The sequence below is a fragment of the Mixophyes fleayi genome, chromosome 7 (assembly GCF_038048845.1).
Source record: "Mixophyes fleayi isolate aMixFle1 chromosome 7, aMixFle1.hap1, whole genome shotgun sequence".
NCBI lineage: Eukaryota > Metazoa > Chordata > Amphibia > Anura > Limnodynastidae > Mixophyes > Mixophyes fleayi.
Window position 1 is genome coordinate 116,340,222 of NC_134408.1, and position 288,358 is coordinate 116,628,579.

Genomic DNA, 288,358 nt, shown 5'->3' on the forward strand with positions numbered 1-288,358 from the left:
TTTAGCTGTCATCTCGCCAAACTCGCGGGAGTTGAAGAAACCGGAGTATCATACATTTACCCCTAGGTCTTTTCAACTATATTGTTTAGAAACTTAAAAAGGTTTGAAGGTAAGTTTAATTGCACAAGGTTTTTATGTCTCTACTTATTATTTTTGCCTCTCAGCAAAAAAGCTATACTCCCAGTGTTGATAATACCACTGTTATATTTATGTTACCTAGGATATGAAATGGAACTGGATCTCTTAAAAATTATATAATTGACAAATAAATACAATTTGACTGTCAATAGTCTTTAATGCACTCTATTAAACTGATGCCGGGTTGTCAGCTCCTGTGTCTGGTCACTGGGGACTTCACTAGGTTACTTTGACCAAGAACGCCCTGTGGCTTTTTTGATGTCTTTGTTATCTCTGACCGAGTGATAAACCAAGCAGTTGCAACACGTGCTGGGTGGCGTTCGACTGGCTCAGACACTGTAAACAGCCAGATCCTGGCACTGTAAGGGATTTTACTAGAGATGCTTGAAATCTATTGGAACTGATTCTCAAACCTGTTTGTCAAATCAGATGTAGAGATTGAAATTCAAAATACATTTTTAGACTTTAAATTCATAAAAGAAAAAAAGAAACTCAGTGGCGCACGTAGGGGGGGTTTCTGAGTCTCTAGAAACCCCCCCTGCGCTAACTAAGTGGCCACTGTCCTATACAGCAGCCGCGGCGCTGTCAAAGAAGCGTCCGCGGCGGTGCTGTATTGTATACAGCACCGCCGCAGACGCTTCTTAGACAGCGCCGCGGCTGCTGTATAGGACAGCGCTGGCGAAACGGCAGCTCTCTCTCTGTTTTTTTTTTTTTTTGGGTCCACGGGGGGAAACCCCCCCCCCCCCCCCGACAATCCTCTGTGCGTCGCTGAAACTAAATTCAAGCAAGGTGAGGTTTCCACAATGTTCGGGTTGGTTTGACCATATTTGAGATGGTTCGACCACGGGCGAACCGGTTCACAATGGCTGAGCTGCATTTGGCTCATTTTTACTGTTTTACAATGTGAACCTTGAATTTGAATGGCGTAATTCGAACACAAATGGCAAGATTTGAGATTCTACCACATAGTAATATTTGCTGTTTGCACACACAAAATTGAAATACTTCTATTGCATTTAAAAATATGGTTTAGATAGTATTTTAAAAGAAAAAATATTCAAAATAACTTGAATACGAATAGTGAGTCAAGAATGTGAGCAGTGAAAAGAGACGCACATTTTAAACTGCTAAATCGAATTGGCATATAATGCACCTGAAACATGTTTGTGAACCTAGAAATTCAAATGAAATTGGAAAAATTTTGACATTTTCATTCATCTCTAGTTTTTAGTCACTGGTGCTTTTAGATTTGCCTGTCTTACATTTCTTTCACTGGAAAATAAATTATATAAAATTAATGTTCAATTGAGCATTTACTTTGACAAAGCCTGGATGTCACCGAGGACAGAAGAGTGGAAAAATTATAGAACATTGCTTGTGGCTGCTAACAGATGAAGACATAAAGACTGAGGGCCTGATTGATTAAGGAAAGTAAAGCAAAAAAATTGAGTAACTTTGCACCTTGGCAAAACCATGTTGTTTTGGAGGGGCAGGTAATTTTAAAATGTGAGGACACATTTATAATTGGGGTAGAGCATGTCCTAGATCAACTTTAAATTTCAGTGTACAAATAAGCTATCAAGTATTTGTGTGCTACATGAAAAAACAGACAGTATTTATCTCATGTGCAAAATAATAAACCAATTTGCACCCCTTGCATTGCAACATGGTTTTGTCCGGGAGAAAGCTTACTCATTTTTTTGTCTTACTTTTCTTAATGAATCAGACCCTGAGACTATAATCAGTAGAGATGTTCACTGACCGCCGTGTTTTGGCTTTGGTTTTGGCTCTGGATCTGGATTAACTTTGTGTTTTGGTTTTGGTTTTGACAAAACTGCCCTTGCGTGTTTTTTGGTTTTGGATCTGTATTTTTTAGAAAAAATAGGTAAAATATGCTAAAATCCCATAATTTTGCTCATTTTTTTGTTCCTACATTATTATTAACCTCAAAAACACTAATTTTTAGTCATTTCCAGCCAATAATGAACACCTCACAAAATTATTTTCATCCGCTTTTGGACAAAGACTGCAGCGACCTTGCTGGATGCTAAGAGAAAGAGCAACAACACAAACACACGTCAGTTCATAGCACATCAAGGAAACATCACCACACAGCAGTGGCAGAAAAGAAAAGTGGTGCAAGATGGAATTATCCTTGGGTCCTCCCACCCACCCTTATGTAAGATATTGAAAAGGACATGTACAGTTTAACAAATCAAGTGCTCCAACGACAAGGAGTGCAACTTTTATGGCTGAAGTGCTTGGTTTGTTAGGGCCCTAACAAAGCACGCTAACAATGGGCTTAAGGCACCTAAACAAACAGTGCTGTTAATGAACTCTACTGTGGCAAATCATGCACCAGTGGAAGCAGTTCTTGCCAGTGATAAGAAGAAAGCCAATGTCATGCCTGGGCATAAGACCAAAAAATCTACCTCTTATGTGTGGAATTATTTTTACACAAATCCTGACAACAGTTGTCTAGCCATTTGTAGCATTGTAAAGCCACAGTCTGTAGAGGTAGGAACCTTATCCATCTATGAACCTCATCCAGATCTAATACTAGTATTAGATCTGCGTCCAATATCCACCATTAATGTAGCAGGAATAAGACAGCTAATTCAGGTCCTGTGTCCCTGTTACCAAATTCCATCTCAACACCATTTTACCAGACAAGCAATTCCTCACCTGTACCAGGAGGTTACAAAAAATAAAATTATTGGGCTACAAAATGCAATTCTACCCACTGTACACTTAACCACAGATATGGGGACAAGCGGAACTGAGAAAACTAAAGATTATATGACTGCAACAGCCCACTGGGTTGGTAAATCGCCTTCAGCTACAGGAACAGCAGCAGCATCTAACAAACAACGCCAGATCTTTCAGAGGCAGACTACTCTGTGTATAACCTGCTTCATTAAGAGGCATACCACTGACAACCTGTTTGAAAAACAAAGGGATGTCATTGCAACATAGCTTATCCTGCTTGGAATGTGATTTCTGATAACGCCACCAATATAGTTAGAGCATTACAGCGGAGGGAATTCCATCATATTTCCTGTTTTGCTCACACAATCAACTTGGTGGTAAAGAACTTTTTTAAAAAATAAACAGTGACATGCAGGAGATGCTGTCTGTGTCCCAAAATATTTAGGGTCATTTTTGGCATTCTGCAACAACATGTAGGAGAATGCAACAGGTGCAAAAAGAATAGAATTTAGGCGGAATGTACTTTGGTCCAGCGCAGTGGAGAATACTTTCCGTGTTGTGCAATGTTCTGAAACCACTCAAAGTAGTCACCTGTGAGGAGAGTGCAGACACTGTTAGCTTGAGTCAAGTGATTCCCCTAATTAGACTTTTTGAAAAGCAGCTAGAGAAATTGAAGGAGGAAATGAAACAAAGCAATTCTACTAAATATGTTAGACTTGTAGATATACATTATTCGCTTCTCCAGGATCCAAGAGTTATCAACATCTTGAAGTTGGATCATTACATTTTGGCAACTGTGCTTGATCCTAGGTTAAAGAGCTATGTCCTCTCTTTCTTTCCAATTGACCCAGATCTTAAGAGATGCAATGAGCTCTTGGTCAGCAAGCTGACAGCTCAAGTTTTATATGACACAATGACGTCTCCTCCTTCAGTATCTGGAAATTGCTGCTAGGAAAAAACTTAGCTTTCCCAAAATACCCAGTGGTGATGCAGATGAGTCAGAACAACATTTTGACATTTGGTCTGGTCTAAAAAAATTGTCCGAAAATCGTGAGAGCTCTGCTCTAAAATGAACCACAAATTCCATGCAGAAGACCATTACCGGCAATTACATCAAAGTACACAGACTTCTGTGATGGTGGATTCCAGCAGGGATGAATTAGCATTGTTTGAGGATGATGTACAGACTGATGAGAGCGAATATGATGACAGTGTAGATTGCAGGTGCTGAGATCTAGCTGAGGGAAGGGAGCTAGCTGATGCTGGTATGCTTGGTAATATTTTGGGTAGAATGGAATGTTGGCAATTTTATGTTTTACTACAGTAAACTTTCACCTTTATTAGAGAGGTGTTTTTTTCTTTAAAAAGGTACAAGCTTTTCATTTACATTTTTGTTTCCCTGACTTAAAACCACTATTCACTTGAACATAGGCTTTGGCACATGAGGTAGAGGGATTAGTATCATCATGACTGAGACTGAAGAGTGACAAGAACAATGTGACTGAAGACTAGAGAGTGACAAGGACACTGCCACCCCTCCTATTTCTGTATGAGTTATGGCACAGTAGAATGTCACTGGAGACTTTTAAGAACACTGCCAGCCCTATTATTTGAATTTCTGTTTCAGCACTAAACACTGCCACCTCTCCTATTTTGGGTGAGCTATGGCACAGTACAATGTGACTGCAGATTTAGAACAAGACTGCCAGCCCTATTATTTCTATTTCATCAATGACAATTAGCAATGGAGCTCTTCTCTTTGTGTGTTAGCTATATAACACAGTACAATGTGACTGCAGATCAGGGCCGGTGCTAGGGTCCATGGCGCCCTAGGCACTTTCTCAAAATCGGCGCCCCCCCCAAAAAAAAATCTGCGCCCCCCCCGCGCCGCAGGAACACTTTGACAATCAAATAAAAATAAATTAATTAAAAAAAAATAATAATATTCTATTTACTTACTTTTTTTATCTCTTGTCAGCAGATGCAGGGGGCTCTTCACACTACTTCTGTTCTCTCCACTGGCTGCCAAAAACGCTCCTTGGCTTCCAAAAACACAGAGGAGGGGGGTGGAGCGGAGCGGTGCATGCTGGGAGGGGAGGGGACTCTGAGAAATAACTTTATTCACACTGTCTGTCAGTGACAGACAGTGTGAGAACACGGGGGGTGGGGACTGATGTCAGTGGTCATGTGTGAGTGCTGCGCAGACGGGGGCATCCATAAAAAAACCCCCGGAAACAGCAGGCGCAATTCCGCCGCTGTACTATGTCCCAAACACCGCTGACTAGATTACAAAATCTAGTCAGCGGCGCCCTGCAGGTCCCGGCGCCCTAGGCAACTGCCTAAGGTTGCCTAATGGGAGCGCCGGGCCTGCTGCAGATTTAGAACAAGACTGCCAGCCCTATTATTTCTATTTCAGCAATGACAATTAGCAATGGAGCTCTCCTGTTTGTGTGTTTGCTATATAACACAGTACAATGTGGCTGCAGATTTAGAACAAGACTGCCAGCCCTATTATATTAGCAATGACAATTAGCAATGGAGCTTTCCTGTTTCTGTGTGAGCTGTAACTCAGTAGAGTGTAGCTGGAGACTTTGAAGAACACTGCTACCCCTCCTCTTTCTTTTCTAGTTATGATGCTGCCCAACTGCACTAGAAACTGCCAAGAACAGTGCTGCCCCTTCTGTGTCTCTGTGAAATGACACTGGATCGCTGTGGAGGGTGGTACTTATAGAATCCAAAACTCGCCAGATCCGACGATGTAACAATGACGTTTTACCTCGTTTTCAATTCCAAGGGTGCGCAAAAGGGATCTGCTAAGTTCAGGTGGGCTTGGATCTCCGAGAAGGAAGGTGAGGGGTGAGAGCTTTGTTAAAAGTGAATATTTGGGGGAAGTCAACAATGTGTTGCCTTAAGTGCCATAAATGTTAGGAATGCCCCTGAAGCTGCTAATAAAACTTATATTAATCAAAACAAATATGCAAAAGTTTATCAAAGATTTATATATATTATATTTATATAGCCCTGTACTATGCAGTGTTCCTAGACCTTACAATCTAACTAATCCTCATACTGCTTCTCTTACCTATCTTGCTGCTCAGATGGGAGCTGTGAGATGCTCATACTATTCCAAAACTAAATCTGAAAATTAACATTTCATTAAAATATACTATATTATAAATTTAATTTATCTGGTACCTAACATTAACCCAGAGCTGCAGGCATTGCACTCTTTTTTGAAAAGTATGATATCTAGCATTTTTCCTTTTCCCCTGTTACTAACGAATGTCCTTTGACATTTTCCCAGCCTTGTTAAGAGATCAGAATGGGAAGACACTGCTGCTGGCTATGTGTAGGGCACATTCCTGCCACAAGGTGGTGCTTCTAAGCAGTGTAGGCAGGTACAAATTATTCCTTGGCTATACTGTGAGTATTCCTTATCATATTACTGTGTATATGGTGTAAGATTCTTATATATAGCATATGTGACATATTTATATACACGTTTATTTATTGCTGGGACCTTCTGTCACTGGCAATAAATGCTTAGTAAGCCTGTAATTTATATTTGGGTATTTGTTTGTTCAGTCTGATTTTAAAAAATAAACATTTGAAATCTTCATTATCTGTTAAACCATTATCTGTGTTATTATCAACCACTGATATTCAACATTTACTTATTGCAGTCTATATTTTGACCTGCTATTTAATGGGCAGCAAGGTGGCACAGTGGTTAGCACCTGACAGTGCTGGGGTTTCCGACCACACTTAAAAAAAAATGCTAGTAGGATAATTGACTGCTAAAATGAACCCTAGTCTCTCTCTCTGTGTGTTAGGGAATTTAGACTGTAATCTCCAATGGGGCAGGGACTGATGTGAGTGACATGATATTCTTTGTACAGCGCTGTGGAATTGGTGGCGACATATTAATAAATTATGATTTAAATACCTTTTACTTGAAATAGAAAAACACGTACAATTTAAACAAATGTGTAAAACAGTGAGTGCTGCTACTCCTGGGGGGTACACAACTTTTAAGAATCCAACATGGTACAAAAAATTAAGAATAGGAGAGCACAGATTGTGTAGCATGTTTTCAAATACTTGGCAATTATAACAAATGTATATACTATGGAGCTTTTTTATTAAACTGCAGCGATAAAGCTGGTTATCCCAGATACAGCATCAATTATCAATAACATTGCAATTTATTAATACAAGACTAATTATAAATAAGGTACAGGCCAGGAATGCTAAGGCTTGCCTTGCTGCTTTGCTGAGATAGTCTCCAGGCATGTGCACATCCGTGACCCTGCTATCTGATTCACACGTCTGGACATGGGCTTTCAGTTCCACTTGTTGCAAAAATAAAAAATATTAAAAAATGTAAATTGATTTAAATATAACTCCCAAGTGAAGGATTGTGGTGGTGCGTGTAGTGCCAAGATCCTTGTTAAATAGACTTCCCCATGCTTTGCGGATCTTTTCTTTGGCGGGACTTCTGCAGGCGATTGTACTGTTATTGACCCGTAGATAGGGAGAAGCCCTATCTCCTGCGCAAAGAACCATTTTCTCCAAATATAGGGCTTTTCTTTGTTTGATAAATAGAGCTATATATTAAAAGTGTATAGCTTATCTGGATATTGTTTACCTACCAGTGTACAATCACTTGGCGCTCCAGTGAGGCATACACAAATGTGGGAAATTACCTATAGTTTGCAAAGACTCAAAAGCACTCTAATGATGTATTTTAAAACACTGGGCTTACTATAAATAACTTACATTTTTATATGCGAACCTTATCTTAAGAGGCTGGAGGCTGTCATAAAAGAGACTTGACTAGGTGAAAAGCAAGACTAGCTCAGTAGGTCCACGAGGTGGAGTTTTTTGCTAATGTCTGATGTCACTTCTGGCAAGAAGTTCAAAACAGCATGGAGAATAACTATATGGGAAGCCATAACTATGCGTTTAGTATGTCTCTATTCTTCATCAGGGCTATATGTGTAATATTTAACATACATCCAAAGTATGTGATTTGTCACTTATGAGTTGGGAGTGTCTTGGGGGCGTGGCCACACTACACGTGTCATTAGACCCCTCCCTCTGCTCTACAATACCAATTTTGGCCTATTATAGCAGAGGGAGTGGCCAGGCTGACACTATTAGCCCCGCTCCCACCCATTTCACTAGTGAAGTGGGCAGGATTCGTAAGTCTCCCAGACATTCTGGAAGAGTAGGCAACTATGCTTATAAATGTCCCCAAGTTAAATAGCAGATGGGACATACGTACTACAATTTTCTCATAAGTTTACAATATCATCATCCTCATTATTTATTTATATAGCACCAGCAACTCTGCATTGCTGTACAGAGTATTTTTCGCTCACATCGGTTCCTGCCCCATTGAAGCTTACAGTCTAAATTCCCTAGCACACCAACAGTCACACACACAGGCTAGGGTTCATTTTGTCAGCAGCCAAGTAACATACTAGTGTGTTTTTGGAGTGTAGGAGGAAACTGGGTGATCTGGAGGAAGCCCATGAAAGTAAAGGGAGAAAATACAAACTCCCCACAGATAAGGACCTGGTTAGGAATCGAACTCATGACCCCAGTGCTGTGAGGCAGAAATGATAACCTATGATAACCTTTTGTGATCTGTATTGTGATAATTCATTACATTTGAAGGTGCTTTCTTTTAAATGGCAATATAATATTGATAACATAGTTATTTTTCTGATAACAGTAGAATCCTCATCAATAGTTTCTCAAACACATGGGAGTTCTTGTCATAAACCTCTGCATTCAGCAGGATGTGAAAACATGCATAGTCTGGTTTTGGTTGAGTCAGAAGAGAAAACTATTAGTTACAAATAATATAAAAGGCAACTCTTGGAACCCACTTCAAATCCTTGTTTGGACCTTGTATGTCTTCTATGTGATTGTATAATTTTGTTTAGTGGTATATCTCCTTCCTCCGCAGCACCAACTAATCTGCTACATTTGTTTTTCAATCCTTTATGTCATGCAATTGTTGTATTACATTCTGACAATATTCAACCCAAACTATATAGTCATAATATCCGCAAGCTGACAGCAATCCCATACTAAACCAGGGTGAAATATACCACCTCCCAGGCGCGGGCTGGCAGATTTCAGCCCGGGGGGCGCACAGGCGGCCGCATCACATGACACGTGATGTGGCCATGTCCAATGACGCGGCCGTCTGTGCATTGTTCCGGCCGCATCCCGTGGCATCCCGCATCCCTGTTAGGGGCGGCCTTCCCGTGGCATCCCGCATCCCTGTTAGCGGTGAGACTGAGCGGCCCGGGGGATCGATGCCCCCCTGCCCCCCGGCCCAGCCCGCCCCTGTGCACCTCCTGACACTGGTATAAACCAGCAGACCCCAATATAACAGTGAAAACCCTTCTCTTCCATTCCAATATCCCAAACAAGAAATAGTACTGTATATTGTTTCCTCCCAATGTTCCAACAAGCTAGTATTCAAGTTGCTGAACTGGTGAGTACCATTATATTTTTTCCAATACCTAAACAAATCTTAATGTCTACACTGGAAACAAAATTGTACACTATACAGCAAATATTATCCTTGTTTCATTTGTTCTTTCCTTGGGCTGCCATCTTCTAAACCACCACATGAGGGCAGCAACGCTTCGCTCTTGGATTGTTCATACTTCCATAAACCGAAATTTTTTCATGCAATTGCTCTCCCTATTTCTTCAATATCATAGTGTGGAATAGAATGCCTTAATCTTCATGGAAATTGACAAATATCTAGAAAATAACAACAAAGACATAAATGTGGTTGTTGTCTCGCGAAAGGAAAGCTACAAATCAAACAGGAACAAGCTATCAGCCCACTCTCATCTGTGGAAGAAAATTCTGCAGATGTGTATACAGATGCAAGTGAAGATTGTACACAAGCTGTCAAACAGGCTCAGAAATTCTATCACCACTGCTTGATAAAAGAACTATTGAGACTGAAAGAATCTATTGATTTGACTATATTGCAACGATAAAATGCTCAAAGCATTGCCGACCCAGAGCGTTGAAGATACGCTAGCTAGAGCACAAGCCATTTTTCACACAATTGACACTGAGACAACTGGAAATTTTAGAAAACATAAACAGTTGAAACAATTTAATCATCACTGGTCTTATGTAATCAAATAAAACAAAAGAACTTATGAGCTTTGTCTCAAATTGGCTTTCTGAAGAATTAGGCTTCGACTTTGACACAGAACCAATAATTATTGAAAGCGTTTACTTATTAGGCCCGGAAAAGCTTGACGGCAGCAAAAAGTTCTTCCTTGTTTACCTGCTATGGTCCTGTCACATTCTGTTTGCCCTGCTTGAGTTCCGGCATTCCTTGTGAAATACCAAAGCCCGGGGGCATCTAAGCACCTGAGGGCAGATCCCAGGGAACGGTGGCTTCTATAGGTACAAGCACATGCTGTGATCAGGAACTTGGTTCTCCAGTAGCAATTTGGGTGACAGGTCCTTCCTCATACTTGTGTCCATCCTATTGCTGTCTTATTTGTTGTGTCTGTGTCCTGTTTACGTGTCCATGTGAGACTTCTGGTATTGATCCCAGTCTGTCTGGCTACCTGTTTAGTTTAATCTTCAGTAATATCTTTGACTGCTTGGCTCCTATACCCTGGCTTGATGGACTATACTCTGGTTTACTTCATTAATTTAATTCTATTTGTTTGACAAGGTCTATTGGTGAGGTAATCCTACACTCTCCATGCTGCTTCTACCAGGTCATTCCTCCTGAGCCATCTCTCCCCTACTCTTCCTTTGAGGTCCACACTATTTTTCTCTTCCATCCAATCCACAATGGGGGACATGATATCCAAATTCCTGATAATTTTGCTGCTTGGCTCCCTCTCTTCCTATTCTCTTACCTACCCTCTCTCAGCCTAGTTGATCTCAATATTCCTACTGATAACCCTGCTGACCCTTCTCTCCCTCTTACTTTGACCCTTCAAGTAGACATCTACCATCCCACCCCCCACTCCCAACGTAAATGTCACTCCCTGGATCTAATTTTTTCCCTGCTGTTCATTCACCATTTTTTCCAATTCACACTTCCCCTTCCTGCTCTCCAACCAAAACCACCTTTCCTTCATGACTGGTTCCATTCAAAATATAGTAGATTTAACCATGTATATTCAGCCATATGAAATGTAAATGTTGCATGGCTTCATTTCAATTAGTTCTCATTCATGTTTGCATAGTAAGGGCAGTGTCCAAAGTGAACCAGAAAGCATGGTTCTCTCAAGTGATTGTACTCTTCCTCAGTATAACATGAAATAAATAAGCATAAATAAACTTCTCATTTTTTACATTTAAAATCTTTTCTTTAGCTTAGTCTTTGAAAGTTTTCTTTCCTGTAAGAATCCTTTCCAAAAGTCATGTTGCAGATGTCTCAGACAAGACAGAGGTCTACTCATCTATGAAGTTCTGAGTGAGTGATATAATCCACCTGGTGCTCTCTGGCTCTAGAACTTGGAAAATGAATATTACAAATAATATGGTAAAACCCTGTTGAGTGAAGCGGAACATTGGATTAATGATGACTTATATCTGCAGTGTAATAAAAAGGTATGAGAACACTTACTGCACACAAGTGGTGATATGTGTTACATGATCAAGGTGATCTTAAGGGGCATATTCAATTCCGATCCGATCCGCGGTAACGCGCGTTACCGTGGAAAATGCGCACTACTGCCGGTAATACGGTATCGCAATAACGCAGATTTTCGTCCGCAGCCCTATGGGCTGCGAAGGAAAATCCACGTTATTGCGGTACCGCGGATTACGTTCGTGGCCGTTCCGGCGCGATCCCGTGAATCGGGATCGGAATTGAATATGCCCCTAAGTGTCAAATTGGAAAAAAGTTAATCTCAACATCAATATGCTGGACCTAGTGCTTAACTCTATAAAAAAAAACAACCTGCATTCCAACCTTTAATCCTAGCTTTAACTTTGGCCAATTAGCCAGATCTAATTTAAATATTAACAGTAAACTGAGTTCAAACTCAAACATGATCTAAGCTTAAAAGATTTCTGAACTCACCACCTAAATAGTAGACACCCTTCACGCAGCCCTCATAATCTGTACTAGTGAAAAGTTAAAAGATATTTTACTTTGCCGTCTTACTACTGCAAAATATTAACAGCTTTTTGAGGATTTTCTATTTTTAAGTTTGTTGCCATCGACTTGTATTCTCCTGATGTAGGAACCTTTTCTCAAAAGGCATCGAACTCTTTATCTTTACTTGTTATTGTTTGTAACACATTGTACCTTGTATGCAGCAGCATTTATCATTAAAATCCACTCTTATATTTAACGCCTCAAGCACAAGCTTATTAGTTGCAATATAATTCCAGTTTTTAATGATGTTACATAGGAGCCGATGCTCCAGGCCTCTCACGTTCTATGTTGTCCTCTGCATTGTCTATCCCAACTGCAAAAAGAGAATTTTATCTTGTGTGATGTGATATATACGAATGAACTTCAATGGAAGGAAATTGGTTAGGATGGAGATTGGATGGTTGCAAAAAGGCTCTTATTCCAAGCAGGCTAACACAGGACTGTTGGAGAACACTTGACTTCTCCTTGTGAAACGTTGATTCAAAATAATCAGCCTGGGTGTCACGAATAACTCCCTCTGGCTACTCCCTGATTTGATATCCTATCATATATTCACACAGTCAAACAACACATCACCTCTAATTTGTCAGGGAACCTCTCCTGTTCTCACACTTGTGACTTGGAAGCTTACTGTAAGGGAACACATAGGATGTCAGCCTAAACCTCACTCTCTCCTATCTCTTTTAGGCTGCAGATTTAGCTGGTCCCTTTCGCAACACAGACACGCGCTTCACACCTCTCAGCAACTGCCACCAGCTATGTATAAGGGCCGTAGCAAACCTATGACTTAATTATCCAATTGTGCACACTATGTGCTCTGGTAGCTAAACAGTTAACCCTTCACACACTGGTGTCTACAGAGTTAACCCATTCAAGCAATCTCTCTCTTCTATACAGGCGATGATTTCGTTTAGAGAAATAAGAACATAAACTATTACATTTTTAGATTTAATATACAAAAAGTACAATGCTTATTATAAACAACTAAGATGACATGATATATATTACAAGCAAAACAGTTTCAAATAAAGGGATTAAATTAAGAGTATAACTTACAGATAAGTGGTATATTATGTTCCCAGGGAAATTGGCTTGAAGATGGACAGCTTATCAATAATGATTGATTTCCCAAAAGACTAACAATGTCTTGTAACTGGTCTCAGCTTTTTAAAGACACCTTTACACCGTACCCCACCTCCAGGGTTGTGGTCTGTGACACTTTTTACAATCACCATTTGCGTGTTGCTTTATTTACTACCCAATTCTACTATGTGACCTAACTTTTCTGTGGAGTGTCACACAGACCCAATTTTATTATTAATAGATCCCCTATGAATTTACCAATCTATTGATACCAAATAGGCCTAGGTATAGTAGATTAGTTGAGCTTATACTCATTTTCTCAATTTCTCTGTGTGGCACAATTCTTAATTTGACATATGAGCTGCCCTTCATCTTGCTATGGAAGAATATGTGGTTGATCACTATTTTTATTAATTTTAAGTGGCATATTTGAAAACTGAATTATTTTGTCTATATAAAATATAGCCAGTCATCACATGGTCTCCTTGTGCCAGGCACCATGCTGAGCGATTCCTGAAAGTCTATTCAGGTGTCAAAACTCAATCCTAGACCAAGATATAGCTCACCCCATGAGGTCTTTAAAGCTGACACAGGTGACACTGCTATCTTCTGACACTGCTATCTTCTAACACTGGGATGTGCAGAGCCACTGAATACATACACAACACACCCTCTGACTTCATATTTTACACTTTAGTAGCTCAATTTGTCAATGGACTCATTTGATATACCATATTTGCACTGCAGTTATGATTAGGCTTTATTCCCCCCAGTTATGTTATATGTTAATCCTTATAACTGCAGTTCCTCTATGATCACTACACTTGGTCAGGGCCGGATTTCCCACTAGGCAACCTAGGCAAGTGCCTAGGGCGCAGCGGTACCCAGGGGGCCCTACAGGACCGGCAGTGAGCGGGCTAAGTAAGGCGGGAGGGGTGCCAAGCCTGAGAAGCGCTCCCTTCCGCCTGCTATCCCCCGCTGCCGGTTATCGAGGGGAAAAAATGCGGGCAGGAAAAAAAAAAAAAAAATCACGTGACTCAGTGACTCAATGCGACGGCGCCCAAAATCTCCAGAAGAGGAAGGAGCAGTGTCGTTTTTGACTTCAGGTAGTTTGTTTGAGTGTGTGCTATGTGAAGGGTTTGAACTTTGGGATTTTAGTTACGATTAAGGTAAGGCTTTAAAAGCAGGAATCTTGCACTTCAAACCACCAGTTGCCGGGTAAGGTTTTATATATATATATATATATATATATATATATATATATATATATATATATATATATAGTTTTTTTTGAGAGGTTGGGATGTCCACAGAAGGTAAATGCTCTATGTGAACTTGTGCCTCAGTGGCTGCTGTGATGTTGAATTGCCAGACTGGATTGCCATGAGCATTGATTGGTCCAGCCCACAAAGATAGCTTCCTCCGCTATGTGAACGGTAAAGGTACACTTTGAAAAGGAGTGGAGATCACTGCATGGCGCAGGCTATATCAGGATATAGATTTGCAGTACAGACCCATGTTCTATTCTCAGCGCACTGAAACAAATGACAGCCTAGTGCTCTGCAAGCCTCCCCTCCTCACAGAACCTGCCACCTTACTGACAGCTCGGCTGTAGGCAGACATGCCCATTATTCACAATGTCAAACCACCAGTTGCCGGGGAAGGTTATATATATATATATATATATATATATATATATATATATATATATATATATATATATATATATATATCCATTTGATGCCTGTTTAGACCCATATCTGCGTTTTCCCCTCAAAGCTGCGGGCTCCAGTTTATTAAGGAGTATTGAGCTGTATTGCAGATATTAAATGTATTTTCTGATCCTCCAGGGAGCAGTTTCTGTGGGCCTATAATGGAGCAGGTTTGTGTCTGTCATTGAAGGTGCACTATCCTGGAATCTGTCAGACACTGTTTCATGTTACTCATCTTTAGTTTGGTTCAAGTACTATGAGGGTGAAGGCACAGTGAAACGTTCATCTGCACTATGCAAGGGATTATTAGTTTTGCAACCTTACTGTACACTTTCATCTGTTTATCATGGCGTCCAGCAGGTAATGTGTAACACATTGTCAACATGACATTGGAAACAAAGGCATCTATTGATTAGATTCATACATGACGCATCAATGCAGGGTTTTTTCTGTAGGAGGGCGGCCTACCTCTTTTCACCTGCTAGGCATGCTTTCAACGATGCAAGCCACGCCCCAATTATATGGCCACGCCCCTTCTTTCTCAACTGCTCGACTATAGGGGTATATCATCTTCATCATCATCTATTTATTCATATAGCACATGTAATTCCGCTGCGCTGTACAGAGAACTCACTCACATCAGTCCCTGACCTATTGGAGCTTACAATCTAAATCCCCTAACACACACACACACACACACACACATACACACAGACAGAGAGAGACTAAGGGCAATTTCATAGCAGGCAATTAACCTACCATTATGTATTTGGAGAATGTTAAAAAAAAATATAGTGCTGTGAATTGTTTTGGGCAGGGGGGGGGGGCCCTGAAACCAGTATCCTGCCCAGGGCCCCATGAGGTCTAAATCCGGCTCTGCACTTGGTAATAATACTAATAGTGATACAGGGTTGGTCCTGCTCAGCTTTTTGGGTTGAGTTTATATGTGTAACCGCCACCATTTTTGCTTCACTTTTTGGTTTTCAAGACCAATATATACACATATTTCAATATAAATGGCCTCTTTGTCACTTCTTTTAGTGGGAGGGGGGGAGGTAATTATCTGAAGAACAGGGCCACAGCTATGTCTTATGATTGCAAAGATAAAGTTTAGTTTATCTTCATCCCGGAAACTCATTTTAATCAAACCTCATTTTGTAAAGGGTTGGGTATTAATTTCCGATGGTGAAAATACCGATGGAAATAATACTGACACGAAAATCCAGGCACTGAGAAAATACCTCAATGTCACATTTCAATGCAAAAATTACAGCTAAGGAGTCCAGAATAAGGTGAAATACACAATATTTATTGCAGATACGTTTCCAGAAAATGCAGTAAGGTACAAACCGGATGGTGTAGATATAGCACATGGATTGCAAGGAGATGCTGAAGGCAGGTAACAGAAACACGGCTGATGCAGTTGAACAGGTAATTAGTATAATCCCTGAGAACAGGTGCACCAGGAGCACTACAAGGAACATGTAGCAACAACAATGACCAGCATGGTACAAGAGAAGGAACAGACATAAATACTGACAGACACAAGTGTTTCACTAACGAAGAGCAGAGATTAACTCCTACTAGTGAGTAACAATGTCCATAGTGAAAGAGCAACACCTCTGGCGGCATGGAGGTACTACATCCAGGAACCCAGCCATCAGTGAGAAGCATGGGGAACACTCTAGCTTATAAATAGACCTTGTGTCTTTCAATATTTCATTCTGCAGCGCATGTTCTCCATAGAGGAATTATGTTCTCATTGTGTACATGGTTTCTTATGTTGCCAAGCCATTTCCAGAGGAATATTTTGAGTTCTTCAAGAATTGAGATTGGAAGATATTTTGAGAACTACCTTTGGAATATTTTTTTTTTTTAATGAACAACTACAGGTCCTAGGATGTTATTTTTCTTTAGGATAGCTACAGGACCTTGGAATGATTTGTTTTCTATTATGGACTCAAGCCTTAAGTATTAAAAGCTTACAAGACTGGATCCCTTCCAGAATTTGGTAAGTATATATGGGGTTTTATTATTTTTAATAAAATTATGTGATGTAAAAGAGGTGTGTATTTTATTTAAATTTTAGATTGTGGTACTTCATGACTCAGCTGGCCCTGAGTGTCATGCTGGCACTCATGGTTCTCCAAGTGCAAGCATACCCTGGCTGCCATGGGCATGCTGGTGCTTGTAGTTCTGCAAGCACCAACATGCCTATACTGTTAATGGCAGCATGGGCTGGCTGGGACTTGTAGTTCCACAAACTTAAATAATGTTTAACTTTTTTTACATTTTCATTACCCCACACTCATAGCTCGTGAGAAGAGCCCTAGTGCGTCCAGCACAGGGCTGGGTATCCATAGAGGGGGGGCCCACACCTTTTTTTTGTGGACCCCACTCTCTATGGTATCCAGCCCTGTGCTGACCAGCCTGGGGCTGTGTGTGACTATGGCAGGAGTGGCCCCATGCTACGGGTTCCCTGCTATAGTGCCACCAGGCCCAGCTGGCTTGCCTAGTGCTGGTTATCGCAAAATCAGGGAGGACGGGTGGATGCACACCCATACATGCAGCTAAGTGGGGGCATAATGTTATGTATTTATATTTATTTAATTGTTTATGTCTGTTTTTATTTGTTTATTTATTGGTTATAACCCTGTGGTGGAGACTACCTGTGCCCCTGATAACAGGAAATTTGGGAACTGAGGGGAAGTCAGAGGGGTGAGGATAGTTGGCCACACTGCCTAAGGGATTAAAAAACAGGGGGTGGATGAGCTTGGAGAGAGCCTGTGTGGCACAGGCATAGGGCAGGTACACTGCCTGCACCACAGATTTACTGAGCAAGCCCATGGCACAGGAAGTATGTGTGGGTGGGGAAATATGGTAGCAGAGGGAGACGCAGCGAGGGGTAAAGCTGGTGAAGGGGATATGGACACAGGTGGGAGAGAAAATGGTAACGGCGCTGAGGAGAAAGGAGACGGAAGAAAGAGAGGGGTGGAGTATATAATCATGGTGTGAATAAAAGGGAGAAAGTTGGAGAAGAAGAGAAAGGGCAAGGAGCTAAGAAGGCTGAAGACTAAAGGAATGTAAAAGGAGACAGGTAAAAAAAGATAAGAAAAATCAACCAGGTAAGAAATGAAATGAGTGGCTGATACTGAGCCTCTGGATTTTGTGCAGCAAAAGAGGCAAAAGAACCACATTAGGGAAAATTTATAGTAAATCCAAGGACCTCCCCTATGGATTCTATTGGCTGATGCCCAGGAGCTTACGAAAATGTTAACCCTTCATAGGTAAGTGCCATGTAAACATGCACAAACATATGGGGCCTGATTCATTAAGGAACGTAAAGGAAAACAAAGGAGTAACTTTGCACCTTGGCAAAACCATGTTGCATTGTAGGGAGATGTAAATTTAAAATTCAAGGACAGATTTATATTTGGGATAGTGCATGTCGTAGATCAACTTTAAATTTTAGTGTAAAAATAAAGCTAGGAAGTATTTGAGTTCTACATGAAAAATCAGTCAGTAGTTAACTTTTGTGCAAAATAATTAACTAATTTGCACCCCTTGCATTGTAACATGGTTTGTCTGGGAGAAAATATACTCCTTTTTTTACTTTACTATCCTTAATGAATCAGGCCCATTGAGATTAAGTATGTTCATCTTTAGGGCCTCTCTTGTTAAAATGCTTCAATCTGTAAGCAATTATGTGAGAGGCAGCTTCAGTATCATCTCAAGTATTTAGTGGACCAAACATAGGGTGCTCTTTGACTCTGAGCAGCACACCCCAAACTAACAGATTGTTTGCTTCTAAAATCCCAAGTGTTTCAATCTGAAAGCAATAGTGTGAGGGGCAGTATCAGTGAAAATCTTCAGTAAGTGGCCAAAAAAACATAGAGTTCTTTGACTCTGTGTAGTATATCCCTTCAAAAAAACAAATATATTTCTTGCTTTCTTGCTTTTAAAAACCCCAGTGTTTCAATGTGAATGCTATTCGGTGAAGGGCAGTATCAGTGACACATGTAAAATGCCCCCTCTCCAAAACGCTAATTTAATATGTGTCTGCTGCATGATGATCCCCTTAACGCTCATAGCCTACTCTGGTATTGACAATTTCAGGGTAAAGAACAGAGTGTGCTCTCCCTGAAAAAGTTTCTACCAGTACTAGGCTAAGACATGTTGGACTGGTGACACCATAGCACGTTAAACCCACAGCATGGAGTCCTCATGCTATAATGTCAACAAGCCTTAGCCTGTTCAGCATGGGGCTGAAGTCCCTAGGGTAAGGGTCTGCCAAAAGTGCTAGTGCTGAAGTACCAGCATACTCATGGCTGCCAGAGAATACTGGAGGAGTAGTGTGGCCTTTTACAAAGATCATTAATGTTTAGTAGACTGCATGCAGCTCTTGCGTATCCTCCTCTTGTGTTCTCCTTTCCCATCTTTTTAAATTACATAGATATTTATGGTTATATTTATGGGTATATCATTTCACGTACTGTATCAGCTACTATAATTAAAGGAGAACTTCACCTAAAACATAACTTTAGTATTAAGTGGCATTTCATTAATTAAAGCAAAAAATTGAGATTTACATAGGGGTGTAGTGTAATCATCTCCTGAGATCTCTGATGCTGTCAGATGTCCACCACCACTCTGCTCTATACTCCTACTGCTCAGCCTGCGTATCATTGCTCCACTACTGCGCGCTTGCAGGGTATAGAACAGAGACATGTGGCACCATTGAAGGCACAGGGGGACCCAGTGAATCCTGGAAACTGCATTCCATTAAGATTTTAGTTTTTGGGTGGGGATTGATTTAATAAGAGAGCTCATCTTCTTGTGGTGTGTTTCCACCGCAGGCAGCAAAGAATGGAAAAGTCAGACAATTTGTTGATTTCCTTTTGAAATTCTGTACAAGTTTATACACACATGGCTATTCTGGCTCCCTACCTACACAAGTGTATTTAATGTCAGAGGAAATGAGTGTTAGTGCCACTCAAGCAGGATTTGTTTTTGTCGGTTTATTTATTTTTTTGACACCATGGTTTAATATACTAATGGCTGCCATGTTGGTTTATGAGTTAATCTAAAACATGGAATAATTTATAGTCTCTATGAATATTATACCAAAACACCTAATCATGAAGAGCCTGTAGTGTAGTTCAGATGACCAACTTCTATAAAATGCTTCATAGGCCATTCAAAGATTAATCAAGAAATTACAATACAAAACACTGTTTCTCATATATATACATATATTTAATTCATTAAAAGAACAAAAGCAGATTTATGTTAATACTGTTTTGTGGCTCTGAAAAGCTTTTGAAAACAATGACAGGAAATGCGGCTATTCGGGATCCTCCGTGCTCCTGTGGCAAAATGGCATATCTCGTCCTATCTTGCGGAGCCTTTGGAACAGTTGGTGAATACTTCCATTCTGTTGTTTGGACCCTGACTCGACTATATCGGCTATGCTTTCATCATAGGTATTACTACAGGTGGAGATAAATAGTGAGGAAATTGTTATATATAATAGCATAAATGAACAGCTTATATCATACTTTATACAGAAACCTGACTCTGCCTGTCCTTCAAAATAGCATTGTAGTCTGAGAAATTTAGTTGTGTGTCATAAACTACGTTTCAGCCATTTATGAATGGATGCTGCACTGCAAAATAGTGTGTCTAGTGTCCAATGTTTCCACTAAGTGCAGTTAGGGTCATTGTACAAAGTACAATAGAATCTTTCCTTCTATTCAGAAGTTTTTCTGTGATCATTTCACTGTAGTAACTGTCAGCCTGTTGTTTGTACTTCATGTTGGGCCTTTACTGAGCTGGTCCATAACTGAGAAAAGTAAACGGTCTGTCTTTAGATATTGTCACGTGAAATGCATTGATTTGTTTGTTCTGACTGGTGATCTTGCGATCACATGATAAGATAGAAGTACAAAGCAAAAGCAATCTAGTACTTCCATATGTAAAGTGGTAATAAAATAAATATCTTTTACAGTGCAAAATCCCTGCACTTCCGTGCATCGTAGAAAACTGCTTTATGTTTGTACTATCTCAGCCCTTTGTTGCTATCTATAATATATTGTGTGCATAATAATCATCTAGTTTTTGTGATTTCAGCACTCAGACTGGCAGATTTATGTGATGATTCCTTTTTGCATATGAAACGTTCCAACGTGCTCATCATTCAGAGCAAATTGTTGCCCATGTGACTGCTAGAACTCTAGCCCTGCAAATCCATGTACAGTGGAGGGAATCCCAGTAAAAAGGTATCATGTGACATCAGCAGAGTGGGCAATGCCTTTAGTACTCAATCTATTTTACTCTCTGCTTGTTAATGAACCCTTTATCTTCATCTGCAGAGCAATGCATCCATGGTTTCAGGGTGTTTGATAGATATATTACATGTGTTATAAGTAATACTATAGTTACCATAGAGGGTTAAATTCCATGTTGTTGAAAAGGATATTTAAACTTAACTAGCAGGGCTCAGACTTCACGCGTATGAAGGCATTCTGGATTCAATGTATTATCTCAGAGCTATCTCAGGTATCTAGAATGTTTGAAATATAGGCCGTCTCAATGTCCCCTCATATGTGTGCAGTCATATGTAACATAAATGACAATCACACAAGCATTATATTTGGAGAAAGATGGACAGGTTATGTGACAGTGCAGACATTCTTAGTGGTGGCTTTTTACTTTGTGGAAGTGATGCGCTCAGAACTGTGAACTACTTTTATCTAGTTATTGGTTATAATACATATGTAATCATTAATTATAAAGAAAGTAATTAGTTATTGATACGTTAGAGGTAGAAATGATATAAATATATATGGCTTTTGATTGGCTGCAGCCCAGACCTTCTCACTGCAGTTCCTGACAAACATTTCACAACAATCAGCCCTCTGAGGTCTCTTCATATAGCCAAGGTAGCTAAAATATTTCGCAACTGGGCCTGCTCAGCATTTTTATTCATAAATCTAAGTATACCTTACAACTGTCCCAATTTGGTGGGATAGTCCCACCCTCTGACATGTTAGTCACATGTTGGGAGGTTTCTTCCATTCACTACTGCTCTGCATACTAATGAACGGGTGCAGCACACCTGTTACTGGTAGGTGCTGCAGTGTTTGGAAGGGAGGGGAGAGTTCTAAGGGGCAGCCTAGTGCTTACAGCGCTAGGTAGCCCTTTGGGAGAGTGGCCATGCCCCCATCATGATGTCGCCATGCCCCTTTGTGTCGTGACCATTCCCCCTGTCCTGATGCCATGTAATGAAATGTTGGGAGGTTTGCTCTAGGTATGATGATATGTTAATGACATATTTATCTCAGGTAACACACATGTAGGAAAGCACATTTTATATTAGGCAGTATGATTCTTTTACTTTGTTAACATTTATTTTAATATACTAATCTGTTCTGCCTTGTTGCTCTGGTACCTCTATACATATAGAATTGTGATCTCTATAAAAACTGTGCAGTATTATGATATTGGTGTTACTCACTCATGTGGAGAGATGGTAGCAGAATGTTTCCTGAAGAATCTCCTAAGTTGTGTTATTGTCTTGTGGATTCCTGAGACATGGCCATTAAGAGCTTTTCCTTCTTCCTCCTTTTCTTTAATTATCTCCTCTTCTTCATCTTCTTCTTCAATATCCCTTTCTTTGTCCAATAGAGGTGCTTCCTTCTCTTCACTAATAAACAGTTCCTCCTCTTTCTTATTTCCTTTGTCATTTTCCCGATCACTAGACAGTTTTCCATCTTCCTCATTTTCTTTCATTACTTCTTCCTCTTCTCCAGCATATTTTTGTATTACCATAGGTAGTATATCTACCTTCTGGCTATCAAATGAATTTTCCTCTTGCTCATTTGCATTTATTAGCTCCTCCTTTTCTCCAATATCGTTTGCTTTCCAAACAGGAGTTGTGTCAGTTTCCCGAACACTAGACAGTTGTTCATCTTCCTTGTTGTCTGTCATTACCTCTTCCGGTTCTCCAGCATCCGTCTGTATTGCCATAGGTAGTGTATCCACCTTCTGGACATCAAATGCATTTTCCTCTACCTCCATTGCTTTTATTAGCTTCTCCTCCTCTCCAATATCTTTTTCATTCCCAACAGGACTTATGTCATTTTCCCGATCACTAGACAGTTTTCCATCTTCCTCATTGTCTTTCATTACTTCTTCCTCTTCTCCAGCATATTTTTGTATTACCATAGGTAGTGTATCCACCTTCTGGCCATAAAATGCATTTTTCTCTTCCTCATTTGCATTCATTTTCTCCTCCTCTTCTCCAATATCATTTTCTTTCCCAACAGAAGTTGTAGGTAGTGTATTTACCTTCTGACCATCAACAACTTGTACATCTTCCTCATTTTCTGTATTACTCTTATTCTCATTTTCTCCAACATACTCTGTTTTATCCACAGACTGTTGATTGCTTAAAAAAATAGATCACACAGTAGATTTGTCAAAATATATTCTGTATTATTATTCTGTATATTCTGTATTGTATTTGTATTTTGTATTTATTAAATAATACTGCAATTTGTGTCATAAACAAAATTCTATTAAAGAAAACTGAAATAATTCATTAACTTACATCTCATCTGTAAAAGCTCCTGTAAAGAGAAAAACAAAAATGTAGTATATACATATGTAATCCATAGAAAGAGTTTTCACATATGTGCACACACACATTGTGCCCTCTTTTAACACACACACACACACACACACACACACACACACACACACACACACACACACACACACACACACACACACACACACACACACACACATACACTAAGCCCTCTTTATAACACCACTCTTCTTTAACACCTAGAGGTAAATGTATCATTTTACGGCTTTGTTGTTTTAAATAATGACAACCAACCGGGAATTGATACATTTACCCCCAAGTGCATGCTCTGTCCTAAAGTAGATCACATTGTATACATTCCATCTTGTGCTACATTTCTTCTACTTCACCTCTAGCTACAATGACAGTTTGATGTGCATATTTAGTATACAAAAACGAGTGTGACTTAATGGCTTTTAAAAATTATACATTTCATAGAAATATGTATATATGCATTATGGATAACCTTTAGTTTCTGAGACTGAAGAAATGTAATGGGTGGACAATGTTTCTCCTCTTTATAACATATTGAAGCTTTCTTCACCCTGAGCAACCATCCTTTCTCCAGGCCAACTATGGTCATGGGACACTTTCCTGCTTATGGTCAATGTCTAGTTACCCATTTCTATTCTTCCTTCACCAGGAAACCTGTGATATTGGGCTGATTATATCACACTACAAGCCATAACCAGACTCCTAACCTGTGTAGAACCACATTTTTGACATGTAACTAATTTTAGCCAATACATTATAAATTCATGTTTACTAGGTATCTAAGTGAACTATGTGGCTACCGTGGCATAAAGTTTGTTGAATAAATGGAAGATGTTCTTGATGTCTTTTTCCTGCTTGAAAAACCTATGCTATGAATTATGTTAATTTACTTGCATTAGAAGTCTAAATACTAGAAGAATAAAGTGTTCAGAATACAGATTTCCAGTGATAAAATCTAGGTCTCCAGTCATTACTGAGACAAAGTGGAGCTCTATGGGGGGGAGAAACAAAACAATCAAATATAAACCTGTTTCCATTATTAGCTCGACCGCCTGGATCTAGGAGAAAATGAAAGTAAATAAGATCACTTTTAGGTTAAATCATTTCTTATAGCACAACCAAAGTTACAAACAGATTTACACATTGTTGTACATATAGAAAGCTATTAACAAATGTTCCCCTCTGCACAACAAGTTGTGGTCCAGGGTAGAGTGTAAGGTTGATCTCCCTGTTGTACAGATGTAAAATTGTTGTGAGCAATGTTTGGTGAGGATATGGCGTTATATAGAGGCAATTTCAGAGAACTATAGGTGAATGCTGCCCTTATGTCCAATATACAGTGCAGATCCCACTTTTTATCTACTATACAGTGCAGAACATCCCTCTGATGTTTGGCACAGTTCATGGCCCCCACCAGATGTCACTTTTTATGTCAGCAAAAAGTGCAGAGTCCTCCTCTCATATCTAGCGTACAATGGAGCCCGGGCGTTACATATTTTAAATTATTTAACCACCTTCCAAGAAAAAAACAGACACACACATATATATTTACTGAATAATAAATTCAGGTTCGGTGCTGTCCACTCCTTCTTAATCATTCCTGACCCATATTATTAATGTTTGTTTATGTAGCACCACCATACTACAGAAACGGATATAGTTAGTATACTGTCTTTTCTTAAATTGTGATGCCTTAGGTGGAAAGTAGTGTACAGGGTGGTTGGTGAGAAGGAATAGAGAAAGTGTGAAGATAACAGAGAGCTAGAGATGAAGAATGTAAAAGAGAGAGTGAATAGTACTATGAATGTAAATAATACTAGACAGGTATAAGATAAGGTGGTAAAGCCTACCTCTTACTGACTCACTCAGCGCCGAATAATAGAAATAAAATGAAGCCAAGTCTTATCTGCTATCACCGTAGCTCACTCTGACCTTCCCTCAACACTGACTCTAGTCAGGGTTCCTGACACACCCACTTGTTCTAGAATGGTGACATCATAGACACCAACAATGACATCACCAACTGTAGCTAAGCAAACATGGTTTCCGATCATTTATATATTGAAATAGAAAGTGAGTTTATTTATATATATATATATATATATATATATATATATATATATATATATATATCTATATATTATAAATAGTTACCGGATCACTATGAAACAGATGGATCAGTGGTACTATGGTATAGAATGGGAAGCAGTGAGTATGAGGACAAGTAGTTTGAATGCTCTTATGTAGAGCAAAAGACCCAAAATATAATAGTAGAAAACAAATGCACTTAAAGGGATTCTAATTAGAGATGGGCGGGCTTGGTTCCCTGAAAACCGAACCCACCCGAACTTCGGCAATTCGAGTACCGAGCCGAGTTGGCTCGGTACCTTCCCGCCAAATCGGATTCCAAATCAAGGCGAATGACGTAGTCAGATCTCGGATCTCGCGAGTTTTGTTCAAATAGGGAGATTGTCTTTTCAAGGATCTAAATACAAATGATGGATTATCACTACAGCAAACCAGTGAAAATAGTGCTGACATACCAACTCTCAATAAGCCACCGGTGTCTTCTACACAAAAGAAAGAAACAGGGTAAGATTATTATCTTATAAATAATGTATTTACATGAGCTTAGTGGTCGCTATAGTGAACGCATCACAGTAATTGATGCCAATAATGTTTTCCATAAAGTATACACCTTATAAGAACCAATGGTGGAGTCTTTGTAAATGAGTAAAGGGGGATATTACTTTAACTGTGCCTGTGTCTGATTATGCTCTCACAGGCATAGCAGATATGCTGGAGCCAGGAAAACAATATCTCCTTTAATGCCTCATATTTTAGTTGTCAATTGTATGTTTAGTGATATATTTGGCTTTATGATGATTCATACATTAGTGTTATTATAGCATTGTGTATGGATTCCTAATATTTACTATGTGTCCAAAAACAAAACTGTTGTAATGCAGTGATTTTCATTCTTTATATAGTACTAAGGGGCATATTCAATTAGTCATGTTACTCGAAAAAGTAATGCGGCGTTAAAAGTATTACCGGTATTACTGTAATTCTAACCTGGATTTCAGCTCACAGCTCCTTGATCTGCGAGCAGAAAGCCGGCGTTAAAGGTACCGTAATAACGGTAATTACGCGCACCATTACCGTAATAACTATAATAGTGTGCAAGCCACGTTACTTTTGACAGTAACGCGGCCAATTGAATATGCCCCTAAAAGTCTATTGAGTCGCCTTACCACCATTTGTATACAAATGACGCTAACATTAATCAAGAAATGTCAGAATTAAGAAAAGTGGCAGGGTTACACTTATCAGCAACCAGCATAAATCAAACACACACTCACATTTCTTGAATGATAAATAGCCCAATATATGAGATGCTTTGTTGAAATACAGATTTCTAGGAAAACATGTATTTTTCTTGTACAATTCCGCCATATGATGTAGGATTGCCAAACTTCAAAAATATTATTTTCTAAAAATGTTATTAAAAAAAAAAAGTGTGTTTTTACTGTCGCAGTATCATGCTATGATATCATGAGGATGTTGATGACAATGATGTTGTTTGTGTAAGTCCTGTACCGGTGAGTTTGTGACACTGGTGTGTGGCAATGTTTTCTAGATGTGATATAAACTGCATGGTCTTTGTGTGGTTGCTCTGTTGCTTAACATCCAGCCAGCTCGCTGCAGTATTTGGCTGAAAGTATATGAAAATAATATTGTGACCTGTGGGGTGGTCAAAATTGAATAGAAATGACTGCAAATTAGTGTTAGTGAGGTAAATAATAATGTATGTACAAAATAATACCTAAATTATGTTATTTTAGCCCAAAAAAATATTTTTTTTTAACAAATTGCAAAACAAAACCAAACAAAACCAAAACCAAAACCAAAACATGCAAGGGCGGTTTTGCCAAAACCAAAACCAAAACCAAAACACGAAGGTAATCTAGATCCAAAACCAAAACCAGAACACGGGGGTCAGTGACCATCTCTAATTCTAACGCTATGGGGGGTATTGTTAGCGAGACCCCGTGAAAAACGAGCGCTCGAAAAATATTAGCGTTAATACGGTAATATGCGCGTAGATACCGTTAATATGGTAGTTTACTCGCTGAATTTCATGCGAGATGAAATTATGCGAGTAATTACCGTATTAACGGTAATATTTTTCGAGCGCTCGTTTTCCGGGGATCTCGCTAACAATTGAATACCCCCCTAAGTGTCTAGTTTTATGTCTACAATATATTTATTATGGGTTAAATGAGTGTTCTAGAGATATACAGTATTTATAATTTTGTAGAAAAGGGGTGATATTGCAGTCTTTATAGAAACCTCTTGGAGATAATGGGCCATGTGTAATATAGGGCGCATTTTTGGCGAATAAAACAAATTTGCCCATAAAGTATCCGCAGTTTATATAGCATGAAATGCTTAAGAAATGTGTGACTCAGCGTTCCATGTAAAATTCAGCTGCTGCATGAAGATCCCATTAGTGCTCGTAGCATAGACTGGTAGCAGTAATTTTGGAGGAATTAACAGAGTAGGGTCTCTCCGAATATCTGCTAAAGGCACTAGGCTAAGACAAGCTGGACTGGTGACACTGTAGCAGTGTAAACCTGCAGCACGGGTTCCCCTGCCATAATGTCATCCAGTCCTAGTGTGTTCAGCTCAGGGCTAAATTCCCTGGAGTAACTGGCCCCACAAAAAAGGACTAGTGCTGAAGCACAAGCGTATCCATGGCTTGAAGAACATACACAGATATGGCCCTGGTCAGAATCTAACACATGGCCCCAGTGTTGTAAACAAGCAATGCTAACCACTGTGCCGTTGTGCAAGGAGCAAATATCACCCCCACTACGTGGTCAATCCTATTACTTGTATTGGAGAGCTGCAACGTGCTCTCAGTGCTGGAGGAGTAGAGTGGTTCAGTGAAATGGGTCCTATTGGTAGCAATTGGGGAGAAAGACTGTCATTTTTCTCTTGATTTATTCAGTGCTGCATACTATAGGAACTGATATAATTAGTATACTGTCTTTTCTTAAACTTTGATGCTCTAGTTGGACAATAGTTTATAAGGTGTTGGTAACTGAGAAAGAAAATAGAGAAAGTGTGAAGATAACAGAGAGTTAGAGATGAATAATGTAAAAGAGGGTGTATTAATAATACTATCAGTGCCATAACTAGAAATTTTAGTGGCCAGCACCACAAATCAATTTATTATGTCAGCAAAACGTGCAGCGTCCTCCACTCACATCTAGCGTACAACAGAGCCCGGGCTATACATATTTTAATTTATGTACCTCCCTCCCCCTGACCCCCCAAAACACACACACATATATTTACTACATGAATAAATTCAGGCTCGGTGCTGTCCACTCCTTCTTAATGATTCCTACCCCATATTATTAATGTTTATTTATGTATTGCCACCATACTACACCATGAATGTCATCTTTCGCTTCATTAATTCAGTACTGCTTACTACAGCAACTGATATACTATACAGAGAGCTAGAGATGACTAATGTAAAAGAGAGAGTGTGATTAGTACTATGAATGTAAATAATACTAGACAGGTATAAGATATGTTGGTAAAGCCTACCTCTTACTGACTCACTCAGCGCCGAATAATAGAAATAAAATGAAGCCAAGTCTTATCTGCTATCACCGTAGCTTACTCTGACCTTCCCTCAACACTGACTCTAATTGATCAGGGTTCCTGACACACCCACTTGTTCTAGAATGGTGACATCATAGACACCAACAATGACATCACCAACTGTAGCTAAGTAAACATGGTTTCCAATCATTTATATATTGAAATATAAACCAATTTAATATATTTAGGCATATACGACACATAGATACACGAGCATTCAGAAAGAGATGGATCATTAATACCGTGATAAATAATGGGAAACTGAGGAGAAGTAGATTAAATGCTCTTATGTAGAGCAAAAGGCTGCAAAAAATATTTGTAGAAATTAGAGATGAGCTTTTCGGTTTCGGAGAAGTCTTTTAGATCCAAATTTTGGGGATCCGGGTTGAACCGAGCCAGTGTCACTGACGACAGCATCAGGGATACTTTTTCCCATGACATCAGATTCGCAGCTGGCAGGCCTATAAATAGACCTACCGGCTGTTAGAATGTCTTCCTGCGCAGGGTTGCTTCTGTAGTCAGAAGCTGTTGCAGCGTCTCGTAACACTTTTTTTTATGATTTTCCAAGCATGTTTTGACTGGATTATTTTGGAGATTAAGCTGCCAAATGGAAGATTTATTTTTTTCCATCACTTGGAAAAAATGTTTGTCTTCTTTTTTTTTGTATTTTCTGTTGTGATTTCCTAAGTGCCAGGATGTCCTGGCAGCCATGGGAATGCTGGTGTTTGTAGTGCTACAAGCACCAGCATGCCCAACTGTTAATGGCAGCCTGGCTTGCTGAAACCTGTAGTTCACCAATGCAAAATAGTGTTTAATTAATTTATTATATTTTTTGTTACACTTTCATTACCCCCACACCTGCCACCCAGGACCGTGGGAAGAGCCCTGGGGTTGTCAGCATTTTGTTTGCAGACCTCAACTGCCTAGGGAATCCTGCACTGTGCTGATCAGCCTTGGGCTGGTTGTCATCATGGAAGGGGGACCCCCTGCTGTGAGTTCCCCTTCTATGGTGCCACCAGCCCTGGCTGGCTAAGCATAGGGCTGGTTGAAAGAGAATCAGGGGACCCCAGACTGTTTATCCCCTCTGACTTTCCTCCAGCCAGCCCTAGGCTTACCTTGGAGGGGAGGGTCCTTTTTTTTTACATATATTTTTATTTATTTTTCACTCTTTACTGCTGGCGGGTTTTCCAGCATTGCCGTTTAATGCCTGCAGTATGTCTGTCGGCATTTACACTGTTGGTATGGTATCCGTTTAAGTTAGGGTGATTCCAAAAAATCTTTGTTTGAAAATGACAACCACGAACCCACCAAAATGTGCCATTATGTGAAAAAACATGACAGTAATTTTTATATTGAAATCATATTATATTCAGAACTTGCACAACTCAACCAAAGTTTATAATATGACGATTACATTGCGATAATACAGAACAGTAATTTGTTTCATGATATATTAAATATTAATGTTTTTTTCATCAAATATTTTAAACAATCACCAAGTTTACGTTAGTCACTTTGGTAATGATCTCTTGATGGCAACAGTTTTTGTTGGCGTGCAGAACTTACTGCTGTTCTCCTCCACGACCTGCAAAAGGAACTGCTTCTGTTCCTTGTTTCGTGTTATTGAAGCATTGAATGCTTGGATTAGCGCCACACCTCTCAGCAAGATCATTTACTACCTTCACTTAGTCTGCAATCTTCTGACTATTTTGGTATGATTCAAGGTTTTGCCATTCTGCCGGGTCATACTCCAAGAATTCCTCAAACAGACCAAGAATTTTGAACAAACTCAGCGTTGATCTTGTGACAAAGTTATGTAAACCCTTTGTTGTTGGCTGAAGAACTGGTGGAATACGTTTCAGATGATTGTCAGATCCATCTGAGTGCTTGATAGCAGCAGCCATAAGTTTTATTTTTTTTCTGTCGACACTTCATCATCAAGGAAAGTGAAACCGACCAGTTTTTCTGAAAGATACCATTAATGTTTGTTAAATGCCTTTTTGGCTACCGTTGCAACTTCTTTGTTTGACAGTGCATGTAACAAGGCAAGGTCATTCCTTGAAGCTGCAGTTGGTGATAAGCTCTGGAACCAGTAGCTAACATAAATGGCAGTAATGAACAGACAAACTTCCAGCAGATGAAGCCATACTTTGTCACAGTACGATATCCCCCGAGTCTTACATGACTCCCTGAACCCTGGCTGCTGTGGATTGTACTGTTGCAGAACAACCACATATTGATGGAGTAAATGGCTCGGGACGTCCAGCGAGCCCGATGGACATCTCCAGGAAATATGAAATGTACTGCACGTGGAGGAATGCCTCCCAAGAAAATTATGGTGATTTCCAATAGCTCACGGAAATCATCTCTCCATTGGAATTTCTCCAAATGAGCAACTGTAAACTTAATGATGTCATCTTTCCAGGGAGCAACCACAGCTGATGTCTTTTCATCTTCAATTGCTGTGCTGAATGAAGCTTGATCGATTATAGGCCAAAAGTCTCGGAAGTGGACGAAAAGCTCTATGTTTGGATATTTAGAAACATCATGGATACTGAAGCCCTTTTCCAGCATTATTACAGAGATGTGATGTTGACAAGTCAAAATTAGTAGTGGTGGTCCAATCTCAGACTCCAGCAGCACACATACTCCACCTTTCACTCCAATGTTAGATGCTGTGGTATCAAAACATAGCCCTTGGATGTGGTCCCGCAATTCCCACTCATCTATGTTTCCATCATTGCTTTAGCCATAGTTTATGTGGTTCCAACCTGAAGTTTCGAAACTGAGAGTAGCTTTATTACATTCTGTCCTGAAACCAGAATAGGGAGCCTGCCAACCCGTTTCGGAGAAACACGGTAATAACACTGAATATCTCCCATATTATCACTCATTAACATAAATGCAGTACATTAGGTTATTATTGTTCACTTCTATTTGTTCCTGCAGTTATACAGCATTAATAGAAATATGTATAATGCATATTCTTAACATAAATTGTGTATTGGCAAAGTCACTACGTCTGATATTGTGGAAAATCGTATAACATCAAACTTTGACCATTTTGTGCAAGTTGGAAATATGCACTGAATACAAAAATATTTATGATTCAATGTCAGTATACCAAGTGGAACCGAATGATGGGTTGGAGAAGTATGAAAAAAAAATTGGCTATTGGAGATGGAATCACCCTAGTGTAGGTATTTTCTACATGTAGGTATTTAGACTGTCGGGATTTTCTCCATGTCTGTATTTTCACTGTCGGGATTTTGGTGTCCGTATTATTTCCGTCTGTATTTTCACCGTCTGAAATATGAATACCACCATTTTGTAAATATTTAGATAAACATACAGAGATCCATCTAACTTCTTCCCATGTGAAGAATAGAGGTGTTGACATACGATTTTTCTATTTACTTTTCAAAATTCATGACCCTATTAGTGTCTCTTGTTTCTAATAAACACAATAAGTGTTAATATGGGATTTATATGTACATAAGGATTGGTCTCGGCACTGGTTATTATTTGCCATCTGTTCTCAATACAGATGTTTATTGCTTGAAGTAATGCTTTAATGAATCTTGTGTAAGTTTGCATATTCAGATTGATCCACAGTAATTAATGCGGAATGATGTTATCTTTAATGTCTGCATATTAAAGTATATGGATTTTATTGATTCACAGGTTTCTATTTTTCTAGTTATATATTTTTTTATTTAATTTATTTAGAAGTTAATATTATTTTTTACACACTGAGTGCTGTTTTTGTGTGTTTTATCTATATATTGTATCTGGAGTACTGCAGTCACCCAACATTCCTTAATAAAATGTTTCCATTATCATACCTGTTTACAAACTGCATTTTCATTTTAAACAGAGGCTTTAACACAATAAACCAAACAGCGGACAAAATTTGGAAATACTTATTTAAATGGAAGAAGAAATTAGTTCTCATTGATTGCTGGAAAGCATTATATCCTATTAGAACGGACAACCCATTTGTATCCCTGGTACATTTAACCTATTCTAGGATTGATTTTAAACCTTTTCTCTTGACCCTGTTCCCTTCCAATATATCTCTGCTTGCCTGCACCTAGTTAGCCTCTTCAACCTGTCAATCTTCACTTGTACTGTCCCTTCTGTTTTCCAACATGAGCACATCTCCCCTATTGTCGAGAAACTATCGAGAAACTATCTTTGCAACCCTACTTCTCTCTTCAACTACTGCACCATTTATTTAATCTTCTTTGCTTATAAACTACTTAAGTAGTTTGTTTACAACCTAATTTCCTTTGAGTTGCTCCCCTCTAAAACTTTTGCAGACAGATTTCTTCCCATCTACATTGCACTGAGACTACCCTCACTAAAATGACCAACAATCTTTTCACTTCTTCCTACTCACCATTCAGACCTCTCAGACTTTTTTTCTTTACTCCTGGATACCCTTCAGTCCCTTGGACTTTGCAACACTTTTCTCTTCTGGTTCACCGCCTACCTCTCTAAATACCTCTTCAGTGTCTCTACTTCTGAATGAAAAAGAGAATGGACCAATCCGCTCCAAGGTCCGGACAAACCTCAATTAGATATGTTTAATTATAATATATAATCCGAGGGGGTGCTCTCATAACTAGAATTATCTAGGAAATAACAAATACAGATGACATTAGATGTCAACTGAACAAAGTAGTATGTGAGGCACTCCTGTCCGAGAGGGTATATCAATATAAAATCAACTTTATTGATGATTACTTAAAAATGCGACATAGACAAATAGCTAAATCCCACCTGGATCAGTGAATTTAAAATATACAAGTGAATAGAATTGAAATATAGTGTAAAGAGAATTAAAAAATGACCCAAAAAGGGGAGCCGGTCAATGTTATCAAATTGAGAGCTCGTATAGTGCAGTGGTTGTTAGTGGTAACTAGGGTCTGGTCCTCTAATTATATAATTATAGTATGACAATTCATAGGACCATTAAGACCTATTGTAAAGTGTCTCTCCAGAAAGAGCCTTTAGGCATAGGCAATTCACTCTATAGCTAACATAGAATAATATAAATCTCACACGGATTGAGACATATATTTGTATATAAAGTGCTTCCATATAATATTTATGTATCTCTCGTCATGTGTAGAAAAAGGGGGGGCAATACCAGATACATTATAAAAAATATATATGATATTAGTAGCAAGCAGTTCCGTATTTGATTAGTACACCATCAAAAAGAACATTACATATAATGAGGTACCTATAAGTGTAGATGGTTACTTCACATATGTACCCAGTCTAAATGTAAATAACCGGACAATTTGATTTATGTCCTATGTTAATACACGTGCCACAGTATAATACACCTTTATTGTGAAGATAAATTCGATCTAATCTATTATACCATTATTGTTAGATTGCATTATGGGGTCATTATCTGCCAGAATACTAACGATATATTAGTTCTCAAATATACTCCTTCATGCATTAGTATTGCAAAGTGTGTATCCAATATTGGAAAATTCCAAATAGTTCTTACTAAATTGCATTACAGGGTGATTCTTAATCTGAGTGCTATCGATGTATCCTCAGATATGTCCCTTTGTGTAATAGTATTACCAAATGTATGGCTGGGTTGTAATAACTTCCCTACAAACTAACAACAACAAACAAAGGTTTGTGGTATAGAAGATATAAAATGCAGTGCACTTTCTGAGCATGTGTAAATATACAGGGATATGTGTGAGCTGCTTGTTAAAGGTCCCACTCGTGATGTGTACCTCCTAATGAGACAGCCTGCGCTACCAGTTGTAATTGATGGTGATGCCCGATAAAACTGGTGTTACCCCTAGTATGAAACCTAAAGTTAGTCTTCTATAGAGGTATTGCCTACTATTAAGCAATGAAATATTGATCTGGATTTGCGAGACACAATCGCGGGAGGTCCCGCTGATCGGCTCCCTATTTCCGGGTTTGTGACGTCATACGTCATGTGCCCGACGTACGTTTCACCAATTAGGCTTAGTCATGTCTCTACTTCTGGCAGATCTTAATTTCCACTCCCCTGTCTGTTCTGTTCTTTGCCCTCTACTTTTCTCTCATCATACTTCTTCTCTCTGGGAACTAATATGTTCCCTTTCCCTGCAATACCACTTCTATGCAGATGACACCGAAGTCTTACACTCCTAACCTGACCTATCTCCTTCTACTTTATAGTTGGCCCTCAAAGTAGGTGAGCAGCTGATGCCCAAGTGACACCAGTGGTACTAGTCAATGGGGATTATCTGCTGACAACTAATTAACCACCAGGAAATGTGGTAGATGAGTGGGTGGCAGAGAACGCTTAGCCAGACCTTAGAAAAGCAACATTTCCTGTCAGGGCAGAAGATGATATTTCAACTCAGCCTTATCCTGTCTCTAGCGAAAAGCAAACTTCAGAGGTAAGGAATAATGTGCACATACATTACAGCCATGACGGCTCAGGAATGAGCATAGATCTAACAGCCATGAGCCCTCATTGAGTAACTCCACCCTGACAGGGCCCCCACCCTGTAGAATATCCTGACATAGCAATGAGTGAGGGCAACTTTAATATACTAGTAGCAATAATACAATAAGCCTCTCTTTATATAAAGGAAAAAGAAAAGTTTATTAGTATCATCTTTTGATATCTTATCTATGATCAAGGAGAATATCTAGAAATGACTGGGACCCATAGCAGTATTTTGTTGTGGCCCATGTCCGTTAAAGTGAATTTCGCTCCATCACTATATTCACATCAATTTCCTGAACCATATAAACCAAGGGTTGGTTACATGATATTTTATATTTAACTTTGTGGAAAATCATCAAATCACATTATGAGATCAGAGCAGCAGTGTGTTTGTTGGCACAGCCCAAGCAGTATTCTCACCTGTGCTTGACTAGTTAGGCCAGTGAGAAATCATTGCCACCCAATAACAGAATAATCTGCATTTGCTCAATGAATCAAGAGTGTTACTGTCATAGCAGCCAGGGTCGCCAAGAGGAATTGGGGCCCCGGTACAGCAACTTTCTGGGCCCCCCTCCACACATAGGAGGAAAAGGGATGTGTGTCATTGTGCAGCAGCGGTGCAGCCGAAGGGGACGTGATCACATAATGATGGGAGAGGGGCCAACATGGCTGTGGTAGCGCCTCTTTACACAGGACATTATGGAGGGATTTCAATTAGCCACAAAATGTCTCTGTGAGACACTTTGTGGGGGAAATTTTGTCAGAAATTTCTACCACAATTGCTGGCATTGTGTGCGGTGCGATCTCCACGCGCCACATCACTGGCAATTGAATTCCCCCCATTATGTATTAAAATGGTGTTGCTCTCACCTACCTGTTATTGCAGCTTTCACAACCTGGTACTGGATTCTTGTATAGATCCTGGAATGATGGGACATGTTTGGAAAATGTATAGTTACATGAATCTGGAAAATAATTAGTGAACACAGTATACCATCCAGATCATGATTATGTAACAAGCAAACTATGTGTGATAAAAGTAATCACAGATATCTATATGTTTGGAAATGGTAAGATAGTGAAACACAATTGTAAGTGCGTAAGACATGCCCCATAGATGTCACATGGAGTGCTATAGCTATTCATATGTCTCTGTAATAATGTTAACTATATAACAGCTCTATGATTTTTACACTTACATATATCCCCCAACTGTCCCGTCTTTTTGCAAAGTAGTTCTGATAGCTAATGTGAAAATGGTGAAAAATAATGATTGGGGATGTGATTGGTGATTTGGAGAATGGCCTAAAGGGTCATGATTGTTTTAATTTGGAATGTTGTGGGGTAAACTTACTGATTTCATAGAGTTAGCACTTTTAGGTGTTGACATACCAAAACTGTTCTTAGTAATGTGCCATCAGGACAATTGTAGGAAGGCTTGCACAGAACCCTCAACACTGTGTCCTAGTGCTTATTCCATTTTTAAAATTCCCCTGCTTTTACCTTATATTAGCAAGGGTGAGTCCATCTTGGAAAAGTTATAGCCGCAATATCTTGATACCACAAGATGGTGAACATGTTTAATGTAAAGACTGTATAAGTTAGAAAGAATGTCCCATATGAGGAAAACTTGAAAATGATTGGCTGTAGATAAGATGCTGCATGTATAGATATCTGTAATTAATGTGTGAGGCTTCATTTTAACCTGCTAGCCATATGTTATAATATATATGCTATATTTGTTTGCTGCCTTCATGATCTGTATGATCTTTCTTGATTAAAGATACTGGAGTATCTTAAGTTTTAGGTAAAGAATGAACCCATAAACATACACGTTATATATTCCACAATATATTGTCTTCCAAGTAATCACATATGCATAAAGGTCCGTAAATGCAATAACTGTGAACCTCCGAACGATCTCAATTCTTGGGACTCCAAAAGGGGTGGAACCTATATATCGTTGGACAGAGTTGGACTTTGTCAGGGCAGATTGGGAATTTGGTTGGCCAGTTTGTGAATGCCATTGTTGATCATGTGAGACAATTTTTAGTTTTTAAATGTTGGGAGTAATGTAACTGAAATATTTATATTTGCCTCAAATTATCCAACATGCTCTCTGTCCCATTTGATCAATCGAATAACCTTCTAGTGATCTCTGCATCAAAGTGGTGATTATAGAACTTTCATATATCACACAGAAATGTGGAAGGAGAGAATGGGAAAACCAAAGAAGCTTAAAGCATGGTAGGTCTAAGTGACTCACTTGCAGTTTCATTGGAAACAGAACAGTTATAGAGATACTAGCAGCTTCAATTACAGAAAAAGGAACACAGAGGTCACTGCAAGCCTGAATGTGAGTAACTGAGCTTGGTACACTATGTGTTCTGACACATCACAGAAACTATGTCCAATATAATTCACTTTTATACAGATGTACCGGAAACAATCTGGGTAATGCTAAAACTTACCCCCACAATCAAGATTTTGGGTATGGTCAAGGTAAATCATGGGTGTGCACAGGCAGATCAAGGGTGTGGTCTTTGCAGTTTGGGGATGGCCTACTTTACCACCATTTTTTTTAAATCAGGAATAGGAGTAGGAGCTGTATTCAATGCTTGATGAATTTCTCTGTTTTCGTTTTGGTTGTCCTTAATAATATTTTACTTGTGATATATTTATTGACATGAGTGCTTCTTTGTTTCTTATTTCTTATTTACCTCTTCTAAATATGTAACAATTTAAATTAATTGTTTGTTCAAGCATACTCAAAATAAAAGCAGCCAGAAGGACCGGGAGAGCAAAAAATTTAAATCCAGTCTTGTCAAGGTATGTGTTTGTGAATGCCAGAAAATGTGATAGGTGTGTAGAATAGTTTATTAGTTTATTATTATTTATTTATTTAGAAGGTGCCACAAATTCCATGGTGCTAATACAGAAGCAAGTAACAAATAGATGAGGAAATACACATCAGTAGCACAGATGAGAGTGAGTAAGGCTATGGGGACTCACACAGAGTGCAGCAAAAGACATAACAGGATGTATGAGGGAGTCAGTCAGTAGACAGACATGGGATAATAGGTTGAGAGAACCCTGCGATGGTGAGAGACAGTAGAAGCAACTGGGAGAAATTGAAAATAGCAAACAAGAAAGAGGAGATGATGAATGAGATGGTCAGGAGGAGGTGGTAGAATAGGCAAGCTTGAAAAGGTGAGTTTTGAGTGAGAGTTTTTCAGTGAAGGACCGAAGGTTGGGGGAAAGTCAAGTTAGGTGGGGTAGGGAGTTCCAAAGAATGAGGGCAGCACAGCAGAAGCCTTGGAGGCAAGCATGGGAGGAGCTAATAAGAAGTAAATAGAGGGGGAGGTCAGAGGCTGAGGGGAGTGACCGGGTAGGTTATTATCTCTAGACAAGGTCAGAGATGTAAGGAGGAGAAGTGTTGGTAAGGGCTTTATAAGGGAGGGTAAGGAGCTTTAATTGAACTCTGAAGCAGATATGATGCCAATGAAAGGATTTACGCAGAGGAGTAGCAGAGGAGGAGCGACAGCAGAGAAAGATGAGCCTTGCTGCAACATTCTGTATGGATTAAAGGTCAGAAAGTGAGAGACAGGTAGACAAGTGAGAAGGAGGTTGCAATAGTTGAGACAAGAAATGATGAGTGAATGGACCAGGATTTTGGTTGCTTCCTGACAGAGGATGGAATGGATTTTCATGATGTTATGGAGGTGGAAGTGGCAGGATTTGGTGAGGGACTGGATATGAGAGGTAAAGCTGAGGGCAGAGTCAAGCGTGACTCCAAGGCAGCGGGCTTGGGTGACAGTAGAGAGAGTTATGTTGTCAGCCAAGAGGGAGATATTGGGAGGGACAGCAACATTGGCAAGAGGAAAGATGATGAGCTTGGATTTGGAGATGTTGAGTTTGAGGAGGCACTATTATGTCCAGGTAGTTATAGCTGAGAGACAGACAGATACTTGGGCTAGGAAGGCGGGAGAGAGGTCAGGGGATGACAGATATATTTGTGCGTCGTCAGCATAAAGGTGGTATTGGGGGCCAAAGGATTGAATAAGTTCACTGAGAGAGGTGGTGTAGAGAGAGAGTTCTCTGTACAGCACTACGGAATTAGTGGCACAATATAAATAAATGATGATGACGATGATAACAAACTTCTTCTTTTATCATATATATATATATATATATATATATATATATATACATACATACATACATACATACATACATACATACATACATACAAACAGGAGTGACACCCATAGATTTGTATCAAGCAGATATAGGGGTATATTTACTAAACTGCAGGTTTGCAAAAATGGAGATGTTGCCTATAGCAACCAATCAGATTCTAGCTGTCATTTTGTAGCACGTACTAAGTAAATGATAACTAGAATCTAATTGGTTGCTATAGGCAACATCTCCAATTTTTCAAACCCGTAGTTTAGTAAATCTAGCCCATAGTGTCAAAACTCCATTTAATCCATGGTTTCCAACGTTTTATATATATATATATATATATATATATATATATATATATATATATATATATATATATTGATTATCGACATGTAATAATTTCAGTATGCACTTTTGTGTCCTATTCAGTACAAAAGAGTATCAGTTTTTCAGAATGAGAGAAGAGAATGATTTATAGATTCAAAACTTTCTATTTAACGGTTTTAACTTAGTGAATAAAGAGGTATTGTACACAATTATATTTCAATTACATAAACATTAACACAATACATTCTTGTAATTTCCCAAATGCCATTTGCAATACATCCTTAATGCTTGAGGATTCTTGATGTACAAGAAGACAACAATATTCAATCAGACAGGACAAATAATACTTCATTACTGGTAAACAGAATTGATGAGATTGCCCTCCTGAGGCTTCTTATGGTAATACAGAATTCATATTTTGTCATTAAGGAGTAAATGTTGTGAAATGAGTGTTGCTATCATTTAATAATGACAAATAGTAACCACTTCATATCCAAAGGTTTTACACCTTGATGATTTCTAGACCAATGTTGAACTTTCTGTGACTGTTTCACTGGAGAGCAGTTGTTCTTGAGCAACTTGTTGGCTGCCCTTTGTTTGTGTCTAATAAAAGAATGAGAATTCCAAACATTATAAAATTCTTTATTCTTTATTATTGATAGAATACAAAAATATACAGAGAAAAAACAGATGCAGTATATGTTGCAAAAATATTAGTGGGTTTTCAAGTTTTATTGAAATGAAGTTTCTTACAAACTGTGCCTACTATGGTTATCTATATTGGTGACGACATTTATTTTTCCCACTTACATGCACTGCTCCTGTCCGATAGTTTAAATACATGTTCCGTTGGCTCCAATTATTTTTCACGAAAAATACAGATTGGAATAGGTAATATGTTACAGAGTAACATAATTAAACATAATATCGATATCTGTTATCCTGCTTGGGATTTGGGCTAAGGTTTTCCGGATGAGGGTTTTCTCCATAATGTGAGCACTATGACTACATAATACACAAATTACACATTTAGTGCTGAATATAAAATACCATTCATCTTGAACCCAGGGCAGTTGTTCCAAAAGTACTGCGATGTACCACCTACCACATAAATGAACACAACCCCAAATCTCTCATAATCAAAAACGCACACTGGGGAGATTTATCAAACCTTCTTAAAAGGATCAGATTCAAGCTATCTAGCTTATTATCTAGTACGTGCTACAAAATGATGGCTAGAATCTGATTGGCTGCTATGAGCAACACCTCCACTTTTCCTTTTTAGAAGGTTTGATAAATCACCCCACTGTGGTCACAATGTAGTTGTGACATTCCTCTTATATTCAAAATTTCCCTTTGCCTGAGTCATACTTAACAATGTTACTTATTTTAATTCTAAGGTATTTTATTTTTGTTACGAGTGGCGGCTTCATGCCGCGAGGTCCTACTTGCCTCCCGGCTGCCATGACAACAGCCGGGACGTCACTTCCGGGACTTGCAACGACCGGGACGCTTCTGTAAGCAGCGCCGTGTCCCGGCATCTGGACTAGCCGGACGCGTGCGCAAAACTTGATAATTGATTAAGCACTTTATAGGGGGCTTATTAGTGCACTCTCCTCCCTTTACTTCTATTGGTCAGTTTCTGTATTTAAGGCCTCTCTGCCGGTTATAGCTTCTTGATTCCTGTTTGCTGACCTGCTCGTGGGTACTGCGTGCCCTGTTATTCTCTGGATTGACCATTTCTTTATGACCCTTGGCTCCTTACTTGGACTCTGCTTGTTTGCTAATTGTCCTGACCTCTGGACCTGTTTCCTGGATATTCTTGTTTTCCGCCAGCCCTGACCTTATTGCTTATCTCTGACCATCCTGTCTGCTTCGGACCCTTGACCTAGGCCTGCCTTCAGACTCCCTACTCCTTTTTGGATTGGCTCCTCCTACCTATTCACTGTGGTGTTGCGTATAAACTTACACTACATTAGAGTTAAGTCCTGGAGGCATCTGAGTACATGTGAGCACTTAAAGCTCTACGGGAAAACTGCTATAGGTGAAGACCTCTACCATCAGTTCTGTAAGTTTATGAAAAGACCCGCCAGCATAACAATTTTATGTCCAATATGTAAAAGATAATGCTATGGAAATTAGTGTGTGTTAGTGGCACACGCAGGGGGGGTTTCGGAGTCTCCAGAAACCCCCCCCCTGCGCTAAGTGGCCACCATAGCGGCACTGTCCTATACAGCAGCCGTGTATACAGCACCGCCGCAGACGCTTCTTTGACAGCGCCGCGGCTGCTGTATAGTGCGGCTGCTGTATAGTATAGCGCTGCCGAAACGGAGCTGCTGCGTATGCGCGGGCGCATGCGCAGCAGCTCTCTCTCGTGGTTTTTTTGGGGGGGGGGAACCCCCCCTAAAAAATCCTGTGTGCGCCCCTGTGTGTGTGTTGCTAACTTTAAAAAAAGGCAATAAGGACAATAATTATGAAATTGTCTTGCAAAAAAAATTCTAATTGGCAGGAATGATCAAAGTACCGCCTCTATTATGTTTCTAGAGCTACAATTTTTACCTAAACATCCTACCATTGTTTAAGCACCTTGCATTCTCCAGTTTCATCCTGCTTGCCCAAACTTTTTATTTAAGTTCCTTATAGATTGTAAGTTCCTTAAATGGCTCTTCTGACAGCCTACAATTTGAAGGGCAGAACGTGGATATTCAACAAGCGAAGTTTTTTCAAATCCGCTTGTAGTTGAATGCGGATGTGCGGATGCCCGATTTATCTGTGCTTTTAACAAAAAATGCAGAATACATTAGTTTTACGTACCTAAATGAATCAAGCCCAGTATGACTAGTGCCCCAAGTGCAAGAAACAAAAACTGTGCAAAGATGAATACATTTTTTTATCAATTCAAAACATCAGAAAAAAGAATGTGCAAAACCTGATCTGACATGTAAGTATATCTATTGGAAAGAAACAGAATTTGAAGAGGCATTTTTACTGTCTACACAGGAAGTACGAAAGTGATTTCCCTGTTAAAAGTGGATTACAAAAGAAAGTTAAAGAATTGAAATCTCGCTTTACTACCCAACAATTCATCTTTACAAATCAAAGGCAGAATGTAAATCAAAGGCAGCTACAATTGTGCCATTTCTGGGGAGCCTTATAATTGCAGAGCATAACAATGTTATGAAGATGGAGAAATAATTAAACAGGCATTTATATAGGAAGCAGAAATTTTTATTTCAGGATTTTAAAATTAAATCCCATATTGTTTCCCTTGTTAAGGAATATGCAGCTATCAAGTCGAAGTCATGGCTGAATTTGTTGGTGTAACTGTTAAGAGACCATAAGAGTGTTTTCTTTTCACTTCAATTTGAGGAGTCAATAGAGCTTACTGGCACATTACAGTTGTGCATGTTTGCCAGAATGAGAATAGTATTGAAGATATAGCTAAAGACAAGGTGCCTGATTCATTAAGGAAAGTAAAGCAAAAAAAGGAGTAAGTGTTCTCCTGGACAAACCATGTTACAATGCAAGGGGTGCAAATAGTTTATTATTTTGCACATAAGTTAAATACTGGCTGCTTTTTCATGTAGCACACAAATACTTGATAGCTTTATATTTGCACTGAAATTTAAAGTTGATCTAGGACGTGCCCTACCCCAACTATAAATCTGTCCCCACATTTTAAATTTAATTCCCCTTCCAATGCCACATGGTTTTGCCAAGGTGCAAAGTTACTCTTTTTTTGCTTTACTGTCCTTAATGAATCAGGCCCAAGATGTTTAAAATTAAGAGATGCTCCAAAATGTGTAATTGCTTTGACATTTGATCGAATGTAACCATTTTGAAGGTCCTGAGAACGTTAGAGATTCTATCGTGCAGTTCAACAATTGTGGCACACGTTTGTCATGTTAGAGGATTAATGTTTGCATTCGAGGTCTACTGTTTAAGGTTTGTGTTTGTAGCTCCAGGTCATGGTTCTCACTAAAATTAGCGGTCTTAAATATATTTTTATTTTAAAACACTGTTTAATTAATATTTTTAATAGTAAGAATATGTTTTTTTTTAATGCAAACTGCGAAAACTAGTATCAATTTTGGTTCGCACATACATAAGTTGGCTTGATCATGTGCCAATTGGCTTGACCATGGTTAAACATGTTTGAACAGGCTTCACCATAGTTGAACAGTGACTTTTTTAATCAGTTTATCAAACTAATTTGAGAATCAATCTGTGAATAGTTCCAGCATCTCTAGTTGCAATACTACAGCTAAATAGGAAACAAGAGGGAGGACTTCATAAAACGACACACAGTTGCCAATTTACAAATCTCTGGTCGCAACTAGAAGATATAAATATACATTATGCCCATGTAGTTATAAAAAGTATGTATTTGTGAGATGCAAGAGACTGAGAGTAAATAGTTGAATTGCAAATTGAGGTAAACTGGGATGAGTTGTCCCGTCACCTACACAGTGTGGAGGCAGGCATAATATGGGGCTCATCTAATATTTGTGAGAAAGCAATCAATCCATCACATCAGTATGCCACTTGGCCCTAATAAATGGACCGGTTGCATGTTTGCACAGACCTAAAAATGTCAGACTCGAAATTGTTTCCACTAGAAGAAATAAAGCAACAATAGCATTATATAAAACCAATGCATTTATTTATTTTCATACTTTAATATTTAACACAATGGGCCTCATATAATAACACTGCATATAAATGCAACATTTTCACTGAACCACAGCAGCCAGACACTCTCTTCTGTTGTCTAACTAGATGATTAGTTTTGTGATTCAGTACAACATTTGCTTCTAAATGCAATATTAGTAATTGAGCTCTAGGGGTAAATGTATCAAGCTGAGAGTTTTTCGGCGGGTTTGAAAAACCAATCAGATTCTAGCTATCATTTATTTAGTACATTCTACAAAATGATAGCTAGAATCTGATTGGTTGCTATAGGCGACATCTCCACTTTTCAAACTCGCCGAAAAACTCTCAGCTTGATACATTTACCCCCTAGTCTCTTCTTAGATGATTTAACAATAATGTAACAATTTCATAAGAACATAGTACAAAATGCAGTGCAAAGCATAAAATAAGTGCACATTTCTTAACAAAATGAAAGGCATATTTGTTTTTAAAATAAGTATATTTTCTATAAACATTATTGTTATTCTATTATTCATATATTTTAAGTATACACCATCTGGATCACCATCATGTAGAATACTCAAATAAGTGCACATAATAAATGCATTGAATCTATGAAAAAACAAGAACCAAACCCTTATAGGTTCTAATATTGCAGACATGTTAATCTACATACATCTCTGTAGATATTAAAGTATAATTCAACCTTTAACAGTGAGGGTTCCTGTTCTGTGTTGGAGAGTCCTTGAAGAAATTTGGCTCCCCCAAACAAGGGCTCTATTTTGAGCAAACAACAAACAGAACCCTTAGTTGGCCCCTCTCCCTGTGCTAATCATTACGTTGCTACAGCCATTATTGTGCTGTAACCATTGTACTGATGCCCCAAATGATGGGAGGAGTGGGACAGGCGTCAGGTCTGACAAAGAATGGGGGTCCCAGAGTTAGGAAACCCCCACAGTCAACATAAGGCGTAACTAGGTGGGTGGTCAAATTTTCAATCCAAAAGGTGGAATTAACCTTTGAAGTCAGAGCATTGACAGCTTGAACAAGCACAGAACACAAGTGTCATGTACCATAAAAAGACAAGTGTTTATTTTGTATAATAATTTATGTAAAACATTGGGTAAATACAAAACATAACAATAATGTGTGATATTACATATAACCCATACTAAAGATGCTCGAATTAAAGAAGAACATACAATCAGTGTTCTGGATACCTTTCTCTACTCGTATTAATTCAGAAATTTCCAGTTTTTCGATTCCTGGAGAGCTGATCAAGGCAGATGTAGGTAGTTTGAGAACTGGGGACTTGGGAACCCCCATGGTTATGCCAATAAATGTTAAAGCAATAATTTTAAGTGGCATTTTACATAGCTAACTTTCTGACACACTTGGTGATGGGCAACCTGGGCAACATGGTGCCACCCTCTAACCATCAAAAGGGCCACACTTTACCCTTAATCTCAGTAATGTTAAAACAATACATTTAATCAAAGAAACACCTACCTGTAATAACATATTAGCAGACATTTCAAATAAGTGTTACAATCTATAACAAACAAATATGATAAATCAGGAAGAGCTGGGGGCGCAGATGAAGGCCCATCACTGTAGTAACTGGGCATTGTATTTAAATGAGTTTTGGTTGGAGATAATATGTAACAGTATAATTGGGCCATCTCAGGAAACTCATGAATATTTCTATGTGAAATCTCTAACTAATATTGCACGATAACAAGAGCTATACCAGAACATATTGGAGGGACATTATTTGAAAACTAGTGCACCGAAACTGCAAAAATATGTTATAACCCCTAGCAATCAATTAAATATTTGCTTTAATTTTCTAAACTGTACTAGAAAAATACAGATAGAATCTGGTTACTGTTGATTATAGTGTAATATTTGCAGATATTTAAATTGCATAGATTATGCTTATTCCACTACTGTACATCAGTTTTAAGACTTTACACAGTTGGGTTATTTTCCTCTTATTTTATTGCAATGCATTGTTATTGGGACTGTAGGTCTTACTTTTAAAAGGGATTTCCACTTGCCTGATCCATTTTTGGTAGTAACCAAGTGCAATTAGCATATTTTTTTAACCTTGGAACTAGTTGACCAATGGTTTGGAATGTTGCTCATTTACATAGGTTGAGGGAATCAGAAGAGAGCATGTAAAGGGATCAGAGATGCCATTTGTGAGTGAATAGGTGTAAACATTGTTGTATGTGAAAGATGTGACACAGGCACAGGAATATGGCAAAGCACAGAATGTGTCATCATTGGTACTTGTGGTGAAGAGGTAAACGTATCTCTTGTACACAAGCTAGGTTCCATTGTTATTTGATAGAATGGAGTTCTTGAAATGCTTTGTGTTTGTGGACACAGAAACTGTGGTTGAGGACCAATAAATGTAAATCTATCAGCCAGAAAAGGAGCTGCTAGATGCTGTGGTAGTCTATGCTGTAAGGTAGCTATCGAGGCAGAACAGAATGGTGGCTCCAACGGTACTGGATATACCGTAGCGCAAGTTTGGATTGCTGCTGTTGGAAATATTAATTTAAACCTGCTAGGAAGTGCATTTGGCTGTGGTGATGGGCCATACCCATCACATTGATGATATTGAAGTTTTGTAGAATATGTACTTGGAAGATAAGTTTGTTGGCAAGGAAGTGTTACATGGGACAGCAGCTGCTCTGTTATATATTTTTTGGTATTTACATGTGCTTCGTTTGGTGATATCTTGCTTTCTATAGCGTCAGCTTTACCTTGCACAGAATTTTTCCTTGGCTCATTGCTGTCTTGTTCTGATAAAGATGATGACTGAATTTTGCATTGTTGTGGTAGTTTAGTGTCACAAGGTAGAAGGATTTGATTTTGTTCACAGTCTGTAGGAATTATGCTTTTCTCCGCTATATGAGTGATATTATTTACAGTAGAACAAAATGGTGTTTGATTAATATGCTTTAAATCAATCAAACTCTTACATAATTGGTCTAATTTGTTTTCTACCACTTGCTTTATCTTTACAATTTTCTTAAGAAACTCTTTTGCTCTAAGAGACTCTTTTTCTAACTCATAGTAGTTCTCAGTTAGACATTTCTTTGTTTCACAGGAAGTAGATTTACTTTTGGACAGTTTGCAGCACATGTTTTTGTTTGTGCTGTTACCTATCCTTTCATTAACTGCTTTGGCATTTCTTATTCTAATGGGCTTACACACAGGTGAAAAGATTTGTTCTGGGAAAGCAACCAGTTGGGAAGATGATAAAGATTTACAAAGTCTGGGTCTCTTAAAGGACAGCTCTATTTCATCAATGATAGATCTATGTGTTCTTTTGAAAGTACAACTATGGTTTAAAAATGTTTCATGCTTTTCATTAGAGCCTATTTTGTCAGAACTCCAGCTACAAAATGTTTTAGAATAAGCTATGTTTTGGGAGCAATGATCTAGTTGTAAGAGTTTTGATTGGTAGTTAAAAGACCCTGTGTTCTTGCTGTGTTCATTTTCTATTTGATTGGAGAACCCTCTTTTATGGTCTATGTTCCATACGGCACATTCCCGTTTGATCTGCAGTGTTGGTCTTCTTAACAATTCTCTTTCTATGTGATCAATCTCAGCATGTGGCAGCTGATGGGAAAATGTTAAATTTTTTAATGAGCAAAATAAGTCTTTTGATCCAACATGTTGTTCTAAATTTTTAGAGACACTTTCAGTATTTCCATTAATATAACAACTTTGCCTATGTCTACATTTGGACATTCTGCTTACTTGGACTTTACATTTGCATTTTCTTTGCCTACTTCCCTTTTGGCCTCTACTACAAGATTTTCTCTGACTTTTTCTCTTTTCAAAGTCATAATCACTGTCCATAAAGTACCTTGAAATGTTGTGCTTTTGATCTCCTTTAATACTGCAAATTACACTATAACATTTCAGATTGCTTGGAGTCTTTGTTATATTGTGACTTGTGTTTATTGTATCTTTACTGACCTCTGTAATAACAGAGGCACAATTCAATTTAAATTTGGTATTGCCAAATGTATTTGGATAATTTTCTCTAGTCTGGATTGGCAAATTGTTGGCCTGGCAAAATTGTTGATCTTTATGATCTTTTGATGTTGATGACCGAAAATCAAATCGTAGGGGGTTGCAGCTGTAGGAAACTGAAGGTTGTGTGTAGGTGTACTTCATCATTTCAGAAGGCCATTGAAGAACTTTTGATCCATCTCTGCTTTGTACTGGATGAAAGGCCTCATTTGGCCTCTTATATGGCATCTCATTCTTTTGTATGAATCTATTATCCTCATTCGATGATAAAAAGATGTTGGGTACATTGCCTGTAGGATTTTCATTAGATTTATTGCTACTTCTTGGGTCATTACTGTCTACTATCGAATGGTCAAAATGAATGTCAGTGTTTATTTTTTCCATGAAATGTGCATCCAATTCGTGGCATCCTGCTGCCAGTTCCTCCTCATCAACTTGATGTTCACCTACAGTTTGCTTCAAATTGATGAATGTATCTGAGCTTGTGAGTTGTGCTTGAACATCACAGTCTAAAGGCACTTTTAAATGCGAAACATCAGCAGATAAAAAAGTAGTCATCTCAGTATCAGGCATTTGTTTCTGATTTGATTGCTTAGGGGCATGTCTACTTCTCGATGATTGTATTTCAGAAGCTGTTATAGACTTTTTATCATCATTTACACATGACGTTTCATTTATAGGCAAAGATGACTGAACACTAAATGGTCCAGGCACAAATCTGCTTCTCTTTTCTAACCCATGATTACCCGAAATGTCTTCATTAAATTCATAGAAAACTGCCGCTGAGGCTTCAAGCTTAACTGGAGTCTTTTTCGGAAATGCAAAGGAGAAACTTATTTTATGTTTGTCATCTTCTTTAATGTGCTTATGATGATTTTGGTTATCAGTTTGTGAACTCTCTGAACTTGACAAAAGGATAGATGCCATGTTTGCGCCATTATGAATTTTTGTGATGGATGTAAGCTGTGGCTTATCTATTTCTGCTGAGTGAACAATAGTACTTTGAAGACTCCCACGGACATGATCATGAACAGTGACGGTTGTTGATTTGAACATGGGACCACTTCCTGGAGCACTTGAAAAAAAGAACAAAATCACAATAAGTAAATCATAATACTTATTACTTTTAATTACTTATTAGTTGTATGAATTCAATGCAAGGTTATTCATATATAATATAATTAAATAGTACATTTCATACCTGTCACGACAAGCCTCAGCTAGGCATGAATGACGTGTGTGTGTGTGTAAGGGTTAATCAAAACAAAACCACTGTCTAGTCTGTCTAGAAAGGACTAAAATCCCCCAAAACATATCACACACTCATTAGTAACCATCCAGTTCTGCCACCACTAAGAGTTGGTTCAAGAGCTGACACTGTTTAGGAAGTCTTCAGTTACTCTATGGGTTAGATTTACTAAGCTGCGGGTTTGAAAAAGTGGGGATGTTGCCTATAGCAACCAATCAGATTCTAGCTGTCATTTTGTTGAAGGTACTAAATAAATGAAATCTAGAATCTGATTGGTTGCTATAGGCAACATCCCCACTTTTTCAAACCCGCAGCTTAGTAAATCTAGCCCTATGTATTTTCCCACAACACAAACACAAACTGAATTAATTAGAGATACTGTAAACAAAACAATTTTCTGTATTGAGTTATGTAGCATTTATTAAACAAGCCAATTTGACATGTGGATTATCTAAGAACACAAAGACAGAATATGATTAAATTTAAGTAAATATTAAGTTTAATATGACAAAAAAATGTCACAATGCTTACTGAATAAAAAGGAAAAACAAATTGACACACAGAAATATAATGCAAAACAGTTTCTTAAAATAAACAGGAATAATAACAGAAACAGAAAACACATACTTTCAGATTCTGCTGGAAGGTTAGAAAATGAACAATTTCTCAGGAGTAGGCTGACCCCCCAATACTGACATTTTGTCACAATTATTATTATTTTTTATTTATATAGCACTGACATACTACGCAGTACTGTACACTGAGGGGGATCACGACAAAAACAAATAACATACAATGACATGAAACAAAAGATAAAGATGACCCTGTCCAAGCTTAAAATCAAAGAGGTTTAGGGACCACTTGGTCCCTAAACCTCCCTACTTAAGGAAGTAGAATAACAATTGAAGCAGCTGGACACGAAAGTGTGTGTTGTTATTACAAGGCAGGAGCATTGCCAGCTGCCAATAATAAAGTCGTCTTTGGTGGATGGCATTTCAATGCAGCTACCAGTGGTGTGTCATGTCTAAAAAGGAGAGACACCTGAAAGATGGAGACATACATTTTCCATTTCCTTTTTAAAACCACTTTTCCCTATGTCACCCCCCTTCCTTGTGACATCACTGAAAAAGGTGTGCTGGTATGTTGATTTGTTTGACTGGTTTCCTGGTCCTTTTCACAAACACTTTTAGTAGAGTATTTAAAAAATGGGATATATTTTCTCAAGAACATCACAGAAATATAACACAGTTCAATAAACCTGTTGCCTTTAGGCAATATGAACTCTTTATGAAGATATGGTATCTCCATGCTTCCTTAAAGGTTTGGTATATATTGATGGTGCATATCATACGACTGATTCCACTAGCCTCAAATATGTACTGAGATCTCCTTAAACTTGGATTGTAAAAGATAGTGCAGCACAGTGGCTAAGAGGTTAGCACTTCTGCCTCACAGCACTGGGGTCATGAGTTCAATTCCCGACCATGGCCTTATCTGTGTGGAGTTTGTATGTTCTCCCTGTGTTTGCGTGGGTTTCCTCCGGGTGCTCCGGTTTCCTCCCACATTCCAAAAACATATTAGTAGGTTAATTGGCTGCTATCAAAAATTGACCCTAGTCTCTCTCTCTGTCTGTCTGTCTGTCTGTGTGTATGTTAGAGAATTTAGACTGTAAGCTCCAATGGGGCAGGGACTGATGTGAATGAGTTCTCTGTACAGCGCTGTGGAATCAGTGGCGCTATATAAATAAATGGTGATGATGATGATGATATATTATGTTCCCTATGTGAATAGGTAATGCCCTTGTAGTGACCACAAAGGAATCCTAAATCTTATTGCATCTGTTTTCCGTGCAATAAACCATGTCTATCTTTATGGTCTGTGACCTCAGCCTCTTTGTATAAACATCCTAGCTGGGTGACAAATGCAAAACTCTAAAGTTGATTCAGTATCCATTAACGACTGGTTTAATTGCACACAGTGGTCCTGAGTCATTAAGGAGAACAAGACAAAAAACAGGAGTAAATTTGATCCGGGACAAACCATGTTACAATGCAATGGGTGCAAATTAGTTTATTATTTGCATATAAGTTAATTACTGGCTGTTTTTGCACCTAGCACACAAATACTTGATAGTTTTATTTGTACATTGACATTTAAAGTCTATCTAGGACATGCCCTACCCCAACTATAGATCTGTCCGCACATTTTAAATTTACCTCCCCCTCTAATGCAACATGGTTTTGCCAAGGTGAAAGTTACTCCTTTTTTGCTTTGCTCTCCATAATAACTCGGGCCCAGTGACTTCACAAGTACTCATACCCGTGGGAGTAACCGGGACCAAATGTATATTTTATTTACTAAACTCCTGATTATGCCATAATCATGACAATACCTATAAAAAGAATAAACATCTTACACTACCCACAGCATTTAGACAGTATCCTGTAGTTTAGAGTTACTAGTACACTTTAACTGAGTAGGATATTTCCGTAGTATCGTAGAAAAATCCAGTAATAATTTTTTTTTTAGCTGGTGGATGGAAGTTAAACAATCTAACAATGGAATATTATATTGCATAATTCACATGTCAGAATGTCTTATTTTAATAAATGCTATGTAACTCAAAACCCTGTATGAGGGGCATGAATACCAACTCAGCCTGGTGAGCAATTAAAATACAAAACACAATGGTATGGAACTGTTGCCGTCATTTGGGATCCCAGTAAGTAATGTATAATGGCATTATTTTTTATTTTAGCTGATGAAGCGAGACAGCAGAGGGTCAGTTTGCAGGAATATGCAGATTTATGCCACCCATTACCATATGGTATGACACCTCTCTTAGCCTACACATGCTGCGTAGTTAAAACAGGTAGAGCTGAGGTGCAAAGTTACAATAGTTGCCAACATTTTAAAATATTCCCAAGGACATCTTGCTGCTCAGCCAATACATCCATGCAGGTTATGCACAATGGGCCTGATTCATTAAGGATCTTAACTTAAGAAACTTCTTATTTCAGTCTCCTACACAAAACCATGTTACAATGCCAAGGGGTGCAAATTTGTATTCTGTTTTGCACATAAGTTAAATACTGACTGTTTTTTCCTGTAGCACACAAATACCAACTTTCAATTTCAGTGTACAAATAAGCTATCAAGTATTTGTCAAGTTACAGTTGCAGTTGGTCAATAGTGAATAAACAGGGGCTGTCATGTGCAAGCAAATTTTTAGGCATATAAATCTGCAAATATGTGTTTGTGAATTAATTCCTAGAAATAGTTGACATGGCTCAAAGGAGCTGTTTAAATCAATGTGTTTTGTTTATGTTAAACTACCCAGAGGTGGCTGGTAAGAACCGGGATCCATTGTAGCACCTTGTATCATTTATGACAGGTCGCAAACGTGAAAGCCTTTGAAAATATCTCTTTCAAGACAATGAAATCTAACACATGTCTGGGAGGCCCCAGACATGCCAACTGCAGAGACAGGGTTATATGTTAATGACAAATTCAAGCTAAATAGGGTCGCAGGAAAATATCATATCATTTTCTCCAATAACATACTTACCAGAGGCATGTGTGGTATGCAGATGAATGGGAACTTATGACCTGTTGTGTGAAGGTAACATCATGTTTGTAAGTCATACTGGTGAAAAGTTAGGACAGGGTAACAAAAACCTGACTTAAAAGGTGTTTCTACAGCAGAGTCATAAAACCCTAATTTGCATTCTACAGACCTGTTTGTTCTGACCTCACAGGAATTGGGGCTGTGGGCCCTGCAGCTTGGTTTTAAACATGCACTGTGACTGTAAGAATTTGTTCACTTTTGGGGAGTCAATCTGATATTGAAGAGTCTTCCATTTTTTTCTGCTTCTCCCAGCACCAGAAACTTGATTATAAGTGAGTTACCAATTCTGTGTTTTATCCTTTTTATTTTATAAAAAACAATTGCATTACATTTGTATGCCTTTTATTAACTGTTTTACCTTAAGCATTGTGGATGTATTTTCCATATTAAATTACACTTAATAAGTTCAAGTCTCTGTGTTCTTACGAATTCACGGGACAGTTTGGTCAAGACGCTACATAACTGAAACGAGGAGAACATTTGTGGTTTATATTAACTCTGATTAAAGTAAATTGTGCTAGATTAGTTCTACGGAGAACCGAAGGCTTCCCAAATAAAAGTGTCAACTCTTCATAAAAACCCTTGGTGGTGGCATAGTTGGTACCACAAAGCTAGTGTGTGGCATAGATAGGGAAGGATTTAATCATTTTAGACGGACCAGGTGGTTGTTTTTTGGTTAACCCTCTGTCACACACGCGTCACGCAGGCTCTGGTGAGTGTTGTTTGTGACAGGGGCATTGACATGAACAAGCTTTTAAAACCTAGGACTGTCACTGGAAATTAGGGACAGTTGGCAACCATAACTTTAACACGACAGGGCGATAGGTCATATGCAATAACACATTCTTATCATTGTCACATTTTCCACCACATTTCCATTTGCATGTACTATTGTATTGCATGTTGGCAGGAATGCTGGCACAGATTTTTATACACTTTTTGAAGTGTGCCTGGCAGTGGACAACAACATTAGCCTACTGAAACAATACTGAACATTACTTGGAACAAATATATATTATTTAACATTTAGTGTAATATATATATATATATATATATATATATATATATATATATATATATATATATATATATATTTTCCTTGCAGTACAGAGCTGAATCCAACAGAGGAGGCTCTGTGTCTGCAGATGGCATAAGAAAGTATTTTATTTTATGTTTCCACTATTGCACAATCATAGTCATGCAGATGAGTGGGATGCTGTTGAAATGTATATATGATTCTATGTTTTTAGGTATCATCATCATCATCATCATAATTTATTTATATAGCGCCACTAATTCCGCAGCGCTGTACAGAGAACCCATTCACATCAGTCCCTGCTCCACTGGAGCTTACAGTCTAAATTCCCTAATATAGACACACACTCACACACAGACTAGTGTCAATTTTGATAGCTGCCAATTAACCTACTAGTATGTTTTTGGAGTGTGGGAGGAAACCGGAGCACCCGGAGGAAACCCACGCAAACACAGGGAGAACATACAAACTCCACACAGATAAGGTCATGGTCTGGAATTGAACTCATGACCCCAGTGCTGTGAGGCAGAAGTGCTAACCACTAGGTATGTTCAGATCAGTTTTTGTTCCCCATATCAGATCCATGCACAGGTCACTGTAACAAACAGCTGGCCTATAGCTGCAATCTCTGTGTGCACAAGCTAAATACCTTTCCTATTATATTTTAATGATATATGGTATAGTGCCCTCCTTACTGTTAATTATATTCAAATATATAAACAATAGAGTGCAAGGTTTACAGTGACACAGTCTATGTTTGAAGTTTGACACGATAAAACAAAACATGATGGTAATATATATTTATTTAGTAATCAAATAAAAAAAAAGTTCTGTATAAGAACAACTTCATATTAAAAGCTTTATTTTACAAAATCCTTTTAAAAGTCCATACAGATCATGATCTTATGTTAAATTTATATTTAATCCTTGTAGGGATAAAGTTTGCATATTAAAATTTACCCTCTTCAAGATCTTTCTATTTGTCTTTCTCAAAGTGTAAGGAGAAACTATGGGCTTGATGCTGTTGCATGCACGCGAACGTAGTGTAATTTACGGCACTGGCAGCATATGCACCAGGTTTATGTCAAGTGCAAAAGTAATGTATTAAATAGTGCAAAATAGCGTATTAAATGTAAGCCTAGGCAAACATAATTGTAATGTAAATATCCTAAACGGAAACATTTGCTGACATTTGTTTTAATAGTGTGACACACATTTACTATTTGTTTTAAAAATCTATAGTTACGTCAGCTGCCCAGCTACCAGAATTGTCACCTCATAAGGCTGATCGACTTTGCGCTGATATCCCACTAAAGGAGATTGAGCAGGTTGTGAACAGGGGCGGACCCAGACATTTACCCTACCCAGGGCGATTTTAGGGGGCCGATTTAGGCCCCGCCCCCTTTCTGTGTTCTAAGGCTGCCGGCGGCTGCACAGTATGTGCAGGTCCGTTCAGCAGTGAAAGTGTGCTGTCCCGCTGCTCTGATTGTGTTTAAAACACAATCAGAGCAGCCGGGCAGTACACTGTCACTGCTGAACGGACCTGCACAGTGTGCAGCTGTCGGCAGCAAGCCCCTGCAAGGGGGGGGGGGGTTCGATCACCCCGATCGCCCCCCCCCCCCCCCCTGGATCCGCCACTGTTTGTGAAAACCATAAAATGGGCAATCTCTACAGCTTGATGTGCTCACTGGTGTGTGGGGCCTTCTAAAAACTCACAGATCATCCCTTATTAAATCCTCCCCCACCTTGTCTTTCTCAGGGAAGATCTGGGAGACTTGCAGACACAACCTGTCCACATCTCTTTCTCCTCTGTCCATTACACTCATATGGAACAACCCTGACTACCCACCTGGTCTGTCCACCTCCTCTTCTCGGGCATGATTGGTCTCAGGGGTTAGGTTTGTTGGGGACCTGCTAGCCCAGGGCAGCCTACTGCCTATGCTGACTTTCTAGCCAAATTCAACTCAACCCCAATTTTTTGGCGTACTTTAAAGTATTTAATATAATCTGTCCGGTTGGGCAGACCCCCTTACTCTCCATTTGAAATGCTTTGTCTCTCATCACCCTTGAGGGTAATAATGGTATCTTTGCTTTATATTATCCTATTTGTCAGTCTATTGGTTGCAGGGAACAGACAAGAGAGGGAGTGAGAGAGTGGTCTGGGACCCCCCCCCCCTTCCCCTTACCCCCTCCCTGTGGAGAAGGATTATTGGAAAATTGTCAGGACCCAGATAGCCTCTAGTTCAATCTCTACTTGATTAAACGAAATGCAGATAAAGGACTTGATTGATTAAGTAAAGTTGGGCACAAAAAGGAGTAATTTTTTCTGCTGGACAAACCATGTTACAATGTAAGGGGTGCAAATCAGTTAATCATTTTGCACATTGGTTAAATACTGGCTGCTTTTCATGTAGTACAACAAATACTTGATAGCCTATTTTTACACTGAAATTTAAAGTTGATCTAGGACATGCCATATCCCAACTATAAATCTGTCCCCACATTTTAAATTCACCTCCCCCTCCAATGCAACATGGTTTTGCCAAGGTTCGAAGTAACCATTTTTTTTTCTTTCCTTTCCTTAATGAATCAGTCCCAAAGAGTACTACAGATGGTATCAAACTCCTGACAATCTTGCTAAAATGTACCCTACTACTTCCTCTGCTTGCTGGCAGGGTTGTAGCCAAATTGAAATGTATATGCATACCTGGTGGTCCTCTCTACTAACCAGATAATATTGTTTATCTTGATTACATGTGGGATATAGCTAGATATCAATTTTTGTCTTAAATCAGGAGCTTTTATAGATATTTTTTGGCTTTAGGTGGAGTATGTCTTTCAAATTCTTGTTTTGTAGCAGAATATGCCAATCTCTCCAAAGCATTTTTTTAGAAATTTTTCAAAACTATTATATTGCATAATAAACCTTGTAATATTGTTTTGATTCTCTATTCAGGTTTGTTCTTATAAGAAAGTAGGTACTTCTTATCTAGTTCTGTGGTTTATTTAAAGGCCCGCTGTACAGATCCATTGTCATATTCCCTTTCTTGAAAATCATTAACTAGGGCTACACCTTGTTCAATATGTAAGTTCTTTTAAACTGCTAGCAATGCGCTGGTTTAGTACAGATATTTACGTTCTTAATAAAGATTGCTAGATCTAAAAATGCACTGATTTCTGCTAACAATTCAAGGCTCAGGTCATAAATATTCAAATAAATTATAAAATATGTAGGGTCACATATGTTTACCCCAGATGATCACTATATTTATATATCTATAGCAATGAACATGATTCTCAGCAAATGTGTTGTTATTCCAGATTATTGCCTCTTCCCACTTTGCAATAAATAAATTTGCACACATGGGGCAAATTTAGTACCTATCGCTGTGCCTTGGATTTGTCTATAAATACATTTCCCTTAAAATCAGAAACATTAATGCACAAATTGATTATCATTTGAATATATTTTAAAATGGGTAAAACGTTGCTGAACTTTAAATAATGTTTTACATCGTCATTCCCTGTCTTATAAGCTAAACAGATATTGATTGATTTCACATCACATGTGGCAATAAAATAGGCTTTTACTCTAGGATATATAATATCTGAGTTTTAAGCTCCTTTATTGGACAACAAATGATTGTCGAAAAAAATCAATAATAAATAATTTGGAAAATGTAGAGGTGATTATATTCTGGAAACAATTGGTTTTCCTGGGGAGTTCGTCAAACTTTAATGTATTTCTTGCTAGTAATAAAATACAGGAATCTGTGTTTAGTATCATTTTAAAAATTCTTATTAATTTTTGTTTAATATGCAAAGGTGTTCCCCTCATCCAGGACATTCCACAACTTTGTCCTATGTTCCTGTGTCGGTTCACTGATCAAAATTTCATATGCCTCCCTATCAGAGAGTAGTCTATTAGCCTCTTGAATGTAATCAATTTTACTTAAAAGGATAATTCCGCTGATCTGCTAGTTTGATTGAACTAATTTATCCTCATCTCTCCTTTCTTTTAGATCTTTTATTCTTCACGAGATATAGATCATATTTTACCAATTGTCCAAAGGTAGTTATAAAATGATTTTTGATTTGTGGTTAAAAAATAAACATAAATTCTGTGTCTATAAAAATAGAGCTGTTAATCATGTCTCTGAGGAAATCACATAACTGCGATGAAACGCGTCAAAGTTCTTTGTGACACACGTGGGACTACAATATATTGTTTTATATTTGCTGAAAGAGGAATCTATTTGTTTATAATGCTCTGTTATCGGGTGGTCCCTTGATACTTCGCCACGATTGCAAGGCCAGCCTATCAATACTTACTGGTGAAGTTCATTGTACGGGATACAACAGTTTTCATCTCCACCCAGAGTGGTATTTCTGATCAGAGGCAGGAACCAACTTTCATCTACATTGTTGCCAGAGGAGGTCAGTTATGTTCACCCCCCTCACGGCTGCAGAGTCTGCTTAAGGATAACACTGCTTTGCTTGCCCGTCACTTTCTCCATATCCATATACAGGACCAAGTTTCCAGACATCTGGTAAGGAGTATAGTGACATGACTCATATATCTTTATTATCCCACATTACCATTGGTGGGTTTGATTTCAGGCAAGCTGTTGTTTTTACCATCATCACATTACCCCACTTATTTGTCCACGACTCATTTCTACTGCACATATCTTTGGACTGCCAGAATTTACTGATTGTGAGACTTTTCTTGTGCTTATTTTCTAAGTATCGATTCCCAGAGCAAATTTATTGATTTTGTATCTTTTATTTACTCATATTTAACTTTTTTGATTTGTTTTATTGTGATATAATTTTTTTTTATGTACTATTGAATTCTTGCTACCACTGATTGTGTTTTTTATGTTTTTAGAATAAACTTTGTTAGTTATTACTTATCCATGTTATTTGGTTGTTGTTTGGACACATACACTATTGCATATCTTTTTTTCAATTTTCTTGTAACTGGGGGATTGCAGACCACCTGCAATTAGTGTTTTGTGTCCATTTACCCAGACAGTTCCAAGAGAAATTTCTTGTTTTTCTGTTAATCTGTTTGGCTTCTTCAACTTTGTTTTTAATAAAGTACTTATTTAAGGTGAGTTTTCTAATAAATTTTTGTAGGTTTCTAAACAACCAGCTTTATCTAAAGGTTTGTGGGATGCAAATCTTAGTCCTTTATTTACAAAACTTAGGGGATCTTTCAGGTAAAAATGTCTAAAACTAAGAATGCTCTTGGGTTTTCTTTCTGTTTTGGAATTTTTAGCCTGCTCACCCCAATTATTAAATCTAGACCTCTGTCTATGTATTTGTTTGGTCTTGAAGATATTTCTCTGTGGAGGTTCAATTAGTGGATATTTTTTTAATTGTTCCCACAGCAAAGGAAGCATTACAAGGTTTTAGGTCTTGGTTAGTGGAACCGCAAAACATGGAGCCAGTAAAGTTATTACCGCTTGCTTCTTTATAAGAAATGATATGGCAAAAAAAGTTTCTGATAAAAAGTTAACTGAAATTACTGATTGTTTAAAAAAATAATACAATACTGTAATAAGATTTAATATTAATATCAACCAATTACACTGTAGTACAGTACAGTATTTAAAAGATTTGTGTCTATCCTTCTTTAATAAACAGCCGTTCATTGATTTACCAATGTACAGTAGTTTTATATTAGCCATTCATTAATCTGATAAATATTTCAATTTTGTTACAGTGGTTTTCGTAGTACAGTAAATAGTCAGTACCGCAGTACGTATATTCAAATTAGCGCCCCTCTGTCTCTTCCATGGCAGGTTCTAGCATGTCACTCTATTATTGTGCTCTCAATGGAACATGATATTTTGTTAACTGTGCTCCATATACATGTGAAACAAAGAAAGCACCCAGTGAAGCATTCGCAAACAGTCAATCTCAAGTGGATTGCGAACATCATCACTCATTTTTTACCCTTTGCCGCAAATAATACGGCTTTGACAGGTATATATGCACCTGTGTCCCATTCTGTATCTGTTCATAATTGCACGATCATGCCCTTACTGTACTTGGCCTACGTTAGAACGCCCTTCCTCTCAAGGGAGGGCTGGCAAATTTTAGCTAAGGGGGCAAGACTCAACTCAGCAGCCTATTAGGGACATTTTAAAGGAAAAGAAAGGCAGGTGACCCAGCCCAAGGTAGTCCACTATGAGATCGGACCGGGGGACAGATGCCCCTCTCACCAGCCTGCCCCTGCTTCCTCTTCAGGTGCCAGTCTGCATAAGTGCCACAATCATGGAAATCTGCACAGATGCATATACCTGCGCCCACTGTTCTGGGCAGGCACAGAATGATTTACCGTAAGATATGCTCCACAAACGGGCATAGTTCTAACTCTGCATCAGCCCCATTATTGTAATTTATGTGCATCCTTCTATGTGGTTAATGCACATTTTATACAATATGTTTCCCGTCAAAGCTTGGAACTTTCACAAATTTGTAATATTTGCAAAATGATCTTCCAATTTTTATTTTATGTTTAAATGCTTACTTTCAGCCTTGGCTACTGACTTTCAGTCATAACTACTCACCAAGTTGTTTGTCTTTTATGATTAACCGATTTGTGAAGACTTTGAAGATACTTCTTTTGCTTTCTTTCATTTCTTCTTAATTTTGATGACACATTTCGAGAGAATTCCCTCTGTTTCAGCTCCTTAAGCCTCTGTTGAGATTGTGTCAAATCGATCCATTAAAATAAATAGGTTATATACAATATTGTCTGTTTTTTCGCTGTAATATATATGTACAGAAAATAATGTATGCCACTTAGGAGCTATTGCAATTAGCAATTAATCAAACATGAATATAGGTAACACATGGTTCATATTGCTAGAATCACACTAGTGTTATTTGCACAGTAAGGTTCACTTTTTACATTGCTGCCTCAATGCTGGTCATCTCCTGGGTGAATCGGTGGATGGAGGAAATCTTTAATTCAGATTACTCCTTATTAAAACATAAACCTTTCAATAAATAAATAAAATACAAATATGATGAGAGGATCCATTTTAACGGGTAGGATACATAATTGCCACAATGGAAATATCAGCACTTAACCAGCCAACAGGAAAGTGCCAACACTTCTGTTATGTTGACAGGTTGACAATGTCTACAGTGTGATTGGCGACATGCAAAATGTCGCCAATAACAATGCGACATTAAAAGCTGACATTAAAAGAGAAATGCTGGCGTGTCCGTCAGCTATACCCCAGACCCGGCATTGTCAACCTGTCAGCATAATGGAATCATCGGCATTTAGCCTGCCAACATTTTCATGTCAGGAAAGAGGACAGAAAAAGAAGTTCGCTACTATAGGTGCACACTCAACTCCACGGGGTGAATGTATGGAGCTGAGAGATTTCTGGCGGGTTTGAAAAGCCAATCAGATTCTAACTATCATTTATTTAATACATTCTACAAAATAATAGCTAGAATATGATTGGTTGCTATTGGCAACATCTCCACTTTTCAAACCCGCCGGAAAACTCTCACCTTGATACATTTACCCCCACATTTTATATTAATCCATCAAGAAGAGCATCATTTAATTAAAACGTAACTTTTATTAAATATAATAAAAAAATATATACACAGATAAATAGACCGCATTTGAAGACTGCAGTAATGTGTTAAATTTTTAATTTTTAACATGTAGTATTTAAAAATAAGTAATTATGTTGTATGAACATGTAAAGAAATTTAACTATTCTCTCTCTTATGTAAAGAAATGTGCAATGTATAATCTTGCTGTGTGACATGGATGGAAATTATATATATTTTTCAATTAATAAAAATGAAAGAACAAAAAAAAAATATAATAAAATAAAATTATATTTATTGCACCCCCATATATAAAGATCAAATTGAAAATATAAAAATAGCAGATAAACAATAATAAGTAAATTTGAATAGTGGGGTAATCAATTCCTAGCTAATTGTGCGAAAGTTTCCTCTTTCTTGCACAACATTTTTATGTCGGCAGGTTAAGTGCCAAAATTCCCATAGTCGCAATTATGATCGCCATCGATTTTAACACGTCTGCACCACCATCGGGTGAGTGGTCTGGTATCATTTGATATATGTAGATACTAGATTTGATTTCATACCAAAAGTGACAAACGGGAAGTCAAAGCAGACAAACAGAAGGCACTAAAAATCTGTTTGTCCCATCACGAAAAATGCAATTGGATCAATTTCATGGATGCATTCAACAAAAAGCCTCATGAACCAACCTTTCTTTTTATGTTGTTTAAATGAATTGACCAACAACAAAAGCCATCAAGATATTTTTTCCACTTTCCAGGTCCCATTTAGTTAAAAAGACAGAAAGCATGTCTAACATCATATATTAGAAAATAAAAACAATACATTCTTACACTGCAGTTGTTCCAATGTGCTGTTTTGAGCTGCATCTCTCTGAACAGTACTACATTGATTGGGAATCTGCCTAAACACTTAACTTCAACACCTCGGCTCACTGATTCCATTAAGAGTGTGCAGGCTTCCTCTGCCAAGAGTAAGTATACTTGGATATCTAACTATGCATTAACTTCTTCAATATCATTGATTTAATTGCTAATTTTAATATCCTAGGAAGTATGAAAAAGAGGTATTGTCAATATAAATCATATACTCCAAAACTGGAAATGAGCTTTGCTCACCCTTGACAGCAAAGGGGTTATGGGTTAATTATAAAAGTTTGAAATAATTCTTTACATAGTTAATGTCTCCTTCCATATAATTCAAGTACTAGTATGAATGAATACTGAAACCAAGTTACAACATCATTTTATGGTTGCTCATCAATACTATGACAATGTCAGGGAGACTCATGAATTTCTGGGAGTCCTCCAGGACTCCTGGGATAGCGGGGCAACCTCCCAGATTCTGGCCACTGTGTTTAGTTAAGTGGCAGGGGTGGGTCTTATGACGTGATTCATGTCTACCCACCTGCCATTATAGGCTACAATCGATTGTGTGAGTGTAGGAGACGAGGCCATGTGGCGCGATTTGCCAAGCCTCACATACCCATCTTGCCCCAGATGCCAACTTACCAGAGTTTACAAGTATGATAGCCGCTTACTAAGAAGACTTTTGTCAAATTCATATCAATGTATAATTCAGAAAATGAACATAAAATCCACAAACCCTGAGCTTCCTCACCTGTTTGTGTGCATGATCATAGGAATTGATATGGTTATCAAATTCTTGATGTTTATAATATTGCTTGTCACACAGCTCGCAGTAGAAATTTGCTTTCAGAGATTCCAGTGCATTTTGCCTTGTATTTTCCTTTTCAGACAAGTCCTTAAGGAAAAGAGATGGTACAGTTATTGATATTCTTGTGTGCTTAACAATGCATCTTGATGAGTAAGTAAACCACTGATGTTAAAATTGTGTTGCCATTTATCAGAGGCCACACTTGCAGGTCACAAGTTCTGTTTGGATATTTTTACAAATATCAATGTAGGATAGTACAAATATCTCTGATCTCAGACACATCTATAGTTTGCTTAAGTATGCATAAACAAAAATGTGGCCTCATCTCCGTGTCCAACAGAAACTATTTTGTGTGGAACAAGAGCAAAGTCATCACCTATTTATTTGCACACCCTCATTTAGTGAACAAAGTCATAATATTAAAGATACGCTGGACATTTCAACTTGATGCCTGCAAAAGGAAGAATGCACTAACTCGCCAATGTTGTGATGCCAACTATATTATTATTATTATTATCTTTCATTTTTAAGGCACCACAAAAGGTTGTACATGACATATACAGATAACAGTGACCCATGACACAACATGATACAGAAAGAACAAAAAATGAAGAACAAATATATATATACACACACACACACACAAACACAAACACACACACACACACACACACACACGTAACATGGTAATGCAAATCAAATTATTTCTGGGACAATGAGTGAAATTGATGGTAGAAATCAGTGAGAAGAAGGCCGAAGCTTAAGAAAACAGGGCTAGGGAAGCAGACCAAGAGGTACAGGGGGTGATGAAATAGTAGAAGGAGCACACAAGGAAAGAGGGCCCTGCTCCTGAGAGCTTATATCCTGAAGAAAAGGGGGAGACACAAATAGGGTGGTACTAACTGGGGGAGAGAGCCAGGGCAAGGGAGTTAGGGGGAGGACTGATAGACTTGAATATATTAATTTTGTAAATATGCTTATCATCATTTTGCTTTTCATATATTATTTAATCTAGGGAAAGGTTGCCCCGTAGATTAAATAATATATGATAAGCAAAATGATAAATGATAAGAATACCACACAGACTTCCAAGCTTGTGGAGACATACATTATAGTCTGCATGCATTCATTATTAATGCTCATAATGAATATAATGTAGTATTTATTGCTTTCAGCCAGATCTATGTTGGAGTTGAATGATGCAGTTTATGACATGGATTTGTACAAGCTGGGTGTTATATTAAATCCATATACATACCTCTCCTCCGATCGCTTTTCATTCTGTGCCAGTGTACTTAGGTATATAGGGCACTCAGTATGTGTCACTCTGTGCTCCAGCTCAGAACAATGGACTTAGGTTTGGTGATGTGACCAGAAAGTATTTTGTGAGCTCTCTGGCCACACAATCATAGAACAAGGCATGGAACATAAAGGCTATGTTCAAGTCATTGTTGAATCTATTTGTGTAAATAATGATAATTATAGGACAGCACAGTGGCCAAGTGGTTAGCACTTCTGCCTCACAGCACTGGGGTCATGAGTTCGATTCCCAACCATGGCCTTATCTGTGTGGAGTTTGTATGTTCTCCCTGTTTTTGCGTGGGTTTCCTCCAGGTGCTCCGGTTTCCTCCCACACTCCAAAAAAGCTGGTAGGTTAATTGGCTGCTATCAAAATTGACCCTAGTCTGTCCGTCTCCCTTTGTGTCTATGTGTGAGTGTGTGTTAAGGAATTTAGACTGTAAGCTCCAATGGGGCAGGGACTGATGTGAGTGAGTTCTCTGTACAGCGCTGCGGAATTAGTGGCGCTATATAAATAAATGATGATGATGATGATGATAACTATTATTGCTAATACTTTGGAAAGATTTTAAATGCTCGCCTGGGAGGATGGACTTAGACCTCTGTCCTTTGAGAAGATACGGAATAAAATATTTCTTATTAATAAAGAAGTCTCTGTGTCACGGATTATAAAATCTCATATAAGGGGTATCTGACAGCTCTCTAGATTTCACCATTGTAGCCATAACCTATGCTCTCTTTGTGACTGTAGTCAGATAGTTAACATGGAACACGTGTGATGTAGCTCTCACTGCATAGTCTGACCTTCTAAGCAACAAAATTAGAGGTAAAAAGAAATGTTGCAGATATAAATAAATCTTCTGCGTTATCTCTGCAGCATAATGAACGTTTGACATTAATTAATTTATTGACTTACAAGTTTGAGTTACATTTATATATATATTGGATATCTGCTCATTTGTTTTTTATGGCTTGAGAATGATGTTACCACTAAAACCAGATGTCGCATGCTTTTTTTTAATGACACAAGAATTGTAAGTTGTAAAAACTATATTTCATTTTCATTTTCTTTGGTCCTAGTCAAATTTTCTATTCTATTAAGGAAATAAATACTTTAAAAAATAAAATGTATGCCTTTGTTTATTGATGGAGTAACTGCAACACACCCAGAAAATCGAAACAAAACAATATCAAATTCTGTTCAACTCCAAACTGAAAAATTTTCGGCAGAGTAAAGTAAGTTGTTATTAAATCTTTAAGGCCATCTAACAGGGGAGGTTCTCTGGAAGGACAGCTCATCTTCACTCCCCTGTCCAACCCCCCATAGTCCAGCACTGACCAATGGTTAAGTAGAATAGACCCAGGGGTTTGCCCAGGGAGGGGAAAGACTGTGGAAATTAGACCTGTGATATAAGGAACAACTCCAGGGGGGAAGGCTGTTCATGCTGGAATTTCATTCATGAAGGTGCATCTAGTTTTGAATTGTCGTTTTCTAACTAGCGTCTATATATGCAGCTGAGAGGGATCCATGGGCCGTGAAGTCTGGACAGCAGGTGACTATATCTCCTTAAGTTATTTGGGTAAGGGACAGATAATGTGGTAAATCTGCCTGGTATTTATTTACTGTGTGTACATAATATTCTAGTGTTGTTGTTATGACAATAAAAATACTGTTCTATTTTTATAACTGCATTTTGCCTGAGTGACCATACAAATCCTAGAAGGTACTGGGTAGACTTCCCTGGCATAGGAAGGCACCCGTGGGTGGCCAGCCAGCGTGAAGTGGGTAGCATTGGGGCAGATACGCCCGGTATCTTCACAGGTCTATTTAACAGAAAGCTGTGATAGAAGAGATTTTCTATTGCCGCATCTCGCAGCGATAAAAAAATCTTCTATCACTACTATTTATCAGTAAAAGAAAAATTAATAATGTTAAAATAATTTTAATTAGAAAAAATGCTTTATTTCATTTTTTCCTTTATTGCTGCTGCAATAACCATCCGGAGATAGCGTTTGCAAACAGTGGACTGTAGATGTACTGGTACCGCTGCAGTTGTTCTTAAATAGGCTTCCCCATGCTATCGCAGGAGGCGTCCAGCAAAGACAATCTCCGGTGATACCCTGCAATAGTCATTGCCGACTTCGTGGCTTGGTCAATAGGGAGAAGCCCTATCTTCGGTGAAAAAACCCGGTTTTCACTGGATTTAGGGCTCTATCTGTATGATAGATAGACACCTAAGTTTTTTTTACCTTAAATGCACCATTCACTAGGCTCACAGAGTACCCCAAAGCCTTTAATAGGCTTGCGCTGGCATACCTCCCAACATTTTGAATCCCAAAAGTGGGACAAAATAAGCCCCTATTCTACATAGTACATAGTTGATGAGGTTGAAAAAAGACACCAGTCCATCAAGTTCAACCTATTTGGATCTCCTGCGATCCTGCACTTATATTTGAAATTGATCCAGAGTAAGCAACTGCCAATCTGCTTCAATTGTGAACCCCCCCCCCAGACCCAATATTGCAGTCCTATTTTTAGCCTATGTCCTCTACTATTCTTCATTTTAATTAATGGTCATATCCCTGAATACACTTTACCACAAAAAAATTGTCTAACTCTTACTTAAACACATCTATTGATTCTTGGGCCACACCCCTTTTGTGGCCCAAGAATCGGGATGTCCCACCAAAATCGGGGCAGTTGGGAGGTATGCACTATTCTCCTGTATACTAGATATGCTTTCATATTTCACACATCACTGTTGTTGAGGAACCTTACATTTTCATAAATTCCATTATCCATTTAATTTTTTTCAGAAATTCCATTTGCATGCACTGTAAAATACACAGGTCAGGGGAATTCACAATGAAGCTGCTTGTTTCCATCATAAAAGCTGTTGTAGTATACAAGACATTGGCATGAGACAGTGGGAGGCTTTGGGTGACCAGGCAGATCCAGCAAACAGAGCATCAGAATTGCATAAAACTCAGGATATAATGTTTTCTTCTTTAAATCAAGACATTAAATACTATTCCTGATTATACCAGGTCCATAACAAACTTGTAAAAATGTGTCTGATTGGGGAAATGTCGAAGTCACTAAGGAATTACAAGGTTTAGAAAACTGATGATTTGTACTGCTTTTGAGCTTGTTTTATAATGTACAGTCATGGGCGTAAGTTTTGAGAATGACACAAGTATTGGTTTTCACAAAGTTTGCTGCTTCAGTGTTTTTAGACCTTTTTGTCAGATGCTGCTATGGTACACTGAAGTAAAATTATAAGATTTCATAAGTGTCAAAGGCTTTTATTGACAATTACATTAAGTTGATGCAAAGAGTCAATATTTGTAGTGTTGCAGTGTTGATCCTTCTTTTTGAAGACCTCTGCAATTCGCCCTGGCATGCTCTCAATTAACTTCTGGGCCACATACTGACTAATGGTCGCCCATTCTTGCCTAATCAATGCTTAGAGTTTGTCAGAATTTGTGGGCTTTTGTTTGTCCACCCGCCTTTTGGGGATTGACCACAAGTTCTCAATGGGATTAAGGTCTGGGGAGCTTCCTCAAAATTTTGATGCTTTGATCCCCGAGCCACTTGGTTATCAGTTTTGCCTTGTGTCAAGGTGCGGGTGGGGTACGTTATTGTTATGCCAATTACACCGACACTGGCTTTACAGATAAAAAAGAAATTTGAAGGCTATGACAGCGACATAAATAAAATGTACACATGCAATATAACAGACAGAGGAGTTTACCAATGACAGTGGCATATAGACTGCTGTAAATTCCGAACATCCTGCATGCTGCAGTTAAGTTTCACGTAAGATAAGAAAGCGACAGCCAGATGTCTGTATTTAAACAGGCAATCAGAGGACCCGGCAACTCCACTATTGAATGTAAGGGTTAGGGTTAGGCACCGGGTCCTCTGATTGCCGTTTAAATACAGACATCTGACTGACTTTGAAAGTAGGTGCAATTCATCTGATCACTCTTCATGACATTCTGGAGTATATGCAAATTTCCATCATTAAAACTGAGGCAGCAGACTTTGTGAAAAATAATATTTGTGTCATTCTTAAAACTTTTGGCCATGACTGTATATGTTACTGATGTGCTTGTAATGTGTATGTTTTGGCTATCAGGGCTTTAAGATATAAAGGAACCCAGCTCACATTTTGCACAGGTGCCTCTAGTGGTGCCATTACCCATACCTTCTGAGTTTTTGATAATGTACATTATTCTGTCTATGTGTGTGTGTGTCTGCGTGTGTATGTTAGGGAAATTAGACTGCAAGCTCCTGTGCTAAACTATAGCTATATGTTCAAAGCATATTCTAGGTAGAATAAAACCAATTGGACATCTTTGTGTTTAAGGTATTAGATGTGATAGAATATCTGTAACTGGATGCAAAGTGTATGTTATCATTTGTCACAGTGAAACAGCCGTCTAATTGCATTTCAGGCTGGCTACAGGCGTGAAACCCACTACATGTTACATTGAAGGTATTCTTTTCCTTTTCAATAAGTTGATTGCAGAATAGATGGCTCTCTGCCATATACTTAAAGGTGTTTTTGAGCCAAATTCCCAAATCTCTGATTAAATATTGGCAGCTTTTCCATTACATCTATTATTCAACTAGATTAGCTATAATGTATACATTGGAAAGCCAAAGCTATCAATCTATGCATAGTAATCTAATTATAAGAATGGAAAGCATAGCGTATCTAGAATGGTTTATGATTTGCCTTTAAAATACATTTTCATTATAAATATTGTACCCATCACTGCACGTTAAAGGTCTTGGGGAAATGATAAAAAAAATGGTTTAGCCCCAAAAAAGGGGTAAACGTTGAAACCAATCTGATAGTTACAAGTTAATCAATGTGTAAAATTAATTAGTGCCACTAAACCATAAAACATGGTAAAACAAATGTATAATTATCTCCTTACTGTCTTCACACTTAATCCTTAAATGGCCCCTTTAATGAGCAATATTAACTTGCAAATGTACACTGAATGCATCATTTCTGATGTTACTCTAGAAGAAGATCACTACTTTGAAGAGCTTTTTCCACCATCCTCTTCCTAATACTAATTAATAGTTGAGCTAGAGTCCCTGGGACCCTGTGGTTTGAGAGATCTGGTAGCCCCTTCCATAAACTGCTTATTTATGTCCTCCTAAAACACTGTGCATACTGATAAAGTGTACAATGAAGATCGCACCTGAGTGGACAGCCAGATCTTGATGTTGGGTGGTGCAGCATAGGCAAAGCGAGGGGGGTTTCCTAGTGCCTGGAAACCCCCCTTCAAGCCTGGGGCACTGTATAATTGAAGTGGATGGACCCTGTCCCTGCTTCACACGGCTCTGCTTGAAAGAGAGATCTGCGTGCACTTAACAGTAGTGCACGCAGCATTGCCCATGTATATTATGGGGATAGGAAGAGTTGGAGAGCAGTCAAGCACTGTCTAAAATTATGACCACACCCCCATGCATGCTGGTCACGCCCACTGATGGCATGGTGAGGAAACCTCCCTCTACAAATCCTGCGTTTACCCCTGGGCAGGTGAATTTGCCAGTGGTGGGACAAATGCTGAACTGCAATCTAAACATTATTGGGCATATTCAATTAGGCTGCTATTGCGCACGGCTCCACGGGTCCCGGTACCGCAACATCGCGATATTGCGGCATTGTAATGACACTTTGTACGCGCAGTTGTGAGTAATCGCGGTCGCAAATTCTAATTGAATATACCCCTATGAATAAGTAAATAAAAATATTGACTCTGCTTGCTCTCACTCAACTGGGTTTTTAGTATTATGATATATATATATATATATATATATATATAACATCTGCAGTTACTTTGCTGAAGGGCACAAAATAATCTAATCTAAAGAAAACACTTCTATTATAATGAATACAACGTAACATATTCACTGATAAACATGTTACATTGAAGCTTGTATATAGCACAGAGCATTTTAATTTAATGACATCTAATTGAATAATTTCTGAGATGAAAATCAATATACAATTTTAGGCTGATGTGATTACAAAGCATATTAAAGCACATCAGTGTCTTAGTGATATAGTATAGAATGACATAAACCTACTAACTGCTCCTAATAATTAATAAATCTAAATATCTGCTATGGATGCTTTCCAGGAAATCACTATGCTGCCACAGAATTTAAATGGGAAAAAATGTAATACATAGGGCTCCTTTAATGAAACATGAATATGACTTTAATTTAATTGGGAACCAAGGAAAAATAAATGATAGAACAATCCCTATAGGGAATTAACATATGTAAATGTATTAATGTGCCGAATACATGCTTTACATAACTTAATAAATATTTAATTTCATTTTATATATTGTTTAAAATCAAATACCTGAAATGTACAATTTATTAATTAGAAAAATAGTGAATTAGGTACATTTTTTATTATAATGTATTGTTATTTATGGAAAGTAAGTCAGTTATTGGCTAGATGTTAGATCAATTTTGTAGATGTAAACAAGTGATACAGTTAGGACATCGATAGCAGCCTTGTCTACGTGTCCCACAAATGGAATTGGCTATTATAACCACTGTGACATCTGTCTGCACCACCAAGTCTCCTATGGTAAGATGGCATAACAGATAGTGTTCTTAGGGTTTGCCTGACAATCCATGGGCTATATAAAAAAAAACCTCATAGAAAGCAGAGCACTTGTTGCCCCTGTTAAACACACTCCATTGAAAAAAACGTCCTCCATTGCAAACCACATACTGAAGAGGAATACCCTAATTGACAGTGACTTATTGCACAGAAACATCCAATATGCCTCTCATTAGCACAATTTACCCCTCTAACTACCACCAGTTCAACAGTCTCCACTGCCATCCACATATAACACAGATACCCAGCTGCCACCCAGCTGTTCATCAAATTACCTTCTGCTGACAGCCTTCTGTAGCACAGATATCCCAGCTGCCAGTCAGAAATTGCACAGATACCTTGAACTATAGCTGTTACACAGCAACTTAATAGTTAATGCGGGTTCTCTTCAGCCTCTCCTGGTGTCTCATGTCATGTTTCTCATGTGATTTTCTGGGGACATTCAGAGTTATGAACAATGTTCATTGGTCCTCGGTGATCCCAAAAGCAATGTGAAGGTGCCAGGAGGAAGTTCCCCTATCTAGGTCATACATGCCAATGACGACAGCCCAGTGACATAGAAGAGATAGCAAGTGCTGCTATTACTGCTGACACTAGACAGAAACCTGTACGAGGACCTTTGGATCCCTGTGCATGGTGATGGGAATATGGTGCACAACTCTGAGGCAAATGCAAGGACCCATGTGCCAGAAGTGGGATATGGTGTATGACCTATGAGAAAACATTGGTGGTGGGGTATGAGGTGTCACAGAAAAAGTGCCTAAAAGTATAAATCAAGGCCTAGTTTCATGTCATGGAGATACAAAATTTTGTTACAACAAAAAAAATCCAATAATTGTACCACTGGATAGATTGTTCCATTAGATGTATGGATTATATATTTTTTATACAATAAACAGTATGAGAGCTTCCACTGATATCAAAGGGTACCTCCACACTGTTGCATTTTGCTTTGATCTCCAGCCAAGCCACTCCTTGATAAATCTCATTGTGCATCTGACAGCACTGGTTCTTTGCTTACTGTTTTGTGATTGGCTGCCTCAACTGGCACAGCCAATCACAAGGCAACAAGAAAAATGTGGTGCTGCCAAATGCATGTAACAATTCGAGATAGTTGTCAAGAGACAAATTACTTGGAATAAGAGAAATTTGCGACTGGGTAGAGTAGCCTTTAATGAATGCTAACATATAGACATTTTTAAGTAACTTATGTTTTACTGAACATTTACAGAAACATAATATGAAACAAACCCATTTGGAGTATATTTTTTCTTTAAAACACCATCCAGAATAATGAAATTTCCTTGACAAACCGTGGGCTATCTGGTGTATTTTCTAAACTACGTAAGGTACGACAATGCATAAAACTTGATATTATATATCCCCTACATGAGATAAAGCCAGGACTCTATAAATAAGTTAAACTGCCTTCCCCTTGGAATGACAATAGATATTAAATTGTTTCGTAGCTGTTGTCATTTATCATTTCTAAAGTGATTGTGCCGGCATGTTGTTTCCAAGCAGGAAGTCAGAAAAAGATGATACAGAAAACAAGCTCAGCAGGGATTTTATATTTCATTTTTGTCCTGTGAACATCTCCTATGCTTTTATGATTGGAGTTCAAAGAAATGATCAATGGGAGCCTGTAGCCTCATGTTGAGAAGGTTGAAAATACAAACATTTAAGAAATCAATATGTTTTACGATGACTTCCTTGTATTTTCGTAGAATAGTTTAAAGATTAAAAGCTGCTTCTTTGTAATTAGTTACTTGGAGACCAGCACTAAAATAAAAGGCTATAAAGCAAATAATATGTATGGGCAAAATTAACATATTGTGAGCAGGAATGTTGCACACTGCTTAGCATTGCTACCTCACAACACTGGGGTCATGGGTTCGATTCCAAGTTAGGTTCTAACTGTGTGAAGTTTGTATGTTGTCCCTGTTTTTGAGCAAATATCCTTCCACACTCCATAGACATACTGATATGTTAATTGGCTTCTGACAAAAAATAACCTCCTCACAAAAGTGTGATTGTTTGTTTCTGTGTGGTGAGGAAGATAGTTTGTAAGTTCCACTGCCTTATACTATGTGAGGAAGGAAGTACAAAGTCTCTTACATTTATGCTGTATGAAAGCTATATAAACTGATACAATCAGGATCTATGCATTCTCCATTGAGAAAGTCACAAAAGTGACGAAACGCGTTTGTTACCGCCTTCACTATCAGAACAAGACCCGCCTACAGGAAGTGAAGTGTGCGTTCCACAGTGGAGCGCACACTGACTTTCTTCCCTAGCATCATACACTTCTTCTTCTATCAAGAACTGGTCAATGCTTACTCTGAGTCGTCACCAATTAGGGAAGACTTCATAACAGCAAGTATTGTGGAATACCTATTATGAGACCTATATTTTTCATATTATTTGGATTTGCTACCCAACAACTCTATTCACTGATGTCTGGTTAAGTTATTTGGGACCTGTATCAGATATACACACTGCTCACCTACTGACTGAGGACTTGATTACTATTTGGTGATAGTTTTAATATTAAGTGTCTATTCGTATTGTGCTTTATTTTTTAATTGTATTGGACCTTTTCTATTAAACTAGTTATTTTATCGTATCCCTTTACATGGTATTAGCTGATTTTATATATAAATGAGTACAGGTATTTTAGCGCTGAATCTACTCCACTTTTTTGTATCTTCCAATCTCCTAAACGCATATAAATAAAAACAAAGAAATCTCTCCTAGTGCAGACTTGTATAAATCCAACATATTGCAACAAATAAAAACAGTATACCTTCTAATAAAAAAACATATACCAGATGTATTCTGCATGCAACACCCAAAACAAATGAATAATCCACCTCGTGCCACACTCTTAAGTGAATTCACTTTTTCAAATTATATAAAATCTCACTGGAATTCTTATTATCTCAGGAGCCTTTTGCTCTGAAAATGTCTCTCATGCAATCACCAGGCAATGTCATATATATATATATATATATATATATATATATATATATATATATATATATATATATATAATATATAATGAATATATAAAAAAGGCACTAATAGTGCATTACCTCTTTTAAATAAAAGGGCTTTATTAAAACAAAATATTGTACAAAAAAGTAAATAATATGGCAATCAGAATAAGGATGAAACCTTACACCAGGAAAGATGAATTTGCGCATGAAAAAATACACACCACCGAGTTGTTATGGTGGGTACCCGGCAATCTAATCACGATAACGAATCATGATATCTGTGGGGCAACTGCTTTCCCCATCCAACGCATTTCTATTCAGTAATCCTTGTCAAGGCAGGATTATACTGCTCCTATTTAGTCCCGCGTTAGTGTGGAACAACTAGAGGGTAGCTAGCAAATCACTTACCATAATAACATAGCTCCTAACAAGCCAGAGCCAGAGTGGAGCACTTAAGAGGTAGCTAGCAAACCACTTTCTATTATCAAGTAGAAATAGACATACAGCCTTCAGTTAGCAAGTTCTAAGGAGAGGATATAATCTGATACAATTGTGAACATTGTTAGGAGACAGTTCAAAATGTATCCACAGTGAACAATATGGGCAGCAGCAATCCAAGATGAAGGGTTAGACTGCTAGAACCTAACCTCCATGTAAGGAAAGATACTAAGTCATAAAGAAGGAGATATAAATCCCAAAAGAACAAATTAATCTTCCTTATTACTAAATCTGAATACTGAATAAAGATTAAAAGGTCAGGAGTCAATTTAAGAGCACCCAACATTTTAATACCGTGTCTGAGTGATTTGGGAACCACGCATCTTCACACTTATATTGAACTCCTGATAACCGGACTGCATCATACAAGTCTGCTGATTACTGGCTCTGCTTATAATTGTCTCCTGGCTCCTGTTTTATGGTCTACATCAGGGGTCGGCAACCCCCGGCACGCGTGCCAGATGTGGCACGCTGACCACTTTTGTCTGGCACGCCGACGCTGAAGCTGCTTCAGTAAAGCAGCCGATGATGGCCGAAACGGCTGCTTAACTGAAGCTGTTTCATTAACGAAATACGCCACAGTGAAGCTGCTTCAGTCAGCAAAGCAGCCAATGATGGCCGAAACTGAGCTTCTGCGCATGCGCAGAAGCTCCGTTTCGGCCATCATCGGCTGCTTTACTGAAGCAGCTCCCACCCAGGTTTCTGGAGAAAGACGAGTCTACAAAGGTAAGTAAGAGCAGCAAAGTGAGGGGCACATATACTTGGGGCACTGTATTTGTGGGGGCAACTGTGGCATACTATATATTTCTGGGGGCAACTGTGGCATGCTATGTATTTCTGAGGGCAACTGTGGCATACTATGTGTTTCTGGGGGCAACTGTGGCATACTATGTGTTTCTGGGGTAACTGTGGCATACTATGTTTCTGGGGGCAACTGTGGCATACTATGTGTTTCTGGGGGCAACTGTGGCATACTTTGTATTTCTGGGGGTAACTGTGGCATACTATGTATTTGTGGGGGCAACTGTGGCATACTATGTATTTCTGAGGGCAAGTGTGGCATACTATGTGTTTCTGGGGGCAACTGTGGCATACTATGTGTTTCTGGGGGCAACTGTGGCATGCTATGTATTTGTGGGGGCAACTGTGGCATGCTATGTATTTCTGAGGGCAACCATGGCATACTATGTATTTGTGGGGGCAACTGTGGCATGCTATGTATTTCTGAGGGAAACTGTGGCATACTATGTGTTTCTGGGGGCAACTGTGGCATACTATGTGTTTCTGGGGCAACTGTGGCATACTATGTTTCTGGGGGCAACTGTGGCATACTATGTATTTGTGGGGGCAACTGTGGCATGCTATGTATTTCTGAGGGCAACTGTGGCATACTATGTGTTTCTGGGGGCAACTGTGGCATAATATGTGTTTCTGGGGCAACTGTGGCATACTATGTTTCTGGGGGCAACTGTGGCATGCTATGTATTTGTGGGGGCAACTGTGGCATGCTATGTATTTCTGAGGGCAACTGTGGCATACTATGTGTTTCTGGGGGCAACTGTGGCATACTATGTGTTTCTGGGGGCAACTGTGGCATACTATGTATTTCTGGGGGCAACTGTGGCATACTATGTATTTCTGAGGGCAAGTGTAGCATACTATGTGTTTCTGGGGGCAACTGTGGCATACTATGTGTTTCTGGGGCAACTGTGGCATACTATGTTTCTGGGGGCAACTGTGGCATGCTATGTATTTGTGGGGGCAACTGTGGCATGCTATGTATTTGTGGGGGCAACTGTGGCATGCTATGTATTTCTGAGGGCAACTGTGGCATACTATGTGTTTCTGGGGGCAACTGTGGCATACTATGTATTTCTGGGGGCAACTGTGGCATACTATGTATTTCTGAGGGCAAGTGTAGCATACTATGTGTTTCTGGGGGCAACTGTGGCATACTATGTGTTTCTGGGGGCAACTGTGGCATACTATGTGCTTCTGGGGGCAACTGCAGCATACTTTGTATTTGTGGGGGCAACTGTGGCATACTATGTATTTGTTGGGGCAACTGTGGCATATTATATATTTCTGGGGGCAACTGTGGCATACTTTGTATTTGTGGGGGCAACTGTGGCATACTATGTATTTGTGGGGGCAACTGTGGCATATTATATATTTCTGGCGGCAAATGTGGCATACTATGTGTTTCTGGGGGCAATTATTAGTGTGCTTGACCTGATTAAATAGCTTTTTAGTTCATCCTCATAAATATTTTGAATCACCAGTTTGAATGGATGAAATGACATACTCTTTACAGACTACGACTTCCAAGAAATTTGAATTTACAAATACAGTGAGGAATGATTTAAAGGTTATATTGATGGATCAGTCATATCTAATTAGGACCCCTTTCTGCAATAGTGGGTCACTTACAAACACCAACACATATAAGGCACTGTGTATCTATATATGCACAGTGGGGCATATTTTTGAAAGTGTTATGTGCATTGTCAATTCGTAAAAGTCACCCAGTGTTAGTCTATAGATACCAAGGGGTATATATACCATTTGGTGGTTCCGTAGAACCACAGATTCCTGTCGCTTTGAAGTAATTTTTAAAAATGGCACTTGTATTAAAGACAAAACGGATTGGGTTTTGAAGGCCGCTGCCTTGGTGTCACACTTGACTCCACCCTCTGCTTTATTCCTCACATTCAGACTCTCTCCCAGTCCTATCAATTCCACGTTAAAACATTGCCAGAATACGCCCTTGTTTTACGTAACATGCTACCAAAACTCTTATCCATTCTTTCATCATCTCCCGTCTTGACCACTGCAACCTCCTCCTATCTGGCATTCCTAAAATCCATATATCCACACTTCAATTCACCATAAATGCTTCTGCAAGAACTTCCTCTCTCACCACTCCATATCTGCTGCACCACTTTGCAAATCCCTACACTGACTCCTCGTGTCCTCCAGAATCCAATTCAAATTACTCACTCTTACCTACAAAGTCCTCAAAAACACCACTCCTTCATACTTCTCAAATCTCATATCAAAATACTCTCCCTCCCGTCCTCTTAGATCTACCTCTGAACTGCGCCTTATCTCATCTCTGGTAATCCCCTCTCACTTGTACCTACAAGACTTCTCTCGTGCTGCTCCCCACTTATGGAATTCCCTACCACACCCAATCAGGCTTTCCCACAACGTTCAAATCTTTATACATTCTCTAAAAACCCATCTCTTTTTTAAAGCTTACCTTGTCCATAATTATACTATTCACACTAATACACTCTCACAGCTGTCCCAACCTCCACTCTAAGCCACACTCGCTCCTTTTTTTCAGCGGTGTCCTCATCCACTTAGAATGTAGGCTCTCTAATGAGCAAGGTTCTCCATACCCCTTGATTCTATGTTTGTATTTATTTTGTCTGTCTGCCTTGTGGGCCCTTGTGTTATTGTGTTATGCATGTCCTGTTTTCCTTACTGTACGGCACTGCGGCGCCTTATAAATTTATGAAAATAATAATAACCGCTGCATAGTAACCCCTTGGTGTCTATAGCCTAATACCTAACTTGCATCAAATTACATGCTTTTAAGAGCATTTTGAAAAGCTAGCAAATGGGTCTAGGAATGGAAGTCTAGGAGTGGAAGTCATTGTTTCCAATTGCGCTATACTCAATGGAATTTGCTCTTTGCATGTGGCATTTTCTTTGTACACTGCATGCTCCATTTACTTGAGTTCAATGCAAGAGAATGCATTGGGATCAATAGAACATTCTCCATTTACCTCTCCTAACCACATGTGCAAGCACTTGTTAACGACCTCCTGTCAAATGCAATTGTGTTTTACATGTCACGTGGTGCCACTAGTGTTTAATGCAATGCTATTCAATAAGGGTCTTTTCAAACATGATGCAGCAGAAAGTCATGGAAAGACTGAACCCTAATTTTTGTTTTGTTTTGTTTTTTAAACTAAAGAAAGCTGATTCAGCATTGAGATGGGAAAAGCAAAGCACGATTAAAAACAACAATTTCTAATTTGTTTTTAAGCTTTGGAATCACAGAATCCCTGATCTATAATAAATTACTCTTAATGGACATAATGACACATGAGGACACAAAAGGAAAAGTATAGCTTTTGTCCATAGCAACCAATCAGATTCTAGCTATCATTGATCTAGTACATTACAAAAAAATGATAGCTAGGGGTAATTTATCAGGCTGCGGTTATGAAAACATGGAGATGTTGCCTATAGTAACCAATCAGATTCTAGCTATCATTTATTTAGTACATTCTACAAAATGACATCTAGAATCTGATTGGTTGCTCTAGGCAACGTCTCCACTTTTTCAAACCCGCAACTTGATAAATTTACCCCCTAGAGTCTAATCTGTTGCAATGGGCGACACCTCCAATTTTCCTTTTAGAAGGTTTAATAAATCTACCCCCTGGGGCTAGATTTACTAAACGGCGGGTTTGAAAAAGTGGAGATGTTGCCTATAGCAACCAATCAGGTTCTAGCTGTCATTTTTTAGAATGCACTAAATAAATGAAAGCTAGAATCTGGTTGGTTGCTATAGGCAACATCTCCACTTTTTCAAACCCAAGTTTAGTAAATATACCCCCTGATCTTGATTGATAACCTGCACAGTTCAGTTGAGAGGTTGACAACTCCTCCAGTAAGAACATTGGTGCACTGTATAGACACTTTTTTAAAGTATGCATATGATACATTGGCATTCTGGGCCATTCACATACCTGTGTATGTGCTATACAAAGTAGAAAAAGACCTGCTGATAAAAAAATAAATTACACAAAAAAAAACCCCTACAACCTCCCCCAGCGCATTCAAAGTCTGCTTCAAGCAAATGAATAAAGTGAAAATCGATTACACTAAGATTATACCATGAACAAATGTTTTTCATTTCTTTAGATAAAAGTATTTAGTCATAGGCAATTCATTTTAAATTGCCAGGCATTAGCACAGTCATCCAGTCTAACCTGAATAGCAGAGTAGATGTGAAAAGAAGTAGATATTATTCTTCAGAATGTGAAATAAAAAAAGTCAATTTTCAAACTGCAATTCTTTTAGTGGTAGATACCTTGTTTAGAATTTATATGGCTGAGTTAGGCGCGCGGATAAGTTTTTCTCACATTTGGCTGCATATGTTTTATTAGTTGTTACACTCTTACTATAAAATAGCAATTTCGGAGATTTACTTTCTCTAAAATGGTATATTAGAAACTTTACTTCTGCATATTGACATGTTTACAGCCACATGTATTTTCATCCCCAAATGATTTAATCCAGACCAAAACGAAATATTATTTATTATTCACTAGCTCAGTGCTTCTGAGAATACAAAATAACATTCATACTTCAGCGAAGTGAAAAATAATATTTGCAGATTGGGGTTTGTGTGACAAGTATAATATACTGGCACATAAAATAATGGCCTTATTTGCATTTCTTTGAAAATATTGTTAGACAAAATTTTTGCCATTATTACAAGTAAGTTTATGTTTTGCAGTTTTAGTTTGCAAAAAATATGTCCATCCAGGGGCGTAATACACAATCACCAGCAAAATATGCATCAATCCATGCCAGACACCCCTACTCTGCTCTTTATATACGCAGTAAAGCCCCGTTTGGTGCTTGAGTTCTGCAACTTAAATGCGAAACTGTGCATGTGTTGGCTCCCTCTGATGTGCCAGCTGCTGCCGATACTCTGAAGCAAAGAGCGGGCACCTCCAGAGCAGATGAAACCCCTCCATTGGTCCCCAGTCAACTATGCTCCAGTGGAAATTACTCCACTGTCTTCATCCATTTTTTTTTTGGATTCCCTAATTGCTGATCAGGGACCTGATTCATTAAGGATCTTAACTTGAGAAACTTCTTATTTCAGTCTCCTGGACAAAACCATATTACAATGCAAGGGGTGCAAATTAGTATTCTGTTTTGCACATAAGTTAAATACTGACTGTTTTTTCATGTAACCCACAAATATCAACTTTAAATTTCAGTGTACAAATAAGCTATCAAGTATTTGTGTGCTACAGGAAAAAACAGTCAGTATTTAACTTATGTGCACAACAGAATACTAATATGCACCCCTTGCATTGTAACATAGTTTTGTCCAGGAGACTGAAATAAGAAGTTTCTCAAGTTAATGAATCAGGCCCCAGATGTTTTTCAAATCATTGTTAAAAATGTCAACCTATCAGCCGTTTTTGCAGCACTAGCGATTTACTGCTTTCCCCTGTGTATCCATATCATGACAACAAAACAGAAACCTACAGCAGTTGTAGCTACCTGCAATTTATTTTTTTGATGAATGTTATGGTAGAATAAATGGAAGTGCAGACTACTATACGTTCCAACTCACTTGACATAAGTCAGCTGAATTCTTGAGCTCACAAGAAGATATGTTGAAAACAACTTTAATATAGGTTTTATTCATACCAGTGTCAGGTTATATTAAGAGTGGTTTTGTACAGGGCTCAGGGCAAGACAGGGCTCAGATCTTCCCTACTTGGCTCAGTAGTGCAAATATAACCTATTAGACAGAAGATAAAGTAAATTTAGGGTGAGGATATTATTCTTTATTCCAATGATCTTGGATACATTTTGTTGCTGATCATTAAAGTTACTTGGTGTATGAACCTTGCTCAGTGTATCAGTAAATGGTTATTAAAGAGTTATGAATGTTTCAGTGGATGAGCAGGCACTAAAAAAATTATATGAAAAAAGCACTGCCCAGAGTCCATTGTATTTGCCATTATTATGAGAAAGCAGCAGAAAATGATGACCAGAACCTACCACTCATATTAGTTTTATATTTCATTTTCAGCCCTATTTTGTTTATTAAATCTCAGTTTTAGTGAAACTATGACAATTATTTTCCGCACTGTTTAAAAGGCATAAATTCATCATAATGACAAATCACCAGTAAATTTGATAAGAAGTTAAAAATAAATAGTCAAATTTTTGCCTGTCAGTAACACAAAAATAGAAATATGTAAAAAACTATAACAGGCTCTGAAAGTACTACATTTCATATAGCATTAACCCCACCAAGGGGTATATTTACTAAACTGCGGGTTGGAAAAAGTGGAGATGTTGCCTATAGCAACCAATCAGATTCTAGCTGTCATTTTGTAGAATGTACTAAATAAACGATAAATAGAATCTGATTGGTTGCTATAGGCAATATCTCCACTTTTTCAAACCCATAGCTTGGTAAATATAACCACAATTGTTTAAACGCCAATGGGCTGATTCCACCACACTGTTCTAAACCCTAAATACCTTAAAATAATGACTCAAATAATGAACCTGAAATAAACCACACGGACACAGTAATAAATTTTGGCGACCTAAGGTCCCAGTTTATTAATTAGTTAAAAATTGTAGAAATTTTAAGTGAATGCAGGCAGGCTACCAGTCAAAACGAACTTTATCAAAATACTTTAAAAGGTGGTGGCCAGCCGGCCACAATACCCTTACGGCGTCAGAAAGACTCCACTCCCTCTGGCCTCACGGGTACGCTTACTAAAAAAATACCCAGGGCACCTGCAAAGGTGACCCCCTAAAGAGACAGGATCGAAAGGAGGATGACTCCTGCGGCCAACCAAACTAACTGCGCCCTGTATTAACCACTACCTGTACCGCTTTCCCGCCTACTGTGCCTCAACTAAAGGCAGAAAGAGAAGAATGGTTAGACCACATAAGATTTACTACATAAACCACAGATAACATAAAAAAGTATGGTAGAGCGGGTGTTCCACGAGTAGAAAGGAGGAGCAACACCTCTTCACACAGGATTATCAGCACGTCTCCAGACTCCACCCCAGCCACCTCATTGGCCATGAAAAAATGTAACAATTTAATCCTTTAGGGTAAACAATCTGTGTGCCTAACACAAGCCCGGCATTTAACTTCACTCCTCTCTATTCAGGTCCATATTTTTAGTCTCTGGACATTTTTTTCTACTACACCTTCTAGAGGTGTCCAAACTCAGTCCTTAAGGGCTCATGTTTTCAGGCTTTCTTTAATCATGCACAAGTGAGTTAATATTTTTGGCTGGATCAGTAATTATCCCGTCCGTTTCTACAGAGCAATCCAGAAAGTATGAACATGAGTACTGAGTTTGGATACCTCTGCTCTAGACAATACTATTTTCACTTTTTCATTCATTACAAATTTAAAAAAAAAAAATTGTCAGAAAAAAGGTTGGTTGTCAGTATTTTTTATCAATTCAGTCTGAAAAAATCCACAAATTGCTGTTAAGGATCTGAATGAAATTCCCATTGAAAACTGGAGATGAAATTATCCAGCAGAGATGCACCCAAAAGGAGGAATCTAATATATAAATATCTAGTGGCATCTGTGTGTGGAAAAAATAAAACCGAGCTGCAGCGCCACCTGCTGGGCAGAGTTATACACTGACCTACTAAATTCTTAGTGTGTGTGGGAAAAAAAATTCAAAAAGGGCTGAAATTTGGTAGGGCTCAAACTCATTTTCGTGAGGTAATTTTACCTCATGAACACACATGTGTAGAGGCGTGCTGTAGTGTGTGTGTGTGTGTGTGTGTGTGTGTGTGTGTGGAAAAAACTATTTTCTCTGAAAGGGCTCATCCAATTGACCTGAAATTTGGTATACTGACATTATTTGACAAAAAAAATTAGAATAGTCAAGTCAGTTAACTTCCATCATCCCCCCTTCCCCCCGTGGGAGGGGTAGTAAAGGCTAAATTTACGAGTTGAGGGGTCAAACTCATTTTCGTGAGGTAATTTTACCTCATGAACACACATTAAAAAGGCCGCTTGCGTCGGGAAGTAACGCTCTTCCCCTGAGGAGGCCTAGGCTAGGCCCAAATGCATGACAAGAACCTTTTTAAGACCTTAAGTAGCTTGATTTGACTAGAATGCATGAGTATCATGCACAGGTTAACTTGTATAAATATATGTGGCCTGATGCTGAGTTGGATGCATGATGAGTGTAATTTACGCTCAAAAAAGGTTCCTGTAAAAAAAGCATTTTTAAGCCCATATGCTAAATTGTAAACATCTCAAGATGCTTCCAGCTCTGCAACTGCAGAATGTACACCAGGTTTATGTCACGCAAACATACACTCACATACATATACACACAACCGAGTCCTAAGCACAAGAAAAGTTTGTTAATATTTGTTTTGATAGTAAAAGCATATTCAATATTAGACTTGATATAATACAACAGATATAATAATTCTTCTCAAATCTGAATTAAAGTAGCAAAATAAATATTTTTTAAAGTATGGCCAAAAATTCCTATAATATATATACAATGCAGAAAGCACCAATCAGTTTCAGAGGTGAATTTGCAATCAGCCAATCAGAGGCGATTAGGTAGTCCATGCAACTGACATCATCATTAGTGTGTATTTGTACCTGCCCTCTAGCGGACTGGGCACAACCCATTTTTTTTATCACTGAAGTCAATGGAGCCAATGAAACACATAGTAGTAAATAGATTAGATGAATTAATGCGTGTTGGTTGGTAGGCTTTATGAAACCTTGCAATGGAAACACTTCGATAGTGGAGGCTCTTATTAATCTGCACTGTGTACACTGTCCAGCTGTTGAAACTGGACAGTGGTCTCTAAAAATACAGATAGTCCCAATCACGGATTCCCCCAGTGCAATGGGGACCAGGGGTGGTGCAAAAGTCAGCAGCCTATCCTTGCTCCTCTTTATGTGTTTTGGGGTCAGTTAATACCCCATTATAACTAATAAACTAACCTTCCATCTTAGAGCGGTTATTCCCAAACCCACCCCCTGAAGTCGTTCAGGTTCCCCCATTTATATTGTAAGGTGGCGGATTTAATATCCCCCAGGTCCAGCTCATCCCATTGGTGTATTGTAGGATAGGTGTAAATACATTGTATAATCCCTGCCCGATGCTGGGTGGCCTTACCCACTGCCCTTGGGCATCAGGTGATAAGCAGGGCAGAATACACCTCTGCTGGTTGGGGTGAACACACACACACACACGTATAAAATGTAATGGCCGGCACACTTGAATTAAAATTAGAATAAAAAGATGTCTCTATTTAAAAGAATACTCTTTACTGCTCAAGCATCATTAGATATAATCCACAGTGTATCTTGATTAAATCATTGATCCTCTCTTGAGCAAACATAGCTCAATTCGGATTAAAAAAATTTAAGAACTGCCAATCAGTAACATAAATGAGAATGTGTGGAAAAAAAATCTTCCCACCACTATGTGATTGGCTAAGGTTTCCGCCAATCAGAGCTCAGAGGAGAGATTACATTAGAGAAATAATATATCCCTTCACCTGACTGTCAGTCAGTAACATGTAGAGGTAGTGGTTTAGATTCTCCGGCCAGTGACATTCAAGGTAAGGTAAGGGGTGAATATGTGGAACATAATTTTGTTTCTTATCTTAACTTTAATGATTTTTATTTAAAATTCACCCACACATATGGTAAATCCTCTATTCATTTTCTGGATTTGACAGGTCTTTGTTAGTGCCAAACCTACCTTCCAAATGAAGGCTAATACTAACAATCATCTCTGCTATAGAAGTGCTAGAAAAATATATTCCAAAAGGACAACTTAAGCGCATAAAATGTAATTGTTCTTCCAAAGAGTCATTTGATCTTCAAGCCAGGGGCACGATTGACAATTTTTTGGAACTGGAGGATTGTTAAGAAAGGCATTTGAAAAAGTGAGTATGATAGAGTTCCCTTGCATTTGACACCACAATGAACAGACGGACTCACAAATATAGCTTTTATCACTAAATTTAATAGACCTTTGTATAAAATTAAACACGTCAAGTCAACTACTAATGGCAAACATTTCTATATTAAATGTTTTATTAATTACAAATCTGATTTATCTGCTACAATGTAGTTGGAATTTGCAGTACATTGGCAGAACAAGGAGACCACTACAGTTCAGATTATTAATAAAGTGTCCATCTATAGTGTATCTAGGCACTTTGCAATTTTCACAATAGGAGTCCCCACTGCCTGAAGGTCATCCGTGGTCAGGAGGTATATTGGATGTAACATCCAGAGGGACTGAATGAGGCATAAGACCTAAACAGGATTTTATAACTTGGATCACTGCTGGTTACATAGTCACTGACAGATTAGGTTCACGGCATTATTAACACTTCCCTTTTTCTTTTATTCTCACACTTTAATGTATTTATTTTCAGCAATCTCTATATTTTTGTATTTCCCTTACTATTTCTTACCGAGTGTTTGGCTGAACTATTAGCAAAAATCTATTCAGTTATTGTCTTTTCCATAGCTCCATATATGCACATTTGTTTGTAGTGTCACTCTGCGACACACCATTATACCTTTAAACATCACTTCTTTAACAGTATATATATATATATATATATATATATATATATATAGTGACAGAAGTACTGAGAAAGTGGTGAATGGCAGAGGTATATGTCCCAGGCTTTCTTGTATGTTCTAAGACCCCAGGGAGATTGTATGGGAAGGAGTGTGTTCAGCTTCAGGAAAAACTGGTAAGGGTCCCTGGTATTATGTGTGGAGAAAGAAGGGTGGGCTCCATACATAAGACCCAGTCTTCTGATCTTCCAGTCTGACAGCAAACTAATCAGGAGTTGCACATGCAAGGTGCTGACAAAAAGCTGCTAGGCAGTTCCCTCTGTCTCTCACAGTCTGGGGAGGAGGTTGGATGCCTCCTGAGAGACACTATAAATGGTGATCAGTAAGTCCTATATTTTGTATGTGTGTGGCCCACAAGGTTCCTCACTTGAGAGAGGGTGTTCCTGTATGCTTAGCGCTTAGCTAGTGCCAGACAGGCAAGGATTATGTTTCTGTTTGTTTATTTTTATGACTGGAAAATAACACTAGCAGTGGCTAGTCAAACCAAAACAGCTGACTGGTGTGACATCCTTCATCATCATCATCATCATCATCATAATTTATTTATATAGTGCCAACATATTCCGTTGCACTTTACAATTGGGGACAAACACAGTAAACTAATAAACAAACTGGGTAAAACAGACAAAGAAGAAGGCCCTGCTCGCAAGCATACAATACTTGGCTGCTCTGTTTAAAGTGCAGCCATCTACCCCAGAAGACAGTAACCTAGGTCTGATTAGCTCACATATGGTGGAGAATGCAAGTAACTGCACTTCAAATTGTGGCCATAAAAAACAATTGCATGGGAAATTTAAAGATACAGACACACTGGAGGAAGACTTATCCACATAACATGCACAGACATTTAAAGACAACAGCAACTAAAAACTGGGTTGTTTGTGTACAGCACCAGTGGGAAGCAGAGAACCACATGCATGTGAGTGACAAATTCTGCTATGAGGTAATGTTTAAACAGAGTGCTTTCTGCATATATGAAGATTTAAGAGGAGTTAAACTTTGTCAGTGTAAAGTGGATATTTCTGTGTTGGAATATGAAAATGTATGCTCTGCAAAGAAATCAAATGTTTTCATGGACTCAGTTTTTGTCATTTGTGGTAAAGCAGGTGTCTTCAGTAAGATTGAAAGAGAAGAGTTTAAGAAAGAAAACCCAAATGTATTTTGCAGAACTCTAAAAGTGTGTGAATCTGCAACACACCAGGGGGTAAATGTATGAACCTCCGGATTCTTCAACTCCGGCGAGTTCAGCGTCTTCAGCGCTTAAATTTAAAGTGACGCTTTCCTTTTAAAGGGAAGTTTCCCTTTACAAGGCAGCGCCTCTTTAAATTTAAACGCTGAACTCGCCGGAGTTGAAGAATCCGGAGGTTCATACATTTACCCCCAGATGGGTGTGGCATGGACCTGTGCAAAGTTAAAGAGCAGATAGAGTCAAAAAGAAAAAGTTTACTTTGACACATGCTGGGTATTGTAGTACCACACCTTCTAAGTCAAGTGAAATGTTTTTTCTATAAAGACAGTGATTCATATATATGAATATAAAATTGGCTGCTTTTTAAGCTACATTTATCACAAGATTAATGTGTTCATACCAGAAAGATTGCATACAGGTGTATTAAAGTCTGAATATGGAGAGAGACAAAAAACAGGACTTGGTTCACATTAGTACTGTGATGGATTATGACCCTTTACAATATGCTGAGTTAAAAGATGATGTTTTAGAGAGAGCCAGATATCCATTTGTTTGGATTTGGAAAATAGACTGTGTTACAGTGCCCAAAAATGGAGGATACAATTAAAACCTTGCTACAGGGAACCTTGGCTCAGCATGAATCCACCAGGGTGCAGCAGTTAGCTTTGGAGGAATGCCGGAGGCAACAGCAGATGGATACTGAGAAGTCCTGGAGGCAACAGCACCCAGACCATGAAACCCTTAGTGAAGTAGTGAGCTCTGTTTAAGTGGGAGCACTCAATGTCTCTTTCAGTGAAGAGGGAAAGTCTCAGGAGCAAGACATAGAAATTCTCAGATTTGTGAGACGAGAAAAAGAAATTGCTGAAACAAAATTTGAAGTTATGCAAGTAGAATATTTAAGATACCAGCAGCGTATAGAGCACATGGGGAGAGAAATAAACAAGCTACAGAATAGATTGAATACAGAGCGTGAAAAAGTGCAGGTAACCGCAAGGACAATGGCCCATCATAAAGAGAGACTGGATCATCACCTACAGCAACTTAAAGCTAAGATACGGAAACTTTAAGCAAAGTTATTCCCATTTCAAGAATCTAATTCTGAACTCAGTGAGAAAGGTGGGATGCTGCAGGCAGAAAAGAAGTTGCTTGAGAAAGATGTAAGAAGTTGGAGGGTCCGATCACAGCAGCTCAATGAAGAGACTGAAAAACTGAAAACTGATATTGCAAGAGCAAATACAGCCCAAAGTACAAGTCAAACTGAAGAATGAAAAGGAAAATCTGCAGAAAGAACTTGATGCCAAAATGAGTGTCTGATGCCAAACTGGGCCTGTATTTAAAAAAGAAAAAAAATTATGTAATATAACTTTGTTATGTGCTGTAACCTGTGTGTAGTTGCTGCCCATTGAACCATTTTTTTTTTTTTTTAAATAAACTTTTATTCACTTTTTTTCAAAATGGAACGGCACAGCATGTGCTATAATAATACAACTCATAACAGTGATAACATTGAGAAATTGTAATACAGATAAGGTATGGAAGCCGGAATCTCTCCAGTGGGAAAGGTCATTGTGGGCAATAGAATATGAGCAGAAATGAGTAAACAGTATAATGGTTATGAGATATCCGAAGTACCATAAAGGGGAGACGGAAAGGGGGAGAGAAAGAAAGAAGAGCAAATACTGGAAACAGAGAGGAAAAGGATGGGGAAGGGGGGTATGTTAGTAAAGGGAAAAACAAAGAAGAAGGGAAGGAAAACAGATCAAAGTGAGACTCAGATCAAGAAATTACTAAAATCTCTATATTTTCATTTATTAAGAAAAGGAGTGTGTGGCGGGGAAGTACTCCTGCCAACTATGCCATGTGGAGAGAAACTTGTTCGGACGATCATTAACTATACTAGTCATGTGCTCTAGGGTATATATATGCCAAACATTCTGAATTAGTTCGGAACTAGAGGGGCTCTCTGGTTGTTTCCATTTCCTGGCTATTAAGCATCTGGCTGCGGTCAGAATATGGCCCAGGAGTTTCCAAGTTACTTTGTGGATATCAGGCGGAAGTCGAAGAAAGTATGATAGGTGGAATGGGGACCTTAGATTAGTTACCATTGAACCATTTTTATGATTGTGTTATGGCTTGGCTTTAATGTAGCCTGAGTAAGCCCAATAGTCTCCCCCTCCCTTCTCTGATCAGCTGTTGATTTAGCACAGTTGTAACTTATTTTGCAATCATCCTCACCATATCTTTGCATGCAGTCTTGGGGTAGACGTAGTAGGGGCCAGACGTGTGTTTTCTACACTAGAGGGGGAATTTAATTCCCCCCGAAGAACTGCCGCGTTAAAGCTAATATGGTAAGTTTAAACCGGCTTTCTGGCTGCGAGCAAAAAGCCGGCATTAAAACTATCGTAATTTTGGTATTTACACGCACTATTACCGTAATAACGGTAATAGTGCGTGGGCCGCGTTACTTGAATTCCCCCCCTAAGTGTTTTCTCACAAAGTGTTTAGAAAACACCGTTAAACAAGATGGTTGAACAAACATTTAACAACAATTGAAGACATCTAGAAATAATCCAATCTGCTGCAGCCTTACTCTGCTTCTTCTCTGATTGCACAGGACATTACAACTAGGAAATTCTTTTAATTCCCTAATTTTTTGCTATTTTACTCTTAAATCCCAATGTTTACCAAATTATTTTTCCTGCTCTCCTTTCCAGTCATTATCTAGGACTATATCATCCTTTACCCATCCTGCAACACACACCTCTGTCCACATTGCCCCTTCAATACTTCAATCACCTCTAGTTAACTCTCATGAACTATTGTCCTATTTAAATTCAATAGTTATAACAGCTGCACCCTGTTGCCAGAAACTAAAACTAAAAGGACACACATCTTGCAATCATCTTTCTTCCTCCCTGCTTCTATTAGTTGGTGATATATCACCGAATCCAGGTCCCCCTCACTTCTCCCACACGTATAATTGAACACTACCAGCCTCCAGCAAACCTCAAACCCATCACCTGTCTCCCCCCTCTTCCAAAGTCCTTTAAATGTGCCCTCTGGAATGCGCACTCTGTTTGTAACAAACTTACCTCCATACAGGACCTCTTCCTCTCAAACAACCTCAACCTTCTGGAAATAACAGAAACATGGCTCACACAATCAGACACTGCCTCACCTGCAGCCTTTTCACATGGTGGCCTCCATTTCACCCACACTCCCAGACCTGGAGGCAGACAAGGAGATGGGGTTGGACTACTTGTCTCCCCAAAGTGCACATTCACAGTTCTACCAAATGTTCCCTCACTCACGGTCACATCTTTTGAAGTACATACTTTTAGGATTTTAACCCACTCTTTATGCATGTTGCTGTGATCTATCGCCCGCTGGAATACACCAACAATTTCTTGAACATCTCTCTGTATAGCTCCCTCACTTCTTATCTTCTGACATCCCCACCATCATGAGTGATTTCAACATCCCTATTGCTAATCCACGTTCCAATATTGCTTCAAAACTACTATCTCTAACCTCATCACTTGAACTCTCCCAGTGGATTGAATCCGCTACTTATCAGGATGGCCACCGTCTTGATCTTGTTTCCTCTAGACTATGCTCAGTTTCGAATTTTTTGAACACTTCTTTCTCCCTCTCAGATCATCACTTTATTAGTTACTCGCTCACTGCCAGTGTTTTAACCTCCCTGCTGTCAAACTCTTCCAAACCTCCTCATAACCGCAGGATTATTAACTCTATTGATTTTCAACAGTTTTCCACATTTCTCCAACACCTTATCTCCCTAATTTCTACATTCTCCTCCCCTGATATGGCAGTTCCTCATTTTCACTATACCCTAGCAACTGCTCTTGATCAAGTGGCTCCAGCGACACTTCATACTCAGCGTAGACTTCATTGTCAACCAAGCAACACTAAATCTTGTACCTCTAATGATTTCAGCGCGTATACTGCTATCTATCACTCCTATGGAAATGCTCAGGACACTGCTAAACAAACATATTTCCAATCTCTCATCTATGCTCAGGCTTCTAACCCCAAATGCTTTTTTAACACATTTAAATCTCTTCTAAACCCTCCCACCCCAAACCCTCCGACTAACATCAGTGTCAAGGATCTTGCTTCCTATATCAAGATCAAGATTGATAACATCTACCTTGAAAAGGTATCATCTTCCTCAACCAGCAATCAGCTCAATTCCTTCCCAGTACCCTCTGACACCCTCTCTTTCTTTGATCCCAAAAATGAAGAGGAAGTTTCTACTCTCTTCTTATCTTCCTACTCTACCTCCTGTCCTCTAGATACCATACCCTCACAAATTAGTAGGTCCCTGTCTCTTGTGCATATTCCACCTCAAACTACAATATGTAATCTATCTCTCTCTACTAGTATCTTCCCATCACTATTCAAGCACGCAGTGTTTACTCCTATTCTGAAAAAACAAAATTCTGACCCAAACTCTCTGAAATTACAGCCCCATTTCTCAGATCCCATGCCTCAATTCTCTCAAAACTTTTTGAGAGAATTGCCTACACACGATTCCTTTCTACAAATAACCTATTGGATCCTCTTCAGTCAGGTTTTTACTGTCAACACTCCACAGAGACTCCGCTGACCAAAGTTGTCAATGATTTGATCACTGCTAAAACTAAAGACCATTACTCTCTTTTAATTCTCCTGGATCTCTCTGCTGTATTTGACACTATTGACCACTCTCTCCTCATATAAATGCAACAATCCCTAGGTCTTCGAGACACTGTCCTATCCTGGTTGTCATCCTACCTATCTAATCGCTCTTTCAGAGTTAATTTCTCTGGAACAACCTCCACTCTGCTTCCTTTATCAGTTGGAGTACCATAAGGCTCAGTCCCAGTTCCTCTGCTATTCTCCATCTACGTCACTTCTCTTGGAAAACTAATAAGCTCCTTTGGATTTCAGTATCATCTCTATGCAGATGATACACAAATTTATCTCCACCATGTGTGTTGTCTCACGTTATTGACTATCTTTCTGCTTCTTCTAGGATGTCCTCTCACCAACTCAAACTCAATCTTTCAAAAACAGAAATAATAATATTCCCACCCACCAATAGAAACTTCCTGCCTGACATTTCTATTTCTGTTGACAACATGACCATAAATCCCACCCTGCAAGCTCGCTGCCTAGGTGTAATCCTTGACTCACAACTATCCTTTGTTCCCCACATCAACTTTATATTTACATCATGCTGCATTCATCTAAAAAAACATTTCCAGAATACATACATATCTCATACAAGACACTGCAAAAACTTTAATTCATGCACTCATCATCTCTCGCATCGACTATTGTATTCCCTCTTTAATGGTCTTCCCAAATTCAGACTCGAGCCCCTACAATCTATTTTGCATGCATCAGCTAGACTGATTTTCCTTGCAAATCATTCTTCTTTTGCTGAGCCACTCTGTCAGTCTCTACATTGGTTGCCTGTTTTTCAACAAATCAATATAAAATTCTTCAACTAACATACAAGGCCATCAACAAACTTACACCAACATACATCTCCTCACTTGTCTCAAAATATCTCCCAACGCCACACCTCTGTTCTGCACAAGATCTGTTTCTCTCTTCCACTGCCATTACTTTCTCCCATTCTTGGTTACAGGACTTTTTTCGGGCTGCACCCACTTTGTGGAATTCACTCCCTTGCACCACAAGTCTTTCCTCTAGTGAAACAAACAAGATGTGCTTTTACTGCAGACTTTCAGCTTTAATTTGAGGGTATTTACATCCAAATCAGGTGAACGGTGTAGGAATTACAACTGTTTCTATATGTGCCTCCCCCTTTTTAAGGGACCAAAAGTAATGGGACAAACTAAACAATCCTACATCAAACTTTCACTTTTTAATACTTTGTTGCAAATCCTTTGCAGTCAATTACAGCCTGAAGTCTGGAACGCATAGACATCACCAGATGCTGGGTTTCATACCTGGTGATGCTCTGCCAGGCCTCTACTGCAAATGTCTTCAGTGCCTACTTGTTCTTGGGACATTTTCCCTTCAGTTTTGTCTTCATCAAGTGAAATGCATGCTCAATCGGATTCAGGTCTGGCGATTGATTTGGCCATTGCATAACATCCCACTTATTAGCCTTAAATAACTCTTTGGTTACTTTTGCAGTATGCTTCGGGTCATTGTCTATCTGCACTGTGAAGCGCCGTCCAATGAGTTCTGAAACATTTGACTGAATATGAGCAGATACTATTGCCCGAAACACTTCAAAATTCATCCTGCTGCTTTTGTCAGCAGTCACATCATCAATAAATACAAGGGAACCAGTTCCATTGGCAGTCATACATGCCCACGCCATGACACTGCCACCACCATGCCTCACTGATGAGGTGGTATGTTTTGGATCATGAGCAGTTCCTTTCCTTCTCCATACTCTTCTCTTCCCATCACTCTGGTACAAGTTGATCTTTGTCTCATCTGTCCATAGAATGATGTTCCAGATCTGTAATGGCTTTTTTAGATGTTGTTTGCCAAACTCTAATCTGGTCTTCCTGTTTTTGTGGCTCACAAATGGTTTACATCTTGTGGTGAACCCTCTATATTCACTCTTGTGAAGTCTTCTCTTGATTGTTGACTTTGACACATATTCACCTACCTCCTGGAGAGTGTTCTTGATTTGGCCAACTGTTGTGGAAGGGTTTTTCTTCAACAGGGAAAAAATTCTTCTGTCATCCACCACAGTTGTTTTCCGTGGTCTTCCAGGTCTTTTGCTGTTGCTGAGCTCTCCAATGCGTTCATTCTTTTTAAGAATGTCCCAAACAGTTGATTTGGCCACACCTAATGTTTTTGCTATCTCTCTGATGGGTTTGCTTTTATTTTTCAGCCTAATGATGGCTTGCTTCACTGATAGTGATAGCTCTTTGGATCTCATATTGAGAGTCGACAGCAACAGATTCCAAATGCAAATGTCACACCTAGACCTTTTACCTGCTTAATTGATGATGAAATAACGAGGCAATAGCCCATACATGTCCATGAAATAGCTTTTGAGTTGATTGTCCCATTACTTTTGGTCCCTTAAAAAGTGGGAGGCACATATAGAAACCGTTGTAATTCCTACACCGTTCACCTGATTTGGATGTAAATACCCTCAAATTAAAGCTGAAAGTCGGCAGTTAATTTCAAATCCATTGTGGTGGTGTATAGAACCCAAAATATGAGAATTGTGTTGATGTCCCAATATTTATGGACTTGACTGTGTATGTGTCCCAGGCTGTCTATCTGATGTGTTTTTAAGCCCCACTGAGTTTGCTGATGTTTGGGAAAAGCTTCCCAAAGTATGTTCAGATTTAGGAAAAGCTGGTAAGGGTCCCTGGGATGTAAATGGAGATAGAATGGTGGGCTCCATTTACAAGTCTCATTCCTGATCTTCTTCTCCCAGTCTCACAGCAGATTGATAATGGTTGCACTTCAAGGTGCTGATAAAAAGCTGCTAGGCAGTTAACTCTGTCTCTCAAACCTGGGGAGGAGGTTGAATGCCTCCTGAGAGACTCTGCAAATAGTGACCAATTAGCTCTAACTATTGTATGTGTGTGGGCCACACGGTTTTTCACAGGAGAGAGGGTGTTCCTGTGTGTTTATTTAGTGCCAGACAGGCAAGGTGTTTATTTTGAAGTTTTCTCTGTTTTTCTTTTCTATTTGAAAAAAGTGGCTATTGCCAGTTGTACCAAACCCTTGCATTTGTGTGACTTCTCTGCGGCTGAACACAATGACACTTGTTCCCCTAACCCAGTTACACTATACATATATATATATATATATATATATATATATATATATATACAAGTTAACCCGTGCATGATACTCATGCATTCTAGTCAAATCAAGCTACTTAAGGTCTTAAAAAGGTTCTTGTCATGCATTTGGACCTAGCCCAGGCCTCCTCAGGGGAAGAGTGTTAGTTCCCGACGCTAGCGGCCTTTTTAATGTGTGTTCATGAGGTAAAATTACCTCACGAAAATGAGTTTGACCCCTCAACTCGTAAATTTAGCCTTTACTACCCCTCCCACGGGGGGAAGGGGGGATGATGGAAGTTAACTGACTCGACTATTCTAATTTTTTGTCAAATAATGTCAGTATACCAAATTTCAGGTCAATTGGATGAGCCCTTTCTGAGAAAATAGTTTTTTACACACACACACACACACACACACACACACACACTAACGCACGCCTCTACACATGTGTGTTCATGAGGTAAAATTACCTCACGAAAATGGGTTTGAGCCCTACCAAATTTCAGCCCTTTTTGAATTTTTTTTCCCACACACACTAAGAATTTAGTAGGTCAGTGTATAACTCTGCCCAGCAGGTGGCTCTGCAACTTGGTTTTTTTTTCCACACACACACAGACGCCACTAAGCATTTATATATTATATATATATATATATATATATATATATATATATATATATATATATGTATATTATATATTTAAACATGTCTCCTAGCTTGTTCTGTAATTTGTATTTTAAACATTGTTATTTCATAAACCACTGGATCTACTTTATTTTATCTTAGCTCATATGGGACTGTAATTCTGGAATTAAATATCTTGGATTTGATATTCAGTTGCTGTTATCTGGAGCAGGAGATTTTGGAAGAAATGTGAGAATACCAGGCATATGTGTAGCTCTTTGCTCACTCTGTGTTAACTGGTACACCCGAAGGCAGCCTTATGTGCTAGTGAGGGTACCTGGTACCTCTACTAGTTTAGAATCACTTAGGAAAACAACTCTAATTGTATATGTAATTAACAGCTAAAATGTGTTGAAGGTTATATTGTTGCCCCACTTACATCACAATTTGTACATGTTTATTTTGTTTTGACTTCCTACATAGTTGATCTCAGCAAGTTATTATTAAATATGCAAAACACATAATAAACAATAAAAAATTAGATTTGATCTAGTGTTAAACAATGAACACACATTTCTGATAGAGCATTGACTGTTTGCTATGGGTTATTGCATGCATATGTATACCAAGCACAGATAGATACATACATACTTGATGCCTGATGTTACACAACCATATGATCCAATACCGTAATTATGTAAAATAATTTAATATGTCAGAACTAAAATAGTCTACCAAACCATTTATGAATTTAACTCTGCAGGGTTGTAATTTTAATTTAGTAAATGTGCCTGTAATGGAAAAATTATGGTACAAATATATGTTGGATAAAACAATATTGATGTGTATAAAATCTGTTGGTCAAATGATTTCTTTCTGTATTCTGTGAAATGGTTAAATTGTTTTTCTATGTTATACTCTACAATAGGGCATCTATTCATAAGATGTTAAAATAGTCAGCAGCTGTCAAGTTATATAGAGAGACGAGTGTAAGAGGTCACATATGCCCTTTGACCTGCTTAGGCATAGAAATCTGTGTACTATGAAGAGATTATATATAACCAACTTTGTCCTTATGAGGTATATTCTTTAGTATGTGATGTGGTTAGTGACGTATGTAAAGAGGGGTGGTGTTACTTCTATATAACTTGTGTCTTACATAGAGGATATTGTCTTGTTTCATGATGAATACAGACCATTGCATATGCAATTTGTAAGAATAAAGATAACCTTTGCTTTTTCAAATACTTATATTTTTTTTGAATCATTTATGCGTTAACAGTGCCCATCTGCAATATCTACCCTCTGGGATACTTTAAGACATTAGACATTAGAAGGTCTTATACTACCTTATAGAAAATAAGGGGTAGCTTGAAACTCTATCCCAAAAGTGTATGCATTTTCTCAAGAGAGCAGAATATTTACAATACAGTGGCCTTACAATTTGGGGTAGTGGGATCAGAGCTCTCATAGAACTATGGAATATAGTCTTGTGGTTTGAGTAAGGTTTCAGCTTGTAATATGGCTTGGCCTAAAGTAAGGTCTAGGGTTATAAAATAACATAACTTTAGATATACAGCTTATACTAGGGCTACATAAAGGTTGGTATTAAAATAGTTAGACTAAGGTTTCATTTTACCCAGGATCCCCCTGTCATTTCTTACTAGAAAACCAGGGGTCAGAGATTTAAGATGACTTCTATCCACGCAATGATGCTGGGCCTAGGACAAATGCCCTTTTTGCCCCTTTATTAAAATGGCCCTTTCCTTCACTGTTCAGTACTTTTTCTGTCTAGTGGTATCAATATTATCTCCTGTTCATTGTTAGTTGTGGACAATATACAAACCATAATAAGTATTTTTATCTTACTTTTTTGTTGTATATCCTTTAAAAAGCTTAGTAGCTAACTTTTACAAAGATTAAATTGTAGAAAATAATAACATTGTGGGCAATCACTTCTAAATACCATAGCCTTTGAATGCTGTTGTTGAAATGAAACTTGCAGTTATTTGCTATTTTCTTGTCAGTAAAATGTTTTAAATGACTGATGAGTATTGTTGCAAGCAAGACTTCTATCTTGAACATATTAACTTGCCATTTTACTTCCAAGCTTGGTAGAATCTGCTCTCAGATTTGATAGAGAGAGTGAGAATGAAAGGGAATTGGGTAGGCATTTGGAAAAGCTTTTATATGTGCACTGTACGATAAGTGGCAAATGATGCATTGAAATGGAACTTAGACAATATGTCACAGTGTATTACGGAATGCATAGCACTTTCATTAAATTCCAAACCGGTTTTCTATTGTCAATGCCAATGTCATTGTTGGACAACATTTAATGTCTCTGACAAAGATTGCATTGCAATGTTGTTTGTTTTAGATAGATTACAGAGTCACAAACTATATGATTACAAAGAGACAAATGGAAAGCCTGGAAATGTGTTTTAGTATATACATGTTGAAAAATATACATTTTTTGTTAAATATTGTTTATTTCATTAACATTTATTGATAGTGGTCCCTAGTTCAGAAATCACTGGGGCCAATTTATTTTGACTTCTTCTCTGAAATGCTTTGACTACACAAGCAGTGAGTGTCAGCTTAGATGTATTTATCAACAGGTCTCTGCCGGGCATACTGTGCTGAGTGTACATATATACTCATTCATTCACTTTTGAGCACATATATTTTTAAAAGGACATTTACTTTTCACAATTGGGTCCTTATTTATAGTTTGGCATAAATCCAGGTAGAAGGTGCAATTTTCCATCTAGGCAAAACCATGTTGAGCTACTAGGGGCGACCGGGGAAATTAGAAATGAGTGGACTGATTTAGAGTCGGGAAGGGGAACGCATATTAGCTCAACAATAAACAGCAGTGAAATAATAAATGTGTCGAGTATTTTTGTGCTACATGCAAAAGCAGGCATTATTTTTCCTTTATGCAAAAACATATTGTACATATACCCTTTGTATCATAACATGGTTTGTCCTGGTTGACTTTCATACCCTTTAGGTGGATGCACACCTAACTTTAAATAAGGTCTTTAGGGGGGAATTCCATTACCATAGCAACAGTAATCCCACTTAACTTCCTACCTTTTCTTCTGCCTCTTCCCCTTCATTCCCCTTCCCTTATCCTTATCCTCCGTTCCTCCTTCTCTCCCTCTCTCCCCTGTGTCTCTCTGTCTGTCTACCCCACCCCTTAGATTGTATGCTCCTTTGAGCAGGGTCATCTCTCCTCCTGTCCCTCCTCCTCGAGGACCCTCTCCCACCCCCCACATCCCCTCTCGCTCCCTCCTCTCCCCTCTGGGGGTCTCCCTGTCATCCGTGCCCTCCCTCTTGGGCTCCGTCATATGCAGACCTTCACCTCTCCCCTCCCCCGCCCCTCTAGCTGTGCTTTGAGCTCACTGAGTTACTGTGCTTATTGTTTACTGTACTGTGCTGTCTTACCTCGTATTGCAATTTTGTTTGTCCCTGTACGGCGCTACAGACACCAAGTGGCGCCCTATAAATAAAAATTAATCATAATAATAATAATAATTGAGCGCGGCCCGCATTGTTCTAAAGAAAAATGCAGGCCGCGCTCAATTACCGTTACTATGGTAATTTTAATGCAGATTTTTGCTTGTGGGTCACAGAGCTGCAAGAAAAAAATCAGCATTGAGATTACTGTAGTAACAGTATTAATGCGCACTATTAAAGAACAATGCGGGGAATTGAATTCCCCCCTTAGAGTGTACACATGTTCAAGTGAATCAGATTTTATGTGTATTTAATATTTCACTGAACTTAGGAAATAAAAAATAGGTCATTATAACACATACAGATGATATTTTCCTTTTAACTAATTTTTTGAGGTTACTTATATTATTTTTGCTCAAACAAAAAATAATTTCTTTTATTTTGGTAGCAGAGGTTGGGAAAAATATTGCATGGACGTATTGTCATCTAGAGACCCCCACATTCTACCTACAGTTATGGTAAAGAGCTCTAGACTATGTGGATGAGGAGAGGTTTGGGTGGACCTCAAAGCAATCAATGTGGATCATAGAAAACTACACAACTGTGTGATAAGCAGTTTGAAGGTTTATGTGTCATTTGTGCTTCGATGAGCTTTTAGCTGAAATGCTCGAAAACACAATAAGGATAATTTATAATATACAGAGCAAAAGTTCTTTTGTGACATCACATGCTTATATATCAGCAAGCACACCAAGCTTTATGAGAAAGGACATGGATCTGCAAGTCAAAATTATGCTGTTTGCTGACCATGCTTCTGTTGATGGGATGGTTTGTTTGTATTGGTGGTGTTCCTTGCTAAGTGCATATTAGGCACTGAAGTGCATCTGCTTTTGAGCTGTACAGAAGTCTATTTTTGCCAACTTCAGAAATGAGATATAATTTTGTGCGATAGGATTATTTTAATGAGATTGCATATAGTTGCATATATTGTATAGGAGTGTTTCCTGCTTTGTTAGGGCTTTCTGTAAAAGGACTTGCCCACTTCACCATCTTTGCGGTCACAGAGATAGATTCTTAATGCTATACGTATAATGGAACACACTTTGTACCTTTTATTTGCCCTTCTGAGGGAAAATGCAATTCTAGGTGTAATTTGACCTAACACTTAAAATAATCACGAAAAGTCCGGATGCCCCCTCATTATAATGATTAATTTAATCCATAAACGAGGCTACATCAAGCAGTATTTTAAAAGAAATTTGAAAAGTTTAAATGAATTGTGGTCCTAAAGTGGTAGGACATTGTCACTGTTTTCACTCGGTGCATTTTCCAGAGCGTCTTTCAACCAGCAGAATTAGGCGCAGATTGCCTTTACAGGGGTATTCCCAAAGACCCAGAAGTGGGTGTGCACCTTGAAATGTATTTGGTGGACAGAGAGACACACTTGCGCACAGAAAGAGACATTGTTTGCCCACAGATTTTGCAGTACATAAATGGCCCTTAATCTTATCTATTGGTACTGCATAAGGACATCAGTAAAGTCATAAGGAGTCCACAGAGTACTTTGCAGACAGAAAAAAGGATCCCATATAAATAATTATATATCTATGTGGGCTTATGAGAAGCTCAAATATCATTGAATGTAAAGGTAATACGTTGTATATTCATATTTTATATGCTTATAGCCCAAAGGTATCTGTTAAGATCAGCTGCGAACGCTGCTGTCTGCTGAGCAGGCAATGGCAACCGGCAGAGGGTTCTACCTAGTTCTAAGTTGATTGCTGAGTAACGGCAGCCAACATCTCTTCATGCATCCCTGTCATCTAGCCGGTTGCTAGGCAGCAGTAGTTGCCTAGTTAATCTTGCTGACCAGAAGCTGCTGCACTAGTGTTAAGTGAAGCTATTCTCATTGGTTCCTCTCCATCCTGTTGATCACCTGTGCTGGTGATAGCTTCTGCTAGAGCTAGTGTGCTATTTGAATACTGACCTGATTTGACTTCTTGTTATAATCCAGATCGTACCTTGGATTTCACTGTTTTCTATTGCCCATGACCATTGCCTGTTTGTGGATGTGCTGTTAAACTCTTATTGCCCTGACCTTGGCCTGTTAACCAGATAGAACTCTTGCAGCACTGACCTCAGCTTGTCTTTTGATCATGCCTTTGTACTCAGTCTGCCCTGATCTTTGGCCAGTATTTTAGACATATCCGGCTACTTTTGCAGTTGTCTGCTAGACCCATGTTTTGTTCATCTTACTTGGGAAATATTGTGTTTGATAAACTGCTACTAACACAAGTTAAGACCTGAGGACAACCGAGTAATTTGGAATGTGGAACATATTGCATTCCTTTTAAAGGGAGCTGCCATAGGCAAAGGCCTTGTAAAGTGGTTCTAGAGGGTTATGATCCCTTCCAATATTGTCCATAACAGTGTCTTAGTACAAGCCCCGCACATTATGACATAATTTGACTGAAGAGAATGTTATATGCAGCTAAAGATGTTCTTTCTTGACCAGGGCCGGACTGGGACTAAAAATCAGCCCTGGCATTTAAAGTACACAGGCCCACCTGCTGCGGGCTCCATGCACAATATTGCTGCGTGCTGATGTGGTGTTGCTGGTGCAGTGCAATATAAAGCCTCAGCACAAACGTATTTATCACGAATTGTCTTCTGCCCACCCTGATCAATTCCCTTTTTGTGCAAAGCGCCTGGAGCACTGGGAAAATGCACAAAACCACAATGTTTTTTTTTGTTTTTAAAAAAAAATTATATATAGTTAAAATACAATGTATAGTGTGTCCATGCTACTTCCCACTGCACCATATAAGACAGTAATTTTTTGAGATGCAATGGCAATAGTAATTTATTGAATCATAATATACTATAAGTAAGCCACAGCATCAAACCAAAAATAACAAGTATTTTATATAACAACTAAAATTAACATGTAAAACATAAATATTGCATAGAATTGAAATAAAAGACCTAATTACTGAAATTTAGGCAAACCATAAGTCAGCAGACCCTCCAACATGACCCCTTCCACCAGGTACAAGAGGCTCTGCCCCTGGACTTCCCACACCATTTATGATTGCTGTCACCTTTGCTGTAACTTTTATTAGGTATATTTAATATATACTGAAATATATACTGAAATTACCTTCAAGTATTAAAATAATAATTTGGAAATCAGACGGTATAAATAAGCTTAAGCAATATCTAAAGGATACAACATTGTGCTGAATTATATAGTGGTATAGTTATTGATTCTAATCTCTCCATTGTGGACAAGGAGTGATATAAATGTTGCATCCTTTACATATTGTTTAAGCCATTTCTAAATAAATCACTTTGGATCATTTTAATGCTTTAAGGTAATTTCCGTCTATGTTCAATATACCTAATGAAAGTTACATTTTACATTTACTGTTTGTTTATGAGTCTATAAAATATAACCAACGAGCAAATTCTGGTGCTGAGCTTGCTTCTTACCAGTTGGGAAATTAAGTTGCATCTGTAATAGAGGACCTATATATATATGTCCCAACTCAAGACAGAAAAACTAAAAAATACAGTGCTGCAAAAAACTGGTGCAAATAATTAAATTTGATTAAATTCACTAAGGCAGAATAAGTGAATGGAATGGTTCTCTGCAAAAAGTAAACATATAGGGTTTGAGTCATTAAGGAGAGTAAGGCAAAAAAAAGGGTTAAGGGTGATTAAGTGTTCTGCCTGCCCTAGTAGAATACACTGGTTGCGCCCCCCCCCCCAATGTATTAGAAATACTCATGAATATGAATATTCAGATGTATTCTCCAGCATTCAAGTTTAGACAGATTGTGCCGTTGTCTCTTACCTGTTCTTGCTCTTCTCTCTTGCTTGTTCTTGCAGCTTTGTTGTCTTTTTGATGGATTTTGGAAAGTTGGAGTCCTGTATTGAACATTGTATCATATTTTATTTAGAGATGAGCGCACTCGGATTTTTGAAATCCGAGCCCACCCGAACGTTGCCGATCCGAGTCGGATCCGAGACAGATCCGGGTATTGGCGCCAAATTCAAATCTGAAACTGAGGCTCTGACTCATAATCCCGTTGTCGGATCTCGCGATACTCAGATCCTATAAATTCCCCGCTAGTCGCCGCCATCTTCACTCGGGCATTGAACAGGGTAGAGGGAGGGTGTGTTAGGTGGTCCTCTGTCCTGCTATATCTCGTGCTGTTCAGTGCTGTGCTGTGCTGTGCTGTGCTGTGCTCAGTTCAGTGGTGCTGTGTCCTGTGCTCTGTCCTTCTGAGGTCAGTGGTGCTGCTGGGTCCTGTGCTGTGTCCTGTTCAGTCCAGTGGTGCTGTGTCCTGTGCTCTGTGCTTCTAAGGGCATAGTTATTTCCCCAATATTCCAAAGTGTTTAAAAAAAATAAAAAAAAGTTATTTAAAAAAAATACAAAAAAATAATTACATTTTTTTTTTAATTACAACAAAATTTGCACAACCAATCCTGCAGTATAAGCCCATTGGTACTGCAATATTACCAAGTTCACACATTCAGCAGTAAAAGTCCAGTGGTTCTGCAATATTACAAAGTTCACACATTCTGCAGTATCAGTCCAGTGGTGCTGTGTCCTGTGCTCTGTCCTGCTGAGTTCAGTAGTGCTGCTGGGTCCTGCGCTGTGTCCTGTTCAGTCCAGTGGTGCTGTGTCCTGTGCTCTGTGCTTCTAAGGGCATAGTTATTTCCCCATTATTCCCAAGTTTTTAAAAAATAAAAAAAAAGTTATAAAAAAAATTAAAATAAAATAAAAAAAAAAAAAAAATTATAACCAAATTAGCAAAGCCAATCCAGCAGTATATAAGCCCATTGGTACTGCAATATTACCAAGTTCACACATTCAGCAGTAAAAGTCCAGTGGTACTGCTATTACAAGGTTCACTGATTCAGCAGTGTATAAGTCCAGTGGTACTGCTATTACAAAGTTCACTGATTCAGCAGTATAAGTCCAGTGCTACTCTCCTGTGCCGCATATAATTTTTAAAGGCTTTGCCGAGTGTGTGTGGCTTTAGGGGTACGCTCTCTTGTGCTACATATAATGGAAAACCAAAATTTGGAGGATAAAGTAGGGAAAGATCAAGACCCACTTCCTCCTAATACTGAAGCTGCTGCCACTTGTCATGACATAGACGATGAAATGCCATCAAAGTCGTCTGGCAAGCCCGATGCCCAATCTCCTAGTACAGGGCATGTAAAATCTAAAAAGCCCAAGTTCTCAAAAAATAGCAAAAAGAGAAACTTAAAATCATCTGAGGAGAAACGTAAAGTTGGCAATATGCCATTTACGACACGTAGTGGCAAGGAACGGCTTAGGCCCTGGCCCGTGTTCATGACTAGTGGTCCAGCTTCACCCAAGGATCTAAGCCCTCCTCCCCCCCCTACAAAAAATTTACGAGAGTTATGCTGTCAGCAACAACAACAAAACAGCAAAGAACTCTGCCTTCTAAACAGATGACATCAAAAATCCCCAAGGCGAGTCCAAGGGTGTTGTTGGTTGTGAACCCTGACCTTCCCATCACTGTACGGGAAGAGGTGACTACATCCAGCATTTGCAGCACGTCCTCTGCATATGCTGGAAGGATCACCCACAGTCCAGTTACAGATTTGGCTAATGAAGGTGTGAATGTTGTACACTGGGAGGAGGATATTGATGTAGCTGGCGCTGAGGAGGATGTTGATGATTATGATGCAGACAGATACCAAATTGCCTTTCTCAATTTCTATTTATATTCTAGATTATATAACGGCTGAAAAGTTTTCTGTTTTACTCCTAGTGGAGAGGGGATCTGATGCAGACAGATACCAAACTGCCTTTGTCCATTTCTTTGTATATTTGAATTTCTAGTTCTACAGTCTATGCAGGCTGCTTTATTTATATTCAACTACAAGTGTAGCACGGGGGGGGGGCATAGATAGCCACCAAAGTAACGTGGTCCATTTAATTTCACTTTCTAGCTCCACAGTCTGTGCAGCCTGCTTTTTTTTATCTTCAAAGTATTTATATTTACAAGCCTTGCAATCTAAATTAACTAGAGGTAGTGACGTGGTAGAACTCCAAAAGGCAGTTTGGAAGCCCCTGTACAAACTGGCTCTATTTTTTAACTGAGTTGTCCTCCCTCCAGTGTGTACTCGGAAAGAGTTTTTAGTGCAGCGGGGAACCTGGTCAGTGAGCGGCGAAGGAGGTTGCTTCCTCACAACGTTGAAAAAATGATGTTTATAAAATTGAATAATCAATTCCTCAATGAAGTACAGCACTGCCCTCCAGACAGTACAGAGGGACTGTGGTTGTGGAGAAGCGGGGACGAATTGAAAATGTGTGAGGAGGAGGAAGTACACATTGTAGGGGGAGAGGAATCAGAGGTTGAGGATGAGGACCACATCTTTCCTCAGTAGAGCCTGTTTACTTTGTACAGGGAGAGATGAATTGTTTTATTGGTGTGGGGGCCCAAACAAACCAATCATTTCAGCCACAGTTGTTTGATAGGCCCTGTCGCTGAAATGATTGGTTTGTTAAAGTGTGCATGTACTATTTCAACAACATAAGGGTGGGTGTGAGGGCCTAAGGACAATTCCATCTTGGAACTTTTTTTTTTGCATTATATGACCAATCAACAGTCGTTTGCCATGTTCAAAAAGTAAAACCAAATTTAAACAAATTCAAGAAATTAAACCAAAAGTAAAATGCCCTGTCATAATTTAAAACAAGAGGTATTGACGTGCTCTAAAACTACTGTATTGTTGTTTATATTTTATAAACACTACACTTGAAAGCTTGAGTCTTTCAATAAAAAAGTAACTGTCCATTGCACGAATATTTGCAACAGGGACAATTTTAGGGTTAAGAAAGTCAACTAATAACACTTCGACGCTGTCTGTCTTTATAAACACTACACTTGGAAGTTGGAGGAGGTATTGTGGCCCCGGCACCAAATTTACTACCGGGGCCACTCCACTGTGCAGTCCATATTTAGGTGTATCAGATATTAAACAACGGTGACAGTTGATGCCCAATTTTTTAATTATATTGTGGCCTCGGTACCAAATTGTGTACCGGGGACACCACACTACGCAGTCCATACCCTTTTTTGGTGGAATTCTGACCCGTGGAGGGTTTTTTAATTATATTGTGGCCTCGGTACCAAATTGTGTACCGGGGCCACCACACTACGCAGTCAAGATAGATAGATGCGTATCATAGATAAAGTACATTCAGTGGTGTGGGGCAAATTGAAAAATATTCAAAATGCACTGACATTATCAAAAACAAGAGGTTGTCACACGCTGAAACTCCAATATGTATATGATGGAGAGGATGGAGGAGCAGCCGTATGTGCAGTGTAATGCAGAACTGAAGGTTTTTTATATATTTTATTGTGGTGCCCAGTGCCCACTACTCTACGCAGTCCCAGGGCCGCCGAGAGGGGGGGGGAGCGGGTACAGTTTACCCGGGCCCGGCCATGCCAGGGGGCCCGGGCCGGGCCCTCGCTGCTAATTAATTTTTTTTTTTTTAATTTTTCTGTCTTGCGCTTTTTTTTGTAACTTTTTTTTTTTTTTTTTTTTCCCACGGGGGGGGGGGGGGGGGAGGGGGGGTCTTGGGAGCTGGGAGGAAGAATAAATTAAAAAAAAATAAATAAATACTCACGTGATCGCGCGGCGCCGAGTCCCTCCTCTCCTCCATTCACACTGACTGCCGGGCGTGACGTCATCAAGTCACGCCTGTCAGTCAGTGAGGAGCGCCGCAGCCAGCAGGAAGAAAGAAGACAGAAGAGGAGACAGAAGAGCAGAAAAGAAAAGAAAGAAGGTGACAAAAGGTAAGTAAAGAAACGGAGAGGCAAGGGGAGGAAAACAGAGAGGGACAGTACTATAAAGAAAGGGGACAGAGAAACAGAGGAGGAAAAAAAGGAGAGAGCCTCAGAGGAATAAAAAAAAATTGGGGAAAGAGGAACAGAGGAGGGGAAAAAAAGTGGGAGAGAGGAACAGAGGAGGGAAAAAAAGGAGAGCCACAGGGGAATAAACAAAAAAGTGGGAGAGAGGAACAGAGGAGGAAAAAAAGGAGAGAGCCACAGAGGAATAAAAAAAAATTGGGGAGAGAGGAACAGGAGGAAAAAAAGGAGAGAGCCACAGGGGAATAAAAAAAAAAGTGGGAGAGAGGAACAGAGGAGGAAAAAAAGGAGAGAGCCACAGGGGAATAAAAAAAAAAGTGGGAGAGAGGAACAGAGGAGGAAAAAAAGGAGAGAGCCACAGAAGAATAAAAAAAAATTGGGGAGAGAGGAACAGAGGAGGAAAAAAAGGAGAGAGCCACAGAGGAATAAAAAAAAGTGGGAGAGAGGAACAGAGGAGGAAAAAAAGTGGGAGAGAGGCACAAAGTAAAAAAGAAGGGGGAAAAGCAGCATGGAGGTCGCAGTGTGAGCATAAGGGGGCACAGTGTAGTTGTGATGAAGGGGCACAGTATTGTGTGTGTAATGGCACAGGGGGCTTGTTGCAATGTAGTGTGTGTGAGGTAGGTGGCAGCTAATTAATGGGCGCTATTTTGTTTGTAGGGTGATGGTGAGGCAATTTAATAGTAGGGACTATTAATTTAAGATGGGGTGGTTTGGGGGCTATTGAATCTTGGGGTGAGTTTAGGGAGAATGAGGTCTATTTATTAAATGTGACTATGAATTATTTAATGGCAGTGATTGTTGCGGGAAATAGGTATTGCTGGGGCTGTTTGCAGGAAGGGAAATAGGTTTATTTATTAAATGTGAATATTATTATTTTAATGTTGGGGCTGGAGGAAGGCCTAATTATTAATCGTGGGTGCTATTGATTTAACGCTGGGGCTGGCTGTAATTTTCTAAATGTAGCCATTTTTTTTTCAAAATAGGTCCTTCAACATTTCTGGATCCGGACAAGCCACAACTAAAGAAAGCAGCAGCCACAGGTGGAGAAAGTGAGAAGAACAGGTAGGAGAGAGCAGCACAGTGTGTGAAATGTTGTGATTCTAGTAGGGACAATACCAATTTTTGGTGAATGTTGTGTCCAATGTAAGGTGTAGGCCAAGACTGAACTGTTTGTGTACACACTGCATTGTTTGTATACTACCCTGTGGTGGTAGATGTCCTGAAAGTCAGGAGTGCTTAAACATATGTGACGCTCCGGCGAATTGAGAGCCTAGTGGTTTTTATGTTAGCCACGCCCCAATGGCACGTTTGCCACGCCCCCAAATGCATGACCGCACCTCCCAAAATTTTTGCACTGCCGTTTGACTAGCCACGCCCCTGAACATAAGACCATATACCCAATCTTTTTTGCGCCGCCGTAAGGCGGCGCAAAAAAATTTTGGGGCTTACTTCACTATGAGGGGGGCCCCATGAATTTGTTGTACCCGGGCCCTGAATTCTTCTTGGCAGCCCTGCGCAGTCCAGATACTATTTTTGGGTGTAATTCTGACCTGTTGAAGGTTTTCTATATATTATATTGTGGTGGCCAGTGGCCAGTCCTTTATGCAGTCCAGATACTATTTTTGAGTGTAATTCTGACCTGTTGAAGGTTTTCTATATATTTTTTATTGTGGTGCCCAGTGCCCACTACTCTACGCAGTCCAGATACTATTTTTGGGTGTAATTCTGACCTGTTGAAGGTTTTCTATATATTATATTGTGGTGGCCAGTGGCCAGTCCTCTATGCAGTCCAGATACTATTTTTGGGTGTAATTCTAACCTGTTGAAGGTTTTCTATATATTATATTGTGGTGGCCAGTGGCCAGTCCTCTATGCAGTCCAGATACTATTTTTGGGTGTAATTCAGACCTGTTGAAGGTTTTCTATATATTTTTTATTGTGGTGCCCAGTGCCCACTACTCTACGCAGTCCAGGTACATTTATTGGTGCGAATCATACAAGTTCAGGGTTTTTAATATATATTGTGGTGACCCACTCCTCTACGCAGTCCAGGTACATTTATTGCTGCGAATCATACAAGTTCTGGGTTTTTAATATATATTGTGGTGACCCACTCCTCTACGCAGTCCAGGTACATTTATTGGTGCGAATCATACAAGTTCAGGGTTTTTAATATATATTGTGGTGACCCACTCCTCTACGCAGTCCAGGTACATTTATTGGTGCGAATCATACAAGTTGATGGTTTTCTTATTATATATATTGTGGTGACCCACTCCTCTACGCAGTCCAGGTACATTTATTGCTGCGAATCATACAAGTTGATGGTTTTCTTAATAATAGCGTAGGAGTGAAAATAAGCCCAAAAACTTGATTTTTAAACTTTTTATGTTTTTTTCAAAAAAAATCCGAATCCAAAACCTTAAATCCGAACCAAGACCTTTCGTCAAGTGTTTTGCGAGACAAATCCGAACCCCAAAAATAACGAAAATCCGGATCCAAAACACAAAACACGAGACCTCAAAAGTCGCCGGTGCACATCCCTAATTTTATTATAATTCAAAATGTTAATAATCCCTGAATGATTAGGCCATTTAGTTCAAACAAAACACTCCAGTATAGCCAAATAAAACTACCCCATTGTACAGGCATATAAAGGCAATAACTGAACATTTGCTGTCAAATATTAAACTCTACCAGCCCCATCTCAGAAGTATTTAGTATTCTAGTGATCGCTAAGGCCACAGAGAGTTTTCATGTAGCCACCACACAATAAAGAGATCATGCCCCCCAAAGCTGCTCTATTTATTAAATACACCCAAGATATTTTATTACCCCTGCACAAATAATCTCCAGCGCTATTAAAAGAGTAAACCAGCGTAAAAAAGTAATAAAATAATAATTTAATAAACTTATCTATACACAAAAATAAATTGTGTACGTCCAAACAAGTTAATACTTCCCGCTGCAGCTGTTAAAAGGGACTATTGCTCTTCTTCTAACTAAACCACACATCTAAACACAAGAACAGTGCTGTAGGCAGTAAAGTGTATAGAAATGTACATCATTTTTATTCAATTATGTACATATATATATATATATATATATATATATATATATATATATAATATAAAAATTCTTGATTAATAGAAAAATCCATTTCATTACCAACCTTCGGCCATTTTCATTACCCCCCCTGCAGCCATTGCCCTTACTCCTCCCTGCAGATATTTTCAATACCCCCTCCAACAGTCATAGTCCCCCATGCAAGTATTTTCTTACCTCCCCTACTACAGCCATTGCCCCTCCCTCAGTCATTTCTACTAGCTCCCCCCGCTGCAGGTATTTCCTTAGCACCCCCTCCTACAGCCATTGGCACCCCTCAGTCATTTCTACTTACCCCCCTTCTACAGCCACTGCCTCCCCCCTAAGTCATTTTTACTTACCCCCCCTTCTACGGCCGCTGCCTGCCCTAAGTCTTTTTTACTTACCCCCCTTCTACAGGCTCTGTCTCCCCCCTAAGTCATTTTTACTTACCCCCCTTCTACAGCCACTGTCTCTCCCCTAAGTCATTTTTACTTACCCCCCTTCTACAGCCACTGTCTCCCCCCTTAGTCATTTTTACTTACCCCCACTTCTACAGCCACTGTCTCCCTCCTAAGTCATTTTTACTTACCCCCCCTTCTACAGCCACTGTCTCCCCCCTAAGTCATTTTTACTTACCCCCCCTTCTACAGCCACTGCCTCCTCCCTAAGTCATTTTTACTTACCCCCCTTCTACAGCCACTGTCTCCTCCCTAAGTCATTTTTACTTACCCCCCTTCTACAGCCACTGTCTCCCCCCTTAGTAATTTTTACTTACCCCCCTTCTACAGCCACTGCCTCCCCCCTAAGTCATTTTTACTTACCCCCCTTCTACAGCCACTGTCTCCCCCTAAGTCATTTTTACTTACCCCCCCTTCTACAGCCACTGACTCCCCCCTAAGTCATTTTTACTTACCCCCTTCTACAGCCACTATCTCCCCCCTAAGTCATTTTTACTTCCCCCCCTTCTACAGCCACTGTCTCCCCCCTAAGTCATTTTTACTTACCCCCCCTTCTACAGCCACTGCCTCCTCCCTAAGTCATTTTTACTTACCCCCCTTCTACAGCCACTGTCTCCCCCCTAAGTCATTTTTACTTACCCCCCTTCTATAGCCACTGTCTTCCCCCTAATCATTTTTACTTACCCCCCCCTTCTACAGCCACTGTCTCCCCCCTAAGTCATTTTTACTAATTCCCCCGCCGCAGGTATTTCCTTAGCACTCCCCTCCCCCTCTTACAGCCGTTGCCTCGCCTGCAGTATTTTTTACTTATTCTTCCCCCCCCCCCACCCCGCAGGTATTGGCTTACCTTGTATTCCCTTACGCTGCCGGCATTCACTCGGCGGCTCCAGATTCCAGACCACGCTCCTACGTTGCTGCGCATCGGTAGCGCAGGGAGGCTTGAAGAGCACAGGGAGCACCGGCGCCGGGATAAAGAAGAAGGGGGAGCCGGATCGGTTACAGCTGGGAGTCGGACCGGTCCATCTAGGCATCGGCCCTTCTGGCAAATGCCAGAAGTGCCAGATGGCCATTCCGGCCCTGTTCTTGACTGACAAGATTTTGTCATCCTAACATTTAAAACTGATGACATTGTGCATACCTCACAACATTCCAATTTGGAAAATCTGGACAATTAGGCCATGACCCCAGATCACCCTAACCCTGCCCTTTGCAAGTGAGACCACATCGCCTTCTTGGTAGGCCATGCCCTTTTTGTTCTTCAAAAATGTGGACAGTCCTGTAAAAACTGGGACTGTTGTGACGTATGTATAAAGGTGGAGTAATAGCTGGATATTAGCTCTTCCTATGAAAAAGTAAACTATTTGCAAAAATTAAGTTTTTTAAACATATTTACGCTAAAAAAATCTTAACTAACTGCTTAGTGCATTACTGTAAGTTTTCACATTAATATTAAGTTAAAAGTAATATATTTTTCATCAAAATAGCAATAGTAACAAGTTGGAGGGGAATTTGTACTCAATGGCCATTTTTGTTTCAACTGCCAGAGCATGACTGTAAAGAGTTTTAGAAAAGATATACATATTTGTTTTCTATACCTATCTTGCATTGCATGATGTACAACAAGCTTTAATTTGAATAATGCAGAACAGAGATAAGTAAACTAACAAGATATGATCCATAAATTAATTGCCTTATACGCAGCGCCGGTGCTAGGGTCCTTGGCGCCCTAGGCACAGTGTGAAAATCGCCCCCCCTTTAAAAATCGCCGCTGCGCTTCCCTCCCCATGTCTTTCTTTAACTTACCTGCATGAAGCTGCTCCTCTCTGCTCTGTCTTCTCCCCTCCACTCACAGACACTGTCGGGCCGTGATGATGACATCATCACGGCCTGTCACTGTCAGTGAGCGGAGGGGAGAAGACAGAGCAGAGAGGAGCAGCTTCATGCAGGTAAGATTCAATAGCCCCTTCCCTCCTCTCCTCCCCGTGGATTTCCGTTTTTTTTTTTAATTTCGAGGCGCCCTGCAGAGCCCGGCACCCTAGGCAATTGCCTAACCTTGCCTAATGGGAGCGCCGGGCCTGCTTATACGGGCTAGACATGCTGCTAGTCTGTACCTGAAATTGAGCAATTGGCATAATGCCACAGCATTTATGGCTCTTAAACTACCCACAATGCCAAATAAAGATATTATCACACGTGATAGGCTCATTACTGGGCGTGGCAGATAATGTCCTTAGATTACCGAACACACAGTCAGTTTACTAACAGGCTGCAATAAAGTCAAAACTGATTCTGCAGTTTAGTCCAATATCTGAACAACATGTATGGCCAAAGTAAATGCTGATCCTATCAGTCGACTCTAAGATCACTTGACTCTAAGGTCAAGGTGCAATATTGTGTCACAACCCTAAGTGATCGGTGACAAGTAACTCAATCAGCTGAGATAATTTACTTTCAGATTTGCGTCTAGGACGTTATGTATTCTCTATGTTTCTCTCTGTCTATCTGATAAATGGCTAGATTCAATTGCAAGAGATAGACTTGACTCGAACATTTATTTCTTACAGTCTCCCAGGACTGTAATGGCAATTCTGTGAGATAAAACTGATGATTAACTTATATAATAGAATTTAGACCATTATGAAGAAAAGATTGTGCTTGTGATTGCAACTATTGTGAAGCACTGATAAAAAAAGAAATCCTTTTAGATTATTGGGTTTGTCATGTGTAAAGTATATATCCACCTTTGTAGGCAAGCGTATCATCATCCCAACGGCAGAGGATTTTACAGTGAGAACAGCTTTCAAATCCTGACATCAGGCTGAGGAAGCTGTGGTTGGTGCGGATCAACCACTCTGCATCCAAATACAGTAGCAGCAGACTGAAGAATTTTGCTCAATTGAGGTTATGCTAGCTACACTCTACTAAAAAGTGTATCTCACTAATGATTGTAGATAGGTAGGGGTTTAAAAGAAAAAGACTCTGGGACTTTTAAACTTAGATCTGTAACAAAAAGTATCCACAGAGGTGAAAGTATCCCTTAAATGTGCTGTCTATTGTTATTTTATTGTTAGATATCTAACTGCAAATGCATGTTTTTATCCATGTATTATATCCCGGGCAGGGCCTGATTAAGGGTTCTGGCCGCCCTAGGCTAATACGGCCGCAGCGCCCCCCCCCTCCTCCGAATATATAGGTGTATAGGAACACTCCTGAATATGAATGTTCAGGTGTATTCTCCAGCATTCAAATTTAGACAGATTGTGCCATTGTCTCTTACCTGTTCTTGCTCTTCTCTCTTGCAACTTTGTTATCCTCTCGCTGGCTTCTGGAAAGTTGGCGTCCTTTTTTGAAAATGCAAAAATGTATTATAATGCAAACCCTGAATGATTAGGCCCTTTAGTTAAAACAAAACACTCCATTATGGCCAGCTAAAAGTACCCCATTGGACAGGCATATATAAGCAATATCTGAATATTTGTTGTCAATCAAATACAAACCTCTACCAGCCCCATCTCACTAATATTTAGTATTCTAGTGATTGCTGAGACCACCCATGTGACCACCACACAATCATGAGATTCTGCTCCCCAAAGCTACTCTATTTTTTAAATACCCCCTGCAGCCATTTTCCTTAACCACAACCCCCCCCATAGCCATTTTCCTTAACCCCTGCTGCAGCCATTTTCTTTACCTCCCACCCTGCATCCATCCCCCTTGCAGCTATTTTCCTTACCTCCACTCTGCTAGCTAGCTATCCCCCCCCCGTCACATCAAAACTCCCCCAGTCACATATTTCAGCCCCCCTCCTCTGCCCTCCTTCATACATATCAACCTCTCTACCTCCCTATAGATTTTTATGGCAGCCCCCCCCTCCCGCCCTATAGATTTGTATGACAGTCCCCCTCTCCCTCCCTATACATATGCATGACAGTCCCCCCTCTCCCTCCCTATAGATATGCAGGGCAGTTCCCCCCCCCTCCCTATAGATATGCAGGGCAGTTCCCCCCCTCCCTATAGATATGCAGGGCAGTTCCCCCCTTCACTTACCTGTAGTTGTGCCAGCATCGCTCCTCTCCTCAGATCAGCAGATAGGAAGTGAAGACGTCCTGCTTCCTGTCTGCTGCACAGCAACAGGCAGCCTGGAGATTGGCTGTGTGTTGCTAACCACTGACCACCAATGCTTTTGATCGTCGAGCCCTCCACCCCCCCCGCAGCGACCCCCCCCCCCCGCGGCGACCCCCCGCCTCCCCCACCCCGAAAAAAAAATGAATGAAGAAAAAAAAAATTGAAAAAAAAAAAAAATTTTTTTTTTTTTAAATACCCACAGTGCAGCGCCCCCCGGGACCCAGCGCCCCAGGCTGCAGCCTGGTCAGCCTAGTGGTTGATCAGGCCCTGATCCCGGGTCAAAAAAAAAAAGAAACTTTGCTTGAGGATATAAAGACTCAGCAGCAGCTCCGTTTCGCCAGAGCTGTCCTATACAGCAGCCGCAGCGCTGTCTAAGAAGCGTCTGCAGCGGTCCTGTATACAATACAGCACCGCCGCGGACGCTTCTTTGACAGCGCCGCGGCTGCTGTATAGGACAGTGGCCACTTAGTTAGCGCAGGGGGGGTTTCTAGAGACCCAGAAACCCCCCCTGCGTGCGCCACTGGGTACAAAATTGCATATGTGCAATAACCCATATCAAACAGACATGTGCAAAGCCCCCAAAATTCATTTCACCAAATGTATTAATTAGGATATGTTATATTTTGTTGGCAAAGTTTATTTACACACAAGTGACTGGTATTTTCTAATTGAATGAAATGATGCATAAAACAAGGTGCAAATTCTTCTTAGTTATGCAGGAAACACTGTACACAAAGTGCATTTTCTGCTTAAAAACTTATTAAGCTTCCCTAATTAATTGTCAGTGAGTGGTTTGGGTTATCTTGGGATGTACACATAGGATGTGCTGAGAATAATCCTTTTTTTATCTTGGGGTTGCCATTCACAAAATACTCGTATAACTTTGTCATCCTCTCCCCAACCTGCCAAAAAAGTTTGTACTTGGCAAACTGTCAAATATATATGAATATATAATGAAGAGAATAAGGAATCTGACACTAACTTGTTCTGCCTGGATGTTCAAAACATTTCCAACCTACTTATTTCAATAAACTTCCCCAATCTGCTTTTTCAAAACCATCACCTTAAAAATAAAAACATCAGGCATGATAGGATAGTGCTTTCATTGGATTATTTATATTCACTTGAAGGAACACCCATCATTTTAAGGCCTTACAGAACCTATTCAGTGCAAAGTAGATGTAAAAGAATTATTCAAAAATCAAAAGCTTACATCCCACAAGCAAGCAAAATTGACCTTTGCTCTGTGTTACATCTTCATGTCCTAAATCCCACTCAGATTTGTGTCAAATAAGGATTTGTCTAATTGTGTATTAAAATATCGGGAAGTTTTACTTGCCCTATGATATGTGCAGTGAACAGTGTCTCTCCCAAATTACTGCACTTTCATTACCTTTGTCTATCTCCGTACTGTTTGTTCTGAGGTTATCCACATTCATCATCACCATTTACTTATATAGTGCCACTGATTCTGCAGCGCTGTACAGAGAACTCATTCACATTGGGGCTTACAGTCTAGATTTCCTAACACACACAGACAGACATAGAGAGAGAGAGAGTAAGGTCAATTTGATAGCAGCCAATTAACCTACCAGTATATTTTTGGAGTGTGGGAGGAAACCCACGCAAACACAGGGAGAACATACAAACTCCACACAGATAAGGCCATGGTCAGGAATTGAACTCATGACCCCAGTGCTAGGAGGCAGAAGTGCTAACCACTAAGCCACCATGCTGCCTAAGGTTATCCACATTGTCTTATTTTGTCGTCCCCCCACTCCTGATTCTGTACTTCTTCCCCACACTCAACCTCATTTCTGTTGATTCTGTTACTATTTTTGATTGTCTCCTGGGTCTCATTTTTGATTTCTCTGTGATGTCTGTTTACATATTTGGCCTGGACGCACTGACATTTTTTCTGTGTTATATTAGTTCTTCTCTCTTTATGCCACAGATTTATTGTTCTGTTCTCTGTATTTTCGACTGACCACTCAAAAAAAAGATTTACAAAAATATTTTTTTTTACTTTTTAAACTTCTAAAATGCTTGCTGATTATGTTCGCTTTACTTGTATACAATGCCAATGACACCCTGGTTGGCCAATCAGAGTCCACGTTATAGCACCTATTACTGAAACAAAAGCTAATAACATTTCAGATTGGCTGGTTACAGCATTTTTGTTTTTCACTGTGATGAACAAAAAACTATAATAATCCACCTTTATACATTACGTGCTTATGCTTCACTTTTTGATGCAATAAAATAGACAATAATTTGCTCTGAGCCTACCAGTGTGGCTTTCTAGTGTGTTGATAAGAGAAGACTCCCCGAATAGCAGTTGAATTCCAGCAAGGAAAACAAAGGCACTGAATGTGCTGGAGAATATTTGATTTGTGAATGAATGGTAGATAAAAAGATAAATAGATAAAAAAAAGTATTTCTAGAACAAAATACATAGCATGCTATACATATAGTTTTATGTGCTGTTCAATCAGACAATCATCATTCAAGATGACAGGTCCACTTTAACGCTGAGTAACTAAGAGACTCAGAAAATAATGACCATAGCAATTCTTAATTAATTGAACCAACAGCAATCTTTTGCCATTGATCTTTCTTTTTATATGCAGTCTAATCTCACTATCGAAACTGAACTGCAATTTGGTAAATGTTTCTCTTTTTAGCCATGCAACATTAACTGCCGCATCAATCAGATGAATGTAAAAAAAACATATTTTGCTAACTGCTGTCTTGTCTCATTTCCATACTACCAGAATGATGCTCTGTTATTGGTAAGAGACACTATGGTAATTCATTTAAGATGTTATTAACAGCACCATAAAGACAAGACCCTGAAACGAATATTTTTGCTTAGATAAACATATTTTCTATTGATTCTTTTTTGTTCTATTTTTTTAGCTTACACAACCTTTCAAGAGTGTATTAGTACAGTTCTACAACTGTGATGTTTGGAAAAAGGAATATAAGGTAAACACAATTAGCCTCTTTTGTAATCTGTCGAATGCTATTTAAGGTATCCCAAATGTACAGCCTGTACAAAAAAATCCTCTATTTATATATGCAGCAAGTTGTGAACTATTGTAGCAATATGTTCATCTCCTGCATTTTTTTTAAACATCTGTGTATCACATCCAGTCCCTGCTGCAATTAGTGAAAAACAGCAGAATCATTTTTCCACCTTTTTTTAAACAATTAATAAATGCACAGTATATATGGGTACGCTGTTTGCCTTTTGTAATTAAAAACAAAATGATTACTACAGAAGTACCTGTGTATTTGTTTAATATTAATGTAATGTGCTCTATCTCGCTGTGGAATTGGATGTTTATTCCAATTGTCACTTGGTGCATCATTTAACGATAGCAAAAATGTAGCAGAGTGTAAAATGAGATTGTGTTGGCAGATGGTACTGTGAACAGGGTACATTGAGCATGCTTGCACACATTTTGTAATGGTAAGCTTCAGGAGTCACAGACAAATACAAATGTATAATAGGGCTTGTATTCATTTCTTCTGTTGCTGTAGCAGAACGGAAGGGGATATGAGAGCATTAGTCAGTGACTAAGTAAATTCTATATCCTGCAGGAGTAAAAAACCAAGACTTCCTTTTATACTTATGTGATTAAAAAAAATATAAATTTAACTGTGAGGGACCCAAAATATTGAAAGTGACTGCCATTTGGGGGGGGGGGGGGGTAGGCTGTTTAATCAGGAAGAGGGAAAGACCACAAAACATTTGAAGTGTCACAGCCAAAGATACCAGCAGGGGGAACCCCACCTTCGGGGGGAAACGCAGAATTAACATCACCACAACAGACACAGTGTTGGCACTACAAGCCCCTTCCTACAGGTACCCCATGGAGTCAGGGCCGCCATCAGAAATCATGGGGCCCCCCGATGAGCGCCCCCCCCCTCCCCATGAGTAACAGCGCAACACAAACTTACCTGGGGGCCCGCTGTCTTGCAGTCCGCTGGTCTCCGCTAATCTGCGCTGATGTCTTCAGCCTGTGACAGCCAGATCACATGATCGCAGGGGAATGATTCCTCCACCCCTGCGATCGCATTCTGGTGCCTGGCTGTTACGGTGACAGCCAGGCTGAAGACATCAGCGCAGAGTAGCGGAGACCAGCGGACTTCAAGACAGCGGGCCTCCAGGTAAGTTTGTGTTGCGCTGTTGTACCGGGCCCCCTGGTGAGCCCGGGCCCGGTACAACAGTATTCCATGTACCCCCCTGATGGCGGCCCTGCATGGAGTAGCCCCCTTGGAAAGACTACCTCGCTGTGAGGGGGCATCGCTGCACGGTGCAGCGCAGCTAAGTGGTAGTGTGACTGTAAGGGAAGATGAGACTGTATGGCAGAGGAGTCCCTGGATGAGGAAATGTTTGCGCCTCATGAATAGAGATAGTCTCTGAAGATTGAGATGGAGGTCCTGAGCAACTGTGAGGTGGTCGTTTGCACGTCTGCGATCAGGTGAGCTGTATAATGTGCAAAGCCTGCGTGATGCGCCTGAGGTCTGTGTCTGTGGAACTACTGCTCCCAGTAGAAGCTGCTGGGATGTAACTTGCTGCCAGTTTATAAGTACTGTGCTGGAGTGAGATGGAATAAGGAGATAGCAATAACATCTGCTGACGAAAATGCGTAGGAGGAGAAGGCGTTTAAATGTATAACATTTGCAACCGTATGCTTTTCTGTGCTGGAGAAAGAGGAGTTAAATAAAGATTATATTCCTGTTATGAACTAAGATGGCATGGTGCCCAATATTATTGTTATTGCGCCATGCACACACTAATGTCCTCCTGCACAACATGACTGTGTTAAACATCCGTGTGTTTGGGGGGGGGGGGTCCCTCTGATATTGCTAAGACTCTGTCAGATGAGTCCTGCAATGTAGTGATTATTAATGTATATTATTACCTGTGCAACTTTTGTGTGTTTGTGTTTATTACATGGACCATAGTACTCCTAGAAATTAACTTTTCCGTTACTGTTAGAGTACGCATCTTGCTGAAAGTATAGGATAAGGCCTAATCTCCACTACCTCAGAAGTTGTCATAAATGGCTGTCTGACCTCCTGTCCTCACTTTCCCTGTTTCATTTAAATTATCTCATCTGACAAAATGAAATCTTTGGATTTTTTTTATGTAAGTCCATACATGGCAGGTAATGCTCAACTCCTCTCATGACAAGGTGTAAGGTTTTGCACCTCCAGAGATGCTTCCATCTTGACCTGCAAATCCATGCGCTTACCCACATTAAAAGGTGCTATTGTGCAAAACAAGGTATGACATCGCTAAACACTATTTGTACTGTGCTTGTCAGGCGCCGTCTCCGCACTGATACTAGGTGCGAGAGACGGCCGCCTGTTTCCCCAATGTTCGCATCCCATTGCCTAGCAACGGGAAGCTTCCTGTTTCCTTTGGTATGCTGCGTGCACATGCGCAATGAGCCGTGTGTTTCGTTGCTAGGCAACGGGACGCTATTCGGCTTCCTGACGGCAGTTAGCGTGTCTGACCGCCAATTACCACCCACCTATCAGGACTAATTGATAGGGTTAAATAGCAGCCTCTGGCACCACTAGAAATATAAATAGAACCTCTGAGGGTACCGTTATACTACCTTGAAAAAGACTCATTTAGCAAACAAAACGCGTCGGTATTTGGACTATTGGAGAACAAGCTGCTTATCCTGGAAGCTAACAACATTGCAGATAATTCGCTTGCGAACAATCCGGATATACCATCTAGCTTCTATATGCAATTTTCTTCTGCAGTCTTATATGAGCATCTCGTTTGAAATTGTGCCCTGTTTTTTCAGTATTTCCGAACATCATGTGTGTATTAATGCTATATTAAATCTGATAATTTTAAACACACTGCACTAGATTATTTATATTTTTCTGTTGCATGATATCCCCGTTATAAAGTGAAATTAGTGCCTTCATTTTTTTGGGGAGTGAAACTGTCTGGACTTCTATCACAAGTACCCGCTATGTGAAAATCAAAAGAATTTATTCTGTAAGTTTATTACCTTGGGGAAAGGATTTGATGTATGAAGAGTGACAGAACTGCTTCCCATTCATATGTTTACACGCAGATACTGATAATATGGAAGCCTTCATAAGAGTTTATAACCAGCGCTGTATAGCATGAAAATCAGGGAACCACTAAGTGGACTGAATAACTGCACACTTTATTTGTCGTGAAATACTGCAATATTATTATTATATTGTCGAAAGATTGTGTAGACTTACCATCCAATTGGATGTGTCTGTCAATTTTTTTGACTTACTGGTTTCTTGAGGAACCAACAGCGCTGAATTTAGTCCCTTAATCTATTTCAATTACTTCAATTAGTCAACTAGTGTACTGTTGTTACTTTGGGAATTTGTTTTGCAGCAATTGTTTATGAAGCGCTGAATATTGATTGAGTCTCTGCTTTTGTATAAACTTAATGTAATTGTCAATAAAAGCCTTTGACACTTATGAAATGCTTGTAATTTTACTTCAGTATACCATAGCAACATCTGACAAAAAGGTCTAAAAACACTGAAGCACCAAACTTTGTGAAAACCAATACTTGTGTCATTCTCAAAACTTTTGGCCATGACTGTGTGTGGTTGCACAACACCAGCAGGGCCGGATTAACCATAGGGCTAACTGGGCTACAGCCCAGGGGCCTATGGCATCCAGGGGGCCCTTGAAAGTGCTCAGCAGCAGTATTGATCGGTCGGGGGCGGGGGCGCCCCCAGCGCGATCAGTGCTGCTGAGCACTTTCACTGCGGTCCTTCTCCGGCGCGCTGTAGTCTCCTTACTGAGGAGATCTCGTGAGTCTCACTCTCACAAGATCTCCTCAGTAAAGAGCGTACAGCGCACCAGAGAAGGGGGTAAGTGCCGGGGGAAGGCTCGGGCAGCTCGGATCACGGGGGAGGGGCTCTCACGGGGGAATGGAGGCCCCCTTAGCCCAGGGGCCTCCATTCCCTTAATCCGGCCCTGAACACCAGCACTTACAGAAAGAGAGATGAACCTACCTCTTACGCAATATCAGCAAGAAAGAACATTCAGGATGTGGGATCATAGCCAGGTCATCCATTAAGCAAACTTGGCTCCCACCTAAGGCCCAGTGGACAATGAGGGGAACAGATTACCCTAACCCATTTTTATGTTTTTTTGTTTGTTTTTTAAATGTAGGGGGCCCAAACCAGTATGTTGCCTAGGGCACCATGAGATCTTAATCCGGTTCTGTGCTGGATATATTTAGTTAAGTATAATCCAATCAGTTCAGATGTATTATTTAGCTCAGTGATACACAAGCTTCCCCTTTAATGATTTTTATTCCTAATTTTCTTCAAAAATAACCACAAAATTTATTTTGTGAATAGGCATATTAATTATGATGGTTAATATAAATTACTTAGCATTTTACTGTAATAAATTAAGATAATGCTAATTTGTGCATACTGACATTACACTTTAATGTTTCACTTTTAAAGCACTCTGTAAATAAGATGTCTCAAACTCCTACATACAACCACAACTATAATATATAATATAATGATATATACATTATTTTGTTATTTTACTTTAATTTTAGGGATAATACGTTGCTATTTAAGCACATAATGGACAATCAGTGTGATTGGTTACTTATTGTGTCAGAACTGTTTAACATTTTACTCATTATTTAATATTATGTTTAACATATTGCATAAGTTTTGGCAGGTACTGAATAAGGTTGCCAGGTGTTTCCTAATGGATAAGCTGCTTTTAATGCCACATCCAATAAAAACAAATGAATAGAAAATACTGGGCAGTCATAAGCTCATTTTTAGTATCATTATCATTAGCCTCAAGGTCTTAATAGACAACAGGTAGTTATAATACAAAGCACAGAACATCAGAGGAGCCATGTACTGGAGGCCCCTCTCAAGCTGTGTTTTTGGGAACATTCTGTTTCCACCTGTTATAAGCCACTTTCTGAGGCTGCCACATAGGGATGGACATATGTCTCTATCTTCTTGCATGTAGTGCATGTGAGCTACAGCCATGTAATAACATCCCTGGCTGCTGTAAGGCAATTATTATGATTTTTGGAGTGACAGCATGCTCTATTATTTTAGTACTCCATTCCACAATGTTCCTGGCTTGCAGTCATAGGTTTGCAAATGCCATTTCTTCTCTAAAACATCGCCCATGGAAACAGCCAGCCACCTACCACTACCCGCACTTTTTGCTGACATCACTTTTATGCATGCCATATCTCTGCCCACTTCTATGGCACCATAGGCCGTTATGTATTTAGAGTTTTTGCTGTTCTACGCATATTTGAATAATCATGCAACAATACACGGTGGTAAATCACACAGCATATGTCTCTTAAAAAGTTTGTGTCAATTCAAATTATCTGCTTTAGAAACTAAATAATTAAAAAAAAAAATCATATCCAGATTTTTAATTATAACTATGGTCATATTGAAGGAGACAGTCCACCTGATATTCAACAAAACTGAAATAAATCATCAATTCATATGGGGTTCATTGGATAAGTAATACTCCTATCCACCATTTATTCACACTAACCCCTAATTCATGAATTGTATCACCTAGCTGTCACCGCATTATATATATATATCCATATTGTGTTGTGAAAAAAATGAAAAAAATATCTAAACAAATAATAATAACCATACTTCCGACCACAGGATTGAACTTAGATCTCCCACATCATCCTCATCTCACTTATAAAGCCCTTGAGCTGTCAGAAGTTTAGTAATTTTTCAGTATAAATAAAACCACTAAAACATATCAAAACCTGAATAGAGAAAGCACAAATGATACATAGTAATAATAATAATAATAATAATAATAATAACAACAATAAATCATCTAAAGATGCAGTATATGCATAAGTAAATCAACAAATACTAGTCAGGTACTAGAAAAGATGAAAAAAATTGATAAATATTGCAAAAATAATGTTTTTGGAAATTAATGAAAAATAATAAATAGTGAGTAAAAAATAATAAAAACAAATATTAAATAAATACATAAATGAGATAAAACATTACTAAAAACAGAATAGGTACATTGGAAAAGGAAGAAGTTAATTGACAAGGTGCACTGCCAGCTTCAATTGATAGTATTCTGATGAAATGATCTAATGTTAAAATATAACTTTTCTTCTCTCATTACTAAAAATAGAATAGGGCCAGGTCTAATGAGGGACTGGGCGCAATAGCTGTAGAGAGGTTTTAGGATAGCCTTGAGACCCGAAGGTTGAGGCCACCTTAGGACCAGAAGACACTTTCTCTGGATACATATGCAGGCTGAAACCGGTGACTATAGATCCAAGGAACGGAACGCTTACTTGCTCAAAAAGCCAAATTAAAATACAGACAATGGGTTCGGAGATGACTGAGTATCTCCCTCACCTGGTTGTGGTGGGAATTAATTGGTGGAGAACACCAATATATTGTCCACTACTGTGTGGTACAAGTGGTACCATAAAAATCTCATTCACAAATCCCTGGAAGACTGCTGACCTTTGCTGAGCCCAAACTGCATCACCAGGTATTTGTATTGATCTTCTCGTGTGTTGATGACAGTCTTACATTCCTCCACCTGACGGATTCTAATAAGATTGTAGGTGCCTCATAAATCCAGTTTAGTAAAGATCTTTATGCCATAGATGCTGTCAAAGAGTTCGGGAGTGAGGGACAAGAGATAGCGATTATATACAATTATGGCATTAAGCCAACAACAGTCAATACAAGATCTAAGTGCCCTGGCCTTTTCTTAACAAAAAAAATCCAGCTCCTATCAGGGAAGAGGACTTGCGGATGAAACCATGCTTGAGGTTCTCCGGTAATGAAAGTGGGTGGATAGATTTCCCAGAATTAAGATCTATGCAGCAATCCCAAGGATGGTGATGCGCTAATTCCTCCTCTGCAGTTTTACAAAAAACATTCTGATAACATTCTGATAAGGAGCTTAAGCAGGAAGCACAGATAACTCAGAGGACAGAGTATGGCAGACTGAACTGACAGGTCCTGGAATGATAGATTGGAGGCAGTGGTTGGAGCAATAATGACCTCAAGAAATAACTAGCACCAACTTCCAGTCAAACTGTGGAGAATTAGTCTGAATCCAGGGTAGGCCTAGAATTATGGGGTTAATGTCCTGAGGAAGGACAAGAAAACTGATTCAATGCGAGTGGAGATACCCCACCTGGAGTAGTAGAGGGAGGTTACATTGCATAACTGTGCCGTTGAGGACTTGGTTACCATCCACAGCAGTTAAAGACAAAGGATGTGATAATGGTTTAACGGAGAGTAGAAGGTATGTGGCCAAAAAAGTGGAAATAATATTGCCAGTAAAACCAAAGTCGACAAAGGCAGGGAGAGAAACAGGACCACTCAAGGAGTGGACAATAACTGGAATGAAAAAGTCGTAATTATATCCATGTAGATGGATTATTAATTCCTAAATTGACCTTCCTTGTACCAGTTAGAATCTTGCGTCTTCTGATCTTTTTGGGCAGTTCACAAAAATATGGCCAGACTCAGCGCAATAGAGGCACAAATTGTTTTTAAACCTTCTCACACTTTCTTCCTGAGAAAGACAAGAATAAACCACTTGCATAGATTCCTCTGAGGTTACAGAGGGGTACCTTAATTCTGGTTCCAAATGGACAACTGGACGATGGGTGTGTTAACTCTCCTGGGTCTGCTTCCTGAAGCAAATGTCAATTTTGACATTTCAAGGTCTGATGAAAGTTCTCTGGAGGTCATTTCATCCTTGATTCGGTCAGTAAAACCCTGCCACTAAAGCCTCAGTATTGTATGAAATTGTATGTGTATTGACCTACAGTCATGGAACCTTGACAGAGTTTTAGCAAACTGGAGGCAGCAGAGGATACTTTGCCGGGCTTATCGAAGATCCTCCTGAATGTCTCAATAAAGGTAGCGGAATTCTGTAGCTTAACATGATTGCGTTCCAACAAGAGAGATACCCAAAGAAGACCTTGGCTGGTTACTGAAATCATATAGGCTATCTTCACTCTTTCAGATAAAATATTTCCAGGGGATAATTCAAACTGAATTGTCCATTGATCAAGGAAACCTTTGCATCTCTCAAGCTCTTCGTCATACTTGTCAGGAATGGAAATGCACACATTGGTGGCAGTAGGAGCCACTACAATCAGTACAGGTGCAGGAGAAACTTGTACTGGCAGAGTCAAAGAACCATGAATGGAGTCCAGACGCGTTGCCAAATTTTACAGGCATTACAGAAGCAGAGCCTGTTTCGACTCTTATTGATCAACCCGAATCGCTAAGCTTCGAAGTAACTCATGGGCAGATAGTTCTCCAGCACCATCCATATTGTGGCCAGAGTATATTGTCACCGGTCCACTAGGAATTGATGGATGAGTACCTGCCAGCAGTTGGCGCCACTGAGCACAGAGGTGCGGAATCTAACATGCCTCCAGTGTTCACAAGGGAGGTGAACACTGAGTGAACTGCCAGTCCATAGCGAGGCAGTTGGAGTAGGAAAAAAAGAGTGGTCAAAGTAGCCAAGGTCAGAACCGGGATATCCAAAAAGAGTCAGAATTAAATACTGAACAGTAGATCAGAATAGCAGGAGTCAAGCCGGATTATTAGTAATAATCTATGCCGGATAAAAAAAAGGACAAGCATGCTGGAGGAGGAACTGATAGGTGTGAGCCAATACTCTGGCAGAGAATGATTGCCAGAATCTGCCTTATATATGCAGTACAATAGCCTCAGCCGGTCAGTGACATCATCTGATGACTGACTGCTGATAGGAAAACTGTATATCGCGTCTCCATGCCTAGCAACAGGCGACCATGCGCAGACCGGTGACAGAGGAACCCGGAAGTCGTATTCCATTGCTGGGCAATAGGCATGCAGGGCCTTGAAGGAACAAAGGCATCAGTCCCTTTGATGTGGCAGGTAAGCAGGAATGGTGCCTCACACTACCCATGACTATCAGTCAGCATGCCTGTAGAACCAGACAGATCTACCATCAGAAATTGTGGGGCCCAGTACAAATGAAACAGGCAGGGCTCCCTCCAAAACTGATTTTAGTACACCTACATAACTCATCTAAAAATCCTTTCACATGCTCCTCACTTGCACCAAATTCCACCATGAGAATGACAGGGACCTTGTCCTGACTGAGTGGGACAGGCACCCTAATTGGGACTGCACCACTAGTATCAGAGCAGTTGGCAGGCTGTGCTGTCTCTCCTAGTCGTTCTTGAGGCTTTCACTACCTGATAGGAAGTCTAGCCCCCCCACCTAGCCCTGACATTAAATCAATAGCAACCACAAGTAATAATTATGCCTCCCTCCCTGCAACAAAATCAAACTTTTCAGATTTAATAAGTAGACCTATTTCCCTAACAAGCACTTCCATCAAATTTTATAGTATTTACATTTAATAAATACATTTATTTTCCCCACAAGTAATTAGGATTTACATTTAATAAATAGACCTACCCACCTGAAATAGCCGAACATTAAATTACTGGCATTCACAGTTAATAAATACACATAATTCTTCCCTAAAGTGCCCCAAATTTATACCATTCACATTTAATAGCATTCAGCATTCACATTGTGGGAACACAGTGGCTTAGTGGTTAACATTTCTGCCTCACAGCACTGGGTTTGATTCATGACCATGGCCTTATCTGTGTGGCGTATGATTGTTCTCCCTGTGTTTGCATGGAGTATCCTCCAGGTGCTACGGATGTCCTCCCACACTCCAAAAACATACTGGCTGCTAACAAATTGACCCTAGTGTGTGTGTGTGTGAGTTTGTGTGGTGTGTTAGGTAATTTAGAAATATTCTCTGTACAGCACTGCGGAATTTGTGGCACCATATACATAATTGATGATGATGATTTAATAATTAAGCCTACTGTCCTGACGTTAAATAATTTGTATTCACATTTGATAAACAGCCTTTCTTCCCAAATTCAGCCCACTTTAATTTAATAGCCCCAAAAGTACCCCATAAATAGTCCCATCTTCCCAGTAAAAATAATTTAATGGGGTTAATGTCCTGAATAGGCAATACCGTGACTCCACTATTACATTTACATTAAATAAATTGTCCCTACTAATTAATGAGTATCTCCCACCTCACAATTAAATTAATAAACCCAGCCTTCACCCCTGTTATAGTAAGAGCCTGACTTAGACTTGTTCTTCTCCCTCCTGATTCTATCTTCTGTCCTGCAGACCCTCTAGCATGTCTGGGACCCTTACACCTCTACCCCCGTTTCCTCCTGAAATTGGCCCTGGAACCAGGCTTTGCTTGTACACTATTATACTCACTGTTGAGGAACAAGAAATGAGACTGCCTATTGTCTCTTTAAATATCACAAGTACAGCATCTAATGTCTCAGAATGTATATCAATTAATTTATATGAGTAATACAAAGAGGATGTCACAAGAGCACTTGAATCACTTGAGCAGTTATTGAACAGCCAACAGCATAGATTTCGTCAAGTGTCCAAAGCACTCTTTAAAAAAGATTTCCAATTGAAATCCAGTATATAGCACTTATTACATGGTTGTCAGAACCAGTTATTCCATGTAAAACATTATTATTATACCCATGCTGACTAATGATTTTCAGGAAAAAAGATTTTATACCTGTATTTTAGTTTAAGCTTTGATTTATGCACATGAGGCTTCTTAGTTAAGGCAAATTCATATACATCCTAGCCTTACATGGCTGATAACACAGGATAATTGCTCTAGTGCTATACCTCAGACTATAACTTATACATATGTATTTAAGCATGTTACTATATGTCTCATATTTAATTAACTTAGCTTTTGGTTAATAGTTATCACGATACCGGGGTACCCTTTGACTATAAAAAGACAAAAAGGCTTATTATGCTACAACCATGTATATTCCTGAAAATATAAAAATGGGGTATAACTTATCCTCTTGTCGCATCTCCTGTATGAGATTGACAATCTCCAAACATAAAAATAAATAAAATGAGTGTACAGGTGCGTCCAAAAGGGATGAATGTAATTTAATAATAAAAATTACAATAAAACATACAATATAAAAAGCAGCAGATCTCACATGTATAACATAGATGAGGTGTAATGCCTAGATAAGGTGTAACATAAGGCATTACACCTTATCTATGTTATACATGTGAGATCTGCTCAGGGCCTAGGGCGCCGGCCTCTGGGGGGCGGCACTGTGGCCGAGGAGACTGATTATTAAAAAAAACAATTATTAATTAGTTCATTTTAAGCGGGCGGCGCGATCGCCGCCGGGCGGATCGTCCGCCCGCAATATAGGGGTCCTGTAGACCTAAGCGGTGCTGCACTGTAGCAGCACCGCATTTTCAAATGTGCCCGGTGCCTGGCAGCGTCGTGACGTCACGACGCTGCCAGTGTAGAGAGCCGACAGGAGTCTGACAGAAGTAAAGAGAGAGGAAAGAAGCAAGAAACAAGAGGCGGAGAAGCGAATGGAAGAAAAGTGAAGGTGAGTACAGAAAAGGGGGAGAGGTAGTGAAAGTATGGAACAGAGAAACGGAGGGGAGGGTGACAGAAGTATGCTGCAGAGAAACGGAGGGGAGGGTGACAGAAGTATGCTGCAGAGAACCGAGGGGGGAGGAGGAGTGGATGCTACAGTAAAAAGGGGAAGAGGGAGAATGAATGCTACATAAAATGTGTGTGGTGGAGAATGCATGCTACATAAAATGTGTGTGTGGGGGGATAATGGAAGCTACAGAATATGTGGGGGGGGGGGGAGAATGGATGCTACAGAAAATGTGTGTGGTGGAGAATGGATGCTACATAAAATGTGTGTGGTGGGGGGAGAATGGATACTACATAAAATGTGTGTTGGGGAGAATGGATGCTACAGTAAATGTGTGTGTGGGGGGAGAATGGATGCTACAGAAAATGGGGGGAGAATGGATGCTACAGAAAATGTGTGTGTGGGGGAAGAATGGATGCTACAGAAAATGGGGGGAGAATGGATGCTACAGAAAATGTGTGTGTGTGTGTGGGAGAATGGATGCTACAGAATATGTGGGGGGGGAAGAATGGATGCTACAGAAAATGTGTGGGGGAGAGAATGGATGCTACAGATAATGGCGGGAGAATGGATGCTACAGAAAGTGTGTGTGGGGGGAGAATGCATGCTACAGAAAGTGTGTGTGGGGGGAGAATGCATGCTACAGAAAATGTGGGATTACACTTATAAATGTCCTTAAGTTAGAGACTATGGAGTCTATGTACTAAAATAGTGCCGTGACAAATTGCAGCTATGCAAGGGCATAGGTGACATATGTGAGAATAGCTAGTGGGCAGATGGGCATGTGTGAGAGAAGTTGGTGGGCAGCAAGGTACATGTCAGTCTGTAACAGATGAGTGATGTAAAGTTTTCTTTTTTTTGTTTGTTTGGTTCTGAAATCTAACATTTAGAGCCTCCACTCTAGATATCCTGTGTTTGCTCCTGGGCAGGAGTGAAGCCTGGACAGCATTCTGCGCCAGACATCAGTGCTGCATCAGACATCTGAACTGCATCCTAGCCAGCCAAGAGGAGGTAAGAGTTATTTTTATTTTAAAAATTTCAAGTGTGTTAGGGGCTGTGAAATAAAAAAAATAAAATTTATTTGGGGGGGGGGGGGGGGCGACGAGCTTAAACTTTGCCTAGGGCGCCGGGCAACCTTGCACCGGCCCTGGATCTGCTGCTTTTTATATTGTATGTTTTATTGTAATTTTTATTTGACCTTTTATTTACCCTTTGGCTATATTCTCTTGGCCAAATACCTGGGAGTTTGCCCCAGTGATAAACAGAAAAGACTCCCACACCAAGATTACTGGGCTACCTTCATTCCACTATCAATATTGGACATGAGAACATATATCACCCCCAGGCAAATATCCAGTAATATAATATTTAAGGTTTACTAATAAAAAGGATACCATATATACCAGTAAATAAAGTATTATTAGGGGTAGGGTTAAATAATTATAGTGGTTTTATGAATAATAAAGTCTTAGTGCAGTGAATATAAGAGTATCAGACATACATGTACCTCACTATACCAGTCTATCAGTGGCTACCCCTGACAGTGGCCCTGCTTAACTTTCACTCAGCTTTCAGTGGCCACATGGATCCTCAAGACCCACAGAGGACCCAGATGAAGGAAGAAGACTTTCCAATCTTCACAGTCCTTCAGTAGTCATCTGATTCTAGTCAATCCAGTATGAGCCATAACCCCTTGACAGCCTGGGTATCCAGCTTATGAAAACATCAGGAGTACAATATGGAATACATCTAATACAGCAATGTGAGATCTCAAACCAGTCTTCACCACTGCCATAAATTCAAAAAAGCATTGAAGTACTGCACTTATCCTAGTAGTGTTTGAGCAGGGTGGCCAAACTAGGAGAGGGGATGGACTGCACTGAGCTAACCAATCAGGACTATGTTTGACTGGGCCAATGGATAAGGCCCTTAGGTTCATTCCTTCAGTCTTTGCCAAGGGACAAACAACTTTTCTCTACAAACAGAATATCATGGCTTCAACACAGAGAGGATTACATATTAATGTTTAGTATCAGAGGGAAGATCTATTAACAGGGAACAATGAGCTATCTAAAATTGAGCTTCAAAAATATATAGCAATACAATATATTAAATATACAGTGATCTGTAATATAACAAAAGAATGTTATCATTGGCACATTTCCACACTCTTTAACGCAGAGACACAGGGACAACCTGGGGCTAGATGTACTTAAGGATGGTTTTGTGAAACCACTAGTTTTCTGTGATTTTTTAAGGCGGTTTTAAAACCGCTATTAAAACAGCCAAATTTCACATTTTACAAAACCACCACTTTACAAATCACCATCCCGATTTTGACAATGATGAATATACAAACCACTGGATTTACTAAGCTAGGGTTTGCAAAACTACCACAAAACCGCCATCCAAACAGCCAAAATAAAAGAGGTGGTTATGGGTGGTGAAATTGCTGAAACTGCAGGCTGTTTGAGCTATGTTGCCTTTCAGAACATGAGGAAACACCATTGACATTTAAATTATTGGGGCAATAATTATTTATTGATTAAGGAGCAAAAATAATTTATAACTAACTTATGGGGCATTTTTTTTTCTTTATTTTAAGGTGACACTATTATTGTATTATCTTATGGGGGAAATGGGAATATATGATAATATTAACTGATTGTTAATGGTGGATATAATTATTAATGTTGCACAATTTGGCATTACATAGTGCCCGAATAATATAATAATTCAATAATTTTGTCCCCTTAATATAATGAAAATTAAAATTTGCTCCATAAGTTAATTGTTAAAATAATTTTGCCCCATAATCAATAAATATTGATTACCCCAATAATTTAAATGTCAATGGAGCTTCCTCTTATGTTCTGACTGGCAAAATAACTAAAACAGCATGTTTGCGCTACCAAGTCATTCATAAGCATTAAAACTGTTCTGTCCTGTCTTGGATGGTGGTTTTTATAGCTGTTTTCAATCTGCCACCCATAGCCAGACTATTTAAATTTGCAGCCTCAAACCGCCCTATAATAAATGCGGCAGCTTAGACCACTAAACAGTGTTTAGCGGTTTAAAAGCCACCAAACTCGAATCTTAGTAAATCTAGCCCCTAGTGTGCATTTAAGCCAGGAATGTGGTGGTCAAGATAATACAATCCCCTTCATAGCTAAACATTTAGGTACTGCGTTTACAATAATATACGAGGCACACTGTACCAATATTAAGGTTACATTTATACCTGTGGAATCCATCTGACAGCATTTAGGAACAATGTAATTGTAACATAAAACACACATTGGATAGAGCATTTTTAGCATAAACCATGGTTAAAACGTATCCATAATAATTGCCTGGCTTCAACAAATAACTGGAGATCTGGGGGGACAAAATTGCTAAGAAATATGTGATCACAGTCCACATTTTGGGAGAAATGAGATGCAACAATGTTGGTGTCAAATCTACATTTATTCACGTTAGCCAAGTGTACTGTACATGCATGATGCAATATTGTGGGTAAAAAAATCTTTAAGGGTCATTTATGAACCTGCAGCAGACCCAGAATGTTTATCTATGTGCAGAAATGCAACTACTTGTGCACCTAGTGCCTTTCTAGGTGCACACATGGTCCATAGTCTTTGTAAACACAGCCGATAAAAGCAAAATGCACCTAGTTTTGTGAGTTAGTGGACACTCTGGCAGTTGTCTATGTGGCAACAATAAAACATCCCTTCAATCTACAACATTCGACCACTTTAGAACAAGCCCATTACTCATTTAAAATTTTCAGCTTTGCTCCTTTAATACTGCTCAGTTTATCCTCATGACATCACAAAAAACATTTCTGCTGCTGTTTTGAACATTTGTGGCACATAAATGACCCTTTTTGCCCTCCAACCTCAATTATTTTTTAACTTGTATGCTGTATAATACTTTTAGTTTAGAAGACTTCCCTGACACCATTCACCCTCCTTCAATTTGTAATTTAATTCATCCATGGCTTGTCAGACCAATCTGATTCACTTTATTGCTCTAGCACTTTGCTGTACATGACCTGCTCCCTGGATCCTGACAAAGCTTGTTCCCCTGACTAATTTTTTATTCCGCTATCTTGGTTTGTTTATATTTTTCTTCTAATTCCTCTTTTGATTTTACTTTGGCCATTGTCAATCTTGTCAGCTGTTATGCCCCAGCTGAAAGATCAACAGTCACTATTTTAATGAAACATTTACTAAAATTGATATCAAAAGACTTTTATTGAAAATCTAACACTCGCATGGAAATATTTGACTGTGTGGCATTTATATATGTATTTACTAATGCACATATTGGTTATACATTTTGATTTTAATAAAAGGTGTTAGTGGTGTTAGGTGGATGTGAAGCAACAAATGCTTTTAACTTAACCAGGTAGCCGGTTTATTTGAACTGGGTAACAAACAGATTATGCAGGGACTCACAGTTGAATGTATAACAGTTGTAGTACAGCAGCAAAGAGGTATACAGTCTTGTATTCAGTATATACACAGGGCCGGTGCTAGGGTCCATGGCGCCCTAGGCATTTTGTCAAAATCGGTGCCCCCCCCGCAAACATCGGCTCCCTCCTCCCCCCTCACCCCGTCTTTCCTTACCTCGCCTCACCACCGCCGCCTCTCTGCTCCGTCTCCTCCCCTCCACTCACTGACACTGTCGGGCCGTGATGATGATGTCACGGCCCGACAGTCAGTGAGTGGAGGGGAGGAGACGGAGCAGAGAGGCGGCGGTGGTGAGCAATAGCCTCTTTCCCCCTCCCCGTGGATGTATCTGAATGGTGTGCGGCGGTCGTGACAGGTATGGTCAGCGGTCGCCGCACAGTTTTAAAGTAATTTTCATTCTGTGGCGCCCTCCAGGTGCCCTCCAGAGCTCGGCGCCCTAGGCAAGTGCCTAACCTTGCCTAACGGGAGTGCCGGGCCTGTATATACAGATGCAGGTTATTGTAATGGTACATGGTGTTTCCAGCATAATATCTCTGTTGTGGGCACAGACTCTTGTTATAGGGTTAGGAGAGCCTCTGGTCACTTTTTGTTAGGACTCTGGAGCTTTTACAAGTTTAATTGACACGCAGCTATCAAAGCTGCATCCGTCTCAGGTACAGTATAACGGAATACTCGGCACTGAAGCCAAACTTCCAGTTTTAGACATCACAGACCTGCTCCACTTCCTCCTACACTAAACCACTGGGCTGCAAAGGAGACAGAGCGTAACGCTCCCATTCTAACAGCACATATTTGTGTTTTTATTTGAAATAAAAATAAAATGTTATATTTTATTAAGTAGCTGACTCTATCCCAGGGAATCTCACAGTTTATAAAGGTTTGTCTCGGAAATTGTTTGTCCTTTGAATCGTCCATTTTCTTTCAGTATTGATAAACTGGGGTTGGGTACGTGTTTCCGAACTTGCAAATTGTGACCTTAATTGCAGCAGCAGTAATATGCCGATGAGTACAATCCCGGCGTAGTGCAAATACAGATTTACCATTAGAGAGACATTTTAGACACACGGCATATAAATTCTGATAGCAAAAAATGCCGGCAGTGTGATTCTCGTAACAGTGACGGTTTTAATGGGGCAATGCCAGGACTTGGTTCCTAAAAAGGGTTAGGTCGGCGGGTCCACGGGTCCAGACATTACCCCCTTAAAACTGGCAATGTGACGAGAATCACACTGGCAGCATTTTGTGCTATCAGAATTTATATGCAGCATGTCTGAAATATTGTCACTCGCTTTTATGGTAAATCTGTATTTGGTGTATGCTGGGATTGTAGTCATCGGCATATTACTGACCTTGTAAGTAAGTTCGCAATTGTCGTGTTTGTAAAAATCTATTTTGTTATATGCACTTTGCCTATATCTGTGATTAATAATAGTATTGTTCAATTGTAAATATAGAACCCTGAAGTTGATTGTGGGGTCCTCATTATCGTTGCCCACCTCATCTCAGTTTGCTGGGTGTTTCCTCTGAGGGGTCTCACTGCAATGTGTGTGTACTGTGTAACTTGTGTGGTGCAGTACCTGTTACTAACACACTGCACACAAACCGGTTAGGTGATAATCTCTCAATTATTGGCTACAGATACCAATATAAAAAAAAAACTAGTATTATATCCTGAAATGGTCTCCAAAAGGAAAGGTTGTAGAGGTTAGGCCTTCTGTACTCTCTTATAGAGTATCTGAATGTCTGTCCACAGATGTACACCACTTTGTGTTGTCCGGTGTCTTCAGGGGTTATGATGAGCAATGCATGCCACTATGTGTTTTCCTATGGCACACTGAGCCCTGTCTGCTTCGTACCTCTCTTGAGAGGTGCTTTGCCTAAGTTCTCAATAGGTCTCCTTGCGGCGTTACGTTGTGGGTTAATGACTGCCAGTCTCTATAGAGTTAAGACCAGTGCACATGGAATGTCCCTGCTTTAAAATACAATACTCAGTGCTTGTTTCTTTAACTGATGCTGGGTTGGTTGTTAATGGTCACGAGATAATCAATGTTATTTACTTCACTTGTCAGTGGTTTTAATGTTGTAGCTGATCAGTGTATATAAAAGTTCTTGCTTCACATGATTGGCATTCTTTTATATGTATATATTTTAAATGTAGTTCAGAGTTTTACATGAACTAAGGGACATTTACAACTTATTGTATTTGTTATTTACGTCACAAGAATAGGATCATTTTACATTTTTATATGAATCTTTTATAATATTTTAAACATTTGTATCTGATCATAATTGTTACATATTCTATGCTCTACTAGGATTATAATAAGTAATTGTTTTATAAACAATGTATATTGATGTGATTGGTTGATGTAAATCACATGAATACAAATATTTACATTTTTTTGTTCCTAGCCATGATGCATGTTGCATGTCCCATGATGCACTCTTGTTATAAATTTTATGAAATTTTGATGAATTCAAGTAACATAATATATGTATATGGACTGTGGTTCCATCCAGAAGGAATGATCAGATGAGAATTATAAACAAGAACTCATATGTACCTCAAAATCTCAAAATCAGTAATAGATTCAAACCCTCTGCAAAGAGATAAGTTTTGGAATGTTGAAGAGGATTCTTTATCCCCCACTCCTTCTCCCAAAGAGGAATCAATTTTCAAGAAATTCGGTGTGATGGAAAATATAAGAGTAGCATCCCCTCTAAAAAGACGATATATAGATGGAGAAGTAAATGACATGGAACCAAGAGAGAGAAAACGCTGAAATGTGTAGATGAAACTATAGATCCTGCCTCTTCAGGGATCTTTTACCTCTCACATTATCCTCTCTCTTCTGATGAAATAAAACTTGAAAAAATGGTTATCTTTTGCTCCTACAAATACAGTTAATGAGTTCCAATTGTTTATTGATCTGAACAAATTTATTAAAAAACTTACTTTGTAACATCATTTTAAAAAGAAATAAATTGAAGTCCAGTCTCTTCATTCTCTTCCTGTTACGAAACCTAAAGAGTCAAAATCTGGGTTAAAACTTCCCTCTAAATTCTACCCTATTGAATCTAAATGCAGTAATATTTTGTTGAAGAACTAAGGATTCTGCTATATAAAGCAATGAGTAAAAATATTATAGATAAGGATGAGTTTTGTTTTTTGTTCCAGGAGAATACTTCAATCCCCATCTTTTATTTTCATCCTAAAATTCATAAGTCTTTGGTTAATTCTCCTGGGAGACCTATCATTTTGGGTATTGACTCCTTATCACGCCTCTGAATATGTGGATCTATTTCTTAAAAAAGATGTTTCTTACCTTATGGCCTATTTAAAAACACGACATCTTTGTTACAATTATTAAGAGCTGTATATTGGAAAGATGGTTACAGATGGGTCACTATTGATGTCTAGGCCCTATATACCATAATTAGTCATACAAAGAATAATACAGCTATTAAATATTTCTTGGCACTGGACCCTGGAGTAACTGATAATCATGGAAAGTTTATATGTGCTCTTCTGACGTTCGTTCTTTCTCACAATTATTTTAAATTCTTAGATACTTTTTACATTCAAGCATGTGAGACAGCTATGGGCACTATATTTGGCCCTAGTTTTGCAAATCTATATATGGGCAAATGGGAAATAGATTTTATCCATAGCAATAACCCGTTTCTTGATAGTATAGTCTTTTATAAACGTTACATTGATGATATTATCATTATTTGGCATGGTTCTGAGAATAATCTTCATGATTTCATTGAATATATTGGTCAGAATGATTGTAATCTTAGTTTTACTTGTAAAAATAATGTAAATATTATTGATTTCCTAGATCTCATACTGGATAGTAAAAATTGTAGGATTGAGATGAGTAGAAATATAAAAGAGCTAGACAGCAATAGCTACCTACATTATGAAAGTTGCCATCTGATACAATGGAAAAACAACATCCCATATTCCCAATTCAGTCGTATTAAAAGGAATTGTTCCAAAAAGGAGAAATGTGATGACCAGCTAAAAGTTTTTGCCAAAAGATTCAAGGATAGATATTATCCGGATGATATCATTAACTCTGCTCTGCACAAGACACTTGTTAAAAATAGGGAAGATATCCTTGAATATAAAAGTAAATCGAATAAAGAGAATATGATTCAGTTTATAAGAGAGTATATTGATGAGAAGAGTATTAAATATGTGTTAAATGAACATTGGGGTACTATTACTCCTGACCCTATACTGAGTTCTTTGGTATCTGAGAAACCTGACATAATTTTTAAAAAAATTAAAGAGTTTGCTAGCATCCAGTATGCTAAAATCTGAGAAAAAAGATACTGATATAAGTTTTCTATCTAAAACTGCTAAAGGTTTCTTCAAATGCTCTAGCTGCAATGTTTGTAAATTTGCTGATCCTTGTAATTAAACCTATTCTGATTCTTCTAATAATAATATTTACAAGATTAATAGTCTCATGAATTGTCAGACATCTTCAGTTATTTATGCTTTTGAATGTGATTGTAATATTAAATATATTGGGAAGACCAAAAGAACATTGAAATTGCGTATACAAGAACATATTAGGGCTATTAAAAATAAATCTGAGTTGCATGCAGTATCTAGACATTTTAATATGTATAATAATGGTGATCCAAATTGCCTTACATTTAAGGCTTTGGAGCATGTGGTATTAGGCCCTAGAGGAGGTGACCTTAACAATAAGCTGGCCCGTAGAGAGATGTTTTGGATCTTTAAATAAGGCATCCTCACTCTGCGAGGTCTAAATGAAGCCTGTGAGATAACCCCTTTCATTTGATCTTGTTTGTTTTATTATTATTATTTAGTATTTTGATCTTATTATGCTGCTTGACAGAATATCTTATATATATCTTATATCGTTAGATCTATGTATATATTCAGTGATATATTACTGTATATGTATCTATATGTATTGTAACAAAAGGAGGCATTTAGCTGGCAATATGCAGAGAAAGCAGGGAAGTAAAGTAAAACATTTGTGCAGCAATGCACCTAGATTGAATGTAAAGACCTATGTGTAACAAACAATAGTTTAAGTTTGGTTAACTTACATGATAGAGAAATCCTTCCTCTCAGCAAACAAACAGGGTGTGTCTGTTTAGTGCAAACAGAGCCAGTGATGGGGCGTTTCCTTTTAAAGAGAAGGTCGGTGTGTCACCTGTCCATCAAGCTAAGGCTGGGGGAGGAGTATCAGGTATAAAAGCTTGTTTGTATCATTTGTGCACTTAGACCAACGCTGGGTAAGCTGGCTGGTCCTGAGAGAGAGCTGGTCTATGTATAGCTAGCGTTTAGGGTCTCCAAGTATTGCTGGGAAATCTGTACGGTGTCAAAACATTTACCATCCTGAAAATAAAACTACATAAAAATGAAGAAGTTGTTCGCGTGTGCTTCTGCTGTAGCGGGCTCTTGCCACAGTATATATATATATATATATATATATATATATATATATATATATATATATGTGTGTGTGTGTGCTTATACTTTTAACAGTTAATACAAGTTAATATTCTGCAGAGAATGATAGTCTGTCAACTATTCCTAACCTAACAAGGAGGGAGATAAGACATATTCTTTGTGTTTGTCTGTAACAAAGCATCAGAAAGCTAGATAAAACCAGATGTATGTGGTAACCTCATAGTCTAATTTTGTAAGCATATTTCTATTAATAACCAATTAACTCTAATAGGAGTTTTCCCCATTTCAGTGGCTTTAATTTATTGGCTTGTACATGCCCTCCTGTAGCTTTTATTAAATATATTGCATTGTAAATCTGTATTATTTAGTCATGTCTTTAAATCATCAGGCAGATTTGTTGATTTTATATTACCTTGGATGTGGCACAGCGCTTCTGTGCTCTCATCAGCTTTGCGTCATATCCAAGGGCAACACAAATAACAACAGCTCTACCTGGAAGGACACAGGTCAGAAGTCAGAAAGATAAAGCAAAGCATTTAGTGAAAGCTAAAGAATGGCCTTTACAAAGTGATAATATAAAATCACCTAGAGTTTGACACACCCCTGCCAAAATCAATTAGTAACCAAATAGAATTTTTATGTGATGGATGTCCTTTTCCAATATTCACTAAATTCTCTATAACAAAGGATGCTTATAAATTCTTATAAATTCATGCTCTTTCGATTTCAATGGAGTATATAGTCTTATGAATAAACAATTGTTTTCTTCATCAATACATTAATATTTTACCCACAGTTTGCAAAACAATCACAATGAATTCTCTTTCACAGAAGTAAACATACTGTTACTGTGGACATGCTCACCATATATTGGGCCTCATTTAAAGTGAGGGATAAATCCAGTTAGAATGTGATCAAATTTAATATGTGTGGTCTAACTCAGAGTTGGAAAGGGATGTGTCCTAGCTCAACTCTAAACCATAGTGTACAAATAAAGCTGTCCACTATTTGTGTGCTATGTGCAAAACAGAACAGTATTTTTCCTGAAGGCAGAAAATATTGCTTTTGCACCCCTTGCATCACAAATCTGCAGCCTTTAGCTAGATTTGCTTCTAAATCTAAAATAAAGAGAACCTTTTAGAAATATAGCTATTGCTGAATTAATTTAGATTACCTAACAACACAACACACAATAACACAGTAGAAAGACATCTATGTACATGAGAGCCTTAGTTAGCCATGTTCTGGTCAAGTGTAAATATTCATGGGTGCTAAAGGCTATAATCACTCAAAATGCAGATTTTATTATATGTTTATGGGTAGAGCTATGTAAAAGAATTACATAGTTACCCCCCATGTTCCTGTATCCTGCAGCATCCTGGTTCCTCTTTTCCACAGTGCGCCTACCATCGCTGACAGATGTGTGCCAACAGAGCAGCAGTGAACAGGACATACCTTCTAACTTTTAAATCTGTGGGACGAAGGTGTCAGTGGACGGGACAGAGTAGAATGCAAATGGAAACATATTTTTATATTGCTTTTTAGTTAGTAATAGCTGAAGATTTCCATTGTTTGTATCTGTGAGCTTTTAAGTTTGAGAGAGCAGAGATAGTAGACAAGACTTCTTTTACACATTGGGGTGCACCATGTGGCAGCACAAAAAGAACTGTAAATGAGCAGATAGCAAAGCAAACTATTTAATTTGCTCATAGTATGTATATTGTCTGATTATTATTATTATTATAATTATTATTATCATAGATTTGTAAGATGCCACAGTGGTCCACATCGCAGTACAGCAGGGAAAACAGGACATACATAAAACAGGGGCATACATAAAACAAGGACATACAAGGCAGACACAATAACTGCAGACATGAAAACAAAGGGTATGGAGAGCTTTACATTCTACATTCTAAGCGAAAGAGGGCACAGCTGAAACAAAAGGAGTGAGTGTGGCTTAAAGTGGATAATTTGACAGCTGTGGGGGTGTATAAGTGTGAATAGTTTGTCATTAAAAAAGAGATGGGATTTTAGAGAACGTTTAAAGATTTGAAAGCTGTGAGAAAGTCTGATTGGGTGTGGTAGGGAATTCCATAAGTGGGGAGCAGGACAGGAGAAGTCATGTAGGCGGGAGTGAGAAGTGGTTACCAGAAAAGAGACAAGGTATAGGTCAGAGGTAGATCTAAGAGAGCGGGAGGGATAGGATTTTGATATGAGATGTATGAAGGGTTGTTGTTGTTGAGGACTTTATAGGTAAGGGTGAGTAATTTGAATTGGATTCTGAAGGACACAGGGAGCCAGTATAGGGATTTGCAAAGTGGTTGGTGAAGCAGATGTGGAATAGTGAGAGAGAGAGGAAGATCAGACAGATTTAGGATGGATTGAAGTGTGGATATATTTGTGTCGGGAATGCCATATAGCAGGAGGTTGCAGTAGTCAAGACAGGAGTATTTACAGTGAGGGAGATTTGAGGGGAGGTGGTGATTTTGGCAGGAGGGAAGATAATAAGCTCTGTTTTGAATATGTTGAGCTTTAGCTAGTGTTGGGACATCCATGTGGAAATAGCTGAAAGACACTTGGTTATACGACATAGCACAGAACGGGAGAGGTCAAGGGAAGAGATATAGATTTGTGTGTCATCAGCGTAGAGGTGGTACTGAAGCCCAAATGAGCGAATTAGTGCCCCAAGAGAAGATATATATATTGAAAAAACGAAAGTGCCAAGAACAAAGCCTTGAGAGACTCCAACAGATAGTGATAGTGGAGAGGAGGATGTGCCAGGGGTAGAAACGTTAAGTGAGCATTGCAATAGATAAGAAGTGAACCAGAAAAGAACTGTGCCACGAAGGGCAATGGAGTGAAGGGTGTGTAAGAGAGGAGGGTGATTAAAAGTAGCAGAGAGGTTGAGAATGAATATGGAGAAATGTTCCTTAGACTTTGCAGTAAGTAGATCATCAATCACTTTTGTGAGAGCAGTTTCAATGGAATGTTTGTGGGTGGAAACCTGATTGCAGAGAGTCGATAATGGAGGAGAAAAAGTGAGACAGCCATTTGTACACTAATCGCTCAAGTAGTTTGGAGGCAAAAGGGACGAGAGAGAGAGGCTGGATCAAGAGATGGTTTCTTTAGAATTGATTAGATGACCGCATGTTTGAAGGAGGTTGGAAATGTGTCAGTGAAGACAGGTTGAAGAGGTGATTTAGATATGGGCATGCAGTAGAGGAGAGGGAGCGGAGAAGTTGGGAGGGAACAGGTCCCAGGGTGAGATGATGAGATGAGTGTCTTCAGTTACTGGAGAAAGTGAATAAAGGGTGGATTGGGGAGTGTAGATGAAGATGGGTATCGTGGGTGAAGTGTGTGGAATTTGGAATGAGGAAATATCTTGTAGAATGGTGTCGATTTTGTATTTGAAGTTAGTGGCAAACTTATGAGCTGTGAGGGAAGGAGGTGCAGGTGGCCAGATAAGTGAGATGAAGGTGGCAAAGAGGCGACATGGGTTAGAAGACTGGACGGATATTAGAGATTTGAAGAATGTTTGTTTGGCTATTGAAAGGGCAGTGCTGTAAGATGAAAGGATATATTTATAGTGGAGGAAATCGGGATAGAAATGAGATTTCCTCCAGTGGAACTCAGCACTACGGGAGCACTTTTGCAGCTAGCGGGTCAGATTGGTGTGACACATCTGGAGAAGTTTATTTGCTAGAATGTCCCTGTGGAAAACAACACATGGGGAGGACAATTAGAAAACTGTCTATCAGAATCACAGAGCATCAGAGGAACATTAGACACATAGTGTCCCAGATCACTTCCTTATGCTCCATAACCATGACCCAACCAAGTTAAAACTTGTGGGTATTTACACGGTTTCTAAACCATGGCAAAGGGGTGACTATATGAGGCTAATATCTCAGGAGGAAGGGAGATGGATCTATAGCCTCAAGACTCTCTCACCAAGGGGTCTGAATATAGATTTTGAATTAAACACCTTTCCATAATACAGATAATCAATTGTTCAGTTAGAATACTGCATTAAGCTTAACACTTTGGTTATTTTATACTGTATTTTTTGACTGGTCGGCCTAGTTGGATATATTTTGAGAGAGAGATATACCTCTGACTATTAAAAACTGGTTTATATAAATGAATGTGCATTTATGCATTGCTACTTTAATTTTTAATATATATTTTTGTTTAAATATAATTTTGTTTACATGTATTTGTCATTTTTTCAACATTTAATTTATGTGGACTTTTCTACATTATACTCAACTTGAACCAATCAGAGACCTTCTTTCCGGGTCTGAAACCTACCCTTCAAAGAACAGAGCCCGTAACCAAACAACTATGCAAATTGAATACCCTTATAACAAGGAACAAACACAATCCACGTTCATTTTGCCTTTATTGATCCCTGAGGAAGCCCAAATGGGCGAAATGCATTGAACCCTACCATCTATAAGTTACTTTTGATACCATCCATCAGACTGCATTGCGGCTAATATATATAACGATACACTGTCCATTGCTAATTAATAGACTAACAACGCACACGCATGCACATCCCAAATCCCAAGTGCACAGAAGGAGCTGTGAGAACAGAGTGTCAGGCGCCATCTACGCACTGACACTTGGTGCAGGAGATGGACGCCTGCACCTTCTCAGCAACCACGTCCTGTTGCCTAGCAGCGGGACGCTATCTCTGCTCACCTGTCTGCAGTCGGCATGTCTGACCGCCAAAATCTTCCTAACCCATTCAGGAGGCACCTTAGGGTATATAAAGCAGCCTCTGACACATGTCTAGTGCCAGAGTATTGGTTCACTCCAGCTCCAGCATTTCCTGAACTTCTGATCCAGTGTTTTATTCGGTTCTGACTCGGCTTCCTGTGACTACTGTCCTGTTTTTCATTTTGGTACCTCGCTGCCTGGCTGGTTTCACTATTTGGCTTGACCTGACTTCTCTCTGGATCCTCCCTCTGTACTGCACCGCTCGGTTGGCTCTGACCTGGATTGCCTGACTACGCCTGTCTACTATTTGTCGCTACACCGGTGACTGTCTTGGAGAACCGCGACCTGCGTACCCTCTGCAGCTAAGCCCAAAGCCCCTTGCAGGAGTCCCTGGTGAATACCGGGGGTACGTTAGACTCCGCGCCTCCCTGTTCAGTTGCGCTAATACCGGTTAGCGGCCATCTCTGCAATTCCCCGACACAGAGGGAGAACACATGAGTGTTCTAAAGTTTCCAGGGCCTGATTTATTAAGGTACGCAAATCAATGTAAACTGCGTTATTTTTTTATTTTTTTTAAAAAAACGCACAGGATTCGGGCATACACACGTCCATATTCAACAAGGAGATGTTAAAAAAACATCTTTTGTTGAATACAGGTCTAGGTATGCTCTGCTCTGATAGACAATACACTGCAGGATACATACAATACATATGGAATATAAAGTCTCAGTAGAGCGTAAAGAAAAAAAAATCAATTAATGTCACCTGTTAATATTATCATCAATAATGACAAAACATTAAATAAAAGGTTTATGTCACTACACCCCCCATAAAATACGTTTATTAGGTTATTAATGTCTACTGTACATAAAATGCATTTTTACAGTTTCTGCTTATTGCAAACACTTGTAGCATGCAAATGCGACCTTTTAAAGCAAAATACAGCATGTTTCGTCATTTTTGTTCATAAATAAATCAGGCCCTTAATCTGTAAGTATTTTCCACTGTAGGTCTGTTAAGAAGAGGGATTGATACAGCTGAGGGCATGTCCCACATCTTTAGCACTCCATCATAATGGGATACTAAAAGAAATCTCAGCATGTCTGTTAGCTTGCTGTTACAAAAATTAATATAGAGAAAAATAAATGGCTTTGAAAAAGCAATGTGCGAATTGTATGTTAGTGTAGTAGCATAGGCATGACTTTAGATGGTAGAGGGGAATTGGGACAATTTATTTTCTTTTAACAATCCAAATGAAAAGTTATGGTTATTGATGGGCTATATAAGCCAAGTTAGTTTGTTAACGCTGTGTAGCGTTTTCAATAGGTAGAGATGGAACTCACACCCAGGTTCCACCAGTATAAATGATATAGCTGGTGGTAGTTGCTTTCCCGACTACCACCACACCGACACTACTTACCCCTCCAGCGCGATCCCGAACCGTGCATTGTCGACCTCCTCAGCGGGACGACTGTAGGAAATACTGACCTGCCATAAATTGCTCACACTGAGTGTCCGGCACGAAACAATGACGTCAATGCTGAAAGCGACAGTATTATCACTGCTGTTAAACTGCTGTTAAACTTTAACACCAGTAATAATACTGTCGCTTTCAGCATTGACCTCATTGTTTCGCGCCGGACACTCGGCAGACACTCGGTGTGTGTAATTTATGGCAGGTCAGTGTTACCTACAGTTGTCCCGCTGAGGAGGTCGGCAATGCGCGGTTCAGGATCACGCTGGCGGGGTAAGTAGTGTCGTCTTTTTCAGTACCGGAATTTAGTACCCAACCCGCTATAGCTACACGACTAATACAATATGCCTCTGAGATATCTAGTAAACAATAAGTAGCTAGGTTGTGGTGGCAATACACACAGTGTTCTACTCAAACGAGAACACTAGAAACCCACAATGCAATATCTCTGTGAAAGATGGAACATAAATGATATGAGGAGGACAACAGACTGAAATTAAATTAAAATTGAAGTCTTCCTAATGTCTTCTTCCACCAGCACTAAGAGTGTAATGTCAAATGCTACAGAAATATATTTGGAGAGTCAAACTACCTGACAATCAATAACTGAAATATAGTCCAACATTCTATCTGATTCTAATACACAAAGATACATTGTAATCACCTAACTTTGCATTGTAACAAAATCCATCGGGTGAGCTATATTGGTAAGACACCGTATTTTGAATTAGCGTGTTTCAAGGATTAACTTGCTAATGGTACGATACAGAGACAATAATAATTTATGCACCTATCTGACCTATATGATACATGGATTAGCCGTGTGAAAAACAACTCTATGAAAATAAAACAAAATTATATTGATCTTATTATTGAGAACTGTTTCCTACTCACTCATTACCAGACTCTGAAGATTTCAACACCCCTAACATTCTGTACTATAAAAAACAGTAGTTAACCTACTTGTTACGTACTGATCAACCTTTATCTACTCAACTTATTTTAACATTTTGATATTTCAATTTTATAAGGAATCTTTTATAGACACATAATAATAGTTACATTTTATATAATAACCATGATTTTGTTTTGCCATAAAGGATTTACCTATCGGTTCCTAAATAACCCGCCTTCATTGTTACCCAAGAAGTGCATTGTTTTACAGTAGTACTTTCTCTCCTCTATATTGATTGTTCCAATATGCTACTATGAGAGCACCAAAGCATATTAATTTCAAAACTGGTCAAAGAATGATTTAAAAAAATATATACTCACGGGTTCATCAGAGATCAATATTCATCTTGTGCGGTTGAATGCTTTTGCTATCCATGTTACATAAATTACTCTGCCCCTACATATGAATTCACTAATCTGCAGCCTGTATAGAGCATTTTATTCCACCTTTGTAGACTTGCTAACAACTCCCGTAAGCTCAGGCTTGATAGAGAATCGCCACCTTACTATGCATTGACTGCTGTCTTTGAATGACAGAACAGGATGCTTGCTGTACAAATTGTGCTAATCATAAAACTATCAGTTTTTAGTATATTACTAGCTCACTATTAAAGAGGCTTATAAATATGTTAATGTTAAAATGTGGCTTTAATTGTAAATTGAGATTAAAATAAACCCACTGATCATAACTATTTAAATTCAATTTGATTTAATTTTCCATTCCTCCAAAGATGTAATTGTATGTTTATTGTCAGGTTATTTGGATGTTGATGGGAGATATATTGTTATTAGAATTCTGTGAATATGTTCACTTGTGTTCAAAATTACCTTAATGTAGGGTATAGTAGCAAGGCAAGAGATGGCATATTTTTGCACAACTGTTATTTTCCCATATCAAATGAGAGCATTGCAAAATGACACACTAAATTGTGTTCATTAACATAAGCCATTGCATTTGCATATACCATTTCCTGTGCAATTCTATTTAAATGTTCAAAGTGCAATTTAAATAATTGAAAATAAAATGTTGTTATAGCTAATAAAAGATGCATTAGAAAAGAAAAGCTTTTAACATAGAATTGATAAGCTTAAAGTTCTTAATTACGATTGAAATGCTATACTTCTTGCTCTTATTAGTAGCTTAGTAGCAGACTATTTTAGCAATTAGTTTTAAACATTTTAATACTAATTAATACTAATTAATTTAAAAGAAAGCTAATTCCGAAGTGCCATCGTGTTTATGACCAGAGAAACGGAACAAGTTTTCAAACTTTCTAACATCAACTAATAACGTTCAAATATAACAGATTGCATTGATTAACCCCATAGATTGTAAGCTTGTGAGCAGGGTTCTCTTACCTCTCTGTCTGTATGTATTACCCAGTATTGTCTTATTAATGTTTGTTCCCAATTGTAAAGCGCTACGGAATTTGCTGGCGCTATATAAATAAATGATGATGATGATGATGATTAACCAGCCAATTTATTCCTTTGTAGCAGAATGTGTTTTTTTTAGCAGTTTCACCCAGAACGATTCCTAGCTGAGCACAGTAAGGGAGTATTAACATAACAGTGATATAATTAGATGTGGACATATCCACAGATACACTTGTCGTCTGGCATATTTCTTGAGGATGCTCCACCCCTGGAGCAAAAATTTGTACTTGTAATGATGATCATCAGCACAAACCTTTGCAGGGTTAAAAAAAAATGTAGAAGAAAAAGTCTCCCCCAAGCACCATAAACTTAAGGAGGGGAAGGAGATGAACAGCATGGGCTCCTCCCACAAAAGCTGCAACCTGCATCAGGCTGTGACATACTGCGATGATCACTCTACAGGGAAAGGGTGGGATCCACCTGTCATAGTGGGCCATAGCTCCAGCCTGTTCAGACTGAATTTCCTAAGGGAAACGCAACCTCAAATAAAATGCGTTACCTCAAGCTAGGAACTGCGGGTTTTGTGGAATTGTTTGTCAAAAGTAAAGAGTTGTGTTTGAAAATGTGGCACTATTTGTCCTAGCAAGCCCTGGCAGCCAAAAACGGATTAAGACCTGCAGTGCCACACAGTAAAATACTTTAAAAACAGTGCATACTGTAGATAAACTCCTTTAATTTAACTAAACACCACCCCGCCCACTCGTTCTCCATTTTATTATATTGCTAAATCCAAAAGGATTCTCTTCTTTCTTCTTCTGTTCCATCTTCTGTAGTAATTCAACATTAAAAAATAAAATACCACGTAAAATGATGAGAACTTGATCCTTGAGCGTGATGCAAATGACATGTTGGGAGTCTGTCTGCAAATAATCAATTCAGAGAAGCTTCACTCTGATTGGCTAGAGCCTAAAACAGTCCCACTGATTGGCTACTTGCGTATAGAACCCAAGTGGGGTCTCAATGAACTTCATTGTGTCAAATGTATCAATTTGCCATTCATATTGTAGAAACATCATGATAAATAAAAATTTCTTAATATGTAGACTCAAAATGACTTATTTTAAAACAGGCTTTAATTACAAATATTGCATAATTTCCATTATTTTGCATTGTTTTAGAATGAATCCTCTTCTCTTTGGAATGATGAGTCCTACCAGTGAAGGATGTTGGAACCTACCGGCAGGTGTGGACTTTTAAGCCTTGATGTCAACAGAATGACTGAATCTGTCAGCAGATTTTGCCATTCTGTGTATCTCAATTTGCACATAAATGCAAATAGATTTCTACTAGAGTGCAATGGTTTGTGAGCATATTCATTTTGTAAAGCTGTTGTAAATTGAACTTGAATGAATTCAAGTAATCAATATATATTTGTGCTTACACTTTAAATAGTTATATAAGTTAATATCCTGCAGAATGTAATAGTCTGTTCAACTGATGCCTAACAAAGAAAAAGATAATGCACATTCTTTTTCCTGACTGTAGCAAGTTACGAGAGAACCAGATGAAACCAGATGAACTGTGGACCCCTGCGAGGTCAAACACTGTATAAAGGGGAGTCCTAAGACATCTGCCCAATAACAAGAAAGGTATTTAAGACTGTATAAATGCATTATTGGTTGTTCAGATCTTTGATACAATAGTGCACCCATGCTTGCATGTCTGAATAAAGAAGCTCACATTTGGATCTTTGGCTTATGATTTTTGACTTCTACAGGTTAGATTTGTATGGCAATTATGTACACATTCTTTACATTGTGCATATATCTTAGGTAAACGTTCTTTGGAATTGAATCCTCATCTTTACATACAGAAATATTTTCACTAGAAAAAAAGTTCTCTCTCATAATATGACTAGTAAATATTTTTTACAGTTGATAAACTTTAAATTTTAATAAACAAAATTCTAGAAAGTTTACCTTGTGTAATTATTATAAGTTTTGGTGATATATTTGTTAGAGGAAAGAAACTTGTAACTGTGTTGTTTATTTTTAGGATTTGCTTCCTTTGTTGTCTAATTCTTTATTAACTGTGCTGTTCTCTTTTATACATTCATTCCTATTTATAAACAAGCTCCCTGATTAGCAAATGGGGAAGGTCCTTCTTCTGGTAAGTCAGCATTACCTGCAGCTAGGAGCCAAACTGTGCTGTTTTGCTACACAAAGTCTCTACAGCTCACAGAAAATTCAATCTGACCAGTTATTTTCTATTCAGCAAAATAGAAGCTCTCTTTTCTGTTCTATTCAATGGAACTGGACCAATTCAATCTTTCAGCGCCACATGCTTGTGGAGCTTTTATAGAATAGGATTGAGAGGTTCATGCAGATTTGTACATAAGTAGGCTTTATGTCTTGCATACACTTATAGATAGATACACCTGTAAGAAGGTCTATCTTTTATTGGTGCTGGAGGGTTAGTGCAACGAGATATAATGATGATGATGATCACCAGTAGAATTCGTTATCTGCTTCTGATTGGCTGCTGTGGATTGACCTCTCTAGCATCTAAATCATTAGTGTGGCTGCTGTGTTATATGAAGTCACAACCGTCTGTTTGTATTTCTTAATAGATATTTTCATTTGGACTGTGGCATAACAGATGATTCCCATTTCAGTTGACAATTCATTATATTGTGTACAAATAGGGTGATACACATCTCTACCCTTTCTATATGCTATTGTGGGGTATTGTGCCATGCCTGATAAAGGGCTTAGACTGCCCTAGGCTAACATGCTGGTAACGCCCCCTCGCCTTCCACACAAGACTAATACACCATACTTGCCAACTTTTAAGATTTCTCCCCTAGAAGATCCAGGGGAGAAATCATGTGACAAGGGGTAGGAGGGGGGCGTGGTGACATAGTTGCGCCACCATAGTCCCGCACCCACCATAAAATGCCGACATTCACGGCATTGAATAGAGGGGGTGGGGCTTAATGGCACAATTAAGCCCCGCCCCTCCATTCAATGCTGTGAATTTCGGCGAATGAGGGAGCTTTGCCTACTCTTCCGGGAGTCCTGGAGAACTCCCCAAAATTCTGGAGCCTCCATCAACCCACCCCTTTCAACAGTGTTTTTGTTTTTATTTTTTTCTCGAAACTCAGCTACAGTTGTTTTTTTAAAAGGGTCCCAACAATCTTTGTCACTTATTTTGTTTTCATTAAAAGCAGAACTGTACAGCAGAACAGAGGCATGAACAAGCACTACTGAAAGAAGAGAGGGCTGTAACTACTGAGCCCGTCGCCATCCTTGTCTCTCCTACGCAAATTTGCTCCCAGGCATGACTCACTGTTTTCAAAATTTACCATGTGAATACATGAAGATATAAAGCTTGCTACATTTTTACTTCATGTTTTTTTTTATTATTCTCTTAGTTTTCAAAATTAATTTCAATGTATACCTCTCCCTGTCGCAATTTTGCACGCTCTGAGAGAAGAGGGTATTGTCAGGATTCCCAAATATGAAGACCACGGAGAGCAATGTAAGTGAAACAAAGTGGTCTTATTTTAACACAGATCACACAGGAAAAAATTAAATGCAGTAAATGGTAAGGCAGTTACTACAAGTCCATAGAACTAGGATACAAGGATAGCTGAGGAACAGGAATACTGGATACCAGACACAGAAAAACAGCTACAGGTACTGGATATCCAAGTACCAAGGTTTGCTGGGAAGCTGGAGATGCTGAATATCAGGCACAATGGGTTAACTGCATGTTTGTCAGGATAGCCAGGTATAGGTAGGAAGCTGGAGACCAGACATAACAGGGGGTACAGGTACAAAGAGATTAGATTACCTGGTTTAGCAACTGGAGCAAGAAATACCTGTGTCCAGTTATAACTGATGAAATGCAGGAACAATGAGACTGGATTACCAGGTTCAGCAACTGGAGCAGAAAATGCAGGGTACTTCCAGAGTGATGATCACTTTTGGTAAAACAGGGCATTTGCAGAAAGATATGCACTTTGGAAATGCAGGATACTTGCAGAGAGATGGTTACTTGGCAGAAGTCAGATACCAGGAAGCAAGCAGGAACAAGGTGAAACCGGGGTCTGGGTCATAATGGAGGTGTAAAACATAGGAACTAGCAGGAGTCAAATACCAGGAAGCAAGTCAGGATCAGATCACAGGAGTTTTCACAGGGAGACCAAAAGCAGTGGCAATTGATGAATTGACCCAGACTGCTGGGAGAGGCAGTCCCTTGAAGGCCAGAGGCAGGTAATTAGAATCAGAACACACAATAGAGGTTTAAACCCTTACTGGCAGGAACAGATTATGGCACAGCAGCATCTAGGGATGAGATGCTTAACTGCAGCAGGGGCAAATCGTGACAGGTATATTGTACTTATCCTGAAACTCCTGCCATATTTGCTGGGTGGGCAATAGTAAGTCCTCTGTCTATGACAGCTCCATTTTGTCTATTTTGCAAATTTACCCCTTTTAAAAATGTTGAGCTTCTGGCTGCATGTATCAATGGGTAAGAGGCTACCTTGTATACACTACATGGGGGCAAGTACATAAGTGTGTGTTTGATCCAGGAGTTGACAATCTTTTTAAGGCACGATTCTATGTTGAACCCTGTTGCTCTTTCTTGCAGTACCTTTGGTTTTTTTCATTTTATTGTGCATCTGATAACCAATTTCATAGCTGTCTAAAAACGGGTTCACAAATTGTACAAATATAGATATCTGGATTAGATAAATTCATTCTATAAAAGCATATGCTTTCAAATTCCCATTTGTCTTTTCATCCTAAATTGAGCACAACAACAACCAAGTTGTGAGTAGCATTAATCCACATTTCTGTAATGCCAGTCGTAATTTTCACAGACTTGCTTTCAATTTTAGGTCTTCAATTTCATCTGCCATTCGTTTAGCTTGAAGTGTGGAGCTGATAGAGAACAGTAGAAAACTGCAGACCAAACAAGATTTACTGCAAATAAAATGAAAGACACTGACCAATAAAGTCAATTAGGAGACCTGAATGTGCTGCAGACTAGTAATTGTTTTCTGGTATAATGGTGAGCTTGGCCTGGGGTTCTTCAGACCAGATGTGCTACAATAATCATGTAGAGAGAGAAGCAGGGGATAATGGAAACATCTAAATTAGGATATTTCTTTGTGGAAGGAATGGCTGAAATATACAATGTTAACAAACATGTTTGTAAATATACTTATATAGTATATTAAATACTCCACTCAAAAAGTAAATGACAAACTTTAGAGCTTTCTATATCTTGTGTTATTCTTTGAAGCTTAGACAGTTTTCATGCACTTGTTGTAGAAGCAGTGTTTTAACAAACATATAAACAAGCAAAAATGCCAGAACAACAAAAACAATTGGACATATGAACTTTAATTTAATCTAGATGATTGTATCATATCATACACTTCATGCATCAGTTTGACACATCACCACTATGCATCAGTACATTCATATGCCTCCCCACAACATAAGAAGGTCTCTGTAACAGTGGCACTGACTTCACTAACACAATCACATTACTCCATGACTATCGGGATATAACACTGGTGGTTGCATCAGATACAGTAAGCAAGTCACAAATAGATGAGATAATATACATAAGTAGCACAGATGAGTGTGAGTAGTGCTATGGGGACTCACACAGAGTGTAGAAAAAAACATGACAGGATGTACGAGGGAGTCAGACAGTAGACAGACATGAGACAATAGGGAGAGAGGACCCTGCCCATGAGAGCTTACATTCTAGAGGATATATAAGCATCAGTAAACAATATATGTACTTTATATGGATAATTTGGAAGCTAAACACATCTTTTAATGTGTACATACTTTATGGATATTTTCCATGCTTGGAGGGCAAATGGCCCCTTTAATATTTTGTAATGGAGCAGACGACAAAGCACAATGAGGGTATTTCTGCACACTGTTCGAGCAGCAGGTGAGAGGAGCCATAAAGCCATTGGAGAGATAGCTGTTAGTGTGAGAAGAGCTGTTCATGAGGGAGGAGCAGACAGATGAGAGAGGAGCCAACAGGCGAGAGGAGTCATAAAGCCATTGGAGAGATAGCTGTTAGTGTGAGAAGAGCTGTTCATGAGGGAGGAGCAGACAGACGAGAGAGGAGCCATCAGAAGAGAGGAGCAATAAAGCCATTGGAGAGATAGCTGTTAGTGTGAGAAGCGCCGTTCGTGAGGGAGGAGCAGATAGATGAGAGAGGAGCCAGCTGGTGAGAGGAGCCATAAAGCCATTGGAGAGATAGCTGTTAGTGTGAGAAGCGCCGTTCGTGAGGGAGGAGCAGATAGATGAGAGAGGAGCCATCAGGAGAGAGGAGCTATAAAGCCATTGGAGAGATAGCTGTTAGTGTGAGAAGCGCCGTTCGTGAGGGAGGAGCAGATAGATGAGAGAGGAGCCAGCTGGTGAGAGGAGCCATAAAGCCATTGGAGAGATAGCTGTTAGTGTGAGAAGCGCCGTTCTTGAAGGAGGAGCAGATAGATGAGAGAGGAGCCAGCTGGTGAGAGGAGCCATAAAGTCATTGGAGAGATAGCTGTTAGTGTGAGAAGCGCTGTTCATGAGGGAGGAGCAGATAGATGAGAGAGGAGCCAGCTGGTGAGAGGAGCCATAAAGCCATTGGGGAGATAGCTGTTAGTGTGAGAAGAGCCGTTCATGAGGAAGGAGCAGATAGACGAGAGAGGAGCCATCAGGAGAGAGGAGCACTTTGTATGAGGAATAGTTAGACTGAGATCAGAGAGAGAAGGGCTAATAGGTGAAAGAAAAAGAGAAGACACTGACAGGAGAAAAGAGCGAGAAACAACACTTACAGGAGAAGATAGAAATATTAAGTGGGACATAAGAGAGAGGGACTAAAGGGAAGATTTAAGATCCAGGACACAAAGGAGATAGATTTAAAGGGGAAGTTTAAGAAGCACGGGCAAAATAGAGAGAGAGACTGTTAGGAGATGAAGATGAATCTACAAATTCAGAAGAAATAGAGAATAGTAAATAGTAAGAAACAAGAGGAAGGTGACTGAATAAAGAAAACAGACTTTGAGGCATAATTATGTAGGACTGCATCACTCATCATCGCTGGTCCCAGCAATATGAAATGCATTTTCAGATCAATTTATGATCCTAACCATGCCAGGACAGCCCCACCGATAAGAGGCTGTCCCGGGGGAAGGATCCGAAAAGATCCCTCTACTCATCAAGTTTGCTCTACAGTGCCTATAGATTAGCTGCTAACTCATCTGCAGAAATTATTGTCTGGTTATCATCAGACAATAACACCCTATACAGCAGAAAGTGTTAAGAAGTACACTAAAAAAGGTTATAATGCCCAAGTCTCCCCCATCCTGGCTTCAATAAATTCAAGGAACCATCATTTGATGTGGTAGGTTGTCTAGTTTTTAAATGGTATGTCTTGTTGAGCTACCTATATGTATTTTTTTTTTTATTCTGGAAAATTTGTTTTTGAAAAGTGAATTAATGACAAGGCAAGAACTACAAGTTTTGCTTGTAAAGATATTGGCGTTTTAAATCTGCCCTGCAAAGTCGCTGAATATCGGCGACTTGCAGAATACCGCAGATTCATTTATCCCCGGGACTGCCTTTATTACATGTGTTATCTGTATATTTGAAGCTTTTTATAACATTGGGAATAATGTACCCAAAAATGTGCTTCTCCAATGTGCAAATGGACTTTAAAAGTATAGGACAAGACCCAATCTGCACCTGGAGAGAACTGGGGCATAAATCAACTTAGTGGCCATACTCCCCTCCACACAGAAATAAACGTCCCTGTGAATGTACCCTCTATATCCCTTAATCTAATTTCAGTAATCTTCCTTTGCAACATTAAATCTTGTCTTTGCACTGTTTCTTAACAATTGGCATCCCCAGTGCAAGGAACATCCTCACTCAAACCACTTCCTCCCATTGGCTCATGCAAATTTCTGCTTCTCCGCCACTGTGCTTGGTAAGCTTGCAATACAGCCTATTTATATACTTTTTCCAACTATCTTTCTCTGGAGTATTCCTAAAATATCATTAACAGAATGTCAGAAATTGTATCCATTAGATCTGGTGATTCAAAATATTTATGAGCACAAAGTGAAAAGCTGTTTAACCAGGTCAAGCATCCTAATGATTTAAGTCAGTTTAAATGTCAAATTCTTACTTACTGTGCAGGGATTTTTTTCCCTTAGCGCTGCCAAATGAATTACTTATGAAGCAAAGTAAATCCTCAAACTATAATGTTGAATGCAGTGTAAACTTTGTTTTTATACATTTGCACCTATCAATGCTGCATAGTTGGAATAAGCACAGGCTGCAATATACTCTGGTATGTATTTAATAATATTAGTTTTAAAGAAAAAGTTCATGTTTAAAAAATAATTTTGGTGGCTGTGGTTTTGCATTACTGTAACATATGTCTTGCATTATCATATCTCCCAACTGTCCTGATTTTGGGGGAGAAATGCCGATTTCCGGGCTGCAAAATGGGTCAAAATTAACCAAAAGTAGATGGAGTTTTACATAATTTCCATATTTGTGGGCTGAGTTTGTTGACACAGGGATGGGGCTTATGGTGTCCCAATTTCGTGATTCAAAATGCTGGGAGGTGGTATGCATTACTGTGGAATAGATCATAAGAGAAAGAAACATTAGTTCCTCTTTATGATCCAAGATTTATAATTTCTTGGACATGTAGATTGAGCACATTTTACTGAGACAAATATTGCGATCAAGCGGCAGTTGCTTAACAGCGTCATGTAAGGATGAGCGAAACTGCAATAAAATTCTACACAAATCATGTTTCATGGCAGAACAGGCCGTTTCACGGAGGTGATTAGTTCTAGTGATACAATCATCACATTCCTCTTTTGCTTTCAGACTTGAAATTGACATTTGATAGAATTTATAGTCTATGAATAGAGCTAGGGTGAACATGGTCTATTTACTCTTCTGTTTGGGGTAGGGCAGGAAACACTTAAGTCTAAAGTCCTCTAGAGAAACAGGGAAACTTTGAGCCTGATTCGTCTTCAAATGCAGTGTGAGCGCATGTTGTGTTTAAAAATCCCACGCGTAACTTGTATGCACGTCCGTCCGTATTTAAACACAAGTGGATCTTAACAGTGCCGTAACTAGACACTTTAGTGCCCTGGGCGAGACAGGACACCGGCGCCCCCCATCTAAGTGGGCGTGACATTTGCCAAGTGGGTGTGGCCAACCTAATATGGGGGTGTGGCTACTGAAAAAATTCTGTTACACATATTTGCAAATACATGATAAGCCGGATGCATGAATGAATATATATATATATATATATATATATATATATATATATATATATTTATATATATATATATATAATATTTATTTATATAGAGAGAGAGAGATCTATAACTCTATCTATATTTCTGATGCATTTGGATTATCATAAATTTGCAAATATGTGTATTATAAAATAGAAATTAATATTAAATTTATAGTTGAGAAATAGAGAGAGATTAAATAAAATAAGGTGCTGGTGAGATCAGTGGGAGTAGAGGTGGGTGGAAGTGGTGTATAAGTGGGCTGAAATAGGAGTTTGGGTATGGAGGAGGTAGGTGGAAGGGATGAGTGAGAATGGTAGTGGAATGGAACAGAATTGAGAATTATGCTCTTATAAGAGCAGTTTGTTGTAAAAATTACTTTTCTCTAGCAGTGGTCATCAGCGGTGATCGGCGTTGTAGCTGCGCCTGAGCGGCTTCCTGCTTTGGCATTTGGAACACAAGTTTGTGTTCCAAATGCCAAACTTCCTGTCAATGGAACGCATGTGCGTTCCACTGACAGGAAGTTCGGAATTTGGAATGCAAACTTGCGTTCCAAATGCCAAAGCAGGAAGCCGCTCGGCCGCAGCTACAGCGTCCGATGCTGGGAATAGGTTGTTTCTCGTCAGGGAGGCAGATGGATGTAAGAGCGCTGTGTGCAGTGATTGAGCCTGGGCACAGAGGCAGGTAGCGGGCGGCTAATGCGCCCCCTTGGGCTTGCGCCCTGGGCGACGGCACCGCCCGCACCTGCCTAGTTACGGCTCTGGATCTTAAGATACATTTCCATTTAAATCTGGGTATAAGTGCGCTCTGGTTATACATTACTTGCTGAATGTAGACAAAACAGACTACAGGATACACACATGCATATATGCAACATAAAGTCCCAACAGAATGTGCGCAGAAAAAATGATTTAATACATTTTTTTTACAACTCTTAATACTATTGTCATTAATAAATATATATATTTTTAAATAAAAATGTTTTTTTTTATTTTCTTTTTATATTAAATACATAAATCAGAATGTTGTTAATATGTAATGTACATAAAATTCATTTTTATAGTTTCTTTTACTTATAGACACATGTTCTGGCACGCATACATGTAATCATCACTATCAGTCGGCACTTGCACCTACCCTGTAGCTGATGCAAACAATACGGCTAAAAAGCCTGCACTGAGCTTGAACTGGCCGCATCTGCATAGTCATGCCCCAGGCACACCGTTACTGTACATTGCCTACTTCCGTCCACCCCTGTTCTGCTCTTCAAGTCGTAGACAGCTGTGTCATTTGCATTTAGACATGAATTGCATACAATTGTGTTCCTGCACATGTGCAGAACTTGTTCACACTAGATACAAAAGTGGACTTACGTCCAAATATGAAACAAGCCCTTTGTGACCCAAAGCAGAATGAAGAAAATAGTTTGCGGAATAGTTTTGAAAATGTAGCTCATCTCTACCACTCTGCTAATGGTGCGATAGAATGAAGGCGTGGGCCGCGCTTTAGAGTCATCAGATCGCAATATTTCTCTCAGTAAGATGTGCTCCATCTATAGTAGCCTAAAGCTTCCCAGGTGTTATTGACTTGAAGTCTAATAGAAAACACATATGATTCATACAGGTTGGTGAATTCAAATATTGGAGCCTATTTATCAAACTAATTTCCATTGTGATAAGTTTAACTTTTTATCACTGCTTATTACTTGTCTTTCGACAAAACCAGATTTGAGCTTTCCGCTATAAAAAAATAAGTCCAAGAAAGCGTTTTTTTTAAAAAGAAACTTCCACACATAAAAAGATGGCAGACATAACACACAAGTTATAGCTACTCCCATTTAGCAGTTGCTAGTTGCCTGGAAACCCCCCTTTAGCCCCAACCAGAGCACTGAATGCTTCCTGGTGACTGACACTTTGCATATTTATTATAACCTATTTTCTGTAATCTGTAATACGGGTGAGAAGATTAAGACTAATGTAATCTCAAGTTTTCTCAAAAAAATATGCAATAACAAAGATACAATAAGTTGGAAGACTGTGATTACCTGAACAATAATGGGCATTAATAATACTTGAAAAGACAATATAATATGGCAATATCTGCAGACAATTGGCATAGTTTATACTATCCTATACAAATTAGTGGAAGAACAGCAATAACAATGTGAATGCACAGAAACAAAGTTAAGATACCTGAGTATATTAGTACCATATACTCTCTGCATAAATCACAGGCTCGCATAGTATTAAAGAGGGATATTACTCTTAATCAAACTATGAGCTCACATCCTAACACAAGATATTGAACATTGGAGATATGGATGTAATGAAGAAACTACCCTTGGCAAGTTTACATTCTGGACCATAAAAGGGACCAGAATTTGAAGAAAATGGGGTAGCAATATGTTGCATTACAACCTCGATATAAATAGTGAAAATGGTAGCAACTCTTAAGAATAACAATATTGAAGAAGATAACTTGCAATATAAAGCAGACGACTATAATGGTAGTTATAGTCCCTGTGAGGAAACGGGGTGCTACTGGACTGAGAACTTTTTATTCATCACCCGATTCTCAGTTTAATGTACTTTTTAATCCTTGGCCCAGTCTAAGTATATACACCAGAGCATCCATGTATTGTGTGTATTATTATTTCATGTTATTAGGTACATTTTGCCCTTGCTATTACCTGCAATACTGTATGTATTAGAAATATAAAGAATATTGCCATACTGTGTGAAAATAACAGGACAGCAGAAGTCATTTTGCTTGTGTTAGCTAATGTAATTACCGTTTGTATCAAATGTCCATTGTTATGAAGTGCAGCTTAGATTTGGTTTGTAATCAGAACAATGTCTGAGTTAACTAGCTGGCAGCCCATGTTAATTAGCCAGGTCAACAGGTAATCTGAGAGGTAATTAGGTTAGAACTTCTAGATGATATGCAATGTTCCTCCACAGTAATATACTGGCTGAAATAGCATTGGGAAATGTATCAATATGTATCAATATAAATGTTATTATATCAAAATGTATCACAGACTCAGATGGTGTAACACTGTTGATACAGTGTGTCAAAGTCTTATTGTTTCATATAAGCGTGAAGTGTCATTCCCTGATGTAATATTGTAACCCCATGTTTAGTGTGCCAAGAGAGATATTCTAGCTTGAAGGATCCTGGTGTACAGGAGATCAGTGAAAAGGACTCTGGGCCAGGCATTGTGGTGCCGCTGGAGGAAACCCTACCAGGACAGGGTCTGTGTGAGCCAGTAACCCAGGCTGGGTGACAACGTAACTGTTTTGCCAATCGGTAGTGGCAATATTGCGGGAGGATAAGACTCTGAAAGAGACTGAGATTATTATTTTGGAGTGCTGACTGCAAGAGGCTTCTGGAGGATACATGCTACCATTTACCCTGTATCTTGTGAACGTCTTGTGGTGTTGTGTTGTCATAATAAAGCCTTATTTTGGATATATTCTGGTCTACCTGAGTGAGTTGAATCCGACAGAGGGTAACTGCTATCCCAGCTAAGGTGGTATCCTCACAGTCCCAACAACAATAAATATGAAGAACAAAGGTGGTAGGTAATATAGCTAATTCTAGGAGGAACTAAAGATTTATTGCACAACACTGAATGAGCATAGGTAAGTGCAATCAAACGGCGGTTGTCCATTGGGCAGTAGGCACTATTAAGCATTAAGGATGATGGGAAGAGTAATCCTGGCAGTGTAGGGCAATGCAAAGCTCAAACATACTGTAACAAGGGCAAGTGGCCAGGGTGTAATGCATAACTTGGCTGGTTACTCCCACATGCAGCATACACTGACCAGTTCTGGAAACATGGAGGGCTTTTAAATTATGTTTCAAAGGCCTTGAAGGATCGCCAGTGACTCTCCACTGCATATGGCAATATAACTGGGGTATTAGCAATAGCAGCATCAGGAACCTGAGACAATGACAAAGAGATAGGACAAGCAGCATACAACTGGAACAATTTTGGACACTCCCTGGGTTCTTGGTTGGACCTGGAGACCCTCTGCACCTCTAGGAAGGAGGGGGGCTATTCTCCCCCATGTTCCTTTGGCAGCTTGTACAGGTGCCAGGACAGCTTACTCTCAGGCTGTGACAGATTTGCCTCTGGGATTAGCAGGTCCATCTGTTAGCCTAACAGTTAGTGCCAGCAATCTGGCATCTCTCTGTGATTTTTCTCCTTTGGGATGCTGATTAACGGTACTTGCACCAGTTTCTTTCCTCCTTCAGACCCTCTGGGTATTGTGCCAGTTCGGGTAATGGCTGCACCTGCCTCTTCCTCTGTCACATGCTTCTCTTCCGTCTTTCCCAGTGCTGGCTCCAAAGTCCCACCTCTTGCAGGCTCTTTTTATAATTTTCTGTTTCCAGGCACCTCAGGCATTATGTGATATGTAGTTTTCGCCACCCAAGATTGCCTTGGACAGCCCTATATTGGGAATGACTACTTCTCCCCTGTTCCTTAACTTCGAGCACCATGCACCCCACCACCACCATATGTGAGTGCTAGGCTCGGGCTGAAACACATTTTTGAAGCACTTTTAAGGACTAAATAATATAACAATTGTGACAGGATTTAGGTAACATCAGGGTGCCTGTTAATTCCAACTTCAACATGTTGATTTCCTCTAATGCCTTTATCTGTGAAAGCTGAAATATCAGACAAGCTGGAAAAGGCACAAACACTGCAGTCATCTAAATCCTGTGAGTGTAATCAATTTGTATGTGTGTATCGATTAACTGTATGAGTATATATTTTAAAAGAGAATTTACCATATATGTGATACACTCCTACTTTCTAAAATATAAATTTCGTATTGCTATTGTTCTGGACAAGTAGTGCATATCCACATTAATTAAATGTCATTGCTCTGCTGTTAGTTTTAGCAGCAAACATATCTGGACAGATGGACTCTCTAGTCAGTCAACTAATTTCACTTTGGGCACAATCCAGATTTTTAGGTTGAGTGATGTTTAACCCATATTACTAATCCAAACATTAAATCCACATAATCTCTTTCTGTATTAGGAAAATTCATGCATCTGTTTTATACAAGCTTTTTCATTAACATAATATCGGTGCCAAATGCTTCAATTCAGTGAGCACAGCTTTGAGTTTTGGCTTGGCCCCAAATATGGAGAACATCTTTTCAGAATGTTTATAATTTTACAACATTAAAATCTTATTACAATTATGTAGTTGACATAACAAAAGCAAATATTTATAATAATAATTCTGCTCACAATTTTTTTAATATTAAAAATAAGTACATAGCAGCCTTTGTGATATTTGTGTCATACTGAGACCTGTACATGGATTGCACAAGGATATAACGCCAATTATTAATAGAAAATGCAAATTCAAAGAGTGAGAGTTCAGTGCCCATAGAAAAGCAGAAGGCCAGAGTTTACCAGAGTAAATGCCTTACAAAAGTGTACATTGGAACATTAGGGGGTAAATGTATCAAGCTGAGAGTTTTCCGGCGGGTTTGAAGAACCAATCAGATTCTAGCTATCATTTATTTAGTACATTCTACAAAATGATAGCTAGAATCTGATTCGTTGCTATAGGCAACATCTCCACTTTCAAACCCGCCGAAAAACTCTCAGCTTAATATATTTACCCCTAAGACAGTTGAAGGCCTATCTAACCAATCTACCCAAGCCACATCAAGGTCTGCCAGAAACTCTAGGTCCTCCACCTCTTAAAAGTCACTTTTCCCACATGTAAAACAGCTTCTTCTTCTTCTTTGTTAAGGAGGACTTTATGGTTACTGTGAAAACCATAGATGGATATAAAAGTCAGACCAGTTCTTCACAAATGCCTAATCATCCTCCCCACACCATTCTTAGTTATTCAATAATCACCCTAAAGATCTTCTGCTCTCCTGGACTAGCGTGTGACATAGCACTTTCAATTGTAATTGGAAATAAATAGAGTGTTAATACAAAACTGCACAATGGGCCCTGAAGATTACTCCTAGCAATAGATTAGGTAATTTAGGTCCAGTTGTAAAAAGGTTAAAATTATTTGCTCAAGAATGTTCTTCTAATAATATTTACAAATATATTTTTAGGATTCCAGCTCTTGTCAAAACTCAATATATATGAAAAAATCTTAGGGGATGTAATTTCTTCTACACCCATCAGAATAGTAAGTACTACAGAAAGACGTTTAACATGTTGCTCTTGAGCTATTGCTTTTTTTTTGGCTAAACATTTACAGATATTTGCAATTGTTCCAATGATAATGTTAGCTAGGTATTATAAAATCAGTTTACCCATGAATATAAATGACAATCCAGATTATATGACTTGGATGATTGAGGCAACATTAGCTTTAAATAAACCCAAAAAGAAATACAAATAAGAGTGAAAGAGAAAGTATTAATTAATAGCAAATATGATGGAACATGTAATTAACTGTGATAAACTGTATTAAATGACTTTAATTTGCAAAAACAATCTCACTCTATAGTTACATATGTATCAGTTCAAACAGAGAGGGACAAAGAGAGCACAAAAGGCTGCAGATCACCCATAAGAACCCATCTGACCCTGCTGTACCACACTTTCCACAAACATCATATACTGAATGAGCAGGAATCTGCCTTCATGCAGTCTAATTCTGGGCACACATGCAGAGTATACAGGGGAAACCATTCTGGTATCACTATGGGTGTGGCCCCAAAACAACTGCAACGTCCCAGACTCATCCAATCAAAATTTGTTGGATCATTATTATTGGTAAATTTGGCTGGTAGTTAAACAATATCACCTACGTGTGGTTATTTTTCAACCAACTTGATATCAGAAGTAATGCAACAGCTTAGTCTGAGTTTAAATCCAGGTCATAGACCCAATTCAACAATGACCCTGTTACTCAGCTCCTGAGCCAAGTAGCAGGATTGCACATTGTGTAACCCTTTTTACTCTTAATAAATCAACCCACCACCTTCCAAAACATTCCTAATTGGCTACATCCCTCTATTTTATCTGAATGCAAACAAATAATTAACTCTTAAATAATTTCCTCCCCCAGGATGCCTAGTCCATGTAATATCTAGAGAGCTATGTTCGCATGGGTTTCCTTTGGGTACTCTAGTTTCCTCCCACAGTCCAGAAGCATACTGGTAGGTTATTTGTCTTAATGTGCGGTAGAGAATTTAGATTGTAAGCTCCAGTGAGGCAGGGACTGATATGAATGACTACATATCCTCTGTGTAATGATTGGTGCTATAAAAACAATACTAATATAGTGCTCCCTCTGAAACAAAAGCAACACACCATATCGTCGTGTGGGGCGGTATATGTACTTATTTTTTAGATTGTTTTACTGCTTTAATCAGTAACTTGCTTTGCTTCTCCTTCTCTGAATGGAGAAGACAACAGAGGATACTTGACCTTTATGTAGGCCGTGCTCTACACAGAATGGAAGCTCTTCAAAATGTGTATGTGATATTTCAGTGCTTAACAAAACAGTTTGTAAATATTTTCCATAACATTGCTAATTTAAGCCCTTCCCAAGACTTTAAATGTGCTTAGAAATTAAAGGAGCTGCGTTTGCAATGATAGCACAAATTATTTTATCCTATATATACATAAAGTACATTTCCAGCCTTGTGACATGGACCATTATCTTACAAAAGGTTGCCCTGCTCCCACTGAGGGATAATTTATAATATCATGCAATTTGTTTTCTTCACCAGAATAATTTATACGTTCTGCATTCATATATGCCACAAATTCTACATCTTTTAGTATGATGCTATTTTTCACCTAAGATAGTTGTTCAATACAGTTCAGAATTTGTTGGATTTTGCTACGGAGTCTCTAAAGCACTTTGTGATTTTCTAAAACAATATAGGTCAAAACAATGGGAAGGCAGGAAGAAAAAACAAGTGATAGCAAATTTGTATGAACTGCTCCTTCATCATGCTGCCATTCTTATGCACACAAATGACAGTGAATCATTGTGCCGTATTGAGTAATAACATTGGCATTTACAGATTCAACTCAACTACAATATTTTAGATGGTAAGGAGATGAGCCCTAAACATCAAGGGGGAGTGGGCACAATGAAAAATTCTGTTGGAGAACACAGAAATATTAAATCCAATTCTGTTGCCCCTGTCATAGATTGGTTGGGAGGGATCCACATTCTGGTTCAAGGACAGGATCCAATTCTGTTGTTCCTGTGTCATAGTGATCAGAATTATTCACCTGTTTTATTTCACCCCTTCCCTCCACGATATCATTAACAACAGTTATGAAGTTTTGTTCCAAGGCAAAGACATAATTAAAAGAGCGTTAGAAGTTCCTTTACTGTCATGTCATAAATGAGCAGCCTTTTGGGATGAAAGAAAAAAAAGCAGAAATTAATTGAATGATGTGCCTACTATGGACCCCCTCCATATTAAAACATGCCCCATATACAGGGCCGGACTGGGACTAAAAATCAGCCCTGGCATTTAAATTACACAGGCCCACCTGAGGCCCAGTAGGACAGAAATTGTGTGCTGCCGAAAAGGGCGTGACCACATTGTGTTGTGGGTGTGGCCAACATGGGGCATTGATACATACATTATAATAAAACATTACATCACACCCTTCCATCCACATCACGCCATTCCCCCAGGCACATTATGACACCCCCAGCCCACTGTACTTATCTATGCTTCTGGTGCTGCTGACATCCATCAGGGTGGGAACTTCCTATAGAGTCAGCAGGGAAGCGCTTAGTCTCACGAGATTACCACATCTTGTGAGACTTAGAGCTCCTCGGCTCGCTCTGCAGGCTGTGTCCTATCCAGGGACTGGGAGCAGCTATCCGCTCCCTCCTCCTATCCAGAGCTGGATTAATGCCTGGGGGGCAGGGGTATTTAAGACAGGGGGCCCCTATTATGTAACATGGTTATCATATTAGACAAAATGTTAGGTAAATACACAGGCAATACTGTGTGCAATACTGTTAGTTGCACGCAGTTCTGCCTTCACAAGCAGTACAGTGTGAAGTGGGACTTACCTCCCAACTGTCCTTGTAGTTGGACCAAATCTCACTAAACAAGACAGTCACCAAAATTTGGGAATTCCCCACCAGTGTTCTTGTCACTTTCACCACCTGTGGCTGCTTGTCTGGATCCTTGAATGCTGGAGGCCCTATTTTGAAAAAAAAAAATGGGTACATGTAATTTAGAAACCTCCAACCAGCCCTGGTGTTTAATCAATGCAACCCATGTTTTATAATTAGGCCTCCATCCAGTCCCAACATTAAAATACTAGTATTCACGTTTAATAAACCTATATACCTCCCTCCAAACAGCCCCAACAATAAATTAAATCGCATTTACGTTTAAGAAATATACCTATTTCCCGCAACCATCACTGCCATTAAATAATTCCTATTCACATTTAATAAATAGACGTTATTTTTTTCCCAAACAGCCCCACTTTCAATTAATAGCCCCCAAATCATATTATGCCACAATAGTGCCCCAGTTCATACAATAGTACGCCCAAATGATATTATACCACAATACTACCCCCAGTTGATATTATGCCACAATAGTGCCCCCAAATCATATTATGCCATACAGAAATGCCCCCAAATCACATAATGCAATACAGTAGTGCCCCCAAATCATATTATGCTATACAGTAGTGCCCCCAAATCACATAATGCAATACAGTAGTGCCCCCAAATCATATTATGCCACAGAGTGAACATATTAACACCACTAAATTATATTTGTATACACTGTGAGTTTATATATTCATTAGGAATAATTATGGACTATACAGCCCCGTTTTCTGTGTAGCATCCTTTCTCTTCCTCCCGTGTGGCATCCTGGCTGTCCTCACCCCCCCCATCCCCTGAGTGGCAGCCTGTGTCTTATCCCCCCCCATCCCCTGAGTGGCAGCCTGTCGCTTATCCCCCCCATCCCCTGAGTGGCATCCTGTCTCTTATACCCCCCCCATCCCCTGAGTGGAATACTGTCTCTTATACCCCCCATCCCCTGAGTGGCAGCCTGTCTCTTATCCCCCCCCATCCCCTGAGTGGCAGCCTGTCTATTATCCCCCCCCCCATCCCCTGAGTGGCATCCTGTCGCTTATCCCCCCATCCCCTGAGTGGCATCCTGTCTCTTATTCCCCCCCCTTACCCTGAGTGGCATCCTGTCTCTTATCCCCCCCCCATCCACTGAGTGGCATCCTGTCTCTTATCCCCCCATCCTCTGAGTGGCATCCTATCTCTTATCCCCCCCATCCCCTGAGTGGCATCCTATCTCTTATCCCCCCCATCCCCTGAGTGGCATCCTATCTCTTATCCCCATCCCCTGAGTGGCATCCTATCTCTTATCCCCATCCCCTGAGTGGCATCCTATCTCTTATCCCCCCCATCCCCTGAGTGGCATCATGTCTCTTATACCCCCCCATCCTCTGAGTGGCATACTGTCTCTTATACCCCCCATTCACTGAGTGGCATCCTGTCTCTTATCCCCCCATCCCCTGAGTGGCATCCTGTCTCTTATCCCCTCCCCCATCCCCTGAGTGGCATCCTATCTCTTATCCCCCCCATCCCCTGAGTGGCATCCTGTCTCTTATACCCCCCATCCCCTGAGTGGCAGCCTGTCTCTTATCCCCCCCATCCCCTGAGTGGCATCCTATCTCTTATCCCCCCCATCCCCTGAGTGGCATCCTATCTCTTATCCCCATCCCCTGAGTGGCATCCTATTTCTTATCCCCATCCCCTGAGTGGCATCCTATCTCTTATCCCCCCCATCCCCTGAGTTGCATCCTGTCTCTTATACCCCCCCATCCTCTGAGTGGCATACTGTCTCTTATACCCCCCATTCACTGAGTGGCATCCTGTCTCTTATCCCCCCATCCCCTGAGTGGCATCCTGTCTCTTATCCCCTCCCCCATCCCCTGAGTGGCATCCTATCTCTTATCCCCCCCATCCCCTGAGTGGCATCCTGTCTCTTATACCCCCCATCCCCTCAGTGGCATCCTGTCTCTTATTCCACCCCCCCAGTGGCATCCTGTCTCTTATTTCCCCCCCATCCCCTGAGTGTCATCCTGTCTGTTATTCCCTCCCCCCAGTGGTATCCTCTCACTTCTCTCCGTTTTCTATGTGACATCCTCCCCCCCTCCCCGTTTTCTATGTGCCATCCTCTCTCCTCTCCCTGTTTTCTATGTACAATCCTCCTCCCCCCCCCCTTTAGTGCACTCACCTTCATGTCTCTATTCGTTTCCATTGTTTTCTGTCTTTTTCTGCTTTCTTCTGCTGTCTGCTCCTCAGACAGCTTGCAGGGCCGGCCAGGACATGCTGCGAGCGGCACATTTCATCTGGTGGCTGGTTCCTGGGGAGGAGCCAGCCACCAGGAAGCCTGTCAGTGACAGGCTGTACTAAACTGACTGCCCCGGACGCGATCATGTGAGTATACAAATACTGATGATGAAAATGTCAATGAGTCACCAATAACTGATACACAGTAACAGGTAATGAGAGATTACGGAGAGGGACACCCCTACTTGCTATAAATATTATACATATTGGATTAAGGAGAGGTTGTCCTCTTTAAGATGCTAGTGAAAGTGTGATATTAGGCATTCCACGCCTTCCTTGACACTTCTTTCTTTTGTTATAGTGAGTTGCTATACCTAGTCTTGCTGCTTGTTTGTCTATTTGTAGCTGTCGTGTGTATTGTACTGTTATGTCTATCTATTGTCCCATAATGTAATGTACTATTTTGCTTTATTTCTTTCTGTATGGTGCCGTGAATCCTTTGTGGCACCTTATAAAGTTAATAACAATAATAATAATAATAATAATAATAATAAATGTCCTGTATTCCTCTTTAAAAAATAAGTCATTGGGTTGCAAGTAGAGGAAAATAAATATTTTTTAAAATAGCATTTAGTGGCATTATTGCAGCTACATATGCGAAAGATAAATATAACATATTGAAGTGTAGTAATTAGTTGTTTCTCTGCAGTGGTTAATGACTGCTAAATAAAAGCCAGCAAAACAAGTTTATGGTGTCAGACTTCTTCCTATTTAAGAAGTGGAGCATCTGCTTTGATTTAATTGCTTAACTAAAAATAAAAAACAAAAACAATTTACTTTGATGTCTGCACCAGTAGGTAATATTTATGAAAGATGTTTTGTTTAAATGCACATACTAATCTTTTTTGTTACTTGGAAGACTGTATGACATTTTGTTGTTTTTTAAATAGGTTGATTGCACTGGAAGAATTTGAATATTTATGACCCAGAGTAAAACTAGGGATAAAATAAATTCTAGGATTAGGGAGCATATTTATCAAATAACAATTGGCCCTATTGCCAGTGAAAACTCTGCTTGTGGTAAGCTTTTCCATCTTACAATGGCGAAGGCTTCCCCATGTACTGTCATAATACCTGTGCTCTTATCACCATCTTAGCATAGCGATAACAGAACTAAATTATTAACCTTTTCTTCCAAAGTAAAGCATTATTTAACTACTGTTTGAAAAAGTTATATTTTTAAAATAAATAAAACCTATTTGTATACCTATTTTTTCCCACATCAGTAAAACTTAAAGCCCAAGTCTGGGTTTTTAGTTCGACTGTGCATGTGGATAACCGGAGAGACTGGTCTAGCGAAGCCGTTAGAGTTAACTCTGTCGGGGTACCGAGGCTTGGTGCCCCCATTATTGATCTCTGATAACCTGATTTCCTATTAGCATAATTATGTCAACAGAAGAGGAGGAAGTGAAACACAGTTACAAAATCAGCTCTGAGGGTCTTTTCAGACAAGCCCTTTATTTATACCCAAGGTCCAGCAGGAAATCTTTCTTTGCAACAATTAGTACATATAAGGAAATCTCTTTAGCTCAGCAAATATTTATTTGCAACAAAAAATACATATAAGGCAATATCCTTTATCCAGTACTATGTGGTTTCCTCCAGGCCGTTTTTTTCAGTCTGGCATCCTGCTATTGTCTGTTCCATAGGAAACACTTGTTTTTCTTCGAGGGCGTAGTTCTCGTATCTGTAGTTATAGTTTTAAAGGTATTTTACACATATATTTGTATCTTTTAATAACTATTAATTGTTTTATACTCTCACAACTCTTACTGATCCGTGCTATTATCTGCCTCATAAACATTTTTCTAATATATTTTAATAAATTGTCATGGTGATACAAAAAAATGTGACTCAATGATAAATAGACCTCTGGCTTCTTGATTCTGCAAACTAAATTCAAGTCTTGATTTTCCAGAGGTTTGAATGCAATAAACGCCAGACATATAAAGAGGAATGGTGACTGGGACATATGGGGATGGGCAGTTAGATTAGTACAAAAAGGAACTAGAAGGTGTCAATTCACAATTCACCTGAGGCAACAGAAAGGCTAGAATCACCCCTACTACATTTTCAGGGGCTACTGCTATTATGATCAACCATAGCTAATTTCCAGTGGTCAGAGACAGTAGATGTAAGGTCAGACTTTGTGGTCTAATTTTTTTTATTAGTTATTGTGGCTGGATCACTTCTAAATAACTTATTGTATACATTTATTTAAATTAACAGCACAGTGCACCAATTTATGTTATTGTAAATGTGTCGGTTTTTGTATTGGTATGTATTTTGTATGGAAATGTATTGATTTGTGAGACAGCATGTCATGATTTGGTTTTGTAACTTTTCTAGAAGAAATCCCAATTAGGCTTGTTAGATCTTTTTAATCTGTGAGTGACCAACAGTTTTTTTAGCCTGAAAGCACAGCAGGGAGTCCAGGGTTGGAACTAGCAAACCATGTGATATATCAGATGTTGCATGCCAGCTGGGCAGTGGCGGGCTGGGTCGGGAGGGCAGGGGGGCAGATGCCCCCCTGGTCGGACACAAAAAGGCTATTTTGGGCCGGCACAAGTCTTTTACTTTGTGGCTGGTCCCTCCTCTGGGACCAGCCACCTTCCATCATTGGCTGCGGATCACAGTCCCCTCCCCCCCTCCGCGCACCACGTGACAGCTGCCATCCTATGTGTGAAGATCAGTGCGCGCCGATGGAACAAGCTAAGTGGTGTGTGTGCTGCCAAAATACAGTGTGTGTGTGTGTGTGTGTGTGTGCTGCCTATATACAGTGGGTGTGTGTGTGCTGCCAATATACAGTGTGTGTGTGCTGCCAATATACAGTGTGCATGTGTGCTGCCAATATACAGTGTGTGTGTGTGTGTGTGTGTGTGTGCTGCCAATATACAGTGTGTGTGTGCTGTCAATATACAGTGTGTGTGTGGGTGTATGTGCTGTCAATATACAGTGTGTGTGTGCTGTTAATATACAGTGTGTGTGTTTGTGTGTGCTGTCAAAATACAGTGTGTGTGTGTGTGTGTGCTGTCAATATACAGTGTGTGTGCTGTCAATATACAATGTGTGTGCTGCCAATACACAGTGTGTGCTGTCAATATACAGTGTGTGTGTGTGTGCTGCCAATATACAGTGTGTGTGTGTTGTCAATATACAGTGTGTGTGTGGGTGTATGTGCTGTCAATATACAGTGTGTGTGTGCTGTTAATATACAGTGTGTGTGTGCTGTCAAAATACAGTGTGTGTGTGCTGTCAATATACAGTGTGTGTGATGTCAATATACAATGTGTGTGCTGCCAATATACAGTGTGTGTGTGTGTGTGTGTGTGTGTGTGTGTGTGTGTGTGCTGTTAACATACAATGTGTGTGTGTGTGTGTGTGTGTGTGCTGCCAATATGCAGTGTGTGTGTGTGTGTGTGTGTGTGTGTGTGTGTTGCCAATATACAGTAGAGATGGGCGGGCTCAGTTTCCCGAGATCCGAACCCACCTGAACTTCACCTATCCGAGTACCGAGCCGAGCAGATTCGGTACTCTTGCGCCAATTCGGATTTGAAATCGAGGCAAAACGTCATTGTGACGTCATCGGATTTCGGAGCTCGGTTCTGGCGATATTTGAAATCCATAAATACCCCCCTCCATAGCAATCCATCGCCATTTGACAGAGGGAGAGAGCAGTGTTAGGTCGCAGGCAACATTAGAGCAGGGAATATTAGAGCAGGGACAGAGCAATTATTCTTGCAATTCTTATTGCAATTCTTCTAGCAATTCTTCTAGCAATTCTTCTAGCAATACTTCCAGCAATTGTTATAGCAGTAAGCAAGGAGGATAGAGGCATTTTTGCAAACATTACCAACTGTTTGGGGTGTCATATTCCCTCCTACAGAAAATATTTTCTGGCTGCAGAAAGTGTTATCTAGCAGCACTATCTATTGAATATTTTGCACTACAAGTGCTTTGGGGTGTCCCATATTCCCCAGTGTGAAACTACAATTTTTCTGGTGTTGAAAGTCTTATCGAACGGCACTATCTATTGAATATTTTGCACTACAAGTGCTTTGGGCTCATTAAAATGGATTCAAAGCAGTCCACATATGAGCAGGATCAGCAAGCAGGTGGTGGCACTAGTCCTGATGGTAGTCTTCCCTGTACGTCATCTGGTAAAGCCTATGTAAAAGTACATAGTCTTTTTAAATCAGGGAAAAAAAACACACCCCAAAAAAATAAGTATAAGTATAAGTATAAGTGTAGCGTGCAATCTACCCTCAAATAGGAAAGGGACTTGGGGCATTTCTATATCACGTACAGTCTTGAAAGACTGCTGTTTTGTCAAATTTCATGATAAGGGTAGGGTGTCATATACAGACTGACACCAAACTGCCTTTGTCCATTTCTAGTTATATTGTATAGTCTATACCGGCTGAATTTTTTCTATTTAACTACAAGTGGATGGGGGGTCTGATGCAGACTGACACCAAACTGCCTTTGTCCATTTCTATTTATATTATTCAGTCTATGCAGGCTAAATTGCTTTCTATTTTACTACTAGTGGAGTCATAAATGACGCGGCCGCATCGCCTGTCATGTGATGCGGCTGCCTGTGCGCCCCCCAGGCTGACATTTGCCAGCCCGCGCCTGGACCCGCTTCACCGTGTACTGCTCGTGAAGGCAGAACTGTGGGCACCTAACAGTAGTGCACACAGTATTGCCTGTGTATTTGTCTAAAATGATAACCATGTTACATAATAGGAGCCCTGCTGTCTTAAATACGTTGGGCCCCCCAAGCCTTAATCCAGCTCTGGGCCTGGGCATAAAAGTATATATATGGATTAAGCAACACTAAAATAGCCACTTTTTATATAGATAAATATATATTGTACCAAAAAACCACCCTTTAAGGATGGGGCGCTACTTATGGGCCAGTGCTGTGTGCTTGCGCCCTGGGCTAAAGTCTGCCAATCCTTCCCTGCAGCTGGGACAGGGTCTGGGTTACCACCTCTCCACTTGAATGTCCGAATCTATATAAAAAGAGCACTGTTTGACCATGTAATGTATCATTCCATCTGTAATTTCTGGAAAGATCACTAGTAACACAAACTGACGTATAACTGGCTTATAAGGGATACTTGAGCTAATAAAACATCATTGCTTCAAAATCCTTCTTTGACGCCTATTTACCTGCAGCAATTCCTGTTACCTACAGATTAGACCAATATAAGCCATTATCTGAGTGTTCTGAGGTTGGGATCCAGCATCTAGTACCAAGGCTCTGCCCACTACCCTGCAGCTCTGGCCAGTGTGATAGGCCAGGTGGAAGCATCCACAGCAACCCTTATCTAAAGAAAGAGGTCAGGTGTACCCGCCTAGGTGCTCAGCCAGGGGGTACACTAGCAGCAAGAGTTACCCAAAAGGAATCTGTTCTAGATTTCGGCGAAGGAGCCTAGTGGTGGCAGCAACAAGACCCTCCTATTGCATTTAGAGGGGCGCAATTTGGTATAAAGAAAGAGGACGGTGGCAAAGAAAACCCAGTCAGTCCCCCAGCAACATGGACACGGTGACTTAGGAGGTCCATCCCGTCAGAGTTATTATTATTATTTTTCTCTACTATACCAACTAGTGCATGTTTACAATATTTGTTGTGTAGAACTGTTAAATGCTTAATGATTTACAAGACATTTCCACTTTCAAACAAGTGACTTCCTTTAAATAAGTCTTAAATATAAATATTTCACGGATCCTCTGAATGTTAGTTTAGATTGTAGAGCATTGCCTGTCCCCTATGGATTAGATCAGCTTGGTTATGATACCACAGGGGAGAATAGTTTCTGCAAGGCATGATGGTACATGTAGTAGAGTAATACCACTGTATCCTCCATTGGGGACTGCATTTTGGAAATGTACAAAGTCAGAAAGCTAGTGTGAGGATCTAGGAGCTTCTCAAAAGTTATTACTGGAGTCACAATAATAAACCCAAAACAAAGGTACATTACTTGGCCAAATATTATTTATTGATATTTATTTATTAACTTTTTTTATATACTGCCAGCTTAGTCTACAGTGCTTTACAATGTGAATTATTGGCCGAATATTAGACTCATTACAGACGTTATCTAAAAATAGAATACCCTTTAAATGATTACATTAGTTTTCAATCTAGAGATATACAAATATATATATATTGTGAATATACTGGGTTTATCTGGCCCAAATATATACCTTACTATGCCCCGGAACCCTACCCAGTACCTTCTAGGGTTCTTAAATTCACTCAGGCAAATGCAGCTAGAAAAATAGAACAGTACATTTATTCTAATAAAAACAATCACTAGAATATTATATACAAACAGTAAATAAATGCCAGGAAGGTTTACCACATTATCTGTCCCGTACCCCACTAGCTTAAGGAGTTCAGTCATGTGGATGTCCTGACTTGTTTAACCCTGGCCGCTTGACCTGACAGTCTCTCCTCTACCAGTGTGGTAGGACAGAAGCCTGTGCTCTCCCTGTTAGATCAGCCCCACCAAGTGACAAATCCCATGGAGTTCTTCCGAGCTACACATGTACAAGCAGGATGCTCAGTCAAACAGAGGGCTAGACTTCATTGCTGGAATTCTTCCAGGATCCTCTGTTCCCCTATACCCTGAAGATTTCCAACGCTCCAGGGGCTTGGTCAGGGGTGGCCTTAGATAGTGGGATGCTCTGAGAGTGGCTATCTGTTATAAGGGGCTGCTACAGGGCTATCATTTCTCATCCCAATACATCCCTTGTTTCCCTGTCTGGCTGATTCCAAGTGTCTGCTGAATACAACCTGAGACAATGGGGACATAATCAAGTTAATTAAAAGGCAAGGCCAAGGTGATTAAGTGACACTCCCAGTATTACTTTTTCAGCTAGAACTAGCTTTCAGATGATCAGGAATTCCTATAGAGAATGGAGGGGGAGAATGAATGCAATTACAGCCCCCTCATCTGTATCCTGAAACTGTACCCGACCCAATCCTTACCCATAACCTGCCTGGCATCAATTTAAGATCAATGTATAACAGCATCACTGCAATAATAACAGTAAAACAACCCATTGTAAAACAACTGTTTTACAATGGGTAAAACAGAATGAAAAGCTTCCAGTATAGGCATGGCTACAATGTCCCCTTATCCACCTGTAAATAGACACTGCATTTGCACTCCAGTGAACTGGGGAACATTAACAGGGCTATAAAAAGTACATGTAGTTGTGTTCCACATTTTGTGAGAAACGAGGGACAGGCTGGTTAAGATAATATCAAAATTAGTTTGTCACAGTCACCTTTACCAGCTTTACCTTTACTGCCCTATATCAAAACATTTTAAACTTGCTTTTAATATTTATAAACACATTGCATATTAAATATCATTTCAAAGTCAGTTTATTGATTTCCAAAGGTTATAGCTCCAAAAGGATATTGCTGTAGTAGTCAATTCTTTGATTTTATTATTCAGTTATATTCATTCATAGTCACATGTGCAATGTCTGTTTTGCTGACAGGGATAGCATGTTTTTTTTAACAATTTGATAACTGTATTATTGGTTCACTCTTCCACTTTAACCCCAAAATATATGTGTATACATTGCCGACATTTTTAAACCAGTCGCTTGAATGTCTTAAAGTAAAGAACTTTAGCATGCTTAGCCCTTCAAGACAGGAGCTGATCCCATGAAAACAATCAGCTGTGGTTTTTTTTTAACATAAATCACTGTGGCAGGCCATAAGACAAATCATAATCATCATCATCATCTATTTATATAGCGTCACTAATTCCACAGCACTGTACAGAGAACTCATTCACATCACTCCCTGCCACATTGGAGCTTACAGTCTAAATTCCCTAACATACACACACACACAGACTGAGGTCAATTTAATAGCAGCCAATTAACCTACTAGTATGTTTTTGGAGAAAACCGGAGCACCCGGAGGAAACCCGCGCAAACACGGGGAGAACATACAAACTCCCCACAGACGAATGTTGGTATTTACTATTTTGCCATTTTTTTTCTTCAGGCTGTTATAAATGATTTATGATTCTGGACTACCATGACAACTACAGTCACATGGAACATGATGTATTGAGCAGAGAGGCTTTGGAATGCCCCTCTGGGCTCTATCTGCACTGTGATATGACCTCCCCATCTGCTATCACATGACATGCTGACAGCTGTGAGCCTGTGTTGTAGACTAACTGTATCTGTGTCGGGATGCCATTTTTGTTTGCCAATCAGATAGCTTTAGAAAAGGAGATAAAGATTTGTAAGAGCATAGCTAAGAAAAATGATTATTGGATGCATGCTTAAAAGGTGCTTAACTTGCTATATAGAAGAAAAAATAAATACATCTTTTATGTGGGACTGCTGCCTAAATGGCCATTTCAAGTTTCACATTTCTGTGTTGCGGCAAGAATAGTTCTTTTTTCTTGGTCTACCCAGGCAAATACACTTTACCTCTCCTTGTATAGTTACATGTATGCCCTTATTGCAGCCCAAGAAAATTACTTCAAAACAAAATTTCCCGGTTCTATTGTATTTTATTCTAGGTCTGCTTTAGGTGTAGGGACAGAAACACAATATATCATTATTTATTCATTTATTTTTCATCTAATGTTTTTATTATGATGATGATGATGATTATTATTACTATTAGTGTTATTGCAATTTTTACCATCGGGGACCTTGAACAATAATCAGAGATTCCAATAGTTTTTCCTTATTTTCAATACTAGTAGATGTATTGCAAACTGGATGTAATAGTTTGCAATATATCTACTCGTATTGAAAATAAGGCAGTTACTGTTTGATGCTTGTCATCACAAAGCTTTTACTAATGCCTTCTATGTGAGACTCAATACAAATAGCTGTCATTGTTAATAAAATATGCATAGTACATCACAAACACCCATGTCACTACCCATTTAGGTAGGGTTTGACAGTCCTTCTGTGAACCACATGCTAATAATTTCTTGTAGAAAAGCCACATACTAAGCCCTGGCAAAAGCTATTGTTGGTATGCAGTAGTTTCCACACTGTGAAATTAAAACTTAAAAGAAAGGGAAGTGGTCAGCTTGAATCTCCTTGCGAGTCCCACATTGATAAGAACAATATAATTTGTGAACTTTGACTTGATCTTTAACTGTCTCTATTCTGTAGCATAAAGTTGCTAATTAAAATTACATTTTATAAAAATACTTTCTAACGCAAAGGGGAAAGCCTAATCCATTAAGAAATGAAGACACTCCAAGCTTTTAAAATCTCCCTGCAAATGCATCACTTCTACACTTTTATTATTATTATTATTATTAATTTTTTATTTATAGGGTGCCACTAGGTGTCCGCGGCGCCGTACAGGGACAGACAAGATTACAATACGAGGTGAGACAGCACAGAACAGTAAACAATAATCACAGTAACTCAGTGAGCTCAAGGCACAGCTAGAGGGGAGGGGAGAGGGGAAGGTCAGCCAGCAATGGCACCTAGGAAGGAGGGCACAGATGAGAGGGAGACCCCCTGGGGGAAGAGAAGGGAGCGAGAGGGGACGGGGGAAGAGGGTCCTCGAGGAGGAAGGCAGGGTAGCTGGCGAGCAGAGTTAAAAGTGGTGAAGACAGGAGGAAAGAAAGCCCTGCTCAAAGGAGCGCACAATCTAAGGGGAGGGGTGACTTGCTAGAATGACTACATTTACATAAGCTTGCAGTGAAGAAGTTACTCAGATACCTACTGCCCCTGTGCACGGTCTCCTCCACCCTTGGGGGTAGAACAGATTTTACTGTAGGAGCCTTCTGTCACATCTCCAGGACCGTAGCACCAAGCTGCATCCATGAGGCTGAAGGCTGCCACAAAGTCCTGAGAGGGCACCATGAAGGAGAATGGCAATGTGCAGAAGATGGGCAATGACAGCCTCCCAACATTGGCAATCTATCAATTTGTTTTGAAACAAATAACCCTCCTCCGGCAGGAGTCTAATGTGTTCTAGGATTAATACCATCCACAGATGGCGATAACTTGAAGAGATGAAAATATCACAGAGGGCAAAAGTTGACCTTTTCACCACTTGATAAATTGTCCATTTTCACCGTTACCACAGAACTCTCTCGGGATGCTGGTATTCGCAAAAATGGGGTTAGCACTGTTTATGCCAGAGTTAAACTTATCATTGGTTGATAAATAGACCCCATAGTTTCAAAACTGCTATAGTACTAGTATTTTGTTAACTGTCCTGTACTATATTACCCTGTATGGTCCACTATCTGTTTTTTGTATGGCGCTGCAGAAATTTTGTGGCGCCCTATAGATAAAGATTATTAATAATAATAATAGAGTAGAAGTGGATTTTTTTTCTCCTAAAATATGTATAATAGACCCAGAGGATTCTCTGCCTTATTTTTAATTATTGATTAGACACAATCTGCTAGATTGCAGTACAGCATATCCATGAGGACCGAGTCTTACTCTACATACACTTGCCCTCACTGCTTACCCATATGCCTCACATCAGAAAGCATGTGACCAAATTGGGCAGGTGTGGTCATTTGTTGTTTGGGGCGACTGACTGGCTTACATGGGGGCTTTTAGTGGTTATGTTAAAAATATGACTATGTACATAGGCCAACAACTGTTATCTGCACACTTCATATAAGGCATATTTGCCTACTTTTTAAATCTATACTCCGGGAGATCCCAGAGCACATGTCATGTGACAGAGGGTAGGAGGGGGCGTGACAACATTTTTGCATCACTATAGCCCCGCCCTCTCTAAAAATACAGAAATTCAAGGTATTGAATATCGGGGAGCGGGGCTTAATGACACAACTAAGCCCCGTCCCCTGCTATTCAATGCCGTGAATTCTGCATTTTATAGGATCCAGGAGGTTTGCCTACTCTTCTGGGAGTCCAGGAGGACACCCTGAAATTCGGTAGCCTAGGAGAGTAGGCAAGCATGATATAAGGACATGATCGATAAGGATCAGCACTATTCTGGTAGGATTATTTTTGGGCACTATGCTAATTTAAGGGCCACATTGCCAGTGATATTTTTGGTCAGTTCGCCAATATCACTGGCAATATTTTCATTCTGTCACTGCTGCAACATTTAAAGTGTGCAAACACTTAAGCAAAAAGCAAATGTGCAATGATCCTTTACAAGGATTATAAAAGATTTTCTAAGAGACTTTCAGAGTTTTTGCCAGAATTAACACGTTAAATTATATTTGGGACATAATATATTTTGCGTCACGTTTAGTTTCTTAATTGAGAATCTGAAATACAAAATAAGTCCATTTTCATTATTTATATATATATATATATTTTGGCCATTCATTTTATGCCATCAACAGAAACAATAATTAGCTCTCTAGTGAATGCTATACAAATACCTACTGTTCGCAATGTATTATGCTAATGCACTTTGCCTGTAACCATGAGAATGCATCGAACTTCAAAACAGTCTTTGGAGTTTTTTTTAGCTTAATTACAAATACACACATTTCTTTCTAATAACTGCAAATAACGGCTTAGTATTTATGCTTTTCCTATTAATAGTTGTCTAATTCCTTAATGCGTCCTTAACATATTTTTCTGACAAAATGTATTTTATTTATGAGGGTTAAACACCAAATAAAATGTTTTAATACAAAATAAAAATGGAACAATTATATACTAGCAGGAACGACATGGGGATATTATGTCTTCATCATTCTTGAAGATTAAGACTGCCAGATTATATTTTTTAAATATATATATATTCACTGGAATCCCAACATACCCAGATAATGTATTCCTATAGACAAGGAGGGTGTTTTGCCTTTTTCTCAATTTATAGTTAGAATTTATAAATGGTTGAATTTGATGGACCTGCAAAAGCATCAAGCACATTTCAACCGCAAATATACTGTATGTGAAACACAAGTGGTTTCTACTTACATTTTTTGACACAAATTCAATAAAATTTTTCTGGTGGCCTCTTCTCTTAATGCAGGCACTTCTTAACCCAACAGCAATAGCTGTATAAGGCATTCATAGCAAGCAGCTTGGAATTTAAGGTTTTTAATAATAATGAAAAATGTGACTTATTTTGGACTAATATATACATTATTAATGGACTACGGTGAGATTAAGACACATTTGCCTTGAATTCCACTTCCCCATGAATCTTTTCACCACCTTGGGCCTGATTCATTAAGGAAAGTAATGCAAACAAATTACTACGTTTTCTCCTGGACAAAACCATGTTGCAGTGCAAGGGGTGCATATTAGTTTATTATTTTGCGCACAAGTTAAATACTGGTTGTTTTTTCATGTAGCACACAATTACTTGATAACTTTGAATTTACACTGAAATGTAAAGTTGATCGAGGACATGCCCTACCCCAACTATAAATCTGCCCCCGCATTTTAAATTTAGCTCCCCCTCCAATGCAACATGGTTTTGCCAAGGTGCAAAGTTACTACTTGTTTTGCTTTACCTTCCTTGAATCAGGCACCTTAAGTGTGGTGAACTGATTCAGCCAATGATAATCCATTTCATGTGTTCATAACCAAAGAACTGAATAATACTTTTCAAGTTTGTCCAATATTTTCAATGAAGAAGCAACATAGATGTGAAAGGTCCTTTTTTTTTGTCGCAATACCGTAGAAAGTTGAATTGAATGACATAAAGATAAAAATGTATTGCATAAAGCATGAGGCAGGAAAACATGGAAATTAATTGAACCCTAAGAGCTCGCTCTTATAGGCATTAAAAACAATGCTTGCTGAAGTATAGGTAATATGACCTCGCTTCAAAAGAACTTTAAGAAGTATTTATTAATGACTCTTAAAGCTGTGCTGCAGTTTAGTGTACGATATACATGAAGCTTTAATAGGTGCCATTAAAGAATTTATTTTTTACTATATTTTACTTTGTGTAAGTGTTTGTCAACTCTGCAGGTAACATCAAAATGGACGAGAGGCAAAACTGAAGCGAGTGTACAGGTCCATTTCATATATTATTTTTTGGAGGGCGGCATTATAAAGCATTTATTAAACTTTGTTGCTGTGTGGAACAGTAACTGAGGTAGAAACAGATTAATCTTTTTCCTATCGTTGTTCAAAAAAAAATGTGTTAACATTAAAGAGGCGTATGGCAAAAATTAGCTAATTGATCTGACACGGCCTATGGGAAAATGTTCCAAAACCTCTTCTTTTTTAATGGTAAAGTAAATTTCCCATAAATTAGTATACATTCACATTGAAATTAGACTTTTTTGTGCACACTCTATAGTCATCTCTCTATCTGTATTCCTTAACCACAGATATTTGGTAAACTGGGATCTCTCTTTCCTCATGGGCACTGCAGTGGCCTAGTGGTTAGCACTTCTGCCTCACAGCACTGGAGTCATGAGTTCAATTCCCGACCATGGCCTTATCTGTGTGGAGTTTGTATGTTCTCCCTGTGTTTGTGTGAGTTTCCTCTGGGTGCTCTGGTTTCCTCCCACACTCCAAAAACATACTAGTAGGTTAATAGGCTGCTATCAAAATTGACCCTAGTCTCCCTCCCTCTCTGTGTTAGTGTGTGTCTATGTTAGGGAATTTAGACTGTAAGCTCCAATGGGGCAGGGACTGATGTGAATGAGTTCTCTGTACAGCGCTGTGGAATTAGTGGCGCTATATAAATAAATGATGATGATGTGCAACTTGCATGTATTGCAACTTTATGTTCATTTTATTCATGTATTCTTTTAAAACCCTTGTCTTAAATAAAGCTTGTCTAGCCTTGTTTCTGCTCTTGTACTGAACATGCACTACCAATATATTTAAAAGTATGTCAAATGAACACTAGGCATGGTGTATTCCACATAACACAGTCCCATCTATTAAACTAGACTGTACATATCTATTTTCACATATTACAGAAAACTGCAAGTACAACATCAAGTGTTGGTCTATCAAATTATGCCCTAGCAGCTTAACACAAGAGAATTTCATATTAGTTCTGTGTATTTTGCCCCAGGCAGTTTCTACAGTCAATTTACAGGAAAACAGGGAAATCTCTACTTCATACCGGAGCACTGCAGTCAAGTCTCAGACAGAACTCGCATACATGGAGGACAAAAATCAATGGCTGAAATTCAGGCATTCAGCACTGGTAGTTCTAGAAGTTTTCTTAATCCCATGATAAATACAGTGACTTGTTCAAAATCTTACAGTACTCTGTGTACTTTTATGAATATTCTGACTTCACCTGTCCGTACTGAAAAAATTATCAAAAATGTTTTCAATGACCACTAAACCCCCCAAAGTATTTTTTTATATAAGGTAGAATACTTTGTTCAGTGTTAGTCTTTGCCCTGAGCAGCACTTGACCTTCTCAGGTCTCGTGCAAACTTCTTCTCTGCAAATGCCAACATTTGGCTCCCAAGACCAATTTACTTTCTTTTATATAAAGGCACCAGCATATATGAAGCACATGACATTACCAAACAGGATTTACCCTACACCTCAGTTTTACATTCGTAAATGAGGCCCTCTGTCTACTCTGCTGCAGAGGAGTGAAATAGAGCAAGGTTGATATATAAACACTGCATTTTTTTTTCAGGTGTTTTATTAAGCGCAGTCTTTGCTATATATTAATGATAAATAGAGACTTAACTTCTTTAAAAAATATATTTACCTCAGAAGATACATGCAGTTATTAATAGAGATGGTCACTGATCCCCATGTTTTGGTTTTGGTTTTGGATCTGGATTACCTTCGGGTTTTGATTTGGGTTTTGGTTTTGGCAAAACCACCCTTGCGTGTTTTGGTTTTGTTTGATTTTGTTTTGCTATTTTTGAAAAAGAATACCATTTTTAGGTCTAAAATAACCTAATTTAGTGCTCCACCTGTTTCTTGGATAAGTAAGGTAATTATAAAGCTAATAAATTTTGAAAAAAACAGTTTAATTCCTGGTAAGCCTTCATTAATTCTACACACAAACCAGATTGTCTTCCTCTCCATCTATGCCTATTGGCATTGCAGCCATCGTCTTTGGGTGTATATTACACCCTACACTTATAGTTAAATATATAAAGAAATGGACTAAGGCAGTTTGGTTTCTGGCTGTATAGGCCCCCCTCCACTTGTAGAAAATAGTAAAAAATTCAGCCGTTATAGACTGTACAATATAAATTGAAATGGACAAAGCCAGTTTGGTTTCTGTCTCTATAGGCCCCCCTCCACTTGTAGAAAATAATAAAAAAATTCAGCCGTTATAGACTGTACAATATAAATTGAAATGGACAAAGCCAGTTTGGGGTCAGTCTGTGTATGACACCCTACACTTATTGAGATATTGCCAAAACAGCAGCCTTTCAAGACTGTACATGATATAGAAATGCCCCAAGTCCCTTTCCTATTTGGGGGTAGATTGCACCCTACACTTATACTTATACTTATAAGTATACTTATTTTTTTTTGGGGGTGTGTTTTTTTCCCTGATTTAAAAATACTATGTACTTTTACATAGGCTTTACCAGATGAAGTACAGGGAAGACTACCAGCACCTGCTTGCTGATTCTGCTCATATGTGGACTGCTTTGAATCCATTTTAATGAGCCCAAACCACTTGTAGTGCAAAATATTCAATAGATACTGCTGCTAAATATGACTTTTGGCAGCCAGAAAAATTATTGTTTCACACTGGGGAATATGGGACACCCCAAAGCACTTGTAGTGCAAAATATTGTATAGATAGATACTGCTGCTAAATATGGCTTTTGGCAGCCAGAAAAATTATTGTTTCACACTGGGGAATATGGGACACCCCAAAGCACTTGTAGTGCAAAATATTGTATAGATACTGCTGCTAAATATGACTTCTTGCAGCCAGAAAAATGATTGTTTCACACTGGGGAATATGGAACACCCCAAAGCACTTGTAGTGCAAAATATTGTATAGATAGATACAGCTGCTAAATATGACTTTTGGCAGCCAGAAAAATTATTGTTTCACACTGGGGAATAGGGGACACCTCAAAGCACTGGTAGTGCAAAATATTGTATAGATAGATACTGCTGCTAAATATGACTTTTGGCAGCCAGAAAAATTATTGTTTCACACTGGGGAATATGGGATACCCCAAAGCACTTGTGCAAAATATTGAAAAAAATACCTCCTCTATCCTCCTCTCTTCCTGCTCTAACAATTGCTAATAGAATTGGTATCAGAATTGAAATAATGATAGAAAGAATAAGGTATACAATTATTGCTCTGTCCCTGCTCTAATACAGCCTGTGATCTAACCCTGCTCTCTCCCTCTGTCAAATGGCGATGGATTGCTGTGGAGGCTGGTATTTATGCATTTCAAATATCGCGAGAACCGAGCTCTGAGATCCGACTACGTCACAATGACATTTTGCCTCGATTTCGAATCCGAATGGGCGGGAGAGTACCGAGCCGAACTCGGATAGGCGAAGTTCGGGTGGGTTTGGATCTCAGGGAACCGAACCCGCCCATCTCTAGTTATTAAGGACATTTATTTCTATGACAGCTATGCTTTAGGCATAGAGTATATAAGGTTCTGATAGTAATGGAGACATATAGCAAACTTGGTCACCTTATATACTTGGTGAAACCTCTAATTTGAGAACCTTTAACCCTGCCCATTATTGAGATATGGCTCTAGGTGTGCATAAAGTATACTGTTCTACTATATAAGGAATAATATTTTCTACCTTTTCAATCTCCAAAGGAGATATTTTTTGTTCCTAATTCCCTTAGATTGTACGCTCCTCTGAGCAGGGCCATCTCTCCTCCTGTTTCCACCACTTCTAACTCTGCTCTCCAGCTACTTAGCCCTCCTCCTTGAGGGTCCTCCACCCCATGTCCACTCTCCCTCCTCCCCCCTGGGGGTCTCCCTGTCTTCCGCGCCCTCCTTCTTGGGCCCCGTCGTTTGCGGATCCTCCCTCCCCCTTCCCCGCCCTCTCTAGCTGTGCATTGAGCGTACTGAGTTGCTGTGTTTACTGTGCTGTGCTGTCTCCCATTGTATTGTGATTTTGTTTGTCTCTGTACGGCGCTGCGGATGCCTTGTGGCGCCTTATAAATTAATATTAATAATAATAATAATAATAATTTTATATTTATTCCAATACCTACAATTAAGACATGCTGCTCGCCGGTTTGATGGCCAGAAACATGTTTGAGGTTCAAAGTTTGGATTTGTGGTTCAAAGTTTGTGGCTTGTTTTTACAGTTTGCGTTCTACTTTTCTCGCTTGCCATTTGTGTTAAAAATGAATGTGCTTCATTTTTATAAACAATATTTGAATTATATTTGTAATTAATAAAAAAAATATTTTACATTTTCTTTTAAATTGAAGCTTGAACACTAATTTTCACTGCTTGCTTTTGAGGTTCATTATTATTAATGTACCTATTTTAGCTTTAACATATTTAAGCTTGTTCACATATGGCTTGACCATGCGTACACTAGTTCATTCATGTGTGAATTAACCAGAACAGGCTCAAACATTGTCAAACTACCTTGAATATGGTTGAGTTCTAAATCGATTTTTAATCCATAATCAATATGCGATTGGTTCTGGCATTTCTATTGGTGGTATTGTCTGCCGCCATAATGGAACCTGATATGATCAAGGAAGTATTTAGGTAACTTCCTCTTGTGAAACCATATGTAACTAATCTAGTGGTACCTGTAACTGCAGAATGTTCTCTTTTCATATGGAGAACACATATGTACTCTAAGCCCGAAAGCCCCACTGCCGTGTCATCAGTTAACATAAGTGAATTTCAAAGATACTAACAACACTGAGCTGATAAAATGGCAGTGGATGTTGTAAACACAAGTCCATGTCCTTGACTCACACTGAACTAAGCTACAGTGAATTTCATTTCATTGTCTAATATGCACTTATATCACATCTTTTATAGTCAAAGATTTATACTTTAACTCTTGCTCAGCTGCCAAAATGAATAATGTTACATTTCAGTGATAAGTAATATTGATTGTAATGATCAGAGGTAATAAATTAAAGTTATTGCCGCGATAAGTGTAATGTTAGTAAATAGAATCCTTAGTCTATAAACTCCACTGGAACTGTGACTGATGTGAATGAGTAAACATTCTCTGTAAAGCATTGTATAATATGTTGGCACCACTTAAACAAAGGATAACAATAATAACTAATGATCCTTTGTGCAGCAGTGTTAGTTTTTTGCCTAGACCAGCAGCATCATCATTAGGCAGTTTTACACATCAGTCAGTTACATACATCAGTCAGTTACATACATCAGACAGTTACACACATCAGTCAGTTACACACATCAGTCAGTTACACGCATCAGTCAGTTACACGCATCAGTCAGTTACACGCATCAGTCAGTTACATACATCAGGCAGTTACACACATCAGTCAGTTACACACATCAGTCAGTTACACGCATCAGTCAGTTACACGCATCAGGCAGTTACACACATCAGTCAGTTACACACATCAGTCAGTTACACACATCAGGCAGTTACACACATCAGTCAGTTACACACATCAGTCAGTTACACACATCAGACAGTTACACACATCAGTCAGTTACACACATCAGACAGTTACACACATCAGTCAGTCCCAAATTCCCAAAACATTATAATATAGTTAGGAACCTTTGATATAAAATGCAGATTACAAACACTTTGTGCAATACTGATGAAACAGCAGCAAATTGGAAGGTAATACATATACACATCTATTTAGATATCCATGCTTACATTACTTCTGCAAGCAACATCGTTTTTTCTTAATAAAACTGTTGTCTTTATACCGTTCAAAACCATTAAAAATAATCTTCCACCATTCTTTGGATGTTGATAATTATAGGTCTTTTGTCTTGACTAAGGTGAAATGTGGTTTTTTTTACATTTTTGTTTTCCTTACTTACAAACACTATGCACTTTATCATAAGCTTTACCAGATGACGTAGAGGGATTACTATCATCATGACTAGTGCCAGCAGCTGCTTGGTGCTCCTGCTCTTCTGTGTATCCATTTTGATAAAACTGTACAATTTGACTGCAAATTCAGAAGACCAAGCCTGCAAGCCTTAGTATTTCTATTTCAGCAATGACAATTAGCAATGGAGCAATGGAGCTCTCCTCTTTGTGTGTTACCTATATAACACAGTACAATTTGATGGCAGATTTAGTAGACTAAGCCTGCCAGACCTTTTAATTCTATTTCAGCAATGACAATTAGCAATGGAGCAATGGAGCTTTCCTGCATGTCACTGGAGACTTTGAAGAACACTGCTACCCCTCCTCTTTCTACTCTACCTATGACACTGCCCAACTGCTCTAGAGACTGGCAAGAACTGTGCTACCCCTTCTGTGTCCCTCTGTGAAATGGTACTGGATCGCCGTGGAGGGCGTTACTTGTAAAATCCAAAACTCGCAAGATCCGACGACGTAACAATGATGTTTTGCCTCGTTTTCAATTCCGAGGGTGCGTGAAAGTACTGAGCCGGCTCGGCTCAGTACTTGGATCTGCTAAGGTGTGTTCGGTTCTCGGGAAACCGAGCCTGAGCATCTCTATTACATACATTAGACAGTTATACACATCAGTCAGTTACACACATCAGGCACTTACACACATCAGGCACTTACACACATCTGTGGGCAGCATGGTGGCTTTGTGGTTAGCACTTCTGCTTCACAGCACTGGGTTCATGAGTTTGATTCCCGACCATGGCCTTACCTGTGTGGAGTTTACATGTTCTCCCCGTGTTTGTGTGGGTTTTCTCCCACATTCCAAAATCATACTGGTAGGTTAATTGGCTGCTATTAAATTGCCCTTAGTCTCTCTCAGTCTATGTGTGTATAAATTAGGGGATTAAAATTGTAAGCTCCAATGGGGCAGGGACTGATGTGAATGAGTTCTCTGTACTGCGCTGCAAATTAGTGGTACTATATAAATAAATAAATGATGATGATGAAGCAGCCTAACACATAGCAAGTAAGAGGGACCCAGCTAAAAACTATTTTCATCTCACAAATGTAGCACCATTGAGGCTTTGACTAGTATGAAAATGATAAAAGATTCAGGTGTGAAAATCAGGCTGGAAATTTTTCAGGCATGTGCAGCTAAAAATAAAACTCTTAGAACTTCACATGTGCATTGTCTATGTGCAGTTTTCTTTGTTGAGCTTACATTACATTATCACTTGATTCTACAGTAATTAAACTAAAATCTCATTAAGGGTAAATTGACAACTATAAAAAAACAGCTTGAAATTAATTTTTCTTGCATGTCTGTCAACTGAAGTCCCATGGAAATGTGTTCCCAGTTCCTGTAGCAGAGTGATGAAGCAGAGTTTTATATGTATGTATAAATGAAGCGTGTTCCTTTTAGCTGACTGGCGAAATCAAGTGATAGATGTGCCTCAATTGTGCCTTTCTCGCCTAACTTCTGCTACCTTTGAAAATCAGTGTAGTGGTTGGGGATATTGCAATGTCAGCAGATCAAACCATTTATGTGAAACAAATGTGTTTCATCTGTATGCTTCCTTTAAATAATATTGCTAAGTCTTAAAGTGGAGCCATGACCAACACATAATAGGAGCAGCCATTCTGTAGGCTGAAACAATATCTATGAGAATGTAGCCTATTAGTTCACTAGTAACCAGTGACCTATTTAGGGCAATTTGTCATCATGCCTCAGTGATGTGACTGGGTTTGAATCAAGAAGAGCAGAGTGGGGGCTGCAGGAGGATGTAATGCATCAACAGATTATGTAGTGTTCGGCCCCTGCATTCCAGTGACCTATAAATAATATAGACAGCATTCTAATGACCTATATTCAATACAGTAAGCATTCTCTTTATACAATACATAGAGTATCCTAGTGACCTCAATACACTACACAGAACATCCTAGGGGTCTCTATACAATATACAGAGCATTCTAGTAACCTCTATACAATGCAGAGTGCATCTTAGTTACCAATATGCAGTACAGAGAGCATTCTAAGGACCTACAATAGAGAGCAGCTTAACATACAATATCTATACAATACAGAGATAATTCTAGTGACCATATATAACACAGTGAACACTACATGGAAAATAATGCATAATAGGTTATTCAGTATATTATTATTATTATTATTATCCTTTATTTGTTAGGCGCCACAAGGTTTCCGCGGCGCCATACACCATACAAACAGTACACTATACAGGGTGAGACAGCACAAAACAATAAACAAAAATACCAGTACTTCAGAAACTCCAGGCAAGTTCAGCAATAAACATGGAGCAGAAGAACAGGTGAGGAGACAGGAGGGAAGACGACCCTGCTCATTTGAGCTTACATCCTAAGGGAAAACAGAAAGACACAAGGGGAGCCAGAAGAGGCAGAGGGGAGACCGAGTGGAGGTGAAGGAGTTAAGTGGATGGTTGGTAGGCTTTAAGGAAGAGGTGGGTTTTCAGTGCACGTTTGAAGGAGCACAGAGTAGGAGAGAGGCCGATGGAACGAGGGAGGTCATTCCAGTGAAGGGGGGCGGCACGGGAAAAGTCTTGGATTCTGGAGTGGGAAGAGGTGAAAAGAGTGGAGGAGAGTCAGCGATCATTGGCTGAGCGCAGGGAGCGAGCAGGAGTGTGAATGGAGAGGAGGTTAGAGATATAGGGGGCAGTAGAGTGGGAGAGAGCCTTGTAAGTGGTGGTGAGGAGTTTGAAAAGGATTCTGTAGGGGAAGGGGAGCCAGTGTAAGGCAAGGCAGAGAGGGGAAGCAGATGAGGAGCGGCGTGAAAGAAAGATGAGTCTAGCGGCTGCGTTGAGTACAGAGCGGAGGGGGGAGAGATGGGAGTAGGGGATATAACCTATCTAGGAGCTGCTATAAAATTTAGACTCAAAAATCTCTTGTGGTTTATAATGCAGACCACCCCAGCACCATCCATCAATCAGTGTGCTAGGAGCCATCTACTGGGTACGACAGAAGTCATCATACCCAGTAACTCTGCGGCTGCAGGTTGTGTACCCCAAGGAAGTATAAACTGTAATGGCCCAGATCCACTTTAAGTTGTTTTGCTGCTGTTTTGGTAAACCAACATACTGTAGTTGTAAGGATAAGAGAGAATAATTATGTACAATGATCAGGTGTACACAGGACCAGAATGAGGTATAAGCAGTAGAGGCATGCAAACACAAAACCCTAATCACAGTGCTGAGGTCATGGGTTTGATTCCAACCAGGGCCCCATTATTTGTGTGGATTCCCTCTCGGTGCTCCAGTTTTCTCCCCCAGTCCAAAATCATACTGGTAGGTTAATTGGGTTCTGACAAAATGGACCCTAGGCTGTGTGTGTGTGATAAAGAAATTAGTCTGTAAGCCCATATGGGAGAGGGACTGATGTGAATGACTACACATTCTCTGTACAGTGCTGTGTAATATATGTTTAGCGCACACTTGGCAACTCCCGAAATTCGGGTCATTCTCACGGACTCCCGGGAGAGCTGGTGATTCTCCCGCATCTGGCCCATCCGCCCACTTCAATAAAATTACAGCCGGAATGTACGGGTGGAGGGGGCGCTCTTCGTGAGTCGCGTCATTTTGGCCCCACCCCTAGTGATGTAATGCTTGTTTGGGGTCTTTTTACACTGTAAAAAGACCCAAAACAGGCATTACATCACCGGGGTGCGGGGCCAAAACGATGCGAATCGTGAAGCTCTGCCCCCTCCATCCATACACCTCTCCTGCCCTCCAGGATCTCCCAGGCCCGGCCAACATAAGGGTGGCAAGTACAGTTTAGCGCTATATATAAATGATAATAATAATAATAATAATAAATAAAAAAAAATTAATAATAATATTAAAAATAAAAATAATAATGGCAACTATATGGCACTGAGTTTGATGTTAATGTGTGCTGTTATTGCACACAATCTATTCATGAATAGGACAAAGGACACAGACTAGAAGCGAGAGCATCTGGAATTGGATCTTGATCTATTTACAGGCAGTAGAGTGTTACTGCACATGAAAAAGTCTGTTCCACGGTTTGGGAATAGAGTTTACCTTTCCCTGAAGTTGCAATTTGTGCTCTCACATAGGACTGTTATCTGCATCCTTTACATGGTTTTCTCTAACCTAATTCTCTCCCCTGGGCACTTGGTCATAGAACGGCATGAACCGTGCCTTGAATTCAAATCTCCACCAGTGTAAAGTATTAACGTCTTACCCATTATAACATTTTGATATTCAGCAGCATAACATATTGTAATAAGTCAGCTTTTCAATTATCATTACATTTGCATAACAGCCATTTTCCAGATTTTATTCTTTGGGTGGGTTAGGTGGGAGGTTAATCCCCTTTAAAGGATTTCATGGGCATAATTTTTTAATTTCATTATTTTTTAATATTTCAATAGAATTGAATTACAGATAATTAAATTTTTAGAAAATATCTGTCATTCGCACATATACAGTAACTAAATGCAGCACAGTTGTCAATAAAGCAATAATGGTTTATCTGGATGACTAGTAGTGTAAAAAGAATTATATGCCCTAAAGTCAGGGGTTAGCCATACCACCACTTCCTAGTTTTCATACCGCCACCTCTAAATTTCCACTTCGACCACCTTGTGTATCCCGTATTTTTGAAGGTTTTAATGCCCGGGGGGGGGGGGGGGGGGCTGTTCCTCCAAGCACTCACCCCCGACATAAATATTATTTTTTTAAACCCCCCAAAAATACATTAGTCGGCCTCCTGTGGCCACTGGCCTACCGGGAAAATTCCCGAAAGGCTCTATGGCCAATCTGCCCCTGGTTGGGAGGTATCATGATCATCATCATTTATTTATATAGTGCCACTAATCCCGCAGCGCTGTACAGAGAACACACTGACATCAGTCCCTGCCCCATTGGGGCTTACAGTCTAAATTCCTTATTACAGACACAGACAGATTGGGGTCAATTTTGATAGCAGCCAATTAAGGTATGCTTCATGACTTATACAAGCCCTCTTGCAACTTTTACTAATTACATTGCTTAATTGTTTAGCTTACTACTGAGATTTCCTCAATTTCTTTATATCATGAGGCAGAGTTATGTATTTTTATTGTCGTGGGATGATAGTGGAGATAAAAGCTAGAAAGAAAAAATTGTATTTGATAAAAGTTATAGAAGTTTGCAGGCAAAAACCATAACATAGAAATCAAGCACAGTTGGAAAGCCCTTCTAGACCTGCATGATTAATACAACTTTTGGGTGATTTTAAATGGGGGCTACGAACGGTAGCCAAGCACTAGACCACCGATACTGACCCTGAAGTACATATATTCATCCTTGCATCAGGCTTATTGTCAGCTAGAGGCTCCAGTGAGCGTTTGAGCCACGGAACAGCAGAAATTTCCCAACCCCGTCTGTGTCAATCATTGTGACATTGCTGCTATTTTACATAGATTATAGAGACACTCATAAATAGAAAACCCACCAAAAAGAACACCACGAAAGGTTCTCAAGCCCCAAGGAGATGTCTGAAACGTGGCTTATAAATGTCTTTTTCACAATACAATTCTTGAAATGTTTTTGCACCATCTTTGAGTGCCTCTGTTTCCAGTAACATTAGTATGGTTTGAGGCTGGTTGAGGCATTCAGGTATCCCCTTTACCTGTACACTGCATCTCCTGTGATATCATTGGTAAACTGCACTTTTCTGATTTTGGAATGTCTACGTATATACTGTGTAAATAAGACAGCAGACACATGGGGTGTTGGTGGGAATAATTTTCATAGCTAGAAAAAACATATAAAAAATAAAATACAAGATGAATGCAGAATTTATTTTAGAATCTGATTTTAATCAGTTCTTAATAGTGACAGGTCATTTGTAAATACAAAAATTAATATACCTCCTAAATACTTTTTATCCAAACCAAAAAAAAACCCATTAGCTCAACATCTATGGTCTGATTCCAGAACGATTTACTGAAGACTGTGGATCATCATCTAATAACATCACTTTCAACATAACTAATACCTTACAACTCTCCTGATTGCAATGGGCCACTCCCAGTCCTAGAAATGAATGGAGCTCACACAAAAGTGCTTGTTTGGGGGCGAACATGGATGTGGTTTATTTTATTCCTATTTATACCTGCAAACATTCACTTTTGGTAATCGGCCACGACTGTGTCACGGGCATGCCACTGCTGAAGAAACTAGTCCATCCCCCCATTGAGGCACAAAAATGCATAGAGCCAAATTTTTAATAACGGAACTGTTCCTGAACTTGAGGACAGTTGGCTACTATGAAAATACTGTTGTGTTTGCTCTTAGCAAATTATCTTATATCCATTGAGTTCAACCGGGCACAATCACTTCCTCATCTAATATATAAATGCTTAGTGGCGTCTGTGTGTGTGTGGAAAAAAAAACCCAAGTTGCAGTGCCACCTGCTGGGCAGAGTTATACACTGACCTACTAAATTCTTAGTGTGTGTGGGGAAAAAATTTCAAAAAGGGCTGAAATTTGGTAGGGCTCAAACTCATTTTCGTGAGGTAATTTTACCTCATGAACACACATGTGTAGAGGCGTGCGTTAGTGTGTGTGTGTGTGTGTGTGTGTGTGTGTGTGTGTGTGGAAAAAACTATTTTCTCAGAAAGGGCTCATCCAATTGACCTGAAATTTGGTATACTGACATTATTTGACAAAAAAATTAGAATAGTCAAGTCAGTTAACTTCCATCATCCCCCCTTCTCCCCGTGGGAGGGGTAGTAAAGGCTAAATTTACGAGTTGAGGGGTCAAACTCATTTTTGTGAGGTAATTTTACCTCATGAACACACATTAAAAAGGGCGCTTGCGTCGGGAAGTAACGATCTTCCCCTGAGGAGGCCTGGGCTAGGCCCAAATGCATGACAAGAACATTTTTAAGACCTTAAGTATCTTGATTTGACTAGAATGCATGAGTATCATGCACGGGTTAACTTGTATACCCATATATCTGTATGTACAAATACTAATATGGAGCTAAAGCATTGTCACTGCAAACATTAAACTATTCACATGTGTTTTACTGACAATATATAAGAAAATGACAAATAGTTTTGCTTCTTTTACATAGTTTGCCTAATTAAAAATAATGATTCATTATAAGATAAAATAATTATTCAGTTTTAAAGTATTACCTTCAGCAGCTACACAAAAAAACAACTCAAAGATCACTTCCTCATTCATCACTTTATGAATAAATAAATGAAATGGATAATTAACCACAATATCCCTATGACCAACTGCACAGCACTTTTGACAAACATTTTCCTGAAGCTAATGCACCACAAAACGTACTTAATATTTCAAGAGGCGAATAACAGCTACTAATTCTAACACTGACATTGTTTAGTGCTATATAAACGCAAGCCTCGCATTAGCCACTCCCTAGGCACTGGCAAGTGTAGCAAAAATGTATAATTTCTATTGTCAGAGATATTTAACAATTATCACAGGCACAAAGCCAAGAAAAGTAAGTTGAGAAAAAAAATATTAACACAAAAAGCATATTCATCAGTGGATAATTGCTTTCTATTCAGGCCAGAAGAGATTGAAAATGTAGCTGTAATGTAGCTGGAAATACAGTAAACCAAAGGTAGGCGTCTTCTGGGTCCAAAGGACTCCAGCTCATTTGAACTACAACTCCCATTGTGATATAGTATACTGGCTGAGGTTTCCAATATAGCTGTAATGCCAATGGATGCCTATATTTTGATAAAATATGTGCTAAACATTGCATCAGTTCTAAAAACAAACAGATGTCATTGACTTAACTACCAATTATCACCATCATCATCATCATCATCACCATTTATTTATATAGCACCACTGATTCCGCAGCGCTGTACAGAGAACTCATTCACATCAGTCCCTGCCCCAATGGAGCTTACAGTCTAAATTCTCTAACACACACACACACACACACACACACACAGACTAGGGTCAATTTTGATAGCAGCCAATTAACCTACTAGTATGTTTTTGGAGTGTGGGAGGAAACCGGAGCTCCCGGAGGAAACCCACGCAAACACGGGGAGAACATACAAACTCCACACAGATAAGGCCATGGTCGGGAATTGAACTCATGACCCCAGTGCTATGAGGCAGAAGTGCTAACCAATTATCATGCAGATCACGACAATCAGGTCAGATATTGCAAGAGTATGTACACTCCCACGATCATGTTTTATCACACTAAAACACATCACGCCTTTTGATTTGGTTTTCTAAACTTCCTAAAAATAACGATCAACGACGGAACGATGACAGGAAAATGTAGAAGTATGTACGCATTCATGACTAGCAGCATAGGCAGATATCTGCAGGGTGTGTACAGAGTCACAATCTTTTCAGCAGATGGTTATGAGAGATAAATTGGGACTTTCAATCGTTGGGGAAATTGTTACATTAATTGCATCTCAAGTAAGATTGCATGTACCCAGCTTTAGATTCTTGCCTTTTATTCAGGACTGTATAAAACACAGATATTTAGTGTCATAGACAAACCCTTTTTTAAGCCTACACTAGTCTGCCACAATCAATCCATTTACACCGGCTGATCTTTACACAAATGATGGGGAGGGCAAATTTGACTAAATCATGCAGTTCAGCACTTAGATGTATTTTACTCTATGCATAGTTGCCAACATTTTTAAATAATTTCCAGCGACACTTTGCTGCTGAGTCAGTGTTATCTAAGTGCTTCATACTGTAGAGTCAGAGCACTATCAGTCATATCATGTCATAGTTACAGAACTTGATTATAATGCACTTTTTGACTTATAAGTACTTCTGTACAATAAGTGTTAAGTGTAAAAGATGAATGAAAAAAATGTGGTAAGAAAGGCTTCTGACATGCAGAAAAAGATTAATCATATTGTTCAGTTGGTCAATACTTTTTCTCTTTTAAAAATGTCATAGACATTTTTTTCCCCTCATACTGCATCCAGAAGCTTAGGAAATGACTCTGACAAAATGTCCATGGTTATACCTTTTGTGTTCTGCAAAAAAAGTAAACATTCAAAATTGTTTATGAGAATTTGTTTTTAGAACTAAATTGAAGTGAATAGACAGGTATAGTAGAAGTATGTTAGGAGCTTAAGATATGCTCAAAAAAATGGCTCTTTGTACACTTCATTCTACCATACTTTGTTAGGCGACCAGATATCGGTCAGATTTGGCCATACATGTGCATAGATGTGGGTGGCCACAAATCTGACAAATGTGGACATTGGCTGATGTCTGGATCTGAATGAGCTACATTAGTACTGCCACGATTAGATGCGGTCATTGTCTGACTCATCTACCATTTGTCGTGGTTGACATCTGATCTCCATCAGATGTTGATTAGGTTTTTCTATACCAATATATGCAGCAATTTGCTGCCAATTAGATGAAAAATGGTCTATTTGGCCATCTACCAACAAGCAATTTAACCTGTATGAATCCTGTACCATAGTATTAAACTGATTTAAACTGCTGTTATAAAAATAAAATTAAAAAAAGCAAAGTATTTCTTTTATTATGAATGATCTGTGTCATCAAACATACAGTTCACTACTGCTCACTTTGAGGGGAATATTTATTAAAAACATTTTTTCATTGAAATCCCCAGAAAACTGCAGTTTCATCAAAGATTTATGGAACTTGTGCCCAATAGCTAACGCTAGCTTCAGCTGGCATTAGCCATTGAAGCCTATGGGGAGGTAGCTACTTTGCGACAGTGACCATAGAGGACATAGGAGACAGGTCTTCGTAGGAATAACAGTTTTTCGTAAATGTTGTTCCTAGTGGAATTTTTTAATGAATAGTCATGATATTTCATCCTTGTTTTTGCAAAATGGATCATGTTGAAAAAGTGATGGTTAATAAATATGCCCCTTAATAACTTTACCTTGACAGCTCACAGTAGCATACACTGTAGAACTGGTTATATCTACTCAGATTTATCACTTTCAAAGGGTTTCACTTTAACGTGGACCTACCACAAAACAAAGATTTTTGCCTGTAATGCTTCACTTAATATTTTGGAAAATATATTTTCTATATTGTAAACACTAAAGACCTGATGCTAGATTCTGATATATTTATATAATTGCTGCTTAACATATATTATATATATCATTATAAATCAATAAATATAAGAAATGGAAAATGTGACATAATTAAGGGGTCTTAACCTTTATCAGTGTGAACTCAGATTGTTTCAGTTTTTAACTTTATGTACTTACAATGTACAATTACTGTGAATTAGGTAATAAAAATGTTATACATATAGCAGAACAAAAGAAACCAGGTGGTGCATCCACAACATATTACAGTAAAAATATTATTACTATTTAATGTATTAAATTGCAGAAAGACATGACTACCCTTTTTTTGGACCCTGACAACATGTTAAGAACACTTGTCACAAGGCAACATATACAATGAATGCTACACAAAGTGATGCATGTGTAAATTACAGTCATCCAAAAAGTGCATTGTCAGCAACTTCTTAAGTAGTTTGTACAAAGTATTTTTTAATCTTTGATCGGAGATTTACTTTATGTATATATTTAACTTGGGTGAGTTATTGCAATACACATTTTGAACAATACTTTCATGATAGTTGTTAAATGTAATGCATTATAAACCCACAAACTGGATACACAAATGACTCCAAAAATTAGCTTCTTATTTTCATGTGTCTCATTTTGTTCATACACAAAAATGTTTGTTTGTTTTAAAATCAGGTTACTAGCAAAATGGACAAGAAACACAAAGGACCCTTATGAAATATTATCTCTACATCAGAAGCAGTGGCAACGTTTTACTGGATTTTAGCATTTCTGTAATCCAAATAGCCTGAAGCACGGAAGAACTTCACAATGCAATAGAAAGCATTCAAAAACAAAATAATAATAAGACACAGAGCTAATAATAATCCTTACCAGAGTTTTGCTGCTAGTGAGAGGTCCTCTGAAAACTCCTTTGATGTTGCGGTAGTGCCCCTTGCTCTGATGCGAGGAGCTGATCACTATATAGTAACACTCCATTAGATTTGATATGTCATGCAAAGGAGGGCTACACCAATTCCTGCCAGGCAGCAGGATTCTATCTAACAACAGTGCACAGAGGCAAAGTACGATCTTCTATAGAGTCTATCGTGAGAGCGGAAAAAGTCTCTAACAGCGAGTGGACGACGCGGTCCGCGTCAGTGGCTGCCTGAGGTTGTATCTCTCTCTCTCTGATGTGCTCTTGGATTGCTGATGCCTGCGCTTCTGACAAGCAGAGTGTTATTATACGGGAGGGCAATGTCGCTTCATTGCACTGAGCCAATAGAAGGGAGGCGTCTCGGCTAAAAAACAAGAGCTGTCAGGAAAGAGCTTATGTCACACGCTGCTCTGACTTGCCCTCACATATTAAAGGCACTGTAACCCTATTTTATGTCACCAGTGGTTAGACGTGCTCTAGTATCTATGCGCTAAGCTTATTTTTGGTATTATTATTATTATTATTATTATTATTATTATTGTAGTTGAGCTGTATACAGACTGCACCAGTCCGTTAGGTGGCTCTGTCAGTAGTAGAAGCTGTCTCATCAGGATACCTCTGGTTATCACTGATCTGAGTGTTTGATGAGGACAGTCTTCTCGGAGTTCACCTGCTGACAGAAAGTGTTCCTTGGTAGCCTTTCAGATACAACGTTATTGAGTGGCAGCAGCACAGAATGATGGTTTGTGTGCAGTACATAGTTCCTCATGGGACTTCTATGGAAAATGTCATATCTTGCAATTCAGCCTAGGACATACCCAAATGTCCGGATTTACGCAGGACAGTCCCAATTTGAGGACTCTCTCCTGCTTTCTGATTGGGACAACTTTGTACCTGTTCTCCTATGCTGTCCATGAGCCCCTGTGATGCGATATCATGCTCCTTTGCCAAGCACATTTGTCCCAATTCCCCAAAGTTGTGAGGCATGGCCTAGGCCCTAGGGCGATGTAAGTGCCAGAGATCAATGAATTTTTTGTTCCTTTTCCATGTACTGTAATTCACTTACACTTTCCTGTTGCTTAGGGCCCTATTTATTATTGCTTTTTTTCATTAAATTCTTTTGGGGGAGCGACGCACATTTAAGTATTGTGCACATTTATTAACAGTGCATCGTTGTTTTGCATTTTTTTTGCAAAATCCATAGCAGTCCCTTTAGATGTCTATGGGGACTGCTATATACTGCAATTTAATAGGTTCTGAAATGACAATAACACATACGGTAATGTACGCCAGCTCAGACTGGTGTACATTACCATATGTGTAATTTTTCAGCTCTGCTCTATGGTGAGAGCATTGCGGTAAACAGATCTTCGGATCCCTCACTGCATCTTACTGGTCTCCCCTCCGGTCACTATCGCAAAGGTGGTCACTTTGCGATAGTGACCATAGAGAAGATAGGAGATGGGTCTTCGCAAGAACAGCAGTTTTTCGTGACTGCTGTTCCTGTTGAATATTTTTAATACATATAAATGATATTTCAATTCTTATCTTTGCGATTAGGATTGAAATACATTCTGTATAATAAATATGGTGGGTAATAGATAGGAGCCTCAATCTCTAGGTATGCCATTATTCCCTCTGTTTACTCCTGGAACCCAAGATTTGTTAACTGCAGTATCTGTATCAGAGCTGGATTAAAGCTTTGGGTGGCCGGGCACGTAAGACCGTAATGGTCTAACATTAAGGGCATAGAGGCATATTTAAGACGCACCACATAATATCAAAGATAGTTTTCAATCCTTATTGCATAGATAAAGATTGAACTATCTTTCATAGTTATTAAAAAGCCTTCACACTAACAACAGTTCCGAAAAACTGCTGTTCCTGTGAAGTGCAAAACTCACCTTTCAGTTGCCTCTTCTCTTCTCCCATGCGCAGCTGATTGCGATGATAGTTCCTCCTTTCAATTCCCGAGCGCATGCGCCGACTGAAAGCCTCAGACCTGCCCACAGAGATCCGGGACTGCAAGAGCGTGAGTTATGTGACATGGAGGGATCACATGATCCCTACACACATGCGCTGTGCAGCTCTGCTCGTCGGAGCAAAGCTGACAGCAGTGAAAGTTTTCAATTATGTTAATGTGCACCAGCTTCAAATTTATTTTCAGACATTGGTAAATAGCGTTACTGAGCACTCCCCAAACACGGTTATGGGGACTGCTCAGTAAAACGCAGAGAGATGCAAAACAGAAGATATTTACGAAATCTGCTGCTATGCAATGGTCAGAAATCACAATTTTGTGCTGACATTTTTGGTGATTTAACTTAGGATTTAGATTTGATAAATAGGCCCCTTAGTGTCATTGTGAGGGACTGCTACCACGCGTACCCACAGGGCAGTTTCCCTGGTCGACACTGGAGGTACTCACCTGATCCCGAGGGACTGCTATGGAAGGTGTTGCTTCTTCCGGCTGTAGTTAACCCACCACCGTACTTCGGTCCGATCGCTCCCCTTCCTCCTGCAGACGAGACAAAAGATTGAGACATGCCTACCAAGGGAGAGGGGAGGGGGAAAGGGCTGTCCAGGGCTACAACCAGGAACGGAGACACTTGCTCGATTCCGCCTGCCGTCATCCCGCCTTACTCTGGCCTGGACATGGAGGCTGCGAGTATTTGGGACAGAGAACATTCTCGCCCAAATGCTCTACTCACCAGTAGTGAGGGCCACCCAGCAGTTTAGGTGACAGGGCTACACTTGCCAGCAAAACGCTGCAAGGTCTGGCAATTCCCACATGGAACTGTCAGTAGCACTGCTGGAACTCAGGTGAATCACACCCTACCCCTCAGTACACTGTCTGCACTGGAATCGTCAGGCTAACCTGCCTGAACTCAGAAACAGGCGCCGAAATGGAACCGTGGGTAACACCCCTGGAACTCAAAAGGGCTGTGCTGCAATTCCAGCGAGGAGCCCAATCACTATCTCTGGAACCTTACGGGTACCCTGGGGTCTTACCGGAATGGAAGACTACCCTGTGGCTTTTCCTCTGGTGTGGTGCTTTGCCCGTTTTCCTTTGCCCCTTCCGGGCCTCAAGTGTGGCCAGAGAACGGATCGGGCACCAGAGCCTACATCCAATGGGACACTGACGTCTTGCTCCTGGAGAGGAAACACAATCCCCACAACCCACGCAGTACACAGTAATATAGTACAACAATACACAGTAAATCGTCCTACCCTGCACAGAGCCTGCTGCTTGAACTGGAAGGCGTCCCCCTATGATGAAAGCCTAGTCTCTACTCGCAGTGGACCTCTGCATCCAACTTGTGCCTACCCCGGGGCCTATGCCTAGTCTACGGGGCTGTGCCCTTCCCTGGTTATGGGGCCTAATGCCCAGACCTAACTAACTAAGGGCCTTGTGCCCTGCTCTCCAGGGCTGAGCTCCCTACCTGTCTATGGTCCTAATGCCCAGTCCTAACTATCTAAGAAGCTTGTGCCCTGATTGCCGGGCTGAGCCCCCTACCAGGCTATGGGCCTAACACCCAAAAATGGTTTTCAGTGGTCCCCCCTAACTGGTGCTGAAGCCTAGTGCCTGGGGTGCCGCTCAGGCCTTGTGCCCAGTGAGAGATCAGTGTCCAGAAAGTATTGTGTCAAAGAGTGCGGGCTCGGGGCTGGGAGAGGTGTGCCCAGGGGGCCTTACCTGATCCAGGGAGACCTCTCGTTACCACGGCACAGATCCTCTTCTTGCCACCGCCTTCCTCCAGGAACTCCCGCTGGGACTCTTCTCTTCTTCTGGTCGTCGCCGGCTCTTAGCCCTGACAAGGGTTCTCTGCTTCCAGTTCCGGCTGCTCTTCTGTCTTCTGCTATGGTCCCAAGCCGTCTCTCCAGTTGCTTGCCGCCGCTGACTGAACCACGTTGCGCCAGCGCAAGAGTCTTAAATAGACGCCGGCACGCCAACCCCCGATGATGTCAGTGCGTCGTTGCGTCACGCTGCCCACGCCATTTAACCTTTGTGCTGCCGCGAGCTAATTAGGGCTCGCGGCAGTGCAGAAGTTTAAATGGCCGGTTTGGGAGCGCTGATTGGCTTCCCAACCCGCAAACATGTCCAGCCGCCGGACATATCCGCCGTTCACCGGGGAGATCAGGCAAGGCTCTCACATCATCATAACGAAAAAGAGAAAAACTGTGTTATTGTTACCCTCATCTCTCTCTTTCTGTTATTGAGGCCCACTTCCTATACAGTCATGGCCAAAAGTTTTGAGAAGGACACAAATATTATTTCTCACAAAGTCTGCTGCCTCAGTTTTTATGATGGCAAATTGCATGTACTCCAGAATGTCATGAAGAGTGATCAGATGAATTGCAATTAATTTCAATGTTCCTCTTTGCCATGACAATGAACTTTATCCACAAAACAACATTTCCACTGTATTTCAGCCCTGCCACAAAAGGACCAGCTGACATCAGGTCAGTGATTCTCTCGTTAACACAGGTTAGAGTGTTGATGAGGACAAGGTTGCAGATTACTCAGTCATGCTGATTAAGTTAGAATAACAGACTGGAAGCTTTAAAAGGAGGGTGGTGCTGGAAATCCTTGTTCTTTCTCTCTTAACCATGGCTATCTGCAAGGAAACACATGCAGTCATCATTGCATCAGGCAAGGTTATTGCTGCTAGTAAGATTGCACCTAAATCAACCATTTATGGGATCATCAAGAACTTTAAGGAGAGAGATTCAATAGTTGTGAAGAAGGCTTCAGGCCACCCAAAAGACTTAGGGCTAGATTTACTAAGCTGCGGGTTTGAAAAAGTGGGGATGTTGCCTATAGCAACCAATCAGATTCTAGCTTTCATTTATTTAGTACCTTCTACAAAATGACAGCTAGAATCTGATTGGTTGCTATAGGCAACATCTCCACTTTTTCAAATCCGCAGCTTAGTAAATCTAGCCCTTAGTCTCCTCTCCAACCCTGGTACCACTGAGTCTAGGACAAGAGATTTAACCCCATCGATGCTGTCAGTGTTGGGCATTACTTCCTGGCACTGTATTGTAATGCATTCAATAATTACATTTATTAAATATGCAATTTTGTACTTTTTTGCACCTGTGAGTGGGTTTACCCGCCACAATGCTGGAAAATAACTCCTCTGGTGCTGCGTCTTGAGAGGCTTGCCTACACTCTCCTCACTTGCTACTTTTCCTCACACAAATCTATTTAACCCTTTTCAATCAGGATTTCATTCTCAAAAATCTAGACTGCACTACTGTCTACAGTACCATCTTTAGCATGTGCGGGGACCTGTTCACAATCTTCTTTACTTCCTCTATCAGTCTCTCTCAGTAGACCAACTCTTCCACGTGTTGTGATGGCCACTGTTTTTTATCCTACTTGTCGACCTTTGTTTCTCTGGGTCCACCTTCACTACAGTTGCTCAAACAGTTGTAGCACCATAAGTCCCAGTTCTAGACTTTCTTTTATTCTCCGTCTTATACCACTTTCCTTTGAAAAATAATAAGTGTCTTTGGGTTTCAGTAATCATATCTATGTGGATAACACAAAAACTTTCATCTGTGTTGGCCGATGTTAAGAATGTAAACATTTTCTAACCAGTTCACGGAAGCTTTAGCTAACATCTCCATTTCTGCTGACAACACAGCAATAAACCCTACCTCTCAATCTTGCTACATAGCTGTCATCCTTGCCACAGAACTGTCCATTGTTCTCCATATCCAATGTATCCAAACCCTGTTACATGCATCTAGGAAACCATATCGGAATATTCACATATCTCATGCGAAGACATTGCAAAAACCTTAATTTATCCATTCATAATCTTCACTGCAATTGGTCTTCCTTTAAGCAGACTATCATACCCACCAATCTCCTTTGAATGCAACAGTTAGACTAGTGGAATCAGAACAGTCTACTGCTGCACTTCTTTGCCACACCCTACATTGGTTGCCTATACTCTACTAAATCCAATATAAAATACTTCTACTAACTTAAAAATCCATTAATAAAGCTGCACCAACATACATCGCTTTACTTGTCTCAAAATACATCCCAGTTTCATCCCTTTCTTTCTGCCCAATGTCCGCAGCTCTCATGCAAACTCGTTACTTTCTCCCATTCCTGGTAACTGGACTATTTTCGGGCTGCACCTGCTCTGTGGATTTCCCTCCCTCTTCCAAAAAGACCTTACCCTAGGCACCAAACTTTCAAGTGTTTCAATTGTTGCCTGAAAACACACCTCTTGAGGCAAGCTGATCAAATTCCCAAATTATCTTCTTCCCAAGCTATGTCCCTTCCCCTTACCAACCCAATAAACAGTTCACACAAAACATAAATGTATTCACTTTCTACTCAAACAACCAACATTGTTGTGTGACTGTATAATATAGCCCCACTAAGCACTATTTATATTGTTATATGACTGGACCATTTATATGTTATATGACTGGACCAATATGCAATCTATGGCACTTAACCTAACGTATCAAATTCCTATTAAACTACTGTAGAACTGTAACATTGCGAGTAGTGACCTCTTACAACTTTGTCTGTTAATATCCACTCTGAAATTAATTAATTCATATTTGAACCACACATGTTATACATATGTTCAACTTGCTGGCTTTAGTACAGAAGGAACTGAAGAGGGGGGGAGCATGCATATCTGCAGAGCAGGTATTTTCCATGAACAGAGCAGGCTGCTGCCTTTCATTCATATATTCAAGCACATGTTAGATACCCTACTAGAGAGTGTATCTAACCAAATAACTCATCTTAAAGCAGCGAACCCACATAGACATTTTTAATCGTTTAAATAGAAAGTTAATTTCCTTCTAAGTATGCATCTGATAGTCATTTTTCTTAGTTGCCTTAGTTGTCCTCCCACAAAGCATCTTCTGTTAAAAAATCTCTGGAGGGGAGACCAATATGGTTGTCAGCCACACACACAGACTCACAGCTTTCATGATGTCATGCCATAGCAGAGGAGGGAGGGGGGGGGATTACAGTGCACAGAGCAGACAGAGCTCAGAGGGGTATTCCAAAGCCTCTCTGCCGCTTCATCTTTTGTCATGTGATTGTAGTTGCTATGGTAGTCACTTGACACTGTGGAAATTCTACAGAATTATAAATTAATAATAGAAGCCTGCAGAAACAACCATGAAAAAGTGGTAATTAGAAAGCTTTTTCTTATAGTCTTCCACAGTGGTTTATGTTAAAAAATAATGACTTAATTTTTCATGGGAAACCTGCCTTAATTAGGGTTTGCATTTGGACATTTACTTATAAAATATGGACTATTGCTTTAATAGGTGATTGCGTAATGGTATTGGAGATCTGATTTCTAATAAAATTAAGCTGTAGAAAGAAATCCTGCCTATGGTAAATCACAATGTTTCTGGCATCTGTTTTCAGATTTTAAGACTCCCCGTTGCCTTGGCACAGTATAATCCCTCCAACCTCACGATCTGATTGTAACACAGCACAAACAGGCTAAAGACATCAGAACACTTGCTGAAACTACAGAGTAAAGTACATGATAAATAAATGAAAGGAATATCTTTTTACATGATATGTGTTTTATAGTTGAATTACCTTAAAAATAATCATAGAGCAAAATAGTGTATTGAAAACATATTTACATTGTCTTGCTTATTAACACACACACTATTCTCAAATTACATAATAATTGAAAGGATATAATAAACTGTGCTTTTGACTGTTTTTTCCTATATCAGTCTGTAGAGTGGTGCATTGTCATATACATCCTGAATTAGGAAGGAGTACTTTTACACTTCTGTACGCATCAGCAAATGTCACATCTCCATAGCCTTATAAAAGGAGCTTACAGTCCCTGAGACAATAATACTTCATGGATTGTAGTAAGGGGAAAAAATCTGCATCATTAACAATTAGAATCCCAGTCTACTGTACACTAGTGTGCAAATACTAATTACATAGCTGTGTAAACCATACTACAGCATTGACTGCATGATCTATTTAATACTACAGCATTGACTGCCTGATCTATCTGATTTAATGAAATAAAGGGGTGGGGAGTACACATTTTAGGTTGCTCCTTGCTTTGAGGAAAGTAACACAGCCATTTATACTCCTCAAAAACACTTTAATTTTGCACAGGCTCATTGCTGTTGAAGATTGGGTTTTATCCCTATATCTATATGCAAAATGCTATGTACCATCCATTTACTCTTCTGTGGAGAAGCACATTTCTAGGAGTGATTTGTCCAATATAATAAAAAGTTTTAATACTCAAATTGCCACACGTAATAAAGACATTCCCAGCATCCCCTCACCCTTATGAATAATTTAACTTTGAGATTACATCAAGCATAATTTTAGAAGAATTTTTTTTTTTTTCTAGTGAAAATGGTTTTAAAGTGGTAGGTGGGTGGATTTGGATTTAATCTTCACATTTCACATTCTACAGATCTATTGGCTAATCTAGTTTCTGGATTTGTCTCCAAATTCCAGGTTTTAAGCATGGACCTGGTAGTGTGGGTGTGGTCCGGGCTTGTGGTCTAGTGCAAAATGAAGAGGTTTGGGCTCAGTTACTGTCCACTTTGAAAATGACCTCCTTATTTTTCAGGGTTACAGTTAGCCTAAAATGCCTGGAAAAATAACTTGGAATCATAACAAATAGAATTTCTGGGGCTTTATTAATTTGTTATGATAATAATTGTCTAATATTAAAGCATTGTTTAGTTTGAATTACTTTTGTTTAGTTTGATAAAGTTGCATTTCAAACCCTACAACATTGGCAGCAATATATTGTTATCTGTTATCTACTACTTTTCTTAAATATCTCAACTTTATAAAATAGATTAACAAAATGTTAAGGAACTAATTAACAAAGAAATTAGCAAGTAATGTTCTTAAAAGTGTAATATTACCTCCAGTTAACTCCTCTCTAAAGCAGTGAGGGAGCCAATTGTTAACTTTTCAGCCATGTAATAATGAATATTCATTATTATATTCTTACCCAAACTTTTGGCTCTGACCTAGTTAAATTTGCATGCAGTGTGGATCTGGTCCGTCAGAGGGGAAGATTCCCCAGTGGGCCCTGATGCCAGATAGCTCCGCCCTCTTCTGTGGTGGGGCAGAGCTATAAAAATCAATTCTGCATCGCCTGATTAGGGGGTGGCAGTTGGTGCCATCTTGCAGGACTCCCCCCCCAGACTGGGTGATGGGGGGGGGTCAGTGTGGCAGAGAGTGGCTGGCCCCTCCTCAGGGACCAACCACCTTCCCTAATGTGGCCATGGAATTGTTAATCCGACCCTTCCTCCCACCATGGCCTTCTCCAGTCCCCGTACTGAGTCACATGGGATGTGCACCACCTGACAGGTGCCATCCCATGTGAGCGCAGTGCTGCAGTAATAAGGTAAGTGTGAATGAAAAGGCGGGCCTTGTTTGCCATACTGTTTGAGTGACGGGAGGGGGGCTGCTTTACTGTGAGAGTTACAGGGAAGGGAAGTGGGGAGGCTGCTTTACTGTGTGAGTGACAGGGGAGGGAGGGGGGCCTGCTATACTTTGTGAGTGACAGGGAAGGGAGGGGGCAGCTATACTGTGTGAGTGACAGGGGAGGGAGGGGGGCCTGCTATACTTTGTGAGTGACAGGGAAGGGAGGGGGCAGCTATACTGTGTGAGTGACAGGGGAGGGAGGGGGTGTTTGGTCTGCTAAACTTTGTGAATGAAATGGGAGGGGTGGCCCGCTATGCTGTGTGAATGAAAGGAGGGTGGGCTGCTATAATGTGTAAGGCAGTGGTTTTTTTTTTAATATAATGTTTGATATGAGGGAAGGGAGGGGGGCTTTCTTAATAGTACATGGGTGGGAGGTAGGCTATTAATTTAGTGGTGGAGTTTAGATGGGGGCTAATTATTCGATGGGTACTATTTTATTTGTGCTATTCATTTATTGCTGGGGCTATTTTGAGGGAGTGTAATAGGTCAATTTATGAAATGTGAGTACTATTACTTTAATGTTGGGGCTGGAGAGAGGCCTAATTACTAAATGTGGGTACTGTTGATTTAATGCTGTGGATGGTTGGAGTTTTCTAGATTTCATGTACCCATTTTTTTTGCAATTGGGCCTCCAACATTCCAGGATCCAGACAAGCAGCAACTGATCCAAAGAAACCAGAGGCCACAGGTGGTGAAAGTGACAAGACAGGTAGCAGAGAACAGGACAGTCACCAACTGTCCTGAATCTGGTGGGGCAGTCCTGAATTTGGGTGACTGTCTTGCTTAGTCAGGATTTGGTCCAACTACAAGGACAGTTAGTAAGTATATCCCACTTCACACTGTACTGCTTGTGAAGACAGAACTGCGTGTACCTAACAGTAGTGCACACAGTTTTGCCTGTGTATTTGTCTAAAATTTGTCTAAAATGATAACCCCTTTTCTTATGTGCACCAAGCTCCCCAAAACTCCCTTTGCAGCGATACATAGTATTCAGTGGTCCCCTGTCATTGGTTTCACCGGTGGGCCCTTCATGTCCCAGTCTGAAACTGGTTGCAGGTATGCTTACTGCAACCTTCTTGTCTCCTCCCACTGGATGCTTTCACAGACAAGTTCATGGTGCTTGACTGTCCATGGACAGAGACATGTTGACAAATTACTTAATATCATAATACACAAGTAAATATAAATAAAACTCAGGTCATCTTTAGGTACTATAAATGTGGAACCTTCTTATGTAGCCAAAAGAATGACATTAAAAATTATAAGTATCAGGTTGGTACAGAGAGCTGCAGAATTCTAGACCTCATTGGCAGTGCCAGAACAGATTTGTTGGTTTTCGCCACCTAATTACAGATATGCATTTTTTTTTAAAAAACCAAAACATTACTCAGCTCTGTTGTTTGGCATTGTAAATCTAAATGTTAAGCTGTATGACTTTGTACCTACTTGTTTTACAAGCCTGGGAATTTTGACGGAGGTCACCAAACATTTTACAATTTTACTTTTTTTCCTTGATAATAAATGGGCGATTTTACACTTGATAATACTACAACATATATGTGCACATGCAGGGTACAGAACATAACTATGCATATGACTCATGAAAAATTATTGCTTCAGTAAAAAACAGTTTCATGCTGCAGATTTCATTATATGCTGGCCAAAATTTCGGTCCTACCATCAGGACCTTTTGAGAAAAATATTTGTGTGTGTATCAATCTATCTATCTATCTAGATTTACTGTTACCTCTTTAACGCCCCCCCCCCCAACACTCAGACCTTGTTAAGAAACAATCCCCTATTTGTCCACTCTATTCTTTCACGGACCTTCACTTTTACTCTTTCACTCTTCTATCACCACTTTATGCTGCTGCTTCACTCCATTGGAACTCCCTGACCAGACTCACCCCCAGTGCCGGATTAAGGGAATGGTGGCCCCTGGGCTAAGGGGGCCTCCATTCCCCCGTGAGGCCCCTCCCCCGTGATTCGAGCTCCCCCCCCCGTGATCCGAGCTGCCCGCCCCCAGCCCCCCTCCCCCCCCCGGCACATACCTCCTTCCCCGGCGCTGTACGCTCTTTACTGAGGAGATCTCGTGAGAGTGAGACTCACGAGATCTCCTCAGTAAGGAGACTACAGCTCGCCGGGAAAGGACCACAGTGAAAGTGCTCAGCAGCACTGATCGCGCCTTGGGCGCCCCCACCCCCGACAGATCAATACTGCTGCTGAGCACTTTCAAGGGCCCCCTGGATGCCATAGGCCCTGGGCTGTAGCCCAGTTATCCCTATGGTTAATCCGGCCCTGCTCACCCCCAAACTCCAATCTTTCAATAGCTCCCTCAAAACTCAATTTTTCATGCATGCCTATGTCTCACTTCCACTAATCTCCCTCCTCCCCAATTGTCTCCATTTACTACACGCTCCATCCTAAACAACTCCCTCCTCTTGCTCCACTACCCTCCACCCATGTTGTCTCCATTTGCTTCTCAGCCCCTCTTGAATGTTACCTCTCACAAGCTTGGCTCTCTCTTCCTCCTATCTCCTTGTCCTCTTTGTAAGGTTTCCATTGTTCAAGTTGTGTCTTCTAAGATAATTGCTTTCTCTATTGTCCCATCTTTTATTGATTTTTACTGATTTTAATTACTGATTGAATTATTGGTTTAGGGAACAACAGACAAGGTATGCCATGGCTATAGTTTGGTGTTCGTTTTATATAGACGTGGCTTGTACGCAGTTTCAGGTTGCCTGGCTACCTTAGTCTTCATGCCATTAGTCAGGTTCCGGTTTGTGTTACAGAAGTGACATGTTATGTGGTGTTTTACTATACTTGGTGACACACCATGATCAGGGATCCTTTATTCTATTTATGAGAAGGTTTGTGGAATACTTTATTACAACTTGCTTGCTTTAGTCAGTTTGTGCAGTGAGATTACATTTTTCATATTGATCATTTATGAGATACATCAGCTGTTCAATTTTTATCGTAGTTCACTGATGCCTGGGGTGAGTCTATTTTATTTATTTAAGGAGTGGTTGGCTGAGAAAGGAGCTGCATTATATCTCCGAAATGCTGCAACACATCTTTTGCTACTGAGTCTTAGCATAAGAAAGAAAACCTGTGAGTGCCCATTTCATTTGTTTTTTTTTCCTTACATATGTTTGCTTTAGGTGGGATGAATCTATGATGCACATGGGCTTGTGCATGTAATATATATATATATATATATATATATATATATATATATATATATGTATGTATATATATATATATATATATATATATATATATATATTTGTAAACAAAAATGGGAAAAAGCCACACTTTTCAGACTTATCTTCTGGACGCGTGTTTCTTTAATGCTTCACAAGTCTACATGTGTCAGGATAGAAGAAAACAAAATCCCAGTATATTTGACCTTTAAACATTCACTAGAAGCTTATTTGACAGTGAAGAAGAAAATAACTAAGGGTTTTAGAAATGTAGTATCCCTTTGCTATGGTTATACATATGTGGGCTATCAGCAACAACTCTTAATATGGTCATTTGAAATCTGCCAATAAGACAATTAGGCTAGGTAGTAATCCCATGTTTTAAGATGTCATTAAAACCTTTGCTTAGTATTTGCATTTCCTCTACTCTGCAGGGTTTGCCTATTTTGGCAGACATTATGTAATGCTGCCTGTTAAAGGAGTCTAAAATACAAGTTGTCCCAAGATCTAAAATATGCAAATATATGGTAATAGCAATTACAGGTCACAAATATTTTATATTCTATTTAATCTTGTTAGCTAGCTGAGTGCATGCCAATATATTTTACCATAAGAGGTATGGAGGGGTTTTAGCAGTTTTCCTCAATTGCCTACATAGAAAAAAATGATTCATCAATGCAGCAAACATTGCTGAAACATCAAATTCTTCAAATCATTTAGAACCAATTATAGAGACTTCCAATGGATTAAAATATATCCTGTGTTCACTGATACACAGCAGGCATTGAGAAGGGAAAAATACATTATTTCCAGGCTAAAAGAAATAATGTGCACAGCTGCCCCATTCACTACCTAATGTTCTAAACTCACAACAATGTGACTATACACCTCACATAAAGCTCTAGATGGTGTACTGCATATTCACTCTTATTCCCAATGCTCTGTCATCCTTTACTTTCTCTTCCTAGTTTTCTCTACAGCTAAACATGCCTGCCTCTCATATGCCTTCCCCTGCCTGTCATTTTCTCTCCTGGCTCTCCCCTTTCCATTTCCATTTACACATATTCCTCCTGACAACAAATTTTGTATTATTTCTGAATTCAGACCGTTAGTGTGGAAACAATAATGTATAATTTCAAAAGAAAATCTGTTGCAATCATAGGAATTACAATTAATTTGGAGGAGTTACAGTTAATATTTGAGATTAAGACATAGATTAGTGATCTTATCTGCCGTTTTTTTTTCTTATCTTAAGAAAATCCACTTTGTGCATGCACAGAAAAGGGAGATAAGAAGCAAAATCCACTGCGTAAGTGAAGAATTTCTTAAGTTAAGATGAAAATTTATCTTAACTTCACTCTTATCTGCCCGTTTCTTCTTAAAATAAGCATCTTAACTTTTGCACAAGATAAGATCACTAATGAATCATGCCCATAGTTATCTACTCTTCTCGAATGTCTGGGAGACTACCAAAATTGTGGGAGACCTCCTGAACACTTGGGGCCTGATTCATCAAGGTACCCAAACTCATACGCATCTGCTAAACGTAAACCACCACATATGCAGCGCAAACAGAGCAGATACGACACTCAAAGTCAACTCAATTTCAAGCTCCAACGCAAATATAAGGGTTTGCGTCACTCAAAGTATGAAACATGAGTTTGCGTACCTTGATGAATCAGGCCCTTGGATCCCCACTGTGCTTCTCAAATTGCCATCTTGTGCATACACGTCAGTGCACATAATGAGGCAATGTTGTACGCATGTGCATATACCAGGGAACAGCAAGAAGAATGAGGATCCTAATGACTCAAGTGAGTGAGCACAAGGCTTGTATTATAAGTCACCTTTCATTGTTGTTTTATATATTTTTGATTCATTTATTTTTTAAATATATTACTAGAAGTTGAAAATGGATTTGCTAAAGTTTAACAGAGAGATTTTTGACTGTTAAATAATTTAGGGCCAATTCATCAAGCCCTACCAATGCGATAAAATGTTTTCTTTGCTCTATTATTCACCCCATTGTATCAATGGTATTATCTATCAAGCAGTGTGACAGTAATTTTGTTGGTGCAGTGCTTGGTTATCACCAGTGTAGCCATAACTTTTACAGTAAAATAACAATAAACTTCCCTTCAGCCCTGAAAGCCACCCATAAACAACCTCTGGTGGCATTCTGCGCACAGTACTATAGGTTCCACTTGGTGATGCTTGACACCCCCTTGGGTTGCACTAGGCATGCCCATGGGTAGTGATAGATATGTTCCTTGGGCAGAGCAGGGCACACCCCCTTCGACATACTGGTTTTATTTGCACAATCACCCTGAAATAATTTTTCAAAAATATTAATTTGAAAAAAACATTGCACAATGATCCAAATTCTCCACCAAGGAAAAACTTAAGAAATGGTAGATAAGTAATTATATTTTGCTGGGGTTGGCTGGCCTGGGGAGCAGCTCCACAGGCTGGTCCTATGGTGGGCTACCTTGGGCTGGGTCAATGGGCTACTTGCATTCTTTTCCTTTAAAATGTACCTAATACCCGAACCTTTTTCCGCCCCCCCAGCTAACATTTTCCATCCAGCTCTTGGCTGTGCTGTTAATATCAATTCAAAGAGGATTAGAAACATTTTCTTTTTCTAAGAGGTGGAGGTGTTATAAATGATTTAAAAGAGATTTACCTTGGTGAATTAATTTTAATTTTGCAAACTTTATATTAATTTGGTGCATTATGTACTAATTTGTGGACCAATCTATCCACAAACATTCTGATCTGATATAACTAACAGTCCTAATAGCTGATTGCAGTAAGTCTGTGAAATAAATACCTACAGATGACAAAATAGATCTGGAGGAAAAAAACAATAGTTCTGGCATGTGTGGTGATTAAATCCTCTGGATGCTCATTCCATTAGTGACAGTGGGTATTCTCCACTGCAGTCCAACAGAATGGAAAAACCAGTGTGGTGTAAAGTAACAGACAGCGGAACATCATTTACGGAAGCTTTCAGAATAGATCAGCTTAACGCAGAAAAAAAGACATTTTTATTTTTTCCTTGTGAATGCTATGTGCTTTATTGTTTCACTCTCTTGTGTGACCTTATTTTACCTAAAAGAAATTATTTTGCCTATTATACCAAGTGCATTAGACATAGGCGCATTTGTGATAAAATCAGCTTTACCATGAAGTACAATAAGTTGAAAGGCTGCAAGAAGAATAGCAAATCAATAAGCTTTTTGCCAAGTCATTGCTTCCACAGTTACTATTATTTTCATTGCCCGCCAAGTAAATTCCTTACTGGCAGCTATAGACTTAACCCTTGGGAGCATCTGCTAAATTCCTGCAGAAAATATCTCTGCCTTATAAACACATATACAGCAATTATATAATGGCCAAAAGGGATCTCATACATCCCGAGGTCCAGTGTTTACTTAATAATCATTTCTATCTATTTCTGTAACTCAATGTTGGCTTATTTTTGTCCCTTATGCCACTCTATTATTTATAATCTTATTTCATTTACACTTATCCACAATCTACGCCCCACTATACCACAACCTTTTCTCCTGTCTATCAATTTGTCTACAATTGTCCACCGCATAAATCTCAACACTATACTGTTGCTCTTACAAAAATAGTAACATACACCCATTTCATAATATTAAATATTTCTCTCCTCTCCCAATTATTCACTATGAATCATAATCTTCTCATACTATGTAAACTATCTTATTCCACTTTATTACAGAACCGAGCCAACCACATTAGACTCATCCACATCAGGATAACAAGACACTTGAATTTCTCCCAGCACTCCATGGCAACAACAAACTGAGTATTATTCTAACATCTCTACTCAACAAGGAGAGTTAGAAATGAGTAGTAGCCTTCAATAAGTTTAATGAAGAACAAGCTTTGGAGGTGAGTGTAGGCAATTTTCTCAAAACGCTTGGAGGGGCACGACTGTTGAGATTGGATAATAAACTGAATGAGAATATGGGTCAAATGTTGAATAATGACAGAAAAATACCATTGTAGTGGAAGAGATTGCAGATGTTAATTAAGGATGGGATGAGCACACAACTGATTTATGGGTAGAAAGGGTTAAGTGGACAGGTGGTACAGTTGGAGCAGAAGAAGTGGGAACGAACTTCACGTTCATTTGTGGGATCAAATAAAAAGGAATTGAGAAAGTTGTTGCTCGGGGAGGACACCATTTTATTTTAGTTGATATTTGTATGCTACATGAAAAAACAGACAGTATAAAACTTGCGTGCAAAACAGAAAACTATTTTGCACCCCTTGCATTGTACATGGTTTTGTCCAGGAGACTGAAATAAGAAGTTTCTTAAGTTAAGATCCTTAATGAATCATGAATAAGGCCCCTTTTCCTTAAAGTAAAAAGAAAATAGTGGACATTGATGGTAGTCAGAAGAGCTGTTATGTAAGAGTTGAGGACAGACTTAAATGCATTATAGAGGTGCTTGGGGGTAAAACCCGAGATGAGATGCATATATATATATATATATATATCTATATATATATATATATATATATATAGATATATATATAAAGAGAGAGAGAGAGAGAGAGAGAGAAAGAGAGAGAGATTGAGTAGTTTTAAGACACTTGTTTTTTAGGGATAGGCCATGTTTGCATTTTCTTTCATGACTCAGCACTTGGCTGAAATGCTCTTGTTCTGTTTTGTGGACCTTCTAACGGACCTTAGAGGTTGAACTAATCTGATTGAGCTCGCTGCTCAGACTGAACTACAACAAATTTGAGTGACACGGAATGTTCCGCATTCACCACTTTCTACTAATTGCTACCTTGTCTTGTTGCAGACTTTTGTATCCTATTTGATTCTCAATGTAGCCTACCAGAATGTATTCCTTTGTAGGAACTTGACACTGGGTACACTCTTCATCTGCAACATGTACATTGCTTCCAAATTTTCTAATATGTTGCAGCTCACGCTTATATCTGTTCCACTGTTCGTTCTTTGTAGCCTTTCTGGATACATTACTTTATGAGATTACAGGCTGTCATGATTGCTTCACCCCAATATGTTGTTGGCATATCTGCATCAAAGTCCATACTTGGCCCGCTTTCATAGAGAGTACCAAATTCAGTACCATTATCTACACATACTGGGCCTGGTTCATTAAGGCATGCACAACGAGTAATAATAAACAAATGCATGCTTGATGGCCAGTAATAACTTGTTTCTCGCATCATAGTTAAGCAACATGGGAGTGAGGCATCGAGAAAAGAATGCACAGAGGTGCTTTATGAGATGCAATTGTTGCAACTACCTCATTTAAAGCATCTTATTCTACAATGTAGGGAAAATACAAATTTGGATGAATGAGGTATGGAAGAACTAGTTAACAGTTCTTATATTTAATATTTACAAAGCCATGAATTATTGGACTGGGGTTGAGATGGGCCATTGACGAATAAAGTCTACTTTCTTTTGATTCATATCAGTTCTTTTGGAAATAGAATGTGTCCTAGAAACTCTGTGGTATGGAAAGTCGAGTTTGCATTTCTCCATGTGTTTCGCAAAGGCAAATGCTGTTGCAGCTGCTCTACAACTTGAATCACATTAGTGAGGATCATAAATTTTATCAGAATAAATCATGAAATTGTCTAGATATATAATGACACAATGGTCAAGAAAGTTCTTAAATACATTGTTTATGAAATGCTCACAATGCATCTGGTCCTAAAGGCAATTTTCCATCTATTGCTTTCCCATATTCGGACCAGTTTATAAGCCCTTTCTAAATCTAGTACTGTAAATATGGGCTGACTGTAACCACTGTAAATGTATGGAATTTGAGGCAATATATAGTGATTATGGATTGTTGCTTTGTTTAAATCCTGATAATCCACACAGGGACAAAGTGACCCACTTCCGCTTAACAGGGAAAATGGGGGTGCCATTAGGGGAGGCAGAGGATTGGATGAAGCCCTCTTGTTCATTTTTGGTAAGATATTTTTTGAGAGCCACTTGGCTTCAAGAAGGCATAAATATGTCCAAAAGAAATGTCAGCTCCTAACAGGATATTATTAAGGCAATCATAAGCGTAATGTGGTAGTAGTTTCTCTGCTTCTCTTTTACTAATTACATCTCAGTATTTGTAATAAACTGAAGGAAAGTTTGTTAACTTGCTTAGTTGAGGAACCGGAACCTAAATCTTTGCTTTCAGCAGATACTGTGTGTTGTGCACTGTGCACTGTTTTACACTGTGGATGTTCCTACTAGACCTTAAAAAGGGGACAGTGGCATTGTGGTTGAAAGACCAATGGGGAAATTGGGAGCAATAGCATCAAAACAAGCAGTTTGTGATGTGTAGAATCACAAATTATGTTTAAGATTGATGGATAACTGGTCCAAACTTTAGAATTGATCTATCAATATTCTCAATGAGTATCTGGTGTCTTGGTGTAGGTGAAATGTCAAAATACAATAAAACCATAATCCATGAAATTATCCGATGCACCTGGGCTATTTGGGCTCACTTTCCTAATTTACCACCCCCACTCTTGTAACCCAAGGGCATTATAATTATCCTACTGAATCTCAATTAGGAATTGTTAGGGCCTCATGTAGAGTTGGGCACATTTTGAATAAAAATGCGATCAAAATCCAGCAGCATGTTACAAAACATGCAGAGTATGTATCTTGTGAACCGTGCAAACCAGGTTGGTATGTACAGTTTATCTGCTACCTGAAGATTCCCTTATAGTATAGGATGTCTTTTTAGGGTATCTGATTACTGGCACTGTAATGTTGTAAGGTTTAAAAAAATAAATAAACAAAAAAATAATCAGTGTCCCCACTTCCAAAAAAAAAGTTCTCCCAGCACTATTGTCCATAGTCTAGACTGGTAGCAGCACGTTCGGGGTGGGGGTGGGAAAAACAACGAGAAGGACCCTGAAAAAGCCACTACCAGTACTAGGTTTTGGCAGGTTCAGCTGGTGACACTATAGCAGGGAAACCAATTTAAATAAACTTTACAATTTTATCTCCAAAAATAGTAGTTCGTATACATTTCAAAGATGGCTTGTACTGAAATTGAATTATAAAAAGAACAGAATTTTAAACAGAGCTTCACTATTGACTGCAGCTTGAGCAAATTATACACCAATTGTGAATAAAAATGTGCAAGAAACAATTAAAGGGAGATATGGTATCCTTCAAAACTGCCAAACAGATTTATTTATTTCCACCTTGAGGCTCATCTTGAAAAAGACCCTTGGGTCGAAACGCGTTGGAGGGAGCTAATACTGAGTGGAATGGAGAGGAGCACTTACCTTACCATTTGCATACCATATATTTTTGCACCTTGGTCCAGCAGATACCAGAGCACTAAAAGATCTGTCTTCTGTGACGTGTATCTGGTAGGAGTACATGCACTCTATATCATTTATTGTTTTTATCTTGGATTTTAACTTTTTTTTTTATAGTAAAGCGGTTTGTTCAATTTTGACATACTCCACTAGATTTTCTATTCTTCTTTCAAATTGACTATGTTGTCATTATGAGGAAATACTATCTTTATTGGAGTCATTTCTGAAGGAAGAAAGATATAAATCTCTTTGGCAGTTTTGAAAGATACCATATTAAAAGCTCATCACAAAAAATTTATCCTGTAAGTGGAATACCAAAGGGGTGTGCTACATCAGTGGGAGACTTTTGGAAATTTTGATGTTATGCTATAATACAAGAAGCTATATTGTAAGTTCATTTGCATAGGGGGAGGAGCAACTTGAGAATATTCTTATCTCCGAGACACTATTAAAGAAAAAGAAAATCACATACACGTATTTTGAAAGAAATGTATTTTCTTTGATTTTGTCATCAAATTGAAGTTTCAATCAATATTACACTATTATTCTATTTTTTGGTCTTTTTTATTGTTGTTATGTTCATCGTGGAGGTTATTTGAAGAATTTTTCATACATCAACCAAATTTAAACATTGCATATTATTTTCATTCACATTTCACTATTAGTTTGTATGGAAGATAGACAGCGCTTGATTTCACTTTATTTGTTTGCTATACTGAACTTGATAGAGTGTGGATATGATGATATTAATACAGGTGGCAACTGGGGAGATTCAATTCAGTGCAAGGTGTCTCCGGAATGTCTGTGTAGACACGTCGCACCGATGTTTTGGCTGGAATCTCTGCTAATCAGTGCAAGGAAATAGGAGCGGAGATTCCCACCGAAATTGCTGGCAATGTGCGCAGCGCGATGTTCGCGTGCCAGAAGGCTGACAATTCAATCTCCCCATTTGTGTGTGAATTATTTTATTATATTCCTTGAAAAAAGACTGTTAGTTTGTTTCTCAACTGAAGTGCAAAATGCAGCCTCAAAATGAGTCCCCTTAAAATTAGGACTAGACCCAATCTCCAGACATGATGCAAAATTTCAGTCCCTATGTGGACTATGCTCCCTTCTGCACGGCCCATTTGAGTTCCAGGGGTGCGTACCGTGGTTCCATTTGGGTGTTCAGTCTGAGTTCCGGCAGGGTCGCTGGCGGTGCCAGATTGGGCGGTGTTCCACTTGGGTGAAGGCGACCGTTTTGAGTTCCGATAGTGACGACTGGTGGTTCCATGCGGAAGCTGACATTCTGGTGGTGCATTGCTTCAGTGAGCCTCGGTTGTGCAGGTGGCAACTGGCCCATGGGATTCCGTGACTGAGCCAATAGCGAGAAGACAGTCTTCTCAGTATGACCTGGGTGAGGGTTTAGGATCAGTCCTCTGTAATAGAACGTGAACACCGGCTGGTGTTCCCTGTAGGTAGAGGGAGGAGGCTTAGGAAGTACACTACACCCAGTTTAAAGTGAAGTTGTGTTCCTGACCATTAGTAAGTTGTTTGTTCTAGGGTCGGGCCGCCTGTTAGCTAGTGTCAGTTGTGTGGGTTGTACATACTAACCTCACTTGTAGAGTAGAGGGAGGCTGTGTTGTTATCTGTCTTCCACAGCGACGGAGAGGAGCAGGAGCGCAGGGACCGGAAGTTGGAGTGTCCGGGTGACTATAACACTCTATTCCTACTTCTGGTTAGGCCCTCACCGAATGGTAAGTAGAGTATTTGGGGCGGGACTGTTCTTGCTCCCAAATACTCGTAGTCCCGCGCCCTTGGCAAGAACAAAACGAGGTGTCGGCAAGCAAGATTCACTTGAGTGTCTCTGCTCTCTGCCATAGTCTTGGACAGTCCTTTTCTGGTAGGCACGGCCTTAACTTCTGTTTCTTCCTTAGAGGGAAGTGGAGTGAGGTGACAGAGGGTTGGCGTCTGGTCTGCTGGGGTAGGAGAGTGGCTGGGGTGATTTGGAAGCGGACAGGAGGTGGCCATCGTTTGTAAGGTAAGATATTTATATGCTTCTGTCCGATTCCCTGTAGGCATTACACTACTCTAAAGCTTCAACCTTTTGCTGCTACCTATTAATTGAAATTCTGACAGCTGTGTGGTTAGTAGGTTACAAGAATGCTTCAATGCTAAAATCTACTGTTCTATATTTGTTGTGCACTCACAGATAGTCTACTCCTCCTGCTGAAGTATTATCAAGCTGCAGCTCTTTTATCTTGAGGTAAATACACAGTGCAATTCATTAATGGCATCTAGAACTTAGATCAGAGATGGACCACTACCAAATCAGATGAGGTACCATAATGGGAAGGCTGCGGCTTCATTTGCAAATATTTCCACTCTTTTTGCCACATCCGGTTTAGCAGAGGGTTGGCAATAGTTTACTATGCTGACTTATAAAAAAATACCTCTAAACTTAGGTACTCTAGTACTTAGGATAGGATATTGGATGGACTGGGAGCTCTAAAGACCTGTGTCTTCCTCTCACATTATGGCTCAAATCATGTTGCTTCACCAGAATGTTCAAGTTTGAGCAAACAACCTCTTTTCTTTGAGCTTCTCTAAGCTCAAAGAAATTTTCTGTCTAACTTTGCAGACAATACAAACTGTATAAAACTGACCTCACAAAACTATAGAGAAACAGAGTATACTGCAAATTTCTCTGCTGATCCTTAATAAAGTCCCCCAAGACAATTTACTGGGTGTCTCCTGCTATATTAAAAGAAAAAAAAAGTAAAGATAAAAAGAAGCAGTATTATGTCCATTAAAAAAAGAAATTTTAGAAGTACTGATTTCACTGAGCATAGCACTTTATGTCTGCTAATCAGACAATGCTTATTTTGAAACTGTTTTTAAAATAAATTCTTGTAAAGGAAAACATGTCTAAAATACAAAAATTCCATAAAAGACAATTCTGGTGTTTTGCCTTTGTTAAAAGCAGATTGATAAAGATGCTACATATAAGCACTACGGAACTTGCTGGCATGATATAAATAAATAAATCATGATAATATACATACATACCTACACTACATATTGTTTTCCAAACAATCATATATCTAAAAATAACATTAAGAACGTATTCAGTTGTAAAAGGTCCCATTGAAATATATCTATAATATATGTGAATTGCAAAGCATTTTCATTCATTATTCCTTATGAAAGAGAACTGAATCTTGAAGCAATAATTAAACACATATTTTTCAGAAAGTGCTTTATTTAAAGAGAGTCATGAAGTTCCTCTTCACGGAAGGCCAGTAATGGTTTTCATCATCGTAGTTATTTCTATCGAAAGACAATTTTCACCTCAGACATAATGATGTGAAGTTGAGGTTAAGGCATGTTAAAACTGACCTTTGCAATAATAATTTAAGATGTCAATGCATGGTATTAAATATTCTCTTTAATGTAACAGTTGCAATTACTATTTACAACAGCATAATGATAAGACTGTGTGGGTGTATACACTTAGTGCTTAATACAAAATAATACAAGAAATCGTTAGTTGTCTTCCCCACCAGGTGGTTATAAGACTACATTTTATACCTCCTTTGCATTTCCCCTTGAAATCAGCATAATATTCCTAATTTTTCTATGAGTTGATTAAAAAGAGTATATTTAATTACTTAATTGTTTTTTTCAGTTGAATCAGACCAACAATAAACCTATTCTTTTGCATTCAAGATCTATCCCAATTGTAAAGCGCTACGGGATTTGCTGGCGCTATATAAATAAATGTTGATGATGATGATGATGAACTGAGTACCGGCGAGCATATAGCACTCTATGGTAAATATGGGCTGCAATAGGTGAACACTGGACCCTGGTTCTATAAATTTATTAGGACACTGGTGGAAAATATTACATTATAACAGGCCCACCATTATGGAGACTAGACTGGTGCAGATATTGGTTAACCAGGGACTGGTCCTCACCCAATTGGTTCAGGATTTATCTGTTAGAGTAACTGCTCAGAGGGAAATTTCTAGAGGGCCTCATATCACTGCTGCTGGGGCCCCAGACCCTAAAGTGCACCCCCTGACCAGTTCACTGGGGATAGACTAGCACAAAGGAAAGTTACAAGTTGTAATTAAACTCAGACCATGATCTTTAGGATCAGGTAGGATTCATCATTTCGTTTAGTTTTTGATTCTCAGTCTTGGGAATTCAGTCAAGAGCCACATAATAATGCATTTAATGCAGTTGATTCATGTTTTGAGCAATTAGGCGTGCTACGTGATCCTGACCAAATTACTTCAGCAAAGTATATTGTCCGTTCTTTGCAACAGGGACCCAGACCTGTAGAGGATTATTGTGCATTTGGAATGATCCTACTCTTAAAAGTAAATTCCGGCAGGGTCTTTCTGAGTATTTTAAGGACTTTCTATTACAAAATCCAGTTTCAGATTGTCTGGAGACTTTGATGCAGTTGTCTATCAAGATTGACAGATGTATTTAAAACAGAAGATTTGTATTGTTACTCCACAGTGCCCTCGTATAATTCTCCTTCAGGGGAGCCTAATTAGATTGATGCTTTCCAATTATCAGTTAAGGAGAAACAGAGGAGAAGATTGTTAGGTATTTGCCTTTATTGTGGAGAAAAGGGTCACTATGCATAATTATGCTCCAAGAAGTTGGGAAACAACCGGGCCTACGTCTGGGCATAGGAAGCACACCTAGTACCACATGTATTTCCTTGTGCATAGAACAAATTCTTATAGACATGACATTTGCCAACTTTACCACTTGAGTCAAGTATTGAATTGAATTATATGGGTTGGATGGGAGACCCTTGTCTGGGGGATCCATTGGTTTTTGTACTGCTCTGATTATGATTAAAGTTGGATCATTGCATAAGGAAAATATATCATTTTTATTCTTCCATATACTTTTCCTGTTGTGTTGGGATTTCCATGGTTGAGCACTCGGAAATCCTGTGATTATTTGGAAAGAGAAAGAGATAGTCAGATGGAGTAGGAATGTGTGTCTGTATCAGTCCATAGCATACTGAATATAGTGATGCACTTTGCAAGAAATCTGTTGATAGATTGCCACTGCATCAAGACTGACTGTGCTATTGAACTTAAGTCAGAATCTAAATTTATTAAGAGCAAAAATTTTACATCATCTATCCTGAATCTCAGGCCATGAAAACCTATATCAAAGAAAATTTGGATAAGGAGTTCATTACAAATTCCACATCCCTGGTGGATTCTTTGTTCGTGCCTGAAAAAGTTTTGAAAACTATGGGCCTGATTCATAAAAGATCTTAACTTGAAAAACTAAAGGAACAAATCCCAGACAGGCTCGCTGGGCTCTGTTTTTCTTTTTGCTACCACTTCATCATTTCCTTTATACCTGCGTGAAAAAAACTATGGCCGACACTTTGTCTCTGAGTTTTTTACAGGAACATGCTGAGTTTTAGGAATGTTCTTCTATATTGTCTGCTTTAACTAAAAGACTTGTCCGGTCTTTTGGTTACCGCCCAGGAGCAAGCTCCGACGGAGACTCCTGAGGGTATATTTACTAAACTGAAAGTTTGAAAAAGTGGAGATGTTGCCTAAAGCAGATTCTAGCTGTCATTCTGTAGAATGTACTAAATAAATGATAGCTAGAATCTAGTTTTAGGTTACCTTGGCATCATTATAACCAATGACATATATTGTAAAGAATAGTAGCCATCTATTAGGAAAGATACACAGGTATATGTAGCTGCTTATGCTATTTGTGTCAGAAACAGGTTCCTAGAAGTAAATCATCAGGACAGTTATTGCCTTTACCTGTGAAAGAGACCTTGGACAAAGCTGTCCATGGATTTTTATTGTAGAGCTACCAACCTCTTTTGGGATTCAAACACTTGTTTAAATGCCACCAGTGGGCATGGAAACTATTCCTTTAACACTTCTATCCCTATCAATGATGGCTTTAACTTCAATGTCTTTTTAGAAAACTAACCTTAATATACAAATATGAGTTTTATTATGAGTTTATTCCCATAAGATTTATTTTGTTTAATTAATTTGATGATCTCTTATCCACAAATATTTAAATAATTGCACTCACTTGCTTTTACTGTTTTACATGCTTTTATTGTTAATGATATATAAAAGATGGTTATTATGTTAATTAATGTAATGTGCCCTGATTTGATGTCCCTTTTATATATATATAATCAGCTGTACTATTCTAAGTGAACTGCATCCCATTTGCAAGTAGAACAATCCAAAACATGTAGCTTTGAGAGGGCATGATAATTTGGCCGGTACTATTCATTATGATATGCTGTTTTATCATTTTACAAGTGTAAGTGCAATTTTACTACTTCAGTAAAAGTACCTACAAACAATCGAGTGCCTCGTTTTACAGTTCTTTCTACAACTGATCCATATAATTTGCAGAGAACTTGCACATATGCTGTTTACACTTCAAGGGAAAAACCTAATGAAGATTAATTTTGTTCAGCACTTTAAAAATCTATCAAAATCACCATGAATCTCCATAATGGAATTGACAATTCATTGACTGGTGTCAGGTGCTGTCCCGGCTGCCAGGGACGTATGCCTTCCTCCTTCTGATGGGCAAGTCTAGTTTACTAGCAATGGGATGGAACTTCCGCCCGATCGTCCCTGCAGACCTTCTGCACATGTGCATCCCTTTACTAGGCAGCGGGACGTGATTCCACTGACCGCCGAAATTATAAATTAAGGGCCCTATATATAGGAGTACTCTGACACCACAAGGGTGCCAGAGTATTACGCCTCCTAACTACAGCACTTTCTGCATTCTATTGGTTCCTACATCCCTCCCTATTCCTGATTGTGTTCCCTTTGTTTTCATTTCAGCTTTGCTACTGCTTACTCTCTTGGATCCTGTTTCTGTCGAAATACTCATTTGGCTTTTGACCTTGGCTTTCCTGACTATTCTCTGGATTCCGCTCTGGTACCACATACCCTTCTGGATTTGACCTTGGACTGTCTGACCTTGCTACCTTCACCTATCTGTTTCTCCAGTGACTGTCTCTGAGGGCCGCAACCTACATGCCCCACACAGCAAAGTCCACACTTGCTTGTGTGGGTCCCTGGTGTCCTAGGGGCATGTTAGACTCTGCGACTCTTAGTTCGGTAGCGTAAAATACTGGCACACAGTCACCAGCCTCATCCTACTTCTTGGTAAATGTGACAGTATACTCTGGCCAAGGATGGTCAAGGTGAATCTACGTTGACCAACAGGAGAGCAACCAAGCACAACTGTTGCAGTATATTCAGGGGGTGGTCTCCTGTCTTGATTCTCTACATAGGACCCTGGTACCTTCCAAAGGGTCTCAGTTATATCAGCCTCTTCATCAGCTCCAGTTGTAGCCGTTACAACTGCTCCAAGCCAGGAGTCTCCCCTTTCCTCTCCCAGAGAAGTTAGACGGTAATCCCAAGATATGCTGCAGCTTCCAGAACCAATGTTCCATCCAGTTTGAATTAGCTCTGGAGGGCTACTCGTCCAGAAGTCCAAGGTGGCTGCATCCTACAGAATTCAACCTCTTCTATCGAAACTTTAAAGAAGGTTTTCGATGATCCAGGGCAAGTATCCTCTGCTACTTCCAGTCACCTGATTTTATGCCAAGGGCCTCACTGTGGACAAGTACGCAGTTCAATTTCGAACCCTGGCCTCTGAGTTAAAATTGAATAATGAAGCCCTGGTGGCTACCTTCCTGTAAGGCCTTGCAGACTGTATAAAGGATGAAATAATCTTTCAAGAGCTGCCTTCATATTTAGATGACCTAATTTCTCTTTGCATCAAAGTGGATCTTCGTGTCCGGTAACAAACCCAAGAGAAGGAACGGTCCAGATGCTTTACCTCCCGCCTAGCTCCACATTTCCAGAACCCCACTGTGGCACCTGGAAAACCAATGCAGATTGGTCGCTCCCGCCTCACACCGGAGGAGCGTGAGTGACAGTTTAAGAATAACCTCTGTCTATTCTGCGGATACGTAGGCCATCTTCTCTCCACCTGTCCCAAGAGACCAGAAAATGCCCTATCCAAGGATGTTCTGTACCTGCATATGATACTAACCCATTTAAAAGTGCGCTATCAATGTATATAAGATGAGTGATGACGCTTGAATCAGAGAAGCCGGGAATAGTGGTAACTACACGAGTTTGCCCAGGGAACTCAACCCATCGCTGGATCTTAGGGTAAGACTAGTTAGCTAACGTTTAGGGTTAGAGTTGTGATCGGACATTGGCACACGTCTATCCCTACTGGCTTTGATGCTACACATTCTGGAAAAGGCTTCAATCATTAATTCCTTGTATCTGATTTATTTTGCACTTACAACACATCATCACTCATCTTGTACATAGATAGCTTACTTTTAGATGTGTTCGTATCATATGCATCTTTATTTACATTTGCGCTCCTGGCTCACTATTCATTTTGTAATTAATAATGGAACAGCATCTGTAGATAACACACTCACAAGAGACCCACCCATTATTATTTACATATCCTTCAGTTTGTGTAATGCCCCAGCCATTTTCCAAGGCTTTGTCAATGAAATCTTTCAAGATTTACTCTACCAATCCGTAATTGTCTATCTCAACGACATCCTAATCTTTTCCCAGGATTTGCCTTCTCATAGGACACATGTGAAGAAAGTGCTCACCCACTTAGACTCCAACCACTTTTACGGAAAGCTGGAAAAATGCCTCTTTGAACATCCACTGGTGCCCTCTCTGGGGTACTTGGTATCGGGATCTGGTGGATTTTCAATTGGCCCTGACTCCTAGGTTTGAAGACCAGGCTTACTGTGTTACTATTGTCATACTATTGACTCCTATATCCTTGATGTTTGGGACCACCATTTTCGGAGATCGAAGGGGTCTGTGATTGAGGTCTGATTTCTATCTCATATTTTTGTGGATAAGTGCACTGTCAAGATTAACGTAGAAACCAGTAACTACTTGGTAATACTTGGTTATTATTTCTTTTTCTCTGGATCTAGAGGTTGAATTGTTCTTTTCTTTGTAATCAACAAAATACTAATTATTATTGGGACAATATTGTGTTGGTGAAAAATGTATCCACTTATAATTGTTTCATTTATTTGTGCAGAACGTGACTTATATAATATATCTGCCATTTATTGTGGCATGCACAAAGCACTTAGTGCATAAGATATCTTCTGTTTCACTGAGTGCATTGGAACCTTTTTGTTTTTGTTTAGGATTGTGATTTTTTTATGACGCTTTAAGTGTATGTATTTGTCTTAATAAACACCTATTGTTTCTAGTTTCTAGGGTTGTTTTTTATCTAATTTTTTTGATTTTTATTTTTGCGTCAATGCTGTATTTGCTTTTTTGTTTTGGATTGTTTCTTACTATTGACTTGGAGTCCTTTGTATACAGCAGCGACACAAATAGACAAATTTGTTTTTGGGTTTAATTAGCCCAGCGCTAGATTTCCTTGTTTTTTGATGCATAATATTCTGCCCAACTTCACCTCAGTTCCCAACTCACTCTCCTGTGACTTCTCTCCCATATCTGGTCCCAGAGTAACCCCAAACTCACCGAGATCTCATTACGGTACAAGCATGCTGCAGACGATGAAGAATCATCACACTGCTCCATGTGGGGGATAGAATTTGGCTATCAATCCGCAACTTGAAACTTCCAAGTTTCCTCCATGAAATTGGCTTCTTGTTACATTGGTCCCTTACGCATTTCTTAGGTTATAAATCCTGTCTCTTACAAACTGCACTTGCCCCCATCCCTCAAATGCCATAATACATAATACATAATACTTTTCATATTTCTCTGCTGAAACCTCAAGTCCTCAACAAGTTCTTCAAAGAACCTTCTGTTCCTCCTCCTCGCAAGACAGTTACTAGAGATGAAAACGAGGTTGAACAAATTTTGAACTCAAATCCTCCGTAAGAAGTCCCAATATTTGGTCCACTGGAAGGGCTACATCATCATCATCATAATTTATTTATATAGTGCCACTAATTCCGCAGCGCTGTACAGAGAACTCACTCACACCAGTCCCTGCCCCATTGGAGCTTACAGTCTAAATTCCCTAATATACACACACACTCACACACAGACAGAGAGGCAGAGACTAGGGTCAATTTTGATAGCAGCCAATTAACCTACCAGTATGTTTTTTGGAGTGTGGGAGGAAACCGGAGCACCCAGAGGAAACCCACGCAAACACAGGGAGAACATACAAACTCCACACAGATAAGGCCATGGTCGGGAATCGAACTCATGACCCCAGTGCTGTGAGGCAGAAGTGCTAACCACTAGGCCACTGTGCTGCCCACAGCCCAGAAGAGATATCCTGGGTTAATGAGAAAGGCCTCCATGCCCCATATCTTCTGGACAATTTTATGAGAAGAGTCCAGGAATCACTTCTGCTGAAGGTAAAGGAGGGGAGTACTGTCAGGCGCCATCCCTGCACTCATCCAGCTGCCAGTGACGGATGCCTTCTTTCTTCTGCAGGGTGTGTCCCGCTCCTAGGCAGTGGGACGTGATCGCTGTTGGTGTCAGTGGTCAGTGATGTCCCTAATTGTCAAAGGCCCTAAATAAAGGAGTACTCTGACATCACTAGGTGCTCCTGCACTTTCTGCATTCTATGGTTCTTGTATCCCTGTTCCCTATTCCTGATTCTGACGGACTTTGGCTACTGACTACTCTCTTGGATAATTTCTATGTCGGCATACCAGTTTGGCTTTTGACCTTGAAGTCCATGACTATTCTCTGGATTCCACTCTGGCACTATGTTCTCTTCTGGCTTTGACTTCACACTGTCTGACCTTGCTTCCTTCACCTATCTGTTTCGCCAGTGACTGTTTCTGAGGACCACTACTTCCATGCCCCATGCAGCAAAGTCCATACTTCCATTCAGGGGTCCCTGGTAGACACCGGGGGTGTGCTAGACTCTGTGCCTCTTAGTTCAGTAGCGTCAATTACTGCCAAACAGTCACCATTCTCATCCTCCTACTTGGTAAATGTGATAACTAGACTCTCTAATTACGGAAATAATGATATTTAAGTTTTAATTGATTTTGGCGATTTTAAAAAAGGAATTTACTCTCTATATATCTGAACAATGCCATTCATCTCAATATCCCATTAATTTCAATAGGGTTGTGCGCTACAAGTACAAACCCAGTGGCTGACTCGGCTGGTGTACAGGGGATCATCTGCTATTGTGGGCTACTTTGAGCTGGGTCACTGGGCTAGCTGCAATATTTTTTCATTTAAAATGTTCCTAATATGCTTCTGAGCTGAGTCTCGTGCCATTGGGCTAAAAGTTGCGGGAGAACAACATAAACAGAGAGTACTCAGCGAGCACACACAAAACAAGCAAGCAAGCGCAAAACACTATCTAAACTATACTCATTCAAAAGCGCATAAAGTAGAAAGCAAAGATTCCTACAATGGCTGATTTGCAAGGTAACAAAATTATGTACCCCCTCCTCTCCGTACTACATTGTGGGCCTGATTGATTAAGGAATACAAATACTAATACGTGCTGTATTTTTAATTAAATTGCTCTGTGCATGCCTAGAATGGGACTATAAACCAGTGAATGAAAGAACATCCAATGAAGCTTCAAACGCAAAGTGCACTTACCTCAGCCTGCAATTTAATGGGAGGAACCGGTTGGGGAATGGGTGTATGAACATAGTTGATGTACAGCAGCTTTGGGCATCTCAAAGGTACATGTTTTTCTCTCATATCACTTACACAGACAAGGTGTAAGTGCTGAATGATAGTGATGACGGTCGCCTATGTATGCTGGAACATATGTTTGCAACCAAAAGCATCTGTAAATATGCATTTTATGTACAGTAGACATTAATAACATCTTGATAAATGTATTAACTGGGAAGAAAAAAAAACTTTTTTTGTATGTTACTTCTTCAATGGCTATATAATTAGCAGGTGACATTGATTGAATTTTTTCTGTGCGTTCTGTTGGTGTTTTATATTCCACGTATGTATTGTACTTATTCTGCACTGTACTGTGTCATTCTCAATACACAGAGCCCAGGGTGCAGGGAAGAACATTTTCATGAGGAAAGGGGGGGCAAAAGGCTAAGGGCTACTATAGGACTTGTAGCCCCTTTATCTTGTGTTTGGTATCTCGTTTTATGACAGCTGTAACAGTGACTGTAGATATACAAAGACTCCCAATTCTATGTTAATTTTTGTCAGTGTTTCAGGGGTTGGCCAAAAATGTATTTATACATTATTAAATAAATATTATTATTAATATTAACTACCAATTAGTACAGTAGCTGTTAGAAAGATAGATAAATTCAATTGTTCATCTTAAAATTTTTATTTTTCATAGTCATTAACCTAGTTTTTATGCAGACATCATTGACAGCCTAATCTCATTTGATTGGGAGTATTTTTAAATCTATAGTCTTGCTGGTTATGATATGTGCTCTAAATTAAATTGCTACATATCATGTTTGTTACTGGACGCACTGCACAGAATTCAGGGTAAAAGTAAAGTGAATAGCTAGTTGTTCATGATCAATACAGTTTATTTATTAACTGTTTATGAACGGCACACTTGGAGTTTTTTAAATAAATAAACAAGTCAATAAATTTGTATTAAATCTGTAAGGCAATCTATATTACAAAACATTTGGTACTTATGCTAAGACAATCTACAATTTAAAAAAGTTTCACAAGTTTAGAACAGATACCATGACTTCAGTAAGTAGCATGAAGGCTTTTGTGTAGAAGTTCATGGGGGGGGGGGGGGGGGGCAAAACACAGTCTTTGACCACGTATGCCCAGCCAACAGAACTCATGGGGGGGTAACTGCCCGCTCTGCCTCCTGGTTCCTACACCACTGCAGAGAACATACCTAGACCTGTATTCAAGAAGAGACAATTCTTCAGATCTGCATGTAGTTGAATATGGAAGTGCATATGCCCTATTTATGTGCGTTTTAAAACAAATGTGTTATGTATGCCTTAATGAATCAGGCCCTGTGTATTCACCTGTTGTAGTGGCATTTAAAATGAGCTAATATTTTCATTTAATTTACTATATTGAATAGCAATATTCCAATACTAATACTGGCAGTTGTACTACTTTTACCCCTACTTTTACCCCTACATCTCCCTCCCATCTTTGCTCACATGAATCACATAGCCCTAACAGGTTCACAAAACATTTAAGGAAAATGAAGAGTAGGAAATACGTCCCTACTGTTCATCATGTGGGACAATACATTTACAGAAAATAATAGCAAAACAAGCTAAATATAATATGGGGGTCACTTTTTACATTAACGGATTTCGCAATACCTTCCAAATGTACAGTAGTAAACTTTCAAAACTTAACTTGCAAAATTACAAAATTAAAAATCAAACTTCCACAGGAAATCTTTTTTGAGTCAAACAGTATTGTAAAATGAATTACAAACACGGTATTTCCAATATCATAAATATAACCATATGGGATCTCAAATCTGTAAATTGTTTATCCAGAAAATTTTGAAAACTAGAAATGACAACATAAGTAATTGCTGATAGGTGATAAGAAAAACATACATATTGTTATCAAACCAGTCTACAAGGGACGAGAGGTGGTAGTAATGGTTGTAGAGCATTATGTACAGGAAATTGTTAATCAGCTTGACATAGGAGATATATATAGAAAGTTGAAGAATGATCCTACAGATTCTATTATTAGTGGTCTGAGAATCAGGGGCGGATCCAGACTTTTGCTATACCCCAGGCAATTTTAGGGGGGGGGGCGATTTAGGCCCCACCCCCTTTCTAATTTCTAAGGCTGCCGGCGGCTGCACAGTATGTGCAGGTCCGCTCGGCAGTGACAGTGTGCTGCCCCGCTGCTCTGATTGTGTTTAAAACACAATCAGAGCAGCCGGGCAGCACACTGTCACTGCTGAATGGACCTGCACAGTGTGCAGCCACCGGCAGCAAGCCCCTGCTAGGGGGGGCGATCGCCCCCCCCCCCCCCTGGATCCACCACTGCTGAGAATCAGGGAGTGTTGGAGAAACATGTGTTGGAATATATTATGATTCCATATCCTTAAACTCCTGTTCTATATACGATGCCCAAGATTCACAAAGATAGGTGAAAACCTCCAGGTAGGCCTATCATTTCAGGCACAGGATTGGCTACAGTTAATCTGTCTGAAATTATTGATCATTATTTACAACCACTAGCTTAATCTAGTAGGTCATATCCACGAGACACTAAAGGTTTTTTGGAGAATTTTATGTTAATGACGGCCAATGTAAAATCTCTTTATTGTTATGACTGCCTATGTTTTGTATCTGGCAGCAGTACCTATAATCCACCAGAGGTACTGCTGTTCTGCTCCTGAACACTGCAACATGCCTGAAGGAGTTAATCTCCTTGTCTGATGCTAATTAGAATTGCACCTGTCGCACTGCTTCAAATACCTGCCTCAAGCTGTGCTCTGTGCAGTTCATACGTGTATACCTGGCTGCTGCTTGTGTTGCCCCTGTTCCAGTTGGTTCTGCTGATATTTGATCTCCCGTTGTGACCTTGGCCTGTTTACCATTTATGCTTGTCTGCTCGTGACCCTGAACCTTGCCTGAATACTGGATACTACTTGACCTCTCGTTACCCTAGACCTTGGCCTGATTACCGGACTATGCAAGTTTGCTTGTGACATTTACTTTGCCTGGACTCTGTTTGCTTCCTGGACAGACTTTTGCATCCTGGAATTGGGTAATGCACCATTCTTATCCCTGCATTCAAACTATATTAGCATTCTGTGGAACCTGTCATTTCTGTGTACCTTCCTGCCACACCTGTTCATGTTTATGTTGGGAGTTATACCTGTTTATGAAAACCTGCATGTTCCTTGAACTGAATCCTTGCCTATATATTTTGCTGGAATAAAGACATTTATATTATACTTCCGTGGCCACTTCCTGAGTTTACTAGGAATCGTAACATGATGAACTGCCATACGATCTAGGCCTGCTGATTGCAGGCTCTCTGCTTAGTCCCGGGATTCCTAGTATTTTGTATTGAACTCTGTGTTTGGCTATTGAGATCATGTCACTTAATCCACAACTACAAATACTGCAGATGGACATTATTCAGCTCCGTTATCAAATCATACAGGTATCCACTTTACTCCAAGAACTGCTTAAAACCCTTCCTGCTGCTGTGTTAAGTAGTTTCAACACTAATTCTGATTTTAAAACAACAAACTCCTCTAATGACATACAGAAAAAAATCGAGGCGCTAATTTATACACTTAGAAATGTTTTATTTTGATCCAAAAAGGTAATCATAAAAATTCCTTATATCTATGGCCATATATCATTAAAAATATGGCAATAATTGCACATGAAATTATCTTAAGCATAAAGTCTAAAAATCTAAAAACCGTATTTCTAAATAAAAATTACCATCCCTTGCTAAACATAAAGTCTATAGTAATAATGGTGGTGTTCACATTCAAAATCACATACAGGAATAATCAAAACACAGAGCTATGTAACGAACAACAAAATTATCAGAATTGTCTAAAAAAGCTCAATGGAAACATGTTGTTAATATCCTTGGCATTTACGGTTTTTATATTTTTAGAACTACTTCATGCTTAAGATAATTTCATGTGCAATTATTGCCATATTTTTAACGATATATGGCCATAGATATAAGGAATTTTTATGATTAACTTTTTGGATCAAAATAAAACATTTCTAAGTGTATAAATTAGCGCTTTGATTTTTTTCTGTATTTTTGTATACTTTAGGCTAGTATCCTAATTCTCGGGGCAGCTGCTTTACACTTTTTCAGTCTATCCTAGTGCCCTTATTCTGTATATTTTCCTCTAATGAAAGCATGCAGACTGCAGAGAATCTTCCCAGAACTTTTTCTGACATTGGAGCTGCATCTATGGTAGTGCCAGCGGTCCCTACCATTAGGGATTCTAAACGACCAAGCTTCCTGCATCCCCATCTCACTGAGGAGGAACGATGGCGCAGGAGGATTGTTAAACTATACTGCGCTAGTGGCGAACATTTCTTACAAGGCTGTCCCCTCCGCAGACCACAACATCCTATGGAGCAGCCTTCAGTGTGCTCCTCTCCAGACCCTGGATTGTTCTGCACGTCACCTCCTGTTGCTTTACTTCAACCTAATCCATTCCCTGGGATGGGGCCTAATCTGCCAGTTCCAGTTGCCGCCTGTCCTGCGGTGCCAGTTCCAGTTGCCGCCTGTCCTGCGGTGCCAGTTCCAGTTGCCACCTGTCCTGCGGTGCCAGTCCCAGCTACCGCCAGCACTGAGTCTCCTGCCATTGCCTCCTGTTCCAAGGGGCCAGCCTCTGTCTCCTGTTCTGAGGTGCCAGCCTCTGTCTCCTGTTCTGAGGTGCCAGTCTCTGTCTCTTGTTCCGAGGTGCCAGCCTATGTCTCCTGTTCCGAGGTGCCAACCTCTGTCTCCTGTTCCAAGGTGCCAGCCTCTGCCTTGAGCTCACAGTCTCCTGCCGCTGTGTCCAGTCCTGAGTCTCCAGCCGCTGTGTCCAGTCCTGAGTCTCCTGCCGCTGTGTCCGGTCCTGAGTCTCCCGCCGCTGTGTCTGGTCCTGAGTCTCCTGCCGCTGTGTCCGGTCCTGAGTTTACTGCCGCTGTGTCCGTTCCTGAGTCTCCTGCTGCTGTGTCCGGTCCTGAGTCTCCTGCTGCTGTGTCCGGTCCTGAGTCTCCTGCCGCTGTGTCCGATCCTGAGTCTGCTGCCTCTACTCCTGAGTCTTCAGCCACTGCCTCTACTCCCGAGTCTTCAGCCGCTGCCTCTACTTCCAAGTCTTCAGCCGCTGCCTCTACTCCCGAGTCTTCAGCCGCTGCCTCTACTCCCGAGTCTTCAACCGCTGCCTCTACTCCCGGGTCTTCAGCCGCTGCCTCTACTCCTGGGTCTTCAGCCGCTGTCTCTACTCCCGAGTATTCAGCTCTAAGAGGGGGCGCTGCCCTTAAAGTCCGCTCCAGAGAGGGCGCTGCCCTTACAGTCAGCTCCAGAGGGGGCGCTGTCCTTACAGTCCGCTCCAGAGGGGGCCCTATCCCTCCGGCCCACTCGAGAGTTGCCAGTCCATGCGGTTCAGCACGAGTTGCCTGTCCATGCGGTTCAGCCCGAGTTGCCTGTCCATGCGGTTCAGCCCGAGTTGCCTGTCCATGCGGTTAAGCCCGAGTTGTCTGTCCATGCGGTTCAGCCCGAGTTGCCTGTCCATGCGGTTCAGCCCGAGTTGCCTGTACATGTGATTCAGCCCAAGTTGCCTATTGGTGCTGTCTGCTCTGAAGCATCTCACAGTGCTGTCTGCTCTGAGGCATCTCACAGTGCTGTCTGCTCTGAGGCATCTCACAGTGCTATCCAGTCGGAGTGCTGTGCCCAGTTCGGGCTTCCCGTCAGGTGTGCCCACTTGCTGTCCCAGCCTGGGACTCCTGCTCTGCCGTCCCAGCCGAGGACTCCTGCTCCGCCGTCCCAGCCGAGGACTCTCCAGAGACTGCTGCACAAGCTGGGTACCCTCCAGAGTCTGCTATTGAGCCTGAATGCCCAAAAGCCTCTTCTGAGTCATCAGATCCCCCTCCAGTCTTCTTTGATGGAGACATTAAACATTTTGTTACGGTACTCGAACTTTCCATGAAACAGTTTCAAGAATGTTCGGATTATTTTGTTGACCAATTTAACCAAGTGGGTTCAATTATTATGTGTTTTAGAGGGGAGCCACAAATGTGGGCCTTCTCATTGCTAAATTCCAATGACCCCATTATTCATAATACCATGGACTTTGTTAATGCTGTTTGTCAGAAGTACACTCTATCCACAGTCAAGTCATCTGATCACGATTTTTCTGTGCCCATTCCAGCCTGTGCGTCAGTTGCTGCACTTGTCCATAAGACAGTCTAGGTCACCTAGGGAGAAGGTTAACAAGAACGGAAAAACCCTTGCTTTGCCACTTCAGTCACAACAAACACCAACCTTGGTGACTGGCTTTTTGGGCATATCATCATCTGGTGATAAAATAAAAGGTCCTATCCCAACTCTAGGCTGACATTTGTGGAAGATACTAGAAAGTTAGTGGACAAACTTGCCAATTCTTCTGCTTTTGAAGAATTGGGTCTTCTCTGTACTCCATTAGAGAAGAGCCCAATTGTGCCTCCAGAGAGATCTTATAAAAAGAATAAGAAGAGGAGAAAAACCTGAAGGGAGCATGTATGGAGCGTCTGGAATCCGCTCCTTAAAGGGGGGGCTATGTTATGACTGCCTATGTTTTGTATCTGGCAGCAGTACCTATAATCCACCAAAGGTACTGCTGTTCTGCTCCTGAACACTGCAACATGCCTGAACAAGTTAATCTCCTTGTCTGATGCTAATTAGAATTGCACCTGTCGCACTGCTTCAAATACCTGCCTCAAGCTGTGCTCTGTGCAGTTCATCCGTGTATACCTGGCTGCTGTTTGTGTTCCCCCTGTTCCAGTTGGTTCTGCTGATATTTGATCTCCCATTGTGACCTTGGCCTGTTTACCGTTTATGCTTGTCTGCTCGTGACCCCTAACCTCTCTGCAGGTAAAAGGCTGCAGACCAAGTTATATACAGGTGTAGCACTGTGCTTAAGTTCAGTAATGTACAGGTCAGAGACATGTGGTAAAGTAAATGTAAAAAAGTGATTTACTTGCATGCTTTAACGTGTTTGTATCCACAGAGCTGATAGGAGTGGCTGTGCTGATTAGGCGTTACAGAACACCTGAGGAGCCATCCTTTAAAGACAAGGTGGGAGTGTCGCCTGTCAGTCATCCAAGCCTGTGGGAGGAGACATGTGTATTTAATCCTGAGTTGTGCTATTGTTAGAAGTGACTGACGCTGAACCAGCTGGCCAGTCAGTAGGTAGCTGTACTGTGTCTGGTTAGTGTTTAGGGTCACCAGGAGGTGCAAGTAAAAGGTAGTTGCTTGCTGGTGTCATCCTGACGGAAGTTGTGCAATTTATTGTGATGAAAACAATAAATATATTTGATTTATAAAAGAAGTTTCATGTTGCTGATATCTACTGGGTATTCTTGCAACAGAAGGTGACAAAAGTGCCAAGAGAAGGGTGCGTTTTTGTTACAATACTTACACAGTGTTTATATTCTTATGGCATGTTTATTGTACATTAATTTCCATTTATGTTTATTGAAGACTTGTGGAGAAATGGAAGCATGCTGATTAATAGAAAATAGAAGATATTGTGTGTATATCGGTCATCTTACACTTAGAAACCCCATAAGAGAACTTTGTCTTTCTTGTAATAACAAAGTTGATTGAAACCAAGCCTCTGTTTCATATGGCACCTCTGTGGACAATACCGGAAGTGTGGGAGCACAGCGGTGATGTGTCATGTGGGAATACACATAGAAGGATTGTATATAAGGATGCACTTTGATGTAGATGGACAGCCTTGAAAAAGACCCTAGTTTCTTGGGTTGAAACACGTTGATGATTATAGACACGGGACCCAGCTTTCCTCAGCACTGGTGGAGGACCTGAATTTGGAGTATATTCCGTTTGGGCATTTTGTACATGTGTTTGTCAATGGACTTCTAGTACGAGTTCATCCATCGATTGATGTTCTATTTTAGTTACGTGTTTTTATCATTTTTATATTTTATTAAAAATGCCAATTGTTTATTAAGATAATGCACAAGGTCCATATCCTTTTTGCATTTCTCCTTTTATATAAATGTATGGATGGGAAAATCTGATATCAAGGACCTTATGAGAAAACGGCATCTATAAGGAGATATGAGAAGGCGCATGATTCTATGGATGGCTGTAAGCATATACCCTAAAGAGAATTATTGGAAATTATCATCTCCTGGTGTATCTTGATTGACACTTTTTTATACACGGAGAACAGAAGAGGGCTTTTTCCACATGGTGGTGGACTTACTGTCAATATGTTTATAGGACATACAGCACTATATTGTATATTGTGTGTTTTTCTACATGTGAGTCCTATGACAGGACATGGGATTTTACCCATTTGAGAAAAAATCAATCTGAAAACCAGAACTCAAGTTGAGGATTACTCTTATGTGCAGAAAAAAGGGGAGCGCGAGTGTATGTATTATTTCTTTTTGTTTGATAATGTCATTCACACAAACTTGATTACTCTTTGCTTCCTCCAATAATAACTATTCAATTTCATGAATTAGGGAATTCAGTGGGTATCTTTTTAAATGCAGTTTATTAGATCTTAAGCTTAGTGCTCCAAATTATAAAAATAAATATCTTATGCACAAAACTGTAAGTCCTGAGCATTTGCAATGATTCTCTACCTGTACATCTTGATGTATAATCTGCTACATTGGCTCACTCTTTTGCCCTACTAGATTTATACAGCATACACCCTTAGCCTCAATGAACCCATCATTGCTGAAAAAGCTGGTTTTGTGTACTTCTTGTAATGAACAAACTCTCAAAAGAGTCAAAAGCTCAATTAGTACAACAACAATTGCTATATTTGGTAGCTTCCAATATTTTTTCCTCACTACAACTTGCCACGTATTATATAAATGCTACTGTTTTGTATAATTAATTAGATTGATCCTTGAGAGAATAATTATGTGTTAGAAATCCTATCCTTATTCCCTTTTTTGAGTCTGGACACAGCAAGACTACGTAACTTGGTTAATGTCACAAGAAAACACAGATGTGAACTATAGTTTTGAGCAACTCTGTCTTCTTTTTTACAGTAGGGAATATCTCTAGCAAGACAACTGTTGTGCTATGCAATATGTCAGGTAAGTGCCCTTTACAACACTCAAATACAGCCTTTTTAAAGATCTTTGAAAAAGTTTGTCTTACGAGCGGACAAAACGCGTCAGTTAGATATACTTCAATTGACAGTAGCGTATGTTTGGTTAAGCAGAGCATTATTATTTACCTATTACTGGACACATTGGACTTTAACCCTAAAAGCAGCTTTACCATTCTATTTATACAGTTAGGAACAAACAGAACACCTAATCGGGATCTATTTTCATGCTGTGTGAACTTCAAAAGGGAGGGAATTTCTCTCACACCAGCCAGAGCACACATTATATATCATTAAGATCGTGAAGATAAGGGTCACAAAGTGTCCACAAGACATTTCAGTGCTTACTTGGGACCCGCAATTGTGGATGTGCGATCTGCACCGAAGTTAGGTGCCAGCTGTTTTTGGGTGAGACTATGAAAACTAAGTTCTTGTACCACAGCTTAATTAAGGATGATTTCAGACTTTCAATATCTGCATATACCTTGGATTTAGAATTTTATACAAAGTGTACTGGCCACACAATTTTTTTTTTTATGTACAATACACAAGTGAGAATATTGCAATTTCCATTCTTTTACCCTGCATGTTAGTTCTGCTGTTTTGGATCCTTTCTTTTGGAGGTCATATATACACTTGTATTTTAGCATATGTGCTATATAATATTGTATTTGAATTTTAGTTGATATAATGTATCGCACTAAATATTTTTAATTAGAACGATATCTGCCATCTGTCACTATTTTTTATATGGTCTGTTCTATTGGCACACCGTATCTTATTGTTATTTATGTTAGAATCTGTGCCTAGTGTCTGTCATTAGTCCATCAAGTTTTTCATTGGATATTTGAGGTCATGTGACCACAACAAATAATTCCATCTTGATTGGATTTCTCTCGAGCAGCAATTCTTAAGCTGTACAGGGAGGTTAAAGACAAAAGTCCTGAAGTCATTTGAAACCTTGAAAATTCCAACCATTCACTTTTCTAGGGATACATCTACAAGTGCTAATGATTAAACAAAGGACTACATGACCGTGACAGCCATCTGGATACAGCTTAAGCAACAGTTCCTTGAGCATCATCATCCTCCTCAGCAACACTTTGAGCATCATCATCATAATCCGCCTCTCAATATAGTATAATTAGCACACAACAACAGGTCATTCACAGGCAAGCTTCTTTATGTACTGCTGGCTTCACTAAGAAAGATGTCAGAGTCAATCTGTTGAAAAATCTCAGGAATGTCATAGCAAAATGGCTCATCTCTCTCAGAATTTCTGGAGAATATGAAGGAGTCTATGAAAACAAGCGATTCTGCTAAGTATCTTGACCTTGTAAGATCAAGTTCATTATTTCCTCAGGATCACAGGGTTTGCAGCATACTGAAATCTCATCATTCCCTTTAGGCAACTATACTTGATTCTAGGTTTAAGGCCTATGTAAAGTTATTGCTTACAACAGACACAGATGGAAGAAATGCAAACAGTTCCTCTCACACACTCTGTCTCGAATAGTGAAAGATTATTTTAAAGATAATAGAGGAGTTGACATTGGAGACAGTGCTTTGAATATTGCAATGAAAAGAAGTCTATTGGAGCCCCTTGTACAGACTGGATATGGTCTACTAATAATTAGTACTACTTTTGAATCTTTTAAAATATGTCAGTCGGTAATGAATACACCTGTGCTTCAGTAAAGAGATGGAAAACATGTACTGCTGGGCTCCATGAGGTCTGGATTTGAGAAACCCTTGTCTATGGAGTTAATTTATAGCCTTGAAAAGGAGCACTGTCTAGGTTGAAATGTGTGGGAAGCTAGCTAAGGATTCACTGATTCTATCGACCAGAAGGAGCACAAAGACATTTGAGTTCTAAAGTCGGGATAATAGACTCCTACTTCTTTCGGGATAATAGACTCCTACTTCTTTCTGGTAGGAAAGCACATCTTATCCAAGCTGGGAATTGTTTTTATTATTCCATTTTATTGAGAGTGCAAGAATTATAATTACATTTTTATTAATAAAAGAGGATAATGCACAAAATAGTTTCTTATTCCTCTCCTTCTACATTGTAGGATTAAACACTCTACAATGCTAAGGATGATGTGTCTGTATTAAATGGTTTGGAAGAAGACAGAACCACAAAGGAAGACTAATGCCTACAACATTTGTTGTTGTAAGCACATACACAAAAAGGTTTAGTAAAGAGTTTGGAGTTCCTATGTGAGATTAAGTTTTTCACAATTGCACCATTATAATTGCATAACAGTATTAAAGCAATTATAAGGTTGAAAGATATTTGATATCTGAAGCTAATAACTAACAATATAATAAAGCATTTGTATTAGCGATCAATATAAATGTATATGTAAGTGTATTAGAATTATGGATGACACTGCATATGCTAGAAGCTGACATTCACAGCTTAACCAGCAACTTGTTATCAAGATTGTATGTTCTAAGTATTGTGCTGAGCTGTAATCCTGTAGCAACCAGAGGGACTGCTTTAAGTATCTGATCTGTATAGACATTTCGATATGGACAAGGGCTGACACAATGAAAATAGCTTTCAGTATGCTAATACTCAAATGAAGCAAGACAAGTTATTATTTGAATTTGAAATGGAATCAACCAATGAAGATCGAGCACCAGGGTGTAACTGATCCATCTGGACTAATAGAATAGAACGATTCTCCTCTTAGAGATGATAGCTTGTAGTTTCTTAGAAATTGAAATGTATGTGTTAGAATATCATGAATATGTAATCAGTTGTGTAACTTGTAACCCATAAATATTAGAGATGTTCACTGTCCCCCGTGTATTGGTTTTGCTTTTGGTATTGGATCTGGATTAAACTTGTGTTTTGGTTTTGGTTTTGCTTTTGCCAAAACCGCCCTTGCGGATATATCTTTGCAGGTAAATAAACATGGTGCAATTTAGGGCAGGTGTCACTGGTAAATATTGGCACTTTGTAAATGCATATAACTTTATTTTGTTTGATTGAATATATAAGTGTGGAGACACTTATACGAGGGGGTACCCAAAAGTAACCAGAATCATGTTCTAGAAGGCGGGGAACATGTAGTATGGGCTTCCGCTGCTAGGTGAATGTTTGCAGAACACTTCTGAGCCAGTATGTCTGCCGACATTGCGGGAGGAATGTAGTGTTTGACTCCAGTGATTTTTTTTTTTGTCAACGAGTTATTCAATCTTTCGCCTATTTTTTGTGATGGCTGATTCACACGAACAACGTGCTGCTGTAAAATTTTGTTTTCTTTTTGGAAAAAATGCAGCAGAAATGGTTGTTATGCTACAAACAGCATACAAGGAAGCTGTTATGAGTAAAACACAAGTTTCCGAATGGCTCTCCAATTTCAAAAGAGGTGAAATGTCAATTGACAATCAAGCTCGTTCCGGACATCCTTGAACCACCTGAACAGGGGAAAATGTTATGAAAATTCGTCAAGCCATTCTGGCAGATCGCCGTCGGACCATCGATGAACTCATGGAGTGGACTGGGATTTCTTGGAGTTCCTGTCAGCGAATTTTAAACGAGGACTTGGGCATGAAATGAGTTGCAGCAAAATTCGTGCTCCGAGTGTTTGCCGTTAACCAGAGAGACTAAAGCAGCTGCCCACACAGCGATGTGTGTTAAGCAATTTTTAGCCTAAAACAACATGATACCTTTGCTTCACTCACCGTAGTCACCCGATCTTGCCCCCTGCAACCTTTTATTTATTTCTTCGAATGAAAAAAGACCGTAAAGGAAAACGTTTTGCTGATTTTGAAGAGGTGAATCAAAAAAGGCAAAAGTACTAAAAGGCATCAACGACGATGAATTTAAAAAATGTTTTGAGCAATGGAAAAACAATTTGGACAAATGCATTGATTCAAGTGGAGAGTACTTTGCAGGTGACTGAAGTTTTAAAATGTACAAATAAATACACTATTTTTTTATAAATTGATTCTGGTTTCTTTTGGGTACCCCCTCGTATTATTAATTTTGAGGCAGCACAATCATTAAAAACTCGAGTGGATAATATATATAACATGTTGAAGGGAAAAATACCCTGTGCACTTCCAACTTCAGTCAATTTTTGTGGAAGCTGTGATGGGTGCAGGACTCTGAGGAGGGAGAGGATGCTTTGCAGTTATTGGGAAGTGAGGTGAGACCTAGTAGACCTATAATAATATTGATTCAGACAAGATTAGGAAGAAGTGGCTCTGATAGCAATTGTACTTTTTAAACAAAATTTGCACAATGCTTACCAGTTACTAATGAATACTGAAAAGGGAATTGGTGTGGGAGGAGTAATTGACATTTGAGATCATGTGATGTAATCTTATATTCTGGTTATATCTTGTAGACATAAAGGGGCATATTCAATTAGCTTTTGGATTCGCGGTTCCGGCGCATTGCCGCGAATCCAAAAGCTAATTGAATATGCCCCAAAGGGTCTGAATTATTAAGGAGCGTAATTTTTTGTGTATAATGCACACAATTACTCTGCGCATGCCCAGAACCAGACCATACGCCACAGAACAGTGCAGCGTCCGATTCACCTTTGAGCGCAAAGGACATTTATGACATATTTCAGGGAGGGAATGGGGTGGGGAAGGCACAGATGCAGTAGGCAATGTTCATTAAAGGTGTGCATGCAGCAACCTTATCTCATGCACCAGCTACAGGTCTAGTCTAATTGCTGATTACTAGTGATGACGGCTGACTATGTATGCTAAAACATGTGTTTTCAATCAGGAGCAACTGTAAAAAATAATTTTATGTACAGTAGACATTAATTACATCCTCATAAATGTTTTTCGTGGGTAAATATAAATCAAAAAAAAAAACCTTTTTAATTTTATAATGTTTTGTCATTAATGACAGGTCACATTAATTGAATTTATTTTTATTTTGGTGCATTCTTTTATTAGTTTATATTCCTTATATGTATTGAACGTATCCTGCAGTGTCCTGTCTAGTAGAGCAGAGGAGACCTACACCCGTATTCATCACCACACGTATCTTCACATCCATTCCTTGTTAAATACGGACATGCATGTACCCATTTCACAGGCGTTTTATAAAGAAAACACATTGGCCTGATTCATTAAGGAAAGCAAGGCAAAAAAATGAGTACATTTTCTCCTGAACAAAACAATGTTGCATTGCAAGGGGTGCAAATTAGTTTATTATTTTGCACATAAGGAAAATACTGGCTGTTTTTTCATAGAGCACATAAATACTTGATGGCTTTATTTCTACACTGAAATTTAAAGTTGATCTAGGACATGCCCTACTCCAACTATAAATCTGGCATCACATTTTAAATTTGCCTCCCCCTCCAATGCAACATAGATTTGTCAAGGTGCAAAGTTACTCATTATTTTTGCTTTACTTTCCTTAATGAATCAGGCCCATTACTTCCGTTTTGCGTGCCTTAATGAATAAGGCCCAGAAACTTGACAAAATGTTCACTCATTTCTATGCTTTAATAACTGAGCATGCTGCATTAATTATAAAATATATACAATCAAAATGCGTTTATTTGTGCTTTAAATAAAACTTGTCTTCTGGCACTTCTTTGACATTTAATATCGGTACCAACATTTTGGTATAAAACATGGGCAGTAAGTTAAATACAGAAATCTGTCATTTGTAAATGGCATCACTATGCTTGGAGTCAAAAGGCAGAATTCCAATTTCATGCTTAAGAAGATGTTAGTATTATAGCGAGATATAAACAAGGATGCTACATTCGCTTCAGATGTTTTTCACATCAAACACTGAATCTAAGCAGTAATCTATATCTATTCACATTTCTATCAGCACTTCTTATACAACACCTCAGCTCTATGCTTGACTTCCCTCTAATGCTAAAGAAATTAATCCTGTTTCTTTTTTGTTGTTCTCTTTCTGTTTATGTCAATATGTGAATGACCGGTGCTTGTAAATATAGAGTAGTAACAAAAGGAAGTTACGTGTTTTATTTTGAGTTGTACTTATGTTATGCAGCATGCAATTCAAAAGAGGCACATCAATGCGTCCACATGGGAATATGTTTGAAGAGCATCAAGATGTGCTTCAAGTGTATCATGATGCGGTGGCTTACTTGAAAGCTTGATGATAATGAATAGCAATTTACTAGTCACACTATAACAGGGAAATAACTGGCCCCAGCAAGCCCTGGCAGCAATAAACTGCTTAGGTGTGCTGGTACTTGTAGAACTACAAGTCTCAGTATACCCATGGCTGCCAGAGCATCCTAGCACTTGTTGAACTAGGCAATATACAGAGGCCTGATACATTTTATTTCATCAATGTGGGGGGCACACTCTTTTTATTTCTTTATTTAAGAATATATATACTGCAAAGTTTTGTGTTGGTGTGCACCATCACCGGCACCGAGCATTGCTCGAAAGGCAGAGTACCGACAAGTGTAACAGCATCTCTGTCCAGCTCCAAATATAGAGCAATTATCATCATCATCATCACCATCATCATCATTTATTTATATAGCGCCACTAATTCCGCAGCGCTGTACTCATTCACATCAGTCCCTGTCCCATTGGAGCTTACAGTCTAAATTCCCTAATATAGACACACACTCACACACAGAGAGAGAGGGAGACGGACAGACTATGGTCAATTTTGATAGCAGCCAATTAACCTACCAGTATGTTTTTGGTGTGTGGGAGGAAACCGGAGCATCCGGAGGAAACCCACGCAAACACAGGGAGAACATACAAACTCCACACAGATAAGGCCATGGTCGGGAATTGAACTCATGACCCCAGTGCTGTGAGGCAGAAGTGCTAACCGCTAGGCCATTGTGCTGCCCAACTCAATTATGTGAATACACCTTTTCTGTGATTGGCCTACTCTTCAACAACCCTTCCCTCCCCCATTCCACTTCTACAGTCCCAAGGAGGCACAAGTCCCTCGGATACGCATTTTTGGTGTGCATGGGCAGTACAAAAATGCAGATTTTACACTTGCATCCAACTCTAAATGAGTCTGAAATACTGAATATCTTGACTGCAAAGCGGGATGTACATGACAAAACTGAAGGTGTGTTGAGCAGAAATTTACTATTATACTGTGTGTTGTGAGAACACAGCAATGTTGGAATTTTATTTCAGTGGCAGTTCGGTTCTTGAGATTAGTGCAACTCAACTTGCACATAAATAGAGCACAAAATGTCTCAAACAATAAATAAGGCTCAGAGTGATGTGTTACTGCCACTGGTAACATGCTGTCACCCACAAAAGAAAAATGCAGAAGAGTGTGAGTGTAGGTGTTCATTCTTAGAGACACCCATGAGTATTTGTTAGCTTAATAAGTGTGGCCAGGGACAGAGAGGATAGTTGAACAGTAATAGAAGGGAGAAGGCGCATTGGGGGAGGGATAGACAAGCTGGGTAATGATGGTGTTATCATTCAGTGGAACCAAAAAACCTTATTGTATAAACATCCTATTATTTAGGACTATGCTAATTTAAATATGTCATATAATGTGAAATTGTCTGAATGAGTTTGATCCGAAGACAAAACAAAATAAAATCATTTGTTTAAACAGATGATACAGGTGCTTCTTTACTTATTGGCACTGTGGTGGTAGTGTACTTCAAGTATCTAAACCTATACGTGCCAGTTATAAAGAATAGGTTACCTCAATTTGTCTCAAAAAATTACATCTTTTTGCAATTCGTAATGGTGATACACTAGTCCAATGTGCAGAATATCACAATGTGTTTCCAGTCCTAGGTTAAAGTATACAAATGTGTTCAATAAGATATGTTCACATAGGGTAAACCAACTTCAGTAAATGCTAATAACTTCAATTGTGATCAGTGTGTATTCCCGATGTTCAGTTCCTGCACAAGCTGTGTGCCTTCTTTCACTAATTACTCCCCAAATCATTAGTGATGACATGTGAAACAAGGAAGAGGAGGCACCTTAGTGAAATTCCATATGCAATTTTAATCATAAAAACAAAGATTAAAAACACTCACAATTCCGCGATATGTATTGTTCCTTGAAAGGCTTCTTTAGCTGACAGCCCTTGTCCCGTCTTGCTCTGACTTACAGACAATACACGCTGCTTGGTTGTATCTTCCAGATGCTGTCAGGGAATCCCGGCTGTGTAATAGCTTTGACAGTGTGTTCAGAAAGCAGCCAACATCATTTCCCTATGCGTTTCCTTATTGGTTGACAGGGTATTCCTCATTCATCAACATGAAAGTTTACATAAAGATAGGCACCGATACCGAATAAGTCAGGTTATAAAAGAAAAAAATAAGCCTCACCATGGGATGAACTTACTACTTAGTACTGCTATACTAAGTATAAGTGGAATGAGGCTTATTTTCAACGATGAGAGGGGTACAATTGATACACAATGGGAAACTGCAATTTCTAAGTTTAAAGACATGTTTCCACTTAAGGTTGATTTGTTAAAACAAATTGTGATCAAACAGAATCCTACTGAAGAAGCTAGAGAATATAATGATAGATTTAGATCCCAGAGAGAACTCCATACACTTGGTGCTTGATATGTCACATTGGGTGGCTCTTTTTCCTTTTTGCTGTTTGCACATACATCATCATCATCATCACCATTTATTTATATAGTGCCACTAATTCCGCAGCGCTGTACAGAGAACTCATTCACATCAATCCCTGCCCCATTGGGGCTTACAGTCTAAAGTTCCTAACACACACACACATACAGACATAGACAGACATAGAGAGAGACTAGGGTCCATTTGATAGCAGCCAATTAACCTACTAGCATACATATACCACAAGGTTCAATATAAATCCAGTGGAAAGAGTGCATTCCTTCAATAAGACTGACATTGTTATAAATGCCAGTTATATTTGAAGTCAAGTAAGTATATTCACATTAGGGGGAATCCTAGAAGAAGATCTCCATGTAATTGTTGCTTGATTTTCCACTTTACATCATTGGAAGGCTCCTTTTTATTTTGTGGCTTGCACACATATATACCACTAGGCGTTTGCTTGTAGTTTTGTTTGTATTTATGTTTTATGTTTTATTAATGATTTCTACACTTATGTTATAATGATTGAAGTGCTATTATACTATATTGATATATTACTCCATATATATCTTTCTGTTTTTTCCACATGTTCTGGAGGTTTCAATTTGATAAAATGGTAAAAAAGATATATATGGAATGCTATATGGACTCATGTCGATACCTTCTATTTATATTGATTTAACTGATTTATATTGATTCATTCACATTTATTTATTTATATATTTTTTTATTTTCTATATTTGTTATTTCCATGTGGTGATATTGTGTAGCGTCCATTGAGGTGAATTACTGTTTTTTTCTGTTTTATATGTTGTATTGTGGGGTATAGTGATAGCCCTTCTTTTCGCCTTGTAGGCTGCCATAATAATTGGAGTGTTCTCGATTATAAAAATCTCTGTTTCATAAAAGGGAAAATACATTTCTCTCCAGATCGAAGACAAGAAAATACATGATTTAACTTTGCCAATGAATAAAAGAAAACTCTGAGGATTTTTGGGTGTTGTGCGGTTTTGTAGGAATTGGTTATCCAACAATTCAAGTTTAACTGCCCCTCTGTATGAACATACAACTGATGCTGTTAAAGAACCACTTATACATTCTGATATCACTAAGAGTTGTTTTGAACAGTTTAAACATGAGCTTTATATAGCACCTGCATTGGGTATATCTAATTATGAGATATCATTTACTTTGTTATGTCATGAACATCTAGGTCATGCTGCTGGTGTATTAATACATCCCCATTGGAACACCACCAGACCCATTGCATACTAAAGTAAACACCATATCCTGTAGCTAGGGGACCTCCTGGTTGTTTAATAGCTGTGGCAGCTACTGCGTTGTTAGTAGAAAGGCGTGCAGATATCATGCTAGGTAACAGTACAATAGTACAGTACAGTACAATTCTCATATGCAGTGGCTGCACTGTTAAATTGCCAACAGACTAGACATGTTACCAATGCCAGACTAGCAAAATGGGAATTAATTCTCCTTATGGCTCCAAATAATACATTTGTCAGATACAATGTTTTAAACCCTGCAAGTTTGTTGCCTTTTGCTTCTGATATTGAACCCTGTAAGGTTAGGTGAATCAGATGAGGAGGATGCATCTAGGAGTAAAAGACTGAATTTTGAACATTTTGCTCATAATCCACATGACTGTACTGTATATAAGCAGCAAACTACTGCACAACGACCAGATTTAACAGAGATACCATTACAGAATCCTGTTTTGGTTTTCTATGTCGATGAAAGTTGTCATAGAAAAAAATGATAAAGGATAATTACAGTCAGGGTTCGCAATTGTAGACAATAGCATGACTGTATACTCTGAGGCTTTGTCACCTCCACATTCTGCCCAACTTGCAGAACCAAAAGCCTAAATTAAAGCTTGTCAATTGGCAGAACACAAAACAGTTAAGATTTACACAGATAGTAGATATGCATGTGGAGTCATGCATGATTTTTCGGAGTTATGTCGACAGAGAAATTTTGTCACAGCCAATGGTACCCCAGTTGCCCATCATAAAGTTGTAAGTGACTTACTACATGGTGTTCAGTTGCCAAAACAAGTAGCAGTTATTAAGTGCAAAGCACTTATGACAAGACAGGATGATCTCACAAAAGGAAATCATAGAGCTGATGTACCTGCTAAGAAAGCAGCACAAATAGATACTAATAATTGAAATTATTGAAATCCTTATCAAACTGGACTAACTGAGATGCAAAAAAGTTGTTCTCCACAGGAAAAGGCTAGATGTGAAGTGACAGGATGCAAAAATTGATAAAGATGGACTTTGGCTTGGAAAGGGAGGAAGGCCTATAGCTCCCAAAGCACTCTTGCCAGCAAAGGCACAAATGAGTCATGGACTGACCCATGCAGGTAAGACTGCTATCCAGAATATAGTCCAAATGTATTGGTATGCACCTGGATTTTCAGCCATTGCTACCAGTTGCTGTGCTTCATGTATTATCTGTCTACAGAGTAATGCAGGGAAGGCAGTAAAGACAATACCTAATCACCTGCCACCAACTGAATGTCCATTCCAGGTGATTCACTTTGAGTTCATCCAACTTCCTATGTGTAAGATGTTAGAATATGTGCATTGATCAATTTTTCCGGTTGGATTGAAGTTTATGCAGTAGCTAGAGCAACAGCTAATTTTAGTGCAGGAATTTGTATGTAGATATGGCATACCACAGGTAATTCCCGCTGATCGAGGTACTCATTTTAATGTTCTTTACATTAAACAAATGTGTGACTTGGGTATAAAACAGCAGTTGCATACAAATTATCACCCACAATATAGTGGAAAAGTTGAAAGATACAATGGAATACAACAGGAATGCAATGGCTAGAGGCACTGCCATTGGTCTTACATGCTATCAGACTAACCACTCGAGGACCTCTCAATTTATCACCATATGAAATTCTCATTGGAAAAAATAGCTCTGAATTGCATTGTCAAAATTGGCTCTGAATTGCATTGCCAACCAAAGCCAAGTTAATAATGTGACTGTTAAGTAAATGTTTTCATTTACTAAATAGCTAAGACGGATTCAAGCTGCTTTGATAGGCACACAAGAAACGCCAATTGACATACCCTGTCATAACCTGCATTCTGGAGATGGGGTGATGATAAGAAGTTTCTTCAGATCTGGTTCGCTGATTGCTCGTTGGGAAGGTCCATATCAAGTGCTACTGACAGCACCATCTGCTGTAAAAGTCAAGGAGAAAGGAATGTGGATGTATGCTACCCATTGTAAAAAGGTAACAGATCCTGAGAAAATAAGTGGATGTTCACTAACATTCACCACCATCACCAGCACTCACTCATATCAGTCCCTGCCCCATTGGAGTTTACAGTCTAAATTCCTTAACATTCATAAGCAACAAGTAAGGGATACTCTGAGACCATAATAATGTATCAGCCCTTAAAAAAGAAATACACGATCTTCTTGATAAAGTCAAGGAAGGAAATCTTGTGAAGAGGAAAATACCAGACTCAAAAAGAAATGGGTATTCAGAGTTAATGGGTCCTCAACCAAACATGAAATTATGGTTACTGTTATTTGTTTTAACATTGACAATGTTTACAATTAGTCTTTTTCTTGTACTGTTTGTTTAATAACCTGTAATTAAACAACAGAAAAATAATGTGACAAACTTGGAAAGGAGAGATAAAAGAGAAACTAGACTTATATCAAATTAACCTGTAGTGATTTACCTCTAATTCAGACATGTATTTGTAAATATTGTGAGCATCATTCAGAAAAGAAATGTGTAAAATGGTGTAAATATGATCCTAATCACTTTAGTGACTAACATCCTATAGATGTTTTTCACCACTTGACAGGAAATAAACGGAATACTAGTGATTGTTGAGTTTGTACTCAAGAACTCTGCAGTCATCAGAATGTTGGTCGTATACAATTTCCACTAAATATAAGTAAATTAGGTGAGAAAAAATGTGGTAACAAGACTAAGAGAGAATAAATCACTACTATGATCCAATATATAAAGTTATTAAAATATTAGAATGTTATTGTTACGGTTCTGATGCCTTAGTCAGTATTTGCACAGGCTTACCTAGGGCGCGGAGTCTAACGGCCTTCCGGTCTTCACCAAGAACCACCGCGAGGTAGGGTGGACTTTGCTGCCGAAGAACCGCAGGTCGCGGATCCCAGGTTAGCCTACTGACATAAGGGAGAAGGCTCTAAGTGATGGGTAGTCAAACAGGCAATATGACAAAGTGATGCAAATACAGGCACTAACCGTGAATTCCAGGGTTTGGAGGTCTGGAGCAGTCACCGGTAGATGAACGGAGTCGGTTGAGTGCGTAGCAGGAGATGGGTCCAGAGGAGTAGAGACACAGCCGGGTCGGTACACAGGAGGTATCAGGTATACGGTGCCAGAGGGAAATCCAGAGAGTAGTCGATAACACAGCCGAGTCGGTACACGGGATGGTCAGTCCAATTCGCGGTGCCAGGGATTAAGCCAAAGAATAGTCAGGTCACAGCCAGGTTGGTACACAGGAGTAGAAGGAAAATGGGAGTACACAGGGAGCAGGGTCACAGGAGTCAGGTACACAGGAACAGGTAGCCAGGAACAGGAAACACATTGCTCTGACACAGGCAGCGTATCAGAGCAGAGTAGATATAGAGATTTGAATTCCCCCGCCCAGGAGTCACATGACTAGATGCAGGGAGAACCCGAAAGTGCGGGGGCGCCATCGGGAGAAGCGCTGAACAGCAGAGCGGATACAGCTGCCAGACAACGCTGACAGCACAGCGGAGCGGGGACAAGGTAAGTTCATAACAGTTATTCATGAAAATAAAACATGTTACAATAAAACTGCTAACTCAACAAAAAAGACAAAAGGGAGTGAATTATAATGTAACAAGGATATATTTAGGAGCAATTAAGGAATGTGTGAATATTATACAATACAGCAACTTAAATGTAATTGATGAACTAATTAAAGTAGCACTTAATGGAAATGTAACTAGGTCGATGTGAAGATGCCACCCTTAGCTGGGATGGCAGTTACCCTCTGTGGGATTCAACTAACTTGGGTATGTCCAAAACAAGGCTTTATTATGACAGCACAACACCACAAGACGTTCACAAGATACAGGGTGAATGGTAGCATGTATCCTCCAGCAGCCTCTTGCAGTCAACACTCCAAGCACTCTTTAGAGTCTTGTTTTTCTGCAATATTACCACTACCGTTTAGCTAGACAGTTACCATGTCGCCCAGCCTGGGTTACTGGCTCACACAGACCCTGTCCTGGTAGAGTCCAGAGTCCTTTTCACTGATGTCTTGTACACCAGGATCCTCTAAGCTAGAATAGCTCTCTTGGCATTCTGCTCTCCCTATATTCTTGGCTGTATACACAGGGAGTATGGTCAAATGTCTCAAGCTTACCCTTTTCAGCAGGGGTCTATCAGTTTATACTTTAATTGTTAGACATATTGTCTCTGTTACCTTGATTATACAATATAATGACTTGACTCAATTAGCTATTTGGCTGAATATACTAAACAAAGGGTTATAATATAATATCAAGGAATGACACTTCACGTTTGCATGAAATGACAAGACATTTGACACATTGTATCTGCAACATTACACAGTCTGTGATAAATTTTGAAAAAATAACATTTATATTGATACATGTTAATACATTTCCCAATACTATTTCAGTCAGTATATTACTGTGGAGGCACATTGCATGTCATCGAGAAGTTATAACCTAATTACCTCTAAGATTACCTGTTGACCTAGCTAATTAACGTGGGCTGCTAGCTAGCTATGTCAAGTCACTCAGACATTGTTCTGATTGCAAACCAGATCTAAGCCACACCTCATGACAAAGGACATTTGAGACAAATGGTAATTACATTAGCTAACACAAGCAAAATGACTTATGATGTCCTGTTGTTTTCACACAATATGGTAATATTCTTTCTATTTATAATGCATACAATATTGCAGGTAATAGCAAGGGCAAAATGTACCTAATAACATGAAATAATAATACACATAATACACAGATGCTATGGTGTATATACTTAGACTGGGCCAAGGATTAAAAAGTACATTAAACTGTGAGAAACGGGTGATGAATAAAAAGTTCTCAGTTCAGTAGCACCCCCTTTCTTCATAGTGGACAGACTACTTGTGAATTATGATATGAGGCAGCTCATAACCTGATGTCTGATATCCCGTTTTTACTTCCAGGATATTTGTAATTTATATGTGGAAGACGAGCATATAAATGGCTACCTCCAAATTCTGAAGGTAATTGTTATATTTGTGAATTAATTTCTAGTACAAATATAACAGAACATTAACATCTGATTGACATTCTCACTCAAAATATAAGACAAAGAATGAAAAAATCTATAAATACTAAAGATATTAAACATAAGCATCTTTTTAGAATAGAGCACTCGGTTAAAGTAAGAGTTAGTTTTGAAAACTTTTTTTTTACTCATGGTCAAAATGGTTAATTAAATAATGTTGAAGCAATAGAACAGTTAGCTGATTTATTGGATAACATTAAAGACATTTATGATGATACATCTAGGTATGTTTCAAAGGAACTCAAAGCTTGTAAAGTTTAATTGATTGAACATAGATTAATATGATATTATTTAACTGTGTATGGAAGACATTGTTGTACTTACATTACTAATTCAACAGAAAAGTTTAAAACAGACCATAATGATTTAGATATTGAGAATGATGACTGATGGGAAATTTCCTGGTGGAATCCTTCTACTTGATTTACAGGTATATTTTCAGGATTATCTGGATGGTGGAAAGGTTTATTTTGGACTTTAAGGAAATCTGTTATTACATTTCTGATAATATGTGCAGTAATTTACCTATTGTTCAGATGTATACCAGATATATTAGGAAAACTATGTAAAGTTGGAACAAAAGCTTTGCAGCTAAATGTTGTATCAGAATCCCAGGAAAAATGTTTTACTAGGCTAAACGATATAGAAGGGAAAAGTAATTGTATTGAAATACAGGGAAAAATATATATTTGTGTCACAACTTTAATATAAAATTATCTTTAGATCTTAGAATTATCTTGTGAATATGGACATTTCAGTCCTATTACTTAGACTATTGTTTCTTCTGTATTTTTAGTGTTTTTATTGCAATATTTTGTTATTATACAGTTAAAAGATAAATTGTGTGAATATGATTCACAAAGAGAAGATTGATGAAGTTTAGTTTTAGCATAATAATAATTACTTGGATGAAATTATTAATAGTTTAGAAAAAAATAATGGGTTAAAATATATTCAAAGTTTATAGCTGTTTGAAATAGATCTTTGTGTCCTAGGAGATTAAAGTGATGCCAGATGTTTTTTTGCAGAACACTGGTCTATTAGGATGTAAAGGTCACATATGCTTTTTGATCTTAGGATATAGAAATTATGACTGTTTGAAATATATTTCAAAAGTATTTATGCTTGATTAGATGTCATCTAGTGTACATTATTATAAAGAAGTATTGTCTGATTAATGATGTCTTTAAGAGGACTGGACTTTAAGGTATGAATACATGTAAACCTCAAATGGATTGCAGTCTCATACAAGCCTGTCATAAGATTCATTGTGTGTGTTTACATACAAATAAAGAATTAAGCTTTTTCATATTTGCTGTCGAAAGTGTCACTTAAATACTCTTGACCCGATATACTTTTTATTTTTACTAAAACAACTACATTCGCTTATAACTAGGTAGCTTTGGGCATGGGGCAGGGTGCAGGAGATGAGGAAAAAGTGAAGGAGAAGAGATTGTGGTCAGAGAGTGGAAAGAGAGAGTTGGAGAAGTCAGCAAGGTACAATTGGGGGGTAGGAGGATGTTCACCTAACCGCCTGGGCGCTCATCAGGTCTGACAGAGTGGGTGAAAGAGAGGCCCTCATAGGAGAGAGCAGCAGGGGAAGCGGTGGAAGAAAGTCAGGCTATTGTGATGGCACTAAGGTTAATAGAGTTGGAGATAAAGAGGTCATGGATAGAGGGCAGTTTGTTGCAGATGGATCTGGAATGCCAGAGAACACAGAAGAAAGGGAGAGAGGGAACTGGGGAGATATGGATGACATTGGTGGGGTTGCTGGTGCATGCTGAATCTGGGAAGGAAATGAGGGTAGGGGTGAGGAAGGGTATTGGAAGGGAGCAAAGAGATATGATGAAATACTAAAAGACTAGGGAAGAATAGAAGGGGAGAGGATAGACTAGCAAATGAGTGAGTGAAGAGTATCATCATCATCATCATTTATTTTTATAGCGCCACTGATTCCGCAGCGCTGAACTCATTCACATCAGTCCCTGCCCCATTGGAGCTTACAGTCTAAATTCCCTAATATAGACACACACTCACATACAGACAGGTAGAGACTAGGGTCAATTTTGATAGCAGCCAATTAACCTGCTAGTATGTTTTTGGAGTGTGGGAGGAAACTGGAGCACCCGGAGGAAAGCCACACAAACACAGGGAGAACATACAAACTCCACACAGATAAGGCCATGGTCGGGAATTGAACTCATGACCCCAGTGCTGTGAGGCAGAAGTGCTACCACTAGGCCACCGTGCTGAGTACAAGGTTACTAGGAAGAGGATAAGGTGGAAAAACAGCAATGTGTTTGTAACAGATCTCTTAAATTCAGCGCATGGAACACTTGAACTGATATTGTAAGGATCTTGCACACATAAATAAGTAGAGACAAACAACTATTCAATGTTTTTGCTCTTTTGTTGAAAAATTGATCTGTAATATAAATGAAGAAGGAACTCTTACCATAATCTCTCCTTGATTGATTGTGATATCCCGTCCTCCTGATTGTTCCCGGCAGGCTTGCTTATCAGTGGAGGTCTTCTGACAGATCATTTCTCTACTGTTTGTTCAAACCTGTGGTACAACCTTTACTGTCTTCTATACAACTTGTATTGCGTCCTCCTCCATCCTCCTCCATCCGGAGGTTCTTGGAAGGCACGTGGAGCGCAAAGTGCTTCCTGGTAATACGGAAGCCCAAGTAGTTTAAAAACCTTTTCAAACAGCTTCTATCAGACGTGTTTCATCCTAGTGGACTTTGTCAAGGATAAGTGCTATTCTCCTTTTTCCTCCTTTTATAGTTAAAATTTCAGCAACTTTACTGATCATACAAGAAGTAGTAAAAATCGCATATTTGCAATATAAAAACTTTTTTAGAAGTTATTATATATATATATATATATATATATATATATATATATATATATTTACCCCTGTATCTATGCAGATGTATAATTTTTTAACAAATGGAAGAATTTTATTACTTCTAAAAAAGTTTCTATATTGCAAATATGCAATTTTTGAAAAGTTGTTTGAAAAGGTTTTTAGCTACGCAGGCTTCCGTATTACCAGGAAGCACTTTGCGCTCCACGTGCGTTCCAAGAACCCTCGGATGGAGGCGGACGGAGGAGAATGCAATACAAGTTGTAACGAAGGCAGTAAAGGTTGTAACGAAGGTTTGAACAAACACTAGAGAAATTATCTCTCAGAAGACCTCCACCGATAAGCAAGCCTGCCGGGAACAATCAGGAGGACGGAATATCACACTCAATCAGGGAGAGATTAGGGTAAGAGTTCCTTCCTTGTTTATATTACCGAGTACTCAACACCTATCAATTTTTCAACAAAAGAGCGAAAACATTGAATAGTTGTTTGTCTCTGTTTATTTATGTGTGCAAGATCCTTACAATATCAGTTTCAGTGTTCCATGCGCTGAATTTAAGAGATCAGTTTTGGTGATTATTCCTCATGTTATCCAGCAGCAGGTACTCACTTAAAAGAGAAGCGCTTATATATATTTTCTCTATAATGTGTTTGCAACAGACTGACTGACTGACGAGCGTGAGACTGACTGACTGATTTGTGTTTAACTGATGTGTATGTGACTGACTGAATGTGTGTGCGAATGACTGACTTATTGACGTGTGTGTGACAGACTGAATGACGTGCGTGTGACTGACGTGCATGTGACTGACGTGCGTGTGACTGACATCTGTGAGACTAACTGACGGATGTGTGTGTAACTGACGTGTATGTAACTGACTGACAGATGTGCGTGAAACTGACTAATGTGTGTGTAACTCATGTGTATATAAATGACTGACTGAAGTGAGAGAGACTGATTGACTGATGTGTGTGTAACTGATGTGTATGTTACTGATTGACTTACGTGAATGAGACTGACGTGCGTGACTGACTGACTGATGAGCATGTGACTGACGTGCATGTGACTGATGTGCATGTGGCTGAAGTGCATGTGACTGATGTGCATGTGGCTGATGTGCATGTGGCTGAAGTGCATGTGACTGATGTGCATGTGGCTGAAGTGCATGTGACTGACTGAACCGTGTGTAACAGACTGACAAGTGTGAGACTGACTGAATGATGTGTGTGTAACTGATGTGTATGTAACTGTCTGACGTGAGTGAGACTGACTGACGTGCGTGTGACTGACTGATGTTTGTATTACTGATGTGCATGTAACTGACATGCGTGTGACTCACTGATTGGTGTGTTTGTAACTGACTAACAAGCGTGAGACTGACTAACTGATTGTGTGTAACTGACATGTATTTAACCGACTGAAAGATGTGAGTGAGACTGACATGCATGTGACTGACGTGTATGTAACTGACATGTATGTGATTGACTGATGTGTGTGTAACTGGCTGATGACCATGAGACTGACTGATGTGTTTGTAACTGACGTGTATTTAACTGACTGACCGATGTGCGTGAGACTGACTGATGTGCATGTAACTGACATGTATGAGACTGACTGATGTGCACGAGTCTGACTGACGTGTGTGTAACTGACTGACTGTTTTGCGCAAGATAATGTCCAAGGTCTTAGCACTGCTAGACAGCATTGCTAACTACTGTGCTAGTGAGTTACTCACCGCTTATAGATTTGTATTTGTTAATAATTTGCAGTTTTTTCAGTGCCACCATAACATCAGATCATTGGGACCCACTCATATGACCACTGTGTATACTATAGACTGTAAATAATTCCAATCATTTTTTATGTGGTTTCTCCTTGTTCTCCTACTGCAATCTACTACTAAAAATGGCATCTCATCTTTTTATGTGTAAGCACAATAAAATTCAATGCATATTTTTTAGTGCTTGTAATACTAAAAGATTTATCACTACTCATAATGCAAAGCTCTTAAGAACGTAAAAATGATGAGTCAAACTTTACAGCAAGAGATTTTTAGTTTGTAGTGTAAACCCTGAATTTTTTTACTAGATGGACATGCTGAATAGGTGCTACAATAAAGCATACATACATACAAAACAAACAACAGGAATTGTTGAATTAGCTTTCATATCCAACAATTTTTGTATTACTTTACTACCAATACAAACAGTTGTATTTAAAGTTTGTGCTTATCAGGGTAATTTTTAAAGTGGCACATGGCAGAATTAGTTGGTTGTTGTCTCACTTATATTAATAGACCGTGGGCCTGTGTCATTAAAGAAAGTAAGGCAAAAAAATTAGTACGGTTTCTTTGGGACAAACCATGTTATAATGCAAGGGGTGAAAATTAGTTTATTATTTTGCACGTAAAATAAATACTGGCTGTATTTTCATCTAGCATACAAATACTTAATAGCTTTATTTTTACACTGAAATTTAAAGTTGATATAAGACATTCCCTACCTCAACTGTAAATCTGTCCCCAAATTTACCTCCCCCTCCAATGTAACAAATTTACCTCCCCTCCAATGTGACATGGTTTTGCCTCAGAGCAAAGTTAATCTTTTTTTATGCTTTGCTCTCCTTAATGACACCTGCCCCATATGTTCAGTAAAATTTAATTGTACAGATATAGTGGGGAGTGGCAAAGCAAATGAAGATTGTATTGGTAAAACTTCATGTTTCTCTAATAAAAAGTCAGACAGATGAATGAGCTAGGCAAACTTGCTTTGCAGAAATGCACAGTGTGGATTGGTTGATTAACACACAGGGACAAGAACAACATTTAAACTTGTATCAGATCTCATTAGGACAGTTCCCTAAAGATTTGGGAGAAATAGCAGGTATCTGTAATTAGGGATGTGCACCGGCGACTTTTGAGGTCTCGTGTTTTGTGTTTTGGATCCGGATTTTCGTTATTTTTGAGGTTCGGATTTGTCTCGCAAAACACTTGACGAAAGGTCTCGGTTCGGATTTAAGGTATTGGATTCGGATTTTTTTTGAAAAAAACATAAAAAGTTTAAAAATCAAGTTTTTGGGCTTATTTTCACTCCTAGGCTATTATTAACCTCAATAACATTCAATAACAAGCATTTCCACTAATTTACAGTGTATTCTGAACACCTCACAATATAGTTATTAGTCCAAAACGTTGCAACAAGGTATCTTTCTGGACTGCGACGAGGAGTGGGTCACCACAATATATATTAAAAACCCTGAACTTTTATGATTCGCACCAATAAATGTACCTGGACTGCGTAGAGGAGTGGGTCACCACAATATCTTAAAAATCCCGAACTTTTATGATTCGCACCAATAATTGTACCTGGACTGCGTAGAGGAGTGGGTCACCACAATATATTAAAAACCCTGAACTTTTATGATTCGCACCAATAATTGTACCTGGACTGCGTAGAGGAGTGGGTCACCACAATATATTAAAAACCCTGAACTTTTATGATTCGCACCAATAATTGTACCTGGACTGCGTAGAGGAGTGGGTCACCACAATATATTAAAAACCCTGAACTTTTATGAATCGCACCAATAATTGTACCTGGACTGCGTAGAGGAGTGGGTCACCACAATATCTTAAAAACCCTGAACTTTTATGATTCGCACCAATAATTGTACCTGGACTGCGTAGAGGAGTGGGTCACCACAATATCTTAAAAACCCTGAACTTTTATGATTCGCACCAATAATTGTACCTGGACTGCGTAGAGGAGTGGGTCACCACAATATCTTAAAAACCCTGAACTTTTATGATTCGCACCAATAATTGTACCTGGACTGCGTAGAGGAGTGGGTCACCACAATATCTTAAAAACCCTGAACTTTTATGATTCGCACCAATAATTGTACCTGGACTGCGTAGAGGAGTGGGTCACCACAATATCTTAAAAACCCTGAACTTTTATGATTCGCACCAATAATTGTACCTGGACTGCGTAGAGGAGTGGGTCACCACAATATATTAAAAACCCTGAACTTTTATGATTCGCACCAATAATTGTACCTGGACTGCGTAGAGGAGTGGGTCACCACAATATATTAAAAACCCTGAACTTTTATGATTCGCACCAATAATTGTACCTGGACTGCGTAGAGGAGTGGGCACTGGGCACCACAATAAAATATATAAAAAACCTTCAACAGATCTGCATTACACTACACATACGGCTGCTCCTCCATCCTCTCCATCATATACATGTTGGAGTTTTAGCGTGTGACAACCTCTTGTTTTTGATAATGTCAGTGCATTTTGAATATTTTTCAATTTGCCCCACACCACTGAATGTACTTTATCTATGATACGCAATACGCATCTATCTATCTTGACTGCGTAGTGTGGTGGCCCCGGTACACAATTTGGTACCGAGGCCACAATATAATTAAAAAACCCTCCACGTGTCTGAATTCCACCAAACAAGTATCTGGACTGCATAGTGGGGTGGCCCCGGTACCCAATTTGATACCGGGGCCACAATACCTCCTCCAAACATGGTACAGACAATTCGTCATTGAGATCCCAGACAGACAGGGTCAAAGTGTTATTGTTTGACTTTGTAAACCCAAAAAACTGTCCCTGTTGCACATAGTCGTGCAATGAAGACTGACTTTTTCATTTAAAGGCACGATCTTTCAAGTGTAGTGTTTGTAAGTCTAAGTCATATTATACTTTTGGTAAAATTGGTTTATTTTGTTCCTCTTTATGGTAATTAATTAGTAATAGAATTAAAGTATGAAATAGAATTAAAGTATGAAATAGAATTAAAGTATGAAATAGAATTAAAGTATGAAATAGAATTAAAGTATGAAATAGAGTGGTATAGAGTTGTAGTGTGGTATAGATAGAGTGGTCCACACAATATAATAATAAAACCCTCAACTGGTCTGAATTCCACCAAACAAGTATCTGGACTGCGTAGTGTGGTGGCCCCGGTACACAATTTGGTACCGAGGCCACAATATAATTAAAAAATTGGGCATCAACTGTCACCGTTGTTTAATATCTGATACACCTAAATATGGACTGCACAGTGGAGTGGCCCCGGTAGTAAATTTGGTGCCGGGGCCACAATACCTCCTCCAACTTCCAAGTGTAGTGTTTATAAAGACAGACAGCGTCGAAGTGTTATTAGTTGACTTTCTTAACCCTAAAATTGTCCCTGTTGCAAATATTCGTGCAATGGACAGTTACTTTTCTATTGAAAGACTCAAGCTTTCAAGTGTAGTGTTTATAAAATATAAACAACAATACAGTAGTTTTAGAGCACGTCAATACCTCTTGTTTTAAATTATGACACGGCATTTTACTTTTGGTTTAATTTCTTGAATTTTTTTACATTTGGTTTTACTTTTTGAACATGGCAAACGACTGTTGATTGGTCATATAATGCAAAAAAAAAAGTTCCAAGATGGAATTGTCCTTGGGCCCTCACACCCACCCTTATGTTGTTGAAATAGGACATGCACACTTTAACAAACCAATCATTTCAGCGACAGGGCCTACCAAACAACTTTGGCTGAAATGATTGGTTTGTTTGGGCCCCCACACCAAAAAAGCTATTCATCTCTCCCTGTACAGACTAAACAGGCTCTACTGAGGCAAGATGTCGTCCTCATCCTCAACCTCTGATTCCTCTCCCCCTACAGTGTGTACTTCCTCCTCATCACACATTATCAATTCGTCCCCGCTGGACTCCACAACCACAGGTCCCTCTGTAGTATCTGGAGGGCAGTGCTGTACTTCATTGAGGAATTGATTATTCATTTTTATAAACATCATTTTTTCAACGTTGTGAGGAAGCAACCTCCTTCGCCGCTCACTGACCAGGTTCCCCGCTGCACTAAAAACTCTTTCCGAGTACACACTGGAGGGGGGACAACTCAGGTAAAATAGAGCCAGTTTGTACAGGGGCTTCCAAACTGCCTTTTTTTCCTGCCAGTAACAATATGGACTGTCTGACATGTCTACTTGGATGGTGTCAGCAAAGTAATCATCCACAATTTTTTCTATTGTGACAGCATCCAATGCAGCGAGAGTAGACATGTCTGCAATGGTTGGCAGGTCCTTCAGTCCGGACCAGATGTTATCAGCATCCCCGCCAGTGCCTCTTTTGGGAAAACTGAGCTTTTTCCTCGCAGCCATAGATGTGGAAGAAAATGAGGGTGGAGCTGTTGGCATGTCACGGTCCTCTTCAGAGGACAATCTCCTGACCAGCAGGTCTTTGCACCGCTGTAGACTTGTGTCCGCCGGAAACAGAGACACAACATACGCTTTAAACCGAGGATCGAGCACGGTGGCCAGAATGTATTCCTCTGACTTTAAAAGAGTGACCACCCTCGGATCCTGGCAAAGCGTACGAAGGGCTACATCCACAAGAGCTACATGCTTGGTGTAATCGCAATGGCTTACCAGCTCCTCCCTCACTTTCTCCAGCTGCTTCTGCAACAGCCTGATCAGGGGAATGACCTGACTCAAGCTGGCAGTGTCGGAACTGACTTCTCGTGTGGCAAGTTCAAATGGCTGCAGAACCTTGCACAACACGGAAATCAGTCTCCACTGCGCTTGACTGAGGCGCATCCCCACTCCTTTGCCTATGTCGTAGGTGGCTGTGTAGGCCTGAATGGCCTTTTGCTGCTCCTCCATCCTCTGCAGCATATAGAGGGTGGAGTTCCAGCGCGTCACAACCTCTTGTTTGAGGTGATGGCAGGGCAGGTTCATGCTTTTTTGATGTGCCTCTAGTCTGCGGTAGGCACTGGCTGAATGCCGAAAGTGTCCAGCAATTTTGCGCGCCACCGCAAGCATCTCCTGCACACCCCTGTCACTCTTGAGGTAATGCTGCACCACCAAATTAATGGTGTGGGCAAAACATGGGACGTGCTGGAAATTGCCCATATTTAATGCCCGCACAATGTTACTGGCATTGTCTGACACCACAAATCCCCATGAGAGTCTAAGTGGGGTAAGCCACTGGGAGATAATTTCCCTCATTTTCTCTAATATGTTGTCAGCGTTGTGCCTCTTATTAAAGCCTGTAATGCACAATGTTGCCTGCCTTTGCATGAGCAGCCATTTTGTAGATGCTGCTACTGATGCAGCTGTGGCTGTTGCTGCGGAAGGGGATGCATCTACCCAGTGGGCTGTCACAGTCATATAGTCCTTCGTTTGCACAGAACCACTTGTCCACATGTCCGTGGTTAAGTGGACAGTGGGTACAACCGCATTTTTAAGAGCACTGAGGACACTTGATCGTACTTCTCTGTACATTTTTGGTATCGCCTGCCTAGTGAAGTGGAATCTCGAGGGGATTTGGTACCGGGGACACAATACCTCCATCAACCCTCTAAATCCCACTCCACTGATGGCGGACACCGGGCGCACGTCTAACACCAACATTGCAGTTACAGCCGCAGTTATACGCTTTGCAATAGGGTGACTACTATCGTATTTGGTGGTCATGGCAAACGACTGTTGGACGGTCAATTGTTTTGTGAAAAACTTAGCGGTCTTACGACTTCCCCTCTGGGAAGATGACCGACTAACAGCAGCAACAGCAGCAGTGGCAGTAGTAGGCGTACCGCTGCAGGATTCCTCGGATGAATCCCGTATTGAGGAGGACTCAGTCTGGCTGCTGACTTGGGCTGCAGGACTGAATCTGATGGAGATTGTGGAGGAAGTTGACGAGGAGGGTGTTGCTGGTGTGTATCCAACTGGACCACGGGATTTAGGTGTCCCTGTACCGATGAGGGTCCTAGCCCCAGTTCCTGAACTAACCACTGAACTATGAAGGTTATTCAGGTGACGTATAAGGGAGGATGTTCCTAGGTGGGCAAGATCCTTACCCCTGCTTATTTGAGCTTTACATAAGCTACATATGGCCATACATTGGTTGTCTGGATTTGGATAAAAATAACTCCAGACCGAAGAGGTGCATTTTTTGGTCTTCTGACCAGGCATGACGATGGGCTTTTTCATCCCATGGACATCAGCTTTTTCCCCCCCTGGTGCCTCATTTACAAAAACCACATCACCATCCTCATCATCAAGTTCCTCCACAGCGCCAGCTACATCATCAATAGCCTTCTCCCGAGCCACCTCTTCCCGTACAGTGATGGGAAGGTCCGGCTTGACAACCACCAACACCCTTGGACTCGCCTTGGGGATTTGTGATAATTTCTCTTTAGAAGGCAGAGTTGTTTGCTGTTTTGTTGCTGACAGCATAACTCTCTTCAATTTTTTGTAGGGGGGGGGAGGAGGAGGAGGGCTAAGATCCGTGGGTGAAGCTGAACCACTAGTCATGAACAGGGGCCAGGGCCTAAGCCGTTCCTTGCCACTCCGTGTCGTAAATGGCATATTGGCAACTTTACGTTTCTCCTCAGATGATTTAAAGTTTCTCTTTTTGCTACATTTTCTTAACTTGGGCTTTTTGGATTTTACATGCCCGGTACTACGAGATTGGGCATCGGGCTTGGAAGACGACGTTGATGGCATTTCATCGTCTATGTCATGACTAGTGGCAGCAGCTTCAGCATTAGGAGGAAGTGGGTCTTGATCTTTCCCTACTTTATCCTCCAAATTTTTGGTCTCCATTATATGTAGCACAAGATACTGCAGAATGTGTGAACTTGGTAATATTGCAGTACCAATGGACTTATACTGCTGTATTGGTTTTGCAAATTTGGTTATAATTATTATATATTTTTTTTTTTTTTTAAATTTTTTTTTTTTTTTACTTTTTTTTAATTTTTAAAAAACTTGGGAATAGTGGGGAAAAAACTATGCCCTTAGAAGCACAGAGCACAGGACACAGCACCACTGGACTGAACAGGACACGGCACAGGACCCAGCAGCACTACGGAACTCAGCAGGACAGAGCACAGGACACAGCACCACTGGACTGATACTGCAGAATGTGTGAACTTGGTAATATTGCAGTACCAATGGATTTATACTGCTGGATTGGTTTTGCAAATTTGGTTATAATTATTATATATTTTTTTTTTTTTTTAATTTTTTATTTTTTTTTACTTTTTTTTTATTTTTTAAAAACTTGGGAATAATGGGGAAATAACTATGCCCTTAGAAGCACAGAGCACAGGACACAGCACCACTGGACTGAACAGGACACGGCACAGGACCCAGCAGCACTACGGAACTCAGCAGGACAGAGCACAGGACACAGCACCACTGGACTGATACTGCAGAATGTGTGAACTTGGTAATATTGCAGTACCAATGGACTTATACTGCTGGATTGGTTTTGCAAATTTGGTTATAATTATTATATTTATTTATTTTTTTTTTACTTTTTTATTTTTTTTTACTTTTTTTTATTTTTTAAAAACTTGGGAATAATGGGGAAATAACTATGCCCTTAGAAGCACAGAGCACAGGACACAGCACCACTGGACTGAACAGGACACGGCACAGGACCCAGCAGCACTACGGAACCCAGCAGGACAGAGCACAGGACACAGCACCACTGGACTGATACTGCAGAATGTGTGAACTTGGTAATATTGCAGTACCAATGGACTTATACTGCTGGATTGGTTTTGCACATTTGGTTATAATTATATATATTTTTTTTAATTTCTAATTTTTTATTTTTTTTTACTTTTTTTTTATTTTTTAAAAACTTGGGAATAATGGGGAAATAACTATGCCCTTAGAAGCACAGAGCACAGGACACAGCACCACTGGACTGAACAGGACACAGCACAGGACCCAGCAGCACCACTGACCTCAGAAGGACAGAGCACAGCACACAGCACCACTGGACTGATACTGCAGAACACAGCACAGCACAGCACAGCACAGCACAGCACAGCACTGCACAGCACAGCACTAAACAGCACAGAACTAAACAGCACAGAACTAAACAGCACAGAACTAAACAGCACAGAACTAAACAGCACAGAGGACCACCTAACACACCCTCCCTCTACCCTAATCAATGCCCGAGTGAAGATGGCGGCGACTAGCGGGGAATTTATAGGATCCGAGTATCGCGAGATCCGACAACGGGATTATGAGTCAGAGCCTCAGTTTCACTTTTGAATTTGGCGCCAATACCCGGATATGTCTCGGATCCGACTCGGATCCGCAACGTTCGGGTGGGCTCGGATTTCATAAATCCGAGTGCGCTCATCCCTATCTCTAATGGATTAAGGAGGTACTACTCTTCCTTTTAACAGAGCTGTAAGGGCATGTCAGTTTAACATTGAACAATGTATGTTACCGCTTTAGTTTGTATCGGAAAATGTGATTCTTTCTTCTGAACACATCAGTAGGTCCAGTAGGTCCAGAGCAAGTATCACATTAGTGGGACTCAATATCTTAGACTTGGGTTAATGTTAGATCTAATATTAGAAACTTGGGGTAAGTTCATATTTAAGATACGGCTAAGTAAGATCTTTGTAAACATCTCCACCTTTTCAAACCCACATTTTAGCAAATATACCATTAGGGGGTAAAAGTTTCCCTTTACAAGGCAGCGCCGCTTTAAATTTAAGCGCTGAAGACGCCGATCTCGCCGGAGTTGAAGAATCCAGACATTGATACATTTACCCCTAGGAGTCTAATTTACGGTACTAGTATACAATGACCTTGTTGGCTAACCATGAAAAGGTTAATAGTATCTGCACATGCTAGTCGTTTGACACAGGACTATTGTTTTCTTTTATCCCTGATTAAAAACTCCACCTGGCCACATTTAAGAATGATTTTCCTTCAGGCTTCTTCCGCACTCTTGACCTTTTTAAGGAGAAATTATTTTTTGTTCTGAGAATGGACTGGCTGGAGGCCTCCCTGCAAAAAACAAAACTCACAGGTAGATTTTTTTGAGACTTGGAAGAGTTTTATTTACACCTTGTTTATTCCTATGAGAGAACAACTGCAGAAATGCTTTTGCCAAACTCTTTGGCATGAGACGAGAATTTTTTTGCAGGATCCACCCATCTCTCTCAGTGACCGATTGCTCTCAGAACCTTGGGCTCTCCGTGTCGTTGTGCCTTGAATGTTATTGACAATGCCTTGATGTTGATTTTGAAATCTGAATATATACATGTCTTTTTGATTACAAATGCTGTTTGATATGTCTGAAGTTCTTCAATAAAAACATTTAAAAAAAAAAAAAAAAAAAAAGAATAATGGGCTTGATTCATTAATGAAAGTAAGTAAAAAAAAAATGAGCACGTTTTCACCTGGACAAAACCATGTTACAATGCAAGGGGTGCAAATTAGTTTAGTAAATACTGGCTGCTTTTTCATGTAGCACACAAATACTTGATAGTTTTATTTGTACACTGAAATTTAAAGTTGATCTAGGACATGCCCTATCCAACTATAAATCTGTCCCCACATTTAAAATTTTCCTCCTCCTTCAATGCAACATGGTTTTGCTAAGGTGCTAAGTTACTCTTTTTTTTTTTTGTTTAATTTCCTTAATGAATCAGGTCCAATGTGTCTAACTTACCAAGCAATTAACATAAATATGCACAGGATACAATCTTAATACAATGGTGCCTTTCTCATAGAAAGTCTATTCATTTAGACTATACCTACTGGCAGATTGTAAACGGGACATTTTTCCATTGTATATTTCCAACATATAGCAACATTTGTGATGCAACTTTTAAAGACATGTACAGATTTAAATCACCTTGAACCACTGGATAACGTGGGCATTAGTAGCGCCCAAATGTCCTGTGCTTAGAGGCACCATTTAAATCAAAGTCCAATGGTAGTAGAGAAGCAGGACCAGGGCTATAAATGTCTATTAACCTGATCCTTGGTATCCTCACAGTGCTATTTTCTAAAAATCCAATATTTGATGTAACCGGGACAAACCACAAGAGTGGGACCCTTATGTTAGTGGATTGGGGTTTAATATCTAAGAGTTTATGTATGGGCCTCTATGATGATGCCACAATCAAGTCATTAAATTTGTCCAGAATATGGATATATTGTCCACATAAATTATATTATTAAGCCTGCCTACTAGGGTAGTACAGTTGTTTTTATGGGCATATCTATGTTGCTGATGTGATGTGTCAACTGGCTGATACTACTTGAGATCTCTGAGATTCCGAAGAAAATTGGACACATTTAGATCAGATGAAATTAATCATTGTGTCTACCCCAATACTGGCAGGACCCTTGCCTAGCATATCCCTTGCTAGTATTTTTTTATGATCCGTATTGGATGTTCACTATCAACACAAGATGAAACTTAGAAGTATACATTGAATTTAAGTATAACTTTTATTCAATTTATGTGTGTTTATCACATTTCCATATGGGGAATATTTGGAGAGCTTGAATCACCTCATTATTTGTTTTCATATTTTTTCAATTGGTGTATGGTTGTGGGAGGATCATTTAAGCTGTACTAGATTGTAGAGCGTCAGGAAGATCACAATTATCCATTTTCAATCCAATATATGTAACTGTCCTTTTTAGGACTTCCTGAGCTAATAAACATCACTGCTTAAGGAACCTGCCTTGACGACTATTTGCCTGCAGTAATTCCTGTGATCACAGATGAGACCAGAGGTGTCCAAACTTTTAGCTTCCCTGGGCCACATTGGAAGATGACGAGTTGGTTTGGGCCGCACATAAAATACACTAACACTAACGATAGCTGATCATCCAAAAAACCATATAAAACATAGTTAACATATATATATATATATATATATATCTCACTTTTTTTTCAAATCCCCCTATACTTACCTTTCAATCGCCCTGTTCTTCGAGTCGAATCCTCACTAGTTATTATACTATAATCACTTTTGTATTGTTTCCATATAATGTCAATAAAATGCATTTAAGCCAGTCATTGCATATCAGGGTGCCCTGACCAGGCCTGCGGTACCTGATATATACACCACTGTGACCCCAAATTGTCACCTGCTTTGCTAATTACACCACTTTAGTTAAGGGATAACAACTTAGAATGGGCCAAAGAGAATAATATATAATGCCCCATTAGTATTACAAGTATAAATATGTAGCAGGGAGATAAGGTCCGTGATGCTCCAGGACCAGGTGATTTTCATGCACTGGTCAGCCAGCGTCCCTTGAAATAATAAAAAAAATCCCCCTTAACTTACCTTTTAATCGGCTTGTTCTATGATCCTCTTCTCTTCTTTTCACTGCTGCTGATAGTTCTTCTCGTTCGGATGACTCCTTTGTGCTGCGCTCCGCAATGGATGTCGAGCGTGATGACATCACGCCCGACATTCACTGCGAGCGCTGCACGGAGGAGGAGACCAGGGAGGGAGCCGGAGTGCCAGCTGACGTGACCGCAAGGTAAGTATTTTCTTTTTTTTTTTTTTTGCAGGATTTTTTTTTCATTAACAGCGCTGCCTCGGATGGGCCCCCTTGCCACAACCAAAACTCTTGTTGGGCCTCATTTACAGGCGTGCTTGGCCGCGGGTTAGACAAGCCTGGATTAGACCAATCTAATTCATTATGTGGCTGTTCTGAGGTTGGGACTCTGCATCCAGTACCAATGCTCTGCCCGCTACCCTCCTGATCTGGTCAGTGTGATAGGCCACGGGTAACCATCCACAGAAACCCTGTTCTGAAGGTGAAAGGTCAGGGGTTCAAGCCCAGGTGTACCAGCAAGGGGGTACAATAGCATCAAGAGTTACCCAGAAGGACACGGTTCTAGGTGCCGCTAAGGAGCTTAGTGGTGACAGCAGCAAAAGCCCCTCCTACTGCGGTTAGAGGGCGTATTTTTGAGAAAGAAAGGGAACGGTGGCACAGTGAGCCCAGCCGGTCACCAGGAACACAACAGACAGGGTGGCATAGGAGGTCCATCCTGTCACAATACTGTTAATCAATTTCAGAGCTGCAGCAAATGACAGAGCAAGGGTTTCGATGATGATGAGTTTATGCTGTATCCAGTGAACAAATGTCTTTATAATTTGTTAATTGTTTATTTTCTATGTGTGTCCTATTAAGCGATCTTTCGTTTTAATACTTTGCCATTTGTCAGGGCCTGATCAACCACTAGGCTGACCAGGCTGCAGCCTGGGGCGCTGAGTCCTGGGGGGCGCAGCGCGGCACACTAGCAAGCTGTTTTTTTTTTATTTTTTGTTTTTTCATTCAAATGCCGGCGATCGGCTTCTTTCTCCTCTGATGGGGCCGCCCCTGTCCACAAGGGGGCGGTCCCGCATGTTCCTATACCCAATCACGCAGCTAACAGCATCTGATGCTGTTAGCTGTTAGCTGCTGCTGTTAGTCAGTGTATTGCTTAGTGTGGTCATGTGAGATCTCACATCTCACGTGACCACACTAATCACAGAGAGCGCGCCCGCAGTGACAGTGCAGCTAACAGCGTCGGATGCTGTTAGCTGCGTGTGAAGATGACAGAAGCGCCGGCTGGTGAGAGGAGGAACAGAAGACAGCAAGGTAAGTGCAGCTTGTTATATATCAGGGGGGGGGAGGAGACACATCGGATGTGGAGGGGGGGAGATGACTGGGGGGACTAATGAACTGGCTAATGTGGCTAACGAGCGGGGGTCTTATAAATTGGATATGGAGGGGATTAATGAACTGGCTAGTATGGATTGGATAGGGGGGATTAATGGAGTGAAAATGGGGAGGTAATGAACTGGTTAGAGGGGGGCTTATGAATTGGATGGGGGGGATTAATGGAATGGCTAGGGGGGATTAATGAAGTGCAAATGGGGATTAATGAACTGGCTAGAGGGGGTGCTCATGAATTGGATGGAGCGGGTTAATGAAATGGCTAGGGGAGGGGATTAATGAAGTGAAAATGGGGAGGTAATGAACTGGCTAGAGGGGGGTTAATGAATTGGATAGGGGGGATTAATGAAATGGCAATAGGGAGGTAATGAACTGGCTACAAGGGGGGTTAATGAATTGGATAGGGAGGTCATACACTGTCTGTTGCGGGTCGATAGGGGGGATGAATTAGCTGGTGGCGGAGGTGATGAAATAGCTTGTGGGGGAAGGATCTCTGTATTGTGGGGCGGTGATGCGGATGCTGACTGTTGTTTCAGCGGTCACTAGAATACTAAATACTAGATAGACAGGGCTGGTAAATGTTACTATATGAGTGTAAATAAATTTCATATATTTTATTGTCTATGTCTGTACTAGGGGGTTGTTTTGTATCATTCAGGGTTTGTTAAAATTTGGCACAATAATACAATTTTTGCACATTTTAAATACAGGACTCCCAAGTTTTCAGAAGCCAGACAACGGACAACGCTCCAAGAACAAGCAAAAGAGAACACCAGGTAGTCTACGTTGCAAGATAAGGTAAGAGAGGAAGTGCATAATGAAGTGTGTTTTATGTATTAATTAATGTTTTACAATTTTGTTTACATATATCTATATATATATATATATATATAGGGTTGTCCTGCGCAGCAAGTGTAGGAAGGAGATATCTACTGGCTCGTTGGAAATCCTGAAGGATATATGATCAGCTACATCCAGGATGTTCCCCTCATTTGATGAGCTTTAAAGATTATTTATCTGGTACGCACATTCACTACACGAGTGGTTGGTGTTTATGTACTATATATCACATTAAGACCATAGATCTATTCTATTGGTAGTAGGGGATTATTTCAGACCAATCTGGTCTAAAAGTTACTTGTATTGTAACAATATTACACTATTGTGCGCCTCCTCTTTACACTTTGTTTCTATATATATATATATATATATATATTTTTTTTTTTTAATTTACCCACACATTGGTGCGGGGGGGGGGGGTAACCAGTGTAGTAGCCTAGGGCGGCTGTGACCCTTAATCAGGCCCTGCCATTTGTAGATAATGGAGGTTTTACACAATTTCAGATCCATTAAACTATAGAGGGCATGTGTATTATTGACAACAGTTGTGGTATAATCATTTTTACAGACTTAATATGTGGATACAATGTTCTGTTACTGTGCCATTTATCTACTGTACCATAACAATTTCTGTCTATATCATACAAATTAATTTAGGATAAATTTGGATATACACATTTCTATGAAAATAATAGATCAAACAGATAATGAATAATAAAAGTATTATGGTACACACTGTATTGCATTCATTATACACAAAACATCATAAACGCGTACGTTTTTCTCTCTTCTAGATGTGGAAACAGGATAATTGTATTTGCCTTATTATGCTCTATATAACATATTCAGTGCCTTGATATGGTTTGAAAGGTGAACAGATGGCAGTTTATTTTTAGCTCACATTAGCACAGACCATCGAATGCTTACTTGACTGATATAACATAATAATGTATTGAAACAAAAAGCAGATTTCTATGTCTTGTGTAGAATTTTTCATGCTTTAATATAACAAGGTTATGTTCCCTGACAACCCTATAATGTTCCAAGCAATTTGACATGATCTACAAATGAACTTGTTTTATATGGTGTCAAAGCAAGAAAAACTATTTGAAATGCAGGTACTGATACAGTGAGGGACTTACTCCTGTTTGCATAATGTTTAATATGCAAATTTACAAGCTGCATGCCCACAAAGAGAAAATACACATATGTGCGCAGTTGCGTTGCCACCTCTTTATGGGGAAACAACTGGAGCCAATGAAATCATCTTCCTTTCGGGACATGAAGATATATTGATTGCTGTATTGATTTTGCAGTGTTTTTCTATTCTGAAAATGCCTTGACGGGGCAGGTGGCTTACCTTAGATTTGCAAATGTATGCAACTGAGATTTCTGCATTTTAATGTACAAATAGAAATAGCAGTTCCTTTGCTGGTTATAGCTGTGTGCTGGGGGATTTTTCTCTGTGTTTGTTCTTTTCAGGATAACCCTGCACTTTATAGCTCCTGCTATGAACCTATACATTGATTGAGCAACTTCCACTTCTGTTCTATTCTGAAAATGGCAAGAATTATTTGAATTGCTTGCCATGTTCAGAATAGAACAGAAGTGGAAGTTGCATCAATCAATTTCACTTCAATTTGTTAACTTATTTAAGTTATTTAATATGATGAGATATGTTTGTGGGTGAATTTTCACAATATTTTTGGTTCTATTTTTCTGAGTAGGGCAGAGCAGTGGTATAGTCTTCTTATTAGTATTATTATTGCTATTGTTTATTTATATATCTCCAATCATGTTATGTAACATTGCACAGAGAATATGATAAATAATGTTTGATTGCTAACAGGGGCAATAATTATTTACGACGGGGCAACACTTATTTCATGATAAGTGCCCCATTTACATTGCACACATATGGCACTACAAGTACCAGCATGCCCATGTGCGCAAGTGGTTCTGGCACTTGTTGCACCAGCATATATAATTATTTCCCTAATTAGCAATCAAGTATTATAGCTCTTTAATATGATTATATATTCATGTAACATCCTTTTCCCAGGCTCCTCTGGGAATTGGTCTATGTAAATGGCATGGGTGTAAGAATGCCTTTCACCGCTCTTATACAGAACAGCACCTCCAACCAAATCTTGACACGTGGCTTCTCTTTTGGGGAGTGTCAGGGATTATGAACAACAAGGGGAGACTTGGTGGACCCCTTGCCCATCACTATTAATATGATGTGTAGAAGCCAATTTTACACGTGTATTTTTGCTCACAGAGCTGCGAGCACAAATCAGTGTTGAAATTACCATACTAATGGAATTGAATATCCCCCTAAGTGTAGTATCTCAGTCCACCAGCAAATTAGTAATATAATCAGCAATACTTTTCTGCAATTCCTCCACTCAAAAGCTCCTTGTTTAAATTTCCCTTCAATGGCTGCTGTTTTCCATTCTGTCCCAAATTGCATCTTCAGGCTTCTGTTTTTTCTGTCTTCAAGTATCTCTCTCTCACTGCTCTGCTGCTGTCTCTCTGTGTTTTAGCTCTGTTTTCTTTCCCCTCACAAACTTTGTATTTTCATTCCTCAGCCTCTTCTTCACACAGCTAAGTCTCAGCTTTCTCCTCCCAGACTCTGACTCCGTCCCCCCTGGTTCGGCACCTTTTTCTCTCCCTGTGAGTAGACATGTACACTGAGCTGACTGTTTCAGCAATCTTGCCTCTCACAACCACCTCTTTTGTTTTGGCTGTTTTACAGGCAGTATTGCGGCAGTTTCTGAAACCGCTGCTTCATACATTCGACGGTTCGTATGTTGTCAAGGTTAAAAATCGGGAAGGCGATGTTGAATGCTTTGCTAGACGAAACTCCAGTTTTTGTGCAGTTTATCAATGGTTTTGCCTTTAATACATTTAATACATTTAAAACCCACCCATAAAATCCTCAAATCGGCGATTTAATGAAACCGCTGTTTGATACATTTACATCTAGGTTCCTCTGGTGGACACAACAATTTAAGTGTGGTTTTAGTACATGGGAGGGGGTTATGAGCGGCTTAGCACTTCGGGAGCCGTAGGCATGTGCCAAGCAATCTAAATTTGTCCCAATTACATCCTGAACAATGTTGGGAAGTATACAGAAAGGCAGCTATGTACAGTATATATAAATGTATATGGTCAAGTTACCATACCCTGACAGGAGTTAAGGGTGTGAAAATATTTTCCTAATCATGTCAAAAGATCAAAATTTACTCATATGTGTTTATGCTAGAATAGTAGATGTAATTAAAGACATTTTAACCCAGGTGTAGGATGAGGTTTTTTGATGTAGAGCTTTATTAGCAATGTGATAAAAATTAGGCATACTCTTAAAATTATTCCCCACTCAGAGAAGAGAGAGTTCCTGCAGTTGAGGTATTTCTTTGTACATAGTCACATGGTAGAATATTTAAAAATCTTTTTAACCTTTCTCACTTGCTCAGTTGGGTTCTCTTCATAAAATGTTGAGCAAAAGAACCCTACCATACACTGATGAACCCTAAACAAAGAGAATTAGTATGTCTGTTTTAGGGATTCTGTTTTACTTAGCCCAGGATCATACAATAAATACCTAGGGCCTGTTTCATTAAGTCACGCAAAATGAACTTATTGGGCCTGATTCATTAAGAGAAAAAGGGAGTACGTTTTCTTGTAAATTAGTTTTTTTTATTTTGCATATAAGATATATACTGTCTTTTTTTCATATAGCACACAAATAATCTTTTTCAGACATCCATCTTTCTACACTGAAATTTAAAGTTGATCTAGGACATGCTCTACCCCAATTATAAATCTCTTCTCCCATTTTAAATTTACCTCACCCTCTACAACAACATGGTTTTGTCAAGGTTCAAAGTTACTCAATTTTTTTGCTTTAGTTTCCTTAACGAGTCAGACCCATTGTGCTTTCTTTTTGAAAATGCAAACACATCAGTCATTCATCTAGAAGTGAATCTGAAGAAATGTCTCTTCTTGAATACGGGTCTGAATATATGGCACTTGACTTATTGAGGCAGACACAATATACTGCAGGATACTATATGTGGAATATATAAATTCCAGCAGAACACACAGAACAAAAGTATTTAATTATTGTCACCTGTTAATATTATAGTCATTAGTGTGCAATATGATGTAGCACCTGGCCTTGTGTTTCAAACTCCCATTGTCCCATAGATTGTAAGCTTGCGAGCAGGGTTCTCTTACCTTTCTGTCTGTATGTATTACCCAGTATTGTCTTATTAATATTTGTTCCCAATTGTAAAGCGCTACGGAATTTTCTGGCGCTATATAAATAAATGTTGATGATGATGATAAATGAAAAAACACTAGAGAAAAAAGTTTTTTTAACGTAGTTATAATACACAGTCCATTTACTTTTGGATGAAAATTTTAACATCAAAATCAATCAGATTATCAATCAATTTAGTAATTTACACTTGGTAGGATTGTATAGATCGCCACCCACTCATATGTCATTTTTTAAACAATTCAGTAAACATGGGGCTGATGATCTGATTGTTACACGTTTGGGCATCTTAACATCTTAACTTGATTGAATGCCTGCTCGCTGCACTGTGTTTTTAAATAAGCCCGATGTTAGCACTTACTGTTCACTGGAAATCTACACAAAGTAAGTACAAAGGCTGTCTCACAAAAATATAATGAACCTCATGAACATCATTGACTGTTGCTTTTCAGATGATCAAAAAGTGGCAATGGGTGTAACTGTGCATGTAGCATGAGGATAATCACATTACATTTCCACGGAATTTCTAATTTTGTTTTGCTGAAATCACATTACAATAATTGACGTCTGTGTTAATTAAGTCACTGATAACTTACATACACCATTGAAGCTTGGGGAAAACATTAACACCTTATTCAGAATTCAGAGTTTTACTGTAATAATAGATAAACAATAAACAATAAATCATTTAGGCATAACACCTCATTAAGACATATTTTACAGTATTAGTATAAAATAATGCCAGGGTTGCACATCTAGAAAACTAATTATGCACATGTGCTCTTTACCTGCTGCATAACATGTGCCTAATTAGTTCCACTTATTGACCACCCACATTGTATGGGAGCATCCGCAAGTACGCACTTAGGTGTGCCGATGGGAGAGGCGAATACAAAGTACTGGGCTCAGGATGGCTGCATCAAGTTTTTTTTTTTTTTAAATCACTTAGGCATCGGTGTGGCTTTAAAAGATTAGCACTGGCACCATATTTTTTGTGATTTTCACCTGGAGGGGTAGGGGTCAGCCAGTGCCACAACATTTCATGTGAGTCCCCTGACCCCACCTAAACTCTTCCTTCACTGGGATCCAGACCACCTCTTTCCTGCACATCTAGGACAGACTGAAGAAAGACTCAAGTAATGTAAGTATGCAAGGTAAGTATGTGTACATAGACTCATATTCCTGTCACTTTACTATGTAGTATTATGCATCCTGTCTGCTCCATTCTGTCGTCCCCTGTATGTGCCAGTCTATCTCTGTCCACTGTTTGTGCCAGTCTCTCTTCTACGCCCATCTGCTTCAACCTCTCTCCATTTTCCCTGTCTGCACCAACCTCTCTGCCCTTTCCGTGTGTACCAGCCTGTCTGCTCTTCCCTGTCTGCACCAGCCTCTCTCCTTTGACTGCCTGCACCAGTGTCTTTCCCCTTCCTCTGTTTGTGCCAGTCTCTCTCTTTCTGTTTTCTCATGTGAGCCAATGTCTCCCTCTTTATGCTTCTGTCTCTATTTTTGTATGAGTACCTCTGTCTCCTCATCAGTCTCTCTCTTTGTCCTCCCCTTTGTGTGTCTCTTTCTTTGCATTGTGGGTGTCCTTTTTTTCTCCCCCTTTGCTTTTTCTGTTTTAATGTTTTTAAACAATTCTGTGAAAATAATAAACATTGGACCTAATTCATTAAGGAAAGGAAAGCAAAAAAATTAGTAACTTTGCACCTTGGCAAAACCATGTTGCATTGCCGAGGGAGGCAAATTTAAAATGTGTGTACAGATTTATAGTTGGGGTAGGGCATGTCCTAAATCAGTTTTACATTTCAGTGTAAAAATAAAGCAAATAAAGTATTTGTGTGCTACATGAAAAAAACAACCAGTAACTTAAGTGCAAAATAATAAACTAATTTGCACCCCTTGCATTTTAACATGGTTTGTCCATGAGAAAACTTTTTTTTTGCCTTAGACTGGGTACACACTATTGTGTTTTCAGTCGATTATCAGGCCAGTCGGATGATAAATGACTGACAGTAGTGTGTACCCTGGAATGATCAATGAATATTGTTTCAAAGCACATAAAAACATTGATCAAGCTTTTCAAACTGCCTTGAAAATGTGTGTGTATGCACTCTGCAGAATTGGAACGACAATTTAAGATGTTCCAGCCCCTCTTACCCTCTAAGGCTTTCAGCAACACCATGCTCCAGCGCTGCCTCTCTTCTCTGTGCTGCTTCCTTCCTGTCAAGTTCTTCACATATAAATAAAGTGCTTACAAAAAAATGTATTGTGGACATGCTGTGTTTCCCTAGGCATGATTCCACTTTGGCAATGAAGAGGTTAGGTTGTTGACAGGCGGACTGCTGCCTGTGTAATCCATGGTTTGTTGATTTTATTAAGGCTTGGTCAAACCTCAACGATGGGTGAACATTCTGCATCTGTATCAAGGTGGGATAATCTTGCTGTCAGTTTCTACATAAAGGCTCTGTTCTCAATATATTTATGCCTTTATAGAGGCATGTTGGTGTCAGTAGCTGAGGAGGAGTACTGGCGCTGAATTGCTGTTTGGAGTCTTCTGGGTACCTCTTTGGTAAGTTAGCTCTCAATTTAAAAACACATATGTATGGCCCAAATATGTGGGACCCTCACTGTTTAGAGTTAGGACTACCCTACTAGCAAAATCGCTGTGGAGTGGAGTGTGGCTTTAACATACATTTGCAAATGTGTGTAACTAAGACTTTTGCATTTTTATCTACAGTAGAAATGGCAGGTATTTTGCTGGCTATAGCAGTGTGCTGGGGGAATTTTTTGTGTGTTTGTTCCTTTTAGGATAACTCCACCCTTTCAAGCACCTGCTGTGAACCTATAAATTGATTGAGCAACTTCCACTTCTGTACTCAATATATTTATGTAGTCAGATTGCACACGTGAGTGTCCATACCATTTATGTATAAAATGTTCTCATTTTGAAATAAAATGATGGTAATACACATTTAAAGACTTGCTCCTTCATTTACAAGAGACTTAGAAGCTTAAAACGGACACTCACAACATGGCACCAGTTGTTGGATATTCCGGAGACTATGTGGTTGCAGAAGACTGTAGCTGTAAGGATCTTGTAAAGAGACTGGACTCTGTGCTAAGGACTTCTTTCCAAGCAGCTACTCACAAAGCTGAAGAAGTGTTCAGAAAAGTGACTGAACTTTTATCTGCCTTGCAGATTCCAGAGACGACTACAAAGCCAGGCTGGCCTTCCAGTTCTATTTTAGAGCAGAACCCTATGGAGAGTAGAGCTACAGAAGAGCAAAACATTTTTCTTCGTTCAGAGCAATTGTGCGGGTTTATCGTCATTGTCATTGTACTCATATCTACCTGCAAGAACATACAGAATCCAGTGGCGCACGCAGGGGGGGTTTCTGAGTCTCTAGAAACCCCCCCTGCGCTAACTAAGTGGCCACTGTCCTAAACAGCAGCCGCGGCGCTGTCAAAGAAGCGTCCGCGGCGGTGCTGTATTGTATACAGCCCCGCCGCAGATGCTTCTTAGACAGCGGCGCGGCTGCTGTATAAGACAGCGCTGGCGAAACGGAGCTGCTGCGCATGCGCAGCAGCTCTCTCTCATGGATTTTTTTTTTCGGTCGGCGGGGAGAAACCCCCCCCGACAATCCTCTGTGCGCCCCTGGAATCACAGACTGAAATGTAATTATCTCAGCTACTGTATTGAGTAAAATGATTTATTGGCAACTATTGCAACAATATTTTGGACAAAAGTCAGTTACAAAGAAAGCCCTTCTGTGTGCATGTGCTGTGTCTTCCCACTGACACCAAAACCCAGGACACAAGGCAGCTGTCATTTGCAGCCAATGGTTATGACAGATGAGTACAGAAGGTAAATCGTGTATAGTGTGTACACATGAATCGGCAGACTGATTCAGTCATTAGTGATAACAAATTGGTCAAAAGTTTTTGTAGTGTGGACTTACTTTCCTTATTGAATCAGGCCCATTGTGTTTTCTCTTGTATTACGTTTTTCATGACTTATATGACCTATAATTCATAACTAGAGTAGTGTCTGCTTTATACAAAAGCTTCTTGGAATGGTGAGTCAGTGACAGCTTACGTCTGCAAACATATTCACTTTACACTGCAAGGGTTTTTTTCATGTTCCCACTGTAGAATATTTGCCCGAGCTGAATTTCAGCATTGACGTGAGGAAGAACTAAGAAAGATTTTTCAATGCTCGTCACTAAAGGAAACTTTTACTTTCCTGTTGATGTTGTGCAACTATACTTAGGACATTTAAAAACCAATCCACTCCTTCTGTGTATCCTTTTCTTAAAAAGATTTCTGACAAGATAAAGACACAATATTCTAAAAAACTTTTTGGAGAATTTCCACATCATTAGAATTTCTACCACTTGGGAAAACCATTGTGGGAGTATTTCAATGTCACTGAATTTGTACTTTGAAATGTTTGCTATAATCAAAGCCTTTCACTGCTTTTATTATTTTGTCATTCAAGAGAAATGTATTTTTCATGTACAACACAGTACAAAAATACATTTATTTTACCTCCTGGAAAACAAAACTAGTCACTGCTCTTGGATCATCTCGAAAACTACATATCTTGATATTATTGTTCGTAAAGCCAATAAATTATTTTTTGTCTAAAAATTGACCAGATAAGCCTGAATAACTTTTGCAGATCTGTATGAGGATAGATTGCACTGAATACTTTATTTAGATCACTTAATAAATGAAAGGCACCTTCTGTTCTGTATTATTATTATTTTTTAGAATTATCTGCCTCCTATTTGCATTTCTGGATCACTAAAATCTATCTCTAGGAGCCCTTCCAAAGAGTTATCAATTCTGATTATGTTCGGTTTGACAAAATTGATCAGCAGTCTATTAAAAAGGCACGCAATTTGTGTACAGAAGCCGAGCAATATTGGAGAGCAGTATTAGTTTCATTACAGTACTTTGAATAAGTAAAATATAGATTGAAGGAGAAGCATATGCATCCATGATTAATTCAGAGAGAGCTCTACTGTTTGCAATCTTATCGCAGTCTTCTGATACGAAGAACAATTTCAAGGCCGTTTCTATAAATACATGCAGATCGAGCCGGTTACCATAATTTTGCAGTATTTTAGGATACTCTATTACAACAAACTCACAAACTTTAGTGTTTGAGCACTGAACCTGCATTAGATAATGATAAGTTTTAGAAGAAAAGCTTCAGTGTCAAATGAAAGTGCATTTCTTCCCTTACTAGCAGAAAGGTGCATTAGACAGCATGGGCACCCTTCTGTGAAGACTGAATAATACTTCCCCTGAATTAGCATAGGCATTATTTAAGCAAAGACAGCAAATGTTATTATGTTATTGTCTTTGCCAAACTTCATCAGCTGCATTCAATGTTAATATTTTTGCAAACTACAAGATCTAATAGCTTTGGTTTTACTTTGTCATCACAATAATTTGTCTTCAGTTTCATTCTCTTCATCAAGCGATAGTAAATAATAGGACATTTAATGCATCTATGAATGGTTGAGCAAGAGCATAAGTATTAAGTGTTGATGTTTCTTTCTACAACAATACAGTTCTTGCCCTACAATTTTAATTTGGATTCAGGGTAGGAGTTGGGCAGTGCATTGCCAGGCCTCATAGCAAACCTTATATAGGCGCACAGAAGCGTATCCTAAGGAACGTATCTGCCGATTTTGTGTGTGTATTCAGCAAAATCACTATGCGCATGCTTAGAGCCGGACAATTTGCAAGGGAATGCACCCACGTCCAAGTCTTCCAGTGCAAACAACACTTACTACAGCCTACAGTTTCGCCGAGGGAATGGTATTGGGAATGGGTAGATGCACGTAGGCATTGTGTAGTATTAGCGTTCAGGGCCACCTTAACAACAGTATGGGCCTCCGGGCACAGCAGTGCACCGGGGCCCCTATATATAAATATATAAGTTAAAAAAAAAAAGGATATATATATATATATATATATATATATATATATACCCAACTTAAACTATCCATACAATTTCAACTATTTCAACTTTTTTTTTTAAACCCCCCTCTTAACTTACCTTTAAATCGCGATAAGTTGAATCCTCTTCGCTGTGCTCCTCCATGCTGTGCTCGCAGTGAATGTCTGGCGTGATGACGTCATCACGCCCGGCTTTCACTGCGAGCGCATCACGGAAGAGAGGACCAGGGAGTGAGCCGGATCGTCACCTGACCTGAACGGTCAGGTGACCGCAAAAGGTAAGTTGGGTTTTTTTGGGGTGTTTTTTTGTTTTTTTTCTTCTTTACAGGATTTTTTTACAGCAGCAGACCTGTCAGGGCCCCCTTTCCCCCTGGGCCCCCGGGCACCTGCCCATCGTGCCCAATGGGAAAGACGGCCCTGTTAGCGTTCCCATGCAGCCACGTCCAAGTGAAACTCAGGTGCACGCAAAAGAACACTGGCTTTCTGCCGCATCTCTTCCTCAAGCTAGAGGTCTTGTCTAAATCCTGAATACTAGTTATGACGGCTGAGTATACATGATAAAAAAATGTGTTTGCAATCAAATAGAAATGTCTGCTTTGTACAGTAGACATTGAGAACACCCTAGTATATGTTTTTCTAGAACCCCCCCAATAAACATATGTCTTTTCTCTGTGCATTCTTTTGAGATTTTATGTTCCCCATAGGTATCGTAAGTATCCTGTAGTGTCTGGTCTAGTAGAGTAGAGTAAAACTACACCTGTCGTCGTCGCCACACTTATCTTTAGATTCCTTGTTGTCTTTGGGAGTATGCAGGGTCGAGTTACGTGCAGTTTAAAACAAGCGCACGTTGCACTCAGTATGCGTGCCTCACGGACTCAGGCCCAATATGTGCACCACTGCAAGAATGAAATAGAACTGTAAATAATATAATTATAGATATATATTTATTGTTGGGAAGCAGTGTTCTTAGTCTTAAATGATAACTAAATTAATTGATAAGTGATCCAGGGACTGGATGAATAGATTTATTTGCTGTTTTGATATTTATAAATATCTTGAAATTTAGTAACATGGGGCCTGATTTATTAAGGATCTTAAATGAAGAGATATCTTATTTCAGTCTCCTGGACAAAACCATGTTACAATGCAAGGGGTGCAAACTAGTTTTCTGTTTTGCACATGAGTTAAATACTGACTGTCTTTTCATGTAGTGCACAAATATCAACTTTAAATTTGAGTGTACAAATAAGCTATCAAGTATATGTGTGCTACATGAAAATACAGTCAGTATTTAACTTTTGTGCAAAACAGAAAACTAGTTTGCACCCCTTGCATTGTAACATGGTTTTGTCCAGGAGAATGAAATAAGATACCTCTTCATTTAAGATCCTTAATGAATCAGGCCCATGTAATTTATTTATGCCATTAGCAAAACTAATATTAATCTAGGATAAGAGTCCGTGACTAGTAATATTTAGATTTTAATAGGTGGTTTGGCATAGACCATAAGTAACACAGTAACCCTGAGTAAGTGTTTTTTTTATTTGATCTCCGGAAAGTTGTAAAAAAGGAGAGAAGAAAATTATTACTGTATTAGTTTGTAAAAAGAAGGTTCATATTAATAACATCCTAATGAATGTATTTTTGGAACAAAGGAAAAAACATTGTTTTTTAAATATTTATTGTTTTTTCCTTAATGATTATATTATTAACAGGTGACAATAATTTAATTTTCTTTTATCCTTGCACTCTTTTGAGACTTTATATTCCACATATGTATTGGTATGTTAGCAGAGTGGACATAGGGATAAATTTATCAAGCTGCGAGTTTGAAAAGTGAACATGTTGCCTATAGCAACCAATCAGATTCTAGTTATTATTTATTTAGTACATTCTACAAAATGATAGCAAGAACCTAATTGGTGCTCTAGGCAACATCTCCACTTTTCAAAACTGCCGGAAACTCGCAGCTTGATACATTTACCCCCTAGACCTGTATTAATCAACAGACATATCTTACATTCCGCTCCCTGTTGAACACGGATATGCGTATGCCCGATTTATTTAACAGTGATAATAGGAGGAAAACATTTTAACTGCTAAATTACCTATATACCTTTTATCTTTTAATTGGCAGTTGTCAATCTTTGCAATAATATATTGTTTTTGTTTGAGAATATTATAAAATTGTCTACTTCGCCTGAACTGGCTGGTCTCTAGCGCTGCTGTCATGTCACTGTAGAGGAAGAGAGGAAGCAGCCTTAGGATGGTTTTAACAATACAAGAGGTATGAAGACATTAAATGCTCAATGGACAATATCTATGATCTTTCCCATCCCACAAGCACCCCTAATCCCCCCAAGACCATCCAATTATTGAAATTAATAAATCTACCCCAGGAGGCACATCCCTGGTCTTCACATCCTACCTCATCTACACATCTTTGATTAATCCTCACACAGCAATCCAAAAATCTCACAAGACTCTTTAAAAACATGACCTACTCCCACTAGGAAAATGCCCCGCCCCCCCCCCCCCCCTCCGATCACATTCCATATATGCTAATAAAGTAAAGTCCCTAACGAATAGTTATTTCTGGAGTTTCCTGAACTTTTCAGTTAAGTAGGTGACTCTGTTGTAGATATTATCTAATGGAAAAGAGTAAACATTTTATATTGTCTAAGAAATATGTAGTTCAAATAAACATTTAATACAACATATTTCACTTCTTTACTATTACCACAGTAAGATGCCCTTAATACTGTATCATTTTCATCATTTATTTATATAGCACCATTGATTCCGCAGCGCTGTACAGATAACTCATTCACATCAGTCCCTGCAGGGGGCTTGTGGCAGTCTAATGTATGTGAGGGCACAGGGGGCTTGTGTCAGTATAATGTGTGTGAGGGCAGCAGGGGGCTTGTGGCAGTATAATGTGTGTGAGGGCAGCAGGGGGCTTGTGGCAGTATAATGTGTTAGGGCACAGGGGGCTTGTGGCAATGTAGTGTGTGTGAGGGCACAAGGGGCTTGTGGCAATGTAATGTGTGAGATAGGTAGTGGCTAATTAATGGGTGTTATTTTGTTTTGTGGGGTGATGGTGGGCCAATTTAATTTAATGGTGGAGTTGGTGCAGACTTATCAATGTAGGGTGGGATGATTAATTTAATGTTGGGGTGGTTTGGGCGCTATTAATTAAATGTGTGGCAGAGTTTTGGAAAAAGGATTGCTATTTCTTAAAAGTGAATGCAAATTATTTAATGTATGGTAGGAAATTGGTTTATTTAATAAATGTGATTACTATTAATTTAATGTTAGGGTTGTTTGGGGGCAATGGGTCTTTTTATTAAAGATGAATAAAATTATTTTACAGTCGGGTTGGTTACAGGAAAGGGGCACTAATAATAAAACATGAATTGTTATGATTTAATGTTGGACTGCATAGAGGCAGGGAGGCCTACTGTGTTCACTCATTGCTGATATTTCTATATGTCATGTACCTATTCTATTTCCAAACAGGGAACCAACATTCCAGGATCCAGACAAGCACAACTGAGCTTAGGACCCAAGCGGCAGCAACAAGTATTGAAAGCGGGAAGAACAGGTAGGAGAGAGCAGGACTTTCTGCCAACTGTCCTGATTCTGGTGGGCCAGTCCTGAGTTTGGGGACTGACCCACTCAGTCAGGACTTTGTCCCAACTACAAGGACAGTTGGGAGGTATGTCTCACTTCACACTGCTCTACTCATGAAGGGGGAGCTGCCTGCACCTAACAGTAGTGCACACAGTATTGTCTGTGTTTGTCTAAAATTATATCCATAGTACACTTTAGGGGCCCCCCTGTCTAAAGTGCCCCGGGCCCCCCAGAGCCTTAATCCAGCTCTGACTGGTTTGTACTGAAATATATCATTATTGTTCTATCTAACTTTCTGGTCACTGGTACCACAACCAGTGTGAACTGTCCTTACCAGGACACTTGATCGAATAAACATCTCTTGCTTCAAGATCCTGCATTGACAACTTCTTCCCTGCTGTATTTCCTGTGACCTACAGATTAGACCCAAAGCTAAGCCATTTCCAGTTGTTCTGAGGTTTGGACCCAGTTTTCCAGTACCACCTCTCTGTCCGCTACCCAGCAGCTCTGACCAGTGTGATAGGCCAGGGAGGGTCTATCCACAGCAACCCTGATCTATAGGAAGAGGTCAGGGGTACCAGCTCAGGTGTACCAGCAAGGGGGTACACCAGCAGTGACAGTTACCCAGAAGGATTGCGGTTATAAATACCGTTAAGGAGTCCAGTGGTGGCATCATTGTTAGCCCCTCCTACTATGGCGAGGGCACAATTGGGATAAAGAAAGGAAACAGTGGCAAAGTAAGCCCAGTCAGTTCCCAGCAACAACAGACAGGGTGACATAGGCGCAGTGGCGGATCCAGGGGGGGGGGCGATCGGGGCGATCGCCCCCCCTAGCAGACACTTGCTGCCGATGGCTGCACAGTATGTGCAGGTCCGTCCAGCCGTGACAGGCAGGGACAGTGTGCTTCCTGGCTGCTCTGACTGTGTTTAAAACACAATCAGAGC

The 288,358-nt window shown here is 39.4% G+C and overlaps 1 protein-coding gene across 1 annotated transcript; it reads right to left on the bottom strand.

Moving 5' to 3' along the window:
• Positions 1–45,859: 45,859 nt before the first annotated feature.
• On the bottom strand, positions 45,860–199,680 carry ZNF804A (zinc finger protein 804A). The gene is made up of 4 exons (XM_075180485.1): positions 199,396–199,680; positions 63,972–64,115; positions 61,340–61,470; positions 45,860–49,920 (listed from the first exon to the last, which is right to left on the bottom strand). Exons 1-4 carry the CDS (start codon positions 199,498–199,500, stop codon positions 46,956–46,958), a joined length of 3,345 nt encoding a protein of 1,114 aa, XP_075036586.1. The 5' UTR covers positions 199,501–199,680; the 3' UTR covers positions 45,860–46,955.
• Positions 199,681–288,358: the final 88,678 nt, after the last annotated feature.

Excerpts from the sequence above, each read along its gene's own strand:
- ZNF804A (XM_075180485.1), bottom strand. The coding sequence starts at position 199,500 with ATGGAGTGTTACTATATAGTGATCAGCTCCTCGCATCAGAGCAAGGGG. Across the intron at positions 61,471-63,971 it reads ATGATCATGCACACAAACAG|AGGCTTAAGGAGCTGAAACA; the intron begins GTGAGGAAGCTC and ends CAATCTCAACAG. Across the intron at positions 49,921-61,339 it reads CATAAAAGACAAACAACTTG|TGCTCCAGGAAGTGGTCCCA; the intron begins GTGAGTAGTTAT and ends CTTTTTTTCAAG.